The sequence below is a fragment of the Cheilinus undulatus genome, linkage group 12 (assembly GCF_018320785.1).
Source record: "Cheilinus undulatus linkage group 12, ASM1832078v1, whole genome shotgun sequence".
NCBI lineage: Eukaryota > Metazoa > Chordata > Actinopteri > Labriformes > Labridae > Cheilinus > Cheilinus undulatus.
Genome location: NC_054876.1, coordinates 35,253,889 through 35,516,032, shown reverse-complemented (window position 1 = coordinate 35,516,032; position 262,144 = coordinate 35,253,889). Strand labels below are relative to the sequence as shown.

Below are 262,144 nucleotides of genomic sequence, written 5' to 3'. Positions count from 1 at the left end.
CCCTGACAAACCAGAGAATGGGCCCTCCCCAGATGTGATTCACCGATGATATTAATGGAAGTGTGTTGGATCAGCGTCATTGGAGCTAGCATCCTGGCTAACAGTAACCTCATTTTGGATCTGTAAAGTGTGTTAAACTATTATTGGGTTCTGAGTGAATTATTCATTCGTGCTACTTTTTCTTTTTTTTTTACCTGTTTCACCACTTTTGGCCCATTTTTGCCATTTTTAAACAATTTGTGCTGCTTTTTGCCTTTTATTCCAGCATCAAACCATGTTGTAACATTTTACCCATTTTTGCCAATTTTTTTTCCCCACTTTAACCTTTTATTGGCACTTCTCTCCTAATATTGTGTCTTTTTTGGCCACTTTTATCTAATTTGTCTCACTCTTTACCTATTTGACCCATTTTACAGCCTTTTTCCCATTTCAACCATCTCTCTTTTACACTTCTTAGCTCTGACAGTACTTTCCTTATCATTTAGTTCAGTGTGCCCATACAAGTTGTCAACATTACCAATAAAAAGTTAATTCTGTTTTAAGAAAAGGGGTTTACTTTAAAAAAAAAAAGCCTTTATTGTACCACAGCATAAATAAATGAATGAATAAATAAATAAATAATAAGTCATTTTTGATTTGATAAGTGGTTATTATTCATGTTAAGAATAAAATATAGTTGTTGTTATTATATTAACTTTACAATGGACCATGATTCTGCTGACCCCCCATGGGTCCCAGTTTTGGCTGGGCCCCAGAAAGCGCTCCCCTTTATCTACCCTTATGGGCTGACTTTGAGATACAATTAAATCAGTAAACCCATCTATCCACAACAGCTGTCATAACATTTTAAACTCATGATACTAGCAGAAACAAAAAGCCTGTTTTGACACCACAGCAACAAATACAGAAGTCATGGGCATCAAATATTGATTACTAATTGTTTTTGATTACCAGTCATTGCAGGCAAACTCCTGCACATGGTCCAAATTGTACAAAAACATTGTTTTGGTACTGAGACGTTATCAGTGTCTTTGTGCAGTTTAGACAGTGTGCAGGAGTTTGCCTGCCATTTTCGATGGATTCACTCTTCTCCTACACACCAATCTTTTCAAATGGCTATAGGTAGGACACAGCCTTCAGCACAAAGACCTGGCTGGAAACTTGGAAAAATCTTTGGCCAGAAGACAACACAGGCATTTGATCAGATGAGGGACACTGCAGGATGCATGAGTCACACCGTTAATACACAATCACAGGAAGTCGACAAACGTTCCATACTTAGTGACTGTGTTGTGTTAGGTTCACTCACAAGAAAACAAAAGAAGCAGATGGCAGAGTATAATCTGTGTTCCCTCTTTTCAACATTAGTTTAAGTCATTTTTGTAACAAAAGTATGGCTATATAATGAAATTTAACTTTAAATAGGCATAAAATTTTAAAGAAAATAATGTGTTGTTTCGATGAATCACAGTTTTAGATTAGAATCTAGAGAATTCAACTGTGAATCTTTTCCTTCATAATACAACTGACAAAAGTGTCCACGTTTTTTTTTACAGTAGGCTGTGAAACTGAAATTACCGAAATGAACTTGAAGCAAGATCTTGCTTTATATAAAAAGCAATTAATGTGTAAGCAAAACAGAAGATTCTCTCTGAAATGATGGTGATGATTGCAATAAAAACTGTTTTCAGGAAACTTTCTGTGCTTGCAGCTTGCTTATCACACGTCACTGACAACTGCAAACAGTATAGGCCAATCTCACATGTTAACGTCATTCTCTCACAGTAAGCCTACACCACTCAATCATGTCCTCTCAGTATGGAGGAGATGATGGGAGGGGGATGAGCACCCTGAGGAGGCACTATATTCAAATCTACACTGTCTGATTTGTTATTTCGACATTACAAATGGGTGTTTATTTCCTGTGCATTACAAAAACCTTTGTGGCAGTTATAAAACACTATTAAATAACATATAAAAGCAGGAAACGGTAGAACTGCTGTATCATCCTAGGTTTCCGTAACATTTTTCAATGAAACAGTTCATAAGGTGTTGTAGTGCAGGACCTCCTACATGGCTCTACCGGAGGATATCATACTGAGACATTATTCAGTATCGTGGCTGACCTGAAGCAGACCGAGGAGCAGCTGGACAACCACCCGCTGTGTTAGCAGAAGGAAAAGACCTTTATCCTCAGAGTCAGTGTAGCTCAGCAGAGACACCAGCATGCTGTCCATGTCTCATCTGCAGGGGTGGGATGAGAGAAACATGGGACAAAATTACCAGGAAGCATTGCGTGATGGGAATTCTTGTTGCTGTCTATACGGACAAGTCTGCTTCCATTTACAAAGCTCTGCAGTTATTCAAAAGACCAGTGTGACACAAGTGAACACAAATTTAACAGTCTTTTAAGAACTGTTTCAAGTTCATCACACATTTTCACCTATTAGGAGTAAAACAGATGGTCCTTTGTTACTGGAACATAAAAGATCATATGCCATGGTTTTTATTATGTAAACTTTTACAATGGCATTATTCATTGTTTTGATATAAATCAAGCTGAAGTTGTTCACCCAAAAGGGAAAAACGGTTTACCGTTTCTAGATCCTTCCTTCAAAATAAAAGCATGATGGGGGGCTGCAAATACATTTTTTAAAGCACAAAACAGGCTCAAGTGTCAATGGTTGAAGGCTTTCTATTTTTTTAATAGTACTCTGAAATATAAAAATTATTCCTTTTCACTGTGTGTATTCACGTTTCTTTTGCACAGTTTCTAAAAAAACACTAAATGTAGTTCGTTGTCAGTGTTGTGTGAGCATATTGCTGTTTTGCAGTTGTTAGATTAAGGTTTTTCTTCAATAATACCACCCTCTTGTTGAAACACGTTTTTAAGCTTAAAGTACACTAGCCACATACTCGAAGTTCAATTGTTAGAAGAACATTAAACATTTAATATCAAACATGTACAAGCTTACATCGGACAATAGTGCAGGGCAAGAAGTGAAAAATTGTACTAGCAAAGCAACTGTAGCGCTTAACAAGCATGAGGTGGATATTCTTCTGTTTTTGCGAAATTCATATTTAAACAGTGTGCCTGGATTCATCTCAGATGAGGGGGTGATTTCTAAATGATTGACTTCATCCCTACAACAAGAATAAAAATGATTCATGAGCACAGACACATTATGTATTTTTGATAATATTGCATAATCTTGGTTTTGATACTTTTGACAGTTAACTATGGGGAAAACTGTGAAACTTTCAACCCTAATTATATTTAGATTTGACAATAAAACATATTTAGTCAATGTTTCGAGTGAAGCATACCTACAATTAACTGCAAAAAAACGAGCTTAATATTTCGGAAGCTTTTATTGTGAAACGCATGAAGCGGAAGTGCTGTGAATTCATTTGAGCTTCATAGACTGACACTGTTTGTTGATAACCTGAGACAACGCTAGCCCGTCTTAAAGGTAAGATGTGCCTGCATATACCGCTATTACATTGACTTTTTATGAAAAATACATTATCTTCATTAACTGTGTTAGCGTTGTACTATATTTTGACTCCTCGGTGTACAACTGCTAATGCTAACCTTTAACTTTAAGAGCACTTAAAGTAACTCTACATCCACATTCTTCAGCTAGCTAGCTGCTAATAGTAGGACGGTTCGTTTCGTGTCGGTGTTTGAGGACCAGTTTGGAGTCTAAAACATTGAAGCACGTACTGGGAAAGAACAGTATACATAAAATAGTGTCCAGTCTGTTGTCTTCCTTACATTTGTAACAGCAGATAACGTTAACGCAGTGTTTCTTATAGCAACGGTTAGCTAAAGTTAGCTTGTCATAATCAGCCCCTAAGACGTGTATTTCTTTGATCATTCCCTAATTGTTAGCACACTGGGCTATGACGAGGAGTTCGGAAATTTAAGTCGCTTACATTGAGAAGCTTTGCTCTGCTATTATTTTTTTTTTCCTAAAAGGAGGTAGAAAAGGCAAAGTTTTTACAATAAAAGTTAGACTCTGTGCCAACAAGTGTAGTTTTTTCATGTTAACATTATGACAAACTCGTTCAACAGCTGCTCTTAAGCTTTATTGGCTTGTAACTAAATAATAGTACCAACGCATTACTATTAAAGTGTTTAAAAGACAGTAAAAGGTACTTTATTTTTTTCCTCTATTACCCATTGCGGCTAACGTTGAACGGGTTTATACCAAGTTAGACGTATTCATTTAAAAAGACAATAATTAATGTTATTGGTTATTGGAAAATAAGATGATTCCTTCAATTTCAATAGGGTCCTCGCCGACCGAGGTCTGTGCTCGGGCCTTTATAACATCTCTACTGCAAAAAATGTATCAAACAGGTATTTTGAAAGAAAAAAGGTCTACACGCACATCCAAACATGGGTGGGCAGCTGCTGAGCCGAAAAAGAGACTGACAGAGAACAGAAAGACGTCTCACACACTGCAGGGCTCCAAATATACAATTATTTATTGCACCATTTATCATATTTTTAAAAAATCTTGAGATGGTTCTGCTTTACAACAATAGTTATATAATGCAACATGATAGAAGACCTAGGTACCAAATATTGGCAACTGTTTTGTTTTCAATGTAAAAAAAAAAAAAAAAAGTACTGCTTTACAAATACAAAGAGTCCAAAATTACACACGCACATTTGCCAGTGTACTTCAGAACATATTTAACATTCTGAATTAGAGTTTTCTGTTAATATTTCATAAAGATTTGATAAATTATAAATTCTCTCCCAGGGACCCTTCTAATGAAAATGATTTACTTTTTAAAGTTTTGACACTTTATAAGACTAAATTATAATAAGAGATTGTACTTTTTACAAAGTAACAAACATTTTGTGCTATATTTATTTGAAATTTTGCATAAGAAGTCTAATTAAATGCTGTTTTTTTGTTGTTGTTTTTTTTGGACAAGTAACCAGATTACATTTTATTATTCTACAGTTTGAATCTAACATACTTTTTGGTTTTTATTAAAGCAGGTTATTTTTCATTATATAAAATCCCATATCTTTTTAGTCCAGTGTTTTAATCATCAGAATATGAAGTTATCAGGTTGGCGGGACTGAGAGTAATGAAATAATGAATTTGTTTTTATCAGTGAATGGTATCATTGTAAAACAGTTCTGCAATGGGACACCTCTCTATGCAAAGGTGAAGTGTATAAAGTAGGTGTGCAGTTCTTTGTTGTTAGATAACCTTTCAGGAAGCTTTTAAAAGCAAGTGAAACATAATCAATAGCTCCGTAAGTCAAGAATAGAAAAACAAGGAGCTTGAAATCAAATACTCTGCCAATGTGAGGGTTTGTTTTTAAGATAACATCTCTTCTGTGCTTTTTGTTGTGTTGGTTTAGTTTTACATGAGAAGACGTGGCGGTATGACTTTAATTACAATGTCTACTCTGCTGTAACACTTTTTTCTCTCTTTTCTTGAAATCATTAACAGCTGTTGGATAACTCAAGTTTTCTGCCTCGTCTCCTGAACCTGGATTTTTCGAGTCACCAATGGATTTTTACCAATAAGATTTCAAACTCAGCAGTGTTTTATTCACTGCATGTTTCAGAAGAATGTTTCTTCGCCATGGGATGACTGCTTAGTGAAACTGGGGCTGTGACTGTTATGGGTGAAATGTCCTGCAAGGAGGACATATCATAAACATCAACTATCAGCATCAACAGTTGCCACTTTTCTTGTTTCAGCAGTTGCACAGTCATGGGCTTCTGCTCGCCTGTGTGCAAGATTCTGCGGAGAGGAAAGTACTTTGTTCTGCTCTTTTTGTCACTCTCAGTGCTGGCATGGATTGCCAATTTTACAGGGGAAACCTTAAAATCTAGTCAGGTTCCCATTGCCTCAAAACAACCTTTAGTCAGAGGAGACAGCCTGAAGGATGAAATTCACTCTTTGACAGCCACTCCTCAGAACTTAAATACTCCTACACCCAAAGCCATATGCCCTGAGGAATCACCGTTACTGCGTGAGTGCACAGAAATGACATATGCTTATTTACCTACTTAATCTGGACTTGTTTGCTTTTCCTTTTCTGTACATAATCTGTTGAAACACTCAACACATAACAGTGAACTATACTGAAGTGAATACTCTTTGGAATGATGAGAAATACTGTTTAAAATGAAAAAAAAAATCTATTCTTCTAAAGCAAGATTTTATTTTTTATGCAATACACTTTGTCAAAACTATTGTCTATGAACCTGCAAATAAAGGACTACTCTTGGTTTGTATTATCATTTGTTCATTGCTTGTTCTAGTGTGACATGTTATCTGTCTTGCTAAGCAGATCAAGTAGTTTGAGATGCCAAAAAAGATAATGTTTAAAATTCTTTATTTAAAACAGGGCCATATCTTAATGTGATATTTTTATTCTGGTTTAACCCATTTGCTGTGTTACAATTTCCACAACAGATTGAGAACAAGCAACCAAGACTCACCTTTGTTGTTGTATTTCTAATCTTCTACAGAGGGAGCTGTGAAGCTTTCCTTTGAGTCCTCTCTGAAACTGACCGATGTGGAGAGTGAGAACAAAAGAGTCACTGAGGGCCAGTACGAGCCCGAAGACTGCACAGCGAGGCAGAGCGTAGCCATTCTCATCCCTCATCGCAGCAGAGAAAAACACCTCCTCTACCTCCTGCATCACCTGCACCCTTTTCTGCAGAGGCAGCAGCTGCACTACGCCATCTATGTCATTCAGCAGGTATGGCACAGTTTGGTGTCTCATATTTTTGTAACTTAATCAATAATAAATCAAGAGGGGATGATTAAGCAAAAGTAATTAAAGTTCTCATCATCCATCCATCCTGTTCACCATCCTGTTCACTCAAATTAAGGTTGTCAAAGTTTTCAATATTTTTTGGATACCCTGTGCTTTAAAAGATATATTATTATGGTGCAGAGTGGTGGGCGACCAGTATTAAGTGGAGAGAGAGAGAGAGAGGGCGCACAGCATTGACAAACAAAGCAGTGTTACAGAGAAATAAGGTGCTAATTTTTGTTTGTTTCACAGTGGTTATTTCCAAAGAGCTTAGAAACACACAGACGCAAATGGGCAGGAAGTTTTAGGATTTAGTTCGATTTAAGCTGATGTCATACTTCCTCCTGCCAGCTGTGTTTCTGTCTTCTCCAGCCTCGATCACAGATGTCAATGGTGTCGATCACTGGTCGACCAGTATGCGATTTTGTCATTATGTTGAACGTCAACGTTGTTGCTGACAGAGAGCTGAGGGGCAGACAGCAATGTCCCTTACAGTTTTTCTTTGTCTCGACCGCTCCACTGTTCCCTGTGAACGTCACATCATTACACGTACAGTATGCTGATGGAAAAAAAAAATACAGAGAGCAGAATCATTGGTTTCACTTCTTCTTTATTATTAATGATAGTTAAGAGAAGGTCTTTATTTTGGTTATAAGTTATTCTTAGGAAAATCGTATTTATGTTACTTATCATTACGATTAACAATATGACTAACTTTGGTACGTGTTCATTGACCTTTTCCTTTTTTCCCCAATTCAACCCTTGCCTCTTCAATGTAAGGCTATTCTTTTTTTTGAATTTTTGTTAACACATTCACAGTAAAACAGCAGTTATCTAATTACAGACTGTCATTTAATATATATTACTTCACATCTTGCTGAGTTATGCACCTTCTTTTTTTTTTTAATACCAACACGAAAGAAAGTCCATCTTCTAGCAATAACGCTCAACTTAAGACAGAATGGAGAAAGAAACGAAAACATGGACAGAACAGAAACAAAAACCCGAGGAACTTTGAGCAGACCATACGATATTTTCTTGATCTTAAATTGACTAAACAGCATCTGTCCTTGCTATCCATCCAATGAGTTAGGAAAGGGCTCCACACGTCATTTGTAAGGTAACCCTGGGGGCTGGATAGCTCAGTGGGTTACACCACTTACTTGTTTGGGAGATTGGTGGTTTGAATCCCAGTCACTACAGGTTAATATCATCCAACTTGGATTCAATGTGTTAACTATTTCTTTAAAGTTTACAGCTTAGATGTGATACCATTTAAAAAATGAAAGTAATCAATTACTGGCCCACACAGACAGCATTAATTTATGCAGTTTTTCTGCAGCTGATCCTCTACTCTGACCCTTATATCAATTAAAAATCTTTGTTTTTCAGTGAATAAAGCATGAAAAAATAAATAAAACTGATGTCTACACTAAGTCTTGAACCGTAGACACTCCCTTAAGGACGATGACTAATGGAAGTGTTTTGTTTATTGTTCTCTCTCTCTCTCTCTCTCTCTTTAAAGGCTGGTGATGTAACTTTTAACCGTGCCAAGTTACTGAATGTCGGATATTTGGAGGCGCTGAAGGACTACAGCTGGGAGTGCTTCATCTTCCATGACGTGGACCTAGTTCCTGAAAATGATCACAATTTATATGTCTGTGACAAGCAGCCCAAACACTTGGTGGTTGGTCGAAATGCAACTGGATACAAGTAAGTGTATGAGTTAGAGTATGTCATGATTCAGCAGAGCAGTACTAATGGACTAATGTCTCTTCAGGCCTTAAAGTATACTTTTAAATTTCTGATGCATTCTTTGTTGACTTATGTCATCCACTCTTAGGCTGCGTTACAAAGGCTACTTTGGTGGAGTCACAGCGATGACCAAAGACCAGTTTCATCAAGTGAATGGATTCTCCAACACTTACTGGGGTTGGGGCGGAGAGGATGATGACCTGCGTATCAGGTGTGAAAGGAGGAGTTGATAAATACAAAGATTTTCCCTTTAATCACATCTTAAACGCCTGATAAATGCTCTGTTGCTTGTTCACTTATAAATGTGGGTGTCTGTTGTCTCATGCAGGGTTGAGCTACAGAAGATGAAGATTGTACGGCCACCTGCTGATGTGGCTCGGTACACCATGGTGTTTCACAAGAGGGACAGTGGCAATCAAATAAACAAAGACAGGTCAGTCAGTAAAGATGATTCTTTTAAAGTATGTTTTTAGTGTCTTATGTTTTAGCTACCACAACCCTTTATATCAGAAAAAGTCAGGATGTTGTGCAAAATGTCAATTAAAAAATGTTATTTTCAAATTGAAATCTCATATTTGAATGAAAATAGCACAAACAGTACAGTAGCACTGTCAAGTGTTGAAACTGAGAAATATTATTGTTTTAGGAAAATTATTTGCCCATTTTGCATTTGATTTCAGCAAAACCTCCCAAAAAAGCTGGGACAGTATTTAAGAGAACACTGCCTATTAAGACATAGGACCTTGTTAATAAATCTGTCTTTAACTTGTCTTTTATACAAGGAATAATACTAGATCTCAACACTTTGAGAAATTAGAAAAAATGCTTTGCAAGTAGGACGCCCCTGTTGCTCAGTGCATTTTAGATAGCGAGGTGAAATGGTTGAATTGTTCTTCTCTTACCACATCTGTCCAATTGAACTCATATCGATCTACGGTACAGTATTTTTTTCCTGCTTTATTCTTCACTAAAATTCTACACTGGTTAAAATTGAAAAGGCTTGATGGGTAGGGCAGGCGCCCACGTACAAGGGCAGTGGTTCTTGGTGCACTGGTCACAGGATCAAGTCCCCAGTCCCTGCGCTGTCTGATACATGTCTTCCCCCGCTCTCTCTTCCCATGTTTTCTGATTTTCCAAAAAATCTTCAAAAAAGAGAAACAACTGAAAACACTTTGAGGATGACACTTACAGGAAGAACAACAATGCGACCATTTGACATCACTACCCAGAGTGCATTACACAAAAATAGCAGCCTACAAGTGATTTTTTTTCCCCCCCAATAAGGTCAGCATCTCTTAATATGAAGAGTACCCTTTAATTAAAGGTTGAAAAAAGGCTGTGAAATGCAAAAGAAACTCTTAAGGAGGCATCTTACTAGTAATAAGGTTCACTGGCAACAGGTTAGTACCATGGCTTGGCATAAAGAGAGTGTCTCAAGGTGGCCGAGTCTATCTGAAGTAGGATAAGGAGGGATTCACCGCTCTGTGAGGGACTGCTGGAAATAATACAACTATACAGGGCTTAACAAATTTATTGGACCACCTGTCATATTTGTCTCAGGGACCATCCAGCATCATGAAGTGCTTTAATGCAGACTCTTTCATTTTCAGTGAACTCTCAACGTTTTACTATTTTGAACAGGAATGAGGAATTTCAAACTGAATTCACCTTTTTATACCCAAATTTGAGCCGGCTCACTGGACTTCTCTGAGAAGTCAGAAATTAATCAAGCATAACATTCAACCACTAAAACTCATTTTTCTGTTCAGGAATTCAAGTAAATAACTATAATTTGACATATTAATCAAGAAATAATAATGTGCTTTACTATCTTTTCAGTTTTTTTTGTAAATCAGTAAATTTGAAAATTCATGGATAACAACAATAATGCTATTTTAGCATTAAAGATATCATTTCAGTTAAAGAGCTTCTACATTTTGATGTATTAACCATTGCAGAAACATAAAAAATGATCTTGGTAATTACCAATGCTGTTAATTTAGGGCGGCTGTGGCATAAACCTTACTTTGGGTGGTGGTCTAATAAATTTGTTAAGCACTGTATATGAAAAATATATCCCAAAATTAAGCACAAAATTTGTTAAAGGGCCAGTGATACAACAACAAGGCAGTAACCATGATCATGTCCCAACTTTTCTGAAACATAATGCTGGCATCAAACTGCAGGATAGGTATGTAATTTCCCAATAACAATGATATTCCTCAGTTTTAACATTTAATATGTTGCCTTTCTTCACATTTTGTTTTATTAACATTTTACATAATATGAGATATAAATATGTCCATTCTAATTACTGATACATATCATCAGTTAGTTTTCTCTTTTTTTGGTTGTTAGGATGAGGCTGTTGGGACGAACCCCGCAGGTTTGGAGAAAGGATGGACTGAACAGCTGCTCCTACAAGACTCTGTCTGTAGAGAGGCTGCCTCTTTATGTGAATGTAACTGTGGACATCGGTAAGCCACAGAGTTGAAATTTTAAACGGGAAAATAAGCTGTGACCAAAAATTATTTTGCTATATTTTCTATAGTAGGTTTGGGAACCAGAGTGAAAAATAATTACTACATGTGTTTAAGACGCTGTTTTAAGCACACAGAATGCACATTAGCTTCATTAGTTTGTTGCCACTTCATCTTTGCACACTTTCTTTACATATCATGTTGCCTTTGTTACTTTTTTTTGATGTCAGCCTGCCTAAACTAATCATTTTTATGTAGTGAATGGCTGTATCAAATGAAGAAGTTGCCCTATAAATATTTATATTAAGATATATTTGAAAAAGAAAAGTGTCAGACATCACTTATTAATGCACATGCCTTATTTCTGATTTATATGACAGCTTACAACATGCTGATTCTTATGGACAATGTGTATTTTGTGTGCTTCACTCTGTAGCCGATGTAACTAAAGACAAAGGTGTCATTTGTTTTGCCTGTTTAGACTTCAGGGTATCCTAGGAGGTACAGACTGTGATCAGAGGATGATCAACAGTTGACCTCACACTCCTGTATTTGTTGCTTCTGCTGAATCAGGACCGTTAATCTTGTCATCATCACTAGAAAAGAGTTTACTGTCCACAAGAGACTCTAATCTGATAGAAAACAGACTTAAATACAGAACCTTTAGTATTAAGTTTATGATTCAAGGCAGGACTTACACAAACAGAATGATTGCTTGGTATTTTAGTTGATCTTTTTTTTTTTTTTAACTGAAACTGACAGTAATAACCAATAATAAATATATGCATTAGAGAAGCATTGATAAGTTTACGACAGACAAAAAAAGAAACTTAAGACAAACAGAGCCTGGATTAACCACAGTATTAGCTTGTTGGTTTCTAGCAGTGTAATGCCTTTAAAAGCATATTAACAATACCTATAAATAAGCAATCATTACATCCATTACTTTACACAGGTCAACAGAAAAAAAAATTCCACAAAATGAACCAAATATTAACATCTTTATACAATGTATGTTGTTTTTCCTTATCTAGTAAAACAACAAGATAACTGCAGACATTAAGCTGACAATTTGAAGGACTGACAGGAAATATTCTCATTAATGTGATACATACAAGGCCTTCCCTCTGTGTGATTTGCTGATAATTTTTCTGCTTGATATAAAGTTAGTGGATCTAAATCTACAGAGTATAACAACTTTAGAAGCAAAGCAAAGGTAAAGTTTTACCCTAGTCCTACAGCAGAATGGCTGAAAAGCAATAATAACTCAAAGGGCCAAATCACACTGAGTGATATGAATATATACTGTTTTATTTTGATAAAAGACCAAGATTTTTGTGATATTGTTCAACTGATGGCCCTTCTCACAGCAGACATTGGTAGAATATCGATCCTGTTTGCATCTGGTATTAAAATAAGAGGACAGTTGTGACACATTGCAAGTTAAACCCATGACTATCATGCAGCTTAATCTGATTTATTTGTTGCCTAGTCACTTCTGGTCAGGGTATTTATTATTTATTTATTCTTTAACATAGGCTAGTCCAGACAAAAGTTCTAGAACTGATATGGCCTTGTTCAACTGTTAAGATTGATATCCCATCTTATTCAACAGTTTGCATACTGAAAATAACCTTTTTATAATTATAGTATTTTTCTGCATGATCAATATTAGATGATGTGCCATCATTGCACAACTCATTGTGTATACCAAGTGGCTGCTTCACTGCTCAAAGCTGGGATGCATAACACAGACCAGTCTGGCAATGCCACTTTTTAACTGCTTTTCTCCCTCATTAGGTCATAATCCTACAGAAAATGGTAGTAAACTGTTAAATAAACCTTGCAGGATGCTAGTTTGAGAAAAAAAGACTTTTCAGTTAAAGACAGCATGTGACCAGTGGTGAAGGACTGTACCAGTTCTAGGCTGTGAGTTTGTACTTTACAACTATAGCTGTAGGCGTAGAGCTCAACTACCAGTAGCTAGCAGGAATGCAGACTCCATGATGAAAAATGATGGTACCAAAAGAGCCAAACAGGTGAGAAAAAAACGGCATGTTGTGAATTTCACTGAATCCAAACGAAACAGCTATCAGGAAGACGGAGCAAAACTTTTCTTCCCTCTGGGAGACCCCCAAATCCAGATTTAGATACATGTGCGACCTGTAAACTTAATTCTGCAGTTATTATCGGGGATGCATCTACAAACATTCTTCCAACAGAGTCTCAGAATGGCCTTTGCATATCGGGTTGACTAATTTGATGTTGTCGCAGTAGCCGTTTACTCTTGTATTTAATGCTGTCTACTTGTGACCTCATCACATAAACATGTTTAAAAACCAAGTGTAAACAGGGTCAGTGTTTCAAAGAAACCTAAGACTGGACTGTTAAAAAACATGAAATGTTACCTTGTCAATCTTTGGTGTTACACTTCTTGATTCCTGTTAAAATGTCTGCTGTGAGAAAAGTTCCTCAGAATATTCGGTTTGGATGTTTTTTTTACTTTAGATTTTGTCCGCACTTTAATCCACTGGCTTCTCTGAGAAGAAAAGCTTGTGCTGCTTTGGGCCAAGTCTTTCTAAACCTTCAATCAACTTTGGATAAATAATGTAGGTAGTTTTGGGAGCCATAATGATAAGAAGTGATTCTATTACTGCATGTCTTCACGCCTTACATGTTGAATTTTTTTAAAGAAGGGATACTTATTTATTTCTTTAATGATTTGTAAAAGGGTGTTTGTAGTCTTTGAGACCAAACAAGGTTACATTCTCTTTCTATTATCTTACATGTTTCTATATTATGAGAAATCCTTGCGTGACTGTGCTTTAATCTTTGCATGCTTCCCAGGAATAAGCATCTGCTTCATTCATATCAAAGTTTTTTTGTATTTATTTATAGTATGGAGGTAGTGTAGCTGCTGGTATGTTCCAATTTTAACATGTTGCCTTTTTTAACATGCAAATCCCACCACTTTGAAAAGGGGGCAATGTTACTAACTGTAATGACAAGCATGGTTTGATTTACTTGACACTAAGTAACACCTGTAAGATCATTCTAACAGTTTAGCCCAACTCTGGCACTGAAACTGAAAATCTTAGGAAATCTGCAGGTCCCCGTTACCATTATGAACATGTTGAACAAGTTTTTTGTTGTTACGAATACATCTCAAAAATGTTTTCAAGGCACTTGTGGCCTGATTGTCCTTTTTTTCCATTTCATCTCGACTCCTGACGAATGTTTTAGTGGGACTTTTTTCTACTGTGGGTTAAAATTACGTGTTAAATATTACCAATGTTGGATAAAACATCTTTAATACATTTTTAAAATGATCATAGCTGAAATAAAGTTGTAGCATCAGACTTACATTTTTTTATTTGACTTTTTACCTCTGTGAATCATTGTATGAAACTCAAAGTGATGCCATATTAACCCTTTGAGAATATCATTTGGAGAACTCTTATTGAATATGTGTTGATTTGGGGTTATTTGTCATAATATATGTTGCTGAGAGATTGCAAATCATGGCAAGGGGGTATTCATTTTACCTGAAATGTTGATTTTTCTCTTTAAAAACATAATAAATAGTATTTTTTCTTATGAACTGTCTTTTGCTTATTTCTGTTTTTTGGGGAACTTTCTCTTTGGAACTACTGTATACTTTTTATTGGACAGTCATGCTGACATTAAAAAGAGAAATCTTTTTATTATAGCACTTAAAAGAACACTTGTTTCTCTGCTCTGATACTCAACCTGGAAACTCTCACCTTAGCTTTGACAGCATTACTGTGGTTCTGTAAATTGTGAATTTTGCAGATCTTGTACCATTTAACTTCAAAATCACTTATGAGCCTCTACAGATTTAATTGTTCAAACTCATACAAAGAGTGAGCACTCAGCCCAAATACAAGGTGGTTATCAATGTTTGGATATGTGACTGGAAGTGGTTTATCAGGGTCCAGACCTAAGTAGTGAACTCAGATGGATCTTTTATCATTTATCACATCCATATCTCTGTGCATCTTGTTCGCGCTGAAATTCAGTTTCACTGTCCCTTTTTCTCTGAGTCAATTTTGCAGTGGAGCCAAAATACCACACTTTTGATTCATTAATTTAATTGATAAAATTCTGATACCAATAAATCCACCGAATGCCAAATATTGGCAAAATTTCAGCACAGATGATAGGAGTCAGCTTTAACAGGTAGTAAACAAGCCTGAAAAGTTTCTCACAAGATGGGGCCTGCAACCAAGTGAGATCCAGAACCAGAGATAACTTCACAATCCAGTATTGGTCGCTGATGTGAAAGTTACATAATAGAATGAACACAGAAATGGCAGCCAACCTGTTCAAATACTCATAGCAAACTTTGACAGTCTTAGAGCCTAACTTTAGGTTTCAACCATAACAGAGTGAACCACTTGATTTCCAGTTCCAGTGCACGTGTTGCCAACACCAGTCATACAGGCCTGATGGTGAAGGGCAGTCATGGTAGGCCTCCTGGTATACCTGGATATTGGCTGTTTGCAGTCTGTTCTGGATTGTCTGACGAGAGTGATTGGCTATGTTGTCCTGCAAACCTTAATTGCAAATCTGTAGAAGACAGCCCATGATTCCTAAGTGCTGGCAGCGTGAGGAAACGGTCTTCTTGGGGTGTCGAAACAAGAGTCAATAGCAACCGCAAAATAAATTGTTAGGCATTGGTGGAGCAGATTTCACAAATTTTTCATGGGCCCAACCCACATACTCAGCTCTGCTGCTCATCCCACAAATGCATGGGATATATAAATGTGACACAATTTAAAAGGGAAATAAACAGGCTTTCCAACGGTATAAGTTTTATTGCCAAAAAGCATCATTAGAACAAAGAAATAACCACAAATTTACTCATGATGTGCCAGCTATACATATTATTTACAAGTGAAAAATGGATGGGGTTTTAAATGAGTAATAGTAATAGTGGTGTTTTCTTTAATTATTTTTGAGAATTAAAATAAAGCGAGTCATGAAGCAAAAGTAAGATGTGATTTCAATAAATGTCCAAACTGTTAACTTACATACTGGTAATAAATTGAGAACCATACATGTGCAGCTGTATGAGTTAGTCTACCATCAGTTTATCATCATTTATGAGCGATTAAGAGGTCATGGCTATAGCTATAGATTGCACATCTGCTGAATGAGACTTCCATTAAAAGGGACATATTGGTGTATGGGTATGATGAACTAAACTGTCACTGAAAACTTTCTTGAAAACCATCTCTAGAAAAGACAAAGGAGTAAAGATGCCAGGCACAGCCTTCACAAGGTGCTAAGAGCCTGCAGTAGATGTAAGCTACCAGAGGGGGGCCTTGAGCGCAAAAGTAAGATCAAGTTTTGAAGTAGTTCTAGTGCTCATAGTCTGGTAAAATGGTCTGTACATATCCATCCATTATCTATATCGCTTTGTCTCATTCAGGGTCCCGGGTATCTTGAGCCAATTCCAGCTGTGTTGCATAAATGTGATATTTAATGTACAGGGCCTGGATGTGAATGCACAGTTGCTGTAGGGGAGGTTGGTTCAGAAGTGGTGCAGTTTTAAATTGTGTTAATCTCTGTATATTTTGTTACGATTTACTCCTGTAATGCTACTTTGACTATAGACTAAAACATGTAGAGTCCAATTTTACAATGGAAGTATTCAAACACACAAACATGGGGTCCAATGTAATGTTGTTTTTGAAAAAGTTGGAATTAAAGATCTTTTTGACTAGTGTGACCTCTGTAAACTGGGCTGGTGACAGAAGACAATGCAGAAAGTACTGAAAAGGATTGAGTTGTACTTTCTCTGATGATCAAATTATTTGAAATTTAATCTTATACCAATCATTTTTTGCTGTCTGCATTTGTGGATGCTAATATCTCCTGATTCTCTTATAATGATTGGTAAAATTGGCCATTCGCTGTATCATTCAGGCATTTGCATTCCAAACATAATTTGGCAATACACTATGAGGACATGAGGAATCTCTTTTCTGCTTTGATTTTCACCATTGATTCAACACAAGGGTTTTTGTTTGATTTATTTGGAGTTGTGATGTGTAGCGTCACAAAGCCTGAGCAGAAATTAGGCTATTGCTGAATTCTCTAACAGATTGGAAATTTACACTGAACAGTTTATATTGAGGTATTTTTTTATCAGGATGATTTCTAAGGTTATGGCATGTCTTTATGCATGTGCAAGCCTGCCCACAGATTTGGCTGGGCCCCTGCCAAAACCCAGGGAATGGACCCTCCCCAGTTGTGATTTTTTATATAATTGCATGTGTGTTAGATCATTAGCATTGGTGCTGGCATCCTGCCTTACAGTTACTTCATTTTGGAGCTGAAAAGAATGCTAAGCTATTATTGGGTACTGATGATTAAATTATTCATTAATGGTACTTTTAAACCCCCTTTCATCACTGTTTTCACTCATTTTTGCCAAATTAGTTTCCCAAATTTTGCCCTTTTTGCCAATTTTTGCCACTTTTAACCTATTTTTCCTACTTTTTAACCCTTTTCATAACTTTGGTCACCCATGTTGCCACTTTTAAACCATTTTTGCAACTGTTAATTCTTTTTTTTGACACTTTTCAACCATTTTTCACCATTTCCTACCTTTTGCTAGCCACTTTGCCAATTTATGCCTTTATTATAGTATTATTTGATTATGGTTCCCTAAATGTTGTTTTAGTTCCTCCTACTTCATTCTCTGATTATCCTGACATTTGTGCAGATCATGGCTTTGCTATGAAGTCTGACATTACTTTTAACCCATTTTTTGTCACATTTTAACCACTTTTCACCATGATCTATTTTAGCCTTTTGCAATTAACATTGCCAGTTTTTGCCATTATTTTACAATTATTTGATTACTTTTCCTTTAATGCTGTTTTAGTTCCTTGTTCTTTATTCTCTAATATCCTGATGTTTGTAAATATCATGGCTTAGCTATGAATTCTGACATTACTTTACAGGTGTGCCCATCCATGTGGTAAACATTACAAATATGAAGGTAACTCTGTTTTTTTTTTAAAAAAGGGTTTGCATTTTGAAAATGCTAAATTATACTAAAGCATAAAAATTAAATAAAATTATTTTTTTGTTTCTTTGATAAGAGCGGTTATTATTCAGGTAAATTTGTGGTTATCACAGATTAACTTTACAATGGACCAGAATTTTCCTGACCTCCACAGGCCTCCAGAAAGCTCCTTTATTCCCTCTTATGGGTAGCCTTGTGCATGAGCATTGGCATATAAAGCATGAAAGATACTTAAAGATGATGTTAACTGTTTATTGCATTTAAATGCTAAATTAAATGTCTTGCTAGGACAGGTCAGCTCTCTCCCTCAGTGAGTAACATGAATTTATAATTAGCTTTATTACAAATCAAAAACATGTTTTGCATGAAAATAAAAAAAGAATGTTTTGTGTATTTCCCTGATTACATAATTTCCGCTTTCCGACATTTAGCAGAGAGCAGATTATGCTGCAGATTTACCAAGACATGGCATCACACAGAAGTGGGGGGACAAGAATCACCCCTTATTATCAAGATACAATGAGACGACTTCTCTGCGTAGACTCTTTTTTTTTTTTTTCTTTTTTTTTTTTAAAGCAGTGCAGCGGGATGTCTGAGGCTTTGTATGGACAGAATGATGTCATCTCCTCTTCCTATGGTGCAGAAAGAAAGCTTTGTCTTGTGTGGGCCTGGCCTGGTCATGTAGCTCACATGTGACATTCACAAAACACTTGGTACAAAAATATGAACTCTGCAAACCAGAACACTCTGAACTACTCTGCTAACCAACCCATTCACACACAGTGTGCTAAATAATACTAGAGACGCTTACATCATCAGTGGTGTGTTGTTGAAAAGTAGCATGATGTTCATGTCTTTATTTATAACACTAAAGAGTTGGGTTTAAGAGGATTATGGGAAGGATTGTTGGAAACTTTCTGCTTGAGTTTACATATCATTAACCTCCTGAGACCCTACATGTAAATATAAGGACATTGTTAAATCTTGGCTTTCCTATAATGGAGCTTTGCATTATTGTTTAAAATTTGTATTTAATTTTGCTTCTCTAAGTGAGATCGCTGCTGTGGAAAACAATAACCAATAACTCAAACGTATGCTAGGAGCCAGACATTAAACGCTAGACAAAGTGTCCAGCTGACAAACTCAAGAATGTGGAAGCAAAAGAGTCTGTTATTCTCTGAGGAGTTGGGAGAGTCCAACCAGCTAAAAAGGACAGATGATAGCATTTTCATGAACTTTTAAACTCAAACAAGACTTCATGTGATATTTGTCGGATGAGCAAATTGCTTTTGCAGCCTAAGGTGATCACATTATAATTCATAGCTATTTCCCACCACACACAAGTGGCCAACAACTCAGTTTGTGCATTAATGAACAGGTTAAGTGTTTAAATTCAAGGAGGGATGTAGACATTTTTTCTGATGTCTAATCATGTGTTTATCTTCAGTTAGCACACAGCACCGTTTCTCTAAAATGAACACAACAAAGCTGCTGGAAGCGAGCCAACATGAAGAATACTGCTAATTAGCAACAGGTAACAAACTACGTCTGGCTGTCCTCTCTCTTCTAGGTACTCGGCCACAAGGAAGGAAGCAACACAATGACAGAAATAAAAACAGCTTTCCTTAACCAGCTGGCGCTCCACATTATTTCATATTACTTACATTAGGGAGTGGTTAGAGCTTTATTCCCTGAAATGACTTTGAGTATGAACATTAAAAAAGTCTCCTGGGTCACATACCTCACCTCTAAGACCTTTTCCTGACTTGGAAACTTGTTAAACACTTTTTATGATGCACTGGAGGTATGAGATCAGAAACAACTAACATGACGAGCTCCTGTTATTCACATGGTTACAGTTGTTTTGGCCTTGATGATTACCTAGTTTGGTATTATGCCAGCTCTCTAAGTCACAATCTGTAGTTTCTGTTTTGTTTTTTCTTTCTGACACTTTGATTGGTGCCTCCATATCATCAATTTGAGGAGGGACATTTACACCCCTGCTGTGCCTCATCTGTGACATGTGAAAATGGGGTGGCTGGGTGAAGTCGTCGTGCCTTTGATCAGGCATCAGAGGTAGAAATGGAAGAGTAATGGAGAGAGATAGGGGCAGTGTGTAAGGTCAGAGCCGGCAGGGTGGAACGACGCTGTGCATGTCTGAGTGTGTGACGTTCCTGTTCTGTAGCGAGCTTTCCGTCAATGTGTGTTGCAAAATCTAAAAAAAAAATTTCGGAACTCAGAAAAAGATCATTTGACTTTGTGTTTCCATCTACAACTGTTAAGCAAATATTAGGTGTCATCATGGTGAGCAGTATGTCGCGCAACTCATGAAAAAAATTAAAAACACCAGAGAAGAGGGCTCAGTGCTGTGCTGCATTATGGTACAGACTAGAGGTTCTCTGCAGACAACGTCAGGCAGCAATGGAGAGCCTCCCCTCGGGGGGCAAAAAGTGATTCTAATAGAAAAACGATACTGAAGGCCATGTTTTGAGCTGTTCATAAAAAACATTCTTAAATCAATCAATCTTTGCGTAGCACTAATTCATAAACAAAGTTACACCCCCTTCCAAAAGTATTGGAACAGTTCGGCCAATTCCTTTACTTTTGCTGTAGACTGAAAATATTTGGGTTTGACATCAAAAGATGAATATGAGACAAGAGATCAACATTTCAGCTTTTTTTCTCCAGGTATTTACATCTGGATCTGATACACGACTTAGGAGATAATATTATTTGTAACAGAAACTCAAATTTTAGGTGAGCAAAAGTATTGGAACATATGACTGACAGGTGTGTTTTGTTGCCCAGGTGTGTCCAATGACATTGATCATTCACACAATAAATAGCGCTGAATGTCTACGCTGAGTTTCAGATTTGGGTTTTCTGTACAGACTGCATTTATAGTTAGAGCTGTAACCAACATGAAACCCAGAGAGCTGTCTATGGGTGAAAAACAAATGATTGTGAAACTGAGAGAAGGTGGAAAATCAATCAGAGCCACTGCAAAAACATTGGCCATAGCCAGTACAACCATTAGGAATATCCTGAAGAAGAAAGAAACCACTGGTGTACTCCGTAACAGATGTTGAACTGTTAGACCAAGGAAAACAGCGGCAGTTGACGACAGAAACATTCTGAGAGCTGTAAAGAAAGACCCTAAAACAACTGTTAGTGACATCAGCAACAACCTCCAGAGAACAGGAGTGAAGGTATCACCATCTACTGTTCACAGAATACTTCATGACCAAAAGTACAGAGGCCACACCAGAAGATCACCACTCAATTCTGGGACAAAGTTTTGTGGACTGATGAGACCAAGATGAAACTTTACCAAAGTGATGAAAAGACTAAAGTTTGGAGAAAGAAAGGATCTGCTCATGATCCCAAACACACAAGCTCATCTGTGAAACACAGCGGAGGTAATGTCATGGCTTGGGCTCGCATGACTTCTTCTGGGACGGGCTCATTAATCCTCATTGATAATGTAACACATGATGGCGCAAGAAATGAACTCAGAAGTCTACGGAAACATTTTGTCTGCCAGTTTAAAGAAAGATGCAACCAAGCTGATTGGGAGATCCTTCATCATGCAGCAAGATAATGACCCGAAACACACTGCTGAAACAACAAAGGAGTTCATCAGAGGCAAGAAGTGGAATTTTTAGACTGGCCAAGCCAATCTCCAGATTAAACCCTATAGAGCACGCATTTTACCTGCTAAAGAGGATACTGAAGGGAGTGACCCCCCAAAACAAACAACAACTGAAAGAAGCTGTGGTGAAAGCCTGGAAAAGCATCACAATAGAAGAATGTAGAAGTTTCATGATGTCAGTGGGTCACAGGCTTGATGCGGTTATTGCAAGTAAATGATTCACAACTAAATATGAAATCTTATTCACTTTAATCTATCTAATCTGTTCCAATACTTTTGCTCACCTAAAATTTGAGGTTCTGTTACAAATCATACTATCTCCTAAGTTGTGTATCAGATCCAGATGTAAATACCTGGGAATAAAAGCTGAAATGTTGATCTTTTGTCTCATATACATCTTTTGATGTCAAACCCAAATATTTTCAGTCTACAGCAAAAATAAAGGAATTGGCCGAACTGTTCCAATACTTTTGGAGGGGAGCCGTCTGTGTGAAGTGTGCTTCACACAGACGGCAGGCCTTGACTGTACTTTCTGTTGTGGCCTATTGAAATAGACCAGGGTTTGTCATTAATATTATAATAAAGACTACCCTATAACAATGAAGACATTTTGGGGTACTTCTAATGGTATACTTTAAAAATATGGTTAAGAACATGTTAAGAAAATGTATCTGAAATTGTAGGGACTTTGTGTGGATTTTTTAATTGAAAATGCCCATAAAATCCAAAACTTTTTGTAGAAATGTTGTTCCTGCTTGGGCTTACCAAGTCCTGGTGGTCCATCTGTGGATGTCTGCAGAAATCATTTTTCATAAAAACAAAAGCCTGGTCAAAGACAAGCCTGAGCCATTAAACGTTCAGGTCCTACTTAGCCGAAATAAGACGGAGAAAATAAAAATGTGTTTCAAATGAAAGCTCAGTTCTCAGGAGATTATTTTACATGAACTATATCATGGCTTTTTCATTCCATTATTGCAATTTGATTGAATAACTGACTATTTCTTCATTATAAAGTTTAGTCTAACTTTAAAAAGAAATGCATGGCAGTAACAAGAACCATGTGTGTCGTCCACCCCCCCCCCCCATTTCCCATCTGTGCCCTTCAGGCCCTCGCTTCAGTCACCTCCCACTTCCCTCTTCCTTCAGAACCCGTCTGTTTTTGTTTTCCAGCCTGGGCTCTTTAGACAGGAAATTGTATACATTGGGAGCATTCAGGAAGGCAGAGAGCAGCTATCCTGTCAGCTCCCAGTTTGGGCACATGAAAATAAATGAATAAAAGAGGTCAGTAATTCGTAAAACCAGGGGAGAAACAGAAGTCAGCTGTTCTCCTCCCCTCACTCCTCTTCCCTCCCCTTTACACAGGCTCAACATTTCAAAAACTCCCTGCCACGAGTCCACCTCTCAACACAGAATATTTACAAAAAGTCTTAAAGTAGAAATGAAAAAATAAAAACTAAAGATTCCTGAGGGGATTCCAATATACATGAATGCTTCTTCAGCTACAGAGGAGCCAGTGTGAAGGGAGACTGGGACTGGAATGAAGGAAAAGAGGAGGAGATAAAAAGGAGCAGAGAGAGACTGGCTGGGGGTGAAAAAACAACAGGAAACTGACCGCTTCTAATGCTGTTTCTGCAAATCCTTCACAGATAACGCAGCCCTTTGCCACGTCCCAGCACAGCAACACTCACACCGTATATTTTCCTCAAATTTCTCTGTAACTTATGACAACCTGAAGGACTTAAAGCTGAAAATGTGACGTCACTTCTGCTTTCAGCCTCTGACCGTGCGGTTAGTCAGAATGTGAGCGGATGCAGACGTTTGGGAGCTGATTGCTGGGATTTTCTAGGCTGCTTTTTTTGACCCACAAACTCAACCTTTGTCGGGGTCATATGGATCGATGTGCGTGCTTTCAGGGATCTGTTTGTTTTAATCATCTGGACTAACGACTAACTGGAGCCACATGAAGAATAAAGGGAATAAGCTCAAGTCCAAAAAGAAAGGGAGTGAAAATGCGTTCGGCTGTGACCTGATAGAACATCTCCAGAACTCAGGACAAGATGGTAAACTTTTTAAAAGCTTTCTTTGAGATCTTCAACCTTTTTACAAGCAGCTACATGCTTTAACTTTACAAATACATGGAGGATAACTTTCATGCTGAAGCTTAATTAGTTATTCCCTTCATTTTTTGAGCTATTATAGCATTTAAATCTACATAAATTGGTGACATGAAGATCAAAAAGTGTCTTGTCAGTCTACAATCAAAGTTTTTCACTTCGTTAAACATAGATATACATGTGTTTTACATTTTACAGTGCCATTCATTCACTCATTGGTTGGATTAAATGCTCATTTGTGACTTTGGGTGTGGCCCTTACACTTTTTTTCAATTCCTTCACTGGCTAAAGTTTCTATAAGCATAAAAGCGGGTGGAGCTGCTGCTTATGGGTATGAGACAATTAAGAGCCACAAAAAGAAAATAGAAAAAAATGCATCATCAAATATTGAGATGAGGCTGGTTTGAAAGACATTTATGCTTCTTTTTTTAACCCCTCTTTCCTTCTCTGATTGTATGCTTTATTGTTTCTTGCCACCTTTATTTGATTTTTCTTTAAAGAAAAAACCCTGATATGTCATAAAAGAGTAGAAAAATTCCCCACGTGCTGAGAGGTATGAATCCTTGTGTTGAGGATAACTTTAAGGAGGACCTGTTGCAGCAGCCGCTCTGTGAGGCGGAGCGTCCGGTGCAGGAAGTGAGATAGGAGGTTTGGGATGTACCCCTCCATCATGGATGTCCAGAAGTTATACCATCTTTTAAAAAACAATGTATACATCACGTTGTCACTGCTCTTTTTTTGACATCTGCAAAATATTAATAAAAAGGTTAAGTTTAGTTATGGTGACAATCTAAACACTTAATTCCTATTTAACAGAGCAATGTCAGCAAGATGTTCACACTTTCCCTGTTTAACCCCTCTGAGTGGTTTACTAGGGTTGGTACTATACCAGAATTTTAAATGTCAGAATACAAGGAAAAGTCAAACCATACTGATACCAGTTTTAATACAATGGCAACAAACATTGAAGTCTTAGGAAGCCAGTATAGTTTCTTTGCAGATGATGTCATGCAGCAGCTCCCCTTGGGAGGGAAGAAGTGATTTCAGCATAGAGAGACGTTACTAAAAAGGCCATGTTTTGTTTAACACTATACAACTATGGCCTGTTTCCAAAAAGTGGTCCAGCTGGTTCAGCACAGTTTTGCCATGGTTTAGCACATTAAACTCAGATCTTACCGGTTTTTCCTCAGCTGATGTCCGTCTCACAAACTTCAAGCCTCACTGGTTGTGATGAGAACTCCTTTTCTTGAAGAGATCCGGATCATTTGACTCAGCTCAGCAGAACTGGTTGTTGGGCTCCCAACTGGCTCTTCGTTTGCTTCCAGTGAATTTAAGTCCCCTGTAAAGTGAAAAAAGAAATATTTTGTGATGATAATTGTAGCATACAGGTCCATTTAGAGCTTTAAAGTACTAACTTTCCTCCATTCCCAGTCATTCATTCAATCATTCTGGATCACATGATTACATTACCATTGGGCAATTTCTTGTTGTTTAGTTTAAATCTGTAAGAACTGCAGGCAGTCTCCAGCACACTGTCGCAATTGCATTGCGGCTTACTTTTTTTAAATTGCTGAGTCTGCTCAATAAATTCTGCACTCTTTAAGGTGTATTTACAAAACAGAAAGCCACCTATTTTGTTCCACAGATGCATTTCACATTTGAAAGAGAAAAGCTGTTTAAAAGTGGCCTTCTGAGGCCTAACACTGAGCTTGTGCCCAATGTACGTACATGGACTGCTGGGGTTCAGGTCCAGCCTGTGCTTTCTTTCCCACATGTCATTCCCCATTCATTCATCTAGAGGCTTCCCTTACAATAAAGAAAGACCCAAAAATAAATCTAAAAAGGCAAAAAGTGGTCCAACTTCTTGCAAAACACTCTGGGAACACTTGCAGGGCAGTTTTTGTAGAAAAGAAGTCTCCCTTCAAAATAACAAGCAAAGATGAGCGGAGCTGGGAATACCTAGGACCACACTGTATGAGGGAACAGGGGTTGAGGGGATGGAGTTAACCCCTTAGAATATCAGGTAAACTGAGTCAAAACTCCTATCCAGCAACACCCAAATTAAATAGAATGCTGTTTGAACCATTGTGAGTACAAGCACAAACAAGGTGTCTTTAGAAAGGTAACACTCTGAAGTTTGTCAGACTTACTGTAGCAGCTACTGGTTTTAAAATACAACAAAAACAAAATATTTTTACCTTTTCTGAGTTTGTATTGTGAAACAGAGGCCTGTACATGATTATAGCTGGGAGGTTTTAAGTGTCGAGGTTGGCAGATATTGTTTTATACAGCATAGCTAATAACTGCCTGGAAAAAATTGTCACGGCAAATACGAGGGACTAATGAGGACAACAACAGCAAATGATACAAAACCAGCCCATGGATTATTATGGATTTAGTCATATTTTTGGGCTAATATTTGATTGGATTCAGATTGTGGAGACTCTTAGATGCAGTAGGACTGTTTTAGATGGAATAGTATGATCAGGAGAGTACAGACGAGCTTCTAATGGTGAGCTGTCCCACTTTTATTATTGTTTGTTTGCAGCCTGACAAAGGCATTGATAGTGGCTGCTTTGGTGGTTTTATCCTGGAATAGTTTACATGATGAGAATCAGAACGATTTTTGAAAAATCCTGCTGGCAGGCCCTTGGATTTTTAAGGGCTTGGGAGCAGTGTCAATTTTCACAGCTATTTTTAATTTTAGTCTTAGTCTTTTGATCACATTTCTTTTAGTTTTAGTCACATCTTAGTTATTTCTACCCTTTTTAGTTTCAGTCTAGGTTTAGTCGATGAAAACTCCAAAATATTTTAGTTTCGTTTTAGTCCGTAAAAGTCCTCACATTGTAGTCTTAACTTTAGTCGAAGCATTTATTCTCTTGTCTTAATCTGGTACCAAGTCATGGTAGTGTGTTCTATGCACTCTGCCTAACCTGGGGTCCCTGCTTTCTACTGCTAAGAGGCAGGAGAGCTTTAGATGCATTGTTTTTGACAGATTTACCCTCAGTGGAGAAATGTCATGGATTTTTAATGTCTGACAAAAACTAAATTACATTTTAGTCAAGTTTTAGTCATCTTGATTAAAACTAAACTTACTTTTTGTCAGTTTTAGTCATCAGAGATCTATTTTGGCTAGTCTTCGTCTAGTTTTCATCATGGAAAAAAGGCTATGGACAAACATTTTTAGTCATAGTTTTAGTTGACAAAATTAACACTGCTTGGGAGTGTGCTTAGACAAGAGAGTGCAAAGAATAATGGTCTACCGTAATTAAGAAGCATAAAATATAACTGAGATAGAGCAGCAGAACAGCAGCTTCCAGTAGCTGTTCATGTTTTTTTTCTGTAGCAGTCGTTGAGACATAATCAAAATTAAGGATTTCTTTGGCTTTGAAAGCTGTTAGAAATATCTGAGGTAGTGTAAGTCCTGAATTGATAATACGCTCTATAGCAGTAGTCATGAATTAATAAACTTAGACATTTCACTGCATACAGTATCTTTTAAGCTTTGGTACTTCTAGATACTTATATCTATTAAAAGATCATGGAGACTGTGTCATTTAAGAAAATGTTGGATGAAAGAAGTACTGAGCATTTTTGACATTGTTTAAGGTGCCAAAATGGATCATATTTTTGCATTACAGTTGCACAGAAAACACAAGACCATGCATTTATATTTTTCGTCACCAGCTTACATATATGAAAACAAACAAAAGTTGTAAACTAACGCAAAAATCTCACAGTATTTATAAAACTTAGACTCTTGATTATTTATGTTTCTCATGATTAAACACTGAAATGTATCAAACAATAGAGAGAAAGCAGGATTGAGCAACAGTAATTCTGCGTCACAGCCAGCATTGGATGTAAAAGGATATGAAACCAGCACCTCCTGCCTCACTGAGACAAAGGACTCATGATTATGTTGTTGTGTAAGTTGTTTATAACGACTCTGCAAATCAGCACACACAAAGAAAATGTGTCTGGAGTAGGGAAGTGTTGGAAACATGCATCCCTACACATTACAAGTAAGGCATTGTTAATCATGACTAGAGTCATGACTATTATCTTAAAATATGTTATAAAACCTTATAGAATAAGACTGTCAGGCTGTTGAAGATTTGTTTGTGCATCAGACTAATCAGTGTGCAGCAGATTCAGTTTCACTGTTTAAATGGAGTTTGTAACATTATAGCTGAAACAAACAACTTGCATGGCTTCACTTTGCAACTGAGTCACGCTCTGTCTTCAAACTTTCTTCCCAACACATCATGCCTTGATTTTATTTCATGTTATCACAGAGTTACTTCCCAAAAGGAGCCGGGATTTTCCCTCACTGCAGAGACTGTGAGGCATGAAATGAAGGCTTTAGTTTTTCTTCCTCCAGTATTGACCACAGGCACGTTACTTAAAAACCAATTAAGTCACACAGACAAGAATGTAAATAGCAGATGCTTGGTGTCTGCAGTGGTTATGAGAAAATTAACCATTGCTGAAATTACTTTTCATTTTGTGGAAGATTAATTTGGTTTGCTAGATGATGATTTTTATGCTTCACACTAAGAGACATGAAAAGGGAAGGTCAGTATAATAATAGGATTTGCAAAAGTAAAACTTAGACAAAGTATTAAGATTAATGAGGCTATAGGGCGCTAGTAGCATAGTGGTCCATGCACCTCATGCTCAGAGGCTACTACACTCATATAAGGTAGCTGTGATCAAATCCAGACTGTGGCTCTTTCTGCATGTCATTTCCTCTCTCCCAAGTTTGTGACTCGATTCTCCATCCTGAGTAAAAATCCCCAAAATGAATCTTAAGAAAAACAAACACATAAAAAAGATGATTGAGGCTTTGTCCTAAGAGTATGTTTGTTGTATTTTGTTGTTATATCAGCCCAAGATGATGTGATCAAAAATCTCATGTCATCAGAAAACTAAAGTAGACAGTGGAAAAATACACATGCAAGCTTAATGACGCTATTTTAAAAGAGGACTGTTCTCCTCCTAGAGCATTTGTGATTGGCTAATCCTGCTTTGCAAAAACTTGAGTCTAATGGTGTATTTCAGCTCATCTTGGGGCTGGGAAATTCCTTGATGCCAGCTGGCTACATCATCCAACTTCAGTGTACAGAGTTACCGACTTGTAGTAACTGGATGCAGTCAACTTAGATGTGATGTCATTTCCTTTTTCGGTAAAAATATCATATTAGACTTTTAAAGGGCCATATTCACCTGGCTAGTCCAAATAAGCAGAAAAAATAGGATATAATGAGCAAAAAGATGTTCAGAATTGGAAAAATATATTTCCATGGGGTAAACAAATTTGACTTCTTTAATGTCTTAAAGTAAGATCTCCACATCAAAGTTAGAATATCTTTTTCAAGACGTTACAGTAAAACAATTTTGGCTCAAGCAGCAATCTCTGGTCCTGAAAAATGAAGCCAATGCAGAAGTGCAAAAAATTGCTATACTGTGAGTGTCCATTTGAGGCTGGCTGCAGGAACACCAGAAGTCCCGTCTGGACACATGTTAAACAGCCGGTTTTGACACTAGAAATAAACTGGTTTACAGCCTGGTTCAAAATACCAAACGTGTCTCATTAGCTAGTGTCTTATAGTACTCCCACTGTACAGGGGTGTATTTTTATTTATTTATTTATTTTTTTGATCGTTTGGATTATATTTAGGATGAAAGCTGATTGGCGCATCTCATTTGATTGACAGATAGCTCAGCAGGCAGAGGCTCCGTTTCTGTCAACTAGAATGCTAGCTAGCAGGCTGACAGGAAGTCGGGCTTAGTGGGCGGGCCGTTAGGTTGATCCAAAGTTCGGTTGAGACTGCGATTTCAATATGGAAGCCTCCACGGATTGGCTTCAAGAGCCGTCTGAGTCCGCCTGTTATAAGCAGACAACTGACGTCACATGGGATTTGTCCAATTCTTTCTACAGTCTATGTTTTGGCTACATATTTTTTACTTAATACAAGCAATTCAGGCTATATTCTTTGTTTATGTTTTATATCTTGAAATAAAAGTAGCTTACAATATGTGTAGAGAGAAGTATCCACCAAAATTTGGACACCTGCTAAGATTTGAGTTTTTGCAAAGTTATAAATCGGACCAGATACATCGTGTACTGCTGCGGCGAGCCATCAGGTTCCTTTTTAACCAAAGTGGGAGTTATGTCCCCATCCTCAGCACAAAGTCAGACAAGTTCCTCGGTGCATGCTGGCTTCTGCCAAGGTCGCCACTTGTCTCCGATCCTGTTTGTGATTTTCATGGGCAGGATCTTAAGGCACTTTCGAGAGGAAGGTTTCCAGTTAGGGGACCTCAGAATTTCATCTCTGCTGTTTGTGGATGATGTGGTTCTGCTTGCTTCCTCGGCTGGGACCTCAGGTAGACACCGGGCGGTTTGCGGCTGGTATGAGAATAAGCACCTCCAAGTGCAAGGCCATGGTTATCTGCCAGAAAACCGTGGACTGATTCCTCCAAGTGTAGAGGGACTCCATGGAGTCCAAGTATCTCTGGGTCTTGTTTACAAGTGAGAGTGAATAGACCGTAAGATTGACAAGAAGATTGGTGCAGCATCAGCAGTTTTGCAGGCAATGTACCGTACTGTTATGGTGAAGAGGGAGCTGAGCCAGAAGGCAAAGCTTTCAATTTACTAGACGATCTATGTTCCAACTTTCACCTATAATCATGAACTCATGGTAATGACTGAAAAAATATGATTGGGGTTCAAGGGGTTGAAATTAGATTCCTCAAGGGTAAGTGGGTTTAGCCTCAGAGACAGGGAAGGGCTCTGACATCCGGAGGGCTCTCCATGTAGAACCACTGCTCCTTCACATCAAAAGGAGCCAGCTGAGGTGGTTTAGGAATCTGATCAGGTGCCTCCTGGTTGTCTCCCTGCGGAGGTCTTCTGGGCATGGCAAACTGAGAGGAGACCCCCGGGCAGATCCAGAACTCGCTGGAAGGATTATAGTAGCATATCCTACCTGACCTGAGAGTGCTTCTGAATCCCTCAGGAGGAGCTGGAAAATGTTGCTGAGGAGAGGGATGTCTGGGTTGACTTACTCTGCCTGCTGTCACCGTGACCTGACCTCAGATAAGTGTAAGAAGATGGATGGAAGGATGTATCGCATCGATACAGAGCAGACACCTATAGACCTATTTAAAAGGAGCATTTCAATGTAATATTGTTAGTTATGCAAGAATCAGTATTATTTAGACACAAATTTTAATGAAATAATAATACATACTGTCACAGAAGAATAAAGTAACCAGAAAGTATTTATATTTAAGAAGCTGAATCTAGGATTTTCTCTGGGGGATAAACTGCATTGCAGCTGTACATCCGATATTCTTTAAATCATCCAAGGGTTAGAGCCTTTAAGGATGAGTGGATGATGGTTAATCTCTTATCCCTGATCCCTCGGGCCTGCACTTTAGTGGGAAAGACACTGAGGCCCAGTTTGCTAATGTGTCAGGGATGTGTGAATATATTTGAATGATAGAATAGAAAATATTTGACAAAGTCTGAGTGGTATCAGCCATTTAGCTACTGAAGGGGAATGGTAAATGGATTTGGACCTTGTATAGTGCTTTACATTTGTCTGACTACTCAAAGCACCTTTTACACTGCAGATAACTCTTACTCATTCAGTCCACATTCACACAGTGATGGCAATGGCTGCTGTGTAGAGTGGCCATCAGTATAAACTAATTCCATTTATACCCATCCACACATTCACATGCTACTGACGCAGCAGTGGGAGCAAATTGGGAAAGTCTTCAGTATCCAAAGTGCCTTGCCCAAGGAGAAATTAACATGGAATTGTAGGAACTTGGAATCAAACCCATGGTCTTCTGGTTGTTACACGACCATCTCTACCTACTGAGCCACAGTCAGTTTTGCCACTATGCCTCAAACTTACTTTAAATAAGCCCAGTGACAGATATGAGGAGCCAAGATGGGTCTTGAGCTTCTTGAGAAACAGCTACAGCACAATGGCATGTTGCAGTCTTATCAGCCATACCCCTACTACTGCATAAGTCATGCCGCGCTTACGCTCTCTACAATGTATGGAAGCCCTAGGTAAATGTGTATCCATATACAGTCATGTGCATAAGTTTACGGCATGCAGGGCGCTAAGGATGCATCATGTGGCCCGAAGTGCCACAAACTTAGGCTGGAGGGAGGAGAAAGGAGGCGGGAGAGTCAAGCTCAACACATGTCAACATACATCTGTATCACTCAGCAGCCAAGGTCAAATTCGATGGCTTCTCTCTTGTGCAGACCTTTTCACCCCTGGTAATACTCCTGGAGACAGCTGGCTATTTTTGGGCCCTTTGGGCATCCACAGCATAACCAGGGGCTTGTGTCAACCCTGCTACCTGCCCGGACAGTACCCTAGGCCATGCTTACTCACCAAATATATCCCTTAGTTCGCCCTAAAGGACGAGGTTATTTTATTTTTCCATGCCCCTGGTTTAATGCCAGGACATCAAGAGGACAACTGGGGTTGTACAGGCAATAAATCCGCCTTCTTGCCGATGGTGCCCTCAGGTGGCTTACTCCGCACATCTATAAATTTTAGTTTTCTTCTCTATTTGCTGGAGAGGAAGTAAATTATTTTTGTGTTCTTGAGATCTTGATTTATTATCCTGTTATCTTGGAAAAAGAAGGCTGTTGACGATAGCCTCGATATTCAAGACCTTTAAAAAAAGCAACCAAAATTGTCATTAACAAGGACAAAACAGATCGAGATAAAATGTTTGCATGCATGTCCTCCCAAAGTTTGTCCTATTTCTTTGGTCAGCTATATATTTTGTTCAATTTAGAGTCCAATCTGCAACATTTTTCAATAAATGAATTTTAGTGGTTGAAATTTTTCAGAAATTTGTACCATCAAATTTAGGTGGGTGGTGGTAAGTAGGGTCCTCGTCTAGCACAGATTGACAATCATTGCTTTTTGTTGCTTAAAACAATGCATGGCTTAGAGTTTTAAAAATGAATTTGTGCATCAATTGGGGACTCTAAGAATGTCAGAAAGCTTTTGCATCAACTTGAGAGGAATTCTTTGTGTCTGAAATGAGAAAAACAGACGAGTTATTGTCTCTCTTTTAATCCAAAACAAATCAAAACTAAAACACACACAGCCTCAAAGTTGACTTTTTCACAATATTGCAATCAATATCTATTTTTAGTAATAGCTTAAGGGACATTGTGTTCAGACAGAAGAAGCATGTGATTAAGATCCAGCGCCTGAATTAAACTGTTGAGATTTTTAAAAAGCTCAGCCAAACACACAGTTGTGTACAGAAGGTGATGAACTGTAGCGCAGAGAGCTGTGTACTGTCGGTGAGTGGTAACATTTCAAAAGCAGTTTTCTATTAGAGGAAATGTCGTAAGTAATACCAGCTACAAGGACTGGGTGTGTCAACCTTCCTCTGAAACAAACAAACCATTTTTAACTTCCTGTCAAAGTCCACCTACAATCAGCGGCCCTGAGGAATACAAAACAGACATGGTGGAACAAACCCCCATACCATGAAGTCAGCCTTACAGTCCGTTCATTGTTACTGCTCCAACACTGCATTTATTGTGGCTTCCTTCCTCTTTTGTTAAGGTTTAGAGCTCATCAAGTCTAGTGTGCAAATAAGAGGATTAAAAGAGCTAAAACAGTTGAAATAATACCTGGTTCTATAACTAACATGCTTTCTAAACTTCAGTTCCTCAGGTTCTGATTAAATGTGCAGAGTTCATCGAGGAGCATGGGATCGTGGACGGGATCTACAGACTGTCGGGGGTCACCTCAAACATCCAACGTCTCAGGTACTCACACTATATCAACAAATCCTCTCTTCATAGTACATGTTAGGAATTCACTTAAACATAATGTTGGAAATTAAAATGTGACATGTCATGAATTCCTTCTTTGCAGGGATGTAATATTGAACATGGTTCAAAATGCAATACATATTCCCATTCTGTGCCCACATACCAATCTAATCACAATTTGTCACTATTTTTTATTCATTATTACACAATACTCTTGATAAATCTTCTTGATATTAGTTTGGCATTACAGATTCTTTATAATGAGGGATTAAATCAGGCATTGAACTGAGTCACTCACCAAAGTGAGATATGATGTCTGCATTGGTGACTGATGGACTATTACACAGGGAAAGTATTTGCTGAGAGCAGCTGTTTTAATCCCCCACAGGGATAGAAGTTTTGGTTTACAAGACAAAAACCTCTGGCATTCGTTAAGGTCTAAGATGCAGAAAACTAGTCAGAGGTGCGGACAGGGCTGGACTCCATGAGAGTCCGTGCAGCTGCGCATGGTGGTTAAATTCTTCATTTTAAAAAAGAAAAATCAAATCAGACAAAATTATACCTTTCCTTCAGTCTTAAAAATCATCCAGTCTGTATCAGCCTCTTTTTGAACAGCATTTTTGCGAGCTGAGGTGAAGCAGTTGCGCTGCTGTGCGTCCTTTTACGATGTTCCTCCCTGCTCTATAGAGAGTTTAATGAACCATATCTAACTCATTTACTGCATAGTATTACGACCTTTCCTTGCTATAATTACAGAAAGATCACGATAAATGAGTGAAAATTTGTATTTTAAACACCTAAGAAGGTAAATATTGAAAATTAATATAAATTTTAAAAATTTCCATCTTTTTTCCCAATGCCAGATGACACATGATGGCGAGCCACAAGACATCTGGGGATGGGCTACATTCTTAAAACTCAGTGTGTCCCAAATCCCATACCTCTTTACTAAACACTAAGAGTACATACACTATATGCCAAAAGTATTTGCTCACCTGCCTTGACTTGCATATGAACTTAAGTGACATAACATTCTTAATCCATAGGGTTTAATATGACGTCGGTCCACCCTTTGCAGCTATAACAGCTTCAACTCTTCTGGGAAGGCTTTCCACAAGGTTTAGGGGTGTATTTATGGGAATTTTTAACCATTCTTCCAGAAGTGCATTTGTGAGGTCACACACTGATGTTGGACGAGAAGGCTCTGTCCAGGCCAGTCAAGTTCATCCACACCAAACTCTCTCATCCATGTCTTTATGGACCTTGCTTTGTGCACTGGTGCACAGCCATGTTGGAACAGGAAGGGGCCATCCCCAAACTGTTCCCACAAAGTTGGGAGCATGGAATTGTCCAAAATCTCTTGGTATGCTAGAGCACTCAGAGTTCCTTTCACTGGAACTAAGGGGCCAAGCCCAGCTCCTGAAAAACAACCCCACATAATCTCCCCTCCACCAGACTTTACACTTGGCACAATGCAGTCAGACAAGTACCGTTCTCCTGGTAACCGCCAAACCCAGACTTGTCCATCAGGTTGCCAGATGGAGAAGCGCAATACATCACTCCAGAGAACATGTCTCCACTGCTCTAGAGTCCAGTTGCGGCGTGCTTTACACCACTGCATCCGACGCTTTGCATTGCACCCATTCCATGAAGCTCTCTACGCACTGTTCTTGAGCTAATCTGAGGGCCACATGAAGTTTGGAGGTCTGTAGCGATTGACTCTGCAGAAAGTTGGTGACCTCTGCACATCATGCGCCTAAGCATCTGCTGACCCCACTCCATCATTTTATGTGGCCTACCACTTCATGGCTGAGTTGCTGTTGTTCCCAATGGCTTCCACTTTGTTATAATACCACTGACAGTTGACTGTGGAATATTTAGGAGTTAGGAAATTTCCCCACTGGACTTGTTGCACAGGAGGCATCCTATCACAGTACCACACTGGAATTCACTGAGCTTCTGAGAGCGACCCATTCACAAATGTTTGTAGAAACAGTCTGCATGCCTAGGTGCTTGATTTTATACACCTGTAGCCATGGAAGTGATTGGAACACCTGATATCAACTATTTGGATGGGTGAGTGAATACTTTTGGCAATGTAGTGTACCTAAGTGGGTGAACAGTGTTTAGATTGAGTATACTGAAAAGCAGTTTACTACTGGTGCACTCAAAAACGTCCACGAAGTAGCAGACGTTGCACTGTTCACATTTTAGCACGCTACCTAACGTTGGCATCCGTTAGCTAGCTTACATGATATTAGCAACTGTAGCATAACTCAATCAAGAAAAAGGCATTTAAGGCAAACTATGTTTGTTTAATTGAAGTAAATGTTGACACAAAATACAAGTTACATGAATTTAATAGTGAAAATAGCTGTGAAATCTGATTCAAATCGTCTAATATCTGTTTGGCATCTGCTGTTAAAAAGGAAGTAGAAGAAGAAAACAGAGGTGGCTAAACTGTCCTCACTTCCTGTTCAGTAGGCAGTGTGTGATTTGGGACAATACTAACCCACTGTGATCAAGTGCTCTGTATGGCATGTAAGTGGACTCTTATACAGTACACTAATAGATGTAGGTGATTTGATACACAATAATTGTATATCAGCTGCTGCTGTGATACCATATTATGTAAATAAAGCTCTATTTGACAATTTACTTAGTGTTTTCTTAGCTTCAGACTAGTCAGCTAACACACTCACTATTTGTAGTCAGTCAGATGCTTTCATTAATGCTTTCCACAGCAATTTTTTTTGAGGAGTAACACATGGGACTGTTACAAGACAGCAGGGTAAAATATTTTGTCATAACGCAATACATAAAAAAAATCACAGAGATACCACAGTGTCCAGAGGGTTATCAAAATAGACAACAACTCAAAAGTTCCTCAGAGGAGCTTAAAAAACAAAATCAGTTTTGATTTTATTTGTGACAAAGTCCTTGTTGGGAGTCATTGTCTTTAAATTGTTTTGATAATGCTGTTACTTTGGTATATTCCTCCATATACTGATTATGACATATTGATTTTTCACTGTGTGAGCAGGGATGTACGTTATCCCAGAGTGGGATTAATATTCAAACACCTAAAGCTGTTTAAATCAAGTTCACTAAACTATAAATGAAATACTGTTTTAGTAGAGTGTACTATCTGTTTTTGGCTTCTCTTCTTTGACAGAAGCTGAAGAACTGAAAAGTATGAGTCACATTTACTGGAATAAAGATATTGTCAGGAAAATGAATGTTTTGTATCAATATTGTCAGAGTTGAATTGAAAAAATTATATTGATTTATAAATTGCAATTTCATGTCCTTGTCAAAATTAGAAAAACAGTTTTTAAAAAAGCTGTCATGTAATTGGATTTGTGAAGTAAATGTGATAGTTACTGAATTGTGTCGATTTTTCCTAACCTGTTGATATAAAGTCCTCCTTGTTTTTGCATCTGTTTGTAGGTAAATCATTCTGGCTGCATGTGTATGAAAGTTTAATTTGCACGTTCTTTATTTGCATAAGACTTAGTTAAAAAGTGAAATTGATGCTGCTCTGAATTAGATCTGCAAGCCAACAATATCAAAGTGGTATAAAGGAAGAACCCTTAAAGAGCGCATATTAGCTGTTATTTACATTTTTTTGCCTGATGTCTTCATTTTTATATAACATCAATCTGAATGATAAAAATATAAATAAAATATGTAATTTTTCACCTCTAAACTGGGACAGATGAAACTGAGGGTGGCTGACAGCTAGTTCAATTTTTAACTGAGTATTTTTAATAATGTGAAAGAAAGATGATGATAACCAGGCCTCCATCCGAGAGGGAAAGTGAGAAAGCATTGTTTATTTACATAAAAGCGGGAGTCCTGTGGTCTATTTATTGCAGATATTTATTTTCCAATAACAGTGAAAGTGCAGCTATTTCTGCAATCTTATTCTTAATCAATTTTTACATTAATAAGACAAGTGATAGCAAAATCATTCTCTATTCACATAAGCCAAATGAAGAGGCACAGTTCATAAAATATTAAAAACTACTTTTTTTTAGGTAAATTGATGCTCATCTTTGTTGCTGTTTTTATTTTGCCTCATTCATCATCTGGAAAAACTTCAACTGAACATGTCATGAAATGCAACAGTTTGTTAAACAGTCAAAGTATTCAGCTAACTCTCTCTCTCTCTCTGTTTGTGTGCAGGCAGGAATTCAGCTCAGAGGCGTGCCCTGACCTTACAAAGGAAGTGTACCTCCAGGACATCCACTGTGTGGGTTCCTTATGTAAGCTGTATTTCAGGGAGCTTCCCAATCCTCTGCTCACATACGAGCTATACAGCAAGTTCACTGTGAGTACATTCTTCTCACATTTACCAGAAAATCATAAATATTCTGTTTTTTGGACTGGCAGTGGTTTTCTCAGATCAATGCAACAAAGATAATGGCATCTTCAACCAAGACCAAGGTTACTGTCAACAAAAACTGAAGAAAAAACAAAGAAACATGGCGAAAAAACTTTTCATTATAGGAAATATAAACAAAATCAAACTATTAAAGAAAGTACTAGCCAACTTGAACAGTATTGTGTGTTGGCAATACTTGCTTTAATCAAAATGACATTGTAGAGAAAACATTTTTTTTTCCCTCAAAACATTATGTCATATCCTATCATAATGTATTTTGTCTGAATATTCAACATACATTCTAGTGGGCTTTTTTCAAGCTGTGGGTGTATCCATATTCCTGTAGTACCACCCACATGACCCCACAGGGACACGATCATACCCTCTCCTGGTCAACAAAACACGTAGACTGGATTAGCAAACTCCCATGCTCCCCCTACAAGCTCTGCAAGGGTAAAGAGCTGGTCCACTGTCCCACTGCCAGAACAGAATCTGCATTGTTCCTCCTTTATCCAAGGTTTGACAATCAGCTGGAGCCTCCTTTCCAGCACACAAGTGTAAACTTTTCCCAGGAGGCTGAGTAGTGATTCCCTGATAGTTCAAGCAAACCCTCTAGTCCCTTTTTTTCTTTTTTAAATGGGAGCCACGACTTCAGTCTGTCACTCCACCGACACTGTCCCAGACCACATCCAAAGCCTTCAGCATCTCAGACTCTACCTCCTCTTTGTAGGACGTGTGAGCTGGATTAAGGAGTTCCTCTAAGTAGCCCTTCCGCCGTCCAACAACATCCCCAGTCTGGGTCAGCAATTCCCCACTTTCAATAGCCTCACCGAACTCCTCACATAACAGAGTTCTTGCCTCTGCAACTGCAGAACTGCATCCCATACCTGATGGCTTCCAGAAACCCCAGGGCAAGCTGTGCCTGAGAAGTCCTTCTTTGGCCTGAAGAAGGAGGCTGGAGCTTACTTTTGACAGGCACTGATGGTTTTCAAGCCATAACACCTAACAGCTGCTTCCTTAATGGAGGCTTTGAACACCGACCACTCAAATTCCATGTCCCCAACCTCTCCCGGGATGCACGAGAAATTCCTCGGGAGATTGTAGTTGAAGACCTCAGGGACGGGGCTTCCACCAGACGTTCCCAGTTCACCTGCACATCACATTTAGGTTTACCAGGTCTGTCCAGTAGCTCCCCTCCACCCTGGTACCAAGTATATTTACGAGCACCTCTATGCTCGAACATGAAGTTCATTAAGGACAGTCCATGTCTTGCACAGAAGTCCAACAATAAAGCACCACACAGGTTAAGGTTGGGCAGGCCATTCCTCCCAATCACCCCCTCTAGGTTTCTGAGTCATTGCCCACATGAGCTATAGTGTCCCCAGGTGAGGCCCCCTCTGGTTCAAAACTGCTGTTCAGTGCATAAGCACAGTCAGAGCCTTCCTCCCTGCCACTTTGAGTCGCAGGGAGACGACGCTCTCGTTCACTGGAGGGCTTGTGAGTATCCCCACAGCATCCCCTTGCCTCTCACTCTGGGCGACTTCAGAAAAGGAGAGTCAAGCCCCTCTCCAGGAGCTTTGTTCCAGAACCAGAATGCTGCATGTACGTGAGCCCAACTATATCCAGTCAGTAGTGTTCCACCTCCTGAACCAACTCCAGCTCCTGCTGCCCATAGACACTGCACCCGACTTCCCCGCCCATGCCTGCAGATGGTGAGTCATAGGGTGTATATGTCCCTCCAAAATAAAGACAAAACATTTCAAAATTCTGTATTTTTCTAACCTCTCTATTCCATTTAAATTGCTAAAATATCTACCCACTTAGTGAGCGAACAGTTAGTTTCCATGAACCAGTGATTATTATTGTTTACTGTGATAAATTCAGGCTTCATGGGAAATGCTCAAATCAAAAAAGCATGACATTGTGATTAATTGTGCACCCCTAATAAAAACCATAACCATGCTGCAGATATAAATAAATGGCATTCCTCCATTCAACCTCTCAATGTTTGTGTTGAGAGTCTATAAAACATATTTATCATCATCATCATAAGTGTTACCTCATGCTTCAGCTCACTATTGATCAGCTTTCTTCATCTCCTCCCTGGAGGAAAGAGAACTGTTAGCAGATGTTGACTGAACTTAAAGCCTGCATGACAAAATAACCCAAAATATGCTTGTAACCTCAGTTCAATTCATCATCACCATCATCTTTATGCTTAAAAGTAGTTTGCTATCTCATAATTTGATAAAGATGTCCCTGTATATTATTATAATGGAGACTGATCTATTTCATCATTTATGACTGTGTTTTTGTTGGCTTCAAGCTGCCATGCCTTTCTATCAAATAAAAAATGTTTCCTTATGCTCAAGATCGGAAACATTTAAAAGATGTAAAAACACTTCATTAAACAGTACAAATTTTGGGACACATGATCTTTAGATTAAAACAAGGTGAGGCCAGATAACTTTATTTTTAGATCACCATTCAGGAACAGAGCAGTTCATAATGGCTTACACCATAAAAGAGCAAACATTAAGAAAATCATTGCAGAAAAATTAGACATTAAATGCAAAAACTCTGAATATAAGAGCCTAGTGATCATATATACAGTATATTTCCATCTTTGAATTGTTAAACCCTGCTTAAGCCTGTGAATATAGTGGGGCTTCAAACCCCATAGTTTTTTTCTGAATAATCTTGATGTACTTTAATGCATTTATACAGATTTAAATGTTTTTTGCCTTTAGATTAGTCAATAAAAAAAGAACTGCTTAAGCCCAAGTCTTCTTCTAAGATTGCTTTCTAAAGTTTAACCACGGTGAAGCTCTGTAGCCTACTGGAGACATGAAAGAGTCTTTAGAAACTAGCAGAGGAGAGGAAAAGCAAAAATACCAATCTTTGAGACCTGGTTCATGCTTTCTGTGGAGCTCTCTGTGTACATACTGAGACATTTGCATATCTTGGCATTCATGCATCTCGTGCTGCTTGTGCCTGAAAACTCCAGTGTTTTAGGAACAATCGGTCTCTCACAAGGTGCGACTGGAAACTTGATTACAATGCCAGAGAACTTTGTAATTTCAGCGTTTGGTTTAAGTGTTGTAGTTTTTATTACAGTTATCTTAACTAACCTTGACAAGTCATATTAATTGTGTTTTTATTAATTACTCTGAATGACCTCTACACATTCCTGTCATTCATTACTGCTATGAAAAACCTAACGCATACTGGAAACTTATTAAAGCCCACAATAAAACAAAAACTAAGTTAATCTCAGTTATAATTGAGGAAGTGTTTGAGTTTGAGGCTATGGAGGGGATTTCACCACAGCAGCACCCTTGTGGGGTGTAGTGTTTTTGTCCAGTGTGTAAAAACTGTTGATGTAACACCAAGCTAATCCATTGCAATGAAGACGGAGTTGTAGTAAGGTTTCTCTCTTTCACTTAACTTTGTCCACATTAACATTAGCAAACCGTGAGGCTTAATCCTACAGAAGTTTATGGAAGCAGAGGGACTGCCATCAGGCATTTCCATTTTGCTGAGATTCAAGCTAGTACATTTGTTCCCAGTCAGAGAATGGCCAGACCAATCAGTGTCATTTGGAGAGAAAGGGGGGGTAGCTACACATGTGGTTTATTTGAATTGACAGCAAGCCTGTAAACAAAGGTGGACGATCAAGAGATTAGCGTGGATGCAGCTATAGTGGCATTTTACCTGAAAAGACTTCTTTACAAAAAGAAGAGCAAACAATCACAATGAAAGCTTTTCTTGCTATAAAAGATGTTTTTTACTCTTCTCCTGACTGGAGGAGTTTAATTTAGTATCTGGCTCCCATGATGGGTAAGAATTGAGTATTGGCATTTCCATGACGGCCTCTTGAGCTTGTGAGATGTTTTGTTGGTCTAACTGGCTGGTTAAAGAAAGAGGGTAAATGGACTTGAGATGGTACAGTGCCCAACCTCTGACTTGTTTTTTTCTGTAAATATTTGTAGAATCTTAAAACAAACAACTGAAAAGAACAGGCACAGATTAACAAGTTATGGTTATTTATTAAAACATTTGATTTCATAACACACATCAGCTGAAATGAAAATGTTTTTCGTAAAAAGTCTAATTTTTACAAGAAAAGAGGAAAAAAATGAAATAAGTGCCAAGACAGGCTTTTGTCGATTAGAGGCTTTAAAAGTCAGTTTTGATTGTTTTTCGATTTAATTGCCCAGCTTTAGTCACACCTACCCATTCTCCCCATTCACACTCTGATGACAGAGGTTACTATGGAAAAATGGCCATCAGTATTAGCTAACAAGTATCCGTATCCACTACCGACAAAGTAGTGGGAGCAAATTGGGGTTAAGTGTCTGGCTATCAATATGAGATTGCAGCAGAAGATCAAACTCATAACCTTCTGATTGCAGGATGACCAACTCTACCGACTGAGCCAAAGTAGAATCCAGTTACCCTTTGAGGTTTACTTTTACTTATCTACGCTGGCAAGAAAAGCATTTAAACCCTTTGAATTTATCTAATTTTCTACATTTATTGTAATCTTGCAAACCAGATGGATTTGCGCGTTTCCCTGTTTTTCACTGGTGAATCCATCTTGCAAAGCTCCCATCTGAACAGTTTGGGCCCGGTTAGAAAGTGACAGGATCAGTCAGGAGTAAGAGGCAGTGCTTTCGGGTGTGGCAGAGCCGTGACATATGCAAGCAGCGAGAAGAGGCTGGTGCAATTATGGCAGAAGAGATCAGCGTGGATACTGCTAAAACATCCGTTTTATCAGAACTTGACGACATTTCTTTGTTCAAAGAAGAACAAAGAACAGCAGTGAGTTGTTTAATTTTCAAAACGACATGGATGGATTTGTGTGAAACAAATCCATCCATCTGGTTACATTTATTGGTCAGTGTGATCTGATCTGCTTCTAAGTCACAAGTATTGAAAAACACAATGTGCTTAACCTTAACTACACAAACAATTATAATATTTGAAGTCTTTACTGAATACAGCCATTAAACATCACAGTGTGTTTGGAAAAGTAAGTGAACCCTTAGGCTAACCCTTAGACTCCAAAAAGAGCTAATTGTAGTCAGGAGTTAGCTCACCTGAAGTCAAGTCAATTAAATGAGATTTGTGCCAGGTCTAGAGCTACTATGATGTATAAATACACTCACACTCTTTGGGTTTGCCCTTCACAAGAAGCATCCACTGATGTGAACCATGGCTCGCAAAAAAAGAGATTTCTACATGTGACATAAGCTGTGTTTCCATCAAGGGGTCCGGTTTGATTCAGTTCAGTTTGGTATGGTTAGGTACGCTAAACCCCAAAATAGTTTGGTGGGCGGGCTGTAAAGGCGATGAATGTGAAGTCACAGACAGCGCGAGTCTGCTGTTCCAGCAGCAGAGTTATAGAAAGTATGAGTGACAGAAATCAGTAGGGAATAAGCAGTAAACAGCTTTATTTCAGCTGAAAGTGCTTTTTAAAACAATAACTACATTTTAATGATGTTAACCACTGTCAGTACAGCTCCACAGCTGATGGAATATGTGTACAGAGACGGTTTGACTCGTAACGCTATGCTAATATGTGAATAGGCTGTATCTTGTCTAGAACAGTTTATAAGACAAAATATGAAAGTTTAGAGCTGTACTGTGAGAATTCGCCGCATTAAAAATAAAGGAAAAGTTCAGCTGGTGTTAAAATCAAGTTAGATTAAGTCAGAAATCTGGGGTGCGCTGATGTCGTTGTAAAATAGTCTGCAGCCTGAAGTTTTAAGAGCCCATTCAACAACCACAGAGTGATGTTTTCACAGGTTACCTAACGTAAGAAGTAGATTAAAAACTAGTTACAGAAAAGAATGAACTGTTTTAAGTCTTCGTATTCACAAAACTTAAACATTAATTTAGTTTCTCATCCATCGCAGATGGATCAGGCTGATGTGAGCCTTTGGGCTCTGCTTTGTGTACTTAAAATCAGATAAACATCAGGAAACTTGATTTGTGGCACAATATCAATATTCATAGACTTGGAAACTGTTTGGATCTCTGTCGAGTCCAAAAATTTCCCATTTAGGCAGATATTAGTCTGTTTTTCCCCCGTTTTCGCCTGCTTCTCACAGCGCAGACTTCTGTGTTTTGAAGCCCAGAGGCAAGCAGCTGAGTCGCGCGCTGAAGTGACGTCAGTGCAGCCCCTATTGTTGTGTGTGTAGCTCCACCTTTTTGGTACGGGTAGGTAAGACTGGCACCCCTACAGAAGGGTGCCGAAAAGTGGGACAGGTCGGTTTTTTGGGACCCTTTCCAACTTTTGCTCTATGGAAACGCAAAAAAATGCGTGCCGTTCCGCACTGAATTGAGCCGGACCACTTGGTGGAAACGACATAATAGATGCAGATGTGATCACACTGATGACTAATTAATGCAGAAAACTACATCATTTCCTACTTCTTCCTGCCTCTCTATGGCAGTGTTTCTTAACTGGTCAAGCTTCAGGACTCACCATCAACTCCTCAATGAGAAATTGCGACCCAAATTTCAGATATTTCTTGACCAATCAGATATATTTAATGAAAAATAGTACAGTTAAGACCACATAAGCATGAAAAATAAAAAAAGGGAAAAACAAACGTGTTGTAGAGTGGATTTTTTGGCACTATTTCTGTTTCCAGGAGCACATTTATGACCCACTGAAAAGGGCTCAATGACCCACTTCACTCTATGGGGTGTTACACAGATAGATGTGAAATATATCCCATGGATATGTTTAATAGTCTATCTAGTGTGTTGGGTTAGTTCTGGAGGGAAACGTTAAAGAAAAATCAAAGCCCAGTTTTCTCTGAATTAAAAAAAAAAGTTCAGTAAGTCATCAACAGTATTGGGAGGGGAAGGATAGGATGCACCAACCTTCTCCTTTATACTTTGCTCTATTTACAGACTTGATTTTTAGCCGTAATATTGTCAGGGTCCATGGTACTTTTCACAAGCTATCCAAGTGTGACATGGTGGTATAAGGTCCTTTAAAGGACACAAATGTGCAGGTTATTAACCTCCTTTTGAAGGAAAACCTGGTTTATTCACAATCTTGGATTAAAGAACAACACTACCAACATTCTTAGAGTGTCACAATGACGTCTCTGATTGGTAGGGCTTAAGTACCCACTAACTTTTGTGTTCAGCTGCTACACTAATTACACAAACTTCTGTCCTGCAACACTCATGTTATAAACTCCATAAAACACTTTAAGTTGCTTCATATAGTCCTTTTGCTGTGGAAATGAGACAAAAGGGCATAATGTTTAAACAAATACTTGTTTATGTTTACAGCCTCCCGCATGACCAGTAAACAGAGCTGACATGCTCATCTGTTTGGGCCTCAGTCACATGAGTTTGACTGCACGCAGGCCAGCGTGTGTGTTTACATTCGTTCAGCAGGGATAAATGGGAGAGGAGGCCGTGTGTAGGCTATGAGACCAGATCATACAGTCGCAGTATCCTGTTCATCAACACTAATCCTGGTCATAATCCATGTGTTGAAGAAGAATGATGTTTTGTTAGTACAAGGGCGTGTGCACATTTTGCAAACAAATTAAGAGTGGTTATTGGATTGTATTTAAAGCCAGCTGCAGAAACCACAAACATGACAACTCAATTCATATAAGGGGTTAAAGCTCCTGGGGAGTTTTTAGCTGGTTATGAAATAGACTGAAATATTTCTAATGCGTCTTTCTGACCTACATAAACAAACGAGACCATCAGTGATTAAAAAATATTTCTGTGTAGTAAATTTTGATGCAACCGCTGTAAGAGAGGGCAGGCGTCAGACCGGCGTCTAATGGAAGTAAAGGATTAGACCATTTGTCAGATTAGATTTAGTGAAATGATAGATAATAATTGCAATCCTAGCTAAGCACAGTGAGGAGACACAAACCAACCCTTGACTTCTCCTTTCTCTCATTCATGCAGGAAGCAGCCACAGTCCAGGGGGATCATGAGAGACTATTGCACATCCAGAGAGTCATCAAAGAACTGCCGATCCCTCATTTCAGGTGAACTAAAGCTCCAAGTACCTTTCACTCTCAGCGGTAATGATGCAGTAATACGTTTTGAGACATGAAATATTTTCTTGACTATCTTTAGGACTCTGGAGTACCTCACTAAACACTTGAGCCACCTCGCCACCTTAAGCACTCAGACCAACATGCATACTCGAAACCTGGCTTTGGTCTGGGCTCCAAATCTGTTGAGGTGAGTTTGCAGATATGCTTGAAATACTTGATTTATGGAACTTTTTTGGTTAATGAAGGGAAATGTATGACATGACTGCTTATGGAGCACAATGGAATCAATACTTGTAACTCTATATCGACAACAAAAGCAAGAAACTACTGACATTAGGTGTGGCGTTACTCTGCATGCTCTATATTAGCATTTATTTGACAAAATTTTACCAAAAAACATGCAAATATTAAGGAACAGGGATGCACAATATTTTTGCTGATATACGATATTTACAAATTATTTTAAAAAACATTAACTAATCTCCAATACCTAAATACAATTTTGTTCGAGATTTGCGGCAAATCTGTTTTCAGCACTGGCCACTGCCAAACCGTGTCAGTCTATGTAGAGCAGATTGATCCAAACAGCTGGAAAAAAAGGTGCAAAGTATAGGGATGAAATTGATCAGATGCCATTGTTGTTTTTTCTTATTGATTCAATTCTTTATCAATTCTTTCCTGTGAATTGTCTTTTTGGAAAAAACAGACTGTATAGGTTTTCACTGTTAACAACTCAAATTTTGTTAAGCCTCTTTCTCTATGAACACTGAAAAAGATGTATACCACCTTTAGTGAGAGTCAGTGACAAGCACACTTCAATTACTGGTTATTATAAACAGTTTTGGATCCATGTTGTTAAAGAGTTTACTTTTGAGGTGGAAAAACACAAAATTTTACTTAAAATCACACATCCTTTAAACAAACATTAACTTGTTAACTTCATTATGTTTTCACCCATTGCAAAATCAATAAAATCATGGAATCATGTCAAAAGACAAATCAACCAAAAGGCAAAATAATCTGCTGTTGACATGCTGTTCCCGTGTAAGCTTGCAGTTATCTTGTGCCTTTGCGTCTCAAGCTACTCAGGGCTGGGTTGCATTGCACTGATCTCCAGACACGTTTCCACCATGTAACGGTCGCTCACCTGTGGTCGGAGTGAAACCACTGTGCTGCAAAGCACGCATAGTTGGTGTATGTGGAAATTATTAGTAATTTCAGTCCTTAAGACACACGCTACAGTGCAAGGAATGATGAGGAATGAAGAACAAGATTTCAGCTGACGAAAGTTTGTTGGACCACCCTAAAATTCCACAGACTTATCTGTTCGTATGGCCAATATCTACAGCTGATATAAGCAGATTTTACAGTCAAAATAATGGTTGTAAATATTGGCAGAAATTTATATATATATATATATATATATATATATATATATATATATATATATATCATGCATCCCTATAAAGGCATCCTGTTCTGGAATAAACAGCAGCGGTAACCGACCCTTCGAAAAGACACAACAGATTAGTTTCTCCTATGTTGGTGAGGGAGAAGTGACACTGGTGAGTTGAACAAACTCCAACTTCAGGCTGAGCTAGCAGTGATAAAAACAGCAGACAATAAAGGCCACTTTAACATGAAAGACACTGAGCACTGCAACGCCTAACTGCATCAGCCTAACTGCATCAGCCTAACTGCATCGGCCTAACTGCATTTGGAAATGAAAATGGGCACTGCCATAACATAATATAGCATTAGAGCAGAGCACAGGCCATCAATCAATCAATCTTTGTTTGCCATAACTTAAGTTGTCTCAAGACACATTATAAAAGGGACAGGTCTAGATTGTACTCTCTGATGTGGCCTATTATAGTAAAGACCGGCGTTAATCACCATGAGCAGTATTTAGCCCCATAACAGTGGTAAGAAAACCTTCCCTTAAAGGGCAGGATGACATTTTTTGACATAAAATGCTACTTAGACACGTACAGGACAAAACATTCAAAAAGACAAGGTACTACAGCAACATGGGGCACCATAACCCCAACAAGTTTCCCCAAGGAGTTTCAGTAGTTCAAGCATTTCCTATTTCCACCTTTTAATTTCCCAGATCTAAAGACATCGAGGCATCATCTGCAAATGGAGACATGGCTTTCCAGGAGGTGCGGATCCAACAATCGGTCATCGAGTTTATTCTGAATCACACAGAGCAAATCTTCAGCGGCAACTCTGTGCAAATCAAACCCAAAGAAGGTATGATGTCCCAAAAACATAAGTACATATTTTATGATGGATCAGATTTTTACAAATTTGACTTCTCATTAACTAAACTGACGTATTGTGGCTCCTCCAGGATTGGGTCTGAAGTGTGGGGAGAAGTATGCCACACTCCCAATCAGTGGTCAAGGTGGGCCGATGAAACTGATGTCACTGGAGGAAGCGCAGGCTCGCTCCTTAAGTCCAAATCATCCTGTTCATAGAGAGCGGCAGCGAGAGAACAGCCTCCCTGATACCAGCACAGCCATGCTCTACCACACCGTCATCGACATATCTGACAGCAAGTATGATGGGCTGACTTTGGTCTACTGAGCTATTAATATTAAACTTTACAAACAGCATACAGACTGTTTGATGCATTGATGTAGCTGAATGCACTGACTTTATCTTCATTACTGCATTCATCTTAACAATCTGTTCATCTGTTAGGAGAAAGTTTTCTGGGAAATCAAAGAAGTGGAAGTCAATCTTCAACCTGGGGCGCTCTGTGGACTCAAAGGGGAAACTGAGCAGGAACGGGAGTGTGTTCATCAGAGCACAAGGAATAAAAGGTAACAGAGATCTACCTTACAATTAAAAGGATAGATAGATTTATACATGTTGTTTCTGCAGTGTTAGAGAATCAGTCATGATCACAAAAAACAAAATCTTGCATCAAACAACAGAGCAAAAGATTTGGAATATATTAATGAAAGATTATCATTAAAAGACAAATAGAACAGTTATTATTCATCATGATGTTACAAGATGAACTTTAGATAGTTTTTAAATTTGCGAGTTTAGAGTTCTGCTCTTTTGATATGTCGAGATTTCACACTGGAGGACAGGATTTTCCACATAATTTCCTTGCTACATTAATTTTACCCTCTACCTTTACAAGCCTTCCAAGGCAGCTGCTGAGAAGCCTCCCCACAGCATAATGCTGCCACCACTGTGCATCACAGTGGGGACGGTGTGTTTGTGGTGATGTGCAGTGTTTGGTGTCAACCAAACAGCGTGTTGTCTGATCGCCAAAAAGCTCTATTTTGGTCTCATCAGACCAAAGAATTTTCTTCCCTTCCACCATAAAGTTTCCATGTGTCTTTTGGTGAACTCTAGTCAAGATTTAATATAAGTTTTCTTCAACAGTGGCTTTCTCTTTGCCACTCTCCCATAAAGCTTTGACTGGAGAAGAACCCGGGCAACAGTTGTTGTTGCTGAAGCTTGTAACTCCTTCTGAGTAGTCATAGGTGTGTCTTGGTGGCCTCTCTCACTAGTCTCCTTCTTACATGTCACTCAGTTCGTGAGGACAGCCTGATCAAGGCAGATTTACACATGTACTATATTCTTCTCAATTCTTGATGATGGATTGAACCAAACTCCGGGGATGTTCAGTGCCTTAGAATGTTTCTGTATCCATCCCAACTTCTACTTCTCAATAACCTTTTCTCTGAGTTGCTTGGAGTGCTCTTTTGTATTCATGGTGTAATGGTAGCCAGGAATTATCCAAGGGGGTGAATACTTTTTATAGGCACTGTAAACTGTAAGTTCCTTATATAAACTTTGTACTCAGCTAACTTTTATTCAGTCATTGTAATAATTGTATTCTAATGGCTATTTTGATTTAATAATTGCACCTTACCTTATACGCTTACAAAAAGTAAAACTGCCTTCATATGTATTATACTGTGTAAGCTATGATGTAGCTGTTGTCACTTCATTTTGCCTTGTTGCCTCAACAAGCTACATGAGTAAATTTGCCTTTTCTCTCTTTTTCTAATTGTGATAATGTTTGTTTTCTACAGAAAAGGCAGCTCTTCGACCATCCAGAAGCATGGAGTCTTTATGTTCCCTACCAACAGGTAGATACACATTCATTTAAAACTGCAGGTTTGTCTTAGCCCCATAATAAAATTGTGTTTTTCATCTATTGCTGAGATATTTTTTCTACTTTTTTACTTTTCAGATGATGACAGAGGAGGGGCCAACAGTCCAGTAGGTGGAGCTGGCAGCCTTTTTGTTCCAGATGTAAAATCCAGGACTCTGGGTTCTGACTCTCTCTATGAACACGAACAAACCTGGGACCTTAAAGGGAACAAAGCAGCAGGGGCGACTGGAGGATGGGGCTCTAATTTGAACCAAAAGGGGTCACCAGGTGCCTCTGCAGCCCCTCAGAAAACACTACCAGAACAGCTGAAGGTGTTCAAAGGTGACGACCTCAGTGGCTACCGGCCCACCTCCCCTAAAAACAGGAGGATGTTGTACTCAGGCTCCTCCCACAACAGCTCCTCCCGGCCCTCCTTCCCTGGTAGCTTCTTCCCTCTGGAGTCATCTCCCAGGCATCAGCGTAGAGCTGTAAACATATCTGAGCCTTTTGCAGTGTCCGTACCTCTGCGCGTGTCAGCTGTTATCAGCTCCAACAGCACGCCATGCAGGGGGCCCGCCAAGGACAAAGCTGCCACTCTGAAACCTAAAGAGAGCTCAGAGCAGAGCAGCAGCAGTGGAAACAGCAACACTTTCCTTCAACTGGAAGCCAAGAAGCAGGAAGGAACAGAGAAGAAAAACACAGAGGAGCAGACCTCTGCAGTCCTGCCTCAGGGTGAGGACATCATACTTTATCTCCTTTTAAAATGGCTTCTTAAGTTACACGTTAGAGGATATAATCAAAACATTATTTTTCCAAACAGATACAAGCAAAGAAGTGGTACAAGAAGGCCAAGGAAGGATGAACATTTCTGAACTGGAACCTCACACCCTTAAAAAAGGATCACAAGAAAAAGATGCAGCAGCGCCATCTCCTGGGGAAGAACAGCAAAAGCAGCCTGTAGCTGTGAAACTGGTAATTATGGAGTTTGTTACATTTCCACTACAGCAGTGTCACAGTGTTTTTCTTGTGCCTTTACTGACAGAGAAGGACAGTGGATAGAATCAGAAACAGGGATGAGAGAGCAGGGAGAGACATGCAGGAAAGGGCCATAGGTCCGGATGTGCATACGTGGGTGAGTCTTAAACCACTAGGCCATCTGCGCCCCAGGACAGGGTTTTTTCTGTTTTATTGATTTTGTTATCACATAAACATGAGCTAGATAAGCTTAGTTGGTAGAGCAGGAGCCTCACACAGGCTACAGTCTTGGTTACAACAGTCACAGGATCCCCTGCATGTCTTGACCCTATCCTTTATCCTACTTCTACCTTTTCTGACTCTTTACAGTTATACCATCAAATAAGGGCAAAACAGCATCTTTTAATAATAATTAGGGCTGTCAAGATTAATCACATTAATGGTTAAACTAAGATCCACAATTAGTGCATTAATCTTTTTTAAATAGTGATTGATCTCATGCTTTATTGCCCCTTTCAGCACACTAAGGTTAAGCAACAGCATCATCTCCCTGCAGCCACAGTGATGTAAAATAAGTCCACCACTACTCCTTAAGTTCTAATTTTACCTGAAAAAAGTCATAGATAGCTCAGAGGACAAGTCAAAAGTCATCTGCACATTGTGTTATCAAAAATAACCTTTTGATTAACATCTTATTTCCTTTTCAGACCATAATAAGTTCCCTTTTCAGTGGTTAAGTTCATGTTACAATCTTGGATTTATCAATAAAAGGTCTGTATCCAAATAGGAGGTGATTCACCCTCAGTTTAAGACAGTAGAAAATCAAACTGATTGGACATGATTTGGAAAGGCACACACCTTTCTACGAAACAGCTTGGAGTTTGCAAAAAGAAACTCAATGTGAAAGCCAAGCGTGTAGGGTATTTTTTCAAATTCCAGTTGGACTTTCATGTGTTTTGCACTGAGGAGAGTCATAAAGCCCAGATCAGTGGGCTGCAGTGATGGTTGTCCTGGAACTTTGTCCCATCTCCACACAGGATCTCTGGAGCTCAGTCAGAGTGACCATTAAACTCTTGGTCACCTCTCTCACTAAGGCCCTTCTCCCTTGATTGCTCTGTTTTGGGTGAGCAACCAGCTCTTGGAAGAGTCCTGGCTGAGCCAAACTTATTCCATCTGAAAATTAAGGAAGCCACTGTGCTCTTGGGAACCTTCAGTGCAGAATTTTTGTAGCCTCCCCAGATTTATGCCTTGCAACAATCCTGTCTCTGAGCTCTACAGGCTGTTCCTTTGACCTCATGGCTTGGTTTTTGCTCTGATATGCATTGTCAGCTGTGAGGAATTCAAAAGAAAGGGTGTTTGCCTTTACAAATCATGTCCAATCAATTCAGTTTACTACAGATGGACTCCAATCAAGGTGTAGAAGCATCTCAGCAAAGATCAAGAGAAATGGGAGGAACCTGAGCAATGATTTCAGTTTTTATTTTTAATACAATTTCAAACATGTCTAAAATTCTGTTTTCACTTTGTCATGATGAGGTACTGAGAGTAGATTACTGAGAATAAAAATGTTTTTTTACTGTAGCATCAGGCTGCAACATAACAAAATTGAAAAAAGTGAGTAATAACAGAAATAGATTTGTTGAATGTAATCCTTTGTAACTTTTCTGTTGTCTTTACTTTCACAGGAGAAAAAATCTTCTGGTAAAGAGTCGTGGCCTGACCTCAACCAGGAGCTGAAAATAACCGAACCTGAAATCGATCTGCTGGATGAGACTTTTAAACCAGTTTTTGGCTCTAAGAGCTCTTGTGAGGTCACAAAGTTAACCATGGATGTGAAGTCCAAGCGAAGCCGCAGCTCTCCGTCGCTGTCTCTGTTATTTAGGGAGCAGCCTTCCAATACCTCTCTGAGTGATCTTACAACAGTGGGTGGATCACGCTCTGCAAAAAAACAACCCTCAGAGTCAGACATCTCATTCCCTCCTCACACAAACAAAGAAAATGTCTTCACTGCTGACAGGGAGCATGACAAAGAGAAGCTGCAACAAAAACCTGAATCTTCAAACAAAGAAGAAACAGCAGACGCCAAACAGAGTCAGCTCCCTTTGAAGGAAACCAGTTTAGATAAAGCTGGAAAACCTCTGATGATAGAGGAAACCCAGACAGTTGAAGGCCCCTCATCAGCAGATGATGCAGAGAAACATAAAACTTCACCAGAGGACATCAATGTCTCATATCATGGAGGAAAGAAGAGTGTGATTCCAGAGCTGGAAGTAATTCAGAGGCTCTCGGTGTGTTTAGAAGAGAGATGCAACACCCTGGAGCTGCCAAACCTCGACATTGATGAAGGAAGTGGAGGAAACTCAGAGGAGCTGGACTTGGTGGAGCCCTGGGAGGATCTTAGCTCCACCAAGCAGTGGGTCACCAGTCCTCTCCACTCACCTGATATAGAGGAGCTGTTTCACCAGCTGTCCCCCTTTAGCTCTCGGGACACTCCAAGCTCGGAAGAGGAAAAGATTTCCTCTCCTACAGTCGATGAAAAGAAACAATCTCTCACGAAGAGCTCAGAAAACTTCTCAGGAAACCTTTCTCAGAACACCAGCAGCAAACCAGACACTCACTGGATGTATTTACCGTCAGTGCCAACACGAGTTCGTGCAAACAGCAGCAGTGAAAGCCAGCTTCACGCAGGGAAATGCAGCACAACAAAACAGAAGAATACAGCATCATCTCAGAGGTTTTTCAGACAGATGTCTCATGAGGCGGCTGCTTCAGAGAAAAGAGAGGAGAACTGCTTCTCTAAACACCGGCCATACTCGCTCAATTTAGATCTGGGGCAGCGATGCATCAGAGACATTTCTAACCAGCAAAACCGGAGCTCCTCAGAGTTTTCTTCCTCTAAGAAAGGTTTACAGAGCTCCTCAGGGACAGTCAGCAACGGACTGCCCTCAGAGCTGGACTTGTTCCTGAGCGATCGTCAGGCACCTCTACGCCGAAACTCAGCCCCGGTCAGCGTGTCGTCTGTGAGAACAGCCTTCATGATAAAAACATGCCAGGCCAAAGCCGTGCCGGTCGTCCCTCCGAAGGTGCAGTACAGTCAGATCCCTCACTCCAGACATGAGAGCGACTTTCCTGCAGTGAAGGAACAAGAAAAAGAGCGTCCTAAAATGACAGCAGAGAAGAGCAACAGCCTGCCTCCTCCTGTGATGTCTGATCTAAAAGAGGAGCTGGAGAATAAAAAACCTGTCGCCAAACACCAAAAACATGCTAATATTGGGAACAGCGCTGATTCTGTGAAGACCACGTTGACTACAGAGTTGCCAGTCATAACAAGAAGACATGCACCAAGTCTGGAGGTGTTTGTAGATGGTCCCAGACCAACCAGAGGGAATGTTTTACAAAGACCATCCTTCAGGAACAGACAAAGACCTCAAAGTCTCATCCTGCTCAGCCCTCCTTTCCCCATCATGGACTACCCGCCGTCTGGAGATGACACCAGGCTCCTCTCATCCATAAAGAGTCTGAACGAGGCATCAGCAGGGAGCGTGTTCTCGAAGGAGATGGCAGAGAACTTCAGGGTGCCGGAGGGGATCCCTATTCAAAATAAAATGACTATTCCAAAAAGCGGACAGAGGTTAGAGACATCAACCAGCTGCTTCTACCAACCACAGAGGAGGTCCATGATATTTGACAGCAGGAGCCACCGACAGAATGAGTGAACGGAGCTAAAGTAACAAACTGTGACAATGGTTGTAAATAAATAGTATAAAAAGAAACTTATAGAGGAAATGGAAAAGATAAAGTGGAGCAAAGCATGTCGATTGCTGTACTGCAGCTTCTTTTTACAGGAATCCTGGACTCTTCTAAATTGTGAAGTATAAGGAAAAAAGTCAAGGATGCAAAGAGCTATTTGAAACCTTTTGAGTTTGATTTATGGCTGCAGTTTGTGGGAGTTTTTGCTATCCATCAAACAGTTGTTTGGTCAGTAAACTACAAAAAACTAAGATTAAAATTTCTTAGTATGGTTTCTAACTTTCTTACTACACCCATAAAACTTTCTTAAACACCAGCTGCTAAAGCTTAGGGTCTGTAGATCCAGCATTTGGTTAGTAAAAAATGCTGAGAATTCAAAATTATTTATCAAAATTGTGGAAAATTGAGCAGTAATCTCCTCTCTTGGACGATGTGGATGTGCCAATTGAATGTGCTGAAACCAAGCTATAGGAACGAACCTCCCCTGACATTCAAAAATTATTTTTTCAATTCTTTAGATTTTTGCATTGAGGGAGTATGAACGGGCAGAATGAGGGCATAGCTAGGAACAGTAAAACTGCAGACTGTATGTAAGTTATGATATTGAGCAGGTGAGCTGAAGATGCTAAAGGGTTGGTGCCTTCATGTCATGTTGGGGATGGGATAATGCAAAGCTTATTTGCTACACAGACTACTCTAGGGATGCATGGTATTATCTGTGTGATATCGGTATCAGCAGATGTTTTTGTCAAAAGTGGAATATTGGTATCTGTGAGGAAAGTTGCTCTGTCTTCCTGCTTTCTTTCCTCTATCCCTCATCCTCTGTGTGTGCATCTTAGTTATTGTGTTGGAGCTGCTTTCAGAAGGCTGCACAATGTGATATTTGAAAACTGACGATGACATAAAGACACAATAATAAGAAAAATACAATTTTTGATTCAAACAGAGGGGTCTGTACATTTCTAACGCCCATTCCTCATCTGAGACACCGTATATCTCAGAAAGGAAGTGCCATTATTTGCTGGTACAATGTATTTCCATTTGTTTTTTCAATTTAACTTGATTGATAAAGAAAGTCTGGCAGTTACATTTATCAAATAACCACATTGAAAACATAGACTAAAAAATATTTCATAAATAAAACAGAGAAAGATCAGAGGTCTAATCTGGGATTGACTCATGTATAGACCTGTTTTAGAAGTAGTTACATGAATGCTGGCTCACTTTAGCTTCATTAGCTTTAGCTAAAGCCAACATAGCTACCCTGGCTACATAGTTAACGTTACTACATAAGCCAGTGTAGCTACGTGTGTTCATGGAGGACAAGCTTTTTCCTCTAAGCAGACTGTTTACTCAGCTTTATCAAATGTTTTGTAAAAAGGTTTTGCAGGTCAGGTTTTGACTTTTAACTTTTGGTATCCAAACCCCTCCCCTAACCCTAAACAGAAGTTTAAAAAAATATATATTTCTTAAGTGTAAGCGTGTATTTCCGGTCTGACATATATGGCATCTCAGATGAACTGTCATGAGAGTGGGCATCAGAAGTTTACGGTCTGCAGCCAGACTGTCTTGTGTATTTAAAGATAAGAAGTGCCTAAAACAGCACTACATTTAACCAGTTAAACTTTCTTTTTCATTAAAAAATCACACTATATATAACAGAAAGAAAAAGTTTTTTTTCCAATATTGTTCAGCCCTCTTGGGTATCTCCTACAGCAGTGTTTCCCAAACATTTTTCCTTGGAGCCCCCCACTACATGTACCTAAAAATAGCGGAGCCCCCAGGATCCAAGAGAAAGGAAATAGTGACACATTTCCGCCAAAAATCAATATAAATTTCACTTTTTTCACTGATAAAACTATGAAAAAGGCCTATGCATGCCTTCGTCATCAAAATACCTTTGTACAAACTTCTTGATAACTGCTTAATCGTGGTTTTAGTCAATATTTGCAAATCTAATTTTGACAGCCTCAGAGCAGACAAAGCCTCGCGCCCCCCCTAAGATCTTTGGCACCCCCCTGGAGGGTCCTGGATCCCAGGTTGGGAACCAATGCTCTAATGGATGGTCAACTTTGAATTAAGGGGATAAATCAAGAGTATCCCCATGTCTGCAGACGCCACCTCTGCATGTTATCACAGAATAACAAAATGAAATACAGTATATGGCTGCATGTCTTCTTAGGGCTTCCAAACAAAGACTTACTTGATTTTACTTGTTTAAAAATGTTCTTTATTGTCATTCTTCTCCAAGATAAGTTTTTAATGGCTTTCATGGAAGCCAGGAGTGTTTGATAACCGAGGCTTAGCCCAAACTTAGGAGGGTCCGGAGGTACAGGTAAAAAGATTCAGGGCTTTTGAGAAAACATTTGTGGCTTCAGCCCTGCAAGCCCACCCCTGGCTCCGCCTGTGGTTCAAGCAGTGAGTAGATGTATCAGTGGGAAATATGAACAAAAACACAGTTTGCTTTTTGAGATCTTTATTGCCTGAAAAAACAACCCGAGCTGCAGTATAGTACCAACCCTGCAATAATATAAACATCTGAAATGACTTTTCAAAAACATTCAAAGATCAGCACAGTGAAGGTGAACAGAAGTGAGCTTACTGACAGTTGAACTGTTAAACAGTTTAACATGTTTTGGTTTATTTATTCCAGTATTAACACGTTATGAAGTAAACTTGATACCTATAAATATACTGTATGTCGACTCTGTGACAGGCTGGCGACAATGTGATTTTTTTTAACTAATATTTAAAAATATGTCTGGTTTGAATATATCTCAACAATATAAATAGTATTAACCCACAGAAGGACTTTCATTCTTGTGTATCATTTTTGTTGTCGCTGTAATTACCTTTTGTGTGTTGTGGCATTTTTTTGTCTCATTTGTGTGGATTTTCAAAGCCATGTGTAAAGTGAACTGGAGGTTGAGTGTGTGCACGCAGACTGTATTTGATGTGTTCGAGTCAAAGTCAGATGATGGTTTCTTCAGGTTATTTGTCTCGTTGCTTTACATTTTACAAACACAGGGGATGAAGCCTTTACCTTTATGTGGGTGAGCTCCAAAGACCATAACACAGCTGGGAAGTTACAGTTCTTTTAACACAGTTTTTTTATTGTGGTTGGATGGTTTGGATGATTAATACATGTGATGAGAAGTGTTTTTATGTTTTGTAACTGTATCATACATGTGAATACTGAAACTGAGAAACTGTATTCATAGGAAGGACAAATGGAGTGAGAAATGAGTTCTCCTGTCATTCCCCAGGGATGACATCTTTGTACATAAGACTCTTGATGACTTTTGTTACTGCAGAACGTTATGAGAATAAAAGTTCTAAAAAAATCCTGTCTGTTAGCTGTACTAAGATCTGTGTTTCTTTAAAGTTTCAATGAGGAACTGTTCAGCTGGATCTGAAATTTATATTCATTCATCTCTCTAAGTCACCAAGATGACTTCTTATGATGGATTTTCCTACAGTCGTTGTTAATATTTGTAACCACTGTAATGAGATCGGTTTAGGCCAAAGTGAAGCTGCCCAAGCGACAGGAAGTATGCTCTAGAAAAGTGCTATACAAACTCGACTTATTTACATTGATTTAAAGCTCCTGTAAGGGACTTTTTAGTGGTTGTGAAACTGACTGAAATCAACATAAGTGACTGCTACTTTTTACATTTTGCACATTAAAAACTTTTGATAGATTTGACTGCTAAAGGAAAGCACGATGAGATTTCCAGCACAGTTAAATAATATATTAGCATGAACAGGCCAACTTAGAAATTAGAAAAGAAACAAGGCTTTTTTAACATGAAAAAACAATGTATACCAAAAATTCACCGGGAGCTTTAAATGTTTAATATCATGGTTAAAGTTTAATCCAACTGTTAAAGGTGTAGAGTGTAAAACTGTGGAATATTAGCAACATCTATAAGCCAGATTCCTTTGTGGTACTCTAGAAACATGCAAGATGCAGAAATCCAAGATGGCGAAGTCAGAGGAGGAGGCCCTCCTTATGTATGAATAAAAGACCTATTCTGACTCAATAAAAATCAAACTATTCTATATACTCCAGTGATTAAAGGTCACACATTTTACCCTTTTAAGACAAGCTATTTTTGCTCAGAGAGGTCCCCAAAACATGCTTCTGAACAAACACTCCAGTATTGGAGTTCTGTATGTCTAAAACCCCCTCTGTTTCAGCCCTGCTCAGAATGAGCTGTTTCTGTGTCTGTGGCTTTAAATGTTGATGGAATATAATCTGAGAAGAACTAACTGATGTTATAACAAAAGAGCATCCAGAAGTAGGCTGCAAAATACATATATAGCAGTTTTATCATCATTGCAATATGAGCTTTCACAGTAAGTACATTGCAAAAGTCTGACACAAATAGCTATACTGCAGCTAGAACAAATATATATTATTTAATATCAGTTTATGTATCACTTTAAATAAATTACTAATCATATGCAATTGGGATTACACAAGGTAATACATAAATGGTATAATGAGTCTACTTATAATAGTGGCACCATTGTAATTCCTTTCTGCAGGCAACTGCAATGAGATCAATTGTGCAGCAATATTTCACACCATTGTATCAATATTCAAAAATACTATTGCACAACATGATTTCTCATACATTATGGGCCTTACATAACAGCAGCTTTACAGCCTGAAATAACAGGATCATTAGTGTAAGATTACAACGCGATAACTGTATTTCATACAGGACAACAGCTGAAGTGAAAAGTTTTGCATGGTCAATAATCTGCTAAATAATTCTCAAAATTGTCAAAAGAGAGGACTTAGGTTATAATTTTTTCTTCTTAACGTTGTTTCCATTGTTAATTTTCCGCATATTTTGAGCTTTGCCTTTTTTTTCAAAGTACTTTCCCTGATACATAAAAATCTTTTCATATTTCTATGTAAATGCCTCTCCCTTTCCTTAGATCCCTTTGTATTTCATAACTTCCATATCATAGAGTGCATCTCTCTGAGGGGGGCGCTTTAAAAGAGGCTGTGCTGCTGCTGTATGAATGAAAGTATTCAAGGGGCCCCTGACACTGATGGGGCCTTTTTTTTCAGGATCACATGTGATTCTGCAGCCTACTTATCTGTTCTCTTTTGTGATATTAAATCACACACTGTCATCTTAGACTATATGCATCTTATCCAGCAAATTTAATATCAAGCTTTTTTGTGTTTGTTTGCGTTTTAAGTCCTGCAGAGCGCTCCTGCAGTTGTTTAACGTATATGTATATGTTTAGTTTCTGCCACCAGATGTCGCTGATGCTCCACTTTGTGACTTAAACAGACAGCTCAGGTACAAAACGTGCTCACACTCATAGAGCTCCACACACACTTTAGACCAGAATAATGGAGCTTTTACATGCAAAGAAAACACACCACTACCATCATGTAAAGCATGCTGCAGAAATATCTGCTGCACTTCTGCATTTATAGATGTCCCTCACAGAGAAAACTTTTACTTGTCTTTTCAAAATTAATACCTACTTGGAATTTTGTGATTCTATTATGCAAAACCACGATACAGTGCAATAACCGGAACACTGCTGAATGAATTAACAACATAAATCATATTTCAGTTGTATCCCATAATTGTCAATAACATATCATTACACCACAAATAGGTGTACGTAATAAGTGTTGGTTTAAAATATAAAATAAGCCACTCAAACATGGTTGAAAAGTGTGTTTGACGAGGTGAAACCTCCTGATTTCTTGATTATTTTATATTCTAACGTCTAACTTAGGTGAAATCTGAAGTTATTATTCGCTACCTTGGCCACCAGGTAGACGCACGTGAACTAAGTGAAAGTGACAGCAGTCAAACGACATCAATTTTTATCCAAAAGTAGCATCGAGTGTTTGGACAAAGCCACTCATTTATTGTGTATTTAATTTCGTAGCAGCGCTCGCGCTCGCAGAGGTCACTTCCATGTCTGCGCAGTTCATTATTTGTCGACCTTTGACACTGCCTGTGTGAGTTTGGGCCCAGAATGAAAAAGGCGTATTCCCAGCAGCACGCTGGAAAAAAAAAAAAAAAAAAAAAAAGGCAAAGCGGAGCACGGTGCGCGCGCTGAATATTCAATTAGAGAGGGGGAGAAGTGAGGAAGAGTGAAGCTGCGTGCCAGTCCTTCATCTTACATTACTGATTAGCTGTTAAACAGATTATACACAGCTCAGTGGCTTCAAATGTTGCAGCAGAAAACATTCAGAATTCAAGGCGATGGGGAGCTGCTGGATTCCTCTGATACTTTACACTTTCAGTTAACATCACATCTGTGTTAATGCAAACATGTTTACACTGTAGTAGCATGCATTTAAAGTGCATCCACTACTGTAAGTAGAGCATTCACAGCATGCTGAAATACAGGAAAATATGCATGCTGTTTACAGACTATAACCTCACACTTTAGAGAGAATTTCCAACGTAAAATTAAGTGTAAGTATAATCTTTCCCTTTAAATTCATTAAAACGTGCACACATGTTTGTAAATCTATCTGATCTATTCCAATAAAGATTTTATTGGTGGGAAATCACCTGTACCTTAAATAAAAAACAGCACAAAACATGAAGAAGTAAAGAAATATCGAAATAAAAATGCATTCAATCATGTAATTCTGGCTGCAAAAATGTCCTTAAGAAAATAAGTCTCCTCACTTCCAACAATAATTCAGTCCTTTGCATCAACAGGCGAGGCTGGGAGCATGGAGTATGGCTCACTTTTCTGCCTAAAAAACGACTAAAGAAGCAAATTATAAATGAGCTTAAGTGTTTAAAAGTTAATAAAGTCTTTGGTTAAAGTGTGCAGGTTAACATGTTTGCTTTACTCCTCGTATTTACTAAGCTGTAGAAGTTTAAAGTAGTTGAATGTGCAGTGCCACAGCAAGCCACGCGGGTCCAAAAGAGCTCTCATTGAGAAGCCACGTGTCCGTTTCCAAAGCCTCTCCAACTTAACCACCTCCTTTGTACGACTAACCCACATCGGCAGCGTCCCTCCACATAAAGGGATTTGCAATTTCAAGATATTTCAGCTTAAATGTTTTTGACAGTTCCCTCGCTTTTACCTCGGCTTGGTTATTTTAACTGTGCCAAATGGGTCACCTTGGGTTGCTGTCTGCGCGCAAAGGGCTTTTGCGCGCATTCAGTCTGAATTTTTTCCAACTTTCCTTGACGGGGAAACCAGCTGCTGGTCGTGAAAAGACGGCTTATTAATTGTCCTTTGTCATGCAGAATTGCTTGATTTCTAAAGAAACGTACAAAGGCTCTTTTTCAGGATTCAAGTATTTTGTTTCGTGCGTATTTTCAAACCATCGAATCAGCTGCAGCGCCGCGCCGTCTACCAGACTCTCAGGTACTGACTGCCTGCTCCCTTTGTCCCCTTTTAATGCTGTTGTAAATCGTGCAGACTGATTTGTTACAAGCTGTTCTTTTAATCTGATAGATAAGAGACATGTCAAAGAAAAGCCGTAAATAAAAAATTAGCCAGAATAAAGACAAGGGCGAGTCTGCTAGATGGGCGCCTGTTGACTCAAGCGGCTCTCCAGCGTCAGGGGAGCCCTCTCCTCAGCTCCGTCAAGGTTACGTCCACAATTCCCTTTTCTTCTTTTTAAAAAGACACCGTAGTCCTTTTTGCTTCAATGAATTGATCGGCACAAAATTAAGAATAAATAAATTGAGCATTTGGAGCAGCGAGCGTATAAGCTCCCCCAGGGCGCATACCCCCAGGCTATTGAATGGATAAAGGGCGCTTTGCAGAGGACGTTGTGAGCAAAATGGGGCTCTATGGTGCAATTAACAAAATAGTCTAATCCCATATCTTAACAAATGCAAATATTAGAGTTTTGTTAAAATGGTTAAGTGAACAATTAAATGAAAGTTTACAAGTGAAACTTCACATCCAGAAAAGGCACACTGATGTAGATAGCGTGCTGTACGCAATTTAAGAACAGTTTTTACTCCCTTTAACGGAGTCTTTGCTACATTTGTATGGAAACAGATATAATTTAGAGCCTATTCAAGGTGACAAATATAGATTTGAGAGCCACGGCTTGAGTTAAAGGGCGGCTGTAACGGTGCGTAAAACAGGCGAAGATTTGGGGCAACACACGCTGAACTCTTGTAGTGTGTGTTTGAAGGAATCGAAAACGATCAGGAAGCTTTATTTTTTTTATCACCACTGATAAATAATAACAATGTGTTGTTTGAACATTACTTAGATCCACTTTTTTCCCTCGTAAATGTCTAAATTTATGTTTTAACCTGCTGCGTATTTTCTGCCTCCACAATTAATTTTATTTTTGTGGATTCAGCCTTTTGCCATAAAACGCTGATTTTATGCTAATTAATTATTGTGCCTTTTAAATCAGATTAATGTGGTCCGAGTCAGGGGGCTATTATTTATGCCAAAACACACCTGCAGCTCATAAAAAACGACCATCAACTTGACCACACTGGTGCGTCAACAATAAGAACAATAAAGGTCATGGACACCAAACTGAGTCCTTCCCTCATTTATTTTCATGTTAGATCGATATCTTAAGTTATGCACACTCCTGATGCACCATTATACACCCAGTGGTTATTAACTCAGTCACACGAGACGGATCATTTCAGATGGGGTGAACCTTGAAAAGATCTCCAAAGGGCCAGTCACCGATATGTGTTGTTAGTGTCCCACTGGGGAAGCACATAAAGGGACCCCATAAGAACGTCTTTATCACCTACAAGTAATAAAGATTACTGAGCCACTCATTCATTTACTCATCCAGGATTGACTTCAGCTCATAGTTACTGATGTGCTCCTTTTGGATACAAGATCATATTTTGTCTAAGTGTGTGTGGTGCGCACTGCTGGGAAAGTTTCTTTCTTGACGCACTTCTCTGTGGCTCTGAAGCGAACATTATTAAGCTTGTCAGCGACTTTTTAAGCCTTTTTTTCTCAGAGCTTGAACACATTCAAGCTACTTTACATCTGTGTAAAATTATATTCAGATATCTTTTTGCAAATTCAGGATACAGCGAATCTTGTGTCGGAAATTACGCGCTGCAAATGTTGCCAAAAGACAATAATTCAAATGTCTAAGTAAGTATTTAATGGAACCGTTTTTATGTAAGATTCTCTAACAGTGTTTAGTTTATTCTTCTGTTGCCTCATCATTATGAAAGGACACGTTTTATACCCAAACTCCAAATATTTACTCGGCATGACGCGCGCCATAGTGCGCGCAAAGTGGCGCGCAAAAAACAGAACATTCAACTCACAGGACAACGCATTTTGTCACTCAGAAATATTTTTATTTAAGTATCAACATTTTTAAATAAATAAATATTTTTCAATTACACTGAAGATATAATTTCAGAGTGATCTCAGCAAGCTCCCTCCAGCTTTCCACATTAGAAGTCACAGTTCCATTCACACGGAATGAATCTAAGCAGTATGGTAACCGTGTATACAAAATACTGTCTTCCCCAAAATACTAATAAACAATGTTGCTATTGTTTTTTTCTTTTTGTGGGTTTGTCTTTACAAATATGCCTTCCATACTTGTGGGGTTGGCAACAACAAATGGACCGTTTTCAGAAAAAAACTACATACAAAACGTACAACATGTATACAGCTATACAATAGTTCAGGGGAACCCCCTGATTAAATATTCTCTTTTATGTACAGACGTCTGAGCACAGTTGGATCAGTCTTTTTTGGCTGTTTTCAAAATCACGAGGACCAAAATCTTTCAGATAGGGGAGAGAGTTCAGGGGGACACGGACAGGTCCACGTCCTCCTTTTCGGACGAGGATGGAGAGATGGGCATGTCATCCTCCTCTTCCTCAGAGCACCTCGCGGTGGACAGGGACGAGCATTTGCAGTTATGTGATCCAGTCCTTTGGCCGCTGCTCTTGCCCTCTTTTTTGTGCTTCACTCTGCGGTTCTGGAACCAGATTTTCACCTGTTTCTCGGACAAGTTCAGGTACGTGGCGATCTCGATGCGCCTCAGTCTGGACAGGTACATGTTGGAGGTAAACTCGCGCTCCAGCTCCAAAAGTTGCGTGCTGGTGAAGGCCGTGCGCATGCGCTTGCTGCTCTGAAGTTTGCCGTTACTGTTTTCTGTGGAAATAAGAAAGTGTGTCAGCCACTGAGATACAATAAAGGTAGATGTAATCAAGCTTTTTGCGCTCATTCGCAGATAAAATCAGCTTGTACTCACCGATAGAGATGCAGTGGAACTGTCTTGGGTCTGGAACTGAATATGCAGCCTGGTATATCCCAGGTCCGTGGCTGAGGTTGACGCTGTTGGATGAGGAGTGCTGCCTGGACAGAGCTGAGTGACAGTACTGTGCGCTGAAGGGAGGAAAAGACGCCTTGAGAAGCGGCAGAGTTGGTGGAGACGGATGGAGCTGGGATGCGGTCATGCACAGCGGACAGAAGCACAGCAGCCCGGCTTTCCTGGAGTGGCACGAGCCCGCTAGCCCGTGCGGGTGGTGCTGTGAGTGCACGGCGTACGGGAATAAAGGTGGGTTGTTCTCGTTGCCCTTGTCGTTGGCCTCCCTTAAAATCAAGGAATCCACGAGAAAAGACCTCGGCATGATTGCAAAACTTGTTGCTCAGTGCGGCTGAAGTTGGATCCGGCGCGTGGTGGTGTCACTGTGCTTTCCTCGAGACTGTGGACAGCGAAGTGGTGCTGAAGGCGCAGCGTCGCTCCTTAAATAGCCGCCGTGGACTCGGTTCGGCCATGTGACGGTTACGCTGTAAGCGGCCAAGAGCTCTCAATAGGGTTTTGTGCCTTTCTCTCGGCATTCCCACTGCACGCTTCCCCATTATTTCACTTGTTAACTAAATGAACTGCATAATGTAGTCTATTCTTGTCAGCCCCACCCACGCCGCAAGAGGCGGCACTGCCCATTCTCCCTTTTATCATCACTCTCATTTTATCATAGAGCTGAGCTTCAATGTGCAAGAGAAAACCTTTCTGTCACATTCAAAAAGCCAGAGTATTTATTCAAGTTTTTTCTTGGGTACTAAATAGCTATCAGGTGTGTATCAGTGGGAGTTACAGCCTGAAATGTGATTGTATACCCACGACGAGAGGGGAAACAGTCGTAAAATCCTGCACAACAAACCCTTAATATACATGTAACTTACGCAAAGTAACTGCAGAATGATTCCTGAGGACTGTTTTCAAAATAAAGCTGAGTTATATGTGTCTGACTGGGCTTTAAGATTTCGCCATCAGTAAAATTGACCATAAAATGCGCGTGCACATGTATTAAATGTCTCTGAATAAACAGTACTATTTTTGTGTAAGGTGTTTTATTTGTGTGACAGCTCCTCTGCACTTGTGTGGCTACTTTCCTGACTGTTGAGAGCGCACATAAACGCAACAGCTGAATGTAAAGTTTATGCATATCCATTTTAAGGTTAATGTGTCATTTCTGGGCACAAAAAAGGGACAAGTCATCGCCTGAAGGCAGCGCTGTTAAAGAGCAGTGATTAATTCCTTTGCTCGGGCCCCTGCCGAGTCGGGGGGAAAGAATATGTAAAAATAACCAGGTTTTCACTCTGCGGCCCTTATTGAATGTCATTGTGGAGGGTTTTCAATGAGAGAGAAAGAGAGTCGAATTAAAGTGTGTGACAGCGGCGGATAGACGCAACAAAGGCGACTCTGTCATAGAGGAGCCCAATGCGCGGCGCGTGAAGCCCCCGCCTCGCGCTCTGATTGAATTAAGTAATAGGAAAACATTTTCTTTCACTTTAAGGCTCCCCGAACAAGACCTTCAAAGAAACAGACCCGTAATGTGTGAGCAAATAGTGCAAAAACGATTTCGACTGCTCTCCTTTTTATTTTAATCTTTCTGAAGTAGGGAAAATGTTAAAAACAGCCCGTTTATAACTTTAAATTTTGGATAAACATGGCGCCATAAACAGACTTTTAACATGCTAATGCTAAATTAGTACCAACAAAGCTGCTGCGTAGCTCCCTCCAGTCGGCCTTAAACTGTTAAACTCTTGAATTCTTGATGCTATCGTGTTTATTACTGCTCTCTTGTCATCTGTTTATATTTATACGTTTCATATTGAAGCTCTTATGCATTATTTCCCATACTAATCACGACAAAGATGAGCCCTTTAGCTCCACATGTTGGTGTGATGCTATCGTCATAAAAGAGGCCTAATGTGCTCAGCTTCACACCGCTAATCTCCCATAAAGGCCGGACCTGTAATTAGTCTGCGCCATTAAAGTCGATACAAATTAGGAGCAGTTTAACGACACAAAATACCCCTAGAATGACTGTTAACATCTACGAGAGCCATTTCCATTTGTTGCATTAGTGTTCTTTCATTTCCTGCCAGGAGTTAGCCATTAACTCGTCTGTCAATCTTGTTTGCATTCACTGAAACCTGCACATACAAATATATCCTTTCTGTTCTTAACGAGCTAATAATTAAATGACGTGTTTTTATTCGGCGCCTTTTATGCCAAAGAAGAGTTTTGTGTAATCTCTTTCAGCTCTGCTCCAAAACACTGCAGGGTTGACTTGTCTCTAACGCAGCTTTTTACAGCCGCAGATAGCCTGCATGCTGGTGGCAGATTGACGTATTGCTTAACATAAAGATGTTATCAAAGGCCCTAATTTTCGAATTATGTACAGCAGTCACCCTGTGGATAGGAATAGAGGTTTCATGGGTCGTCACGCAGGGAGGCTCATCCTAATTTGCAATCCCAACTGGAGACTGACAAATAGTTTTGACCTCCCTCTGGAGGCGCGGGCCAGAAGTGCAAAGAATCTCATTCTCCATAATCACTTGTTACTGAGATAAATAATGGAGGGAAATAGCCCACTCACATTACAACAACTCTATTACAGTTTTTTGGACTACTCTCAAGCTAAAAAAATATACATTTATAGCCTCTTATGATCAGGTTCATGCATCATCACATCCATATCTGTATTTTTTCCCTCACAGACACAGTTACTTTGTGTTCAGCATACAGCTGGGAGTTAGCAAAGCTTCTTAACGTTGGTGTTTGATAGAGGGGGAAGCAATGCCCCTGAAATAGTAAATTATTTATAAGATATTAAGTTGGAACAATTGCCATCACTCAAAGTTCATCCCTGATGATAACGCTGACCAGTGCCTGCTGTGCTGCAGCAGAAGCACATTTTCAGGGGCTTTTACGCAATTATATCCAAAGATCTCGTGCCTGATGACATAAAGAGAGCAGTCTGTTTATGGAGATGTAGTCAATATCTCCTTTTCTTTTTGGTATGAATAATTCATAGTTTAAGACACTATCCCCCCGCACTTAATATGTACACACACTTAAACACCCACACATCTCTAATACAAATGATGGTTTTAGCTGACAGTGTAACAGGATTTAAGGTCCCAGTGGGGTTTGGCCCGGCCGCGGATGGGCGCTGTGACTGTCGACGTGACACAGAGGGCCGGCTGCCCCTCCTAATCTCCCCCTGAGGCAACATCACAGACCGCAGATCCTGCTGCACCTCTATGGACACACAAAGGCCTGATTATCATTCATATGCTTAGCACAAACACCAGTCCAATAGATAACAGATGACACATAAGTACCAGCTGAATGGTGCAATATGTTGAGGCTGCTGGAGTCTAATGAATCCTTAAGAGCGAGGCAGAATGACAAAGAGATGCAGTCTCTTGAGGTGCCATAATGTGACAGATATAAGGTTCCACAGGTGAACACTGACCAGGCTGAACCAGAGGAATCTAAATGCTGAAATTATGTTATATATAAAAGGAATTAAAGAGCTTGTTTGTGTGTTAACATGCTGAACACAGTAGCCGATCATATCTACAAAGTGGAGGCGTTCCAGCAGTTATTTTGGGACAAAAAAACATTTAGGAGACCATGTTGAGATAATAATTGTATAAAGTACTGCTTAACTCAGCATGGCCTCACAGTTAAAGAGATGAAAAAGCCTCTTAACATCACCTAAGATACAAGAAAAACAACAGACAAAGTTTGCCACATCCAAGGAAAAATTTAAAGCTTCTTCAAATTTTATTTTACACAGTGCCTTTCAAATGTGGTTTTAGTGGCCAAAACGGAAGGTCATCAGAGAGTTTTCAATAATGATTTGTTTCTGCAGTGCTTAACTCTTTGATTAGAGAGAGAGATAAGCTGGTTTATCCATGGTTGGTTCTACTTTAATAAACAGAGGGTTGTTGAAGCACAAACCTAAAAATCATTTGATTTTTTAAAGTAATTTTACTGCCACAACAACAGCCTATTTTTAAGTGTATTTGTGGAAGAAATCTTTTTTATTATAGTCCAAATAAAAGTAGAAATACCACAACGTGGACACTCTAATTAGGGCGAGGAGATACTGACCAAAATCATATCTCAGTATTTTAGAGCTGAATGGTGATACATAAGTTACACAACCCCAGATTTATAAAAAAAAAATGATGTGATTCTAGCAAAAATGATATGATACTGACACCTTTTTGATACCATATCTACAAAAGTAGAACAAATTTTGGATAATTCTCCGTTTTTAATGATCAAAAAATTGCTGACAAACTTGCACATCCTTTCTAAGTTGTGCAAAAACATTACCAACATTTCTATATACTGAGGTTGCTTAAAAGGTCTAGACTTTTAACCCTGTACAGCTCAATGCCTCAATTAAAAGCCAGGATATTCTCTTTTTTTTTTTAACTGAGATGTTTATCAAATCTTCTAACAAAAAAAGCCAGAACGTATCATTTTTTGTGTCATATTTGATAAGCGCAACGTTTTTGGCAACTGATAATTCACTGGAGGGCATTTTTATCATTTATCAGACTGTGTACAAAATGTTTTTGAGTATTGATCCTGTTGATTAGATAGAGATCTCACAAACTCACACATCAAATATACAATTAGCTTTAGTGGCTTAAATACTGCGTCCTTTAAAATGATTAAATCTGCATTATTTTAATGGTCAGTGGCATCAAAAGGGACAGAAACTTAACAATCTTTAGTCACTTAATCATAAAAGAGAAACAGAAATGTGTAAATTGCACTAATATGTTGGCAACATTTGAAAAAAAAAAAAAAGTGGAAATGAAACCTCCAGCAACGCTCTTGTTGAGATGGCAGCCTGATCAGGTTTGTAAGACTCATCTGCTCCTTTGTTTCAGAAACTCCACAGCCTTCATATTTCTCAAATGTGTTTTATACAAGGAGCAAAATGAAGTGGTCTTTACTGTGTCTTTCCACTCTACCTGTTTTCACTGCCTTCTGAACATAACACTTTTATGATTTTGCATCATGTATTTCTTGTATGAATGTAAAACAAGATTTGAGAATTTTGAATTTCTACAGTAACTCCTCTATTTATAATGCTCATAAAATAAAGTTAATCAAAGCAACAATTACATCTACATAACTTGTTGGGAATGCTTTGGCACATGGCTGGATAATCTTGGCCATTGGGATAAACTTATTGGGGAATGGTGCTGTAGCTCCTCACCCTCATAAATGTTTTACTCAACGAGGTCAATCTTTATTATGATTTAGAGGCACCATGGAATATTTCCTATGTGTGTGTGCAATTTAGATGCCGATCAGGGGTTTGCTTGCATTTTTAAACTAAAAACAATAAATTAACTAATCTTTGGTATCTTGGGCCTCTGTTTCTGTTGCCTGGGTATTGAACAGGTATCAATATCATTTGACTTAACAACAATATTAATGCTCCTAGATAAGATAAAATGATAAAATGATGATTCCCTGTATAAAGAACACATTTCATACAGACTATATTGTGGTCAAGAAGCATTTTACTGTAAGTGGCCCTTACTATAAACAATCTTCTTTCTTTAAAATTTACCACAAAAACTGTATCAATACAAAAAAAGTCTTATCCTATATCTTGTAAGAAAATATAATGATGTTTTTAACATTAATATATTACCCAGCCCTAATTCACATGCAAAAAATCCTTCATCATAAATGTTACATTTTCAAAAGTACAAAGGTATCACATTCTGTTTTAAGTAGGGCTGCCAAAATATTAGCATTTTTAATTGTGATTAATCACAGGATTTCTGTAGTTAATCCTTAATAATCACATACTATTTATAGCATTTTAAAATTACGCTATTTTGCATTCAAAACTGGTGTGTGCATTTTTTAAATTCCTCTACTGTCTTAAACTGAGGGTAAGAGAGGTCCAGTTTGGATATAGGCCTGCTTTTATAGCTAGACTGAAAATTTTAATATAAACTAATATAAACTATAAACCACAGAAAAAGGAACTTGTTATGGACTGAAAAGGAAATAAGTGAACAGTAAAAAGGTAAATGTTTGACAACAAATGTTTCAGATAGCTTTGACTTGTCCACTGAGCTGTCTGAGAGATTCTTAAACTGATATGAGACATAAAGGAGTAGAGGAGGACTTGTTTTAAATCACTGTGGCTGCAGAGAGATGCTTAGCTGGTTTAACCAAAGTTTTTGGAAAGCGACATCAGAGTCTGCAGTTAATCATGTTAAAAAATCTGGGATTAATCTTGATAACCCTAATTTAAAGTAGTCATTATGGCAAAATGACCCTTTAAAGATTGATATCAAAATATGTTTTGTTATTGTCCAAAAAAACCTTTGATACATAATGTATAAGGAAACACCATGATCACAACTATATTGACAGTAAGATGTGTTAGGGAAGTTGTTTCACCTGGTAGCTTGTAAAATCTTACCAAGAAAGCAATAAGTTCCATCTTAACCAATCCCATCACAACATTAACTGTTACTAGTATTTAGAACAAAACTGAAATCAGAAAAGTAAGCGTTGGTACGGTGTGCAGTGTTTTGGAGTGAAAGGTAAATGTTTTACATGAAGATTAGATAGCTGGACATTAAAAAATGGTGTAACAAGCATTCACACAAAAAGTTGAAACAGTGAGATTAAAGAAGTACTCAGAGAGAGAGCCTGAAAATTTCATTACTGTCATGACTTTGTGCAGCTGGTTGAACGCCTTTGATTTTGTCTGACTTTTTTATCCTGTAATAGAAGAAATAACAGAAATCCTTGTGCTTTTAACTTTTTTGGCTTGTATGTATGAAAATGAACAGAAGTGGCTTTCATTCAAAACTAGAAAATAGAGATTTCCATCTCTTGAACATCACTGAGCCTGGGGCAGAATATCGGAAACACTTTCTACTTCTTTTTAAAAAAATAAATCTAACAACAGCTCCTAAGAACCCTCTTTAGAGGAACTGAAGTGTAAAAGACTGATTTGAAATGCGATTTTTATTACTTTTCTGACATTTCTATATTTGGCTAAATGTACTTTCTTCAGGTTTCTTCAGATTTTGGGGAGGGTTTGGCTGAGAGAAAGGGACACAACTGATGCTTCATGCTGGTTGAAGCATCAGTTGTGTAGAGGGGCCATGTTCAACATCAGACAGCACAGCTAGGACCAGATCCCTCTGTCTTCAACAAGTGTTAACCTGATTCAAAGCAGAGAAAAGGAGAAGAGCATGGCAATAGAAAACAGTGGCACTTGATGACACATCCTTTAAATATCAGTGACCCAAGCACTAACATAATCATCTTGACCAGTTAAGATGGTGAAAATGCTGTAAAGTCAAAATTAGAATGCAAAGACAGAGCCATTAAGTTCTGAGCTGTTGTGTCTTTTTTATATATTCCCATGCATGCTTCAGTAAAATTAATCAGTAGCATTAACTCAACTGTTCTAATGTGAACTCAGATTTTATCTGATAAACTCTCAGCACACACACATAGAAGCTGAAAAGCCAGAGGCCACACCACACACCGAAGCATCTCTGTGTGAGAGAATATGACAAATGACGGATCATACGTCATGCTGACACAAGTCTGAGCCACGGCCTATTGAGAGGCTTCATAAAAAATCTCCTAGCAACCTCGATCCCTGAGGTCGACCAGAGAGAAAGCCTCACAGTATGAAAAGATCAAATGTGTGATTACTTAAAATTTCCTTTGCAATCAGTTGTGTTCCTCATAAAAACGCAATTTAGTATTAGTTATTGAAGCCAAATGAATTGATTCAAATAAAAATCTTTCCAACAAGATTGATCTCTTTTTCAAGCAGCCTTCATACTAAATGAGCAGAAAAGCACATTAAAACATACAAACAATATACAACTGTAGGCCCTTATTGAACCACTTTTAGGAAATTAGACCGCATTAATCCATGAATCATGACCAACAAGAAAATGTTACAAACTGAATATTGTTTGACTAAAATGCTGCTCATTCAGATCCTCTTCCTTTTAGATTTAAATCTATGTGTTGTTTTTTCCTGGTGTCTCTCCTGATGATAAAACTGGGTGCTGAATTTCAGTCCACTATGTAGAGTCTCTCTGATGTGGTCGAGTCCAGGTCAAGTGCTGTTGCTAGGTGCGTCCTCTCAGCTATGGCTGCCTCTACACAGCAGCACACAGTGACAGTTTCAACACCGACAGTCTCAGTAAGGCTGACAAAAGCTACAGCAAAACAGTAAATAGATATTCAAAAAGATAGCAAGTATCTGATATATATGCCCTGGATTTCGGTCTGTTCAGTAATCTTAGCAGTAAGCATTCTTTTTTTTAAAGATTTATTTTTGGGCATTTTTGTGCCTTTATTAGATAGAGGAGGACAGTGGATAGAATCGGAAACAGGGTCAAGAGTGGGGGAGAGACATGCGGTGAGAGGCCTCAGGCCGGATTCGAACCCAAGCCGCCCGCGTACATGGGGAGCACCTTTGACCACTAGGCCACCTGCTCCCCAGCAGTAAGTATTCTTAAAGGGAAGGTGAATTTTTCTTTTGTTTAATACCTGTAAGCACTTACTGTTATTACAGATTGCACAAAACATGGACAGAGTCTCTATGATGTCACCCACTGGTTTTTGAAGAGGTGTTATGAAGTCCAGCATTTGGTTGCCATATTGTTAAATTGAGTCCAAAGGACATTTTTGGTCAGTCTAGTAACATGAAAAAGGGTTGAGGTAAGCCTTACGGCTCCTGATAAACAGCTACAGCTATCAGACATTAATTAACCACAGCTAAATGACAAATAAATAGTATTTCACGTATTAGCCTTCCAAACAATAACAACCAAAACCTGAGACAACACTCATGAGATACAATACAATGTTCCTTAAAATACATTTAGCAGGTATTGTATGTGCAATTATTAAAATCTCTGCTATGTACTTGTGTATTTTCTCAGAAAAGTGTTACTGTTTCATACTGTTATGATTATTAAAACCCTGATACCATCACAGAGAAATATGCAGTCATGTGCATAATTGTTATGCATGCAGGGTGCTAAGATTCATTAGAAGGCCCAATGTGCCATCATCAGGGGCAGCCAAAGTCAAGCTCAACACATATCGACATATGTGTGTCATGCAGCACCTAAGGTCAAGCTCAACGGCATCTCTTTTTTACAGGCCTTTTCACAACTGGTAATACAGTGAATGCCGGCGGTTTTTGGGCACTTGGGACATCCACTGCACAACCAGGGTCACGCGGCAACCCGTGCCAGTACCCTTACTAGCCACATCCATCCCGTACTCCTGCCTACAGGTGTTGACTTTGCTATTCTTTGAACAGATTATTTTCCCATGTCTCTGGTAATACGAAAAGTGGGCTGCAAAGAGATTAAAATTTTGAATTGTGATTAATCTCACAGTTAACTTGTGATTAATTGCAAATTTATCACGCCATTTCTATTAGTTCTAAATGTACCACACAGGAATATTTCTTAAGATTTAAATACCTTTATCAACACATGAGTGGACAAAAATGCTTTCTTTATGCAAATGTTTGTTTGTGGCAACAATCCAAAACAATGACAGATAATGTCCAAAAAAATCTCTAGATGAAGCTCAAAGATACTAGATGCTCCTAAAATACACTGAGAGCACAGCATGGTAAACTCATTCCAAATAAGCAGTAACAGATAGGGATACTGACCTTAATTTAACTTTATTGAATAATACCACAATGTAGTGTCCAACTTCAGGCTTCTAGAAGTTAACTCCTCTGTTGTTCTCAGCAGCTCAACACAAAACAACGGATCTCATGCATCACACATGTACATAAAGAACATGGTCAGTTAAGTTTAAAGTCACCTGAAAATCATTCCCTGGCTCTTTCACATTTAAAGGAGAGAATTTTAACCTCACATGGGGGGAAATGAAAGCTCATGGAAACATCATTTTCCACCAAAAGGGCTCAAAACAGGATGATACAAAAATGAGACGATAAACAGAAGTACACTACAGATTACTGGGAGAAGTCTTGTGAGAGCATACATGAAGACGAGTGAGCCTTTTAATATTTTACATGCAATAATGGCTTTCAAAGAAAGTTTATAAGTGCAGCCGGTGGGATGGGAACTACTTCCAGCAGAACCTCATCCTCCAAGTTGCCCAGCATGGCTTGCCCTTGGTTAGGGGAGCAGCTTTCTGCATTGGCGGTGTGCTTGGCCAGGAAGTGGTAGGGAGGATTAAAGACTCTACAAACTCCAGGTAACTAATTTAACGTCAAAAGTAAGTGCAAATAACTACAGTCTTAACTGGATGATCTTAAAGCTGAATTTGCCATTCAGAAGTCTCTGTCTTTATCCATTTTTGCTTGCTTGCTACCAGCGTCACTATGGCACCACTTCCTGTCCTCGTAAACTACAGGATGGGTCAAGGGTCATACTGAACGCACGTGCGTTAATCATGTATCAAAAAAATTGCGTTGGTAAAATTAATTTAACGCGTTGACGCATTAACTTTGACAGCCCTAATGCAACGACATCCAGAGTGCAACTGGGGTTGTGTGAATCCTCTTTATGGTGTCTTCAGGCAGCTTACTTCTCACATCTACACCATACTTGCGCCCCAGTTTTGGCACAAACATGCCTAAAAAAGTTATGATTCAGGCATCATTTAGGCCCACAGCACGGTACAAAAAGTATTGATTTAGCACTGGTATCAGAAAAAAACAAATGATAGCCATCCCGATTTAGAACAGGCACTATTAGGGATTCAGTTTTTGTGGAGAGGCAGCAGTTTTTCTCAGTTCTGCAGAGGCTTTATGTTTCAGAACTGGAAGTCTGGGGGCTTTTTGCCTTTACTTTGGAGAGAACAGGTCACTGGATATTGTAGAAAATCAGAGCGAGGGTGGGGAATTACATGCAGGAAAGGAGTCCCAGATGGGATTCAAAAATGTGCTGCCTGCTTGGAAGACCAGCGTCTGTACAGAGCAGGACTTTACCTTCTTGTTTTTTTAACATGTTAAATAATAAGTTAAAAAAGCCAGTTAAGCCAGTCACATTAATTATGTTTAAAATCAGTTTACATATAAATGTATTATATATGGATGTGTTTTGTCAAAGAAACTACACTGTTATCAAAAAATATATTACAGAATAGAAATAAAGTTAAAGAGCTGTGGAAAGAAGAGACATAATTCATGCCAAGATGAACTTTGATTGGGCTTGGAGGGAGGCCTTAAATGGACTTTTAACATTTAAAATACATGACTTTGAATTGTTTTGTCAGTTATTTTGTTATATCTTAGCAAGAGGCTTTATAAATTTCAAGTTTTCCTGTATAAATCATATTCTTACTGGCCCACTGTCCACTTTACTTATTTCTAGGTAGATATAAAGCTTCGCTTCTTGGTCCTGCTGCAATAAATGTATTCGGCAAAGCCTCTTTGTATCTTCAGAGGGATGGTACATTAACTCTGTGCATCATAGGTGTTGCTCAAATTCTATTCTGTGCAGGTAGCATTAAAAATAATGTACCACGGTACCATTTTTAAAAGAATCCACAATGTTGCAAAGCAGAACATTTTTCAGCATTGTTAATAATGGTACTGATTAACCGCTTCAACCCTAAATGTAAAATAACTTTATAACAGGACTGTCTGCAGTGAATTTAAAGGGTTAAAAGGCCATTTGAAGCTAAGATTTGGGGCTGAAAAAGGAATAACACCCAGAACCCTGGGCAGAACTTAGAACCAATGCTAGCAACTTACAGCATTACATGCATAGATAATAAATCAGTAAAACATCACCAAGCATGGAATTCAACTTATGCTGGCCTGACCCAAGAGGACTTTGCTAAAACTTTAAATGGACTTTAAAAAGACTGACATTTGACACCTGGCATGAATTAACAGACAGAATACACAGACAAGGGTGCTGAGAGATCTGACTTCATCTCTGAGCAGATCAGTGTCAGCTTCTGTTGAATTATGAGCAGACATTCAGCTTCAGAATAAAACTAAGATCACAGTCATGTTTAGAAAAGTCAGCTGTTTTAATGAGCTGATGCACAAATAAATACATAACTTACAACAACACGTTTGATATTGTCGTAAAGCCAACACTGAAGAAAGACTGCCTTTAAACTGCTCAGATGGAGTTTTATGACTGCATCTAATGACAGAGATCACAGAGCGCGCTGCATCTTTAGCAGGACTCGTGATTTTATTCTGATTTTGGAATTTGGCCTGTGATATTGAAATCACTTGAGAAGTCGGTGTAAGGCCAACATTATAAAAACATCAAAAAAACACAGTTGTTTGCTTAATTTGACCAAGTACGTTTGGTTCCTAAAACTTGCCAATTTAAGATCAGTTTAAAAACATATGAAGGCACGTTGCCTGCCGCTGGTAGGTCAGTTGATCTAAAAATAGCTCATATTGGCTGGGATAATCTGTAAATAACAACCAGGCTCAGTGGAAAAAAATACCCACTAGAGACAATCTACACACAAAAAAATCTCTTTAGACACAATCAAAACAAATCAGACACCATCTTCAGAAGTTAAATATTTATATACTAGAACTACTGATTGGCAGTTATATGCCTCCATGAGGTATACCGTTTCTGGACAGGGAAAGTAGTGGTGGGTCAAGCAAGTAGACTGGGTTTTTTTAATTGACCTTGAACCTCCTAAATGTATTTAGTAGGGCTGCATGATATCAGATTTTTTCAATATCCAATATGCAGATATTAACAGTTTATTTTCAGCCAGGACAGATATAATTACAAATAATTAGGCTAAATGTAGTGTAGACCCAAATCTTCAGTGCTTAAAATGCTTTAAAGTTTAAGGAATGACGATGAATTAGAAAAAAAAGACTAAAACTCCTACTCTAACTTATTAACTGTACAGCCAATATTTACCACTGATACATGCAGATTTATGAAGCCAAAATATTAGCTGTAAATGTCAGCAGAAATTTCGACACAGAGCTTTTTCCACTGCTACAATAATTGACTTTTCAGCTACAGTATCATCTGCCGATTCAGATATCATGGCAATAATATGCATCCTTAGTTTCTAGTTTGACATTCAGTCAGAGTTCAGCCCTGTGATTTACTGGCGACCAGTCCAGGGTGTATCCCACCTCTTGCCCAACAACAGCTGGGATAGGCTCCAGCCACCCCGCAACTCCCAAAAACGCAATTAGCGGTGTAGAGAATGGATGGATGGATTGAGTCAGAGTGGACATTTGTGCAAAGTTTGAGGAAAATTCCTGAAGGCATTCTTAAGAATATCACGCTCACAAGCAACAGATGAACATCAGGCCCAAAGACCTTGACCACTGACCTGTGACCTCCCAAATCTAATCAGCTCATCCCTGAGTCTGTGTGGACATTCATGGAGAAAACACTTCTTAACTGTTAACAGATATCAGAGTCTCAAGAATGGCCCAGAAAGATACAACCTGGAAACATAAAGCTTTCTCCAGCACAGAAGCATACAAATATTTTGAAGAGGTTTTGTTTTCAGTGCAGTTTGATCTCGTGGTCATGGCCTAATTTATTTGTGAAACTGGAAGGAAGATTGAAGCATGGTCAAATTGGTTTCTTACACATTTTTAACTGACACGAATCAAATTGCAAAACAAGTGATTTTGGAGCACATTAGACATAAAAACAAGCATTAAAGCATCTTGGACTATAATAGCCAGACATATACTAAGAGCTGTGCAGATGTGGCATGTCATTAAATGCTAAATTATTCACATGGTGGTCTGCATTCTTCAAGTGGCTTTTAAGCTGTCTGTGTCTATAAGCCGTATTTAGAAATGGGGGAAATATTTAGATGCTGGAAAAATGTATTTTTAAATACAAGCAGCTGCTGTCAACGAGCCCTTGAAAACCCTTATGGTACATTTTGAGCAAGATTGTCTTGCAATTTTTTACACTAAAAGCCTCTTAGCTTAGAGGACATCTCTTTACCTTCCTAATCTCGCACTGACTTCACTGATAGGTTGGGAATTTGAAAACAGTACACGTCACTGGTCATGTCATATTGGCTTTTTTACCATGTTTTTTGTATAACTGTGGTGTGAATAGAAAGATAATATAATTTGGTACTGATACCTCAGCAGAGAATGCTCTCTGGACCTGTCTTGTGTTTGACAAGAATTGATGAGAAATAGATGTTAACCTGACTGTCTGGCCTTCCTAATGAGCTCATTTACATCTAAATGTGATGATGTTATGGGAACTAAAATGCTCAGTGTTTTCTTCTTTGAACTTTCTCTACTTCAGAGTAGGACAAATACAACAAAGCAAAACCATTTAGTGTCCAATGTCTTTCATACCAACACACAAAGCTTTTGTTAGCTGATGAACTTTCCAGCTGTGTCTTCTGACGAACAAGTTTCATTAATCTCTATGTTTAAAGAAAAAATGGAAGTTGGGTGTTTTGCTCAAAAATATTGTTAGGAAAAACTCCAAAGAGGCCATTAAGAGATCTAAATATCTTTGGATGATTTCAAATTCTCTTTTGATGTAAATCCATTGGTTCTGCCATAGATATGTCTCAAACTTCCCCTCTGACCCTATTCATACAAAAGCCTTGAAATGCTCTTCAAAAGGGTTTGTTACCCTGCGGAGGTCAGTAGGCTATTAAGTATGGCTGACTCACATTTTTCCAAATCAGCAGACTTTTGGCCTAGAAATAACAGGTCAAACCAATGAATTTAATGAACTCTCCCAGACACAATGAATGCCTCTTGCCATTTGAACCCCAATAAAGGGATATGGGCAGGTCAGCAAGCCCTTTCAAGGGGTTTGTACACAAATGTGACAGAACGCAGATGCTTCAGTGTCCTCGCTGACAAGTTGTTCAAAGTGCTGGGGATGTCAGCGATAGTGCCTTCATCCACACTGCCTTCTTTGTTCTCCATTTTGTGTCTGTTGCTCTTTCATGAACAGTCCCACAAGTACAAAGGCGAAAGAATGCAAAGCGTCTTTTTTTTTGCAATGTTCTGTTTGCCTCGTTTCTCTTCGCCGAATGCTGCGCTGTGGGCCAACAAGTAGGAGACTTTATTGTGGGGAAAACAAAGCAGAATTAAGGCGAAGAACAACTTCTGATGGTGAATCACTACTCCTCCCTCCTTTTCACCGCTTTACTTTTCTGATCCTCCCCTCTCTCCCTCCCCTCATTCACTTTCCCCTTCGTTGATTGTCACTTTCTTCTCTTTGAGGGTTTCATTTTGAAAGCGCTGATGTTTCCAGTAGGTTTTTCCGGACGGTTCATTTGAAAGCAGAACTTTTTGAAAACTTTGGGACTTTTTATCCTGACTTTTTGTAAAAATGCTCAACATTAATTATGTTTCCTCCACACAGCTGCCAAGTTGTTTTGTGCTTGGTTGAGAAAAAGCATCTTTGAGCATATGGTATTTGTGTGTTCACTTAATTGAATCAATTGGAGGCCCATGGGAAACCACCAAGGGGGGTAAGGGTTAGGGAGGAGGGAGGTCAGGGAGTTAGAGCTGCAGGGAGGGGGGGGATAAACACTCAAAAAGCTACTCATGTAGCTCTAACTTACTAATTCTCAGCCCAGCACTTCATTATTTCCTCAGTCTCAGTGTGTTTGTCAAAACAACAGTGTGAGGATGAGCTGCAGGAACAAGAAGTGTTGAAGGAAGCAGACTCTGAAAGCACTGTGATTCCTTTAGGTTTATGGTTTTCTCATTAATGACCACCTGCAGTTTGGCCCATTTCCTCTCCATTCATGTCACATTAGCCTCCTTTCAGAAGTCACCATTGTCTCAGGATTGTTTTCATTTTCTTGGGGATACCAATGTTTGAGTGTCAACACAGGCTTCCTCACTTTTTAGCATCTAAATCTAGGTGGCTCATTTGTCATTCTGGTCCTTCTTCTGCTGAGAGATGTCGAGAAATGTAGGGATTAATTTCAATGAGAGAAAAAAAGCTAAATGAAAAGTATGAAAAGTTTGTTTAAATGTTGAAGTACTGACTTTTCTAAACATCAAACAGAACTGGACTCTTTAAAAGGATGGAGTCGAGTCTGTTTCCTGGGTGAGAGCACCACTTTCAGGGTAATGAATGAGAAATTTAGGCTAATTTGCATAAGTAAGAGTGGACCCTCTCTATGATTTTCATAACCCAATATCCTCTTTTCTTCTCAATTTTCTATTGCAGGCATTGTGATTTGCAGTCTGCTTTTGTGTGATTTTTTTCCCCCCACTTTGTGTTTGTTACTTTTTACTTCTCCCCCCTGAGCCTGATGACCTCCGTGACAGCTTTTTACTCCATCTCACACGCTGCTTTTGACCAAACCAAAAAATATATGGCTTGGTCTCAACTTTCCCTCAAGAGTTATGACGTAAGCAGTGTGAAAAAGAGGTTTAGGCTAATTCAATGTCCATATGACCATATATGTGAGAGTCGATGTGATGACGGGTCACTGCCCATCTCACAGGGTCCCTCAGTTTTCTGCAGATGCGCTCTATTCAGGAGGCGACACGCGGCGGGACGCTGCTGGGAGGTAGTTACTATTTCTCCATTACCATAGAAACTTACACACTGGCTTTCAGCTGGTCTGGGCCAGGGGTCCACTGACACAGACTTTCACACTACTCTAAGTCCTGACAAAACCCCCAAATGAATCCCAGCACTCTGAATAATGCCCATTTGTATGCTATGACACCCAAAAAATAAAGAGGCCTCCTTTTTGGATACTTTTATAATGAACAGAAGATGGGAAAACACTTTGGCACTTGTCAGCTGTGAAGCCGGCGAGTAAAGTTTACACCTCACAATAGGAATTGAAAGTGTCAAGTTAGAATCATTCTAATCTTTTAAAAATTACAGTTATCAATCAAAACTAGCTGTTTTGGGTATGTGCTAATATTGTGAATGTTTTAATCCATTGTGGCCACATTTTTTTCTAATGTTTTTATGCACATAACTTTGTTAATCAGGTCCTATTTAAATATGTTGTGCATTTTTCTCTATTTTGTACTGCCATGCCTAGAAAATTGTATTTAAATCAGTGGCAACTTTTTTGCTGGGGTCACAAACCTTGTCTCTTCCATTATACTGATAAAATATGAATAATAGCACAAAACTCAACATAAAATTGAATATTTAATTGTTCAAAAGAGCTTTCTTCATTAAGAGACAATTTCATAATCACAGAAAAAGTGAGAAAAAGTCATTTCCTCATCAAAGAGCTGGCCTGTATACTTTTATTTTGTTGTGAAATCTTTTCTTTAAAATAAGCAAATCTGAGGGAAATGTGTTTATTTCAAAATGATTTCAAAAACAATCTAAGAAAATGTGAACATTGTTGTTAGAGAGCAATTTTAAAAATAATTATGGCTGTCAAAAGATTAAAATTTTTAATCCCAATTAATCTCAGAATTTCTGTAGTCAATCGTGATTATCACACTACTTTTTGCGTTTTAAAATTCTATAATTTTGCTATTTGAACTGTTTTCATGTCATTTCAGATTCTTTTACTGTCTTAAGAGTAATTGACTTCCTGTTTAGGTACAGACCTACATTTAAAGGTAGATCAAACATTTATCCATATACTAAACCATTGAAAAAGGAACTCTCTATGGATTGAAAATGAAATAAGAAATCATAAAAAGGTAAGAAATTCAGTGTGTTAAATTGGCGGTTTTTGACCATATTGTCATCCAAAAAAAAAGTCTGTTTCATGACAAACAGACATGCCTGTGTATTCGGACAGTAACAATTGTCTTGTTTAAATCACACTGATTTATTTTTCATATTTAAATGAGACTAAATGGGAATGGTTTCAAATGATGATTTTGTATTTTTGCAAATAAGGCTCTGTTTGGGATGGGCCTGCAGCTCTCCCAAACCGTCTTTCAATAAATGTCAGAAATATTTTTCTAATTCAAGCCTTAAAAAAGCACTCATATGTACAAAACGTATACAGACAGACATTCAGATAACTTAGTTTAGCTCGGGAGAAAGCTAGCATTGCTTTGTCTAAAGGGACAACCCTGACCCTCATAGCAGGGAAAGGTACCTCATGGCTCGTCTAAATGCACAGATTATCTGTACAAGTAAGTTTTCCATTCTGGTTCTTGACGAGTTATGCTGTACTCTTTACTGGCGATAGCAAAAGCCAAGTTTAAAGCCGGGTTTACACTGTGGATTTTAGGCTGTCCCATATGAAAGATGGCCAGTCGTGGAGATATCTTTGGTCGTGCCTCTAGGACAGTGGTCCTACATCGCACTGAGACAGGTTAACAGGTTAACATAGTCTTTTGACCAAAGATAGCCTGGGATAAACTCTGACAGTGTCAGAAATTTAGGATGATCATCTCACAGTGTGACTGCCGCTACGACCTACGTTGACAAACCAACCAACAGGAATGCAGCTAGAAATTACATAACGATAAACACGACACTGGGAGCACAAAAAACAAGTTAGCATTAGAATGGAGACAATACAGAAAAAGCAGAAGTTTGTGGGATAACAAGGAGGAAAATCTTGATCTCTGTTTTTCTACACATATAAAGGCTACAATTACAACAGCTTTGTTTTTGCTTTGCTTCATTATTTACCACGGCACTGGTAGCATAAATAGATGACACACACGGATGTTGTTTATTTCTTGTATATTGGCAAACATCATAGCCTGCAGTTCAGCTGTATTTAGTGGGAGCTGTCACTGACAGTCTGCACACATCAAACTTGATTTTGTCTGAGATTCATGTTGCACAGTGTGGCATGCCATAAACTTATAAGATTGCTAAAAACACAGTCTATAGGAGGCTTAAAGGTTTTCCATCTATCTATCTGGACCATTCTTCTGTATATTAAAAAAAAAAAAAAAAACATTTTCTCAAACTTTGCACACATGTTCACTCTGACTTTAGGATGAACTGTCTCTGGATTTTGGAGATCATTGGTCAAAGTAATTGGGCCTCATGCTTATCTCTTGTTTTAAGATTCCCATGAATCACACTGCCTCAGAAACAACCCTAGCCCCGACCCCACACTGTAATCTCACAGTCTAGCAATTGTATATTCCACAGCAGCGGCTGGCAGTCGTTCTAGTTAGTTTTCTTTTATCTAATTTTACCAAAATTTTACAATGAAGTCCGAGTGAGATTAAAAATCTCCTTAAGAGGAGAGACTTGGCCAGGGAAGGAGCCAAACTACATCACAACTTATTAAAACCCAACATGACATGGGAAAATCAAGCAATCTGGTATTCAAATTATATCATTTATTTGTATGTTTAATTGTACAGGGGCAAATAAGCCACTGCCACACACCACAGAATTAATAGATACATTTAATAAAAAGATGTCAGTAACTTATTCGAGCTCTTTTAACCACTGCTTAGGCTACTACTTCCTTGGCCCAGCTGTTCTAGCTAATTTTCCCCTGGTCTCAAGTCTTTGTGCCTATAGGTAAGTTACTTACTGCTGTTACAGTCAGCTGAGTTTCCATCCATGCAAGTCAGAGTTTTTGTTTACATCTTTGTCATCTTCCTGCTTAAAGAAACTATCACATACATAGTTTGATGAGAAAAAGTAAATTTGTGTCCATCCATAAATGCATTAATTAATTCTACAGGAAATGCTTGGACCTTGGTAGAAGGTCCAGGTCCCCAAGTCAAAGCAGCAAGTAAATGTTGTTATGATTTTATTATGCCAAATCCCAGGATCAGGACAGCAGTATCAACAGCTAGGTTTAAGTGAAGATTGTATGATGTTTTATACTCCTCTTGTCAAATCGGGTTTTCTCTTAACTTGTCAAACTTGTTTGTGCAAAGGCACAGCTATGTTTTCCCCTCACCCTCAATGCTTGATGTATATATTACATGGTATAAGTAGTAATGTGGCATTGTGGAAGGTACAAGGTTAGAGTTCACCATTGATCCGCTCCCCCCCTGGCAGGTGCAGCTCACAGGAGTGAGAGGAGGCGGCCCCTCATCTCTCCTACCTCTTCACGCTGCTCAGCGAGAGAAAGGGAGGAGTGTAAATGAGTGCACTCCAGAAAGCCATCACCTGCTCCCTCCACCCTAAAATCCCCACTAACTCTGCCAGACAGAGATATCCTCCAACCCCAGCTCAGACTTCTCCACCTCTGATTAACCCAAGAGGAAAAGAGGAGAAGGAGAATCAGGAATTTTAACTATTAGCATCCACGCAGGGAATTTAATTGTTTTTTTTTTAATCTCTTGGTTTGAGTATGAAGCCATTCATAGGCAGCAAAATGTACATTTGTCATGCTTATAGAGGAAATTGAATTGGGCTGGAAGGAGCTTTGAGTTTGTGCGCAGAGAGAGCCCAAGGGTGAGGTTGTGTATTGATGGGTGCCCCTCCCAGCTTCTCCCAGATTCCCCCTCTATTGTGGCTTTGAGTGAATGTATCCTCTTGCTAAGGGCACTGGAATGTGTCTTCTCAACCCGTGTGATGGATGGGGCCTTGTTTTGCACTCCTCCGCCCCTCCCTCTGAATCCCTCTTTCTCTCCCTCAGCCTTTGACGCTTTCATCACATCCTTTTATTCAGCACCAATAAAAGTCAGTGATTCTTCATCAGCCGTTGTGCAGATCTGAGGGCCGCTGTTATTTTTCATCAGGAGTGTGTCACACATCACCATTCAGCCCCTCCGTCACACAAATTCAGACACTGGCAAAGAGGCTGAAGCAGGTGGAGATACACCATCAATGAATTAGGCAAATGAGACACTGGCATATCCTTTAAATTTAATTTAAATACTGGCTTAATGCTGTTTGGTGGCTCTCTACTGCCAATAAAGCACAAGGGTGATATACTGTTTAAGCTTGAACACGTTATAATGGTAGGAGTCAAAGAAAATGCAAATACCTTTAATGGTAACAATAAATCAAAGAATAGAAAGTGAAACTTTATAGAAGGAAAATAAAGATACAACATCTAATTAAATAAAACTATTATAGCCATCATTGCTGTAGTATATTACATTTTTTAAAGAACGTTTCTAACTTTTGTAATAACATGGGTGGAGGTAGCATCCTACATACTTAAAACAAACAAAGCAACAATCAAGCAGATGTCTTTCTTAAAGCCATCGAAACCCTAGCTCTATTCAAAAAGAAAGCTTGCTTGAAAATAAATAATATTGTCATCAAAGCTTGGTCAAATCCCTGCCATTCACCCTTAAATGTGTCAAATGATGGAATTATCTTTGTCAGATGTCTTAAAAAATCAGTCTTAGATCATAAACAGAGAGTGATACCACTGAAATAAACCATACTATTTCTGAATGTTGTGTTTATGCGTTGGTCCAATTAAGCTTGTCAGGATTTTAATAATTCATTAGTTTTGATACCATGTGTTTAAAGATTACACTATCTTTATTACTTGAATGATTGATTATAGGGATTGGATTTTACAGCTGTTCCAGTACTCGAGTGCTTGACCTAATACATGAGTATTCGAGTACTCACTAATTATATTTACTCACTGAAGGATCATACTTCGATAGGGTTCAAGTCAGGGCTCTGGCTGGGCCACTCCAGGACATTCACAGAGTTGAACCCCCACAGCATGATGCTGTCACCACCATGCTTCACTGTTGGAATGGTATTGGGCAGCTGATGAGAAATGCCTGGTTTCCTCCATACATAACTTTCTTTCAGTCTGAGTCCTTCAGGTGTTTGTTTGTTTGTTTGTTTACATACTCCAAGTGGGCTTTCATGTGTTTTGCAATGAGGAGAGGCTTCCATCTAGACACTGCCATAAGGCCAGATCAGTGGAGGGCTGCAGTGATGGCTGTTCTTGTGGAACTTTGTCCCATCTCCACACACGAGGTAACCATTGGGTTTTTGGTCACATCACTTACTAAGGCCCTTCTCCCCTGGTTGAACAATTTGGCTGGACGACCAGCTTTTAGAAATAATCCTGTCCCTGAGCTCTGCAGTCAGTTCCTCATGGCTTAGTTTAGCTCTGTATGCAATGTCAGCTGTGAGGCCTTCTATAGAGAGGAGTGTGCCTTTCCAAATCATGTCCAATCAATTCAATTTACCACAGGTGGACCCCAATCAAAGTGTAGAACCATATTAGCTAATCATGAGAAATGGGAGGAACCTGAGCAAGTGTTTTTGCAAAGGGTCTGAATACTTATGTCAATGTGATATTTCTGTTGCCCCTTTTTTATACATTTGCCAAAAATAAAAAATAAAAATTATGTTTTCGCTTCATCATTATAAGGCGCTGAATGTAGAGAATGGGAGAAAAAAGTAAATGCAAACCATTGTAGCATCAGGCCACAACAGAACATTTTACAAAGTGAAGGGGGTCTGAATACTTTCTGAAAGCATTGTTTATGTAGTTAAATACAGATTAGCATAACTTGTCTCCTTTAGAAAACTTAACAGAATAGGATGGGATTGTTGTCAGTATATCGCAGATACTAGGAAGGTACTAGAAATGTACGGATGCATTAGCTTGACATGAACATTAAATGCCATCTGAATATAATGCATGCATAAACAGATGTCAGTATGCTTCTTTGTTGTGTCCAATCAATTTAATGCTAGTATCTAGCACACCTGACAGCTGATGCAGAGAAGAGATTGATTATTTGGCAAAAGATGTGACCTGTTGGACAAACTCTGAATTGTGTTTGGGGTCAAAGGTGAGAGAAAATGTTGGCATTGTTTGAGTGTTACACCAAAACAGTAATGGAAAAACATCAGCATTGATATCTGCCATCGGTCAAATTATTATTTTAAACATCAATATTGCATTGGCCCTGATTTTTTACGATGCATCTCTTTAAAATACAGAACTAATAATCCCACTCAGTGGCCCAACATGTTACTCCATGATGTCTTTTAACATCTGGTTAAATCTCTCGGTGAGAGATAATATCACATTCAGACACCATTTTTACAGACCACAGTGAAACTAAACCATGCCTGCAACTTCCGCCTCATTCTCCTAAAATGATGCTGATTGGTTTGTACATTCTCTGGCCAAGAACTAATGTTTCAGCTTGAAGCTTTGCAAGATGGATCCACCTGATGACAGACATGGAATCTGACCAGCCTCTGCAAGATTGGCTTCTTTATCATTAAATATAGAAACTATTAAACATCAAGTACCCTAAGCTGACCATACTAAAAAATATGTATTAGAGTCGTCACTCTGGATGTCATGAAAGCCTTTACTGTACAATATTGGATTTTTTCCAATATTCTATATGCTGATATTTCTAAAATGTATTCAGACATATGGCTGATGATATTTACAGCCAATATAAGCCAATACTTACCGCCGATAAAGTGGTTGTCACTTTTTTCATATTTGCTAATACGACAATCACATCTCTGAGCTAATATCTGCCAATACCATGGCAATAATTTGTGCATCCCTTCTGTGCGCATATTCTCTTTTGAACTTTCCTTTAGTTCAGGGGGTTAAACTGCAGTGTTAAAAATACAAATACTTGTCTAAATACAATACTAGAAAATGCTATTCTTTATTTATCCTTTATTTAACCAGGTAAGTCACACTGATATCAAAGATATCTTTTTCAAGGGAGACCTGACCAAGAATGGCAGAAATACCCAGTTTCATCAATCAATACACTTGGACTAGTAGAGTACACATGAAGTGATAGAAAACAATTAGAAGTCACCAGTTAAAACAGTGACATTCAGAAAGTTTGGGTTCAAAAGTTTTCACTGCAGATTAAAAACATTCAGAGACGCCAAGTTTTGCAGTTTAATTCAGTCTGCAGATCGTTCCAAGTAGAAGATGCTGAGAACCTAAAAGCCAAAATAAAATAACTTCAGGATATCTGTTTACATTCTGATAAATGTTGGAATCATTGTATTAGAATATTCTGGATCTTACTTTAATGTATATGTTTATTAACTGCCATTCAGCTTAAAGTCAAAAGGACAAAGGTTTGCCACAAAAGTGTAAAAATATAATTACATGCCACAGTCACTATCATTTTATTTCCTATTGTATCTTCTTTCCATTTATCTCCCTTCCATTAAGATTCCTCACACTCAGACATCATTTCCCTTGTGGAAAGCAAAAGTGTCTCTATTTAAAAAGTATTATTCAACCCAGTGTTACATAAGAAGCTCCAAACAGGAGTCAGGCCTCGCAAATGAATCATCAGCTCAGTCATCACATTAAACAATGATCCTCTGGCACTCATAGCACTTCATGATGATTTTACACAATCTAAAAAGACTCAAACACACCTAAATACAGGCAGGAGTATCACTTAGAGGAAGATTAACACATTTTACTTTCAGCTTTATGTACCAACAGAGAGATGTCAATACTTACAGCAGCCATGTGCAGCTCTCTACTAATGTAGGAAAGTAGATCAGGTTTGGATTCAGAGAGTGTATGTTGATCATGATCAGGGATTTAATGGTTTCAAAAACAGAGAGAGCGCTTGACTGGTCAGAAAAATGAAAATGATTTGAACCCTTACATCCAGCCAAGAGATAAATCAATCAGTTAAATGCTGCCATCTAATTTTATCCAAACAGGCCAGTGAAAGCCAGCTCTTTATTGGATATGATAGAAATATGTTCCCTCCATCATTTTGATTTCACCAGAAGGAAATTAAATAACAAGCACAGCTCATGTGAATCTGTCCTCGCTGAAGCCTTAACCAAACAGAATCTGGTTGAATGATGAGTAAAAGTAAGGCAAATTATCCATAAGGCAACATATCTTTGTCCAGACTAAAGTAATCCATCAAATATCATATCTAAGTTTAAAATACAGCACTCTAAACAGTGACAAACAATGCTGTGAATATGAAAGCCCCAGTTGGTGTGGGCAGTTTTACCAATAGGCAAAGATAATTGCCAGGGCCTTGTGCAACATGAGGCCTCCAGACATGGCAAATGACCTGACTGAAGCTTGTAGAGCATTTTCTCGTCATATGACTACTTAAAGCGCTTTTTCACCAAAGATCACATCTACCTATTCACACCCATTCACTCCACATTCAAACATTAATGGCAGAGGTGGAGGAACTGGCCATCAGTTTTAGCAGCAGCGAGAGCAAATCAGGGTTAAGTGTCTTGCCCAAAGACACATCAACATGTAACTGGCTGCTAGGTTGTTAAACCTACAACCTTCTGATGTGAGACAACCGACTCTCACTACTGATCCACAGCCGCCCTAATATGCATCAAGGTAATGTATACTGGGCACAAGTTTAGCTCAGTGGTGGAGCAGGTGCACATATATAAAGGCCATAGTCCTGGATGCACTGTTTGCATGATCTGTTTGGTGCATGTCTTCCCCCACTCTCTCTTCCCATATTTCCTCTCTTCAACTACCCTATTGGAAAAGGGGCAATAGCCCAAAAATGTACCTATTTTGAAAAAAAAAGTGAGGTAAACATAAAAAAAAATATTTAAAGAGAGATAAGTATTTAGAATGTAAATAAGGTGCCTAAAGTAGTATCAATATAACGTATACGTCTAAAATCCCCTGGGAAGGACCCTTAGAGCCCGACTATGTCTACATGCCAGGCAAATTCTAACAAGGTAGATCAACATAGAAAATCAAATAAAGAAAAAATGGACTTCTGTGTTTTAAAATGGTGTAAAATGAAAATAATAATAATTAATCCAGCAATTTACTTTTTAGTTGCTGTAGTTGTAACAGATTCTTCAATATAATCATTCTGATTCACATTGTATAATTTTCTTGCAATGTATTACCCAAAAATGGCTGTGTTGTGAGGTAATTGTGGGTCATGTATCGTCTATCGTGTATCGTGTAGTGAAACAATGATCAGAGCAGCTCTCAGTTTCGACTTAAGGTGCTTTATCCCAATTCAAAAATAAAAGATAATCTTAAATGTCTTCAAATCTTGGATGAAAGGAATTGAACAAATATTTGCAATATTGTTTTTTGGTTAAAATTACTGCATGTGATTATTGTTCTGACTTAATGCATGGTGTTTGTTGTAGTTTTTGTTCATGGGAGGTGGCGTTGAGATCAGACATACAACTATAAGGAGTAATGGTAGTTCTGGTGACAGGGCTGGCATTAACATGGCTGAGTAAAAATACTTGCAGGACATTATATCTGCCCTCATTTCAGTTGTTAACAGCTTAAATACTCATGAAACTTTAGATTTAAAAAAGCAACAGGGGTCAGTGCAAGTGTGAAAAAAAAACAGTGAAGTTTGAGACGAACTGGAAAATGTCATTCAGTCAAGTCAGGAGAAAACTGTAGATTCATAGATAATCCTATAGGTCAGGAAAGTGTCCAAACATTTCTAAAATCAGCTCAGATACACAGATATCACTTTATTGTTTACTTCAAAAATGAGGAAAGTGGAGACAGGATGTTGTTCTGGTTTAGACTGTCAAATGTGTGCTTTCTTAACTGTACAAAATGTCTGACTGGCAGGATGTTTGTTTACCTGATTGATTGAATGTATTTATTTTTCTGAACAGCTTGTTTTTATCTCTGATTTCTGTTTTTTTAACTATTGTTAAATGTCATACCCATTTTAAAATGTTTAAATGTAAATCTCTCCTTTTAAAATGATTGGTACGCAAAGAAATTGAACTACCAAATTGAACTACCCAATATATGAGTGTTCCACTTGAATAAAACTACCAAATCTCTGTTTTTCTTTTTCTTTATCTCTCTTTTGTCCACTAAAATATGAAAAAATAAAAACATACATAAACTACTGATTCCATTTTCTTTAATATTGCATTATTAAATTACTTACATACTGTGCAAGACAAAACTTATGGAACCTCATGTATGTAATCTTCTGTCACTGGTGTTTTCTCTTGATTCAGCTAGCGCCCCCTGTAGGCTGTTAGAGGACATACAGGGACTTCTCAGCAACACAACAATGCAACAGTTATTTTCGTGTTTGTACAATACTCTTTGCTTGGTTATTTGATAAAGGTTTACTTAGAGAACTTTTAAAATGTTTTTAAAATCTTATTTAGAAAAAGGAGCCTTTAAATTAATTACTGAAAATGATTTTTTTTCTTACAAGCTGTTTTGGAGGGAGTTTGGCTATTATTAAGTAAACCTCATTTTAAGAGGAAGAATTTAAAAAGTAATACAAAAAAAAAATCTGATAATAATCCTTAAAAATACATTTTTCAATACAAGGAGTAATGTCACAATTAAAGGTTTTCAAACAGGTTCATAAAGCTCTTTTTTTAACTGATCAAATAAAATCCTCACCATCCACCCTGATGATAACAGACTAAACCACAGTCTGAGCATTTGACCTGCTTTTCCTCTTATTTCCTTTTATTGTGGTTAAACCAAAATGACATTATTCCTGCATGACAAAGTCATGTTATCTCTGCCTTTATGTTTCTGGAAATTTCCTCTTGCTCCCACTTCACACCAATTTGCAGAGAACTGGCGGTACAATGGAGGAAAAGCAGGAGAAATGTCTGATGCTGCTGTCTCCGCTGCAGGCACAGAAATCATAAAGTGTGTGCACGAGTTCAGGACATTGGCTGCTGTTTTGTCACAGTGATGTTGGAGGGTCACATGGAGACGGGGAGCAGAGGCTGATTTTAGTGTCATCTTCCTGCAGCTGTAACCGTCTCTATGCAAGTGTTTGATGTTTTAATCAATTTATTGATAATTATGGTGGTTATATAAATGTAAAAAAAAATAGGAATTATTAAATATTTTTCTATTTTTTTCTTACTTTAGAAAATAAAACATATTTTTACTTTAACTGATTTGTTTCTTCCTTCAACAGCTTTACATTCCTCTCCCGTTGTTAAACAGTTTCTCACGAATTTACTGTTACTATTTTGAAATAATGATTTAAGAAATTTGCAAAGCATTATTTTTCTAACTACAAATAAATGTAACTCCATGTGTGTGTTTACTTTTATTAAAGAAATTTTAATTAAACCAATATTAAGGTGTTATTTACATTATTTAAGTTTTTAATTTTTCTAAGACAAAATATATTTGGTTAGTGACATTTCAATCCACATGTTAAAAATAAATCATCAAACAAAGATATAATATTATTAATGTTTAAAAATTGTATTCAGCTTGGTTATTTGTCGTAAATATTTCTACATTTAAGTCAATTTCAGAGATCTGTTTTGTCTGACTTACTTGGTTCAAACATGTTGGCATTTTTAAATGTTATGGCCCTTTAATAAAGGCTTTTTAATTCCTTCCTCAATTTTTACATTTTCATGTTTGGAGTTCCTGGTCTACTCTTTTATATATATTGTTAATTTCAGAGTTAGTTCTAAGGCCCTGCATGCAGAAAATCTGTGGAAAAATTAAGTGTAATAACTCTTGTAATACAAAAATTATACTTTTTAAAAAAAGGTCTAAAATATTTGATTGCATGCTGTCATACAGACATTGTAATGTAAGCTGAAATATGAATAAAATGCATTTTTACACTGGATAATTGTGTGAAATTGATCCACAGGTGATCACGATGATATAAAATTATACTGAAAGTGTCCTTCATTAGGTTTTTTTTATAACTCTGTTATTAAATCCTGATATTGATGGAGAATTTTAGTCAGTTATTGTTTAATATAACCTCTCTCTGGCACAAACAGAAAATATCTGAGGTCTCACAGACACTGCGGTTGTTTAGGACGATGACTGATGGCAGTCGCAGCTCACAGATGTTTTAACTGATGTGCATGTGTTTATGTGTGCGCAAGGCAAAAGTCTAAATGTGCATGTTTTTAATCAGCCCTGGTATAACCTCTTAAAGCACACAAAAATGGCAGAAGCATTAAAAACATAAAAGGGAAAAAGGGCAGTAATGAATTTAGAGGAAAATGGACATTAATGGTATTAGCATTACTCATGTTCCATATAACAAATTATTGGAAATTTGACAAGCACACCAAATTATCTCCTCATGCCTGACGGGAGTGTGGTGAAGTCCTCTCTACCTGCTGAGGAAAGACAATTTCTGCTCATTTTACTATTTTTAACAATAGAACCAACCCATTAAGACAAATTAATGTCATTATCAAGTCTCTATGAAAATGACAAATACCACCGTTTCGAGCAGCTTTAGAGGCTATTGACAATAATGAAATTCGCTGTACAGGTACTGAAAAGAAACACTCCAAGTAATTATTTTCTAGTAGCTTGTTTGTCTGCCATCCGTTCATTTGCTTTCAGCTCAATTATCTGACTCTGTGAGCATGTGGAGGCGCATAGTGCTCTGCGGCCCACAGAGCGAGGGCCCTAATTGGGCAATTACCGTTCTGTTTCGGGGCTTTTAGCTCCAGTGGAGAGTGGAGGGAGACCGCGGTGTGTAAAACCATGAGGACCTTACATGCACAAAACCACACATATACACTGTTTAAACAAAAACAAAACCCCACATCCTCTATACACATTGCACACAGACGTATACGCTGCAGCTTTAGTGCAGCTTGTGCAACAAACACTAAAAACATGAAAAGTGACAGGAGCCACAGGCCATAGCAGTCCTTTCAGCCACACATAATGCAGGTGCAACACCGAATTATCTGCAACTTTTCAAACACGTGATTATGTCACTACGCTTTCTCATGTACATATGCATTCCTCCATGTTTCCCTTTAAACAACACTCTGCTCATCTGAGCATCCAGCGGCTATAAATAGCAGAGAGTGCTTACTGTATAACCCTGCTGCATTTTGGGAGGGGGGTGGGCTGAGGTAGCAGGGTTGCAGTTATAGAGACTGCAGGGTCAACAGTAGGTACCACTTAAAAGTGTTGTGTATCATCAGAAAGCTGGAAACTACAGGATTCATTTCAGGGCTCAACAATCAGGTTGCAGCAATGCTTTTGCTATTTGAAGTCATTTTGACAATAGGAAAAAAAGGAAAGAAGGTTTGTGATGGTCTCTTCTGTCAACATGTCACTCCTATAGCACTTATGACACCTTAGGACGAGACGAGGGGGGAATAAAGGGAAAACTGAGTGCATCAGAAATAACATGCAGGCGCTTTCAAACAAGGAGACATTGAATGGTGAGTATAAGAATGGTGAGAATAATAAAGCCATCACAGTCAACAGATCTCAAATCTAAAATGAAAATATGTTAGCCCAGTGAGATAGTAAGCTCCCACCATCACATCAAACAAAAAAATACAGCAGTGACAGAACCTATCCCTACAGCTGTGATCCACCCCAAGATTGTTTAAACTAGTCATGTTTCTAGTAAGGGTGTAACAGTACAGAAAAATTTCAGTTCGGTACGTACCTCGGTTTTGAAGTCGCGGTTCAGTTACGTTTTCAGTACGGTAATTGAAGAGAATATATATATATATATTTTTTTTTTTATTAAACTGACTTAAAATAAATAGGCTGAAAAAATTACATTTAAATTATTAATAATGCTGCGACCTCCTTCCAAAAGTTCTTCAATGATTAAAAATATTAATAAATAAATATAATAATAATGTAATTACTAGGTTTTTTTAGATTGATATATTGACATATTTATACCCATTCTTTAAACACTAAAATTTCCCAGCCAACTTGAATGCATCATTATACAACCGTGTGTTAGCTTGTTTAGTATGCAAATGATCATCTATCCTGTCGATTTCAACGCAGACTTCAGCACTGCATTACTTTTTAACCAAAGGGACCTACTACAAAGTTTGGGAGAACTTTTCACAGCCCATCCAGGCGGATAAAGAGGTTTTTTAAATGCTTTGACTGGAATCGGTACAGGACAAATAAACGTACCTTTACACCTCTAGTTTTTAGTCAAATAATCTCACATCCTATTAAATGCAAATTAGAATTGCTATTGTTAAAATAGTCTAAAGTCAAGAAAACACAGACTGTAAATCTTATTCACATTTTACTTTAAACAAACTGCACCCCAAAACAGTTCAGAGTTGGTTTATAGCAGGGGTCAACAACTCCATTTTCTCAAGGGCCAGCTTTTTCTTGACTGATGCTGGGGGCCAGATATTGAAATACACAGAAGTAAAATCTATATATTTGTCTAATTTAAATAATCTTATAAAATTATTATTTCTTTCCAAAATTAATGGAACTTTAAGCCTTTAACGATGAGATCAGCTCCCTATCACCTTTACTGCAGCCAGCCACAAGAGGGCGATTGAAATATTTTAGCTACATATTTCTGGAGCTTCTGGAGTTTGATGCTCACACGCTGTGTTGTGATTGGCCAAAAACACATGCAGACAACAGATCTGTGAAGATTCTCAGAGGAGAGAAACTGCACTCACTAAGAGCCTTATGTGTAAAATTATTGCAAAAAACTGCAACTTTAATCAAGAAAACAATAATAAGTTTGTGTTTACCGTGCCAAATTACAGAAATACTAGTGTGCTTGTTGTCTGAGAAGATGCCAGCTTGGTTTTTTTTGGACTTCAAGAAAAAAAGTTAGACTATAGCATGCAATATTTTTGCCCTCTCAAATTTTGAATTTAATCATCCTCTGGAGGCCTGATGGGAACCTGTGGGGGGCTTGATGTGGCCTCTGAGCCTTCAGTTGATTATCACTGGTGTACAGAATGAGCCCAGTGCTGGCAGAGCTAGCACAGTTGGCCTTCAGTCCTCTTTTCAGGTTAATTTCCACATTCCTGTACTGAATATCTCACTTTGATGAGAAAGGGCTGTTAATGTTAAGGTGGTAACACTCGTTAATCTGAAATCTTAGGTGCGTTAAAAAAACAATAACACAAATTAAATATATGACCAAGATTGACCACAACTTCCCCCTGTCTTCCTCCAGTCCAGATGTTTACATGCCTGAGGGGGAGGAAGTGAAAGGCAGGGCAAACACAGCCAACAGTGATGATGCTGGCAAATGGAAGTTTAGATGAAATTAGGGGAGCGTGATCACAATATCAGTGTGTAAAGAAACAGAACTGATCAACAGTCTGCTTAAGCTGTTTGATCATGGAATCTGCTCTGCTACTTCTAGTTCTGTGCTCCCTCATTATTTCTAATTACCTGTATGGAGCTATGTTGTGATTTTTAAACCATCAATGTGTGAAAAAAAAACAAACCAACATTTATTTGCACGATCTGCACAAAGTTTTGATTTTCATGTTCTACCAAGTTTTTTTACAAGACTTTCCACCTCTCTAGATGACGTTTACCTGTCAGGATGACAAAAATATGAGTGAATCTTTATGGTATCTATATCTTTTTACAGAGGGAGGCCGCTGACATGGAGGATACCCCAAGCACAGATCAGCTTCCTTATTAGGGCCATATATGACACGCTAATAACCCCCCTGAACCTGCAGCTCTGGTACAACACAGAGGAGACCTGTCACCTCTGCAGCTCACAGAGCCCAAGCCAGCAGTACATCCTTTCCAGATGTAAGGTATCATTGACGGAGGGCCAGCACAGATGGCGCCACAATCGTGTCCTGCACAAGCTTACTGAGATCCTGGAGGCCCACAGGCTGGAGGACAACTGGACTAATCCAGCAACATCTCAGAGGTGGATCATGAGGAAGGGGGGCTAGACCCAGACAATCAACCTCAACACGGGGTCACTGATGTCTGCCGAAGCTGAGTAGAACTTGATACTTGACATGGACAGCCTGTTAAGGTTCTCTCAGGAGATCTCTCACTCTTCCCTTTGACCCATCATCATGCTTTGGTTTCGACCCATCACAACAGTAATCATCGCCCTGCTGACCATGCTGTGGGAGGAAGAATGGTGGCTGCTAAAGAAGAGCTTTCACTTTCCCATTGGAGGTCTGGTGCAGGAGCTACACTGGAGAATCCATCATATGCCTCCTAAAATCCCTGGGCATCAGGGGAATCAACCTGTGAAGAGCTATCAGACCAGAACAGGAGCAGAACGGGGGAGCAGGGGAGCTTCTGGCTCTGGCTGCACAGAAAGGACAAGTCAAGGGCCCTAGGGCTAGCTGTAGTGGGAGATGTCCCTACCACTGCACAGTCGTAGGTCTGCCAGGCAGAGATGGCAAGCAGGTAGTAATACCTGTGCTCATATAGAACTGCCCATAAATACTGCCTCACTCTCCTCAAATGATGCTGATTGGTCTGGTCTCTTATAAGACCAGTCGTTTCAGATTGGAGTTTTGTAAGTTGGAACTGCTTGAAATCAGACATGGAAACTGGCCAGTCCATCTGCTTTGCAAGGTCACTGGAGAGCAATGGATGCCCTGTGACGGTGACCTTCAACCCTCAAAATGTCACCAGTTCATCCTTTGTGAACATTTGTTTAAAGTTTAAAGAAGATCTGTTGAAGCATGGTGAGCTTGAAAAAAATGTGCTGTACTTACATTTGGATCGATTGACAAACAACTCAAGAACATGTGATTTATGTAATGTATGTTAAATTTGTGTTTTAACATGGTCAGCGCTTAAGATGGGGGATATAAAAGCATATTTAGGACTGTGATACCTCAGCTTCAGGTTTTACGTGTTAATGTAGGCTAATCATAAGTGACATGCCGGTTGAAGGTGCAGATAAACTGCTTTTTTCTTACTGTTCATGAGACTTAAAAATAGATGTAAGAAAATCTGAAATGTCTGGTGGTCTATAAAACAAATAAATGATTGTAATAGTCTTATTTCTTGTATAAAATTAATTTATTGCCAAACATATCAGTTTTATTTCTTACATTTTTGAGTGCTGGATGAGGTCTTGTCTGCCTCCAGACAATCATTTGTGTGTAATTACGCACACAGTAATAGATAAGTTTATTTAATCTACAGACATGCCAACTGATCCTGATCCATTGTAAAGTTATTTTGTGCATTTGTTAAGATTTATACAGTTTCATAGTTTGAGTAAATCACTCCTCTTCTTGTTAAACCCTTAACCAAGTCACATTGGTCTAAAATATTTCCTATAATAAAAGCTGAACATTTAATTTGTTTCCTCTTTTTTTTCTAAATATCTGCAGATTTTGTTCTGATTAAGTCTCCCATTATATTTTTCAAGTGATAAAATAGAACTTTAACATTTACTGAAGGCAGCAAGTCTATTTTATTTTTAAAATAAATCAATAAAGAAATTTTATTCATCATATATAACAATGAGGGAATCACCAGAAAGCTGGCTCTGATCATCATCATTTAGAAAACCAATGTTGCTCCCAGGGGTCGTCAAAGCTTTGGATTAATGTTAAATAAATATTAAAAGTCAAATCTAATCTAACATCTCCTGATTCACACTGCAAAGGGTGTGCAAACTGAGTTAAAAACATCCATACAAAAGCTAAGAGCTGGCTTGGGATTTGAGCGCATTCCCTGCTCATGTTCAGATTGATAAAAATGCTGATATGTGTAGGGAAATGACACCCAGATTCTTGTTGTAAGCATGTTTGATAAATGAGGGCCATTGCCTCTGGCTTTAGCTGTTTCTGGTGCCAAAGCATGGAAATGTACACAGAGTTCAAAAAAGCGATAGGTAGGAGGATGAAGTTTGACTGAATGAGTGACTACTACAAGTACTGAGATGTTTTAAAGCATTTCTGTACGGGTGTATTTACCAAGAGGATCGGGCTGCAGACCTCTATGGTGGGGCGTTCAGCTGCAGACATCTATGGTGGGGCATTCGGCTGCAGACATCTATGGTGGGGCGTTCGGATGCAGACCTCTGTGGTGGGGCGTTCGGCTGCAGACATCTATGGTGGGGCATTTGACAGCAGACCTGCAGGTGAGAAGTGACATACATCACCCATAACCCAATGGCGTTTATTTTCCACTTGCTGTCAGAGGTTGCAGTAGGTGGCTATAAAGTGGCAGAATTCTATGAAAAAAATCTTGAATTCACAATGGGGGATAAATTTAAATTTAACAAACCACAAACTAAGGAAAACCCAGAGACGGTTAGTGCGTCACTTCCCGCTCCAGGGTCAAGGTTGCCCCATCGTAGAGGTCTGCAACAGATGAGCCCAAAATGCCCCACCGTTGAGGTCTGCAGCCAGATGCCTCTTGTTTTTATAAAGTCAACAGCTTTTACATAAACACTTCACACTTTGATGACCTGAAAAGTTCCTCATAAACTGCAACAGCCTTCGTGATGACTGGAGGTGACCTCTACAGGATCGATACACCTACATGGTCTGATTCAATGATGAAGTAAACCCTGCTGGTGATTTAATCAGTTTCTCATATTGTTCTAATGTTGTTCTAAATTTACAGCCATAGTCCTGATGTGTTTTGACTGGGTATAATGGAGATTTAATGGCCTGTCATTTGATTATATGTTAAACAAAATATATGTAGTATGACTATGCAGCATGAAATTATCAAATCAAACTACATTTCAACTCTGAGTAGCTCTTACTCTGTTTATACAGATGCTGATAATGTTTGTGACACATCTACACTGTCGTATTGTTCAAAAACAAGAGGAAAATCTAGACTTTAAACCTGTGAAACAAAAGTTAGCACCCCCTCCCTCCCCTTTCTCTCCCCATCTCACCCTCCTCCTCACTAATTTTCATATTATCCCTGCGCTGTGTGCTCTCCCCCTCACTTTAACATGCTGTCACGCGCTCCCTGGATCATGTAGCTTGTGTTAATTAAACCCTCTTTCAGATCATTTTCTTGCTCAAGTGGCCTCAGTGCAGCACCCATTAGGCAGAAAGCTCTGTTATCTGAATTTCCAAATGTAGCTCAACATTTATTAAAGTGAAATTCATCCAGTAATTGCCCGCCTCGGTATGCCCCATGTCTCCCTCTTACCTCCAGGGCCACCTGCTCAGAGACACCTCCAACTATTTACCAGCATGACGCAGGGTAATTAGACCCCGCTGACCCCGACCACTAAGAGCCCGGTAATTGCGTTAATAAAAAAATTAACAGCAGCAGCATGAGGATCATTATGTAAAAATACTCGGTAATGAAGCATTAGCCTTGATTTTATTTGGATTAAAAACAGCTATAGGTATTTAAAGGTTACAGTGTCTGCTAAAAAAATATCTTTTCATTAAATCCCAGTGTAACTGAGGAGCAGGTGAGGTGAGATTTTAGCACAAACATTTAAGATTGCCTTATAACTCTATCATGATGGTACTGAAATATGAGAAAGCCTTGTCTTTTAGAGACAGAAAGCCCAAACAGGATGTGCCTACAACACAGTGTGGTATATAAGCCTGCACTTTAGTTTCTTATAAAATGTTTAACTAAACCAGTGATTATTTTTCACCACATGTCACAATAAGATCAGTTCCTGTTTAGAACTACTTTATTTAAATCACTTTTTGCAGTGTCATCCTTTACTGATGCTGATTTCTAGGAATACATTGATTTTTGGTTGAACATGGGTATCCGATGATCTTAGCCCTGCTGACTGACAGACAGCTCAACAGCAGATAATATGGCCCACACTGATGTCAGTGGCCTTTGAATCTTTTGTTGCATCAGTTTAATGCTTGTGCTAGTGTATATGATTCAGAGTAAAGGTTTGATTGGTCAGAAGCAGTAACAGGCTGAACAAAATCAGATTTGATTTTTGTTGTTTAAATATGAAAGAAAAGGCTGGAAGTGCTACAGTCTCACAACATTTCTGAAAAATATCAGTAACGTGCAGTTTGTAACACATAGAGCTATGGCATTTCAAAATGAGGAACTATGAACAATGTGAATAAATCAAATCCTTAACACTTTTAGAAAAGGACAAAGAAGAATCAAGGGATGGTGAAAAAGAAAACAACTGCATCAGAACCAGGAACCGGCTAATTTGTCATTGGTTACTGCTACTACACATAAAGTTACCATCATTACCTGTGTTGTAGCCATACAGAATAAAATAACTTTAGGATGGATTTATGGCCAGGGCAGTGCATTTATAACAGGGAATTCAGAACCTTTATCTTTTTAAAGCTTTAGCACAGGTTCAGCAGATGGATTGGTTTTGTCAAGAATAAAACAAAGATCTAGACCTGCTATTTTTGTGAATTGTCTTTGAAAAAAGAATTTGCTTTAAACTGGTGCCATACAGGGAAAGATTAATTGATTGGTTGATTGTTTATGACATTAATACTTAGGGGAAGGAATCAAGAGCCAGTTCCAGCTGGGCTAATCAAGAGACATCATTTACATTTAATTTGAACAATTTCCTTATCAATTCCTTTCCATGTGCCGTGAAAAAGACAGTCCTGCGAGAGGCAGTCAGCGGGAACAAAGACCAGAGAAGTCCAGGAAGTAAACATGGTGGACAGACATAAAAAAGCTAACACTGAAAAAAAGGTGGGTGAGTGCTACCTGGGGTTAAAGGAACCCAAAACTTTGTAGCCAGGATCAGGTGCTCCTCAGGATAAGAGGACAAAGATATCAGTAAAAAAGGAACGATGGCGTGCCTGTTAACTTATCAAAAACAGTCAATAGCAGAGATGGCAGTCAGAACTGAGAATCCAAGGCACTCTGATGTAATAAATATCCTTTATTAAACAGGGATCTACGCAGTTCAACTCCAAAAAGTCTTCATCAGGACAAGATAGTGCGGTCAAAAGCGTGACTTTATTTCTCAAAAAATAACACCAACAGTGCGACACACAACGTCTGTCAAAGTGTGATTTCATTCAAGGCATGCATGTTTTTGTACAAGAACTGTTAATTTTGTACAATATTTGAGTTTATTGCTAACAGCTAGAGATCTAGGATTTATATTATTTTATATTTATATTATAGGACCCAGAGATTTATATTTATCCTAAGGTTTTATCTTTTAAAGAAAATGAGCAGTAGTATTAAATTCTGATTCAAGTTCAGAGTTGAGGATCCAGAGAGCAGTTTATTTCAACTGAGACATTTCCAACAAAATAGAGAATTGTTGTTTATTTTAGCATGTTCTCCTCCACAGCACTCGATATTTAACATTTTTTTATTAATTTAGACGGTTTATTATTTCCAGTAATTAAAGTGTGCTTGTCAGTGACTCTCACTGAAGGTGGCATACATCTTGTTCAGTGTTCAGAGAGAAAGAGACTCGATGAAATGTTAGTTAACAGTGAAAACTTTCTACTTTTTTCAAAAAGAAAATTTACAGAAAGAATCAATGAGAGAATCAATAAAGAACCTAAAAACCTCATCAGTTCTCATCTTTATCAATACTGGCCTTGACCTTTTCAGTCATTTGCAGGTGGGTTACCAGCATTTTAGTACTTTTACTTCTTTTTTTTATACTTTTAAAAATGATACAATTCTGTTATTATAATGATTGACTGTATATGAAGTACTCTTGTAAAGCAGGTGGACTGGCCGTATTACATGTCTGTCACCAGCCTGATCCATCCTGCAAAGCTTCAAACTTTAACTCTTGTTCCTGGTCATAAAATGACTGGACCAATCAGCATCATCTGAGGAGAAACAGCATTAGCTACAGGTGTGTTGTAGCTGAAGTGGCCTCAAGCTTGTAACCACGTCGGCTGTAGCAGTACTTTAATCAGAACTGGGCAACATTCCTTTAAAGAGCAAAGCAACCAGCTTTGGAAATGTACCATCTGGCTCCAGTGACAATAAACAATCATGCGTCGGCATGACAACGGCTGCCTGTTTTGTGGTTTTCTCTTCAGCAGCAGCCCACACCTTCCTCTTTATATGTTTTATTGCTCTGATTGGAAATGAATGTGAATGACAGAGTGTCCATCCAATCATTGTCTTTTTTAAAAAGTTTGGCCCTTCCCCAACACCATCTATGGGCTGTTACCCATGTGGATGTTAAATACTCATGCCATGGATATGTGACACTCTATCTGGTGTGTCAGGTTGCATAAAAGAGGAATGAATTCATCAATAAATGCAGGGAACAATGTTTTAATTATAGGGTTTTTCCATTACAATTTAGAAAGCAATTTACAATTAGCAAGTGTGCAGGAGTTTTCAAACACATTTTTGGAGATTAAAAAGTAGAACTGACCCAATATCAGGAGCCAGGGACATTTATTTTTGTTGCAGATATTGGTGCTGTTTGATTTCACTTCCTTCCTATAAAAGCATTAAACTCTTGTATTGTGACAACCCTGAACCCTAGAACTTTTGAAATCATGCCCATGATTGTAAACCAACTTTTCAGTTAAAGTTTCAACAAAAATTATTTGAGTTGCAAACAGGACAAGTGAAATATGTTTGAAGTTTCTATATATGTACTGAAGCTACATCAACTGATACTTAATCTTGCTTCTCTGGGTTATTTTGCTGTGTTCTACTGAGGCCTGATCTGTTATTTATTGTTTATATGAGTTTATTTTAGATCAATTCTGTGACTTTATCATTGAACAAAATCCCACACATTGTAAATGAAATTTTATGCCCTACTGTTCGTGAACAGTATTTTCTACATTTGATGATCTGTGTAATAATTTAACTTTGGTGTGCTCTTATTGTATCCCCTTTAACACGTGGAGACTATTTAGGAGCATTAACAACATTATTTTTAGGTGCCTCATGCTTGCCAACGTATTGAATGAGTTCTTTGGATTATTCCCTTTTGATGCCATCTATATATTTCTATTTCATTCATGTTAATAGGGTCATGAATTACTGTTACTGTAAATATTCTAAAGCAGTCTGTAAGTTCTACAATAAAGAGAGCATCTTTTCACTATGACACATTTATTTACTCTGAACACAAAGGCCTTTTTCAAAGAAACCGCTTCTAAGCGGTGTTAAGAGCGTACAAATAACTTGAGAGAATCAGCTTCTACCAGCCGCACTCCAACTTGTCAGAGTCTGAATGCCATAAGGGGATCAGAGATAACCGTCTATATAGTGACACCCAATGGGCAAACAGTGCAACTACAGTTACTCAGGGACGACCATCATCACAGAAAGAGCTGCAGGCTGTCACAATATTAACACAACAGCTCCTTAGTGATGTGTTGTTTTGATCTACAGGGACTTCTGTCTCACATATTATTTAACATCACTGTTTTTATGCACTCTGCCTTCTCTGATTGTTTATTTTCCTGTTACATGTCATTATTTCAGTCATGTTTTAATTTACTGTACTCTCTGCCTCACTGTAAACAAAAACATGCCTTTCAGGATTTCTAGTGATTAAACAAAAGCTGAAAGAACAAATTAGTCCTCTGACTTCACTTTTTAACTGTTTTTATCCCAGAACTGTACATAAAATTGTTCAAAATTAACTACACTGTACCATTTGTTAGAAAAAAAATAACACCAGCTGAATTTGGATCATACTTTGGTTGTTTAGCAGGGTCATTTTACTCCCATAGTGTGGCAGACATCTCTTCTAAGTTTGAGCTTCCAACATTAAGCCTGATGACAATACTAAGCTTCATGTCCTCCTGGTTAACTCTTGTCTCATCTGCATCTCAGGAGTCAGAGAGGTTCTTGATTCTGGCTAATGAAGAAGACTTATAGGTCAGAACTTACAGCTGTCATTTTTCTACCTGGATAATATAAGTACTTGTGCTTCATTAGAATTTAAAGCCAGTGACTCACCCTGCAATTTAGCCCATTTAACTTTAAACCCCACTACTACAACCACCATGCTGCTCCCAGGCTACTTCTCAGAACTGTCAGTCTTGACAATAATCAACCGCAAAATAGACAAAAATCACTATAAAAGGGACACACAATATTTGATTTTTGTCAGTATCTGATAGTTTCAAATCCATTTTACCCACTACTATTGAAGATAAAAACACATTTTTGTGAAAAGAGCACCCAGTCTCTCCTGTACTAGAACTGACCTGTTTCTCTTAATGTGAGTCTGTTCATTTTAAAAACAAACAACACTAAGACAAGCAAATGCTTGTTTGCATTATATGCAAATGTATCTTTAACAACTAGAAAAGCACTCTGAGAGCGCAGACCTCCACCATTAGCCCTATCTGCCAATAGTAAAGAATCCTTTAAAAAAATTCCTGGATCCAGACGGTAATCCAGATCACTCCCAAAATCTAATCAATTCTTCCTTATGCCATTTCTGACATTTCCTGAACATTTCATCAAAATCTGTCCATAACTTTTTGAGTCATGTTGCTAACAAACTAATAAACTAACTAACTAACCAACTAACAAACCCTGCCCCCTGATCACATAACCTCCTTGGCGGAGGTAACAAAAGCGTTTTTATAGTAATCTTTACCAGTATGAGCAGCAAGTGAGGCAGCAAGCTGTCCAGCATGTGTTTCTTTATATGAGATAATTGAATCACTACTTAAGAAGAAGCCTGGCCAGAACAAAAGCCAGAGACTAGGACATATTACCACACAGACACTGAGCAAGGTATAAACATGAATGTAATAAAGCACATAATGTATATAGATCTGTAAATCATTATGCTTTATGCCAGTTCCTTCCTCTGGTTCAAAAGCTGGTCTGCTTTGCTTTCACACCATCAGCGAACTGCAGCAGGCTTCATTGGAGTTCCAATGAGTTTTCACACCACTCCAAATGAACCGGAACATCTGGGGAAATGGGTCAGGGTTCATAAAAAGTAGAACCAGCACCAAATGGCTATCACTCAAGCTTCATGCAACATTTTCTACAGTCTGTGGTAGTTCTACATTTGTCTAACACCCCAGATCAACTTCAAAAATCTCATATCAGTGGTTCTCAACTGGTTCCAGGACTCAAAAGTGAATCTGGGAGCCGTTTTCAGTGGGTTGTAAATGTGTCCAGCCAAAACAACAGGCTATGATGTACGGATGTCCTAAGCAGACATACATCAGTATGTTATTCTACTCCATTTTGCTGTGGACATGAATATGTTCTTATTTATCCTTTTATATTGTAATAACAAAGCTGTTTTTTATTATAACGTGATTATTTTTCACATTGTCTTGAAAGTAACCAAAATTAACATGTTATCACAGGAAACAGCAAAATAAAATGTATGACTGCATATCCTCTATGGGTTTGTGACATGTTATTCCTCCAGAACAACTTCAAACTGCAACATTTTTATGAAATAAATTTGAGTGATTGAACTATGTTCTGAAATTTGAATGGTGATGGATGAGCAAGTGTTTAATTTGCTCAAAGTAACTTAATAATGAAGCGCAAACATTAAACTGGCTAGTTTTTCTTCACACCACATCCATCCTACAATCCAGCAGCCCAGCAGCCCAGCAGCCGCAGTGCTTTCTGTGTGTTTGGACACACAACACGCCCACACTTTGGAAGCCCATTTAAATTCTTTTAGGGAGAATCTGGAAAAGAGAGAGCAAAAAAACAGTCCATCATTTAGACGTAGCAGGTGGATGATTGTGCACAGCTGACCGATCACACAGAACACGGTGACCGAAAGAGCATTCATGAGAAAGCCGATGTTCCTCATTTCCTAATTAGTGTTTGGATTCTGCTTCCTCGTGCAGCATCCGGCATTGTTGCAGCAAAGCAACAAAAAGTAGAGTTTAACCACAAAACCTTTGGTGTCTTTTCAGAGGAAACGGGTCTTTTAGCATGGGCTGCAGCCTGTGTTTATTCTCTAACAGTGAATAGCTGCGAGGTGTGAAGCTATGAATACTGTGAGGTCAACCTGCCGTGATGCAGTAAATACTAGTGGGGTTGGTCTGTAATGAGCGAGGCCTCAGGCCAGCACTCTATTCAACCATTTAACCAAAGAAACTGAACAGAGGACAGCAACAAAGACACACGTAAAAAAAGAGACGGCAAACAAAACAAGTAGCTAATTTTCATTGATCTCTCATTAATCTGAAACTTGCAGCCATACAGGCTGGGGAGTTAAATGAAGAGTTTAAAATATAGTGATGATGATGTGTAAAAATACCTGTCAGGCAAAGAACTGTTGAATGATCATTCCCGTCTGGGTCTTTAATTTAAAAAAAAAATATATTCTCATCATAACATTAATCCAGCTTTATTAGTTATCTGATTTTTTTCATGTCTTTTAAAAAATAAATCTAAACTGAATCAGCTCATCTTGCCTCCTCAAACCCCGCTCACACACACACCCATATCCAGTAACACAAGATGAAGTTAAAAAACGTCTATTAGTTAAGAGCGATAAACAGTTTGGACTTGACTACCTTGATGGAAAATCAATTAGAACTATTGCAGAGTACATTTGTGAACCCGTATGTCATATTTTTAACCTCAGCTTGAAGGAAGGTATTTCCTCCAAGCATGGAAAGTTGCAAAAATAATACCGATATCAAAAGACAATAGAAAAACTTTCACTGGGGAAAACAGCAGACCTATTAGTATTCTTCCAGCTCTTAGTAAAATCATGGAAAAACTTGTATCTTCTCAAATTTCAAACTATTTCTCTGTTAATAAACTATGTTCAGAGTTTCAACATGCCTACAAAGCTGGACACTCAACTTGCACTGCACTAACACACATGACCGATGACTGGCTGTACCAAATAGACAACAGGAATGTCGTAGGTGCCATACTGTTAGATTTTAGTGCAGCTTTTGATGTAATTGACCATACACTTCTATTGAAAAAAATCACAGCTTATGAGTTAGCTGTTAGGTGGATAGAGAGTTACTTAACTAACAGATCTCAGTCTGTGTATTTTAATGGTAGTTTTTCTTGTACAAAGAAGTTAGAATGTGGCATTCCTCAAGGTAGCTGTCTTGTCCTCTACTGTTTTCCATTTTCACAAATGATTTACCTCTAGTGTTAAACAAATCCTCAATTATAATGCACGCTGATGATTCAACAATATATATACAGCCGCTAACAACATAGACCAGTTAAATGACTCGTTCCAAAGAGATTTACACTGTGTATCAAACTGGGTGTCCAATAACAAGCTGTTTTAACTTATAGCTAAAACAACGTGTATAACTTTTAGCTTTAATCATGCATTAAAAAACAAGCTGCTTCTATCTCTGAACATAAAATGTGTGGATTTGGAGCAAGTGCATGAAATTAAGCTTCTTGGTGTAACCATAGATGAACAGCTAAATTGGTCTCGTCATATTAGCAGTGTTTTATCTAAAATGGGAAGAGCTCTGTCCAGCATTAGAAGGTGTGCATATTTTATGACAGATATTACAATCAGACAAGTTATTCAATCATTACTGTTGTCTCATCTTGATTTTTTGTTCTGTCATCTGGTCATGTGCATTTAGGAAAGACCTGCACAAACTCCAACTTATGCAAAACAAAGCTGCTCGTTTAGCACTTCGCTGTTCTTTTAGGACGAGCACCGATAGTATGCATGAAGCTCTGTCCTGGCTAAAAGTTGAGAACAGACTATCTGTGAAACTCTTAGTCTTTTTTCGTTGCATAATCACTACAACAAAGCCAAAAAGCCTTCATAGCAAGATCTCATACATCAAACAGCATACACAGCCAGGTCACACACAGTCATGTTGTTCTTGTTTCAAGAACTTGTGCAATGCAGAAAACAGTTATGTACAGGGCTTCCATTCAGTGGAATAAATTACCATGTACTTTGAAAAGATCTAACACCAAAATGCACTTTAAAAATGAACTTAGGAAATATATTTGTACAAGATGAACATGAGCTCTAAAACAGGTGATTCTCCACTGATTGTTATTTGTCTGTTACTATAGTTTTTATGTCATAACCATTGTCATTAACTGACTGTTTGAATGGAAAGTATTACCAGTGAGACATTCTTGCATAGGAAAAGGTTATATGTACTTCACTGTTTCCTCTGTTTTCCTTGTATTGAATCTACTGTAGTAGGTAATGTTGCAGTAAGCGTCGATATTAGCTTCTGAGTGGGTTGTGGCTTTTGATTGTGGGCGACCATGACTGTATGAGAACTAAATGTCGGATTCATTTTGAATATCCTATGTAATGTACATATCATATGTAATGTTGACTTTGATGGACCCCAGGAAGACTAGTTGCTACCTTTTAGCAACTAATGGGGATCCTTTTAACAAATAAACAAATAAACCTATGCATCCCTCGCCTTTCCTCATACACACTCAGAAATTCATCTGGTTTGCCTCCTTCTCTTCCTCACTGTGTCTCTGCTTTAGTGTTGTCATCAGTAGCCTATCTTTTATTAAATCACCTCATAACATACATCTTCATCATTTGTTTTCACCCAGGATCTGGTTTTAAAACCATTAAAGGAAGTTTGACGTTTATTAATTCCTGTTTAGAATCAGCGTGGGAATTTTACAGAGTTGTATCATAAATTCACAAACTAAACAATGGTAGTAGTTGATGTTCAATGAGAGAGGAGTGGCGTTTACGGGACAGACGTGATGAGAGTTTCTGTGCCGCGAGTGCGTGTGTGTCAGAGAGAGAGAGAGGCAGAGGAAGCGTACACCACACTCTTAACTGATATCTGATAAAACAGCTATCTTGAAGGTTAATTTGCTAATGTGTGACGGCCTGGTAAAGTTTATGTTTGGTCGACGTTGTGGTCTTGACTGGTCTTGATGGAAAACCTCGATCCCAGCCAGTCCAAGACGGAGACAAGACAGTAAAGATGCTCTTGAGTCCAAGACAAGACAAGACATTCACAATGGGCTCAAGACCAAAATCTGAAAGTTAGCCATCCCCCTACATACATAGCTGTACGTAAGAAGCCTGAAAGTGGCATCTACGTGCACATATCTATGCCAGTGCTCCATGAAATTCAAGGGCAGATCTACCTTGGCCAAAACTCCGGGGTTTAATTACATTTTAAAACTTCCTAGGTATACACCAATGAATCGATTTAACAGTAGTATCAGCTGACATCAGCCCTTCTACAAATAATGTGGCATGTTTGTCTGTTGTTTCATAGCGATTTAATGCAAGCATCAAGCACACCTAAGAGAACAGGGTTTTTTTTTAGGTACAAGTGACCTACTAACAAATCTGGTCTGATGTTGTGGTCAAAATAAGAGAAAATGTCAGCACTGCAGGAGCATTTCACCTAAAAAAGCCATGACTTCTACAAGCATTGGTATCAACACTGTAAACTGCAAATTATTTGGTGCTTACCAAGATTTTAAAACTTAGATTAAGAAGTGTTTGATAATTTATCTTGTTTTTAAAGTTCATTTTTTAATTTTTAGTGTGTAACTTCACAGTATAATCTTAAATCAAGCATGATCATATCTTTTTTGTCTCAATCAGTCAGGAAGTCCTTAAGGTACATAAATAACTGTTAAAATAAGCTACATTAGTCCTCTCACCAACAGTCTCATCTAAATAGATCTTGTTTCTAACCTGGCACAATGGATTTGTTTCACACATCCAGCTGGTGAACCACTCATAGACAGCGTTTGGGAAAGGGCAGAGCCTTTGGAAAAATACTCGGGGGGTGATTGGATGAATATTCTCTCTGTGACATCTTTACGGGCCAATCACAGCAACAAAACATGTGACGTAGCTGCTGCCGAACTGTGCGCCTGCGCCGCTTCCAAAGGAGTAAACTCCATAGAGAACTGCATAATGCCGGGAACCATGGTGACTGTAGACATGTCAGTACACAACTTTTGTCGTTTTTGAAAAGAAAACAACTCACTGCGGTTCTTTGTTCTTCTTTTAACAAAGAAATGTTGTCAAGTTCTGATAAAACTGGCGCTTTAGCAGCATCCACGCTAATGTCTTCCGCCATTATTGCACCGGACTCTTGTTGCTGTTTGCTTACATCACGACCCCGCCGCACCCGAAAGTACTGCCCCTCGATGCTGATTGGTCCTGTCACTTTCTAACCGGGTCCAAACGGTTCAGACGAGAGCTTTCCAAGAGTGATTTGCCAGTGAGAAACACGGAAATGGGCATATCCATCTGCTTTGCAAGGTTATCTTGTTTCAAGATTCAGTAATAAACTCAAGTTACTTGATTAAAGAATTACACAAAAAGCATCAATAAAAAATGCAATTTATTGAGTAGAATACTTCTGACTTCAAACACGTTAAAAAAATGGAAATAAACTATATAGCTTGATTTCAGTAGAAACATTAAGATGTATGGTCTAAAAATATGGACTGGTTTTAAGTTTTCTGGTGTAGTTTTAATATGGATTTAGACAAGATGAACCAACTTGTTTTAAGACACAGTTTAACCATACTTTACTAATATTGAGTATTTTTTTTCACTAAATTTGATAATATTTTTTTAGTACATTATTATAATTTTTCATCTTAATTTGCTAAAAGCAAGAAATTAAAGAAATTAATTTGCTTATATTTAGTACAGTTCACTTATTTTTAGGCTGTAGAAAGTTCAGTTTTAAGCAATGTCAGTTAAAAACCAGCATTTTCTGCTTATTTTAACCCTTTCGAAGGGTTCTGCTGACTTACTTACTTCTAGATTTATCAATCTTACTTCAAGATCTTATTAAGTCAAATTATCTTGCTGCATGGACAGATAATTTCACTAGTTTTGAGTACGTTTCTTCTCCGAATTTGTGTTTTTATCTTATATTAAGCCCCCTTTTTTGCAGTGTAATTCTAAACATCTGTATTGGCATCAGCCATGACTTCTACAATCAAGGCATCTCAAGTCCTTTCTGATCAGTAAGCAGTGTTTTCCTGTAGTATTTATAAAGAAAAATAACAAATTAGCTAATAAAAATTGGGTGACCAGGACTTCTATTTTTTTTACAATAGCATTTAACTAGCATTGATATCATTTGATGTTACATATGTTTAACAACAAGAGTAAATTATGACATCAAGATATATAAAAGTAGTCAAAAACTGTTACTACATTCAATAAAACAACCTAGAAGTGCTTTAGTTTACTTGTGGTTTTATGCAGAACAAGCTCTCAGTTTTCTACTAGCACTCCCACCTTTGTAAACAAGCTTTAGATGTAAATAAAGGAAGGGAAACTGAGCGAGAAGACACCTGTTTGAAACGCAGGTGACGACGCTTCATTTAAAAACAGTTGTTTAAGGCACTTCACCTCTTGACGCTTATGTTAAAGCCAAAGAAGAAAGCAAAGATTAGACTTCTTTTGTGCCAAAAGGCCTTAAACAAATTAATCTATTGCTGTTCATTTGACTGTGAAATCTCTAGAATCACTGCTTTTTAAAAACCAATGAGTGAGGCCGACCATTTAGCCCACCCTATGAAAAGTTTAGTGATAGTTAAAGCTAGTAAAAGATTAAAAATTTCAGCCTAGTGTGTCACAATTAACTTTTTAAAATACAGTTTTAAAATGTTTGTATTTCTAAAGTTAACTTCACAACAATAGCCTCTTCATTCACTCCTCTAAAAGGGCGTTTCCTTTGAAGAGCAAGCTGAGAGAAACAATTCTGTCAGGCCCCAAGCCTCAGTGAAGGCCTACAAAGGCTGAGCTGTGAAAGGACGAGGAGTCCTGAGAAATAATAGAAAAGCAAATGTTGAGAAATGAGAGCTGAGAAGAGAGGAAAATTTGATGGAATCTGTGAGGATAGTATAAATGCAGTTCCCAGGAGAGAGGGTGAAAACAAAGCGCAGCGGCCAGGGGTATCAGCTGAGGTCAAATTGTGTCAACCTGAGTTAGGTTCAGATGAGCGCACTGAGGCTGACCTGTGTACCAAGTGTAAGGCTGCACCGGCCTGTTTTAAAAGCCTGCTTTCATTGCAGCTCCTTGATGTCATTATATCTCCAGTGGGCCATGTGCTCATAGTTGACAGCCTCCTGGTTGGACGACTTCATTTTTTTCACAGTGAAAGCATTCGAGAAATCGGCCGCATTTGTGAAACAGCTTTTTGAAATCTGGTAACAAATTAGGCCATTCATAAATTCTGAACAATGACAAGAATTCAGTGTTTGGTCTATAACTTTCAATGGCTGCTTTCAGTGAAAAAGCAAAAGCATGAATGAACGGCCTCAGTGTATAGGAAGTGTTTGAAATATTTCAGTTATTAGAACAATTTGTAAATGGGATTAAAAATGAAATTTGTCTTCAGATGTCTTAGAAGCTTGAATTGCATTCTCAATACTAAAAGAATTGTGCAGATATATCCACATAATCGACTTAAAGGTCCTCAATAAGCAATAAATACATTAAAAATATCTGTTGGCATGTTTTAGCTACTTGTTTTAGCTAAATTTAAGCCTGTACAAATAGAATGTGTGATACAATTATTCAGTACTGCAATAACAATGTGAAGTGCAAAAAATATATCAGCTAGCCTACTCTTCATTGTTTTTAAGCAAATCTGCCTTTTTATATTAAACCCAACAGCTGTTTGGATTCTCTTTCTTCTCAAAATGAATCTAAAAACAGTTTTTCCAAATCAACACCGGCTGGGGTGGCTGTTAAAATCAACTAATGGAACAGAAGTCCCTATAGTCTTTGTCTCACTGATTATAGGGCCGACTTCCTGACGTCCCCTCTCCCTCTCTACCCAAATCTCCTGCTGCTCTAAAGCTTTCTTATAAAATTAAGACATAAAAGCACAAATACTATATCTAAAAAAGAAAAAGCATCAACAAAATCATGTGAAAATTGTTTGGAGCTAGCTTGAGCTATATCTGGATGGATCAAAATGCTGTGTATGAGACGGCATTGTGCTGAGGCCTCATCCAAAATGTGAAATGTGCAATTGCTAAGCTGGAAACACTGCTTTTTCATACAAAAAAACATTTATTCTGATAAATTCTGGCTGTTTAAAACCATGCAAAGCCAATGGATCAGCCAGATTTCATGTCTGTCATCCATCTTGCAAATCTACAAGCTAAAACAATTGTTGCCATTCAGACAATGACCAATCAGCCACTCATGAGCAGAAAGAGGTGCTGGTTTAGTGTGGTTCAGTTCTAATACAAGCCTTTAAACAATGGTGGTTGGTGAAGTTATTAGTGTGGATGTAGCCAGAGCAGTATGTTTTTTAAGATGTATTTTGGGGCTTTTTATGCCTTTTTCAATAGAGGACGAAAGTGGACATAATCTGTAACAGGGATGAGAGAGTGAGGAGATAATGCAGGAACGAAGCCATAGGCAGAGCTTGAACCTGGGCTGATGAGCATGGGGCGACCTAACCACCGGGCCAACTGTGCTCCAGTAGTGGCAGTTTAATCTGAACTGGTCTACGTTTTTCTCATTCAAAGAAAAGACAAGAACCACACTGAAAACTTTTTGTTGGTGGAAAAAAAACACGTTTGCTCTTCTCTCTACAAGCTTTGGCAAGAATTTTATTTACAACCTGTCACCGCTTTTGTCTAGAACAGTAACAGGTGTCTATCAAGCTCGGGTTATGTAGTTTACTCCTCGGGGTGGCACACGCTTACTGCATCATGACTTTTGTTGCTTTGACTGGCCTGTAATGAATGTAGCAGACAGTGTTGGTACAGTCACCTTCCATTTCTTTTACAAGGTTCAGTCTTCCACAAACACCATCTATTGCAAAGTTACGTCATTTAGCAGACACTTTTATTGCTATCCAGCTGCTGCCTAGATGGATAGAAAACAAATCCAATCCCATAGACCTGTGACACAGTCTGGCATGTTGGGCTGTAGGTTTTATTTTAAATGCTTCTTTCATAATGATGATTAAATTGCGATTAACTGTGAAGTAGGGCTAAACGATTTTGGAAAATAATCTAACTACAATTTTTTTCCCCTGTTTTTCGCAACAAACAAGCAAAAAATCATTCTCTGTCACAAACACATTATCTTTCTCATTTTTATTAAAAAAATATACAAAAAAGTGAAAGTAGGATTTTTTTTGCAAATTAATCTTGAAAAATTGGCACTTAGATGTTTGCGTGATGATGTGTAGAGCATACCTCTGCCTCAAAAATGCATTAAACTACTATTTAGAAACCCATTACAGGTGAAAGAAATATTGCCTCTACTGCAAATAGAAAATTGCAGTGGGAAACACTGCTAATAAATTTCCATTAATTGCCCAGCCCTATCGTGAAGCTCTAAAAATTAATTTCAAGAACATTAACGCTTCTTTCAAAAAATGACCAAAATAAACAAGCCACTATGAGATGCCTTCTCATCGCTCAGTCTTGCTATTACTTCACTGCACAACTTAACCAACAAAACCAAAACAATGCACAGTCTGATGTGTCCAGTTTGAAAACGAAATTTAATTTGTCAACAACTTTGAAAGCCTTGCCAGTTTTGATGATAACATAAAGACGCTTTGTGAATGTTGAGAGCTGCTAACTCTAACTTTTGACAGTAAAGGTGATCTAAGGACTAATCGGCCGACAGCTGTCTGAGCTTAAACGATAACATAAAGCATCAAGAGTTGACCTACCTTCTCTTGGCTGAGGCATCTGGACTACTTCTCCCATCACTGCAACTTCCTCACCTGCAAAGACATTTAGAGCAGCACATATAACACACCATGATAAATTAAAGATGACTGTTTAACTAAGGGATGTTCTCTATATAGCTTTATTTTAAGTGTAAATGCCCAAGTGGTTTATATGACATGTGCATGAGGCTGTTTAGTGCAGGAGAAGTGACAGTAATGAAGGGAAAGTTGACATATCCAGAAAAGCTTCATTTCCAGGTCCATTTATAGAAACAAAGATGCAGGCAAATTAAAAACTAGTAAGGCAAAACTACTTTTGATGTCTATATGGACCAGTATAGCTTCAAATAGGCTTTAAATTTATGAATGACCGTATACTAATTCGCTTACATTTAAGTCTTAGATTGTATTCCTCCATTTTTTAAAAATACATTCATGAGTCAGAGAAAATCACAACTAAACCATTCATAGGAGATTACATGGAGACTTTCATTAATGTTTTTAACTCAATAACTGACGTCCTGTAAGATTAAAGGAATATACAGGCTGTGATATTTTAAATGTGTTTCTCAGCAATGACAGAGAATTGAACAAGATAAACATGAGCCTTGATGGGCTTGTATTTCAAAGAAAAAACTCCTATGGGACTGTAATGCTCAATTTATTTACTTATATATCCACCTAGTGGCCAGAAAGTAGTACTGCATCCTTTACTGTTCATGCCTGTCATTTCCCCTGTTGGCAGGGTTAGGGTTGTGGCCTGACTTTATCACTAAGAGAAACTGAATCATTGCATGAAATTCAGAAAAAAAAATGTCAGTGGCTTCTGACAACAAATTAATCCATTTTAAAACCCGATTAATTCAGCATCAGCTCGGATGTAACACATATTTTCCATCACAGGACTGGACTTTCCCACAAGTGCTCTGTCAGTAAGTTACAAAATGTTAAATATTAAAATAGTTTTGAGCTTTTATAACTTTTTTTTTCAATGGGGCTGTTGATTTAGAAAGTGGGAGAGAGAGTGGGTACTGACAGCTACAGGCTGGATGAGAACCTGGACCACCTGCCTTAAGGACAAAAGCCTATCATGTTGATAGGGCACACGGACATCCACCAGGCTACTGGCACTCCATATCTCTCCTAATCAGATCAAACAAGGGCATCAAATGTTGATGACAAACACACATTAAAAAAATGGACCAGTGTAGACCAGTGCATCCAAAAGTGTGGGCCCCAGTGGCACTTCATGTGGGCAGGGAAAGGTTACAATAAATAAAAGCATTAACATAGTTTCAGAAATTGCAATCACTTTTTAAATTACCATAAATACTTTAAATACTTGAAACAGAGTCGACTTAACTTACATGTCCCCTTTAATATCAATTTTTTTGTCTGATGTGATTCATAATGAATTTAACTTTTCTTGTAAAGCACATTTAAAGAAATTAAAGAAAATATAGGTGACTTTGCAAGTGCCTGATCCAATAACAAACAAAAAATGGTGGTGACATATAACTTTCACTTTGTGATTCTGTAAATGCTTTCCTGGCTATGTTTATCTGTCTAGAAGACTTATCACTTGCATTGAAATTCTCAGTTTATGAAATAAAAATGTGAAGGAAACTTCTGTTTTGGTTGTAGAAGGGTTTTGGTTTTGTCGTTAGAGGATTTTCAGGTTTCATTTTGGGTCAAGGTGAGCTCAAGTTTGGGACAGGCTTTGACTTCTCTTTTTCAACATAGTTAAAAAATCCCCTCATTCAAACGTTGATGACATAGAAGGCCCTTATTACAATGATCAAAGAGATAATCAGAAGTAAACTGTAAATTAAGGGTTTGATTTCACTTGAAGCTGCTTCAATTTCTGCCTCTTAGAGTTCAGTTACACCTTCTGTTTATAATATTAGCATCCTTGATGCAGATTTTGCAGAAAACCATTAAACCCACTAGTCCTTAGACAGAATCTGAAATTAAAAAATGGCTCTGAAAACTCAGGCTGCATGGTTAATTGAAATTGCATCATTATTGAAATATACATACTTGCAATAAACACTGCAATCAAAATAATTTGTTTTTTATTTTAGAGTTAACATTGTTTCACTCTGCATGTGTACATTTACGTGTTGGAATGAAGCCTGAGTGTAACTGCCTGGCTTTCACACAATCTTAATGCAGGATGATGAAGCTTGAGCAAGCTATCAACTACATTCAGTTTAACTTTAGCCAATTTAGTGGTGAAATAAAATGCTTTTGGATTTGTTATGGATTCAAGCCTAGCAAAGTTGATTTTGTGTATAAAGCTAAATAAAACACACAACCAAGCCTGACAAAAGTGCTTTACAAAGTAAAAAGAACACAGAAAGAAAACAAGAATGGACAATACATCATAAATTAACAGTAATCTCTGTTGGGATAATAACAACACCAAAGGGTCTTCAACAATGACTTCATGTCATATGTCATGTGGAGGATATACAGTATGCACGTGGACCTGCTGCCTGGCAGCTGTATCACTTTGTGAGGTTTGCATTTACAGCTAAAGTACAGCGGCTGTTCAAGTAAGAGCCTTTGGGTTATTTCTAATTCCTTCAGTGGTGTTGGTGCATGTTTTGTTATACAACATGTATCAACAGAACTGTAAGCATATTAGGATCAACTGATTTAAAAAAGCATATTTAAAGGCAAATGTATCTCCACATCAAAAGGAAATGCTTTGAAAGTAGTTTTGCTCCTAAGAAGCCATAAGGTCAAAGGTCAAGTGAAGGGTCACAGTGACCCTGGCTTTGACCTCTGAATTCTAATTAGTTCAGCATCAAGTCCAAAAGTAGGTTTGTGCCAAACTGGTCAAAAAATCCCTCAAAAAACTCTTGAAATAACCTTGCAAAGCTGATGGATAAGCCAGATTCCATGAATGTCGTCAGGCTGATCCATCTTACAAAGCTCTAATCTGAAATTTGTGTGCCCGGTCTTAGAATTGAGCCAGTTTAGCTCAGAGCAGACGCCCTCAACACAGTGGTCCCCTGTCTTGATTCAGCCGTCCTGTCAAATGAAGGCAAGGAGGCAGTAGCTAAGGGTGTGGTTTGTAGCCCAAATGTAGATATAGTGACAGTTTTTATCAGAACTGAACAACATTTGTTTATTAAAAGAAGAGAAAAGAATCACACTGAAAGATTTTCTTGGCAGAAAAGATGTTTTCTCTCGAATGTCTGTGGCATGAGTTTGATTTGCCAACTGGTTCCATCAATAGTGGTCAACATAAGTTGGCTTTACCTGTTGAGCTTATGTTATGTAGTTTACTAACTGGAGCTGCTCATGCCCACTAAGTCATATTCCTTGTCCTTCTGATTGGCCAGTAATGAATGCAACAGACAGAACATGTGTCCAATCAACCTCCAAGAATTTTTCAAACATAGAAGGTTGCCCAGATTTATCTGATATATATCACATGCAATTCATATGTGAAAAGTTCTATCTGGCATGTCAGGTTATTCTTGAAATATTATGCTCACAAGATTAGAGGTCACAGTGACCTTGACCTTGACTCCAAATCCAATTCCAGTTCATACTTGAGTCGGGGTGAACATTTATGTAAAATAAAGGAGAATCCCTCAAAACATTTTAAGTTATCGTATTCACAAGCAAGGGGTGACTATAAGGCCCATGACCTTAACACTTGACCTCCAATGACCCCTTATCAGTTCACCCTGGAGTCAGATTTCACATTTGTGCAAAGTTTAGCAAAAATCCTTCAAAGAATTCTTGAGTGGGCTCACAAGACTCACCCAGATGGACAGACAGAAGTAAAAACCTGACAACCTGAAAATATGTCTTGGCTCTGGTAATTGCTGGTGTGAACAGGTATTGTGTCCGACATTAGAAACAGCAGATAGACATAAATCTGTAAAATTAAGCTTAAATGAAAGCTTTAAGCACTGTTCATTGCACTTTATACTCTTGCTAAATTGAAAAATTTTATCCCAACAGATCTATTAGAAATGGAGGATTTCCCTCTCGCTCTAATGTAGAATTGTTCCAGATATTTCCATTGCCAAGTTCACCTGTTATAAATAAACTGAACTAGTATTGAAAATATTAACCTCCCATTCCTTCCTCTTTATAACTCTATTAGGATTGTAGAGTCTGAGGGTCTCACGTGCCTCCTGAGATCTGCAGTGATGGTGGTAGACTTGTTTTTTTTTTTAGGCTGAACTTTACACCCTCGTCTACTTTGCAGAGATATTGTCCTTTCTTCCTGCCACCCAGCACACACGATGAGATTCCTCAGCGCACACAGTCACACAGGCTTTTAGACACTCATTAGCTCCTACTAATACAATAAGTGTCACCTTCCATTACATGGTGCTGAGCTGGATATCAGGATTGGAAACCGACCAAATCTCCACACAAGGGCCACTACCCCCTCATGCATGGCATTGTCTTTCATCACAATGTCGGATTGTTTTCTTTCTGCTCTTTCAAGCCTTAAAATAAAAATATGAACACTTATTATGAAGTCTGGATGAACTAAAAGTTTTTAATATGTGACCAACGTTAAAAACTGTCATTAAAGATAAAAGCAAGGTGGCACATTCCTTCATGGTCAGATCTTCATGTTAAATTTGGGGTTTGTTTCAGAGCAGCTGTTTAAAAGATCCACCACAACCCCAGCCCCCCTCCAGTCTGTTGTCTCGCTTGAACAGCACATGCAGAGTTGTACAAAATCTTAATTAAGACTCCTAATTCTCCGTGCCATCGCCTGACTGAGGCTGTGTGCTCACGTGAAGCACTTTTGAACACAGCATGAGGGTCCATAGTGGGACAGGGACGGTGTCTTTCCTGGCTTTGACACAAGAAACAAACAGAACATGACTTAAATGGGTTAACTTTTTTAAAGCACTTTCAATGTGATTGATATTGGTGTTATTAAGTTTTTTAATTAATTTAGCTGTTATTGAGTGGCTAAACTATATCTATCTTCTCTTTGGGATTTCTATAATAATTTCATTTAGTTTATTCTTTAATGGCAGGGTTGAGTTTCTCTGTACAGAAACTATAATCTTTCACTCCCAGAGTTCAGCAGAGGTTTAGACTCTGGTTTGTTAACATGTTAATGAATTTCCTCATTATACCAAGAAGGTCCAGTGTGCTGTTCATCACCACACATGTAAAAATGTGAAGTGACAAGTGTTTGCCACTGTAAAGGCGAATTCAGCTTGGGGTTTTGTATGTAGCTCTTTTGGTGCTGAGGCTGCTCCCTGTGAGCGGTGGCAGAGGGCATGTGGTCCTCCATGTGCAGCAGATGCCCTGAAGACGACTTGCGACAGATGAGTCGAAAATGAGCGTGACATGTGTTAAACAGGCGAAGCCCCGGCACACTGACATTTGACAAGATGATGGGCGTAGGCAATCATTATTGTCTCCACTTAAGCAAGCAGTAAATATTCAGTGCTGATGTCTGTGAAAGAAGAAGCCATAATACAAATCAGCCTGAACAGATTTTCATTAATGAGAGGTGTTTGAATAGTGATCAGACTGACATACAGGAGCCTGCTAGCATTAGATCCTGTGTTTAATAGTACACATGGCTAAGTTGATCTACATTGTAGATTTTGAGATGAGTCAATCAAGACATTGAAGGGTTTAAAAGATGCCATTTTGGCTTTAAAATTTTATTCTGACCCCACATTCTTCCTGTAACTACTGTGCTTGTCTCACCCCAATAGACCTTCGGCCTTATTCCTTCCTGCCCGACAAAGGTGCCAATGATGGCGAGTCAGGCATGGGGAAGAACATGCCAAGGAGGTGCCCCCCTCCTCCCCCTCCAGAACCATTTGGACCACAGGGAATGGGTTAATCACATTAGAGGCCCAGAAGAGAGATGGGAAGTAGACAGTACCGTGACAGCCGGGGTAGCACTGGCACGACTAATCCCGTTAGGCCGAGGAAAAAGGGGGACGCCATCGCGCCTACGAGGCTGAGAAAGAAAAAAACATTTTCCCAGGAATGAGTTCACCTGTATGGTAACACAGAGAAGTTGGCCTGTTGATGCCTATTAGAAGAAACAATCGCACTTGGCACGTACAAATGTTTTTTTCATGCTGGGCACCACTTTATTGTCAGCGCTTGAAAAAACATCGGCAGCAGACAGTGGCATTGCATGAGATCCTCTTTCATGCCACGGTGAAGCAGCCGCTTTCAACCCGCTGCTATCAGTCCCTCAAACAGTGAGAAGATGGGGAGGGGTGCTGTAAGAAGGACAGGGCTTACTTCATCTGCCATTGTAAGTGCACCCGAGTTCAACCTTAATGTAAACCTTTGCAGGCAGGATATGAATAGGATGCTCTCTATAAAAATATATCCTGCTGGGTAATCCGGCAGATGGCCACAGCAGTGGACACTACAAGCGCGGCTAGCCACTGCAGGGGTAACAGGGGACGTCCGATCAGCAGCCACTCCTCTGCCTGTGAGATGTGGAATCAAGATTCTTAGCTCCCCTTGGCAACGCTGGGAAACAGAGCCGTCACTTTAGATCCATCAAGTTTCCACTTAATCTCGCCCACCACTTCTTTCTCTCCATTTTCTCCTTTTTTGTATCTTCCTCTTTTGTTGAAGGGATTAAGCCAAGTGGTAAAACAGTGATTTAATGATCTTTCCATGGCTATGTGCACCACTTAAACCATGAGACAAACAAGCCGAGGCATTCTAAGAGTCACCCCCTCTAAAGGCGGCTGCTCAGGAACTGTGAGGCTTTTGATACGGCATTAAGCTCCGGCTGATTATTTTTCCCACTGTCGTGTGGTGTGCTGCGCTCTACTATGGGAAAATTTAAGGTTTTGTGTTTTGTAAAGGCCCATTGTAGAAAAAGATGAGAAAAAAACTGCTGAATTATTACTTGATGATAGCTTTATAATGATAAGTATGGAGAATTTTGATGATTTGTTAACAGAGAAGAAAGGCAGTATTGTTTCAATGGATATCACTATTGTGGTGCTGGAAGCTACGTTTATTCCTTGTTTATTCAACAAGCTTAAATCACAAAAAAACAGCAAAAGTGATTCAATAAGTGAAGTTAAAGCTCCTAAAATAGCCAAAAAGAAGCTCTGCATGAGGAATATGTCACATGCAATATCATTTTTTAATACTGCAATAACGTTTTGAGGGGCAACAAAGACTGCATATTATAGCTACAATTACAATTTCTATGTCTACCTGCTAAATCCAAAAGATTTTTTTTTATCGTTTAATCAACAAAATTTTAAATGAGGTTTGCTGATAGCTAGCTTAAGCTTCACTTCACCTCCATTCAACAGGTGAATGCACATATGCTGTGTGAGAAATTGTGGCTTAGTTAATGCTTTTAATATGTATTGCTGCAATCAATTCAGATTTTCCCCATTCAGATTATTGTGATTAAAGGTGCAACCCTACTAGTAAGTGGATTTTGACTTTGTTTCCATTTTTACATCAGTTCAAGAACGAACTTCTAAGCTTCATATGCTTCATTTGAGAGGTTCTACAAGTGCTGTTGATGTAAATATTACAAAAGATTAACCTACAGTATGTGTCTACAGAGCAAACTGTGTCTACTTTTGAAAATGATTAAACCTTGGTTTGAAAACTTTATACAACAAAACACAAAAAATCAATGATATTATTCTTTTAGAAAGTTAGTTTTTTTTAATGCTCATTGGTTATAAAGGTATTTCTAAGAGCCTAGCTCTTACCTGAGATTGCTGACTCAACACTCAGCTCAAGCATGCTCCACCAAATCCTCTTCATCGATTTTTTTCACTGAGCAGCAGCTGGATATATAACAGAAAATTAATGTATTAAAACATATCCATCTTTGAACAAACCTCACTTTCTCTGGTCTCTGGATAAATGACAAAAGGACATATTTACCAAGTTAACAGAAAAGATGAAGGACATCTTAACCAACAGACTCACAACTTAAAGGACAATCAGTACAGATAACAAATGGATGGAGGATGACAACTCATTTACTTGTCCTACCACCATTAACCAACAGATGGCACCATAAGTGAAGATCTGTACTATATAAGAGATGTAGACATTTTTACCTGTATAATATTTACTAGTTGGGTTAAGTTTTTTGTGATGATTTTCAACACAGTTATTCATTAAAAAAGGAAGAATCTTTTTCTATTCTTGGTCTTAAGCATGTGAAATTCAAACCAGTGTAATAGTACAATTTTCTGTCTTTTTTTCACTTTACTGCCCAATCCAGTAAAGTGTAAGATCATACAGCAGGTATTACATGGCTGGATGAAGACGGAGGACTTAAGAAAAATGCCAAAATTAAAGAGGCAGGTAAGGCTTGATAGTTCAGGATTTTGGCACAGATCACACAAAAGAACAAACGAACAAAAAAAGCCTGAGTCCACATCTGTCAATATGCAGTTTATGGAATGTAAAATTATAAGATGCAAGAACTCTGTCAGGGGAAATCAAATAGCCTAGCAGTAAGGTCCCTTCCTATGTAAGCAACAGCCCGGGTTCAAGTCCAGTCTGTGGCCTCTTTCCAGCATTTCTCTGCCCTTCTCTCTTAACCCTGTTTCTGACTCTATCTACTGTCCTCCTCTATCACACTGAGGCATATAATACCCAAAAATATACACCCAAAAAAAGAACATTATCAGGGTCTTTTGTATAAAGGTTTATCCAGAGCCACAGATGCCATACAACATAGTACTCATGGTGGTGACCAAAACTTCGGGCATTAGAGTTTGATTTTAAGTAAAAAGCTTCAAAGGGCTGTTATTCGGCCTCACTTTAGGGGACACACTTTTTAAAACACAGTGAATTGTGCATTTTTATTGCTCAGCTCTGCCCTGCCTCAGCTGCTTACATCTTGTTTGAAATCAGGACTCTGTTCAATAAAATACTGAACTACATAAGGTATATTTATGAGTCAAGTCACGTTTACAGCAACCAAGGTTTCAACCAACATTTTATGAAATGAAATTAAAAGTAGTAAAACACATGAAAGAGAACATAAAGAATAAAGAAATAAAGACATAGTAACAGTCATAGTAAAATCTGTTGTAATAAAATATTATCTAAACAGTAAACTCGTTTTTGTCTCATGGATTTAAAACTATGAGGGAGAAAAGCTGTCAAAAGTAGCATTCCTGGTTAATGTTGCAAATGATCCCAGAATGCTTTGCAGGTAGCTTGCAGTATACACATGCCAAATAGACTGTTTGACATATCCATTCCATGGATATAATTCTCCTTCATCTGGGAAACCTCCCATAGAAAGCATTTGTAAAGGGTAGCAGTGATGGGTCATGCGCAAAAGCTGCGGCTCTGAGGGCTGATGCTTTGTAGTCCATCTGAAGAGCTGTCTTGCATAGAGTGAGAGCCGGCTCCCAGTTTATTTTCAGTTTTTTCACTGCTTAGCTCTCACAGTGCTCAGCCCCAGCTCTGGTTAGAACTTTTTTTGATTGGCCAGCACGGCGAGCATGCGGCCAATTACATGTGAGGATAAAAGATTATACCATTATGTGAAAACTGAGAGGGGGGTGTCATTACCCGATCCGTCCCGGAAACCCAGTTTGTACTGCGCATGTGCAAACACACGTCTACATCCACTCAGCATTAATTCTAACCCTAACCAGTGGAAATTAAATGCTAAACCTAAGAATGGTTTTGCAACAGAATAAATGAACAAAATTAGGCAATTATAAGGCTTCTCATAAAAACACTGAATGCAAAAGAGTTTTTAACACACTAACCATTATCTTTTGCAGAGTTAAGGTAAAATATAGTGCTACAAAAGATCCTACATAAAGAGCCGTTTGGGAGTCAAAAGAGCCGGCTCTTCTTTGGGAGCCGAGCCAAAAGAGCCGGCTCTTTGAAAAGAGCCAAACTTCCAGTCACTAAAGGGCAGGACTTTTCAAAAATTCTCAGAAGATGATAGGACAACACTACTGTAGTGAACGGCAAAGCATGTCGACAGCTAAAATTTATGCTGAAACCTATCAGGAGACATACAAACACATCTGCTATGCTGAGAGAAGTTTTCGGTTTGACGATTTCCTAGAGTTACATCCAAGTTAATCGCCCCCCAGTAACTCTTGCAAACTCATGCTGAAGCAGGTCAGTGAAAGAGCAAATACTATCGGTATACCATAGCTACATCCAAACTAACCACTACACTGGAGGTGCAATTGCTAATGTCTCACAGTACATCTTATTCAGTTCACCTTATTCCCCTCAGATGACGCTGATTGGCTAGAACCATTTTCTATTCAGCACAAACGTTGTGAATTGTAGCTTTTCGAGACGGATTTGCCTGATGACAGTCTCTGCAATGTTAGTGAGATTTATCCATGAAACAAAAACAGCAGGTCACTGGTAAGTAAATACACTACATGGAGAACAGGTTGTTACCGAACAAAGTCACCCATTCAAAACAACAAGTAAGCAGAGGAGCTGGACGGAGCTCAGCAGGGCGTCCTCTAAACGTTAAACCAAAATGAAACAGAAACACCTAAAAGAGAGACTGAGGATTTGTACAGTGAAGCTCTGTGTGAGTGTGTGTGAGTATTAGTGTGTGTCTGGCGCTCTCTCTCAGTGGATAATAACTGGTAAGGCATTGGCAGTGATCAATATAGAGTAGGACTAGAAAGCCATAATAGGAGGGCAAATATCAGAGGAGAGGCAGTCTGGGTGTCTGTGTGTAATGGATGATGGAGGTGTTGGTGTTAAGTGGTTAAGCCAGTGGTCTGCTACATTGTGTGAAATCAGCAGGGTCAATAATGGTGATAATGGGGAGGGTAAGTACAGTATGTGGGTTAATACTTCTGAGCTGGACAGGAGATTATGCCACTGTCTAAAATATGAAGACCCCTAAGTGACATACTTTGCTCCTAGGCTATAAAGCTAACTGACACCATCTAGACTATATGAACCAAAAGACAATGAGGATTAGAGGACAGCTTTCAGATAGCTCATTTACAAGCCTGAGTGTTGTTGCAGTCAGTTGTAATTTAAAGCTTCTTAAATTTGAAACTTTATGTATGATTTCATACTAATCTGTCTTCTGGTGGTCTCAGTGGTATCAAAATTTGCTTTTGATGAATCATTCTGCAATGTATCTTCTACTTTTGCAAAGACAACCACCAGGATGAAAGTGGCCTCCATCCAGGACCTACACCAGTTCAGGGTCAGGAAACAGGCAGGTAATATCGCTGCGAACCCCTACGCTAAGGACACAAACAGGTTTAACTCATTTTCTTCAGTAGACTGTACATTGCACTGTATGCCAAATAAAAGAAGTCTTTTTTGTCACTCTAATGAACACCAAACAGTCAGTGTTACACAATGTGCAGTAACCTAGGGATCAAAACATCCACTGTGCCTTAAATAAGATTATTTATCTTGACTTTATGGACACACATTTTAATCATGTAAATCCCCCCTTCCTCCCCCATCAGACACTAATCTGTGTATACAGCTCTAATGTGAATACTGTGAAAACTATTCAACTCTTGGTATTCTACACAAGACTGACAGGTTTTGTTGGCAAAGCTGCAGCTGGTGGCAAAAAGCTACCTAGAAGTAGTGTGTGTTCAATTAACATCAGAAAGTTGTGGATCATTTGAATACCTTCTTCAATAACTCAAACTGTTTGGCAGCAAAAAAAAAACAAGAAAAAAAAAAACAAGTGATGAACTAACCTTTTGTAATGAGCTGATGCTGCTAAACAGTACTCACTGTCAGCTCAGTGGTTCAAAGATCAGACTAGTTAGTTACAGTTACAGCTGACAGATTTCTTTATATACCTGGCAGGGAAACATGGAATCCTCACTAAAGAAATCCAAAGGCATTAAAACATCTTGACTCATGCATTTAAATCATAGTGATGTCCAGCACACTTTGAGTCATTTTTGGGGTAAAAATTGAGGCTGAGGTAAGGTGTAGGTGTGGCAAGTAAGCTGTGATGGCGGTAAAGAGAACTGACACAACCCCAGTTGTGCGCTGAATGTCCTTGCATTATACCAGGGAAAGTCCACACCTTTAGGCCTGAGTAAGAGGTTGATGTAGTAGGTAAGTAAGCAGGCATGGCCTTGGTACTGTCCTGGTGGGTTGTAGGGTTGCCACGAGCCTGAAAACTGCCCCCATTCTCCAAACGTATAACCAGAAGCATTAAAAAAAACGGGTAAAAGAGATACCACTGAGCTTGACCTTGGCTGTCACACGTGTCCACATATGTCGAGCTTGACTCTGGCCACCCTCTCCCCCCTCTCTAGTCCTGAGTTGTGGCAATTCGGGTCCTGTGATGAATCTTTTGTGCCCCGCAAGCCTAAAATGTATCCACTTAACTGTAGGTAAGCAATATCTACTTTATCAAATCTCACATTTCTTTATCAGATCTAACATTTAAATCCAACTATCTCTGTCACTGTCACAGTCAGCAGCATATTAATGGATTCCACCCAAGACGGACACAAATCAGCGAAAAGGAAAGTGATAGCTCATATGGCACATATTATGCTGACCTGACTTTTAGAGACTATATTTGACTGCTTCTTTCTGCCTCTGTCTTAGTGGTAGCTTTGTGCTTGGAAGCTCTTTTTCTAGAACTCTTACCAAGCCAGCATTTGTTATCCTAGGTGTTGCTCTTCCTGTAAACCGAGGCAGCGTACCCTCTTACCATTCAGAGTAGCCTCCAATTGTTGTTGATCACTCCTCGTTGCTTCAAATGCAAAACTGTTAAATTTATTGATCATTCATGTTATTTCCTGTTTTGCAAAATCTGGGTAATTCCTTAACATTTTCTTAATCATGAGATATTACTTAGTGGGTTACACACCTACATTCATGCTCTTTGAAATAGACTTTCTTTTTAGCCTTTCACCAAACACAGATCCTTTGTAAGTCCTATGTCAGTATTTTTAGCCTCTTACATATGTTGTTGTTTTAGTGTCACTGTTTACTTTCAGTCTTTCATGAACAAGCAGCTCCAAACCAGTGGCCCCTAAAGGGATTAATAAAGTTGACTGAATTGAGCTGAATATGGCTTCATCTTGTTTTTACAGTCATTGAATCCCATCTATTCCTCCACTGCTTTTTTCTAACGTAGCATTCTTGCAAGAAATCCAGCAATTCCTGCAAACATAGGAGTCGGCTTACACTGTAAACCAGTCAACAGATTAGTACATAGAGATACAGTTGGACCTGACTACATCTTTGTGTCCTTCTCCTGTTATCTCTCTGAGTTATGATATCATGGTGTTCTACTTATAAAGATTTAAGCCCCCATATCTGGGTTACACTAGTCCCTCCCGCCATCCTGGTGATGCCATCTGTGAGAAAGGAGCAGCGTGTATGCGTGTGTGGAGCTTTTAAAGCCAATGCAGAGTCTCATTTCTCTATTAATCCAGGTCATCTCTGCTAAGATGTTGATCAGCAGGCTGCTATTGTTATATCAGTGTTTATGAAAAATAGATGGCATAAAACAAGTTAGTCAGAACTAAGAAAAAATACAGAGAGTAAAATTAAACTGCAAACAACATAGAAAACACTTCCCCATGGGGAAACACACAATAGTCAGAGAACAAGATGTATTATTGGACCTTATAGAGAATGTTGCACATGTAAAATGCTTTTCACATCCAATTTTGATGCTGAAGCTGGAGCACATTAGTCAATCATTAAAATGTAAAATGACAGGAAATTGATCATCACTGATGATTGCTTCTTTGATGTGAGAATTTGCTTTGTATCTATTGTATATAATAGCTTTTAATATACTTCTCTGTTTTAGACATTTGGCTAGAAAAACAGGCTACTCTAATCTGAGTGGGAAATCTATGAATTATATTTTCACTAGTTTTTGAGTTGACTCACTGAGCAGTGTAGAAATAGGTCATCATAAGCGCCATTGTGAATAGTAGAACTGTCACGATACCAGAGTTTTAAACGTTTTTTTTTTAATATTTGTAAAAATCCAACTTTATCAATACCTGTATTGATGCTATGGCATTAACAATTAAAATCCTGGGCACAGGGACAATTGCTTCTCCCAGGCTGTCACTCTGATGAGCACTTAAGAGTCAGAGAGCATCAGAAAATACAACTTTCATCTCACAAGCACCTTAGATCTACTAAGTGTATTATATCCTGCAGTAAGAAAGCCCACTGTGTAAAATGCCTCATCTCATACGCATATTTGTATATTTTAGTTAGTGTAAACTATCTTACCTTATTTTTGCAACATTTGCAACCATCCTACCAATGCACAAGCTACCAGTTTTATCTTATATTTGTGGAACAAATGTTCCCATCTCACCCAGCATGTTGCTCCTGAATGATGATTCTGCTTTAAGTGTCAACACATCAGAGAGAAGACTTATTCTTTTAGGTCTGTCTCATTACCAGCTGTCAGTAATGAGGTGGAAGCCTCCACATGAGCTAGAGATAAACTGGAATCTGCTATTGTGGGACATGATTTCCTTGGAACTGTCAATTACTTGAATTAACAGTGCTATGGACAGTCTAATAGATACCCTGTCCAGGGCTCTGGAGAAAATTAAAGTTATGTACAAACTGACATAAAAGTAATATCAGTGTATAGTTATTTCTACCTGCAAGATTGGTGTTTCCATTGCTTGGGTTCTAGATGCATAATCCCTATCCCCTCCTTTTGGTTTTTGTTATTCACTGTCGTCTATGTACATTTACATTAAATTTGTAACAGCGTGCCATGGGATGGGAAGAGGGAGACTCAACAATGAAGAGAGGAAGAAATGTATGCATCATTTTGTGTTTATATGTGATTCACCCTTAATATGAAAAATAACAAAAAAAATGATCACAAATAACACTGAAAACCTGCAGGCTCTTATGCACTGTCTACACTGTAAAAATAGGATTGCAGTCTTTTGGTTGCCAATGTAATTTTACAATCTTGCCTGCAATATTCTATTATTTAATTCTTTCCCTGACACCCGTCTCTTGAATTCATGGAGCTGTTTTTAAGCTTCAGCAATTTTCAGTACTCCCCTTCATTAAAATAATAGATTCTACTATTTAACACCCCTAGTTTTCAAGTAAAAATTGTAAAAAGTGGAACACTTTGAGAACCGCAGTAAATAGTAATGAGGATATTAAAGCTATGTTTTCATTATGTCTCACAGGTAACAAGAAAAAACTGCACAAGATCAACAAAATTCATAGAAGGCAGCTGATGACTTACAGCTCATAAAAATAGACTAATATCCTGAAATTAAAAATGTGGATGTCAATCGACCGGTATTACGGCTGTGATTGGATGACAGGAGTAAATCTGCTGACTAAATCCCCTCATGGCTCAAGCTGTGATTTGGACCAGGGGGATTTGTTGTCAGAGTGCACTCAGCCCTGAGGAGATGACTACTGTTCCCGTCCAACACTACACAGCACCAGGCCAACGAAGAGATGTTTGATTTGGATGATACTGCTTGGACTAAACTGTCACTATTAAGGCCAGACGTACTGACGTGAAGCGGAGGACGTACGTTGACCAACTGTCAAGCTAACCCAACGGCAGTTTACCGGTAGGATTAGATATCTACTCGTGTTCTTAAGTGTGAGCAAAGAACAGATACAAACTAGTTTGTTGTTAAGCATTACCTGGTGTGGAGTTTATACTTTCTTTCATAGATAACGAATACCTCCAGCACTGGCAGCCACTTCGAAAAGCCTTTAAGTGGAAATGACGGTTGACAAAATCAGCTAGCTTGTCATAATTACAGAACGCCTACGTCACGCAGAGAACTATGGGAATTAGCCGCCAACGACTCCCGCGTATTTACCTGTGTTTTTTTCTTTGTAGTCCTTCTCTGACAAAAACGGACTACAAAACAATATGGCTAAGTGAACAAACGGCGTGTGATGTTAAATCTGGTAAATTATTGTACGGCAGGAATGGTATTTACTTGCAACGGAGGTTTGTCCTCCACTTTTGTTGATAAGGTTCAAGGCTAAATGTGTTGCAACAGGTTGAAGTTTTAATTTCGTTTTTTAGCACTACTAGTTGTGGTCCAACTTTACTTGTATTTTTTTCTGCGGGAGTCCTGCTTTGACAATAACGGACTACAAAACAATTTGGCGAAGTGACCAAACGGTTATGTCAAACACAAAAAAAAATATTGACTGGCAGGAATGGTATCTACCAGTCCTCTAATGATGGGCCATTAGTGAATGAGCTGTTTCAAAGAGCCGACTCTTTTATGTGAATGAGAAGAGTCGGATCCCGTTTGAGAGCTGTTTTATATAATTATCACATTTTATTTTATTTTTTTAATTCTGTATGTTGTTTGTGTGATATGTGATTGATTAGCAGGAATGATCTTTTCTACATACACTTTTACAAGCACATCTCGCATTAAGGACACAAGCTTGATGGTACAACATTAATTATATCAGGTGTTTCATTCAGCCCAGCCAGGAAGCAGATTTCATTTGACCCACAAGGGATTTTTGTGGGGGGACAGTAAAGCATATTTTTTACAATAATAGCATGATATTTTCATCAGTTCAAAAAACTGAGCACAACTGGACTAAAATACCAGCACAAATATCAATTATATGTCATGACATTGCTAAATCTGGCTGATCAAATGAGCATAACTGGCACCTGAATGAAGAGCCGTTTGGGAGACGAAAGGGCCGGCTCTTCTTGCTGAACTGAACCAAATGATCCGGATCACTTAAAAGAGACGATATTCCCATCACTACAGTCCTCTAGTTAGCAGTTAAGGTTTCAGTGGCTCAATGGTTTTAAAAGTATTATCTTATGAGGGGAGAAAGTTTAAGTTAAATTTTAGTTTTTTGTTGTTTTTTTTGCAACGACTGGTGTAATGCTAGTTGTGGTCCATTTTACAACTTTTATGCATTTTTAATAATCTTAAGTTTGAAAACACTTTTTGAAAAATCTAAGCAATATTTACAATACAATAGCAATTTAAAACAGTTTACATTAGTGTTAGGAGTGACTGCATATTTAATTCAGGTAATAAGTAGGGATGAGAATCAAAATCTGGTACAAACATGGTATAGGTACCAATACATCTGATACCAACTGTACTGATTTACAAGATAGACATGGTTGCTGTTTTTGGTATCTCCCTTCCCTTACGTCAGTGATCATCAACTGGCTGCTGAAGGGCCACATCAGGCTCCCCATTCATGTCTTCCCATCTGGCCCCCAGAACATTATTAAATTCAGAAATATGCAGAGAAAAACAGGTTGATGTGCATAAGGTACATTTCCTAATTCCCTACAATTATAGAGAAAAACCAAAAACAATTGAGATTAATCCAAATTGTCCATATTGGTTAAATGTTTTATCCATTTTATAGAAATCCACCTTTCACCCATTATTAGCAAATATGATGCATATTAACACATATTTTGAGTTCATTCTTAAATAAAACTATGGTTTTCTTCAGACCTCAAGCGGTTTTCTGCCTGAAAATTAAAATTAAAGACCTTTTTCTTGCACAGGGTTTTCTCCTATCAGGGCACACCTTATTAGCATCGCACTCAGTAATGGAGAACAAAACAGCCCTGATGCATTCAGCTTAAATATCTCAATTGCCCCCTTGTGGCTGGCTATGGTATAGGGACTGATCTTGCTTTTAGAGGCTAAAAATGGCATACATTTGAGATAAAAAAAAATAATTAAAGTATGTTAATTAGACCAAAAAGTCTCTTAATTCAAGTTTATCCAAAAGTCTGGCCCCCAATGCATCCATCAAGGAAAAACCTGGCCCTTGTACAAATGTCGTTGATGACCCCTGCCCTATACGATCCCTAACTCTCCAAAGGAAAAGCACAAAATGTGTTATGTAGAGAAAATACATCCGTTTACTTAAATTTTCTATTGGCATCTTATTTCTAAATCATTTGTGATATCAAGACAGCTTATATTAAGCGGCTAACTTTTAAAACAGTTTTTCTCTTAAAAGTATCGATTTGGGTACTGTTTGGGCTCTGGCACCTCTTAAACAGTAGCGGTTTAGCACCAGTATTAAAGAAGAAAAAAAAACGATACCCAACCCTGGTGATATAAAGATTAACACAGAATAATTATGTATTTTTAAAGTTTTATATGTGTCTGTTTATTTTCAGTTCACCGCTTTGTTTAGCTGTGTACCTCCTCAACTTACAAGGCTACATATAAGCATTCTTCTTTCTCCAAAACCAGGATCTAACCCTGAAATTTATTAGCTATATATGATTCTTATGAGTCTTTCAGACTATCGTGTTATTATCATACTGGTGGTGCATTTCCAATCTCCCATAGTCTGTGTCAGTGATGGAGCTCAAAGTTCTTCCCTAACTTTTCTCATTCTTGTTTGCCTTGTTGCACTGAATATGAAAATGAGGGCAGTGATTGTTGGTAATGTTAATAGCATTCTGAATCACCACAGCCTGTAATTATTGGCAATCACTCAATCACTTGTTTCAAGTCAATGTAATAATGACTTGCTAAGTCGCTCAGAAATTGGCAAATTTGCTGTCTTCACACCTGTCTGATCACAATAACCCCAGTGAATAAAGCAGCTGTGCCGAGCATGTTAAACCCATTTAGAAAATGCCATCCACCATACAATAGGTTTACCACTTTGAGAGGTGGTGATAAATTGTAGCAATAAACAGCAAATGGCCCACCATTCAACACTGAAAATATAACAAAATCATGAATAGTTTTATTTTGATTTTGATGCTTGCCACTAGACTTTTTAACAATATTTTCTGATTGATGAAACAAAACAAAATATGAAATACATACCGATTTCTGACTACATTTTGGATCCAGTTCTGATCAAATAAACACTTAATCTATTGCTGTTATCAATATCCATTTTATCTCACACTTTTTTTAACTTAAAAATTGTATCAATATATCAATACTATATCAACAGTACCGTTAAAGTTTTGTACACTAAACTGGATCTTTCTAATTGCACAAATGAAGATACCCTTCAATGTCTGATCATCATTAATGTTGCATCGTAAACACACACTAAAGTGCTTGTATTTTTACTCTTCAGGTACATGAAGCCACAGAGCTGTCCTCAGTTCCAGAGCAGGTGCCGAGTGTGAGATGTAAAAAGGGGTCATGCCTTTGGTAAAGAGGAACATTGAGCCTCGCCACCTGTGCCACAGTGCAGTGCCTGATGGGATTGGCAGCGAGCTGGAATGTGTGACAAATAACACGCTGTCTGCCATCATCCGTCAGCTCAGCAGTCTGAGTAAGATCACAGCTTTTAGTACCTTCGTTTTTAACATTTACTTAGACAGATCAACATTCATAAATATATTCTATCTTAACACACCGAGATGCATTTTAACCCTTTATGGTGCAAGGAACCATATTTAGTCCCTTTCGGAGGACTTCCTTCCTAAAACTCTCTGTATAGTAGAACAGAATGATTTTTTTCTCAGCCAATCAGTGGAGATCAGTCACTGTCACAGAAAGTGACATCACACTATCACGACCAATCAGCAGTGGCCCAGAGTGTCTCAAACATCCCGTTTCCTCCAGAACTCACAAAATGTAGTTTTGGTCCCAAAAAAATGGCCCTTAAATTATAACTAACCACGATAAATTAATGAAAGTCACCCACTATAGAGGTTAAATGTAGTGCTTAATGTTCACATAGGATTTCTAGCAGTTACTGCAATTGTAGTGTAAAAAATGGAGGAACCATATCTGGACATACGCCCATTTAGGGTTGTAAAATAATATCTACAACAAGACATATGGTCATTTCATCTTGCAACCATACTAAAGGTATTTTCTTGACAAATAGCACATTATACTAATAGTACTCTATAGTGTAGTAAGACGTTGGCATAGGTTTCTAAAGAAAATTCAAGCATGATCAAGTGGTAAATTTGACTAATTTATTGAAATTTTCAAGGTTTGTTTTTCTATATGGCCAAATCGATATCCATCTGTAGGTATATCAACGTTTTCCCACGCTGATGTAGTAAAATAGCCTGAAGTGAGCATAGCAAAACAATTGTTTTTTGTATCTGAAAGACTCAGTTCAGGTGGGAAAAGTCCATGAATGAATGTCCGAGAGCTATTTAATGGGATAAACGGGTAAGGAACCATATATGGTCACTTTGTTGACCTTTATTTACATCATAATAATGAAAAAAATATATAAGTGACAAATATTAAAAAAAGTCTTTGGATTTCTATTTCCAAGTATTTTAATTAATTCCCCATAAAGGTTTAGGACTTTGAACATAGGAAAAAAGCTAAATAACCACTTCAAAGTATAGTCATACCCCAAGTTAAGCAAATTTAAATCGTATGTCTTCTATGCAAAATCATCCAAATTTAGCATGACATTAAACTAAAGTCCTGAATGTTTCAAGAACAGTCAATAATGCACTTCATAGCCATGGGGTTTTTGGTTGTCAGAAGATATGACATACAGATCAGCATGTTATTTTGTGGTTTTACATGTTTTGTCGATAACATGCTGATTTACACGTACAAATGTTTGACATGCTTAAATTTTCTTAATCCCTTCACCCTTTACTATCAAAAACAATAACCCTATACCCCTGTACCACCTGGCTGGTTTCATACTAAACTTAAAAAACGCAATTTAGCATCAAAGCAATGCAATTATCTATTAAATTAACAGTCTTTATTGTCCAGCTTTGTAGTATGTAGGGACTTCTTTTCACGGTATCCTCCAGAACCTAACTGGTTAAATGTAAAATGATTCAGAGCTAACATATTTCTGACATGATTGTGTAGTGAAGGTATTACAACTTGTGCACTGAAAATGTGAGACAGCAAGAGGAAATGTGGAGAGAAACTCTATTTTAGGAAGCACGCTGACTTCAGGACATCTGGCGCAGGAGTGCTCTGATTAGTGTTCATTTGTGTGTGTTCATGTGTGTGGGTGGATTTAGCAAAGATACAGAAGCTTAGAGCTTACCGTAGAGCTTTGTTTCACAGACTGATAAGACGTAGAGTCAGGGGGCGGAGACTCAAACACAGGCAGTCTAATGATAGCTCCTACATTAAGTGGATCAGAGCTTTTTGGTGTGTGCCATTCATGCAGCATAGGACTTCATGGTAGCTTTTAATCCAGAGAAATAGAATGGGCTTGGAAACAAACAGTGCCTTAAAGTAAAATATTTTATGAGAGCAAAATAAAAGACCTGCTGTATTTTATAGAAGTTTAAAAAGCTGGACCACAACATGTAAAGTAGCTTTTACTTTTTAAAAAAAAGTGTAATTTATGAACAAAAAAATTAGTTAAGGTCTTCTTTAACCCCTAAGATTCCAGGTAAAAATACCTATTCAGGGATAGCCAAATTAAATTGAATGCTGTGTTTGAACCATCCGGGGTACAAGCACAAGCAATGTGTCTTTAGAAAGGTAACACTCTGAAGTTTCACTGCAACTGCTACTGATATTGAATAGTACAGTTGTGAAACAGAGGCCTGTAGATGACTGTAGCTAGGAAGTATTATCTGGTAAACTCAACTAGACCAAAGCATGAAGCCTTAGCTAGTTCAGGTTCAATGATGATAAGAATAGAAGAGTAAATGAGGATTTGACACCTGTTTATTGAGGAAATGTCCAGACATTTTCAAACTGAAGACTCCAAAAAGGATCAAGGTTTGCTGACATTTTTTAAATAGCATTACTAATAATTGTCAAATACATTTTTATAAATTTTAAATTGTAGAAAACCAACCCAGGATTTTTATGGATGTCTTTTTATTATTGTTTTTTTTTGGTTGTTCGTTTGTTTGTTTGTAGCCTGACAAATGTATTAATTGTGCCTGCTGAGGTGGTTTTATCCTGTAATGGTTTACATGGTTATAATCCTGAGAATCAGAGCTTTCTGATGGTAAATAACATGTTATATTTACATTTTGCTAATGAGTGAATATTTTAAAAAAGTCTGCTGGCCAACCAGTGGGTTGTTCAATTTGAGATATACACAAGCATCCCTTATATGCATCTATATGATAACAAGTAAACTTGGTGCATCCTTTAAAGATCTTGACTTGTGTATCTTGATATTTTGTGATGTAGAAGATCTGAAGAAAACATCCACATTAACATTTTAACTAAGGAAAATGGAATAAAATGAAACATGTGTCCACTTAGGGCTTCCATAGTTGTGGAATTAATGAAATTCTTTGTTGATTTTATTTTATAATTATATGCTGTGCACCATGCTGCACTTCTTTCTTTTGCACATTTTCTGATTTAAAAAACTCTTCCATTTTCTCTTATTCTTTGCTTTGGTTGCAGGTACACATGCAGAAAATGTTTTTGGGGAGCTTTTTAATGAGGCAAACACCTTTTATGGGCGTGCCAACTCTCTCCAGGACCGTATCGACCGCTTGGCCGTCAAGGTCACCCAGCTGGACTCCAGCGTGGAGGAGGGTGAGTCCACTGGAAGCCATCTGTCTGTTGATTAAATATCTTATTTTCTACCCTGTCATTCACTCTCTCATGCTCTTTATGAAACTCAAAAAACCTCTGTCTTTCTGTTTTGTAGTCTCGCTTCAGGACATAAACATGAGGAAGGCGTTCAAAAGCTCCACTGTTCAGGACCAGCAGGTTTTGTCAAAGGGCAGCATGCCCAGCTCGGTGGCTGAGATGCACAGCCGAAGCGATAAGCCTCCTCCCCTCAGCACCCTCACTGCCTACAGGTACTGCACTGGCTGAGAAACTGCAACAGGTTCAATTCCCAGTTAAAAAAAATTCTTTTACCCCCTAAGTTATTAGTGTTCCTACTGTCACATTGGAAAACCTTTGTGCATTGTGTCTGTAAGCTATAGATATGTATGGATTGGCATATAACTTTATTTTCTTTTCCCCCTGTTTGAATCTGTCTGCCACCGTGTTGTTTTGTATTCTGTCAACTTAAAAAATGAAAAATAAAGTATATATATTAAATAAAAAATGTCTTTTAATATGGAAAATTGTGTCTACAGGGAGGATTCTACAAATGCAATGAAATTTTACTCCGACCCTTCTTACTTTTTTGACCTGTGGAAGGAGAAAATGCTTCAGGACACTGAGGAGAAGCGGAAAGAAAGGCGGAGACAAAGAGTGAGAGAAAACTCAGCATTTCCATATGTTCATGTATGTTTTTAGCAGACAGGTTCTGTTACATCCTTCTTTGTACCTCCAACCAGGAACAGAAGCGATGTGTGGAGAGCAGCACCCTTCAGCGTGAAGTGAAGAAGGTGAGAAAAGTGAGAAACCGCCGGCAGGAGTGGAACATGATGGCATTTGACAAAGAGCTTCGCCCTGATCACCGCCATCCACAAACTCTCCGTCGAGGGGCTTCGTCCGAGGGATCACTCTCTCCTGACGGCAGGTTTGTGAAAGAAAGAAGGGATACAGCCAGGATTTTATATATATATTTATATCTATTTGGATTAAGAAATGCACATATCATGCAGACCAAAGTGCAGGGAAAACTGCAAATATGAAAACTTTTATCAAGTTTAAATTAATGACAGAAAACAAGCTTGCACATATAAAATGTATTAATTCCAGTGGTTCAAGCCTGTTTTAGCGTTCATGGAGAAAGTGGGTGGGCTTGCCCTCTTTGAAAGATGATCTATATTAAATTAAAGTAATCAAAATGTCAAGAAGAAAAATACTACTAGAACCATTTTGAAAATTAAGGAGTTTTGTAGTGATAAAAATGTAATTACCTCTCTGTTGCTCTGTGTTCTTTCAGTCTTTAGTTTTTTAAATATTTAAGAAAAGCAGCAATTTCTGTAAAATAGTTTAAGGACTACAAAAAGTATGGTAATCAGAACATGTGATTTATGTACATCTTTGTGAAAATTGAAGACAAGAATCAGGTTGAATATATAAGGACATTGTGAGTCAAGTAGCAGTTTACTTTTTGTGTAAAGCCTTCTTTATGTTAATTTTTGTTGAAAATTGAAGACAAAGATTTGTTTGAATTAACCCCAAAAGAGGACATATGGAGGGGGTTGATTCAATTTTCTTAAGAAAAAGGACTTTGAGGGTAAAGTAGCAGTTTCTCTTTTGTGTAAAGAGTTTACAGATTTATGTAAATTCCATAATTTATGTTAATTTTTGTAAAAATTAAAGACAAAGATTAGGTTGAATAAATCCAAAAAGAGGACTTCAGTGGGGGGGTTGTGTCTATTTTCTTAAATAAAGGACCTCAAGGGTCAAGTAGCAATTTCTCTTTTGTAAAAAGCTTCTGTTTTGATTTAGTAACAAACAAATCCACCATCTGGATATCATCTGAATGAGAAGCATTTTGTCTTTCATTGTTTGTCCAGGCCTGACCTCCCAGACTACCCCGTCCCTCCTGTGCCTGCCCACGCTGCTTGTAATTATGCCAAGTCACATGATAAGCCACCCTCGTCACCACCTGTGGAGCATGAATACCACAGCATTGATGTCAACTACAAGAGATCGAGCTACGACACTGCAGAGCCCCACATACTGAACGGCTCAACACATCCACCTGCAGACTTCAAGTATGTTTGTCACTCAACAGAGAGACAATTGAATGACTTTGTCCCAACTGCAATATAACTGTGTCTTTATTTTTTACTTTCATCCAGCTCTCCTCCTCCACCTCCTGCCACAGGCCCACCCATCCCCTCAGCACAGACAGCCTTTGGTTTTCCCCCAGCTGCACTTTCACCAACATCACATAACGGAGTTTCACATATAGGCCCAGGCTACCCACTCCCACCTGTACCACCTCCAGGACTGCACATGATCCCTCCTCCTCCGGGACCCCCTCCTCCACCTCTCCCTCCCCCAGCAGCACCCTCACACCTTGCAGGACGTGGGGAAGGAGGCAGAGGAGAGGCAAAGCCTGTGAGGGATGCAAGGAGTGACCTGTTGTCTGCTATTCGTATAGGTGAGTGGTTTTATTTGTGCCATTAGTTTGGAAATTAAAATGTCTGGTCTATGAGTCTCCTACAAAAATATTTCTTATTCTGCTAAACTCTTCTAATCAGGCATCCAGCTGAAGAAAGTCCAGGAGCAGCAGGAGCAGCAGAGCAAGAGGGAACCAGTGGGGAATGATGTGGCCACCATCCTGTCTCGTCGCATTGCAGTGGAGTACACTGACTCTGAAGACGACTCTGAGCTGGATGACAACGAGTGGTCAGACTGACAGACCAAGACTGGGCATGGCATCTGGTGATGATTTGACTTCAGTGCATACAAAGCTAAATCACTCTCTTTGGCGCCATCTAGTGGACTCTACATCCAATCCACTGATGGTAGAGTGCCATAACCTCATCTTATGTCAATGATTTGAGTCAAGCTGCAGTGTTTTTAAATGTGAAAACCACACTATGAAATTGAAGTTTTTGATCTAGTGTTTTAATGTCTGCTACGGGTGAATTATTAATAATGCATTTTTTCCTGTTCTGCCACTAATGACATGTGAACTGTGACTTTTCCAACTTTCTAAGCCTAAACTGTGTGTTCCAATGAGATGTCCTCTTGTAATAATGTGCTAATTAAACCAAACATATCTGGGATGTCCCAGCACCAGGCCAAAGCTATTTCCAAATGCTCCAGCAGAGACACCAAGGCATAAATACAAGGCGTAAATAATGAAGTGATTGGCTGGATTCCATGTAGCTGCTTCAGTTTAAGGCTCCTGCTGACATGCATCCTGTTACACACCATTAATATTTGAATGGAGACATCATTAAGTTTTTAAAAACATTTGTGGATTTGCTATTGTTACAAAACACAATGCCTACTGGGATAATTGGTTTTCTTGCAAGCTAATATGGCAATATGAAGTAAAACCTTGAGGTTATTCACTTATAAAATATATTATTTAAGGTGTACTGCATTTTAAAATATAACTGACTGATAGTTTTCTCTAAATTGTGTACATTTTGGATAAAATACAGCAACTTTTGTAACTGCTACCTCAAATTGTGTCAATTCTCTATGTGTTGTGGGTTATAATGAACAGTATGAAGCAGTTTTTCTCTGCTGTTAACATTTTCATTTGTTGTGATGTGTCTTTGGACCCATTATTAAAAATGTCATAATCAGATAGACAATCTTGTGTGGTTTGTTTTTCCACAATCACCTTATTTGTAGTCAGAATAATAACTAACCATATTGTCACTTTATCAAGGTATACTCAAAATTCCTAAGACCAGCTCTCTATTTTACCTTCCCTACCTATTTATTTCTTATTTTTAGAGTATAGCCTTGGTTCTAAAACTAATTTTAAGGTTTTTATGTAATTTGACTCATACGCAGTTGAACAAAATAATTGAACTCTGCTGGTAAAGGCGCCTGGATGTAATTCAAAAAGTGGCAAACCACTGCATGGGCTATTTATAAAAACTGTGGTCTGTCAAACCCACCCATTTTTAAAGAGAATTATTAATTCTATATTTCACAATTCACATCCATATGTATATTTGGGATGTGAAACGATCAAAATTTTAGATTGTCATTTATCTCAGAACTTCTATAGTTAATCACCTTTTTGATAACATTTCAAAGTTAGACTATTTAGCATTTAAAACTGTTGTGTCATTTTGAATTTTTCTACTGCCCCAAGCCAAGGGTAAACGACTTCCTTTTTGGATACAGACCTTGTTTTAAACCTGAATTTGAACATGGAAAAAGGAATTTGTTATGGATTGGAAAGTAAACAAAGGTGCAGTGAAATGTAAATGTCTTATATTACTAGGTGCAGATCATTTCTGACTTGCCCCCTGAGCTGTCTGTGAGTTTATAAACTATAATGACACATTAAGCAGCAGTGATGGACATATTTTACATCACTGCCACTGCAGACAGATGTTGCAGTGGTTTAACTACAGTGTGTTGAAAGTAACTAATTTACTTAAATTACTGTAAATGTAAATTACTTTTACTTGAGTGGATTTTAACCAAAGTAACTGTACTTTTACAAAATGAAATTTTTAAGAAAATTTCATATTGTGTTGTACAACTCACAATGGCCACTAAGGCTGCAGCAATTAATCTAAACTTAGATTAAACCCAAAGCTTACAGAAGTTGCAATATTTCTTTGACCTGAAATGTTTCCCGAAAAAAAGAAAGTTTAATGTGTTTTTTGCAATCCGGATGTTTTGCTCTACACAACAGGGAAACACTGAAGCATCCTTTTTTTAAGAAACACATACTTTTCTTATTTTTGTAATTTTTTTTTATTATCTAAAATGAGAATGGCAAAAAAGATTGTTCCCTTTAAAACAATAATTCACACTGTATTTGCAATATGAATCAAATTAATCATTAGATTTTTTTTAATTGTTCAACTCTAGTTTTATTTTCTCTGTGAAATGTCTGTTTTAATGGTTTTGTTTGTTTGTTTGTTTGTTTGTTTGTTTGTTTGTTTGTTTGGGGGGGTCTTTTGTGGCTTTATTTAGAGAGAAGAGAGCAGTGGAAAGATTTTGAAAAGGGGATGAGTGATGGGGGAGAGACAGCCAGGAAAGTAGCCACAGGCTGTACTTGAACCCTAGCCACCCCTGCAAATGGGGCGCAATCAACCATTAGGCCATCTGCACCCTGTTTTTATTTATTTATTTATTTATTTTTTTTTTTTGTGTCACTTGTTATTTATTTCTTAATTTCATGTATTTATTTCTGGTCATTTTGGTTTAGAGTATATTGTGTGCAATATTTGTGAATTGTTATGAACGATGTGAATGTGCTTCTATAAACTGTATTTTCACAATATCATGAAATCTGAATCCATTAGGAATCAAAATTAACAAAACAGCTCTAGTATTTCTACACAATGCCTTCTTCATGACTGATAGAGGTGTGCAAATGTAGAAAACATAGGTCGCAGAGCAACAAATAACTGAACATAAAGTGTTTTACTATTTTTTAAAACTGTCGTAGTTACTTTAATGAAGTCATTGAAGTCGTAGTTACTTCAATGATGTGAAGGTCTCTTATGTATATCCAGTAGGGGTCAGTAATGCGCATGTTGGACGTTTGTAAACTGGCGGAAGCTTTCAGCGATTAGGAAACCGTCTCCCGTCGGACGCCATCTTGGCTCTACGCTGCGCAAACAGCAGAATGGGAAAAAATCGCTTGAGCCACAATGGAGATGTTTTCTTCCCGTGACAGTCCGGTGCCTGGCAGGTGATTAGCACAGTGAAGCTCCTCCTCAGCCTGCTACGTAAGACAAACCTGGAGAACTGCATATCAAGACAAGGTAAGATGATTTGAATTTATAATATTTAAAGTTTTTCATCCTGTTCTTGGTCTTAGTGTCTTTGACTGAGCGTTAGCGTAGCTTTACCTGTATGCAATGATGATGAAGGTTGCCTGTGTTTGCTAGCTAGTAACCAGCCAATACGCGCACACGCACAAATCAGCTTTGCTGTAAATGCTGCGTGTTTAGTGACAAACAGCATTGTTACCATCTGTCTAGCACACTCATCCTTCAAGATGAGTGGCTGATACTTCCTTTACCTCATAATTAAACCCCGGGTTACAGTCAAACACACGTAAGGTTACTCAGCTGTAGCCGAGTTAGCTCTCGACTTAGTATTATGTTACCATTCATTTCTCTATGGTAGTTATACATGGTGTTTCACTGTGTCCTATGGTTTTGTGTAAAAACACAAACTATGAAATATCTGAGGTATGTATTTACTCTGAAGCTGACATGGTTTTAGTTTTGTATGCATGTAGTATATGCTGACTATGAGCTGAGCCACGGTAAAGTGTATTGCTGTGTCTAAATGACTTGACTACGTCTGTTTTTGATATTTTTTTCGTTGAAGGTATTTTTGAAGCACAAAAACTATCGAAATGGACACATCGAAACTTCCCAAGATCCGGGATGAGGAGCGCGAGGGCCAGTTTGGATATGTACATGGTGTTTCTGGACCAGGTCTGTTTTCTCTTTTCTTTTATAATGATATTTGGATTAGTAAAATACTGATGGGGCAAAAAGCACTCACATTACTGTATTATTTTAAATCTGTTGGTAAGTGTATGTTGGTTTTGTCAGAACTCTGCAAAAATCAAGATCCGTTATCAAACTGATGAGGATATCATACTAATACCTAATATACCAACAATGGAGTTATTGCTCATGATATCTAACAGTACAGTGGCCCAGCTACTTTTGTATACAGTGCATTTCAAAAGTATTCAGACCCCCTTCACTTTTTCAACTTTTTTACATTGTAGCCTGATGCTACAGTGAAAAACTTCATTTTTCTCATTGATACACACTCTGTGCCTGATCATGACAAACGTTTCTTTTGCAAATACATTTTAAAGGAAAGAAAAAAAAATCTGCTGTACTGAAGGTGCCCAAGAGCACAGAGGCCTCCATAATTCTCTGATGGAAGACATCTGGCACAAGCAGGACTCTTCCAAGATTTGGTCATGTAGCCAAACTGAGCAATCAGGGGAAAAGGCCTTAGTGAGAGATGTGACTGAGAACCAGGGATCCGAGGAGAAGCTTCCATCTAGCCATAAACGCACATCAGCGTAGGGCTGTGATGATGTTTGTCCCTCCAAAACTTTGTCCTATCTCCACACAGGATCGAAAATCCACTTAACAATGCAAGAACACAGGTTAAAGTTAGATAATAATTAAGAGACTAAAATATAGAGGGGGTGCTATCATTTTACAAAATATTTATGTTGGCTTTTCATGGTATGGAAGTATATCACATTTTCCTTTCCTAGTTGAGAGATTATAAACAGACAACCTGAGATTTAAAGATCTCAAAGGATTTTTACAGACATCCAGTTGCAGCTTACAAGACACATTTGTCACATTTAACAACTAAAAATGCATGATATTATCTGTATGATAGCAGTTTCGTCAGATATGAACATTTCTGTCGATATTTACAACTAATATTTTGTCTGTAAAATATGTATATATCAGCCGTAAATATTGCCCATACTGACAAATAAGTTAGTGGAGTAGAAGCTGGAATAACATACCTACTTCAGCTAAAGTCTTTCTCTTTATTCATCATCATCATCATTACTTACACATTGAAGTTTTTTAAAGGCCTGAAATTAGTTACATTTTGTGTTTCAAGGACTGAATTTTAAATATTTGTTTTGATTTTGGTATCAGCTAAAATTATTTTGCAAATACTGGCATATACTCAACTAACAGCCCCTGCTGCCACCCTGTATGCTAACTCACACAAAAGAAACATTAAACTTATATACCTATCCCAAAACTTTAATCAAATCAATATATTGAAAAAAATCAATACTTATCTAGAGATTACAACTTGACCCATACAAAATTTAAAGTAGTGGTTAAGCCGCTTAATCAGAAATCATTGTTTTAGGTTTAAATCCCCCTTACTGTCAGTTAAGGAAAAACTCTGAAACTCCAAATGACATAGAAAACAGAATGCACACTCAATACTGGGACTGTTTGTTATTTCATTTTCTAAATTGACCAAAATGCTGAGTATGTTATCTATCTTTCAAAATGAATCTGAGTCTTCCAATGATTTGCCTCATTTGATTTGAAATGTAAATAATATATATAATTTATATGCCATCATCTTTTTTCCTCAGGAATTCTTTTGTAATCCATTTATTTTTGAGTTTTTACCACAGTCATTTTCATTTAAGTTAAAATGCAGTGGAAGTACAAAGTTCAAAGAAAACATGAATGTTTGATGGTTTTCAGTGTAATCCTTGACTAACAAAAGTTTTCATTTTCCTCCAAACCTTCCCTGTCAACAGTGGTGACAGCGACTGCGATGGCAGGAGCGGCCATGTACGAGCTGGTTCGTGTGGGTCACAGTGAGCTGGTGGGAGAAATCATCCGTTTAGAGGGAGACATGGCAACTATCCAAGTATACGAGGAGACGTGTATCCTTTCAGTGTCCATTACACCTTCTTATAAAGTAAAATTATTTAACAAACCATATTATAATCTTTATTAAAATTTAAGCTTATATAGCAAATTAGATTAAACTTTAGCCACTTGCAGAGTCTGAATTGGACATACATGGAGCAGTTGTTGTTTTCCCTAACTTGATTTTTACAGCTGGTGTTTCCGTTGGGGACCCTGTACTTCGAACTGGGAAACCCCTCTCTGTAGAGCTGGGACCGGGAATCATGGGCTCCATCTTTGATGGTATCCAGCGTCCACTGAAAGACATCAATGACCTTACTCAAAGTATCTACATCCCCAGAGGAGTAAACATCGGTGCTCTAAACAGAGACGCCAAGTGGGAGTTTTCTCCCAGCCAGAGTCTGCGGGTAAGAAAAGCTTGGGTGATCATTTGAATATCTCCACTGCTGCTGCTGAGAATGATTTCATCTTATCCTTATAGGTTGGGAGCCATGTAACAGGTGGTGACATCTACGGCATGGTGTTTGAAAACTCCTTAATTAAGCACAAACTGATGCTTCCACCTCGTAACAGAGGCACTGTCACCTACCTCGCCCCACCGGGAAACTATGATATCTCTGTGAGTGTCACTCAGGAAGCTCAACACTCTTCTGATGGATCAACATGTCAGTGAAGCTGATTTTCTGATCTTGTTCCATTCAGGATGTGGTTCTGGAGCTAGAGTTTGAAGGTGTGAAGGAGAAGTTCACCATGGTGCAGGTGTGGCCTGTACGACAAGTCCGCCCTGTCACAGAGAAGCTACCGGCAAATCACCCGCTGCTGACTGGACAGAGAGTTTTGGATGCACTTTTCCCGTGAGTGGCCCTTTGAGGAGATCATTAGGCACTCATTTTTCTTCACTTTTAAAAACATAAAAACTGCTTTCTTGTTGTCAAGTAAACACACTGTAGTATACCATCAAACTGCACTGGTTGACTTTTATTTAAAAGTGGGCTGTGTGGTTTTGATACATTGGTCTCTTTCTAGAGCTCCAGATCATTAGGCTCAGCTCAGTTGAACTGGTTATTTGGCTCTTAAATGGTTCTTCAGTTCGAACCAGTTTGGCTTTTGAAATGTGGATTAAATAACCACAAAAGATGAAGGAAAGAAAACCGTCATTCCAACTGAAGCTTGCCACTCTGACTCACGTTAAAGAGCCATTTCATAGCACAGGCTCGTTCCAAGTTTATTTAGTTGATTGCATATCACAGTTAAATTGAAAGCATTTTTGTGACAAAATTAGGATTTTGTTTATGGTAAAGGGGCTCAGATAGCCTCTTAACTTAGTACAAGACTCAAGACTTGTTTCCGTTCATCTGGCTAGACGATGCTAGACGCCAGGAGATCATCAGAACTGAATACATTAAGATATTAATGGTCTCCACACCAGGTTAATTGACTAACTGTGGAAATGTGTCACTTTTTTCACAACGCATGGGGATCGTACTCAATGTATGTTTAAAAAAAAAAAAAAAAAAAGAGAAAGAAAAGTTGATTGCAGCACACATGTTCATTAAGAGCTTAAAAAGTTCCAAATTTCATCCATTCCCATTCATTTCTAATGGTATCTCCCACTTCCTGACCCCGAACAGACATTTGGCGTGTTATCGGAATCATGTTTAAAATAATGCAAATTAATCTTTGCACCTTTTTTCTTTTTCTTAATCTTTTTAGATAACCAAATTTTATTCAACAATCTCCACATAGGCTGAACAGTACAATATTTAGATGTTTTATCCTTTTTAGCCAATGAGTCTACCTTTACACCCCACCCGTCGCTGTTGTATATCAAAAACATTTATAAGTGATAATAGAGGTAAAACAAAAAAGATGAATACAGATAAGTCCTGATGCCACAGAAAAAAAACACGTTGATACATGGTATCTACGTGACAGTCTAGTTTAATCCTATCTGCAATAATACACATATCTAGCTAGATACCCACATCAGTGCCTGAACATGCATACCTACACAACTGTCAAAGTTATCAGTCTCCAGAATAGTTCCAAAAAAACTAAATTTAATCAAGTAGAATCGACTTAATTGAGTGAGCTGACAGTATTTGTAAACTCTTCCAGATGAGCCATGGAGAGAAAATGTGATCTCGTCCAATTTCATAAATGACATTAGGTCTCGCAGCCAGGATGTGTTAGAAGGGACGGGGGTCCACAAGAGGAGTTTTTTTTTGGCGATGGGTCTAGTGTCAGTTCCAGTATCTCAGATATAGCATCAAAAAAGGACCTCTAGTATCTTTTCAGCCTTGGGCCTGCCCAGAACATGTGGGTCAAGTCTGCTGGTGCCTGAGAGCACCTGTCACATTTATCAGAGGTTTGGGTACATTTTTGATGATCTGTCTATGCTGGAATGGATCCTATGAAGGTTTGAACTGAGTGTGACTGAGTTTTGCCTAGTAGGATGAGTTTATTGCTCCCATTACACTATCCTATCACTCATCTGATACCTTTCCTCTGTACAGATGTGTGCAGGGCGGTACCACTGCTATTCCAGGTGCCTTTGGATGTGGAAAGACCGTGATCTCGCAGTCTCTGTCCAAGTACTCCAACAGTGATGTCATCATTTATGTGGGCTGTGGAGAGCGTGGAAACGAGATGTCTGAGGTGCTGAGGGATTTCCCTGAGGTAAGAGTCCAGATATAACATTTTACTTGTGTCATCTCAGTGATTTCTGTAAAATCTGCTCAGTGTAGACTTTTCTTTGTCACATCCCCTTGTCTAGCTTATAAAAGAGCATAAACAAATAAAGATAAATATGAATGAATGAAATAATCATTGAATAAAGCCAAAGAAATCTCATAAGATGCACCACTGCTCACGTTGTCTAATGCAAACACTGATCTGGATCTACAGCTTACTATGGAGGTGGATGGAAAGGTGGAGAGCATCATGAAGAGGACAGCACTGGTTGCTAATACATCCAACATGCCTGTGGCTGCCAGAGAGGCCTCAATTTATACAGGTACATACAAAAAAACATTATATGCAGTATATAGTATATATAGTACAAAAGTTTATTTCTTATCTAGCAACATTTTTTTAATTGAATCTGAAATTCAGGGGTGCTGGTTGTCTTGCACAATAGTCCACAAAGTGAGGGGTTCACAAGATACAGACAGGGTTTCAGGCTGTATATTTGAACGATTTTTATAAAAAACATATCTAAATAAATTGAGTTTGGGGCCCCCAGTCTCAGGGGCTTTTATCTTGGGGTTCACAATTTGAAAAGTTTGGGAGCCAAGATCCTCCAAGAGGGTGGCCCAGGTTTGAGTCTAATCTTTGGCTCCTTTTCTGCATGTCACTCCCCACTCTCGCCCCCATTTCTTGCTCTAGTCACTGTCCTATTAAATAAAAGCATATAAAAACCCAAAATAGATCTTAGAAAATCAAATTTAGGTCACTTTCCATTGTATTTTGTACAAGAAATGTTAAAATATTGAATAATAGAGGCAAATGGCTTTGTTTTCCTTTAAAAGTCCATTAAATGCACTGTAATGCATCTGTAAATTGATTACAATAAACTCCGCAGGCATAACACTGTCCGAGTACTTCAGAGATATGGGCTATAATGTGAGCATGATGGCCGACTCGACCTCTCGATGGGCTGAGGCTCTGCGAGAAATCTCTGGAAGATTAGCTGAGATGCCTGCTGGTAAGTTAAAGAAATATCTGGCTGATGTGTAACAGTGTTGTTAACGGTGTGTAATGAGACTGTAACAGCTGTGTTTGTCCATGTCTGCAGACAGTGGATATCCTGCTTACCTGGGAGCCAGGCTAGCCTCTTTCTATGAGCGTGCTGGGCGTGTGAAGTGCCTGGGAAATCCAGAGAGGGAGGGCAGTGTCAGCATTGTAGGAGCGTGAGTTATTCTTAATACTATCAGGGTGTTTAACTAGCAAAATTGTGTTCTTGTCTGCAAGATTTAGCAATCATCCAAAATCAATGGTAAAAAAACACAGTACACTGACAAAGCTGCTTATGAATTGGAATTATTTTCTGTTTTCATATGGTTGTTAGAGTTGGAAAAAATCAGTCTTTAAAAGATCTTCAAAAGCTTTCAAGGAAAACTTTTAGCCTTGGGATGAAATGTTCATTACCAATTACCAGCTCACATTGTTGTGTATTTCTGTTAGTGTGTCGCCCCCTGGTGGAGATTTCTCAGATCCTGTCACATCGGCCACTTTGGGAATAGTCCAGGTAAGTATTTGTCCGACTTTCCTCAGACTTGATCCAAATATTTTTCTAAATTTTTACATGCAGTTCCTACAGATTTGTATGCCTTTTTTTTCTTTAGGTGTTCTGGGGGTTGGACAAGAAACTGGCTCAGAGGAAGCACTTCCCTTCTGTAAACTGGCTCATTAGTTACAGTAAATACACTCGAGCCCTGGATGAGTATTATGACAAGCATTTCCCTGAGTTTGTCCCTCTTCGTACCAAAGCCAAGGAGATTCTGCAGGAGGAGGAGGACCTGGCTGAAATCGTGCAGCTTGTGGGCAAGGTGAGACCAGATATGTAATATATCATGACGAAGCAGATTTATAGCTTCTAAAGCTACTTTAGGTATTTTGATTAATCACTGCATTGAAAAGCCTTTACAGGTTTTGTTTGATAAAGAAATAATACATCTGCCTTTCTCTCTTATTTAGTGGGAACTGTGCATTTTAATCTGTACAGTTGATGCAGGATTGCATAACAGCAAGTCCATCCTTGCTTTTGATCAGTGACCGAAATTCCTTTCACTTCCTGCTAAAAATTCCCCTAGTTTGGTCACTAGACATTTTGCTCAGTCTTAAAGTGAGCCCAAGGTTTACACAGCCTCATGCTGTCAATAGCTTGTACATCTCTGCAAATTAAACACTGGCACTGGAGCATCATTACTTAAAGCAGTGATTCCCAAACTGGGGTACTTGTACCCCCAGGGGTACGCAAAGTGACGTAGCAGGTACACGAAAAATGAAAATAAAAACATGATTTTTCTCTCTGATTGATCTTGGAGAAGAAAACATGTCCTGAATTGTCCAAGATTCTTAAAATAACATGTTCAGTCAGACACCCTTCTCATTAAAGCTGTGGTGAGTTTGTTCTTAACAGTTTCAAGCTCATAACTGAATATGTTCTAGAAATGTAAATTTCTTTTTTCAAAAGTGAACTGGTGTTTCTAACTGAAAATACTGGTAAATAAATCTATTTTGTGGGAAATAATTCACTTTAAGGGATTTTATTTATATGTTATGCATGCTAAATGTGGGAGGTGAGGGTGGCGGCAGGCTTACAGACACATTTCTTTTTCTAGTGGCTGTAAGTGCGTGAGAGTAGGGGGTACATGGCTGGAGGTCAAATGTCTGAAGGGGTATGGGCTGTGAAAAGTTTGGGAACCACTGCCTTAAAGTAACTGTAAGTCTGTCCATTTTGCTCCACGCACAGCAGAAGCAAATCACCTTTTTCTGGTTTATGGTTCCGCTTCTCCCCTGAAGTTCTGTGGCACCCCCCGGGGGAGGCCCGCCTCACACTTTGAAAACCACTGGTCTAAACAACACCATAGATGTTCAGGAATATTAAAAACCACATGGCTTTTTGAAATTGTACAACTTTTTATCAATATGTCAATTCTCATTTTGTTTGTTCACAGGCTTCTCTTGCTGAGACTGATAAGATCACCCTAGAAGTTGCTAAGCTCATTAAAGATGACTTCCTGCAGCAGAACGGTTACACACCCTACGACAGGTGAGAAAAACGCATGTCTCCAGCCTTTCAGAGGGAGTTTCTATTTCTATAGATAAGCTTAGCTTGTTAAAACAGTAATAGCTGCTCTCTCTGATAATGAAAATTTGAGACAAAAAGTTTGAGTTAAAGTTTTCCATTATGATTATTTAAGATCCTATGAGCTTCACACGTTCTCATTCTGTCCCATCATACAGGTTCTGCCCTTTTTACAAAACTGTCGGCATCCTCTCAAACATGATCGCCTTTTATGACATGGCCCGGCACGCAGTGGAGTCTACAGCACAGAGTGACAACAAAATCACCTGGGCCATGATCAGGGAGCACATGGGAGAGATCCTGTACAAAATCAGCTCCATGAAGTTTAAGGTACATTCATGTTCCTCGTTCTGTTGGAAAATGTTTTATGGTTTCATTTGGTCACTAGAAGGGACGAAGTAACACCACACAATACGATTAAAAGGCATTAAATACAGATAATTTTAATTTATTGGACAAAAATATATATTTTGCAGTTGTTTTTTTACACCAGTTCAAATGACATCTGCTTTTGGCTTCTTTTGTTTAATGTCAGTAATTAAACTATCAGAAGTTCTAGGGGCCTCTTTCAATAGAGACAAAAATATGTATTATTTTATCAGTGAATATACAGCTTCACAATTAAAAAGTATTATAGTCATGAAGAATAAAAGGGCTGATTTATAATAATTGAAGTAAATGAATCATTTATAAATAAATTGAAAGCAGTCTCCTCAGTAAAAGAAACTGAAAACATTAAAATCTGGTAATAAAGTGATGTTGTGATATTGTTGAGTGTATTGTTACTTCTCTGGTCATCAGTAAAAATAATACAGTCATGCCTTTTATTGTGTATTTTAGGACCCGGTTAAAGATGGTGAAGCTAAAATCAAAGCAGACTTTGCGCAGCTGCATGAGGACATGCAGAACTCCTTCAGGACCTTGGAGGAATGAGCTTCTCAACCTCTCGGTCTCCATCTTCCAAATATCCAAACCCCAGTGCAGTGCGACGTAGTGCAGATTAAACGGCCCGTGTTCTGAATGTCTGCCTCAGTCATGTGATCTCATTTTATTCCTCTGTGTTTACGTACCCTTAAACATTCCAACATGGCCTGCACAAAAGTTAATTTAATTGAGTTGAAATCACGGTACTGGACTCCCCGTAGACACCTGAAATTCTGGCTTTCTCTTTAAATGTAGCAACATCTTCATCAGCCCATTCAAAGCACTTATAAATCGCTACATCGTCATGTTGTGGTTAAACTCAGCGGGCCTCAATCAGTGCTGGATTTGCACTCTACAAAAAGCTGCAACAAAGAGTGGAGAGATGTTTCTTTTCCCCCCGTGAGTCGGTAAACATTACAGGTTATTTATGGTATGGGAACATGACCCTGAGTAAAGGGACAGATCACTGTTGCTGTATTTCAGGGGGTTAAAGGAGTTCTTCCGCCTCTTACCTCTTCAGTGTGATAGTGATGTGGTGAAATATATACTTGATGTTCTCTGTAAAAATGTGAATGAATGTGTCTGTTAGGGTTGTGTTGTAACAGATGTGTCACTATATTATAAATGTATGTTACCGTCTCCTGAAATAAATGTGAGGAAATGATTAAAACCATGTATTTTTGAATGTTTAAATCTGCTGCTCTACAAAGCAGAGGCTTGTTTACATCAGTGACCTTAAAATGAGTCAAAGTGACGGGAAAGAGAAAGTGACTTTAGTTATTTAATGTTTTTGTGGCTTTTTTTTTTTTTTTTTTTTACCCTTACAGTAGAAACATGAGTGTGGCAACTGGCGTTAGACAAATCTAAATGAACATATTCATTGAGAGGGTCTCACCTCTAGAGGGAGCAGTATTTAAATATTTGGACCCTTCCTTTAAGTTGTACAGTGTTGAGAGTTCATAAAATATCCTAAACACACATTTTCTTATGACTGCCCAATCAAGCAGAGTGTGCATTTCCCAAAACCCACTGACCATTATTTATTACTCATTTATTCTACAGGTTATTTCATATATACCCCAAATATTCAGCCTGACATGTTTGTTTTCTCTGATTTTCTAAAGCTCACTCCAGGACTTCATAAGTCATATAGGAAGAGATCATATGGCACTATGCGTGCTTCGAAGTTTTTTGAAAATGAGGTTTAAAAATAAATTTTTGGTGCAACCATAACGTTCTTTGTAAAAAGGGAGATAAAATAACTAAAAAAAAAGAAAATTATGATCATTTAACTGCACTGATTGAAGAAGTGTTTTTAAATTGTTTTATTTAATTAAATTGGTTTTCTTTTTCTAATTAGCTAGTTTTCAACTTTAATCAGAAACATTCAGGAAATAAATAAGCGAAGTACCTGATGATATTCTTTTAATAACTAAAATCTGAGCGTCAAAGTTAGCCTCTTTCAAAACTATGTGCTGCATTTGCCTTTGACTTTGTAATTCAATGTTTTAAAATAATTTTCTTTTTCATTTAAATATTGCTAATTGAGTCTAAAGCTTAAACTGAGCACATCTGTTGCATCAGGACTGTGTGAACATGCGCCGATGAAGTTTTATCGACACTGACATGAAAACATGAGAAAACTAGAAAAGCACTCAGAGAGCGCAGACCTCCGCCATTAGCCCTATCTCCCAATAGTACAGAATCCTTTAAAAAATTCCTGAAACTAGACGGTGATCCAGATCACTCCCAAAATCTAATCAGTTCTTCCTTATGTCATTTCTGACATCTCCTGATAATTTTATCAAAATCTGTCCATAACTTTTTGAGTTATGTTGCTAACAAATGAACAAACAAACAAACCCTCCTGATCACATAACCTCCTTGGCGGAGGTAACAATTCGAGTCAGTTTAGTCATCTGGAGCCCCAGGCAAAGAACACCATGAGCCCCAGCCCCATTTAGACAAAAGCAATCAAAGTGATTGAACAAAATATTTTGAAACGTCTCTTTCAGGTAGTGAAACCAGAGAATTACAGGACATACCCATATCTGAAATTCAGATTAAATTTTTATTGTTCCACCATAAATCAGAAATTATTCTTGACTGCATGCTTTTTAACCACACAATAATCAACCAGTTCATTATTTTTATAGGTCTATAGGAATCTACCTGGAATTTGCTCTAGGTTAAGTCTTAAGTCTAGGTTAATACTTGTAATGTTACAATTGTTCTGTTTCTAATGCTGTGAAAATTTTTTATTGATATTTGTGGTCGTTTTTTTATTAACCTTCTAGCCCCTTACTTGCATTAAAAATGCCCTCAAACACACATTTACATTCAGCTACACAGTGAAAACCATCTTAGCTTTATAACTCATATTTTTCTTTACCACCAACAAAAGACTGAACTTAGACACTGACAACACTTTATTTTAGTAAGCCCTAATTAACTAGTCATTTGTTTTTTGCAATTCTTTAGTTAGGGAAAATTCAGGGTAATTTTACATATCAACAGTCATGCTTTTACATGGCAAAAAGTAAGAAAAATCCACAATGACATATTTGTATCTGACATGACTTCTCTTAAGAATTCTTCTTTTCTCAGTATTCCCATTTTTCCTTGTTTTTAGTTACAGTCTTTTCATTTAGTAACTATATACAGTCTTTGCAGAGGAATGTATAATCACATCAAAATACTGATCAACAAGATTCCTTTTTCCAACTAGGATTGAAGAGCATAAACAATTGGTGTGCAATAAAAATACAATAGACAGAATGCTATGTGTGTACATTCAGTGGGTACTTATGCACAGATTTGGTTATGGGATCAACATCAAATTGCATCTTTAAAGTATCCAACTTTTTAGTTTACAGAAATCAAAAAAAAGTTACTGTGGCTGACGTTTGTGGGTAATCCATCTTGACCACAGCTGTGTGAATCTGTCCATTTGTAATCAAAGGGAGAAAGTAATTTTTCCATAACATAGATTTCATTAGCTATATCCTCCCATTCTTTGATTGTGGGGGAGTCAGGATGCAGCCAATGTCTGGTTATGGTCTTTTTACCAGCCGATATTAGAATGTTAAATAAATACATGTTAAAATATCCTGAAGTAAAGTCAACCTTTCCAAAGAATAAAGTGTGAAAATTGAAAGGTACTTTCATATCAAATATGCTCTCAATTTTTTTTATGCAGCTTTGACCAAAAAATTGACGGACATTACCAAAAAATATGCCAATGATTAGCATCCTGACTCCCACACTGTCTCCAGCATTTTGAGTCCTCACCTTTATATGATTTTTGTTTTGGGGGTAATAAAATATCTAACTAAACATTTCCATACAAATTCTCTCCATGTGAATGAATTCGTACATTTCCATAGAGAGTCACAATACTTCCTCCATTCTTCCTTTAAAATAACAACATTGCCTTCATTCTCCCATTTGTTTTTTATGTATTCTGTTGAATGAGATTTTTTTTTGTTATAAAGCCTTTATACAACCTAGATATGCTTCCCCTTTTATCTCTGATTTGTATGCTGCTATAAATTCTTTTAGTATGGGTCTTTCCATATCTGTTAGTTGGTTTTTAAGAGTCTTGTCATAATAGTGGCGTAACTGTAAATATCTGAAAAAGTCTTGTTGTTTAAGAGAATACTTATCTTTCATGTCTGGAAGCTCATCAAGTGACTCTTATCGGTAACCGAATATAATGTTGTGATTCCCTGAGCAATCCATTTTTGGAATCTGGAGTCTGACCGAGATTAGGCGTAAAGTCTGGGTCGTAGGCACACCATCTTATTAACCTAAATTTTTCCTGCAAATAATAATCTTCTCTGATGGACTTCCAGACCTTCAGCTGAAATTTATCCAGAGGTTTTGTACATTGTCTATAATTTTTCCTAAATCTTGATTTGCTAACACTGCCTGGACTGGTTGGTCCTTAGTCAATGAAAGTTCTATTTCCTTCCATCTAGAGTTGTAGTCTTTATTGCAAAGATTTAATAATGGTCTTATCTGGACTAAATAAAAATAGTCTTTCATATTCGGTAGTGCCATACCTCCTTCATCTTTTGGAAGTTGGAGGGTTTTAAACCTTACCCAGGGTTTTTTTCCCCTGCCAAATGAATCTAGAAATTATCCTATCCCATTCAGTAAATTGTTTTTTGGAAACATCAATTGGGAGTGCTTGAAATAGGAAGAGAAATCTTGGAAGAATGTTCATTTTGACCGTTTCAATTCTTTGAATATGACTAATAAATGGGTTACAGCTCCATGTCTGTATATCTGCTTTAATTTGAGTCAAGAGAGGATTATATTTAATCTCCCCCAGTGTTGCTATTTCTTTAGGTAACAGCACATCTAGGTATTTTAATGTAGTCTGATCCCATTTCATCTTAAATTTCTCTTGTAACTGTTTTGTTGGAGTAAAATTAAATGTCAGAATCAGGGTCTTCTGAAGATTGAGCTTATATCCTGCATAAAGTCCAAAATAATCTAAAATTTCCATCAGATCAGTAAACAAATTTAAAGGTTCAGTTAGGTATACCAGTACATCGTCCGCATATAATGCAATTTTATGTTGTTCATGACCAGTTGAGACGCCTTTAATATGTTTAGCTTGTCTTATCCATTGAGCCAGCGGCTCTATATAGAGAGCAAAAAGTAACAGTGGCATTCCACTGCCTTGTCTCGTTCCTCGTTCTAATTTGATTGTATCTGATAAATATCCGTTTATTTTTATTCAAGCAGTTGGGCTTCCATATAATGCACTAATTCCTTGAACAAATTCTTTAGGGAAGCCAAATCTCTCAAGTACTTTCTATAAAAAATTTCCAACTAACAGAGTCAAAGGCCTTCTCTGCATCCAAACTGACCAGTAAGGCCTGTAATTTCTGGTCTCTTATGTGATTGATTATGTGTGCATCTTATGTTATCATGTGTTTGTCTCTGAGAAATAAAACCTGTCTGGTCAGTGTGGATAAGCTTGGGAAGAACCTATTTTACTCTCTCTGCAAGGATTGAAGTATATAATTTATAATCAAGGTTTAGAACCGATATTGGTCTAAATGAACCACATTCATGTCTGTCTTTTCCTTCTTTAGGAATGATGGAAATAGTGGCATCCCTCCATGATGGTGGGATTTTACCTTCTTTCAGAGCTGCATTAAATATTTGAGAAAGAATTGGGATTAAGTCAGTTCTAAAGGCTTTGTACCATTTAGACAGGTAGCCATCCGGGCCAGGTGACTTATTTGCTTTTAACCTAGTTATCGCATATTTAATCTCTTCCTCTCTTATATCTGCTGTAAGTAAAGCTTTTTGGTCCTCTGACAATGAAGGTAAACTCAAGGGTTCCAACAGTTTGTGTATTTCTTGTTCATCTTTTGTATGTGGTTGTGAATACAGTTGTTGATAATACTTTTGAAAAGCTATTAGTAGTTCGTTTCACTTATTTACAAGGTTGTAGAGTCTGGATCTCTTATTTTATAAATTGTGTTGTCTGCCTGTTGTTTTTGTAATTTCCTTGCCAGGAACTTTGAAAATTTAGAACCTGCTTCATAATTCTTTTGTTTTCTGTAGACTATCTTTCTTTCTTTTTCTTGTGAACACAATATATTAATTTCACTAACTAGTCATTTTATGGTAATAAGTAGTAATTATTGAGTAATATCCCAAGAATAAGGTGGTAATTACCTCCTAATTTTTAACCAAGTAATAACTTGAAAATATGGCAGTATTAAGGAAGTATTAACCTATTCATAATAAATTCATTATAAAGTAATTCCTTGTAATATTGCTGCAATTCTCTGGCAATTAGGTGGTATTTTACACTAACCCTACCCCCTGACCCTAATTTTAAAAACTACTTCAAAATTATTCAGGAAGGACTCACTTTAATTTAGTGGCTTAAAAAAAAAGAAAATACCTGAGTATTATGCAGAAAATTACATAGTAATTTCTCATCTTATTTTGAAGAAACTGTTAAAATAACACCTAATTACAGTGAACTGCCACAATATTACTGTATAAGGGTTAGTGTCAAATACCATCTAATTTCCAGAGGATTGTCACAATGTTATAAGAAATTACTTGAATACATTTTACATCAAATATATTATTACTGGGTAAATACTTAATATTTTATTTTTATTACTAGTTATACTTGGTAAAATACCAACCTTATTACTAGGTTATTACCACCTTATTCTTGAGAAATTACTACATAATTACACTTACTTGACTAAAATGTACTATGTTATTACGGCCTACTAAAATAAAGTGCTACCGACCTTTTCGTCTTCATCGGCTGAACTCAGGATGGTGTGGTCACACTTTTTTGTCCTTTAGTTCATATTTACCTTCTTTCTTCTTTCCTCATTCTTTCTCACATTTGTGCTCTAATCAGATAACAAATCGTTATCTCTGCCTACAAAACAAGCAACCAAATATAAACACAATCATCATCAACAGAATATTTAATTTTGTTTTAGTTCAAATTTTCTGTTACTGTATTTTCTTCTCTCCAAAGCTTTCACTCTTTCTGATATTGCTGCCTTAAATGGCTCCACCTTGTCATGTCATTGGAAAGAGGGAAAAAACTTCCTATCTCTTTTGTTACTCTAAATCCCCACTATTTTGCAGTTTTCATGCTTTGTCTGGTGTAAATCCAGCCCCTGTTGTAGTTTGCTGTTGTGTGTTCTCCATCATGTGTTCTTGGTTCAGCCCGCCGTCTACAACTTCCAGCATTAATTCCTTCAAAGTAGATTAGAGCCGTTATCTCGGGTTCCGGGCTCCATCAGGACTAATGGAAGCATAACCCACAGGAGCTGGAGCAGCATCTTTTTCTCTGCATTGATTCAGGCTATCCAGACTCGCACTGGAGCAGACGTTAAGAGGTTTTAGTGGTCTCTGAATATACCAGCCTATATCTTATAACGCACCTGCCTCCAGTTCTCCTATTCACCAATTTGTAATTTGGTAGAAACCATTTGACGGATAACATTAGGTCCTCATCAGAACAGCAACAAAATCAACGTGTTTTATCTTTTTGCTGACATCAATACAAGCTACTTGTCCTCATGTCAACTTTAAGGACAGCAGAACAATAAAATATTAACAATTATTGACTATTTGGTCTGTAGTTTAAGCAGACAGATGACTCCTGCTGAGGCAGCATGACTGACTACTTCAGGAAACCGGGGGGTATTTACCACCTGCTCATCTTTGAGACGCCACTGGTCTTTCCCAGCAGTCTGTAAGCAGTCAGGTCTGATGGACAATTTTAAAAAGAGCTGCATTTCACCTCTGCATGGACCCACACTCCCAATCCTGGCTAACTCTGAATTTTAAATCTTACATTTTACATGTTGGTCCATTTGGTCCTGTGCATTAAGTTCTACAGGATTATTTTTAGAGTCTTTTCAGGGTTCACTGTAAAAAAAAAAAAAATCATGGACTAATGGGACTTTCCAAGCTTTTTCAGCAAGCCTCAAGTGGACACTTGAGGAACAGCAGTTTATTTGTACTTCCTCTTCAGCACACCAGAGTTTGCCTCAACCTGTCATGCCTGCTTTACACCTAGCGGCTTTTAGTGGGATTTAAAAGTCACAGACAAAACTACAAAGCTGGAGTAAAGAGTCTTGCTAAAACACTCCTGTGATCTCCGTTGTTAAGTGTAAAGTGGTCGTAAGGCAATCTGAGCAGTTTTGAGGCAGTCTTTCTTCAATATCAAACATGTTTGATATTGTCAGAAGTCTTTAGTCTGGTCTTATGCAAATTGTATTTTCAGTGCCGTGACCATCATCCGCAACCAATGGGAGCCAGTGCAAGCAGAAAAAATCACTTTCACTTTCACAAATCACTTTGATTTTGAAATCAATTTTTCAAAACATGAACATGGACGTCAGTTCTTTCAAGACTGACATGACTGGTACTGTAAACCTCTATTGGGATTTTCAAAGTAAAAGCCTGATCAGTTTGTCTGTGGTGAGACTACTCACGTTTATATACAATACTTTTATTCTGAAGTGTTTCCAGGATAGTTCCTTGGTTGTTGCAGTAACATGCAAAGTTGCTTCGGTGTTTAACTTTCCTTTCATTTTAACTCAGTGTAACTGATTTAAAAACATTGGATTATAAGTTATTAACTTTCTACACCTTGGTCTCTGCCCAAAAATTGTTGCATGATGGTAAATAATTGCATTCTATTCTTGTAGTTAGTGACCCACAGTCTTTGCAAAATTTAAGTCTGACACTAAAAACTCAGAAACCTGCAGACAAATGGTCTTAAGATGTGAGAGGGTCTCAGATGTCAGTGTGTTTAGAGTCTTTGAAAAGTTTTAGCAAAGTCCACGGTGTAACGCCAGCCTTAGCAGTTGCTGACCCCGCTTTGTGATTTTACATGGTCTCCTGCTTCATGGATGAGTTGCTGTTGTTCCTAAATGCTTCCACTTTCTAATAATACCACATGAAGTTGACTTTAGAATATCAAACAGGGTTGAAATCGCACCAACCTTCTTGTTGAAAACGTGACATCCATTACAATAGCACACTTGAAGTCACTAAGCTCTTCAGAACGACACATTTTGTATCACAAATGTTAGTAAATGGAGACTGCATGGCTAGGTGCTTGATATTATATTTCTGTGGGAGCAGGTCTGACTGAAACACCTGAATTAAAAAAATTAACAAGTGTGGCCAGATACATCAAGTTTATTTCACTTCTATCTGGGCATCAGCACATACAAAGTGTTGGGAAGGGCAGAACCTTTAAAAAATTCTTAGAGGGTGACTGGATGTCTATCATTTGTTGCAGGCCAATCAGAGTGACAAGACATATGACATAGTGGGCATACAAAGCCCTGATAAGGTCAACATAGTGTGAGCTTGACCAGGCAGGTGCTATCATTAACTATTTGTGGAGCCAACTGGTGAATAAAACTCATAGAATGGATAAAAACTGCAGCTAAAGCAACACCCGAGTTTATAGCGTCACTAGTGGCAGCGATTGCTTATTAGCTTGCAGTACAGCGAAAGCCCGCCTCTAGCTACTGCCTCAATCACCTAAAACAACGCTGATTGGTTTAGTAATTTTTCAGACAGGCTAAAAACATTTCAGATTGGAGCTTTGCGAGATTGATCTGCCTGATGACAGACAAGGAATTCTGCCAGTCCATCTGCTTTACAAAGTTAGCTACTTGGGTTTATCACACCCATGTGTGGACATTGATAAAACTTTTCTTCTAAATGCAGTTAAAGAAGACATTCAAAGCTGGCTAAAAGGTGAGAGTTTTGGAACCAGCTATTCAAATATGTAGATTTAACCTGTATGTTTACCTGGTAGATCTGCTTGTGTCAAAAACTGGACACATTTACACACATAAATGGAAGTTTTCAGTCACATCACAAATATTTTGGTGTAAGTTATTGAACCATATAGCGGTGCATCAAAGTCACCAAAGAAATGTTGGATGAAGGGGTGTAGATGGCTTAGCACACAGTGGTTCTCAATCGGTAGTGATGGGTCATTCATGAACGAGCCGGTTAAAACAGCCGGCTCTTTAACGTGAACATTAAGAGCTGGATCCCGTTTGAGAGCTTTCTTATCATTATTACTATTCTCAATTTTATTTTTATATAGATTGTGTGTGTCTGTGTGTTATTTGATTGATAAGCAGGGATGATATTTTATCCTCTAACACAGGTACACCATGCATCAAGGACTCGTGTTTGACAGTGTAACGTTAATGTTTTATTTCAGGTGTGTCATACAGTCCAGCCAATGAGCAGATTTCATCTAACCCACAAGATGTTTTGGGGAGACAGTACATTTTGAAAAATAATTACAGCTGTTTTAAAAATTGAGCATAGTTGGAGAAAATACCTGCCCAAATATCAATCGTATGTCATGATATTGCTAAACATGGCAGGTCAAATGAAGCCAAACTGGTACTCAAAAGAAGAGCCGTTTGGGAGCTGAACAACTCTTTTTGCTGAACTGAGCCAAATGATCCGGATCACTGTAAAGAGCCGGAATTCCCATCACTATCAATCAGTCTTGTGTCAGGACCCACCACCGTCTCCTTAACAAAAAATCATAACCTAAATTTCATCCATTTTCAATCATAACTAATATTTTCAGTGAAAAATTAGGAAGTTTTGACTTGAGATGGAACAGAAGAGATGGAGACATATGCTTTGAAATTAAAGCATATTGATTTTTTGCCACATATTTTTTCTGGCACACACCCATATCCTACCAAAAAATGCATATGTGACCAACTTTTGGTTTAGGTATCAGGTAGCTAACCCGGGCAGCACAATTTAAACACCTGAACAGTTTATTCCATTTGTTCTGTCTTTACAAAACCTCTAAACACTGAACCTGTCTGTTAACATCAGAAAGCCGATAAAGGTGCCCATTTATGAATTCTGTATGAATAAACATCTCTTGTAACTCTTCCTGAATTACTTATAAAAATTAAACAACAAAATTGTGTTTTGCGCCTGTACTTTAGGCGGTTAAAAAGTCATAGACAGGCCAGTTTTCTCCCTATTTTTTACAGATTTTCAAGAATTAAATCATGGTTGGTGCATGTTGTGTTGTCATACAAATAGTGCCCTGTAGATAAACACACTCATATGAACAGAAACTCAAACACAGCCACACACAGAGACAGTCTTCTAGAGTTTTCTGTGTGAGCAGCCAGGCCTGGTTTCTAGTTGGAGGAAATGTGATCCCAGAGGGTGGGGCTGCCCTGTGGATCATTGCTCACTCTCTCATCTATGAGTGCCTGTCATTCTCCTCATACACACTCTGGTCCAGCTCAGCGTGGATTGTCAGGGCTTTTCGAAACACCTCAGCATAGCCTGTCAGCTGTGAGAGAAGAGGCATGAAAGGCTCGTGGTTCTTTGGCTCCCCTCAAACACTCGAGGTAGCTCCTATATTTACCCGGCATGTCAGAATTAAAACTTCAAGCGGTAACTGGTAGATGCCATGAAGCAGATGTAGAAGTAGGCTACACTAGAGTACGACTTGTGAACTATTTAATGACATCTAAGTGGGATAGTCTTAGGGAAAGTGAGCCGTGGATGTAACTTAGTATCACACGACTTGTCAGCAGGAATCCAAGTTGTGTTGCCGCTCCAGCTGGGGAATCCAAGAAATGAAAACCATCTCAGTGCACTGATACAGTGTCATCACGACACCAATTTCCTTTTTCAACACAAATGACTGATGAGGAAGAAGAGTTGCTTTTTTAATTTCATTCAGAGAAGACGCTCAGTCACAAGGAAGTTCATGATTCTTTCCTTCTCTAGCTGAACTTTAATTTGAACTTTCAGCTGGAAGAAGAAAACCTGAATCTTCACTCAGGTGTTGACTGTCAGTGTGGCTTTTCCCTGGAGAACTAAGGTAAGTGAAAAGAGAAAGGGTTTGTCTTAGCTTTTATACAGTAATAGTAAAAGATTGATATGTCTTTGTTTGTGAAAAAGTGTTTCTTATTTAACAGTGCTTTCTGTTCTAAACTCATACAAACAAACCCAATTAAAATGTATATTTACTCTTTGGCTCTGTATGACAAGATACAAGTTATAAACCAGATTAAAATAGGTGAAGATTACTCAAGAACATGTGTTAGGGACTTTGGCTTGCTGGCCCACATACTTTTATCCCTGTGGAAAAGGTGACCTTGTTTCAACAAATTACACTAAAATCTCTCTGGGACTCACAATACTTGCCTTCCTTTAACACATTATCTTAGATTGTGTAAGTTAGAGGTAAAAGTAGAGTCAGGCTGGATCATTATAACCTGTCTGACACTTGTGTTACCATCTAGACCTGGTTGATCAAAAGTTGTTTTTCAAATTTATTTTTGGGAGCTTTTATGCGTCCGTTATCAAGCAGTGCTCTCGAAGGGTGGGTCCTGACCCCCAGGGGGGTCAGCATTGGGTGCTTACTCCCCTGGGGGCTTGGGTTATGGTAACTTGGGAAGAGAAGGGGGACAAAAATAAAATCAACTAATAGCATTATTTTTCACTGTCAAATCTTGATAAAATTAGCAAAAACGAAGAGAAATCTGCAATTGGTAGAATATTTCTTATTAGAAATAAATCTTATACCATTGGAAAGCCTGTTTATTCCCATTTAAATGGTGCTAAATTTGTAAGAGCATGCATTTGTGGGATGAGCAGCAGAGCTGAGTATGTGGGTTGCACCCATGAAAAATTCCCAAATCTTTTTTGCCAATGCAAACAGCTTATTCTGACATTGAATCTTATTTGGTGGACTAGATGACTGAAGTCTGAAGAAACCATACATATTATCAATTTAACAATTAATTAATTTAACAAACAAACAGGAGCCTCAGCAAAATGTGGAACAACCATACACAGCCACAACAGCCTGGCCCCTCCTCCTCACAAGCCTGGTCACACACTGCTGTTGGATGGCATCCCATTCGTCAACCAGCATTAGTCGCAGGTCAGCCAATGTGATCGTGTTGGTCACTCTGGCACAAAAATCATGCCCAAGCTGATTCCACAAATGTTCAACGGAGTTGAGGTCAGGACTGCTGGCAGGCCATTCCATCCTCGCCACTCCCAGAGGTAGCCGCTGATAAACCACTGGTTGCAGATTTTAATCTCGATATCTCTCTGCATTAATATTGCCTCCAATGATGACAAGCCTCGTTTCCAGTGAGAGAGATGCCACTCCACACCATCACACTGCCTCCATCAAAAGATGTTACTCTATCAGTGCCACAATCCTCATAGCCTTTTCCATGTCTGCTTCACACTTGACCCTGTAATCAGATAAATCTGGACTCATCTCTGAACATACCAGATGCCAATCAGGCACCAGAATGTCAACACCTGGGGGTACCAGAAGCTGCAAAACAAAAGTAACAGCTAAAAAACTGTTTTGCTTTTGCAGAGAAGATTTGGCACATTTTTCATGGATGCAACCCACATCTGTATTTTGTATAGACTGTATACAATAAAGAAAGACATGAGTGGATCAGTGGCAAGACTGGAAATGTTAATTGTAAAACATACAACTGAATACATTAATCTGTGCCATCATAATGTACAAGGGATTCATGACATTTTATAAAAGGGGTCCTTCAAAGAGGCTTACACAATGCTGAAACTCTCTGACATGGCTAAATCTGGGAACCCCTTTGTAGTAAAGGGCAAGACAGTGGAGGGGGGTACTGAGGGTCTAAATTGAACTTAGTCTGCCCCGTACAACCACAACAGTCTCTGTCATGAAGAGCAAAACCTAACTGCCAGACCAACCGGTGCCCCATGTTCAAAAGGTTTAACCTGGATAAAAACTATCCCGTATTCCAGCTTCTTTTAATCTAGGACCATGTCATTCGTGAAATTGTTTCCCAATAAGAAAAAAAAGGATCAAGCAGGTGCAGATAAAGATGTTTTAGGATTACCAGAGAATATAAATAAAGGATTATGTAATCTGATAAGATCATGTAACCCAGTCCTGCTTTTATCATGATTAAAACTCTGGTTTGCGTTCTAAACTTTAGAGTAGGGTAGGGATGAGTTTGCACCAAAAAATATGGGTTACTTTGGTCCAAGAAAAAAGATGGATAACAAAACTAAACAATAATAAAGCTTTTACATAGTTCAGTCAAAGATTGTCTTTACATTAATGATGACATTTTGGACATTTTGATCTTAGACTTTAGTTTTAAAACCATGACATAGTAGTAAAGTAGATGATGGAGCTGTGAAACAGTTATGGATGAAATAGATTTAATCAACAAGCATCCATATTAGGCATAAAATATTTTCTTAGCAACCTGACTTCAAAAATGGATCCTATCTTATAGGTTTAATCACACTGGATTACTTTTGGACAAATGATCCCACCTCTTTAAAGGAAAGCAATTAAAGTATGAACATGATGACTGTATTATCATTGATTTTAGTAAATCTGTTTTATTCTATACATAAGAGTTTCACATTTTCACCAGCAGTTATGTTCACTTACATTGCTCAGCAGTGCAGAATTTTATATTAGTTTTATAATATATCTTTATATTATTAAAATTGGCTTTCTGTGTTGAAATTACAGTTTTCAAACATCAGAGTCATCTTTAGCCAGCCATTATGAAATGGGAGAAACTGAAGCCTCCAGAGCCTGATGATCCTATGTGCTGCTGTGAGTGTGATATCGACCCATGCACATGTTGCTGTGATTGTGAAGATCTGGATGAGGCCTTTAACAGGTTTGTAAGGCTTCTCAAAACAGTCAGACAAGAACGGGCTACCGCGAAAATCTGCTGGATTAAATAGGACAGTTAAAGACGCCAAATATCACATTTCATTTTAAAGCAGTTCAAGTACTCACTTTTTAAAGATGTATTTTTGTTTTGTGCCTTTATTGGTAGACAGGACAGTGGATAGTGTAAGAAATCAGGGATAGAGAGTGTGGGATGACATGCAGGAAAAGGGCCACAGGATTGAGCATGAACCTGGGTCATCTGCTTGGAGGGCTAGCTTGTGTTTATGGGAGCACGGCTAAACTGCTAGGTCATTAGCACCACTGATGCTTTTAAAGTAGATCTAGTGTCTGTGTGTGACTGTTTTAGGGGGGGTTGGATTACAAAATGGTCAAGGGGGACAAGGGGAACTAACCTCACAGCCCTACAATGTGATTCACATCTAGGAACATGCCCTGCCAGATATATATGAATATAGGAAACATAAAAGCACAGAATAAACTTAAGTATTAGCTTAAAATAGATACAAACAGCCATTTTACAGCAGAATAATTTGCCACACTTTGGCTTGAATATGTTTTCCTCCATTAATGAACCCCAATTACCCTCCATGAATAAAAAGAGCTACCATATTCATGACCTGATGATTTCCCTGCAGGTGGCTGAAGGACATACCATCTAAAAGTAGATCTCAGTCTCCTGTACTCTCAGCCATGATTGACAAGCTGGAGATCTCTATGATCCCGGCCCTGGTGCTTCTCCCTCTACTGCTGCGTTTGGCAGCGCTGCATTACCTGCTGGGTATCGTCACCTTAACTGCTCTGCCTGGCCTGGTGCTGTGGTACTACTACGCCACACACCGCAAGAGGAGACGCACCCTCTTCTTCCTCACTCTTGCACTCTACTCTCTCTTCTACATGTATTACCTCTTCATCACAGAGATTGTACCTCGTGGGGACGTCAGCCAGCTGCAGCTGTGGACTGCAACCTCTGGAATGATTCTCACCATCGTCTTTCTTATTCATACCAAGAGAGGACCAGGATTTGTGACAGCTTCCCTACATGAAGCACACAGTAGAGGTCAGGAAGCCAATAAAGACTCCACGCACCTAAATGGATCTATTCAATCAGCAGACTCTTCCTCAGGGAATGCAGCAGAGCTGCAGGAAACTAAAGAGGCACTGAAAGCAAAATGGAGTAGGTGTCCTGTGTGCAAAATAATGCGCCCCCCACGGGCCGGTCACTGTCGAACCTGTGGATTATGTGTCCAGCGTCTGGACCACCACTGCATCTGGTGGGTTGGACTTTACATTATGCATATATATAAACTAAGCACAAAAAGAAAGGAAATATCTATTTGGTAGATTATGTCTCTGTTGTAACAATGCTTTCTGGCAATAAATCTTATTTCTCTTTTAAATGGTACATTTGTAAGGAACAAGCATTTGTGGGATGATGAGTAGCAATCATTGAAGGCAATCTCAATGCAGAGAGACATTGAGATTAAAATCTGCAACCAGTGGTTTATCAGAGACTACCTCCAGAATAAGGGAGTGGAGAGGATGGAATGGCCTGCCAGCAGTCCTGACCTCAACCCCATCGAACACTTGTTAGATCAGCTTGGGCGTGCTGTTCGTGCCAGAGTGACCAACACAACCACATTGGCTGACTTGCGACTAATGCTGGTTGACGAATGGGATGCCATCCCACAGCAGTGTGTGACCAGGCTGGTGACCAGCATGAGGAGGGGCCAGGCTGTTGTGGCTGTGTATGCTTCTTCCACATGCTACTGAGGCTTCTGTTTGTTTAATGAATAAATTGTTGAACTGCCCATATGTCTGGTTTCTTCACACTTCAATCATCCAATCCACCAAACGAGAGTCAATGGCTGAATAAACTGTTTGGTATAGGCAAATTTTTTAATGGGTGAAACCCACCAACTCAGCTCTGCTGCTCATCCCACAAATGCATGTTCTTACAAATGTGTACCGTTTAAAGAAATGTCCTTAATTTTTGTGCTAAGTTTGGTTTGTGTAGCTTTTAAATAACCTCTTAACAAGTTAACGGTTGTATTTTTCATTCACAACAGAAAATGAAAATGAGTTCAAGGTACTTTGGGGGGCTAAAGTCTAAAATTTGAGGTTTGGATTAAAGCTTACCATTATAATATTCAGCATTGTTGAGGCATTTTGTAAACGACATAGTTTTAGAAAGTAGAAACTTGTTTTTGATGCTCAGTTATAACAACAAAGAGTTTTCTTTGCTCAACACAAATGCTTGAAAAAAAAAAGTAATTAAACAAACGGGGACATGAATCTCTGATTAATGTGCTATGTCAACCCAAAAAAACAATTATATTTTCCCTACTCTTGTACAAATGTATGTTTGGTTTATATTTTGGTTATAAAGTTTAAGAAGGCTACTTCTGTGTTTTCTGCTGACACCTCTTAAAAAAAACATCAATAGAAATTTGGCATGTGATATGAAAGTATCAAAAACAAACATTACAGAACCTTAACTTACTGATATAATTTTCTCCAAAGGAGAAATGAAAAGCAAATTTTCTGCAAAAACTCAAATCTTGATCGAAACTAGAGCTGTTAGGAGGAATGTCAGGACAAAAAACAAAGTTGATTACACAACATTTAAAAGTACTAGTACAGTCAGTCCCTTTCTATATTGGGCAGCAGATTTATTCAAAGTAAATTATAATGAAATTATGTGACCAGGAAAGATACAAAAGTCTTCAAACCTGAGTTGAAAAATCCTGCAATAGCATCATTATATGTACAATTTAACAGCTTATGTATCGCTGCTTAAAACTGGTATGACTGTTACGATGCTGTATGTGTCTGTGTTTTGTCTGCATGTGTTGCCGTAGGATAAACAGCTGTGTTGGACAGGCAAACCATCGCAGCTTCCTGTTGACCCTCTGTGTGTTTTTGCTGACCTCTCTGTATGGGATCAGTCTGGTGCTGTGCAGCCTCTGTCCTCGACAGTATCTCATGACGGCTCTCCTCTACTGCCCCGGCGTCTACAGTCAGTCCAGGTACAACATTCCTTTGTGCTCTGGAGAGTTCAATGAAGACAGAGATCAGAAATTCATACTGATGAATGTTTAACAAGGCATTTTAAAACAAGCATATTAAAGACCTTCCTGACTGAAATACATATACTGTACATGAAAGTCATCCAAAACCAATTACCATTCTGAGGGCTTAAAGCATTCACAATCATCCTGCTATTTTTGAGTACATTTAAAAGACAGAGTAAGAGGAAGACAGCAGTTAAACAGTTTGTAGTGCCATGGTTAAAGTGATTATTTTAGGGGTACCTAAGTAATCCTTTTACATTACACTTAACTGTTATTTTATCAGACTTTTCTTTTCATTTCCAGCACGGCCCTCTGCTTCACCTGTGCGTGGTACAGCAGCATCGTCACAGGTGGACTGCTTTACTTGTTGGTGGTTCAGGTTCTGAACATCAGCGTCAATGTGACGGAGCGGGAGGCCATGCTAGCTCTGAGGAACAAAACGGGCCAGAGCCACCTGTGGGGACTCGTTGTTGTCACAGGGGAGTATTCTCGTGGATTCTGTCAGAACTGGATCGAGTTCCTCACCATGACAGATGCCTCAGTTTCTCTTCGCTCCAGCCTCACTGACTTGGTCTAGTTTTATTTTGTACAAATAGACTGTTTCTACAGCATGTGTGATGATCCTATTTCATATATTTCAAGATCTATGACTTCTGTTGCTCATTTCATTCCAGCCTCTTAAGATTCATTATACACTGTTAAGACTGCAGGAAAATATAAAGGTACTTACAGTATATCTGCTTAAAAAGCTACACAATGCAACAAGATAATAGCCAACTGGTTTTATAATGCAGGCATTGCCCCGTTACTGTTTCTGTCCTCTATAATTTATGCAAGAGGACCGAATTTATGACTATCATATGTTAAGATAATTCAACTACAGTTAATTCCTAGTGCTTATTTGCCTCCATAAGATATAAACTGCCAGACAGTAAAAGTACAGGGGTTGTAGAAGGTCACTGCAACATCACAATGTTAGGTGGCAGTGACCTTTGACCTTGTGGGGATCCCACTGTGGTCTGCACCACTGCCAGGTTAGGAAGTGTGCCTAACGGGCTTGCTGGCTTACTTCACCTGGCTGAGCCCCGAGCTTCTAAACTCAAAAACAACAAATTTCTCACCTGAAAAATTCCGAAATAGGTGATTTAGTAATGAAACAGCACCCGAAAGTCTTTAAAAACTCTCCCTTGCTGCTGTAAAGTTTCAAACATTTGAGTCCAGAGTTGAACCAGAGTGCAAAGGTTTTTCAAGCCAGGAGTCAGAAAAATTACATAGTGAGTGATAAAAGTCGAAATCACAAAATTGGCATGTTGTTTATCATAAAATTGATAAATTAATTACTGGATTGTGACATTTATTTTTATGTCAAAAACATTTTATCCCTTATCCCTTTATCCTTCCTCCAGCCCTAACTATTGCCAGCACAGAGGTATAAAAATCAAAACTTAAAAGACACCAAAACCACATACTGAAAAATATCAGAACCTGTCACTGGATAGATGTCAAAACACGTTGGGTTGAAGTCCATCAGCACTGGATGAACAAGGCAATGATGCTGATTGTAAAACTGTATTTGATTAGACTGACATTAAATCTGGTAGTCGTCAACACCAAATACTGACTGGGTTGATGGTACATCCCCACTTTCGAATAACCATCAAACTTGACAAAGAGTTGGCAAAAATTCAACATTAGATTGAAGTCAAAACCAGACAAACTTTCAATATCAGATGTTGGGATTACTGTTGAACATGATTTCAGATCCATCCTTGCTGAGATCCTGTCAGTAATGCTGTAAACACTAGCTGAGTTCAAACCCAGATGCAAGATTGAGGTGGAAACCAGACATTGAATCGCTGTTAAAATTATTGGAATCATAACCAGAGTCTGGACTGATACCAAAACACTGCTCCAGTAAAAGTTTTGTCTATTTTATAAATATAGCGCTGGTCAAACATCAGTCCACCATTCCATAGCGATGTGTCCCCCGAGGCCCTGCCTTGCTTCTGCTATAAATCCACCACACACTAGCAACACGCTAAGTTGTGAGGTCAGGCTGTGATATGGAAAGTGGACAGACTAGGTTTAACTCTAACCCTTGGCCCCAGTCCCCCCATGACATTACTCACTATGTCTCCCTGGTCTCCTACACCAATGGTTCTTAAATGATGTGTCAGGATGAGGCAGGTCAAGGTGTGCCGTGGGAAGTTCTGCAACCATATGTTCGTACTAGAACTAAAACTTAAGTTAACGTAACATGCTTTAAAGAGGCTATTTTATGTGTACCCCCCTCCAACAGTATTGGAACACTGAGGCCGATTCCTCTATTTTTGCTGTAGACTGAAAACATTTATGTTTGACATCAAAAGATGAATATGAGACAGTTTTCCAGGTATTTACATCTGGATCTCATACACACCTTTGAAGATGGCATTATTTGTAACAAACACCAAATTTTTAGGGGAGAAAAAGTATTTGGAACAGATAGACTTAAATAGATTTAAGTAAATAAGACTCAATATTTGTGTCTTGGGCAAAATAGGTTAAAAACCCACTGTCCTACACCATCCACTGTCCTTTCTATCTAATAAACAAAATAAATGAACACATAGCATTCTTGGAGCTATCATAGTAGGAATCCAAATCTCTGGAGAATAATTAATATCACTCCAGCATTCACAAAAATGAAATCTGAATCCTTTTTCAGCATTAAAGATGAAAAAAAAAACAGTAAAACTGGGAGAAAAACTGGAGCTCTACATCGACCCATTGTGAGTCAGTGTTGGGAGAACAGTCATAAGTTCTTTAGTCATCCGTTTCTAACAACTGATGCAATCTTGTTCCCTGCATTTATTTTTTTCTCCAGTGCTCTGTGATATTGATTTTTTAATCTAATGGTTTTTGCCCATCACTCTCTCATTGTGCCAGCGGGGCTCATTTTACACTCTCCAGACCCAGACTTTTATAAGAGGCCGTGACTGTTTACAGGTACTATTTATTTATATTAAGCTTAAGGATAAAATCCTTAACACTGGCGTGACACAGAACATTTTATATGTGCAAATAAATCAATCAATGACTTTGTAAACACTGCTAACTTAGCAGTGTACTGTATGTTCTTTCTTTCTCTTGATTCCCATGTTATTTCCATACACTTCTCATTATCAGTGTTCATTATGCACATCTCAGGTGAATCCATCAGTCTGTTTATATCAACAGATTTCCTCTATTAAACTCACTCAAACAACTGACTCATGCTACATCTTCAGCCCTCTCTTGTTTTCATGGCCCCAGAGTCTGTCCTCTGGTGCCACCTTAAGGCCAGTCTGTGAGCTTCTAACACCATGTACTAAAGATGCTGCAAGATGAGCATTTTTCCTTCACTGACCTGGAGTGTACATACTTGGCCTTTCTATGTTTAATCTACATTTTAGAGCAATAAAGCCTGTAAGCAATATTTCTAATATGAAATTTTCTTTGAGGGCTATTGTAGCAATTCTTAGTGTATACTGGGTGTAAACATCTGGATCTAATTCTAAACAGTTGTGAAGACTTTTCCCTTTAATCTGAAAATAAATCTCTGTCCATTAAGACTACGTGGATGATCCTGCACCAGCTACACAGCCAGCTTCTCTATTAAATTAGCTTTAATGATGCCATGAACTCCCTGTTTAATTTCTTGAGCATGACCTAAAACCGAGAGTGGAAGAGTCCCATGTGATTATCCTGCAGTTTACTGGTGCAATACAACCTTGTATGTTTAAAAACATTCTTCCTCTTGCTTCTCTTGTGACGGTACCTAGAGATCAGCAGTTCTCAACGTTATTTCCTTATAGTTCCTCCTATGTTTTAAACATAATATGCACATTCTTTTCCTTCCAAAATAATGTATAAACTATCCATGAAGTGTGTCTTTTTTTAAAGAACCTTTGAGATTTTTGCCGCCACCTTGGGGTTGCAAGACCCCAGGTCAGGACACAACGCTGAAAATGTTACGGATTATTTTCTTATTCCTTGTTAAAGATATACTCTGTTAATACTTCAAAGGGAAATTCAATAGAAACTCTGTTAACAAATATGCTACACATGGTGTAAGCCATATTCACACTTGCACAAAACTCCTGAAAACTTGGTCCTGCAGTTCCCAACCCAAGTCCTTACAGACTAACCTACTGTCAACCCCAAGAGCAAGACACTTCAGCATCTATAAATCAGTTTAATCTACAGTTTGCATTTCGAAAAATATAAATATCAGTCACCAGAGGATGATTTCCTGTAGTCTTTACTAAGCATTAGTCCTAAAGATAAGACTCAATGGCTTTCCTCTAGCACCATCCTTGTGCACATTTTCCAAAATTTTATGATTTATTTTGAATAAAAGACATTCACTTTTAAAACTCCCACTGCTCTAAACACTCTGGAGTGTAATGAATATGTATGATCTCCTATACGGTAACCGTGGAGTCTAACTACTGTACTTCACTGTTAGAGATAGATTAAAATCTATAAAACTGACCTGATTTCCTAACACTTTAACACATCACTCCAACACATGCTTCAGTCATACATATTTTAACATTTTTTTTCCTGAATCCAATGTTCTGATAAACTTTGTCATCTCACAACCTTTGTTAATTTTTTTCTTTTGACCTAAACACGTCTGCATTCGTTCCTTAAAGCTCTTTGGCGCACAGGATAGACATCTCAGCAGGAACAGACTGCTCTGGGTAATGAGCTGTCGATGCAGCTGAGTTCTCTGAACTGATTTATAGCATTAATAAAAGTCAAAGATTTTTCACTCAAAGTTTCTCCCATTTAAAGGAGAAAAGTGGAGCAACTTAATCCAGGAGCTGGGCCAAAGCTAGACATTGAAAATTAATGCTGTATTTAGATTATGTAATTCAGAATGAGAAGTTGATAAGTTAGTTAGAGAGGGTCGGAAAATACATTAAAATACATTAAAATCAATGATAAGCAGGAAGATACTTTTTCTTGCAACTGTATATGGATTATCAAATGCCAGACTATAACCTGAGCAACACACCATGTTGTTCTTCACAAAGAACCTTTAATAAAACTTCTGTCTGAATGTAAATTGTATGATGTAGACTGTGGAGCTGCAGGGTTTGTATTTAGCTGTAACTGTAATTTTGCAACCTCAAATACTTCTTTAATATGTTATTTATATGTTCCTTATCTTAGGGCAAAGGCAAAACATGTTGAAACTGGCAAAGAATGTAGGTCTGATAGCATGTACTGTGGCATGTGTCTGCCTGTAACTGGCTCTGTTACATCAATTCATCTTCAGAGTGGCACAGCTGTCCATTCTGCCTCAAGTTTTTAGTGTTTTCTGGTTAGGTATTGGAAAATCATGTTGATGTTAAACACTCAAGTCTTAAAAATCAGAGTGTAATCTTTTCATGAGAAAGTTTAGTCTTTTTACAATCATTTGATCGATACAGCTTCAAGTGTAGAGGGACCGTCCCATGGACTGGATTGCTATGTCAGCAATGGCCCGTTGATGGATGAATAAAAGAGTTGCCAGTTGATCCTCCTCTGATGATCCTTTTAAAAATCATCTTAAAGTGACTATTTCTTACATCATTTCTTTCTGATTAAATACAGCACCTTGGCTGTTTTTTATTAGGCTTTATGTGTATTAAGTTTTTACTTTTTGTTTTATATTTCAGTTTAATTTCTACTAGTTTCCTTTTTTTCTCTGCTGGTTTGTTTGATTTGTTATCAGTCTTAGTATTAGTTTAAGTTTTTTCAGCAATGTGGGATAATTGTTAGGGGCAAAACCAGAAAGGGGCAGAAAAAGTAACCTTTGCATTTGAATAGGCAACTCTTCACTAAAAACAACTCAGGACCTAAAATGAACCATTTTCTGAAATCCCCTTCAATTAAATCAGGCTATGTTAAACTCACCCGGCTTTGGTGTTCATGTTAGTCAGTATGCTGCTGTCAGAAATGATGCTTAATTTTTATTTAGTTTCAGTTAACCAAAACGATTTTTACATTTCAGTTTTAATTAGTTTAAGTTAACCATTATAACCATAGGCTGATTTTGAATTTAAAAAAAAAAAAAAAAACGACGAGGTATATTCCCAGTAGAAATTATAAAAGTTTTAATAAAACTGAAGTTTGTCCCTATATATATATATAAATCCTTTTTTAAGCAACACCACTTACATTTTAATAATTCCCTATGAATTGCTAAAATACATAAAATTTTCTTGTATAGCTACATAAGCAGATGCTTTAAAAATCAGTGCAGTAAAACTTACATTATTCCTTACTTAAATGAACTCATGGCAATGTCTATTTGAATGAATGCTATAACTCGTTGCAAAGGACTGTTATTAATCTACATATCTTACCTTCTTCCGCTCACCAAGGCTGATAATCTGTAACTACCAGCTGATTTTTTGTCATTTTCCCCTGGGAATGTGTTTTTTATGTCTTTAAATCCTCCGTAGGTTCAGATGTTTTATGCTAATTTCATTTAACGTGTCAGGTGCTTCACTTACTTCTCATCAACGGGGTTTACCAGGCGTCTCTGCAGGGGCGACTCGACTACACAAAGCTGTCTGCAACGATGTGGAAAATACAGGTAATTTTCTAACTGCAGAATTGAGAATTAAACGCACAGAAAAGCAGTACATTTCTAGCCTGTGCCTTATATTAATACAACTGCTAATGCCTGCACACAGAGATGTTAGGTATTTTCTACGTTATTGCAGCATGCTTTAGCATCAGTTTGATGTATAGATATAAGCTAGCTTCAATAATTTTGAAATTATCTTTCCTAGTGATCTTTCTGTACTATAAATGGTGGTTACAACAACATATTCACAGTTTACTGTTGCCTTCTTTTAAAGTAGAATTAAGATGTTTTTCTACAGGCATTTTTGAAGTTATGGGAGTTAAAGAAATGATAGCCTGATGTTGCTGAGGAAACTTGACCAGTTGGTTTATTTTTTCCCCTTTGAAACTCGTCTGTATGATATTTGTCATGTGGGGTAAAAAGTAAAATGTGTTTCAATCTCAAAATAACTTAAATAGTTGTTTAGTTAAGTCATCTGGTAAACATATCAATTTTTTGGATAGTTTTTGAATGAACTTTGACACCTTTAAAGCAGTTCCTATTGTAGGGGATCTACATTTCCCCTCTCTACAAGGTGAAAACAGAATTTTTGAGTTTTTTGCTAAATTATGAGAAATGAAAAACCTGAAGTATCACATTGACCTAAGTGTTCAGACCCTCTGCAACAACAGTTAGAATTTAGCTCAGGTTCCTCCTATTTCTCTTGATCATTCCTGAGATGTTTCTACACCTTGATTGGAGTCCTCCTATGGTAAATAATTTAGCTCAGAGACTGGATTGTTGTAAGGCACAGATGGTTAAAAAACATTCTGCTGCACTGAAAGTTCCCAAGAGCACAGTGGCCTCCGTAATTCTCAAATGGAAGAAGTTTGGCACAACCAGGACTCTCCCAAGAGCTGGTCGCCCAGTCAAACTGGGCAATCAGGGAAAAAAGGACCTTGGTAAGAGAGATGACCAAGAACCAAATAGTCACTCTGACTGAACTCCAGAGATCCTGTGTGGAGATGGGACAAAGGAAGGGCAAATATCAATGCAGCCCTCCATTGACCTCATTTATGTATTTTTCATTTTTTTAATTCAACTTTTATTTAACCAGGCCAATCCCACTGAGATCAAAGATCTCTTTTTCAAAGGAGACTTGGCCAAGAATGGCTTGGTTTTTCTCTGATATGCATCGTCAGCTGTGAGACCTTCTATAGAGGGGTGTGTGCCTTTTCAAATTATGTCTAATCAATTAAATTTACCACAGGTGTACTCCAATTAAGGTTTAGAAACATCTTAGCAATGATCAAGAGAAATGGGAGGAACCTGAGGTATTTCGGGGAAAAAAATTTAAATCAAAAGTCTGTTCCTACACATTACAGCTAGTTGAGACCTGAACCCACACAAATATCCACATCAAATTATTGTGGCAAAAAAAAGGTACAAAGTCAAGTTGGGAACATGTTTTGCTTCTCTCAAAAATCAGTGATATTTATCTTGCATGTTCTTTCTTGCACATATTCAAAGGAAATATATGGACAAAAAAATAAGGGTTGGGAATTTAATTTGATATTTAAAGCCTACTGTATGAGTGTGAGAAAGATCAATTGACGCAATTTGCCATGGATCATTACTGAGGTCAAAATTTCCCTTGTTTAATGTTTTCTGGGGGAATTAATTTTCAAAGTAAGACCTAAAAGAGCCACCTGTGGCTCAAGAACCTCATGCTGAGTATCACTTAACTAAGTACACATGAAAATGCGAGGTCTGACAAAAACTTTTGTCTTTGCATCACTCTTAATATTTAGCAAAGTTATTGAACATTGCATTTTTTCTCATATAGCCTACTACAAGCCTTATACACAGTGAGCTCATGTAAATAATAGATAAATTGATAACTTTGATCATTTCGTTAATAATCCAGGCAATCTTATGATGTGCAGAATGTATTTACTGTCTTCAAACCTTTGTAGATGCCTCTTAAGTTCTCCACGAGGGTGTTTCTATTCACCATGTGCCAATGCATGCAATGGGTACCCAACCTGCATGAGCATTTGTGTTGTGTCTGTGTTACTGTCCCATAACTGCTGACAGATGAGTTTGATTCTGTGCCACAGAAAGCCCTGGAGGGCCACAGCTGTTTCGTTTACCACCTTTAGTTACCTTGTTTGTACCGGCTCATCCTCACAAACAAAAGGCAGCAAAATGACGCTGCATCACCAAATCATGTACTTTCTAAAGCTAACTGAAGTATAACTGACAGGATTCAACTACTGACAATTTGTCATGCATGTTATGTCATTTCTTGGCATGTTTCTCCCTTTTCTGTCTATCCCCTTCTCTCATGGTCGACTGAATTCAGTCCTGGCAGGGCTAATAGCGTACCTTGTGGCTGTGAAACATGATGTGTGTTTGTCTGGAGCTTCACTTGTTTGAACCCATCCCAGCTCCAGGCTTTGAATGGGTCTACTGCATGTGTGCATGTGTGTGCGTTCTGGCTGGGAGGGAACATAAAAGAGCCAAAAGCTCATCTCCCCTCTCTCTATATAAAGGGTTGTCAGGCAGAATTCAAACAACAGACCTCTGGATTTCAGTCACTACTCTTTTCCATCAGCTGGTGTCTGCTCCTCTGTAACCATGACTTTACTCCTGAAGGTGCTGGGAGCCGCGCTTTGCATCTTTACGGTTTCCTCTGAAGTGGTACCCCAGGCAGACTTCAATGCACAGGGGGTAAGGAACAGGCTCCAGTACCACGTTACCAACATATTTGTGCAATTTTAGACAGTTTGCCTGCTTTTTCTGTGTTTCAAGAAAAGATTTTTTTTGTTGTAGCTGTGGCATTGAAACAGGCATCAGTGTGATTGCATTTCTACAAGAATCATATTGAATTGTAAAAATCAGGTATAATGGCTGATCAAATTTTACTCAAGCTGCCTGCACTGATTGTATTACATTCTTCCTCACAAGTGAGCAAGCTGCTGCAAGAGATCTTGCAGATTAAGGGTTTGACAGATGTGACATTTATCAAAAACAGTGAGAAACAGTTTTTACCTTGGGGTGACTTGTTCAGTGGTCTACCCCATTTAAAAAATGCATTTGAAGAGGTGTGTGCTAGAGTACGATGTCTCTGGGGCATATTTCACAAGGACATTTGAGCGAAGAAATGAGGAATGCTTTTTTCTGTTCTATTATTTGAATGAATGTGGAGGTTTTAGCTTTGTAAAACATATGGATAACATTTGAAAACCCTTGTGACTTAAAGGGCAAGAGGCTCTCAGTTGACATTTCATGTTGTGCTCGAGGATCCAGAGCTGTCTAGGCACAGTTGGTATTCCCATGTCTGTTTTGCTGACAATAATGATGCTCCTTTCCTTTCTTTGTGTCCACAGATGGCAGGAAAATGGTACCTGGTTGGATTTGCCACCAACGCTGAATGGTTTGTGAGCCGCAAAGCCAGCATGAAGATGGGCACCGCCATGTTCACCCCGACTGCAGATGGAGACATGGAGATCTCATACGCCAGTCTCAGGTAAGTGTTGAGTAAAAAGAGGAAGAAAATAAAACACAAGTACTAGCACTGTTTATAATGCTGTAATGTTTTTCTCAGTTCTGATGGTTCTTGCTGGAGGATGAACAACTTTGCCAAAAAAGCCGATGTGCCTGGAAAGTTCACATACACAAGTAAAGCTGCGTTCATCCTTATTTACCACACAATGCTTCAGCATATACAGGCATGCATGCAGTTTTCACAAGCACATCTTAAAAAGTGCTTTCTTTTCCTTAACATGATGTATTTTTTGCTTATCAGGCCGTGGGAACCACAATGACATGCGCATGATTGAGGTCAAATATGATGAGTACGCTCTGACTCACACCATGAAGACCAAAGCTGGAGATGACACTGTTGTCACCAAACTATACGGTAACTCCATCATCATTTACACTGTGTCTTAACCAATCTTCTCCAAGGACAGCAAAGCATGCTTAAACATTTTTATGTTATGATTTGACAGGTCGTGGAGCGGACCTTAGTGCTGATCTGCTCGAGAAGTTCAGGCAGTTTTCCTTGGAGAATGGCATCCTGCCTGAAAATATTGCTTTCCTTCCTAAAAATGGTACTTACATTTTTCAATAGGCATATTTGGTGCTATAAAAACCTTTGATTTAGATTCATCTACTAACAGCTTTTCCCTTTTTTCTCCTTTTAAGCCGAGTGCCCAGCTGCCTAGTTGCTCCCTGATCATCGTTCTACACAAATCCTGTTTCAAGATCTTATTACTTGTTGTGAATATTCATCGAGTTCACTTTCTACTGAGTTTAAATTTCTTTGCTCTTTCAGTTGTATTATTTCTAGTCTTAATGCCACCATACACAATATAACGCTTGGTTTCACTATAAAATGTTTTGATTTACCACTGTGTTTGTTTTAAGACTTATTAAAGGATTGGCTTTTAATAAAAATGTCGGGAGTTTTTCTGCAAACAGAACTAAAGGTTTCTATCATTCTTTCTAAAGGTTCTAAAAGTACTAAGAACTTTTAGTTCCAAGAACATCTTTCCAAGAAACTACTATAGCCTGCTGTTGTCTGCATTTCCACCAGGCTCTAAAGTCCCAGAAAGACAAATGCAAATGAGGCACAGTCTCTTCAATCTGTATAATCTTGTAAAATATCTGAATAGTTTTCAGTCATCAAGGTTATGCAAAGCTTGATATAAACAAGGCAAATATGTCTTATTATGTCTGAAACAGCAGATAATGCTGTTCTTTCAATAAATCAAAAAATGTACCTGAAATTATAAAAAGGTAAATCTGTTTAATATAGTCCAATCAGCAACACTAATTGTATTATATGCTGGGATGTTAAAGTAGGAGTGAGACCCAGTTTGAAAAGAACTGATTGCTGGCTTTGTGTTTAGACATACTGTATCTATAAAAAGTATTCACCCCTTTGGATGTTTTCAACCTTATATTGAATTTATAAATCAATCATTGTCAGTATAGTTTGGCTTTTTGATTTCTTTAACTTTCAAAGTGAAAATAAATTATTGAACAAAAAATATGTAGCTTAAAGTAAGTGACTGCATAAATATTCACCCCCTTTTAAAGTGACTCACCTAATTCAACAGAGGCCCAGCCAGCTGGTGCTAGTAGTCTCACAATTAGAGAAATGTGGATCACCTGTGTCTGGAAAGTCCAGTCACTGATTAATCAGTATTCCTGGCTATCATTACACTATGAAGACAAAAGAACATTTCAAGCATCTCAGAGAAAAGGTGAAGGAAAATTAAAAGACAGGGGATGGATACAAAAAAATCCAAGGCACTGAACATCCCCCTGAGTTCAGTGAAATCCATCATCAAGAAATAGAAGGAATCTGGCACATGTGTAAATGTGCCTTGATCAAGATGTACTCACAAACTGAGTGACCATGCAAGAAAGAAACTTGAAAGAGAGGCCACCAAGACACCTATGACTACTCTGAAAGAGTTACAAGCTTCAGCAGCAGAAATGGGAAAGGGTCTGCTAATAACAACTGTTGCCCGGGTTCTTCACCAAAGAGAAAGCCAATGTTGGAAAAAAACAAAAAACCCACATAAACACTGCACGTCACCATAAACACACCATCCCCACTATAAAGCTCAGTGCTGGCAGCATCATCCCGTGGGGATGCTTCTCAGCAGCTGTCTCTGGAAGGATTGTAAAGGTAGGGGGGGAAATGAATGTGGCAATATATAGGACAGTCCTGGAGGACAATCTTATTCAGTCTGCAAGGGATCTAAGACCTGGGAGATTTATTTTCCAGCAAGACAATTACCTGAAGAATACAGCAAAAGCAAGACAGAAATGGTTTAAAGAAAACAAGGTGAATGTTCTGGAGTGGCTGAATCAAAGCTCAGACCTCAATCCAATCATCAATTTGTGGCTGGACTTGAAAAGGGCTGTTTACACCCAAACCCCATGCAAACTGACGGAGCTTGTGCAGCTTTGAAAAGAATAATTGAGTAATATTGTGTCTAGATGTGGATAGGTGTCAAACCTGAGTGAGGTCTATCCACACAGACAGTGCTGTGATTGCAGCCCAAGATGCATCTACTAAATACTGACTTAAAGGGGGTAAATATGTATGCAGTCACTTATAAAATGTTTTTTAAATTGACATAACTTTGTAGAAATCTGTTTTCGCTTTGACAGTAAAGAGTGTTTTTTGTAAGAAAATTATTTTGAAAAAGAAAAGCCAAATTATATTGACCACGATTTATCGACAAAATCATTAAAAGGGTTAAACACCCAAGGGGTGAATACCTTTTATAGGCACTGTAGCTGAGTTAGCTAAGAGATGGGTGTGTGGTTAATCCATTATTATTTTTAGTCTAATCTGAGTCATTGCATTGTAAACAAACCCCCTCCACTCATCCCCTGGCTGTAGAACTGAGTTTATTTCTCCTCCTCCACATTTGTTTTCATTTCAAAATGAGTCTAAATCATGTCCTGCAAGTGATCCATTTCATGCTGCTCTCCCACATGAATCTGAATGCTCAGTGGTATGGACTTAGAAGACAGAGCAGGCCTATAGGAAAACCTTCAGACAAGCTCAGTTGAAGAGAGGCAGGCATGCACAGTAAAGGCAGTTGAACCCCGATCAGGGAGACAAGTGCCTACATAGACACCAGAATCTTCTGAATGGCGTGTTATTTTGATCAGGCTTTTATTCCCATTGTCTTTGTCCATGTAAACATTGCTATTGAGGTCATTCATTGTTTTCTGGACAAGTGCTTTGAAGCCCAGTGTTGGCAGCTGCTATACTGGCTGACTCTGTCAGTCTAGGCACAAGCAAAGAGGTGGAGTTGAGGCATACCTTACCGCAAACAGATACAATCTACTCACCTGTCAGTGAACTTAGCCATGCCTTTACTTATGCAACTGCAAAATAAAAACAGAGGAACTGATATATCTAACACCCCCTCTCAAGTGCATCCCAGCAAAAGAAAAAAGATTTAAATACCCAATCTGTCCCAACAATGAACTGTAAATATGTCTATTTCTGCTGTAATTGTTGTCGTTTTAATATGGAACCCAAAGGGTATTCCTTGATCTGTGAAACAAGCCCGAAGTGGATACTTGAAGAATAGTAGGTTTGTTGCACTTTAACATTAGCTTTTCAACTAGGGATGCACGATAGTATCAGCATATTGTATTATTAGCCATTAGCTTTAAAAGTAAACTATCGCATCAGCAGATATGAAATCACCTGAAATTTACAACTTAGATTTTGTTGATAAAAATGTTCCTTTATCAGCTGGAAATGGTGACCATATAAACAAATCAGTTTGTGGAGCTTACGCCAGCTGAGGTCTTTTCCTGTTCATCATCATTCCAACTTTGCGTTTTAAGGACTAAAGTTTTAGGTCTGCACTACATTTAAATATCGGTATATCGCATTTCTACAAAAATCCAATATCAAGCATTCCTATTTTTAACACAAGTTGCTGCCGCTTGGGTTTAACCTTGGAAGGAAAAAACTTTTTACTAGAAAAGAAACAGATTAAACTAAAACAATACTTTTTAAAGTAATGCTACTATGTTGCCTTTGTTGACAAAAATGCACAGGGCACCTTTAAAATTTTAAGGGATTTCTGATAAGTTTTTCACATTCTGGAGATAAATATTCTGCCTTTTGGTATCAAACTTTGTTCATTATCTTTCTGCACTATGAGGACACATACAAGCAAATAGACAGGAAATGATTTTAGTGGAGGACTCCATTTCCAGAAAAAAGACAACTGGCTAAAATACTTTGCTTTTATTACCTTTTTTAACAAATACGCTGAAGTACATCCATAACAACACAGTTCAGATTTCCTTTTATCAAGTGTTTACATCTACACGCTTTGTACAGATTTGTATACAAAACAATAATTTACGTCCCATAGAAGTCTAGTTACACTTAACTATACAACAACTTGTAAATGAAATAAATATAAAAACAGAAATGATCACAGGTGATGACAAAAAAATGTAAAAAGCCTTAGTACAAGTACACCACCAGCACCTGTCTTCTGAAGTTGCGTCTAAAAAGATATACATTTTCCCTTTCTACTGGTCAAAGTACATCTGTGAGGAAGGGACAAAGAGTTCAGTCCATTGTTTGTGAACAGCAGCACCAGAATAACTGAATGATTTCTATTTAGCACAGACACATCAGATGTGAACTTTTCTTTAAAACCCAGCCTAATATCATACTGGTAACTGCAATTATACCATTTTTATTCATAAGAAATTAACTTTGTTCATAGTCGATGTTAAAAACAATTTCACAAATCTGCTTTTCAAATGAATGAAGTTTACTAGTAAGGTAGCATTAATAGGTTTAAATACTTTCAGTCAAGGCTTCATCTCTACTGCTTCAGGCGCCAGTTCTCAACAAGTACAGTACAATTACTGACAGGAAACTGATAGATCAGACAGGTGTTCAATGATCAAGCAATCAGGAAATGATGGTGACAAAGGTGCATATATGAACTCGTATATACTACCATGACATATCCACTACTTCACTGTGTATTTAGTGGTAATTTCTTTGACCCCTGTGTACGAGGCTAAAAATGATTGTTTTCTCTCAGTGCTGTACACAGCCAGCCATGTGTTTCTGTTGACGCATCAAAAGCACTATGATACAGAGAGGTGGGGTCTAAGCACCAGGAAGCGCAACGGATGCTTGTTTGTCACTCACTCTTCATTCACACAATCTCTCACACTCTCTCATACACACGACTGAGTACTGCATTCTTCATGTACTTTACCAGGATGGTAAGTGCTACTGTGGACATGATGCTAATCCATACTGCTGTGTTTACATTTCAAAACATGACGCAAACGTTTTGCAAATTACATTTTAGTTTTGAGACAAATAATTAGGACCATCTTGATTGACAACTGATTGCTGCCTGCAAAATTAAAGATGTTTATCTACAAAGAGACACCTGAACAATCTGCCATGCACACTGTCACCAGCAAGGGACATGCAGTTCAAAGTGCAAGTCTACGGAAGGGTTTTGTTGCTAACTCTGACAGAGCGTTAATGTTATGTACATGTGTTTACATTTCTGAACAAACATTAGGCTGAGGATCGTAAAAGAGCAAAACAACATAACGGACTAAGTGCAGCATGTACACTCATCACGTCATTTTCAGTGATGGTTACTCGCTGAGGGTGCAGTGATTGGGGTGTGATGGTTGCTTTAACATTGTTCGTTGTTGTGGCACAGTATTTGGCTCGGTCAGAGTCACTCTGCCTGCACCACGTCTTTGTGGTGACGCATGATATGCTGGTTCTTCTCTGACGGTCGTCGGAAGCCTTTTGAACAGATCTCGCAGCGGTGCGGATAGTCTTTTGTGTGAATAGAAATCACATGTCGCTTGAAACCTGAAGCATCCCCGGTGCTGTAGTCACAGTACTGGCACTGGTAGATTCTCCTCTCTTTTTGTCCTTTACCAATAACCACTGTCACGCTGCTGGCTAAGCTGGCTGCACTGACTCTGCCTGAGCTGCTGGACCCGCTCGGTGCAGACTTTTTAGGTGACACAACAGGAGTGTGCGTCTCTGTCCTCTTAGGCTCATTCTTTTCAGGAGAAGCCTGCTGCTCTTTCGTGTGGACAGACAAGATATGACGACTGAGAACAAAAGGATCTGCAATCTTAAAGTTGCAGTGCCGGCACTGGTGGAGTTTCTTGGTGCGGTGGGAGACTGAGTGCTTCTTCAGTTCAGATGGCCGGTGGAAGCCTTTACCACAGATGGCACATTTGTGTGGATAGTCCTTTGTGTGAACAGATATGATATGGCGTTTCAGGTCACTGGAGTTGGAGCTTTTGTGATCACAGTGGGCACAATGGTGGGTTTTATTCTCCTCGTGTGTCAGTCCATGCTGCATTAGCTCCTCCTCCTCTGCAAAGGTCTGGAAGCAGCGCTCACATTTATATGGCATCTCTTTGCTATGCTTCGTCTTGATGTGCGTCTTGAGGTTGGAGGAATCGGCTGACTTGTAGTCGCAGTACAGGCAGGAGTAAGGCTTCTCACCTGTGTGTGTGCGCATGTGTTTCTTCAACTCTGAAGGGTGCCGGAAGCCTTTTCCACACTCGACACAAATGTGGGGGAAGCTTTTACTGTGAACAGCCAACAAGTGTCGATTAAGAAGTCCTTGCTCGGCCGTTTCATAGTCACAGAATTTGCATTTATGCATCTTGGTAGGTGGTGGAGGTGGCTGGCTCTTGGGCTCTCTGTGGTGATGCTGTAGTCTATGAGAGAAAAGCGCCGCCTGCTGGTGGAACTCCTTGCCACACATTTCACACTCGAAAGGGGCCTTGCTGCTAAGAGCATGCACCTCCATGTGGTTGTGCAGGCTGGCCTTCTTGTTGGTGGTGAAGTCACAGTCTGTACACTGGTACTTTTTCCTAGTCAGAACGTCCTGGTGATGATTCTTTGTATGACGTTTCAGAAAACCTCGTGACTTGAACTTCTTACCACAAAGCATGCAGGGATAAACTGTGAGTGGCTGACCATATGGTCCGATGATGATGGCTGAAGAGAAAATTACAAGAGGAAGAAGAAAATTAATATATGATGATAATGTTGTTTGATTAAAGTTTATTTCACCTTTAGCCCTATTAACATAGGAGAAGTATTACCTATGGACCTCTGGTAATTTGAGGTTATCGCGGCTGTTTTAAATCCTGTACGAATCAACCATGTCAGTAATTTGCAGAGTAAATATTCCAGGGCAAATTACTGACCATATTTCAGCAGACACAAAGGTTCACAGGTAATACTAATCCTGTGCGAACTGGCATTAACAATTAAGGTTGGTAATTGTGTTTTTTTACAGTCTGTGTTGCTTTTTCTGCTCCTTTTGTGGATTACAAAAAATAACAAAAGAGGCTGCATAGGACATTGTTAAAGTTTTGATACATATAGGTTATTAATAGTACTTTTCCGGCAGTTCATTTTTTCTTACATTAAAAAGAACATTTTTTAAATAAATTTTAATCCAATTATGACCATTTATTACTGCTAACTTGAATGCTAACCTTCATATTGTTTACCCTTTGTGAGGGTCTGTCAGCCAATGGCTGTTCCATAATCACATCATGCTGCCCAGATAGAGTATAAAGGAGAGAGAAAGATATAGAGAGCCTGAGATCCAGCCCCCCTGTATTATTGTTATTTTAAAGTGGGGATATTTTGCCTTTTTACAAGGCTTTACACCATCTCTCTGATAGCCACGTAGTAGCTTTACATGGATTACAACTCAAGAAACTCCTCATGTTTCTCACACTGGTGTCCTGAAAAACCCTTATTTTAACCTCCATCTGAAACGCTTCGTTTTCGCTGCTGTCTCTTTAACTCCCCCAGCTCCCCTGACCTGCTTTCCTCCGATTGGCCGATTTTCCAGAGGCTGGCCGGCGGCAGGACTCAATGTTTTGTGCCCGCCCTTCCAATGTGGCCAATGTTATTATGCTAGTAGTTGAAAACTTTGAATGAACCGGTCTGACTGAGTAAAATATGGTGAATTTTGATATACGCCCATACGTGTTAGACCCGGAGTCTGACCCTGATAGTTTGGAGAGAGGGGGGAAGAAAACCAGCAGCAGCGAAGGATAGAGCAGGACGTATCTGTTTGGTAAGTGTTTAATTACTGTGTTGCTAAATGCTAAATGGCTAAAAGGCCTTGGGGGGGGCGGTCTGTTCTGCTTTGCCAGCAGCACGGACAAACCCCAAACCAGTCAGGAGATCCTACTGTGATGACCTCATCAGTTTGGTCCATCGAAATCTCGTCTCAGTAGAATCTTGGTGAGATTTTCAACGAACCGTTTTCATCAGTTTACAAGAAAATTCCAAGATTACTGCCGCATACGTTTATCTTGCGGTTTGAAAATTTGCATAAGTGGAGTATGGACACCTAACATTGTGACTTTATATTTATGTTTTAAAAATTTGAAAAGTATAATACCCCCACTTTAATATTTAGCAGTTAAACTCAATAATCCACACACACAAAAAAAACTTTTGGGTCAAAGAGATGCTGTACATAATGATTCTATTTTCTGAGCCATGTTCAGAGTCAAATATAGGCCTAATATAACTTACTAGTCTGCGCAGTCAGTCCTGAAAGTTCACACAGGTATTGGATCAGTACTCATTCGGGAAGGAAAAAATTGGAATTTGAACATCTCTACCTTGGATGTGTTTTGAAAGAGTTGGAGGAAATTGCCACAAGTTCATTGGTTAAGGACAGCTTGCTACAGAATTTTTTTTTTTTTTAAATGTCTATAGAGGAAAATAAACTTGAGGACATGCTGTCTTTTGGAAATTCTGGTAAATAGAATGGACGCAGGAAGAAGTCCCCTACAGATTGTCCTATGACATTTAGAAATAAAGATTTAATGTGTTTTCATTGCTGCAGACATGCTGCATCGTCATGTTTTTATTCAGAAATGTTGGTCAAGTCGAGTATATTTCAGACTTCTCTTATCCGGTGTAAATGCACAGCACCAAACACCACCATCAGGGGGTAATTCATGAATTATCAGTGGCCCCAGGTAATACTAATCCTCTGTGAAGAGTGCTTCTGTCTCCAGTTTTTTGCCTTTTTTTTTTTTGTTTTGAAATAGTTACGATTAATAATTAGGTCTACATTCAACAATATAAGTTAGGCAACCATAACATTAAGCGTTTCATAACAACCTAGGATACAAATCTTTGTCACTTCTATAACAAATATAGAAGTTTTTCCCCGTGTAGTAATAGTTTTATGAAAAGTAAACAGATATTTAATTTCATAGTTTTATCAAAAGTCTTCCATGGAGACAAGTATAAGGATTTTAAAAACATCAATTCAAGGCCAGACTTCTTTTCCCTTTCATACGAAGCATGTTAAGTTAGATGACAAAATATTAGTGAAGCCAAACATACTGGTGAGTTACAAAATGTTTACGTTTCCTAAAGTCCCTGGTTAAAGTTCAGCTCTTTACAGCTGCACAGCAGCACTTGTGATCCAAACCTTTCCTTCATTGCGTAATAAATGAAAGAGAAAGTAGCTTACGAAGACCATTTCCATATCTGTGAACTTGTGTTAATCTTACCTGTCTGTACCTGGCGTGGCTCTGACCGTCTTTTCTTGTTGCGCTGTCGATTGATTTCATCGACCCTGTCAGATTCATCGATGTGTAGCAGAGCGCTGGCTGCTCCGTTTCTGTTCTCACAACTCTCACTGTCTTCCATACCTGTAAAGGGAAATAAAAGGGAAAAACAAAACCAACATTTGTAAAAAGCTTATTCCAAGACACGCCAACTTGTGGCTGGTTCACAGTTTCAGTTTAAATTAAGACACCATCAGACAGGGTGTTGACCACAAACAGCAGCCATAGCCACAGGCATCTAGTCCTTGCTTAGAGATGCTAGCATATGAAAGTTGTGAGTTACTAGCTTCACACCTTCTACCACCACCTCAAAATAAACCACATCAGTCACTTTGCACCCTTACAAAGACGACATCTACATGTACAAAAAGAAAAACCTGGTGTCAGTTTTCCCCTTTGGTTAGAAAAAAATGCCTCACCATGGTTTCCTTGGTTGTGATGAGAATCTCCAACAGACATGTAAACCATCTTCTCTCTCAGTGTTTGACCTGACTCTGTTAACGCCATGCTCTCTGTGTCTCCATCACTGATGTCAACCGACTCTCCTGCAAAATAAGAAAACTCTTTATATACTTCATGTCATGCCAAATGTGATGACTTGTGCCTTCAATCATTCAGTCACCACTCAGGCTATCATCATCATTCATCAAGTTACATTTAAGACTTTTACTGACATGGAAAGCACAAAAGCATTCAGAGAAGGCAGTGATAATGATCCCTACTCACCCATGTCATCCTCCCCTGAATCAGCCTTGAAGATGTACACTTTTATCACCTCCTGCCCATCCTCATCTTTCTCCACCTCCTGGTCCTCAACAGCTCCTTCCACTGTCACCTCTGTCCCATCTTCGGACACCATTTTCCCTGCCTCGTCCACTATTGAACAGAAAACATGTCAGTTTAAGAACAGGTACTAAAAATCTCCGTGTCTGTCCCCATTAACTGGTGACAGAGTAATTTTGCAATTAACAAAGAATGAATAGAGGCCCGATGTGAGACTATGACAAAAGTTGCAACAGTCATTATCTTGAACAAAAAGTGTGAAACTCACAAAATCAAGAAAAACCTTATGATACAATTGTAATTAGAATACTCATATTACCCTTTGCATAATCAAGAAAAATTGTCATTTTTCAGATTTGACACATTTAAATTCAGTTCTTGGCTCCTGGGTTAGCAGCATTAAACACTTAATTTCCAACATCAGTGTAAAAAAGACTACAAATATTCATGAACACTTTTAAAGGGCCATGTTCGTGATTTCTTAAGTGTCATATTTGGATAAAACATGACTTTCACCTATTTCACTTTTGTGATTAGGTAACACCAGAATAATCACATTGTGATCACATCCAATTATGTGTACGTCATCAAAGAGGCAAGAATTTATATAAGAACTAATTGATAAGAATAATACTGGATTAACATTAACACATATTGCAAATCATGTAAAGTGATGATGAATGCATTTTAAAGCTGCAACAATGAATCGATAGTTAAAGGTGTTAAATACAAGTTTATTAATCTGTCTCATGCTATTGTGGCATCACTTAGTGTGGCGCAGAGCTATTTACATCACCCAAACAGTTCATAAACTTTAGCTTCACGCAGTTAAGTACTTCTCTGATAATCTGATGATCAGTGCAAAATATGAGGAGAAATATTTATCAACGACCGTTTCCTATAATGGAGATGAAATGCTGGGGATCTAAATGTAGCTGGACTAAAAAAAAAAAAAAGCAGACTTTCAGACGTTCATATAACCCATGATATTCACCACGCTTTGCGTCTTCAGTGTTTGCTAAAATATTAGCAGGAGAAGAAGGATAAGTATGAGCTGCAGTAACAGCGCGAGAGAAGCAGTTGTTGTGTGCGTTTGTGTTTTTGTATGACAGAGAGGAGATTAAGTTTGTGTGTCTGTCTATGAATGAGGGCCGGCCTGAAAAACAGCATTAATGAACCAACGATAATTTGGTCAGGGACTGGCTGAGACTAACTTTCATAAAGATATATAAAAAGCTGCATGATTGGTTAAATCTGTCACTCTTCTGGGTTAAAATATTTGCCAAAGGAAGCAATAAAAGCATTATCCAACTATAACTAGAGTCCTTCATTCAAACATATCACTGAACTACAACCATCAGTATGATCTTAAAGTGTTTATGTATGTAAGTAAGGAGGGAGGCAAAGGCAAGAAAAAAAAAATATATGTATATATACATATATTTTTTTCATTCTTTTTTCATTTGATCTTTTATTTGTGTTTATTCTGTGGCCTGACAAATTTTCTAATGTAGAATTCTTAAAAATGAAGTTCCCTTTTAGTTTTTATGAATATAGATATTTATACTTCACATTATTTTATCAGCTGTGTTCTGTTTTTAAGAGGGGTTGAGAATACATTTTTAAAGGCATCGTTTGTTGCAGCCCTAATACATTTACTATGTGCATTTCATTCTGATGAAAGAATAACAAAGCCACAATGTCGTGAGAATCATTAAAGTCTGTAGCAAACTGTTTTTTGCATCTGGGAGAGATTAAGGTTAGTAGGCTGATAATTTTATGCAGTATAACTACTTAATTTTAATGCTTTCTGGCTCACATTAAAATAGTATCAAAAAACACCTTTCTTCAAATGAGGCATTACTCTGGACTTAGTTATTTTGATCATATTTTAACACAAGTTGCAAAGCCCAGAGTATGCCTCTTCAAACCACTTCTGAAGATGGGAAAAGATCATCCTCATCCCAAAAGCTTCTTGGATGTATGCACATATATAACTGGGGGGAAGAAAAAAAAAAAAAGTCATGATAAACAGTAGCTCACTGAAGACCAGTTAACTTACAGGATATCATCAAGTAATCTCCACAGCCATCTTGGTCATCGTCCTGCTGCTCTGGGTCCAGCCCATCTTCAGGGATGTCTCCCATGGCAACACCTTCCTCCTCACCCTCTAGGGCCATCACGCATGTTTCCACAGCGACATCTTCATCCTCATCACAGTGCACGTACTCTGAAACCACATCCTCCACAGCATCCTGGATGACTAGCTCATCTGGGGCAAACCTGTGAACTGCCATGCCTTCCCCCTCGCCTTCTGATACCAACACAGTCTCTTGAAGCTCCACAACAAACTCCTGCCCACCAGCACCACCCTCATCTGGAAGAAGAGAGATAACTCAGTTAACAAGACAGCAATCAGTAGTAGTAATACATTCTGTGAATTAAATTGGAGCTTATTTGCTTTCCTATCTAAAAAATACATGAATAAAAATTTAGCTAATCACCCGATCCGTGCAGTATTATTTTAGGCTCTTCTGAATGTATGGCAAGCCTGGTGACATCCTCATCCATTGTCCTCGCACTGCATTTGTTAATGGAGAGCTGAAAGCAAACAGTAGAGTTTTTATTTTTAGTGAGCAAAACATCTGGAAAGCAAAACATAAAACATGCTTTGACAAAAAAATACAACTTAATAAGGTTGTACTAATCAAACTGACTTAAAAAAAAGTAGCCATATCCTTGAACAGCGTTTCCACATATTTCCTATATGCTGTTTGCCTTGTCCGTTCAAATGCACTGAAGGCCAACAAAGTCAGTGCTCTCTTTTTCCATGATAGCATAAATGTGGACTAAAACACTATGACAGCTGTCTTGAAAAGTTGTATTGTTTCTTGCCTTATGTGCACAACCTGAGAATCTATTAGCAATGTAATATACAAGGACACACAAAACTGTGTAGGTTCTTGGTAACTCAAAGATACAAAATTGTAAAGGTTTTGGAAAACAAAAAAGATGATACCCTTAATATAGCCTAACATGATTTTTAAAAAATTATATCTGAAACACAAATCAGGTGATTTGTGCAGGAGTGCTGAGGGAAAGCTATAATAAGCTTTTCATCCCTCCCTTGTTAGAGCAAAAAATATGGTGCATGTGTTGCTAATTTGAAATTATGTGATTCACATGGCAGAGAGACTAGTGCCCTTGTGTTGCACAACTAGAATGAGTATCGCCCAGCAGCTAATACAGCTGAGAAGACTGCCGTTCAATGTTTGTGCAATTTGCACAGCTGGATTTGAAGCACGTCTCCATCTGTGTGGTCTGGCATGAGAAGAATAACTGTTAATGGATTCTTTGCTATACTTATTTAAACATCAGCAGCACAAGTAAGACAACTAAATGACAGTAAAAATGGCAAATACATGCATCGTAAAATGCTTGTCTTATATTATACAAATGACAGTGATGTTACTCTAAAATCCATAAGTTCAATGTTTAAATACCCTAAACAATTTTGTCTTTTGGGGGGCTGCATATTTATTTACATTTTATCCACAATTACACAGCATCTGAAATAGAATCTGCACTATAGAGACATTACTGGTGATTTTTCTTTATTGCTGGGGTAAAAAAACACGACAATCAATGCCAACACTACTAGAAAGATAGATTTTTGCAGTAGCAGCTTGTGTCTGCGGCACAGGACAGCAAGTGAAATGACCGATGGCATTATTGCCTTCACTGCATCGCTACTCCATCTACTAATATTTATACAGATGTATTGGAAATTCACATATCGTGACGAATTTGAGACAATATACGAAAAGAGCCCCTTTCAGTCATGCAATCACACAGACAGGGAGCTGCAGAGATGTAAACACTGGCGTGGACAATATTGCCGGGGTGCCATTTAATTTCCACTGTATGTACCATCCCCCACCTCCAGGTGGAAAATGATGACAACGGTATGTTGAGATGTGGCGCATAACACAGCACATATGTATGCCGAAAGATGCCCTCAGCATAAACTAAACATTGCCGGGATACCAGAGCAGCGTAGCCTCTCATTCATGCAGGATAAATCCAGAGTAAACCCGATGAGGCGATTAGCGGCAATGTCTTCAACTGACCACTGGAGCACCGTTAGCACTGATTACACACGTAAAGTCCGACAGTCAGGGTTATTACACCCAGTAGATGCATGTACCAATGCATATACAGTTAGGTAAATATAATACTTGAAATAGCAATATTACGTAAGGTCCACCCTAGCGAAGCTAACTAGCTAGAGGAGGCTAAACACTAAAAAATTTCAACAACCGTTTTCATAACGGCAGCATCCGCCATTTTGTTAGCTTCGTGTCTGGACGAATGCTAATGTAACAGTGGCTGAACATCTAATTGGCGATACAAAAACACAAAGTGCGTCAGTGTTTTCCATATAAATCTCAAATTATCTTCAAATCACCAACAAAGTAACGCTACGATCGCCAACGGCCACTAGCGAACACAAAACCCCGCTTCCTTTATCAGGCTGACTAGCTAACCAGAGAGGCCTGACATACCAATTACGGCCTCCATAAAGGGCCGGGGCCTGAAAAGAAAAGGCCCAACCCTCTGCGGCCTCTCAGCGAGAATAAAGAAATATATTAAATACCAAATGCATGCAAAAACAAAGACAAACCAATACCCTTAAAAGCAGGCATAGCTCTGCAAACGGGCGCCCCACCAGCAAAAATGGCCCGCGTACCAGATTAATGCTGCAGGGATGGCCTCTGTCCGCTCCTCGGCTTCCCAGGCCGCCTGGTTCCCCCAGTCTCGGGCTGGATTCAGTCGGGAATTTTGTGTTATTTGGGCGGGCCGGAGAGGAGCAGAGAAGGAGGGGTTAGGGGTTGTTTCTGGAGCTCTGCTGAAAGCAAAGCAGGACGTCTGGAGCCAGATCTTGTCATGCTACAGCCCCCCGCTCCTCCAGCTCCGAGGCCGCCGTCAGCACGACACGTCACAGCCCGAGAGCAGCAGGAAAATGCGGAAGGGTTGTGGTGGAAATCACACCGGCAGGCACCAAACAGGCCATGATCTGAGGACCGCTGTTCAAACGCGGTATGTCAAAACGTGCACTGTAGTGTTCAGTTTAATTAGTTAATGCCCTCAGGTTGTAGTGATAGCCAGTAATGAGCTATGCACTCCTTCGCTTCCACCAACAGAGTCTAATGCAGTGGTGAGGCTGACAAGAAAAGATTATTTATCCGTGACCTCCGATATTTCAAAGCCCTAAACTGGCCTCTTAACACAAGAAAAGCCCATCAGTGTCATCTGTATGGCCTGCTCTCAAAGGTGTCCTTAAAACAATATAAATTTCTTAAGATTTGAGTTTATTTTCTCCACATTTTCTTCCAAAGGGAAATTTAACCTTTTAGTTTTTTTTTTTTCAAATATAGAAAATATCAAGTTATTCGCTAGGCTACAGAACACGCATGGATAAAGCAGTGGCTCTCGACTGGTCCAGTGTCAGGAGCCATCACCACCTCCTCAACAACAAATCGACCCAAATTTTTCACATTTTTCAATCATAACCAAATGCTTTTGATGAACAATGGTGTATCTTTGTGCTTGTGATGGAACAAAAGATGTAACTGAACAAAGAGATGGAGGCATTTCATTCAAAATAGAACCACATCATATACTTTTAACCAAATTTCATTTACAGGCACACAACAGCGAGTCGACACACTTTTGATTCCCAACCCACCAGATGAGAAACAAGGGCCTAAAGGAAGTGTAGCATTTTTCCAGTATGTTGCTTAAAAATATTTGAGGAATTAAAAGGTAGAGAGTAAAAACTTATATTTATAAACTATAGTTGCCATTCACTTCAAAGCAGTTGTTCTCAACTGGACCCAAAAATTAGGGATGCACAGCATTTTTAGCAGATACCCAGTGAGTATCAACAACTTAAAAAGTTAGAATTCTGTTATTAAAAAAAAAGAAAAGAAAAAGAGGAAGACTTTATCTCAAGCCTAATATCTATGTCAGCAGATATGAAAATATCTATGTATGGCTGATATTTACTTCCAAAATATGGGCCACATGTTTCAACATACACATCCCTTTTTTCCACTCTCTGCCTTTTTTTTTTTGCCCCATTTTGCCACTTTAAACCCATTTTTGGCGCTTTTTACCCTTCTCACCTTCTCTGCTCATTTCTGCCATTCTTAACATCTTTTTACCTCTTCTTATGCCATTTTTGCTTCTTTTTTATCCTTTTCCACTACTTGTTATGTATATTTTTACCTCTTTAAACCCATTTGTGCCATCAGCAACCTCTTTTTGCCACTTTTTAAGCCCATTTGGCCACTTTTTGCCCAAATTTGCCCTTATGTCATCACATTTTCCCCTTAAAGTTGTCTTCGTTTCTTTTTTATTTTCTGGCTCCCTGACATTTGTGCACTACATGGCTTAGCTATTAAACCTTGCTTTACTTTCCAAATGGTTTAGTTTAATATGCCCATCCACATTGATAATATTACCAAAACAAGGTAATTCTGTTTTGAGAATAGGGGATTACATTTCAAATAAGGTAATATACTGTGGCAAAAATAAATTAAAACAAGATTTTTTTTTGTTGTTTTGATTAAAGTGCTGTTATTCAGGTCAAAAATTAAATATGGTTAACTTTACAGTCGGCCATGATTTTGCTGACATTTATGGGCCTCCCATTTGGCTGGGCCCAGAAAGCTCTCCCCTTATCCTCCCTTATGGGCAGAGTTTGGAAATATCAAATATCGGCAGAAATCCAATATCATGCATCCCTACCAAAAAAATGGGTTCTGGAGCAACCCTATGTATTCACCCCATTTGATATTTTACCCTTTTAATGATTTAAAAAATCAATCATGGTCAAAATAATTTGGCTTTTTGACAAAAAAATATTTGAAAAAATCTCTTTAATGTCAAAGTGAGAACAGATTTTTACAAAGTAATATCACTTAAATAAAAAATGTCATGTAAAATAATTGACTGCATAAATATTCGCCCACTTTCAAGTGACTGACCTAATTCAACAGAGGCCCTGCCAAACATTTTTGACCATAAGTAATTTCAAAAAAAAATCTATACTGTCAAAATGGACACAGATTTCTACAAAGTCATGCCATTTAAGTCCAAATATTTAATGTAAAAAAGTGACTAATAAGCAAAAGTTTTTGTATGCAGAGGGTCTCCCACCTCAGCTGCTGAAGCTTGTAACCCCCTCAGAGTAGTCATAAGTGTCTTGGTGGCCTCTCTTTTGCTAGTTTCCTTCTTGCACGGTCACTCAGTTTTTGGGGACGGCCTGACCCAGGCAGATTTATACATGTGCCATATTCCCTCTATTTCCTGATGACTCCAGGGTATGTTCAGGACCTTGGAAATGTTTATGTATCCACCCCTGACTTAAACCTTTTGATTACCTTTTCTCCAAGTTGCTTGGAGTGTTCTTTTGTTTTCATGGTGTATCAGGAATACTGATTACCCGTGGCTGGACGTTCCAGACACAGGTGTCTTTATACTACAATAACTTGAGACACTTTCACTGCACTCAGGTGATCCCTATTTCAATAATTGTGAGACTACCAGCACCAGTTGGCTGGCTCTCTGTTGAATTAGGTCAGTCTCTTTAAATGGGGTAAATATTTATGCAGTCACTTATTTTCTATTACATATTTTTATTTTATTGAAATTACTGTATGGAAATACATGTTCACTTTGACATTAAATAGTTTTTTTTTTTGTTAAAAAACTAAATTATGTTGACCATAATTGATTTATAAAATCAATAAAACGGGGACATATCCAAGGGAGTTAACACTTTTTATAGGCACTGGACATTTATCAAAGGAACCTCTCAATTTAGCATTGTTATTGGCATGAAATGAAAAAATGAAACCCACATTTGATGAATTAATGTTACATTCTGCATCTATTACTGTCATAGAATTGGTTGAAATTACTTCAAAGTAATTAGAATGCCTATTAAACACTCATATATATTGAAAATGATCAGATAATATATCATAGCATTTGCAGGGACTATGATTTGTATGATTCTTTTAGAAGCCTGCCGATACAGCTTTCCAAAGCACTGTTTTCAGTTCCCCTCTATGGGGTAGTTTCCAAGTTTTCTTTTGTTTTTAATCAAAGCCAGAATAAAAACAAGCTTGCAGACTGGTGCTTTAATAAAATATCAATTCTCTGAGTTTTCTAATCAGTCCCTGTCAGCTATTTTAAGATTTTTAAAGTCATAATTCCAGTGAAAATCAATATAAAACACTCCTCATACAGACTGGGAGTCTTGTGTTTCAAACTAGGGTAATGTGGGCCCAATAAAATGTCACATGGAGAATTTAGGTCACAAGGAAATGTATCGTTATTTTTATTTTTTATGATTTCTCACAGCTTTTGAGAATTTAACAGGAACGGGTACAAAATGATTGACATGAAATGCAAAACAGCAATAGGTTAGCATCATCATAGACTGTAAAAATAAGCATTTTTCTTCAATCAGCAGAGATCTGGTTAAATATAAGATAAACTAAAAGCAGAAAGCAATGATTTTAAAAGGTAGCAGTTGATCATTAATGCATGAACAAAGCCTTTCTAATTACCCACAAAATACAAACATTACTTAAGCGTTCTCATACAGTACAAGCACCAGAACAGTAAACTTTATTTGCGGGTCATTTTCAGTAGATCCTCCTTTTCAATCTCAAACAAGCGCCAGCCCTCCTCAGATGAAAGATCAGCTGCTCCTCTCCGCTTATAAAACTCGATGGACTTTGTGTTGTTTTCTGCTACGATGAAGTGCATGCTGCTACAGCGGGTCTTCACTGCTGTCTAGAGGAGGGAAAACACACAATGTAAAGCTCAAGACTTGTCCGATATGGTTGAAATTAAGTTTAGAAAATGCTTATGACAACTATACCTCACTCAAGACTTTCAGGATTTGTGAACCAATGCCAAGCCCTGGTCAAAGAGTAAATGCAAAGTAACACACTTTATGAGATGGCATGTAAAAAATGTCCCACATTTTATTCAGTTAGCCATTAACCTTTATGGCTATCATGTACAAACAACAAACTCACCTCGAAACTCCTGCATGACGAAGAAGTCCTCAAGATAGAGAAGCTTTCCAATCCAAGGGTCATATGTGAAGTAGTACATGGCAAAGGCAATGACAGTGAAACCTAGAGGAAGGTACAAGTTAGAATTAAGAGTGGTTTTGAAGAAATGTGGCGCTTAAAGCTCCTGTGAGAAGTTTTTAATCTGGTTATGAAAGAATTAATTTAATGCCTCTTTATTAGCTACATAAGAATAGAAGATCATCAGCGTAAAGATCAAATATCTCTATAATGTCACATTTGCAGAGTCTGAAACCACTACTGCAGGGTAGGAGTCAAAGAAAGTGGTTAAATAAACAATGCAAAGCTGCCTGAGTCAAAAAAAATTATTTTGATTGTTAGTTTGAATTCACAGATAGATGTTATGCCTGCTTGGCCCTTGACCCTGGCCTTCCCCCACACCTGTTTGGCTGGCTGCAGGGTCATCAGCTGGGGACCACCATTCACTTTAAAGAAATACAGATGGGATTTTCTGTCTTTTAGCAGTAAGTGCACATGAACAGGACACGATCAGCAAAGGGATTTTGATAAAGTCAGGCTATGTCCACAGGGGGGCGCTAAAATCTACACAAACTAAATGTCTCTTCCTGGAGCTTTAAGGGAATTAAAGTTAAGTGAAAGAGGAAGTTTTACCCTCTGAGCTCTGCTCTTTTGGGACTTCAGCAACCAGGCAGTGGTAGAATGGATGATCTCCAAAGCCATCTTCAAGTAAATCTACAAATCAGACATCAATTTTAATAGAATGATTAAGTTATAAACACTTTCTGATTTACTATAAGGTAAATATACACTATTTATGAAATGTTAAGAGTGAAAGCATAATCACCTTTCTCAGTCAACATCACCTTCTCCTCCATTTCTTCAAATTTAGCAAGTTCCTTAAGCACAAAAAGAAACAAGAAAGCCAAAACAACATACAGTTAGTTTCCCATGCCAGTATGGCCTAGTTGTATTTAAAATTACAGGTTTTAAAGCTTGTCTTACTTTTATTAGTCGCAGGATATCAGACACGTCCTTGGGTTGGGCTTTCCGTAATATAAAATTGGCCATTTTCTTTTTTTACCCTTTTTACCTTTGCTCACAAGTCCTCTGAATGTAAAGAAAAGCAAAATTTGTTTCGTCATTCGCTCCTCAGGAGTTCACCCCCCGACAATGAATGTAGAAAGCCTGCAAATAAACGCTTGCATTGGATGCCTCACACACAATGGAGTAGGGGCTTCAGTAGCTTCCCTTTATATGCATCTCTGAAAAAAAGCTTACATCTTCATTATTCCAAATATAGTCAAACAGGCCTTCACATCCTGTTTTTTTCTCTCCTCTGTTGACGTCTTATCTAAGAGTGGATCAGTGTGCCTCATTTGAATGTTGTTTAAAAGGTAAACATTAACCAGACCTGGAAAAGAACAACCAGTGGACACAGTGTTTTGGAGGGCTGAGTAAAGATTAACTCACATGTGAACATAAATATGTTTTTATGTCAGAGAATGATTTGAATGAGGGTTGTCAAAAAAAAAAACCCAGAACTTTATACTGAGATAAAATGCTAGTTTGAATCAAATTATAAATAGTGCCTATGAAACATCTCTTAGACGTTTAACATTTTATTGACTTTATAAATCAATCATGGTCAATATAATTAGGCTGTTTTGACTGCAAACCTCTTTAATGTCAAAGTGAAAGCAGACTTTTACAATGTAATACCAATTAAATAAAAAATTGTATGTTGTAGAATAAGTGACTGCATAAATATTCACTTGGTTTCATGTCAGTATTTAGTAGATACACCTTTGGCTGTAGTCACAGCACTGAGTCTGTGTGGATAGGGCTCAATCAGGTTTTCACAGCTGGACACTACAGTTTCACTCCATTCTTCTTTGCAAACCTGCTCAAGCTCTGTCAGCCACAAATACTCTACTGGATTGAAGTCCAGAACATTCACCATGTTGTCTTTAAACCATTTCTGTGTAGTTTTCGTTGTATGCTTCAGGTTATCGTCATACTGGGGAATACATCTTCTTTCAAGCCACAGTTCTCTTGCAGACTGAATAAGATTGTCTGTCAGGATTTTCCTATATTTTGCAGCATTCATTTTACCGTCTACCTGCCACCACCATGCTTCACAGTAGGGTGGGTTTGTGGCGATGTGCAATGTTTGGTGTCTGCCAAACATAGTGTCTTGTCTGATGGCCAAAAAGCAACATTTTGGTCTCATCAGACCAAAGAACTTTTTTCCACTTGACCATGGAGTCTCCCATGTGCCTTTTGGTGAACTCTCACTGAGATTTAATGAGTTTCCTTCAACGGTGGCTTTATCTTTGCCACTCTCCCATAAAGCTTTGACTGGTGAAGAACCCAGGCAACAGTTGTTGAATGCAGAGTCTCTCCAATCTCAGCTGCTGAAGCTTTTAACTCCTTCAGAGTAGTCATAGGTATCTTAGTGGCCTCTCTCACTGGTTTCCTTTTTGCACGGTCACTCAGTTTTTGAGGACGCTCTGATCTAGGCAGATTTACACAGGTGCCATATTCTTTCCATTTCTTGATGATGGATTTATCTGAACTCCAGGGGATGTTCAGTGCCTTGGATTTTTATCTCTATCCATCCCCAGACTTATACTTTTCCATGATCTTTTCTCTGAGTTGCTTGGAGTGTTCTTTTGTCTTCATGGTGTAATGGTAGCCAGGAATACTGATAAGTCAGTGACCAGTGACTGAATTTATGTAGTTATTAAAAACGTCTGGTACTTTTCCATACAATCAAATATTGAAATAACGTAAACTATTTTTGTTTTAAAACACATGGTATAAAGAATACAAAAAAGTATCCGAGTATTATAATGCTGACAACGTTGACTTGTCTCTGTGCTTTGAAAGCTGCCTTGCCTTGAAATCACTAATATTAAAGCAGCCTTCTGCCATTCTGATATGCAGTAAATTATCAAACCTTCAGTTACCTTGCTGAGATCAGAGAACAAAACTTTATTGGGCCAATGAATTACCTTTTTATGTAACGTATTTTGTCATGCACCGCCAATAAAGAGTAAACCAGAATCAGAGTCTGGATTATTTCCCAGTACATTTACACATGCACGGAAACTTACTCGGTCTTCTGGTGCAAAAGCAAACATCACAGAATTAGAGTAAAGGAGTTATAGTCTATAACATAGAAGCGTTGCTACCACCGAGGAAGTTTAATAGAATAAGATTAGAAAAAAAAACACAGTCGTGGACTTTAAGAATATCAGTAGCCGGAAGCGAGGAAGTGGGCGATTAACTCTTCATGCACACTCGCTGCTTCGAGTCAGTGATATGATACCTGTTGGTGTAATGATTAACCAGGGAAAGCTTTTCTAGACAGCCTTCAAGAGTTTATGGTGATTCAAAGGCCTCACACAGTGCTGGTTGGAGACTCATTGTTGTTCTTAAATGGTCTAATCTCTGGATACTCAAAAAGCTAAAGCTAACATAGGTACTCTAGCTATGTAAGTAATGTTACTACATAAGCCAATGTAGCTAAGTTAGCTTTAGCAACATGAGCTTTAGCAAATATAACTGATGCTAATGTAACTACATAGATAACATATCTACGTACCTCACAACTGCTTTGTGAGAGTAGCTTTACCTACACTAGCTATGTAACTCTGTGATCTGTAGCTAAGTCAGATTTAGCAAACAGAGCTAACCTAGCAATGCAGATAATGTGAAACGTAACTTGCGCAGCTGCTTTGTCAGGTTAGCTTTAGCAGTGTTAGCTACAATGCTGCACTAGTTATGTAGCTCTGATATCTAGCTCATGCAGCTAAAAGAGCTACATTTGCTGCCTTACAATGTTTTCATGGAGGACGAGGTTTTTCCTGCAAGCTAACTTTACTCAGCTTCATTAAACATTTTGTGATTATGTTTTGGAGTTCAGGTTTTTAACTTTTGGTACCCTAACCCTCGCTCTATACACGTCTTATGTACTCAGTTTCCCATGATAGCATGCAAATTTTGTTTGTTTCCTACAGGTCTTGTGAAATCAACACATTATCACGGGAAAAGCTGCTTTGTATTTTTTTTTTTTTAAGATAAGTTGGATAAGAGTTCATGAAATCAACAAAAATATATTTGTTATCACAGCAAAACAGACTGAAATACGTGATATGGGTGAATGATCATTAGGGCTTTTTATACATCAAAGACTTTTAGCTAGATTAATTTACAGGGCATACATTTTTAACAAACTGAAAATGCCTCGCGTTCGTCTTTTTGTCCCAACCCACAGGTCATGATCTAACCGTTTCTGTAATGACAGCATGTCTAATAGGGATACTGGACAGAGGTGGTTTCTAGTCTTGTTCTCTGCCCTCTGAACAGGCTCTATGCTGTGATGACAAACTGCAGACTGGACTCACATGACGTTCATGCCATTCTCAATAGACTTCTGCTGCATGTGCAAGGCTGAAAAAGGAAGAAGTCTTTTCAAAAGGCTTAGCTAGTGGAGTTTCTTTACTTTGGATGTTTTGCAACTTTTTTTAACTTCTAAACTTTCTCAGATAAATTTTGCACTTTGACCTTATTAGTAGTAAACTGCTACAGCTTTAGAAGCACTCTTTTCAGACTGAATTTTTTAAATCAGAGTTTTAGTGATGTTGAATTTGTTGTTATTTCTGTCAACATGAAGGAACAAGTTGTTCTGTGTTGGTTTATAACATCCTCTTTTATAGGTTGGCCTAAATGAACAGCTTTTACAGTTTTTGGTGCTGCCTGCGCCAGGTAGTAACATGTCTTGAGTGATTTTATCACAAGTGAGCAGCAGGTATAAACACACTCTACCTGCACTGAGGTCACATTCAGAGGATGTTAGATGAGTTTGTTTGTGTCCTGGGTCACACTGGAGGATGGCATGCCGTCTGGTTTGACCTTTTCAGATGGTTTCTTGTGTTAAATAGTTTTAAATGTCAGATGGTATGTGCAGTTAAACACAAAACACAATGTAATTAATACAAACGTGTATCATAGTATTACAGGTAGATTTCCTAGTCTGGAAATCAGCACATGTGGTTCCTTTGCATAAAGGTGGTGCAAGAGATGACTCTAATAATTACCGTCCCATCTCCAAATTACCCTGTCTGGCAAAAATCCTTGAATCGTTGGTAAATACCCAACTGAAATCTTTTCTTTCATATCACTCAGTACTCAACCCATATCAATCAGTCTTCAGGGCAGTCCATAGCACAATCTCAGCAATCACACTGGTAACAAATGATATAATATCAGCACTAGATAAGAGGCAACATTGCGCAGCACTTTTCATAGACCTGTCAAAAGCATTTGATACAGTTGATCATCACCTTCTATTAAGAAAATTATGTTCTATTGGGCTGGATAAAACTGCATGTACCTGGTTTCATGATTATTTGTCTGACAGGCGTCAGTGTGTTAAATAAGGGTGTGCCAAATCTGATTTTCTTCTCATAAACAGAGGTGTTCCACAAAGGTCAGTTCTGGGCCCCTTGCTTTTTACTTAAATGATTTTTTTTTCTGTGAATAGTTGTTGTACCCATCTATATGCAGATGATACCATTTTGTATTGTGTGGCAGACTCTGTACCATTAGCTGTCAAAAACTTGCAGCTCACATTTAATTCTGTACAGGACTTTTTAATCAATCACAAACTTGTGCTTAACGCAAGCAAAACAAAATTTATGTTGTTTTCCAGAGCCAGAAAACGTGATTATGATGATTTGCATGTGTATACTGTAAATGGCTCAGAAAGTGAGAGAGTCACAGAGTATAAATATCTTGGCATGTGGCTTGACGATGACTTTCCTTTTAAGTTCCATGTGAACTCTCTGACCTCCAAGCTGAGACAGAAAATTGGCTTCCTGTACAGAAAAAAATCAAGTTTTCCACTGTCTTGTAGGAAGAGAATAGTTGAAGCTGTGCTCCTTTCAGTTATTGATTACAGAGATTCAATGCTCAGGCCCTTGGACACTATATTACTCCGCGCTTAGATTTATAATCGGTGGTGGATACAGCACTTATCTTTGTGTCCTATATGAGAAGGTTGGTTGGCCTTCCCTTGAAAACAGGTGCAACAGACATTAGTTTTATACATTTTTAAGGCCTTCATTGGAAAACTACCACCTTACATCTTAGATTTGTGGAGTGGAGTGGAGTTCAAGCTCTCACATGACTGGCTCCACTGATTGGTTAATCTCGACGACATTGGAAATGAGGGAAACCTCAATGTCCTTTCAAGAATAAAGGTTTGAAATGAAATGAAATGAAAATATGCATTCAATGTGACTGACAGAATGACAGGTGACAGGAGAATTTTATTGTCAGTAAAAAACAAAAACAACTCTCCTACACTACCATTAATGCAGCAAGTTAAATTTAGATCAGACTAACTCCAGACTTTAAAGGGATATTTCAACATTTTTGAAGTTGGGTTGTATAAGGTACTTGGCGATAGTCGCATTAGCCTGCAGTTTTAGAGAGCGTTGCACCAGAATATCATCATGTGTATAAAAATGAAAAGTCAATTTCTTATTTCAAGTAATTGTATCTTATATCAAAGGGCTAATGAAATATATGTTGTATAAAAGAGTAACACATGCAAGTGAAAATTAGGCATTATTGCTAGGTGTGACAAAATTATTGTTTACATAAACTTTAGGGTGATGTTTTTTCTCTACTTTGTTTTCTGAATGATTCTTATCCTTGGAAACGGTCATAATGAGAGAGAAACTTAGGTATTAAATTAGCAACAAATAACAGATCAGTGACCTGAATTCTGTGGTCCTGATTGTTGGTTACTGTAAAACTTTACTGATAAAACCCAGACATGTAGGCTATGTAGGCATTTTTAAAAGATAAGATTATGTCAACACTTCTGCAGATATGTTTTCCTAATCTCTCTCTTGCTTGCCTGTAAGTCTTCTTGTTATTTTTTAGCTTCTTTAGAAGTATGCTAATGACAGCTTTGTATTATTGCATTTAAACAGATAAATGAGATCCGACCACAAGGGGTCACTAGAGATGCATTTGGAAACATGTTAATGCTTTGATATTGACTGTTTCTGAAGAGTGTAGGGAGCATCTGTGATTTCAAGGACCATGCCTGCATTAATATTCATTATGTAAGGATATCAAATAAGCACATTAAAGAAAGCATGCACATTACCAAACCAGTAAATGTTGCTCATTGTTACTCATGATCTTTGCTGTTCTTTGTCTTGTGTAATGTTGACACCAGGAATAGTCATCTTGTTTTTGGGGCAATCAGGGGCCACATACGTAGGTAAAGTAGTATCAGCAGTGTCATTACAAAGCCTTGGTCTGTTGAAGGTGCAGTGTTGTTTGGGCTGTGATGGAGATGTTAGGTAGAATAAAGAACATAAGTTTGTTATGTTGGGTGGTGAGAGCTAACATTGTGGGGGTACCGTAGCACACTGTTCAACCATCCTGAGGTGTTTATTAAACTAACTAAATTAAACACTAGTGAAGGGGTGTTCCCACCTGACAACCTTGGGGAAGTGTTTGCTTTTTGCTGCTTATCAGTCCGCACAGTTGACTTGTGTAGGCCAAAATTAAGGGCATAACATTTAAAGACTTCTTCACTGAGCACTTATCCTTACAGGAAGTCAAAAGTATCTTGTATTTACTTCAAATTCTGACAGTACTATAATGTGACATGTCAGCATGGCACCATTGTTCAACTGCTTCCTCTGAGAGCCACATTTACTCTCTCCTTTAAGTTAATGCTTCAGGTAAGTAGTCTTACCTGAATGTACTCTCTAACCTGATGTGTTGAATCTTTAGTGAACATTTGTATTCTAGCAGATTCACAGCAGACACCATAAATAGTAGAGCAAGTGTATTTTTTCTTTTGACTCTTCTTAGTTATTTCCAAAGAGCATCTGGTGTTACTGGGTGAATTCACATCAACAGCAGCTGCTTCCTGACAGTGTGATGCTTGCACTGAAACCCAGTCTGATAAATGTTACAAATCAAACAGACATCATTTTTTGGAAAACACAGTTTATTCGTTCTTTCATTTTATTTGGATTTCACAGACAAGGATGATGGATCAGTTCAATTTATCAAAATACTTGAGCTTGCCTGAAGGGTCGGGAATGATCTGTGGGAAAGAAACATTTAAATTAGTGCGCAGAAGAAGAAGAAACACATGACACAAACAAACATCACAATATTTTCAAGCAAGATCAAGATGCCAACACAATCCTCAAGTATATGTTTCATTGATTAAGTTATGTTCATGATGACAAATCTGACTTTTATTTAAGAATATTTCCCCCCAAATTACTTTAAGGTCTTCTATGACAAAGACTGAAATCCTTTTCATACATGTTCAAGACCCTGAAACTATGCATACGTTTTCCAGGGTGAGCTGCATTAGTTTTCAATTTGACTTTATCTGGATTTCCCCTGCCAGCCTTCTTACAAAATTTCATCAAGTTGGGAAGTGATAATATTCCTGAAAATTTCACTGAGTCGGTGAGGAGGATTTTGGCAGTAAAGTCTTGCCACCAGTAGCAAGTAGAACCATCTAAGTTGGACTAACATGTTTACAAGCATTTTTCAATCAATCTTTATTTGGACAAAATAAATCAGCTTTTTAACTGCATGTGAACATGCTGAAGGCCATGTGAAAAAGTAACACATGAAGACATTTTTAGGAGTGCATGTGTGAAAAGGGCTCAGCTGGACACATTTTATATCTAACATTACTGCTGCTATGACAAATAGTTATAAAGATAATACTCACTGTGTCACTGCCTGGCTTCCATCCTGCTGGACACACTACAAAATAAAGGGCATGAATCCAATCAGCTAAGCGAATTTTCAAACAAATGAGTGTTTCATAAGAACTGGGGCCATATTTCATCAACACTTGTCACAATAACAGAATTTTAAACATTGTAAAAACCAAACATTACTGACACACTGTCTAAATTACAAAATGACAAACAATAATAGCAAAACATGAATCAAAAAGGTCTGCAATTTTGAAAATGTTCACAACCTTAATCAAATTATGGCTATTAAAAAACAAGTAGGTTTCCATGCATACCTTCTCCGTGTTTGTCAGTGTACTGGAACGCCTGCACCAGCCGCAGAGTCTCGTCCACAGATCGTCCCACTGGAAGATCATTCATGGTGATCTGCCTCAGGTCGCCTTTGTCATCAATGATGAAGAGTCCCCTGAGAGAAATACACTGGTTAATTATTTACTGATAACTTCTACATAGATGTGATTTAGAAAGTTGTGAAGCACACTACATGTCTTCTGACTGCTCAACATTACAATTTCTGTCCTGCCCTCGCCTAGATGGCAAAGAGGGACATGCTCCTCACTGGCTGCCAGTGCTAAATAAATAAATACTTTTGTCCACATATTCCTCATGACTATCTGTGTAGTGCACATTATGTAAAACAAAAGTTCAAAGAAAGTTTAAATCATGTTATGAGGTGTAAAACTGAATTTTCCAAAGCAACCTCTTATTTAAAACAAAAGCAGTGAATCAGTTAACACTAGCATATGCTGGTGTTGACTTTTTAAAACATTGCCTGAATTTCATCAAAATTAGTTGTGAAAACAGAAAGTACTGAGTAACATTTGTTATCCAATAAATTGTCTTTTTTATATTATACCTCAGAGTGTGACCCTGGTCCTCCAGATAGACGCCATAGTCTTTAGAAATCTGGTGAGTTAGGTCAGACAACAGAGGGATTTTCATTGGTCCAAGACCGCCCTGCTTCCTGGGTGTATTTATCCTGTTAATGACAATAATTAAGCAAACATAAAGTACTGAATAAACACACAAACCTCACAATAATCATCACATCATTTGGATCATTGGATTATTGAACTTCAGTGAGTCTAATATTACATATAGAGTGCATTAGGAAAGTATCCATAACCCCTTCACTTTTTTCACTGTCATGTTGCAGCCTGATGTTTAAATTATTTTTTTTTCTTAGTAATCTACACTCAGTCATGTTGTCTTGACTGTAGGAAGGTGAACCTTCAGCCTAGTCTGAGGCCTCTATCACAGCGGAACAGGTTTAAGAATATATCTGTATTTTGCTGCATTCTGTTTTCCCTCAACCCTGACCAGTCTCCCAGTCCCTGCTGCAGAAAAACACCCCCACAGCATGATGCTGCCACCACCATGCTTCACTGTTGGTATTGTATTAGGTAGTTTGTAAGCAGATCCTGGCATCCTACAGATATAGCATTTAGCACTGAGGCCAAACAGTACAATCTTGGTTTCATTCAATCAGAGAATCTTGTTTCTCACAGTCAGAGTGCTTCAGGTGCTTCAAGTCCAAGTGGGCTTTCATAATACATTTTATTTAGAGGCGCCCTTCAAGTTACCCAAGGTCACCTTACATAAAGTAAAAGCATAATAAAACAACAATAAAACATCAACATAAAAGACAAGTGAAGTGCACAATGTCCAGTTAGAGGGAATATGCCAGTTTGAACAGGTGGGTTTTGAGTTGGGATTTGAATGAAGTGATGGAGTCTGACTGTCTTATGTGGGGGGGGGGGTTCCAGAGTCTGGGTGCTGAGCAGCTGAAGGCTCGGGCACGCATGGTACTGAGGCGTGACATGGGGATGGTTAGTAGTCCAGCAGAGGTTGAGCGTAGGGTGCGGGAGGGAGTGTATTCATGAAGGAGGTCACAGAGGTAAGTGGGGGCTAGGTTGTGGAGAGTTTTATAGGTGAGGAGAAGGTTTTTATAGTTTATGGTGTGCACCAAGGTTTTCATGTGTTTTCCGCTGAGGAGAGGCTTCTGTCTAGCTACTCTGCCATAAGCCCAGGTTGGTGGAGGGCTGCAGTGATGGTTGTCCTTCTGGAATTCTGTCCCATCTCCACACAGGCTCTCATTGCTGTCTCTGAGCTCTGCAGACAGTTCCTTTGACCTCATGGCTTGGATTTTGCTCTGATATGCATCTTCAGCCTTTTAAAATGGTGTCCAATCAATTTAATTCACCACAGGTGGACTCTAATCAAGGTGTAGAAACATCTCAGCAATGATCAAGAGAAATGGGAGGAACATGGGGTAAATTCCAAGTGGTGTTGCAAAGGGTCTGAATTATTATGTCAATGTGATATTTCAGTTTTTTCTTTGTAATAAATTTGAAGCAATAAAAAAATAAATGGTTTCACTTTGATATTATGGGGCACTGACTGTACATTAATGAGAAGAAAAAATGAATTTAAACAACTGTAGCATCAGGCTGCAATATCATAAAATTGAAAAAGGTGAAGGGCGTCTGAATACTTCCTGAAAGCACTATATCTTTGGACATCTATTATGAGTTGTCGTTGTTGATGTCATCCTTGGTGTTAGATACGGTAATCTTACCAGGCCAGGTGTGTGAACTGGGAGTCCACGGAGCAGGCGACCACCTCAGTATTTATGGCTTTGAACTCATGCACACGATCGCTGAATGCAATGATCTCAGTGGGACAAACAAATGTGCTAAAAACAAGAGCAAACACACTTTATAAGGAGACCCTCAGACTGCAAACCAAATGATGGTGTAATGTGTGTCTCAGATGTTACTCACAAGTCGAGGGGGTAGAAGAAAAAGACCAGATATTTGCCTTTGTAGTCTGACAGCTTCAGCTCCTTGAATTCACCGTTGATGACGGCTGTTCCTTCCCACTGTGGTGCTGGCTTTGAAACTGAAGTTGGAAGAGATGCATGTGATTAAAACAAGAAATTGTTGTAGCACATTTGAAATAACTGGTGCAGCTCGGGCTTATACACATCAGGCAAATGAACATTTAGAAAGCAGTAAAATAATGAAATATAAACACAATGAGTAAAAGTAAATTACTGTTGCATGGTAAAAATGACTGGATATCAAATGAACTTGAATTACAGGTGCACACCATAAACTTTATACAGTAAACAGCGTTTACTGATGTCGCAAACACTAAATGTATCTAGTAACACATAGTTCTCTAAATTAATGATTGACTCTAACATTTATATTTGCTTACAAGTGTGCACATCATAAGACAAGTTATTGTGTCCAACCACCTGGGACTATTCCGTCATGTGTCAAAGGGGCGGAGAAATATCAGCTACAGATGTAATAGAATGACGTGTCCAACAAACATTATCCAGTATAAGTTTATTGACCTCTTTAGTGAAAAACTAAGAATTAAAGTAGATTTCCTGCATGCACAGAAGCTGCAGTCACATACTGTTCTTCTATTGTCCTCCTGGGCCACCGTGCACAGGCTGCAGCAGCTGTTGTATAGTGAAAAGCGAATCACAGTGCACTAGTTAAATATGCAAATACTAAGGGATAGAAACTCACTCTTGGCTTTGCTGAGGTGCAGGGAATGGTCAGACACAGGCACACGGGAAGCCTCTCCGGGATATACGTGTCCTCCCGCGTAGTTGTGACACTGGGAGTTTTTCACGTTAGTTCCTTCCTCTGCAGACGTGACTGTGCTGCTGAGGAAGAGGAGGAAGCCAGCGGCGCACAGAAGCTCCTTCTTCATGACTGAGTGGGGCACAAACTTCATGTCGCTGCTGGGTGGAGAGGACGAAGCCGCAGAATGGCAACGCGTTTCAGGTTGTTGGCAGGGTTTTGAAGAGTCTTCTTCCTTCTCCTCCTCTTCTTCGTCCTATAAGTTCAGCAGCAGATGGCGTCCTTGCTGTAGCAGTACTGCCATCTCCTGGAGGTACTGATTAGCCCGTTCCTTACTCATATTAAACCACCTCTTTAATTCCAGGTAAAAATAGTTAAAACGCACAGGCATACGTGAATTGGTGTTAAGGATTACAGCTGTTTTTTCCTCTCTAAATTTACATTGTGAAACAGAGGGTTTAGATGACTGTTGCTGCAAGAAAATTTAACTGGACTAAAGAATGAAGCTTTAGCTTTAGCTCAGGTTCAAAGCTGATAACAATAGAACAAAAAATTTGTATTTTACACCAGTTTTTATGTGGAAAAGTCCAGGCATTGTCAAACTGGAGACTCCAAAAAGAACCCTTACTTACCATGGTAACCATGGCAACACACCTGAAATAAAAAGGCTGCTATTCCTGAATGCTTCAACATACAAACATCATTTTAGTCTCTATGAAAAGGTGACAGTGTGTTGGTGACACTTGTGTTGTCTTTTTCTTTTTAACCTGGTCCCATTGTGTGTAATAAAGTTTGAATTGAACTCAATATTCATCCTATGTTCATTGATATAGAAGGCTCGTATGACCTTTTTTCTGATTGCTGGTGGCTGCTATGGCAGTGGTCTAAATCAAGGGTTGCAAAACTTTTCACCCCAAGACCCACAAAATAACACCGCCATAGACTTAAGACCCCAACTGTCCCTGGAGGTGGTCAAAGCATACCTTTTTGCGTAAATTATGTACAAATTTACATTTAAGTAGTTTTCATACACATTACTCACGTTTAAGTACAAATATCACCAAATGTTTGTACTATATTTATTAACTATAATTTTACAATATAGGTCAAAATATACTATTCTTAACTCCCACTTTGAGAATCACTCAGGGGTTCCAAAACGTTCCAGCCTGTGACCCCCAAAATAACAATGCCACAGCCTGGGAAACCAAGCTGTCTCTGTAGGTGGTTAAAAAACAAACAAAAAAACATGTATCATTCTGTACAGCCAGGCCTTTCCATTACCACTATAAGAACGATACAAAAGAATACAACAGCCTGTAAAGTATATTATTATTTCTGTAATAATTCATCATAAGAAACAGATAGAAGCAGAATACATGTAATACATCATGTATAGACAGTAGCTGTGAGTGGACATATTACATGTAATAATTGACATTTGATGTCTGTGTGTCTTTAAAGAGCAGTGGGCCCTGTATCCTTCTGTCATGTGAAAACTTAGAAATTCAGAATTTCTTTGTCATTTCTTTATAAATTTCATCTACTGGCTATGGTTTTATTCTAAGTTGGACCCATTTTATGAATGTATTTTAAAATAATCAAATGTACCATATGAAGTCATTTAAAATGCCTTTCTTTTTTGGAGGTCATAAGAAAGGATAAGTAACTGTCATCCCACAGAGTGAAAAATCTATCTTGCATACAAAAAAACAAACAAAAAAAAAAAATCAGCAGTCAGTGGGAGCCAGTTCTTCTGGTGTGGTCCCACAACAAGTGAATAAAGAAATTATCTCTTTTGATCATGATTCAAAGCAATATGAGAAGAGTTTATCCATTATCTCTGAATGCAAAAAAAAAAAAAAGTCCACAAACTTGGTATCTTACAGGCTTTTTATTACAATAACGCACACATAAAACATAAAATGTTTCCATGGAGCGTTTATTTTCTTTATCTGCCAACCTAACAATGTAACAGTTCACTACAATAAAACCTGCTCCGTAGCTTTTTCCAGTTGTATAAATACAAGTATTGACATTTTTCGATTTTAGTCTGTCTTATTAGCCATGTACTGATGTATAACAAGAAGATTTAGTTTAAATTACTTTGGATATTCATAATATAAATTTAAAATAGCAGCTTGCTTGCAGCAGTATATGCTGATATGCAGGTTTTCTTGCTGCCTGAGTTGACAGAGCTGTCATCTTTTAATCCAAGTACTAAACAAGAAAAACTACAATCAAAAATGTCAATAGCCCTTTAAGTTTGTACCACTGCTGATGTCTTTAAATACCACAGGTACATAACGCTACTGACGCTCACGTTGCTGCACCATCAAAACTTTACCCAACAGCCGTCTTTGATTTGAAAACATCATGAAATGTGAAGCTGAGCTGATAAATGCACTGACTAAAGGTCAGAGTGTTTTTATGCACCGTTGTTTGAGCGAAAGATGGTTCAGTTTGTGTTCATTTTGACTGTAAATTATAAGGATAGTTAGCATCTTAAAACAAGCTTCTCTAGAGAAAAAAATAGCTTTTTAAGTTTCAATCCTGAAACTTTACAAAGGCACCTGAGCACCTGAGAATCTGCAAAATAACTCCATGAATATAAACTCAAGTCTGAACACATCTCTGAAAACACTCAACTTTTAGAGGCACAGGATCAGCTGCTCAGCTTGAAGTGTGACAGACATGAAAATACACATTCAGCTTTATGGAACATCATGAGATCTGCCAGGCACATGTTTGGTTTGGCAAGATAAATTAAAAAATTTCCCTTGCTGTTTACTTGTTCTCATACATACAAACATTGAAAGAAAAGATATGGAGACAAAATGAGTGTTGATGATTTAAACAGTCTGTACCCGGCTGCCTTTTACAAAGTCCTCATAGGTTGGGGTTAAAACAAAACAGAAACTGGTGTTTTATAGGTACACTTCAATATTAAGAGTAAAAAGATGTTTGTTTTTACAAATTAGATGTTGGGCCAATGGACATTTGTTTATCACACCTCATAAAGACCACAGAAAATCATCAAACGTGTATCTGAAGCTATTTAACATGTTGAGATGGGGCCAAATTAGCAAAACTTCTGAGGATAAAACATGACAAGTGCTTAATGTTCAATTAACCTTAAAATATTTAAAGAAAACCCTTTTAAACAAGACAATAATATTGATTCATACATTCAAATATGCATTGCTGCATGTACTACTCCAAACACAAGATAAATATTTCACCATTGCAGGTGGAGATTTTTAGTAAATGATCTATAATTCAGGAAGTTTGTCAATATTTTATTCTTCTCTGCAGAAAATCTAATAAATAAGAAACTGGATCAAATATCTCGAATGAAAAATTAACTCAATGTATTTTTTATACCAAAAGCATCATTTAATATTGACTTACTTCCATGTCTGCCTGTTTAACATTTTTATCAGCAAGGTGTCTGACGTTTTATGCAGAAATAACATTATTCATTCCTGTTAAAGCTTTAATTTAAACTGTAAAGTTGGCAGTAAATAGCTTTTCTGAAGGTCTGCTTGGAAATTTATGGAAAAGGGACTAAAAGGAGAAAATTAGCACAAAGTTAACTTAAAGGTTTTAATATATTAGTGTTCTTTCTTTGTTTTATTCTCAGAACATGTTTGTAAACATGGTCCCAGATGCTAAAATGTACAGCACTGATTTATTATTTTGTTGATGATTAAAGCTCTGGGTCAGAGGTGTTAAGTTGTGGTACATTTTATGATGTGTGCGTATAAATGAGGGGCAGGGCTGGTCATTTTATATTGAGAGGGTAAGCATCTTAAGGAAAAAAATAAAAACTTTAGCTAACAGACTTCAGCTTGGTCCACGGGTTCGTGCCGCGCACCTCCATCGGTGGATCGTTGTAAAAGATGTGGTTGCAGAGGTCATCCAGCGGGGGCTCGGGGTCTGTGGTGGCGAACTGAGCTGCATCCTCAATCTCCTTCCTCACCTCCACGTCAATCTCCTGCAGAAACAACACGGGTCAGAAATCATTTACCTTAAAATGCAAAATGTGAGTAGGACACACCACAGGACATAGCTGATAAATATGGGTATTTTATCTTAAATTGATTCAACTTCTTTTTCAATGGAAACCAAGAAAGCATCTAAATAGACAAAAACCTTTAAATCCTTTGAGTCTGTCAGCTTTTATTTCCAGCTTTAAGAAGTCCCAGAACAGCTATCGCTTAAATTGTGCCCTTTTTCATGGATAGCTGCATGTATCACCTGAAATAACTGCTTACCTTGAGTTCCTCCACGCTGGCCATGTTGTTGTTCAGCATGCGGTCCTTCAGCATGGAGATGGGGTCACTCTTACCCCGGACCTCCTGGATCTCCTCACGTGTACGATAGCTGCAAGGGGAGAGATTGGTGCAGGGATGTTGTAGGGATACACTAATGCAATCATTTTTTTTTTCAAAGCTGACACAAACTATGATTTTGAAAATCTTGATTACCAGCATTGTCATTATTTTATTTAACCCTTTTTTTAACCAACTGTGATTATGGAGGTGAACTGATCAGATATTTTAAAACCAATCAACAGAAGAAAATGTGAGTTGGTTTGCTGTGGTGAGTGTTAACTTTACATTTTTATAAGCACTTGGAGAATTTCCTGCTGTGTTATTAAAGCCTGGCATTAGTCTGCTAAAGCCGACAGCAGTGTGACTGTTAATGTTCAGTCCATCCCTTGGCTGTGGTCAGAGCTTTGCAAAGCCACTACAGCGGGCAGAAGAGTACGTGAACACGACTACTTCTACTGTGGCACAAGCAAGGGGGCAGCAGCAGAGTGAGGGTAACATTTGGAGATCAGATTATTAATAAACATAAATAAAGCTGTTGGAGAAATTAACCATTCAATAAAAATCTGCAAAGTTGTTCAGGAAATATTAGAGATGATATGAGGCTGTGTGATGATTTACCTGACGCCAGGGTCGCTCATACTGTGTCCGTGGTAGCGGTAGGTCTGAAGCTCCATTAGGATGGGGCCCTGATGAAAAACACAACACGAATTATTTCAAGCATAACTTAGATGCTGCAGTTATCGAGAGGGACCTGGATGCAGCTGAGGACCTCCACTTCACACCGGAAGTCGGACAAGCGTCGCCATATCTCATCTTCTGATACTGGAAGTTTTCGTTGTTTTCTCCTGTGTTGTCACCATGTCAATAGAGGCAAGTCCACCACATAAGGAAATACAAGTAGACGAAAAATATGTGACTTTTCAGACTAACAGGCACAGCGATTACCAACATTAATTTGAATAAATTGATTTATGATCGAAGTTCAATCACTTTGCACAGACATAATATGCGACGGGAGATTGGCTGGCTAGTCGGACGTTGCCTCCATGTTGCCAGAGGCAAGTCTGCTACGTCATTCAATACAGAAGACAAGGATTGTGCAAGTTTTTGAAATAAAAGGCTCAAACGATCAGATTATGTATTTATAAATATATAAATACAAAATAAAAACTATCTTGACATATATGAAACTGTATTATATATAAAATTATTTTATTTTAAATCATGGAGTACATCTTTCATTTAACTGAGAAAATACAAGAAAGCGGATTCTGCTTTTTATGTTTCACTGTCAATTATTATTTTAATATCGATCATTTATTAAAAATGATTCATTAAAATCCATGCAATCTAGTCGTTTGAGCTTTTTCATTCCAAAAACTTGCACAATCCTTGTCTTCTGTATTGAATGACGTAGCAGACTTGCCTCTGGCAACATGGAAGCGGTGTCCAGCCAGCCAGCCAATCTCCCATCACATATTATGTCTGTGCAAAGGGACACTTGAATTTCGATCACAAATCAATTTATTTAAATTGATGTTATGTAATCGCTGTGCCTGTTAGTCCGGAAAAAGTCACGAATTTTTTGTCTACTCGTATTTCTTTATGTGGTGGACTTGCCTCTATAAATATGGTGGCGACACAAGAGAAAACAACGAAGAAGACATTCAGTTCAAGTGACTTCCAGTATTAGAAGACGAGATATGGCAGTGATTTTCCGACTTCCGGTGTGAAGTGGAGGTTCTTGGCTGCATCCAGGTACTCTTAGTACCAGTTATCTGATGATGACTGAGTAGACAAGTTAAAAGTATTAAAGGAATGGATGTGCTGTGCTTTACTTCAGGTAACGGTATCTTATGGTTGTTTCAGACTTGGCACATGAAATGTGCATCTTGGCCATGACATGGCTTGGTTTTTAGTTCCTTTGCATGTTTACAAGTCAGTCAATCTTTCAGACTGCCTGTGTAAGGACTGCATTTCACGTGCCTGATATGCACGTCTCATGCGAGCAGATTCTAGAGATTTAAGATCTTGCCTGTTTTTTACAAACATGGCTGTTGGCCAAAATAAACAGAAAAATGATAGTCGTATTACCTTACTGTAGCAAATACATACGTCCACATCGGTAGAAGATGTTTCCAATCTGTTTCTGACGACCTTGATGAAGGCCACCAGCTAAAATGTGTCTGTTAAATAAAGCCAATCCCTAAACTTCTACCATTTGTGAAGGTTTCGGTTTCCGCAGGGGTTCAATTTGTAATAGGAAAGATAAAGACAGTACAAGTACACTTGTGGTTTGTACTTTTCAAAGTAAAAGCCAGTACACAGCAAACCTGCACCTAGTGTGAAACAAATGCAGCACACATGCCGAGAAAACAGGCAGCCAGTTGAAACAGCCATTAGAGACTGAGACCCTTTTTCCCCTCTACTAACGGGTTGAACTCACCTTCCCAGATCGGCAGTGATCAGCAGCAAACCTGGTTGCTTCCCGAACACACAGAACGTCCATCCCATCCACCTAAAAGCAAAAAAACCCCACTCTTATTCAAGGGAACTTAATAGAAATGTACTGATAAATAGTGAAAATATATAAATAGTGAACAGGGAAAAATATTCTGATAGTTTTGTTGCCATGGTAACAACACAAATGAGTTTATTATCCCAGAAATCCTGATTAAACTGACATAAAAAAAAATCACACTTATGTCTTCTAAAATGTTGTCACTTTCTGTTTGAAGACATGAATAAGAGCAGTACCCTGAGACCAGGAATGAAGTCTCCTCTCTTGTAGTAGTCTGTGCTGGCTGCAGCTCGCTCCACTGACGTACCCATGCCATACCTGTTGTTCTCACAGATGAAGATGGCAGGCAGCTTCCAAAGTGCAGCCATGTTGTAGGTTTCAAAAATCTGACCCTGTTAAAAAACAAAGGAAATAAATACAAACAATAAATAAAATGGCACAAACATGTGATACGTCCTTTTTTAGGTTGCTTGTTTGCATTAGAAGCCAAAACTATGTAAGTTGGAGGGTGTATGTAGGAGGTTTTGTCACTGTTTCTTTCTTATAACAAACTATTTATGCATACCTGGTTGGCAGCACCGTCACCATAGAGACAGACGCACAGCTCATCCGTGCCCAAATACTTACAAGCCAGAGCTACACCAGCACCAAGGGGAACCTGAGGAGAACACAGATGTGTCTTGAGATTACACAATCGTAACCTTAACATATAAAACGCTCACATCAATGGGATGCAGCCATCACATCAAGTCTTCAAAAATGTTTTGAAATATCAGCATTAAATAGAAAACATGGCTAAGGATGTGTTATTTAACCATCTTCCGCAAACACACCCTTCCTTTCTTTACAACTAAATCCTTTTGGTATTCTTTGTTTTAGTGTCCTGAATGAAGTCATATGACACCAGGTTGTACACATGGGCTGTGACTGTAATATTGCAGAAAAATGACCTGCAAGAACACACTGTTTTGCTTTCTTTTGATACTTTGAAAATGCATTATCAAATATTTCTGCAGTCAGACAGAATATTTTCGATTACCAGCTCTGCTGGTTTACATATCATTTCATGCAAGCTTTTCTGAAAATTTTCAGTTGAAGACACTTGGCTAAGGTGTCTTATAATGCCCATATTCACATTTATAAATATTAAATGCAAAATATTTATTTCTCAGTGTTTTCAAAATCTTTTAGATTTGTATCTAGTTTCTTTGATTGTAAATGCATCTTTTATTGAATATAATTGTTTTAACATAATGTATTATTGTATTCTATATTATTAATGTCAACTAAATACAGGATCTGAGAACCTAATCTTTATCCTTTACATGTACCTACATGATTTGGAATGGCATTAAAAAACAACAAATGACAGTAAATATCCTTAAATCCTTAATGTGGTGATTAATTTACTCTCGTATTTGTAAGGCACTTACATAATGTTTAAAACACACATTTTGGTAATGCCTTGAATCCATTGATATACAGCATTAGGGAACTACATTTTTCCAAACTAGAATTTTTGGTAGTTCTGTTTTTTTGTTTTCATTTTCCTTTGTTCTTTATTTACACAACACTAGTAAGAAGAAACCAGTATGTAGCCCTTATAAGACCTATCACAAATACATCACACAGGCAGAAAACTAGAAGAACATGTTTACATGAAACCCACAACATCTGAATTCTGGTTAATTTTCCCTCATCTCTCCATCACTTCTTGTAAAAGTAATTGACTAAATCATAAGTTTAGGGAGGATGCAGCAAATCAAAACAAAGCTTTTGTGATTAATTCCCTTGTTTGGTCTCAACAACCCTCTTAAAGAGTCTGGTGATATACCTGAGCCCCGACAATTCCGTTTCCTCCATAGAAATTTTTACAGTACATGTGCATGGAGCCTCCTTTGCCCTTGGCGATACCTCCTCTCCTGCCTGTAAAGAAAAAGGAAACATGCATAAATTAAGAGGAAAAGCACAGTGGTGGAATACTAGAATAACAATACGAGTCTCAAAACCAAACTTTACTGGAAACCTGACAGCGTCTCAGAGTTTCAGACTCACCGGTGAGTTCAGCCATGATCTCCCTCACTGTTCCTCCTCTGGTATAGGTGTAACCGTGGGCACGGTAAGCAGTGATCAGGTGGTCTGACAGATTAATAGCTGCCTCAATACCCACTGCGCAGGCCTCCTGCAGGGATAAGGAAGCAATTGACATGCTGTTTACATGTGCACTCATGCATGTAGATGTTTGTTACAAGACTACAAATGTGTAGCACTAACAACAGGGAGGATTTAGGCTATTTTTTTCACTGATTGATCAATATTCCAGAGCCTGTTTAAACTTTCAAAGTAGCTTTTTTATCACTTTAAATAGTGTGTTTGAATAGCTTTACACAATGAGCAACAGTTTTGAAGTTATATATATCATTTTTTGTATGTCCATGCACACTTTAATCATTCAGTGCAAAAAAAAATCCTTATGACACCTTAAAACTAGTGTAGCTCGTCTTATTTTTAAGTATAGCCAAGAAGTCAAAAAAACACTCTACCTGGCCATCGTATAAGTGACAGAACCCTCTAATGATTTTCTGCTTGTACAGCTGATCAGCCTTCAGCTCCATACGCCTCATGGTCTGCATGGTGCGGTAATACTGGAGACCCTCCTCTCGGGTCATAACAACCTGAGTGGCCGGGCCCTCCTCCAGCTTGTGGACGTCGCATTTCTTAAGGAAAGAACATAACAAAAGTAACTCAGAAACCATTGTGTACTTTTTTATTTTGTAGAAATCCAAGTCAGTGTGTGAAGATTACCTTTATTTCAAATGTAGCCTCTGGGGTAAAGTCAGCATATGTGCGTGCTGATATGACCACTGCAGCTACCTACCAAGAAAGAATGGTAGATTTAAAAAACACGGACAGCATAACTTTAATTTCGACAAAGTTGAAATTTTTAACCACTCATGAGAATATAGTGGCTGTGTTTTCATATCAGTGACAAAGCAATAAAAAAGTATGGTTTAATACTCGTTGCAAGTTCTAAAAATTGTTTTCTTACAATTATTCTGACAGATATGATAAATAAATAAAGATGGATCAAGATCTTAATGCAAAGACATCTCTGCAATACCACAATGTCTCATTATAATAACTTCAATAACAAAGATTTGCTACTATCAAACATTTCATACACATCTAATGAAGCTTTAGTTATTTAGATATAGCAATTTCATGTATTAAAATTTGACAGTTTTAACATTTTCAGCTTCTGTACACAAAACATAAAATCTACTACAGTCAAGTAAACCAAAATCACTTTTACAACCAAAGAGATAAAAATTAATGTTGCTTCCTCTGAGAGATCTAAGCAAAGAGACTAGTGAAAATCAAGGGCCTATATAGTGACATCAGTCTGCGAGATAAAATTCCCATCCATGTCAACATACTACACAACACAACTTTAATCAGGAGCCCAAATGACAACATCCACAAACAAAACTGATTACAAGTCTGTACAATAAAATAGACAAAAAAAAAAATCTTTGCATGTGTCTTTACTAAGGCAAGTTGACAAACACTGAAATCACTTCAGCTGGTTTTAATTGTTGAAGTTAATTGTAATATGGTTTATTCCAGTCTGTATTAAAGCAGTGGTTCCCAAGATGGGGGACACGAGACACTGAAAGAGGGTTGCAAGATGCCTTCAAAAGAAATTAAAGGAAATTTTTTTAATTATATTAAACTGCATATTTAAAATTTTTGTAGAGGTTTATGCTGAAAATTAGCCTGTTTCAAATAAAACAGTAATTTGATGAGATTTATTTTAAAATCAAAGTAGTATTTTAAAAAATCCTTAAAATATAATTCTGCACCAGACTGATCTTGAGTGTGCACAACTGTGTTCAACCCTGCTTAAACCACCTTCAGTTACAATGGGGATCCCTGGCTTCTGCCATTATTATTATGGAGACCAAGACCTAAGACTAGAACCCCTGTATTAAAGTATCCCAACAGTCTGGACGACCCCAAAGTGTTCCCATTATTTGGCAGGCAAACTAAGGGGGAGTCTATAAATGTCAACATCCTGTGACTTTAACTATACATGAAAATTATTAGGTTCAAAAGGATAGTTACCTGTCAAAGGCTTTCTTGTTATTGGAGACACCCCACTAAAAACTGGCAGTACTGTGGGATTTGGCTTTGAAACGCAACAAAACTGACGTCAAGCATACAACACTCGGACAAGTTTTCTTTGAGAATAAGATGTCATTAAATTTACACAAGACAATGAGCCAAACTGACAACTAGCTGTATTATTTGAAATAAATACAGGTACCCGTTATTAGAAAGTTGTTTAATTTTCTGCAGCTGTAAGAAAACAATAGCACTGTAAAATCACGCCCCCAGAGTCCATAACAAAAGCCAAAACCTTAACCCGTGTCAAATTCTAGAGACATAATAAAGACGCGGACTTTACTACTTTAAATGCTTGGGGTTTCATGAATAACTCAAGTGTATTTTTGCAGACTTTAGCTGAAGTAGCTAAAAGCTATCACTCGGCCCCACAAGGTCAGAACAGCGCTGACAGGCTTATAAAAAAACAGGAGGTTTCACAGAGACACTGTGATGCAGCATTTATCTAAGGAGGGTTATTTTTTTCCTTTGTGTGTACTTACATTTCTTTGAACGCCAGTTCTCAGTACATTAGAGATGTTGGACAGCATCTTTGCAGAGGTAGCTAACTACAGTACAGTCCAGCACGGCTCCGTCCTTCTGTCAGGCGTTGTCCTTCCGGCTCCGCTCTCGTCTTCTTCTACGGCATCGAAAACGGCAGAGAGCACGCTGGTGCCAGATCTTCCCCTGTGGTCAGTAAGTGTCAGTAAAAATGCACAAAAACGAAAATATTAGAGATATTTATGGCTTCTTCAAGGGAGCCGGATTTTGTGGATCCGTTCCTTTCAAAGAGCCGTTCAAAAAGCTGGTTCATTTTATATTTTCTTATCTAAGAAGCTAGCCAAGGGGTAACTCATTTTGTCTGGGAAATAATCACTGGAAGAAATAATAGGATACAATTGGGTCAGAATCATTCAAACACAGAAATCCCACAAATCTACTCTATAGGTGATGAAATCACTGAAAGCATCTTTAAGAAATTTAGTATACAAGAGAAAAAAAAATAGATACCACATGCTGCAGTAGTTCGGTACTGTTAGTATTGCATGCATGTATGTAGTACACCTGACTGATTTAGTGCAAATTTTAGAGAAAACATTTCACACAAGAATATTTTGATAGAACAACTCAATACTTTTACAAAAAGATATTTAAAGTATTAGAAAAATAGATGAAACTATAACAAATGAGAGAAACATGTAAATACAACCTACTAGTACTACTAGTATTAAAACTGCAATGGACTGGTGACTTGTTGGAGTGCAGCTGCTTTGTAAAAAAGTTAAACCCTGCAGAGGACCCCTGAATTGTTCTTGGGTGTATAGTCTTCTCACTCTGTGGAGTAGCAAAGGAGGAGCTTGTGTGTGCATCTGTGTGAAACATAGGGATAAAAAAATGAACGGCTCACAACTATGACTTGGTTCCCGTCATTTGTGTTAAAGAGCCGTTCAAAAGATTCGGATCGTTCATGAATGTAACATCTCTCATAAACGCTAAAATAAATCTAGGTATTTAAATTCTGAATCAGATACAAATTTGTTCGGACAGTGAATTCACAAATAATAGCTACATTTTCTAAAAAAAAACTGTTTGGTTTCAGAAACAATTCAGGGCGAAATAAATCTCCCTGTCCGACCTCTTGGAAAAGTATCTCATAAAACTCCAATTACATTGATACAACTAGGGTTATTTGGGATCTGTGAGAAAAAGACCTGTGTCATAAATACAGCAAACTCCAAAATGAAAACAACAGAAAGCCATTGGAGGGCCATTCATAATGGTTTGTACCACGGGGCATCCTATAAGAACCTTTCAGGGCATTTTTAAAATATCAGGGCACTGTTATTTCTTGTTCATTTTGTTTATGTGATTTATGGGCTACTGCTTAGATATATTACGAACTATTATAATACATTGTATGTGTCTGTGTATTTAATTTCACATTCACGTGTTTCCCTTAACCACAGTGACAACAAAAATGTGAAGCGTTTAAGTACACAAAAGTGAAGGAATACAGGAGTATATCCAGTGCTAACAGAAGCTAAAACATCATGAAAATATTAGAGTCAATAGGAATAAAAACATATCTATTGGGTTATCATTAGGATTTAATGGCTTCATTGCCTGAGGAAAAGCCCCGCTGCTTATGAAAGGTTTTCTCATCCTGTTAGATATCTGACCTAAAATAAACCTTGACAAGAAAGTAATACAACAGAAGAGTAAGTTGCTTTGGGGACTTTTTGGGCAATATATTTTAAAGTAACCCTGTTACTTTGGAGAAAGCACTTTAGTTGATGTGCACTTAGAGACAGAGTTACATGTGCACACAGACATTAGGGGCCCAAAGCAATATGTTTTGCTGATGAAGGTACATTTTAGACTTTGAACTACGCTACTTTATTCTCAAACTGTAGATGATATTTAGTTTAGTCAACTAATTTATTTACATTAAAGACAATGTATCAAACAGCATCAGCCTCAAGAGGAGAGAGATTCTCTGTGCCAGATTTAATTTGAGAGCTCATTTCCATTCATAGAACCCAGACAGACAAATAATGAAAGTACATGATTAGTGGGGGGTTGCCACCTTGGTGCCTAATGTATGAGAAAATGCAGTGAAAGTCTCTTTGCTCTGAGGCAGTTCGAATAAGATTTGCACATACTGGCTATAAAAAAGATAAAACACTTATGAATAGTTCACACAAGAGTCTTCGGGAAGGGCATGTTTATCTAGGGCTATTTGTTTGGATTTAAACAATAAAAGAATAAAAAATATTTTTGCACATCTGTAGGTAGGCCAGGTAGGCCTCAACCTTTCTTTGATTTGATTTGAAGTATGAGGGGCTCTACGGAAAATGGTTGGGAACCACTGCTGTAAGTGACAAAATAAGCCACAGTTACAGCTCATACAGCAGGGGCCCTTTTTAAAAATCATTTTCACCCCTGCCCCTCAAAAATCTTGAGACCGCCCCTGCCAAAAATCTCCATGAGAAGAGCTAATGTCATGATTGTACCGTTTCAGGACATTATGTTCCATTTATCGGTTAGTTTATGATTGTGAAACGCTTTTGTGGAGTTATTTGTTGCGTAAGTAGGGCAAAGACTGTTAGGCAATGGATGAGCAAGCACCTATTAAACTTGCTAGTGCATCCACACCAGAATTAAACCCAATTCACTTTGTTTATATGAGGCTGAGCTTTGGAGAAAAGCTCCTCCATCTACCGGTGATGTGTTCATAACAGGGCGGGCTTACGCTGCGACGCACAGTCAGTCTGCCCGCTCGATAGTAAACTCAATTGTGTGTGCGCATTATCATCCTGTCTGCTCCAGTCTCTGCATCCCTCCCTCTCTTTCTCTCTCCTCCATCCGCACAAAGCTCTCGTCTCCTGCTTGTCATCATCTCCAGCCCTCATCGCGACCTTCAGGCTCTGTGTTTGACTGGTGTCTGGTTGTGTTTAGGTTCCGTGGATGCGCTTCTCCTCCTCCTCCTGCTTCCTGCTGCTGTGGAGCAAAACGGATACCTGTGCTGCATTGACATCACCGCAGAGTGTTTGGGTGAACGCACGCACGTACATTTGGGTGTATGCAGCCTGTGACGGCGACTATGGCGAAAACTGTCACATCACCTAACACAATAACAGGTAAGATTTGAGTTACGTCCGTTATGTTGGTGTCATGATGCTAACTGTTTTTACGCCGCGCGTTAAAGCAGACACATGAATGACGCAATTGGCATTTCCACTGTGCGTGACGCTGATGCGGCTTCGCTGCTTTGTTTATCAATGCAATAAAGCGTAATATGCAGGTTCATAAAGGGCTGGCTCAATAGAAGTAGATGTGAATTTTTTTTCCAGACCCCCCCACCCCCAAAAAACCTGTCGTTTAATCGCAAGGAAAAGTGAAAAAACTGAATATTTTTAAAATTATTCTCTGTCGTTTTTTCCACGTGTCGCTTACATTTTTTCTTGTACACAGAAACGAAAAGGGGTTAGTCACATCAAATCATAATTAGGCTATGCTGCTATCAGCTTGGTGATGACGCAACTCATTCTGTTCAAATGGTTCAATGGGTGGAGAGATTGATGACTGAGACACTGCACAGACACGTGCGTTACACTGTGCGATGTTAAAGAGCATCAAACCAAACCCAGGACTCTTTGGGCTTTGGACTGGGCCATTGTCCCTGGAGTCATGTATTTATAGGCTGCCCTCCACGCCCTGACAAAGGAGAGATCTCCCTACAGGTCAATAATCATGTTTGATACAGCCGAGTCATCTGGGCCAAACCAGAGAGGAGGACTAGGAAGCTGACAGTCACGCCAGGCAAGGACGAAGACAGGCTCTTTGGCAAGAGTGGCATGTAGTCTTCTTTAGCTTTTATTTACTCAATCTATACAATACACTTTGAAATCTTCCAAGCATAACATTCCCTTATTTATAGAAGATGACAGTGGATACAGTTGGAATTAGGGATTAGAGAACTGGGAAAGACATGGAATTGAACAACAGGCCAGACTTGAACCTGGGCCGACTGCTCACATGGGGTGCAACCTAACCGCTAGGCCATCTGTGCCCCTTGGATAAGACACTTTTGAGAATGCACTGTTGAAGACTTGTTCAATACTGTTGGATAATTTCATAAAGCTTAAAAAAAAAGTCTTTGACCAAAACAACAAAATTCCTTGACAGTGATATCTATGAGAGAAAGGCATGATTTGGCTTGCAACTCTTATCTCTACAGTTATCACAGGTCAGTTTTGTAAGAAAAGTAAGTGATAAAAGAATCCCTGTTCTCCACAAAGCCATAAAAGCCAAGGTGAACCTCCTCCAGTTTGTTAGACTACCAGTTTTGATGAAAATCAATTAATTGCTATGTTGAAAATGATGAATGCTACCAGTTAAGCATTATCTATGTGTGCAGTAATATACTTAGTGAAGTAAACGGCAGCATTACTCATGATGCTCAGACCACATGAGGAAGGTTTAGGTGCTGTCTGCCAGGTTTTAGTAGACTACAGAAAAAAATCCCTGTCTGAAAACAGAATGATTCACTGGGTGGGGAAATAAGCTGAAATGCAGATAATGATCAAGAGGTTTTGTGGAACTACACTTTGTTTCTTTTAATAAAACTATCAATATATGATTATATTGTTTTGATCCATGATACAGTTACTGAATTGCTGATGTCAAATATCAGTATGTTAAATAATAAGAATATGGGGTTTTGAACAGATGTCCTTTGCAGTCATTGGTTTGGTGGTGGCTGGAGAAGTAGGTATTCTGTAAATTTAACCTTCACATGTTTTAAGCCCATCCAACGAAGAATTAACCTCCTGTGATATTAACAAAACACAAAAAGATTTAAGAACATCTTGCGTGTTTAGTATACGTGATAATGGACCTTAGGTATTTGTACATTGACCTTTAACGTCTGCTGCTTCATGGATAGTTATGAAATTAACAGCCAAAGAGGAGCAGATTTTTGGAACAACCCTGGCTCACAGACTACAGACTGAGACAACTACATCATTATGCATTTGAATGCATATTTCTCAGCAGTGTTAGGGATAATGCATTTTAAAGCAGCGTAAAAGTGTGCTCAGATACTGTAGCATATGTGTTGCCATCCAAGGAGAGGTGATTCTGAAGTGGCTATATTCGGACTGAAAATAACTGGATATACTCCATATAACTGCATTATACCCTGTACTAGACTACTGCTTGCAGTTTGGCTCATTGCATCACTACTTCATGACTTATCACAGGCAGTTATGAATGAATGAGGTTAATATGAACAAAAGGCCAAAGAGGAAGATGACAGCAGGATGAAAGAAGAAGAATACAGTCGGAAAATTTCACATAGAAGCAAAAAGAAGTTGAGAGAGATAAACATGATAAGAGGTGAAACTGGTTTGGAATTATAATGAATATGCACATAAATCCCACACTTATACACAGTAGTTATTTTTAAGTTAATCAGATATTGTGATATAACATCATATCATTGTCTTGTGATTAAATTGTTTCATACCATACTGTACTGATTCTACTGTACCGCATGGTAACGCAACCATATTGTATTGTATCACATCACATATTATTGATCATATCATATCTAACAATACCTTGACCTACAGTGACAAATCCTATCACTGCACAGTGCAGTATGATATCAGGTTGTATCATATTGTATCGTATTAATCATATGGTACTGTTTCAAACTGTACCGCACCATACCCTGTCATATTATACCCTTTTGTATTGTACCATATTATATCGTATGGTAACGGCTCATACTCCGTTGTATCTGGTCTTGTTGGATCCTGTCTGGTTGAATTGAATGGGGTTGTATCGTATTGCATCGTATCGTATCGCATTGTATCGCATTGGGTAGTATCATATCATATCGGGTCCTGTTGGGTCCTATCTAGTTATATTGAATGAGGTTGTATTGTATCGTATCCCATCGCAACGCACTGCAATGCAATGCAATGCAATGCAACGCAACGCAACGCATCGCATCGCATCGCAACATAACGCATCACAACACAATGCAACACAACACAATGCATCGGCGCATTGTATAGTATCATATTGCAAGTCATTGTATCATATCGGGCCATACTGAGTTGTATCAGGTTTTGTTGGGTCCTATCTGGTTGTATTGAATGGGGTTGTATTGTATCCTATCGTATCTCACCATATTGCAATGCATCATATAATATATAATATTGGGTAGAACTGTATCAGCTTGGGTTGTATTGGGTTGTGTCAGTTCCTGTTGGGTCCTATCTGGTTGTATTGAATGGGCTAGTATTGTATTACATCACATTGCAATGCAACCACATGATAATGTATTGTATTGCATCGTATCATATCCCAGGGATTCCCTTCTCTAGCTTACATTACTAATGAGTAGTAGTTTCCAAGACAAAATTCCTCCAGTAATGAAGTTATATAGGCAACAATGTTAGGGGTTGTATATTTACTGTAGTTGTTTGTAGAATTGTTACTTTTACCTTTATTTCTTACAGCACTTTATACTATATGCAATAAAATGTTATCACATGTTGAGTAGTAGCCCTAAATTTAACGGGCCTCATTTGCCTCAATCAAAAGTTTGGGAGTAACCTTATAGCAGCCTTTGCATTAGGGGTTGAACATTAATCCACATGCACGCATTTGACACTCAAACACACTCCATGCATTTATAGTTTTGGCAAACCTCTCCGTTCAACCAAACAAACTTATTGGACACGTGATTTTGAAGTGAGATTATTGGCTTCCGACTTAAGACCAACACTGTTTATTCTCTTATTTTTGTGCATTCTAGGTGAAAAAATGGCACCACCATCCATCACTCTACTTCCAGAGAAGAAATCTCCGACTAACGGTCACAGCTCTCCTGCCCGAAAACTCAGTGAGTAATCCTCCTCTGCTTCTGTCACGTAATGGACACTTTCATCTGGATAATTACAAAAATCACTTACACCATGATCATTTTGATCATTGTTCATTAACTTGAGACACTTAGTGTGATGAATTAATGACTGTCTGGTTTGTACATGTAATGGTATTGTGTTTCAGGGCTGCTCTGTTCTCGAGAACAGGAGCTAGTGACAGCAGAAATAACTAAAAGAGACACTCAGCATGTGTCAAGGACAGTTTCCATCTCACTCCTGCATATTGCTGCAGTTTGCCCTTGGCATGGGGCTTCTGTACTTGGCATTTTTGCAACACAATGCATTTAAGACAGCGCTGCAGAAATGTTTCCCTCTGCTGGTTAGAGAGACGTACTGCAGGTCAGAGCTGAGGTGCTGATGTCATTCCTCTTTATCCCTCTTGTCTCTTTCTGTAATGGTGATCTCAGCTCCATCTAATGCAGAGAAGAAGCCACACGTTAATGGGCACGCCTCTCCTTCACACATCACCAACAACCACGCAGGAAAACAGAGTAAGTCCACGTCTGCCTCGATGATGCAGCTTTTTCTCTTTCCTTTAATTTGCTGCATTGCCTCCTCCTTTCCCCTCTGATATCACGGTTTATCTTTCAGTCGTGGAGGGTTATATGAAGACTGATGACAGGATGCGATTAGCAAAAGAGAGACGTGAGGAGAGGGAGAGAAGCCTGGGTGAGTTATGTCCTGTTTTTTTGGCACACAGATAAATAAAAAGGTTTTTGCAGTGCTGTTTTCCAGTCCAAAGTTTTCTGTCGTGGCTCTTTCTCTCTACAGTTTAATTGGTTATGGAGGAGCTTTGTCAGCCAGTAGACAATTTACTTTGAGTTCACTGGGTTTTTGGATGTTATGAGTCCAGTCACAATGTGACAGTAACGCAGAATAATCCACAAAAGTAGGTCTCCCTCTCACAGTGAATCATGTAGCTCCTGCAGTCTCCTCACGATGACAAGCATGCCTATCTAGGTTATAGTCTCTGGTTAGGATTGAAAGAAAATCCAAATCACTGGAATATATCTGGTTACTGTATTACAGGGAATTTTATTTATCGTATAGGGATGGTGCAGTTTAAGAGGGTTTAAATACAGATAACCTTCAACTCCTTTACATACAACATGTACTAATATACAGGACACAGAAGAAGAACCCAACACTACAGATGATCAGATAAATTCTATACACCAGATTAGACTAGAAAATATAAATACTGCAAACTAATGGCAGATCAATGCATTTCTATGTCTGACTTTATACCAAGACCTGGACTTACATATTTGTCTCGATGCCTTGGAACAACAAGGATAGTTTTTCTTTTGAAGATTCTAAAAAATACAAAATAGACTTATAACTTAACTCTAAAGGACCCACCCAAAGGATACGCCATGAGCAACAACAATGGTCCAGTGAATTGCATTTTCTGTTTAACCTGAAGCTGAATTTCTCTCCTTCAGCGGCCAGGGAGCAGCTGATCAGGGAGAAGGAGCGCAGAGCTCGGCTGCAGTACGAGCGCACAGTGGAAGAGCGCTGGAGGCGTCTGGAAGAGCAGAGGCAGAAAGAGGAGCTCCGCAGAGCTGCAGTGGAGGAGAAGAGAAGGCAGCAGCTTGAGGAGGAGAGGGTCAGCTGATTTGGCATGTAATAGTAGTCCAGATCTGTTTGATATTGGTATATATTATGGCTTGTGTGTCTTACATTAGTGTGTACAAGGTAGGGAAGTCACACAGTATTGGGGAGAAGAAGGAGGGCTAAGGTGGTTTCTGTGTAATGTGACTTATAGATAACTTAGAGGCAAAAGATGGGCATAAGGCTAAATGACCTTGACCTTTAGACTTGTCTCTAATGAATTCATCCTTCAATCAGAGTGGACATTTGTGCAAAGTTTAAATAAAATTCATGAAAGTGTTCTTTAGATTCCAAGTTCACAAGCAACGTGTGAACACGAGGCTCAGTAAACTTGTCCTCTGGCCTCCAAAATATAATCTGTTCCTTCTTGAGCAAGAGTGAAAATTTGTGCAAAGTTTGCAGAAAATCCCTCAAAGGGTTCATGTTCACAAGGGTGGCCTAGACAGACAATCACAAAACATAATCCAGGGTATGGAGGCATGAACATTGCAAGAGTACTCCTACACAAGTCTGATTGAATGGCAAGATCATTCATTTTTCAGCTAAGTATTAAAACTTTTGACAACCTTTTCACAAGATACATAAAAACATTTATGTCACTGATCTTAGGACATGTATAAGAATTCAAAGACAGTTGTGAGGTATGAGTACTTGAATAGAGGTGTGTTATGTTGTCTTACAGGAGCGTCTCGAGGCGCTGATGAAACGCTCTCTGGAGCGGAGCCTTCAGCTGGAGCAGAGGAACAAACGGTGGAGCAGAGGCTGCCCTCCAGGAGCAGGTCAGAGAAGATCTTTTAGATTTAAACACAGATCGTGATGGCTAAAAGAAGCATGGATGTGATCAGCTTGGATGTGAATGATGCTAGAAAGAGAAGGGGATGGATGTGAAAAACCTATGCCCTTTCTTAAAGAAAGAAAGCGTTTTTCTTAGAGAAAAACCAAACATAATGTATGCATTCGAGTTGTGAGTGAGTGATTGAGTGAGCGCGTGCTTGTGTTGAAAACAGCCGTCCCTTGGCCTGATCATTGCCGACAGCCTGGCTGCTGAAGTACGCATGAGCAGACATTTGTTCCTGGTTTCCCATGGAGACAGGATGGAGTTACACATCTGCACTGGTGTCTTTGTGGTACAAAACCAGGTTACTACACAAAACTACTGATTCAAAGTCATATAAATGATTTAAATGACAAAATACATCTTCAAAGGATATTACTTTCTTATTGAATGACCTATTGGATACCACCAAAGGAGTGGTCTTCTCAGATGAAACTCACAAGTCATGGCTCTAAATCAGACCAAAGTCACGTCTGTTTGATTACATCCTTGCTGGTATGTTAACTCCCATCCAGATCTCCACAGCTGGATGAGGAACCGCTCCAGTAAACTGATCATAATGCTCTGTCTGCTCTGCTCTGCTCCGCCCGCTGCCTATAGGTGACAGTGAGAATTTCCCACTCCCTTTCTCTGCTGCCTCCGCCTTTTCCCATGGCATTGCCTCCCCCCTTCCTGCTGTCAGCGAATCTGGTAAAGTCAAGCCCCCCCCCCCCCCCCCCCACCTTTCCTGTCCCAAATGTATCTCCCTTCCTGTTCATCCAACAGTTATCGTGTTGTTTTGTTTGTTTGCCTTTGGGTTAGCTCAGTCTTCAACTTTAACCAAAGGCAAATTCGTTCTTCCTGTGTTGCATGTGTGTTAAGCTGCTCTGTCTTTACTGTGCAAGTGAGATAAATGCTGCTGTGTGTTCTCTATGTGAGCTAGGCTTTGGTGTGTTTGTTGTCTGCTCTTTGACAGTGTGGATGCAAATCAGCTTTGGGATCAGTTTTGTTGTATAAGAGCTTCTATTGGCATATGTAATATATATCAAGGCTGTTACTTTAAATCAGGACATTTATGATTTTACCCCATTATTAAGCAGAATGAAGCCAAAATTTCTTCATCTAAACCTGACGGACTTCTCATTCTCTCTTTATGTTGACTCCTTTAAATGGTAATGATAACAAAACAACCAACCACAAAGAAAATGTGGTTTAGCACGGGACTCATTTGTAAAAACTTATTGAGACTTAAATCAAAAGAATGAGGTAAAATCCAGCGACTTTTACATGTTTAGTAAACATATTTCTGTATTTTGAGTTGGGGGAACATACTAATATGCACTTCATGCAACAACATTAGGTAGAGGCTACAAGACACAGCCAAGAAATTGAGTTTAACCAATGTTAAATAAGATGACACAATAATAATATTAGAACCATTTAAACACAGTAATATTAAGGGGCTGGCCACATGCCTTGGAGTGAGGACCCTATTGAAACTAAAGGATTGCTCATTTGGGGGTCTTAACATGCCTCAATACTCACTAAACTTTCCACAAAACTCTGCCACGGTAAAAAAAATGTACACATTTTGTTTTGTGCAAGTCCATGGTGCAGGGGCCCCATAGAGGCCCCAAATGTGAGATAAGGAACTGGGATGAAAATCAGCACACATATGTCTGAATCTAAAATGTACAGGAAGCTCAAACAAACTTTTTTTTTTGGTCAAATTTTGGTGTTTTCATGGATGGACAAGTTGTTCATTTTAACAAAGTAGTATGAGGGATTTTATCTGATTGACTAGAATTTTTAAGTCATTTTAGATCTAAAGTTATTAGAATCTTGTGATTTTGCCATAGAGCAGGGCTGTAATAAGGACTAGGGCTGGAGGATTTGGGAAAATAATCAAAGTGTATATTTTTCCCCAATATTGGGATTGCGATTTGATTGGCGATTATTCTTGAAGTTGCACATCTTGTGTTTTTTCCAACAAATACAAGAAACACATCGTTCTATATTATAACCAATACAATAAGAGATTAAAGTAGGGCTGAACAATTTTGAAAAAAATATCTAATTATATTTATTTTGACTCATATTGCAAATTGGATGTGAATTCTAGTATTGAAGGATATGATAATTTTTATTTAATTCTCATATTTAATCAAAAAATGTGCAAAAAATGAAGTAGGATTATTTTGGAGACTATCCTAAAAAATGGCACTTCAATGAATGTATGATATGTAATGCATGCAAAAAAAGTTTTAAACTGGTGTTTTGACAAAAATTTTAAGGTTAGAAATGTATTGTAACTTCTATGATATGAAAATTGCAGCAGGCTATTGCGATTTAGTCAAATTTTCGATTAATTCCCTAGACTTTGACTACTTTTCATCAATCATCACCAAACTTCACAGGGTTGATCACACATTGATCCTGAATACATAAGCATCAATATCACTACTTTGTCACAGTGTCCCTTTAAACATTCAGCCCTCCCACACCATTCACCCTAGGCCTATGATTTTTGGTCTGCATATGGATAATCATAAGACCTACAAAAAAGTCTCCTGGAACTAAGCCCAAATCCCAACAGGAAGTCCACACACTTCATCACAATTTCAAAACAAGGCATTGTTGATGGTGCCAAATGACTTTAACTTGTTGTAACTTTTGTATACATCATTCTGTCTTCCTCAAGCAACACAACAATATCACACTGAACATGCCCACATGCAAATATCTCATCTGTTGCCCTCTATTACATACAGGAAGTGACACAAATGGGTCCTTTGTTTATTCCTCTTACTGTGCTGAACCTATAAGGCTCTTATTTCTCTAATGAAGTCCTCGATCACTGTCCACAACACGGATATGTTTCATTAATGGACCTTGCACTGGTGATAGCATTTCGATATCTCGCCAGTTTCACAGGAAGTTGCCAGAACTCTCATATAAAACACCTGATTTGCTTCAAATTCCACATGCATGATCAATGTCTGCTTCTCTACACATTTAAAAGTTCATTTTAGTTTTTTGCTGTAGCGCTCCATAATGCAACAGGAAGTGACAAAATTGGGCCATTTCTTTGTAACTATTACTGAGTTAAACCTACCAAGCTCAGATTTTTCTACTGAAATCCTCAATAACTGTCCACAACACAGATATGTCTCATCAGTGGACATCTCACTGGCGATGGCATTGCGATATCTTGCCAATTTACAGGAAGTTGCCAGAAGTCTCATATGAGACACCTGATTTGTTTCAAATTCCACATTTACGATCAGTGTCTGCCCCACTACACATTCAAAAAATTCATTTTATTGTTTCACTGTAGTGCCCCCTTCTGCCAACAGAAATTGGGCCATTTCTTTGTACCTTGTATTAAGCTTTGTATCAAACTCAAATTTTGATAGAACAGCGTCAATATTTGTCCACAACACTGAAATGTCTATGTAAAAGACCACTTGGTGCCGATGACGACCAGTTTTGATATTCCTCCGTTTCACAGGAAGTTGGCATAATTCTAATTTGAAACATCAGTTTTGCCTTAAATTTCACATATATGATCAAGGTATTCCCCTCTATATGTTCAAATGTTAATTTCATGTTTTTGCTGTAGTGCAACTTACTGGAAGAAGCCAAATCACCTCGAACATATAATGTCTGATCTCTGATTTTTACAAGACGATCCTGCCCTCATTACATCAACATATTAGCATCTTGCCTTGTCATCCTGCCACCTAATGCTGACAGTCGGTACTAAATCATATACAAAGTGCAATTATTTTTATTTAAAGACAGTCCTGGGGGATCTGCATGGCCTCTGTGTTTGCTGAAACACATTGCACATGTTTCCAACGCCCAGCTGCTGCTTGAAGCCTTAGTTGTTGATATTGTTCTTTTTTATATATTACTGTTTTTATATTGTTTCTTAAGTAAGAAATCTACATAAATGGACAGAACTATTGGAAGGATTTTGTTCAGTGTAGCTGGTTTTGCTGTACTAATAGGAAGGTCAAATCAACAAAACTAGACTCAAACTAATCTACGTCTTTAGAAGAAAACATTAAAAATATCAATTGAGTTTAGACTTGCAAGGAGCAGAGACAAAATATGAGAAGGAAGTTAGCATGACAGAGGGAAAAACAGGGAGAGGAACACAGAGTACAGTGCCCTTGCTTGGCCAAGGCACAGTACTCTGTGTCCTTGTAGCAGCAAACTCTGCAGCATCACTGCATCAGCCACCATGCAGGGAGTAAAAGACAGCGAGCACAACATCAACTTTTTTAATGAAGTGAATCCTGTCTGGCTTTATCTCAGTATTACTGTGTCTTTGAGTTTGCTTAATTAAAGATGGCTTTCAGGAACGTGCTTTCAAATTTGCCTCTAAATCAACTGTGGGATTAGTTTCCGCAGATCGGTAATCTTGCAGTGATTACAGACGTTAGAGAGTAATAGATAAGGTTGACTTGAAGTGCTTTATCGTCAGACGTCTTTGTTTCTCTTTTTGATGAGGAATGTGGTATCAAAATGAAAGCAGCTAAGTGGTGACGGATGGTTTTGGAGATTAATCTCCTCTGACCTAGAACAGAAAAATGTGCACTAAAATAGAAACAGATACAGGCGTCGCAGTGAGAGTGCTATGCTCTTTAGAGATTACTCTTTACGGATGGTGACAGATGGAAGAGAAGTTACCAGAGACAGAAAGAAGATTGCTTCTTGTGTTGTACAATGCATTCAATGTTTAGGGGATTGCTTTTGTGATTGTGAGTTTGGGTCTTGATGTGTGTTTTCATTTGCTGTTTTTGTTTGAGGGAGAAGAATTGGTCTATTTTATTACTGCAGCCATGAGAAGTGTGTGCTTGTATCACATTGTCAAGATTACAGACTCAGGATTAATGCCTAAAAATGGCTGGTGTGGCATTAACACACCCTATAATGGAAGAAAGCTGGCTGAAGAAAGACAAAGACGAGCTTAATATCCGTCAGTCTGACCTAATCTAATACCAGGAAATCGATCAGTTCTTTTTGGCTGAATCAGATCCAAAATCAATGCCGGAAATGTTTAAGATCGTGGTTTAAAACCCAACACACCCTCAGATTAAATTGTCTTTCCCGGCATCATGTCTGCCAACTGACTCTGGCAGCAAAAACGAGTCTGTAAGCATCAGTCTGGCATTGGCGCACACTCTCCAGTCAGCCCCCCGCCCTAACTTCTGTATTAATATCCTTCTGTCACTTTTTATCTGCCATTATCTGATTTGATAAGCGCTGTGTTTGTCATCATGCAGCGCCCTGCAGCCCTCACAGGTCACCTTTCTGCAGCTCGCTGAGTCCTGCAGACCACAACAGAGCTGGACTTCATGGAGGCTCTCAGTCCACTCCCAATACCCCCAAGGTCAGACTTGGCACAAACTCTTGAGTGACTGACGTGATTACAAAACAAACATTAGTAGGAAACTTAAATGGATAAAAGCAGAATAATCTCCATGACTCTGCTTGCAGAAAGAGCGTATCCGCAGGGAAAGAAGAACTGCATCCCCAGGATGTGGATCACCTGTGAGGAGGTCTGAATCTCCTGCGAGTGTCACCAAGTACTTGGGATCCCCGACTACCTCTAAGTAAGACTGGTTATTGTCCGTAAAACTAAAAGGCAGGGAAACTTTGACCAGTATGTCTGTTGCAGAGCACTATTCATAAGTTTGATTTCTGCCATCACTAAGGATGGAAAACAGAGCGTAATCATCATTGTGATAGGATACAATAATATCATGATACAGTGAATCCACTGCAATTGATACATTGCAAGACAACCATTTATTGATTCATCCAGGTTGTGCTCTGGATGTCCTTGCATATTACCAGGGTCATTGGAAAATAATGTGTTGAAAAAATAACAATGTCTGCATCTTTAGGGCAGAGAAAGGGGAGGATATGTTGAGTAAGCATAGCTTAGGGTCCTGTCCAGGCAGGTAATAGGGTTGCCATGTACCTGGTCATGCTGTGGATGTCCCAAAAACGGCCAGCTGTCTCCGGGTTTATTACCAGGGGTAAAAAAGGCCTGGACAAATGAGATGCCGCTGAGCTTGGCTTTGGATGCCATGTGACGACATTTGTCAAGCTTGACTCTGGCTGCCCTCTCCCCAGTCTCCAGCATCAAGTCGTGGAACACTGGGCCCTGTGATTAATCCTTAGTGCCCTACATGCCTAAAACTCATGCACATGAGTGTACAAACCCCTGTTCCCAAAAATTTGGGACATTGTATAAAACTATGTATAAAAACATAATGCAAATCCTTTCAGCCTATATTAAACTGAATACAGCAGAAAGGTAAGATATTTCCTGTTCAAACTGAAATCTTTGTAATTTTTGGGGATGTAAACAAATTCTAAGTTTGATGTCTTCGACATGCTCCAGAAAAGTTGGGACAAAACCAAACCCTAAATGTTTGTGACCTTCAATCCCTAAGGTGGCACTACAATTAAAACGGCATCATTCTGTGATGGGTATGACCAAGGGAGCTTGGGAACACTCATTTTGCAGAAATTACAACAGCATGGCATCGCAGTTAAAGAGTGAAAGGTAATAGAAGACCTGTCTCGCATTGAGAAATTAGGATGAACACCCTGTACTGTTTAGCAACTATGCACTAAGCAAAAATTTACCTACTTGTATATATTTCAACAATAAGTGTCTAAGTTACCAGATACTAACGGTTGGTTGCTGGTTGAAAAGGTGATGTAACACAGTGTTAAACATGCTCCTGCCCCAACTTTTTTTGGAATGTTTTGCAGGCATCAAGTTGGTTATGTTCAAGGTACATAAAGATCAAATGAAAGAATGTTTATCAGTTTGAAAATAGGACATCTCAATGTCACAACTTTTTGGGAAATGCAATGTCTATTATTAACTGCAGTTTGGTATTGGTAGGATTTTTATTGAGGTTTATTTTTTAAATTCTCCTCCCTACTGTCTGACATTATCCTGCTGTCTTCTTTGACTCTTGATCACGTTTACCTCATTCATGTCCTAAGTGTCACCACAACAAGTCATTAAGTCTGTTTTTTTAATCAAAATATCAATATTTTGCACCAGTCACATGGTAATTGTAACACAAAATCAGGATGATGATTCATTTCTGCTTCTTCGTTTTGTCCCATCATCGGTAATCACCTGCCTCACAATGATGGAAAACCTCTTTTTCTGTTTGCAGACTGGCAAATAGGATGCGTGCCCAGTCTCCCTGCAATGCTCGTCAATACCATTACTCTCCTACAAGACATCGTCCGAACCTGTCAACTGATGACAGAAAAGCAGAAGACAAGAAGATGGAAAAACACAGCGAACAACCCAAAGCTGAGACTGCAGTGAAGAAAAATACTGATATTAACAGAACAAATCCGTTGGCTCAAGGTGAGAAGACTGCGGCCAACGACGTCAGATCATCCAAGGGAGAAACTTTGGACAAGCGACTAAAAGTTGACTCATTTGAAAAAAGTCAGTCACCTGACAGGAAGGATAACATGCCTCCAAAAGGGGAGCCATCAGAGAAGATACAAAGCAGCACTCAGGATGGAGACAAGAAAAAAGGTCCGCTTTATGCAGATGATACTATAATATTTTTAACCTTGGCTTTGGCTAAGGTTAGGTGCAAGCACACTTGAATAATCTTACTGTGTTTCTACCTCTGACAGAATCTGCAACAGGAACATCTGCAGGAAAGATGGCAGCCGGCACGACGAACGCAGAGGAAGCTACCAGGCTCCTGGCAGAGCGAAGGCGCCAAGCTCGAGCTCAGAAGGAATTGGAGGAGAAAAAACGGGAACAAGAGGAAGAGGAAAGGTGAGTTTGTTTTATTTTGAATTTTAAGTAGCAATATTTTAATAAAGTAGCATCTTTTGGGTTTAAGTCTTAAACATGGGAATGCAACACTACCTTTCAATACAGTGAAATGTTGATGCAAGTATGGGCAGTTTAACCTGATTTGACAAAAATATATATTACAATTAGAGATACACTGATTTCTGAACATCAGGGCAGATACTGATATTGGTGCTGATTACTTCTTTTGGTGTAATACTACCACAATGGCAACGTTTCTCGCATTGTGACCATGAAAACAGATCAGAATTAGTCCACTGAAAAATGAGCACTCACATGTGATTAATGCCAGCACTAAACTGATACAACACAACAGTTAAACATCTGCCCCTGGCATTAGTACATCGTATTTCTTGTATTTCCCGAATGCTGTTAAACAGAGCAAGGAATCTTTTTAAATATATACAGTATTTTTGTTCTTGTTAATGCCTTTATTTATACAGCAGGACAGTAGACAGAATCAGAAACGGGGATGAGAGATTTGGGAAGAGACATGTGGGAATGGAGCCACAGGCTGGCACGATCTAACCACCTCTAGGCCATCTGAGTGCCCTGAGCTTCCATTATTTTACCTTGCACACAGAAAAAAAAGTATTTCACAGAACCCAAAAACTACCATGGTCAAACCTATTAACCCCCCTGTTGTTAATACTCAATAGTGTCTCCTTTTTGCCGGGTAATGACCTGCAGTCGTTTGTTAAGATAAGATAAATCTTTATTATCTCCGAGAGGCAGTTTGGTTTGCAACAGAAGTTCAAACAATCGATACACAACACCAAAATACATAAATACACACATGATATACATAACTCCCATGGATTTCATCTGGACAGATAGGCAGCGAGATCAACACAATGCAAACAGTCCAACAAGTCACACAATTCCCTGTGAATATGTAGTGGAAGCAGTACCTACAGCTTATTTGAAAACCCAACAGCTGATGGAATACATTACCTGAAGTATCTGTTAGATTTGGCCCTCCTGGCATAAGTAAACCTCCCCCCCATGCCGGAAGTCTAAACTCTGCATGCAGATGGTGCTGAGGGTCTCCCAGGATGGTCTGCACCTTCTGAGTGCCCCTTACATGAAAAACACGACCAAAATCATTCAAGTCGGCACCAACAATCTTTCTGCAAAGTTCAACGATATTCCCCAGCCTGTTTTTATTAACCACGCTGGGATTACCAAACCAACAGATCATTGCAAAAGTTAAAATGGACTTAATAAAAGATGAGTAAAACATTTTTAAAAGAGATTTATCAACATTAGTTTTCAACAAGTCTCCGACATGTCTCCTGAGGAATCCCAGCCCATTCTTCTTTGGCTAATCTCTCAAGATCCTCCAGGTTTGATGGTCTTCTGGTATGGACCTCTGTCTTTAGTTGGCCTCACGGATTTTCAATGGGATTCAAGTCAGGACTTTGTACAAGCCAGTATAACTTTTATTTTGGTCTTCAGGAGGTAGTTCTTTACTAGGAGTCACGTCTATTTTGGGTCGTTGTTGTGTTGGAAGACTCCAGTTTTACTGCTGACTGCTCTACGTTTCCTTTCAAAATCTTCACATACCTTTCTCTCTTTATGATTCTTTCCACTTTTACCAGATTCCCAAGTCCAGATATTGAAGCACAGCCTCATTCTCTGTACATGCCACATTATTTTCTGCTGGAATGGTATTTGTCAACAGGGCTGATATGCTGATACTGATACAAAACTGATTCATTGCTGCATCCCTAGTTAAAATGCTCTGTTTTTTTAAACCAGCAGAGGGAGCTACATGCATTTGGCTTTCCTTGTTTGATGTCTGAAGAAGAAACATTTTCCAGCGTCCCTTCTAATATAACAAAAATGTCATGGCTTTCTAAGTAGCTTTTATAAAGAAAACAAGAGGGAAGAATAGTTTGCCTTGTTATTGTCGAAGAATTTACATGATCTTTTTTTTCCTCAAAATGGTCTTAATTGTCACGTCTTTGTAAAAATGGGAAACTTTTATACATTTTGTTAAAACAGTATTGTGAACGCAGCATCTTAATGATACAGATAATATCCATGGCTGAGCATATTGTAACATCCCTACTTAAAAAGTGGCTATTATGTTTATCTGCCTGATTATTTATCAGACTCAGGGAAGAGCAGCTGAAGAAGCAACTCGCACAAGAGCAGCACACAAAGGAGGCAAAGACTCAACAAGTAAAGGAACAAGGGAAAATGCAGGAAGCTCCTCAGGGATTGAAACCAGAAGAGAATCATAAGAAGGTGGAGCAGGAAGTGAAAATACAGGCACTGAATGACACAGAGGTAGGGGGTCATCAAAATATGCCAGACAGCTGTTTTGGCCATACCTTAAACATGTTTTTTTTTTTTCTCTTTCTGGAGAATCACTGCCATTTTTGCAAAGATTATGCATTGTCCTGATGTTTCTGGTCACTAATAGATCTCTCCGTGCTCTAAACAGAAAGAAAAATCAAAAGTCCAGGCACATGAAGATGCCGAGCGTCAGAGGCAAGACAGAGAATTGCTGACACAACAAGAAGAGGAGGAAAGGCAGCTGAGAAAAAAGGTTACTATAATCAGAAATGCCCTCAGAAAGGACAACAAAGCACTGTTTGTAAAGTTTGCACTACTGTAAAGTTCACAGTTTGATTTCTTATTTTGGCTTTCTTTGCAGAGAATTGAGGAGATAATGAAGAGAACTAGGAAGGCTGAGGCTGACCTGAAGGTACTGTAAGAGACATATTTGTTCTCATACGGTAATCCTGCTACCTTTAAGCACCAGCTGATCATTTGATCAATACTTTGTTGTTCCAACTTTATTTTCTGTTTCTGTTGTCTTTATTAAATTTTATTATCGGTCATACTTTGGTTTTGTGTCCTGATTACCACAAACATTGACTTGACTTGATGGTTTTTGTTCTGCATTGAATCAGAAGGAGGAGCAGGTGGAGACGAAGCCACCAGGTTAGTGTTTTATAAAGTCGTTTGAGTTTGCCTGCCGTCCCTGCTCACTCTGTCCTCTCTTTATGCCTTGCAGCTGTAAAAAAGCAAACAGGGCATGTATGGTTTTTGATGTAATAAAGGTCTACGCTTTTTTTTTTTTTTTTTTTTTGAGCATGTGCCTACGTTTTTTTGGAGGTTGGCTTGCAACTTAAAAAGGTAAAGTTTCCTGCATTCTTTTTTTTTTCATTTATATCTGATGCCTTGGCTTGAATGGAAAGCTGTGATCCTTGTCTACACCAGCTTGAATCTACCAAAATTTTCCTTACTTGTTTCTGCTTGCGCTTTAGGCCATACATTAAAAACCATCTGGCTCTGGTCATGCTGTATTTTCTAGAGCAGCAGTCGATGACTCTCCTCTTGCTGATTGGGCAGCTTTTACTGTAGAGGGGTACCATGGGAGCTGGCGGTAAAATTAGCTGCTCTTGAAAATGTCCTTGGAATATTCATTCAGGGGCTGCTCTGCACCACTGTGAGCTTTCACTGTACTTGGACTGACCAGTGTTACTTATAATCCCATTTGTCTGGAAACCCTAAGAGGACATACAGTGCATTCAGAAAGTGCTCAGACCCCCTTACCTCTTTCAGTTTTCTTATGTAGCTGCCTGATTTTACAATTGTTCAATTTCTTTTTTTTCTCACATCAATTTACACCCAGTACCTTATCATGAGAGTGAAAACATAATTTTAGAAATGTTTGCAAATGTATTTATTTATAGATTAAAAACTTAAATATCACATCGACATTTGTATTCAGACCCTTTACTCAGTAATTCGTTGAAGCACCTTTGGCAGCACTCATAGTCTTGAATCTTTTTTAATATGATGCAACAAGCTTTGCACACCTGGATCACTCAAACTTAGTCCTGTTGGATGGAAACCGTCATTGGACACCCATTTTCAGGTCTCTCCAGAGATGTTGGATAGGGTTCCAGTCAGGGCTCTGGCTGGGTCACTCTAGGACATTGTCCTTAAGCTGCTCCTGTGATGTCCTGGCTGTGTGCTCAGGGTCATTGTCATGTTGGAAGGTGAACCTTTGGCCAAGTCTGAAGCCCTGAATTCTGTGGAACAGGTTTTCATTTAGGATATCTGTACTTTGCTCCATTAAGCTTTTTTGCCAGCACTATGTTTCACTGTTGGGATGATACTGGGCTGTGATAAGTGGAGTCTGGTTTCCTCTGATAATAATGTTTAGAACTGTGGCCAAACAATTCAATCTTGGTTTCATCGGACAAGATAATCTTGTTTCCCCCAGTCTGGGAGTTTTTTGTGCTTTTTCACAAACTTCAAGCAGGCTTTTAATGCGTTTTGCTCTGAGGAGAGGCTTCCATTTAGCCATTCTGCAATAAAGCCCAGATCAGTGGAGCGCTGCAGTGATGGTGGTCCCATCTTTGTCCCATCTCCACAAAGGATTTTTGGAGCTCAGTCAGAGTAACCATTAGGTTCTTGGCCACCTCTCTTACTAAGGCCCTTCTGCCCCAGTTGCTCATTTTGGACAAGTAACCAGCTCTTGGAGGAGACCTGATTGTGCCAAATTTCTTCAATTTGAAAATTATGGAGGCCACTGTGCTCTTAGGAACCCTAAGTTGCAGCAGATTTTTGTCTAGGCTTCTTTAGATCTGTGCCTTGTAACAATCCTGTCTCTGAGCTCTGCAGGCGGTTTCTTTGGCCTCATGGCTTGTTTTTTCGCTGATATACAATATCAGTTGTGAGGCCCTCTATGGAGAAGTGTGTGTCTTTCCAAATCGTGTCCAATCAGTTTGATTTACCACAGGTGGACTCCAATCAAGGTGTAGAAGCATCTCAGCAAAGATCCAGAGAAATGGGAGGCACAGGCACCTGAGCTAAATTTCAAGTGCTGTTGGAAAGGGTCTGAATACTTATTTCAATGTGATATTTCAGTTTTTCTGTCTTAATAAATTCGCAAAATAAAAAATCTAAAATTCTGTTTTCACTTTGATAGGGTACTGAGTGCCGATGAATGATGTCTGTGAGCTTAGGACTTCTATATATTTGGGTGTTAAATTTGACAAATATTGAATTTGGCTTTTCCAACCATAATGATAATGTCAGCAGATTAAAGTCAGTTCAGTTCAGTTTTAAACTGGGCAGCCCAAATAAAGTGAAGCCCATCGTAGTCTTTTCATTCTCCACAGGTGAAGTAAAGACTGATCAAAATACTGCTCAGGTGAATGAGCAAGCAATCAAAAAGGTTGATTTCCAGGTTAAAGAGTCTGTCAAAATCCAGGATAGCACCAAGGATGCCCCAGTGAAGAAAGAAGCAGCATTGGTAGCAGCACAGACGGACAAACAGAGGAGTGTGCCAGTCAAAAGCAACACTCAGCAAGTGACAACAACGCAAAATGTTCCTGACAAGAAACCTGATGCCAAACAGGCGCATGAGGTCAGCCAACACGACCGAGACAGCAAAGCCTGTGTCACCAAGCAGCAGGGAAAAGAGGTTCAAATGAATGCAAACATGCAGCAGAAGGCGATTATGAAAGCCACAGACCAAATAAATAATGAGCGGAAAAAGCCAACAACAGTCAACCAAAAGGAGGGAGGTATGATGAACGGAGCAGTGAAGGGGGAAGGAAGTGCCTTGATGAAAAGCCATGTCTCTGTTGAGGTGACCAAACAGCAAAGCCTGCATGTGGTGACAGCTGAGGGGAAAGCTAAAGCAGGGTCCAAGACGGAGGTTATTAAACCCCCTGTGACACCTCTGCCCGTGGGACATCTCTCCCCACCAATCATCAAGCTGGAGTCATTAGATGTGAAGGGGACGGGGTCTTGTGATGAGGTGCAGTCAATGGAGGTCAGGTGAGTCATCAGGTAACCTTATGTGGCATTAAAATAATTTACAACCTAGCATTGTTATCGTAATACCAAATTTTTAGACTTCTGACTAAAGTACAAATCAAATGACACCTGTGTCTACGCCATGATAACAGAAACATAAAGCATCTGAAATGAGGTAATTTGTTGATTAAAGTAATCTAGTTTGTATCCTTTTAAAAATGTGGTATTCATATCAATATGTTGACAACTTATTCACTGAGCTTCTTTTTATAAAGCAGCCAATTTCCTGTTGAGTCACGATAACAGTTGGAAGCTAGGATGCTGTTTGAGTGTCGCACAATAGTATCAGGTTGTAAATCAAACAAATGAAATCAGACAAATGTTTTTGTCTTTTTACTTTTGCAATTATGAGTAACAAAACTTGCTAGTGAAAAGATGGGGAGCCAAATGCAATTTTCAACTTTATGAACATATCTTATAACCCTGGACCTCAGTCAGGCAACAGCTAGTCTAATCTGCATTTACTCTTTTCCCAGCATGTGAGCTAAGAAGATTTATGCTGAAATTTAGCGGGTCCCAAATCGCATACATCTGTTAGTATACTGTACTACAGTACACGTAAATGCAGAGAGCACTTAATCACAGCGAAATAATTCTCTCAAGTCACACACTGTCATTGTAAACAGATGTAAGGTAATAATAATAAATAACTGAGCTTATTCATCCACTATTGGATTCATGTAGCTTGTAGGCTATTTTATGTTAACATTATTTGCTTTAAGAAAATGAACTTATCTTACTTTAAATGCCACTCTTCATTGAAATGCGCTTCCTTTGCCAATGACATTTTAGCCAGCTAGCGGATGCTAACTAACGGTACAATATCAGCTATGCCATAAATATTGCTCCCATTGAGAGTGCACTCAAATCCTGGCCTGTTTGACTGCCTGTAGTATACTGCATTTAAGTACACTTCTCAGTAAAATAGGGCTTAGTGTAATTAGGGCATAGTATTTTGTATTTAGTACATAAATATACTAATGTGGACATGCTGAGTCTCCTTTTGGTGCTACTGCTACACAACACTGGAAAAAGGTGCAAGACCCTTGTGCTACTTTTGCTAGCTGATAGCATAAAGCTTATGTTAGCTTCTTTTTACACGATAGCCTAGCTAATGATGTATCAGATTCTCTGTTTTAGCCTATATGGCCCAATGTCAAGCTATAAATGGTTTTACATGAAAAAGGAAAAAGTGTAATCAAAGTCTTTCAAGATTATAAGTAGTTCAGAGATAGCTAGTTAGTTGTTTTCTAACTACAACTGTTGAAAAAACAATAACTGTAAAATAGGACTAAAATTCAGGTCAGTGGCATCTTGATGATCCCCTCTACCCTAATGTAAACAGCTAATATTAGCATACAGCCATCTCCTGTTTAATATTTCAGTTAGCATAGAGATTTTATTTACATTTGGGAGTTACTGCACCTTACTAGAGGCCATAAATCCCTAGCTTACTAATTTTCGCCGTGGTTTTGAGCCTATGGTATATCTAAGTGGGTTGTTAAATAGCTTCACTTTGAAATGTAGCCTATGTCTGTCCAGATTTACCTTGCTAATGTTACTTTTGCTAGCTGATGGTTTAATGCTAGTGTTCTTTGTACACTTCTTAGAAGATAATAAGTTATCAAATTCTCTGTATTATTCTGAAATATGGCCTAAAGTCCACCCATATTAGTGTCACATGAACCTAGGGAAAAGTTTAATCCCTACTAAAAGTATTCAAAACTTTTAAGTAGATCAGACCTAGCTGATTTCTAGCTTTAGGCCCACTCTTTTCTGTAAAAAGAGACCAAAATGAAACCGAACTGTAAAATACAGACAAATCTGGCATCTTGACAATCCCCTCTACCTTAATGAAAACAGCTAATGTTAGCATAGCCATCTCCTATTTAATATTATGGTTAGCTCAGAAATTTCACTTTACATTTGAGCGCTAATACACACTACTGGAGGGCATAAATTCCTAACTAACTGATTTTTCTCTGGTTTAGGGCCTATGTTAGCTAAATGGGTTTTCAAATAGTTCCACTTTGAAATTTAGCTCAAAGTCTGTCCAGATTTTCACTACTTTTATTGGTTCAGTTGCTTATCAACCAAGAAGAAAGGATCACGTAAAACTTCAAGGTTCTTAATGTATGTTGAATAGAGGTGTGAAAACTATTAACATTCAACCACCTTCTAGCCATTTTTTTTACTTTGAAAATTTTCAATACATTCTCTTTTTTTCTCTTGTATAACAACGGGGAAGAACATAAATCCCTTGCTAACAATATTTTTTCCTATGTGGTTTAATGCTTAAATCAGCTTCTTTTTGACATTGCCAATGGGTTAAAGTACAACCTAACTCCTTTATTGCTCCCAACACCCATGATGTCATATTTTTTCTAATTTTTGCTAAATTGGGCAGTAGTACAGAGGTACCACATAACAGCGTTTAAGCTTACAACACTGGGTGTCACATCACAGGACAATATTGTGAATATGGTGAATACAAACTGCTGTTTTATCTTTGTATTTCAGCCCAGCTTCAAAAGAGGAGCTCATCTCTATCCCAGAGTTCTCACCAGTCAATGAAATCCATCATGGCAGCGTGAGCAACACTCGAGCCCTTGAGGATCTGATCGACCTGACAGGTGGTGTCACCTATCCCAAACTGTCCTCTGATGCCAACATAGGTGACTGCAACAAGAACCTGATTGAGGGTGTCGTTAGTCCCATGTCAGACTCTAAGCTCATTGGCTCTATGGCTCCTCCATCCTCAAATAAACTTAGCATCCAGTAGTCCAATAATCCTTCAGGTTCTTTTTCTCTGGCTTTCCTTTCTCTCTCTTCCCTCTCTCTGCCACACACACAAAAAACATTTTTGTGTTGGCCCATGCGTCACTTTATGAATGGGAATAGAGCCATAGAGATTGATCTAAAAAGACTAAAACATCTTGCGGTAGATTCAAAATATCTCTTGTATCGCAACGTCATAGCAATTGACAGCTGAAATTATGTGTTGATGATTCTGATAAATCTACGATTGTTAGGATAAATGTGTGCGTGCGAGATGAGGAATTGTGTAAGACGGTCTGGAAATAAAAGTGTGTATGCATATGTGAGATAATCACAAAAAGACAAATATCAGGGTTTTGAATATTACAAAAATGTAGCAAACACAGTACTGCTTACATAAGAATTTCTTACTTTCCCTGCACAGATTCCTAACTGGTTACCCGATATGTCCCAGAAAAAGATCAAAAAAGCCTGCTCAGGGCATTGATAACTGCTTGCATCTGCATTTCCAAATGTTCCCTAAAGCCTTTAAAGCTAAGTCAGTGATTTACTGAAAAAGGCATGGATTTATTATTTCTGTGATGGCCAAACTTTAACCATTTTTTCTTGGGAATGTCCCTAATGCATGTGTTGATGATTGATTTGGCTAGAATTTGATGGACTTATCTGGTTAAAATCACTGCAGGGATCACTGCTGTCCCTTATTTCTTACTTAACAAGCTATCGATCCCATCACTGAATTGTTAACATTTTCAGTTCAAAGGTCAAACTTTTATTATTTATTAGGCTATAACAGGGCCTTTCTAAATGCACGTGATTGAGAAAACTGATCCCGAAGCTGTCAACTTGAATGTTCTGGCACATTTGAAAAACATTACAGCTTATACTGTGTTACTATGTGTTAGCCGCAGATTTAACTGAAATGCTTAATTGAACTTCTTTGCAAATACGAAGTATTGCATTACATAAATGTTTATTTCACACTGTAGTTACCCATTTTTCCAGTAGTTCTATCAATTACATGATTTCTAGTGATGCAAATACTGATAGCTGAGCAACTTTATTCCATTTAAAAGTTTTCTGTAGATGTGTTTTATTTTGTTAAAGGTTTTCAAGGACATTAATCCATGGACATCCATAGATTCCAATCAGTAGACATACCACCCTAATGATTAAGGACTGAAATGCACTGGGGCAGGAGTGTTTCCTTTACAATCAAGTGCTCCCCGTAGCAACAAAGACTCTGTTACTCTGTTACCTGTGGTACTGTGTGGTCCTGTTTTGGGGTTTCTTCATTTTATGAGTAATGTAGGAGATGACTAATAACTTAAAATGTTCATTTTCTGTGTTCTGTCCAAATGTAATTTCAGTAGAGATGCCTTATGAGGGACTGGATTTATGAGCAAATCATTTCATTGTTATCTGGCCCTGTTTGTTTGTCCTTTCTGTTAAGCCACTAGGATTGATGTGTTTTACCTGCAATACTTGAACCTTGGTTTTAAATGCATCATCTCCACTATGCTGCAAACAATTACGCCAAAAGCTTGTACATTTCAGTATGTCACTTGTAAAGAGACATTTAGAGTTGTCTTCTTTGGACAGTAAAAAGCTTCCAGGAGTTTGTTCATCATCTGAAGTGAAGTAGCCATATAGAAAAATACAGTATTCCAAAGTTAGGATGTGCTGTGTGTATTCAATAGTTTGCTGTTTCATGTTTACTTAAATGCTGCTTTTTTTGCTCTGAGTAGTTCAACTTCATGCCAATGAACATAAAGAAATACTACAAAATTTAGTTTTGCTCATACCCACATTGCCATACAGCCCACTTTTCTCTGAGTTAAGCAATTACTGTAGACATTGTGCACGGTGAGCATGGTCATTTTATTCAAAATAATAAAATGTAAAACTAGGAATTCTGTGTGTTGTGCTTTATAATTGTTGTCTGAGCTGAAAATTTGACATAAATATAAGCAAAAACTGTTTCTTAAGACCTTCATGAAATGAAGTTATAATGTTCATTCAGTCTATCTGTAATATCATGTAAATATCAACTGGAAGATCCTGTTGGCATTAAACTAATACAGGTTTCTTAAATATGGTAGATCTATATCTATGCAAATGGGAAGGGAGAAAACAATGGAAAAACCTCACTGTATCTTCACAGTTAACTTAACAGGGGTTTTTGTATCAGCCTGCAAGTTCTAGTTAATCATACCTTTCATCTAGTTGGTTGTACTTTTGTAAAACCAAGGGAAAGAATTAGGAACCAATACCACAAACGATAGCCTGTCAAGGGACCATCAGAATCACTGATGTGAGTTAGACTACAATCCTAGTTACCTTAGATCTGATGGTGAATAAAATGCTGCTTTTTTGTTCAAATGTGCATAGCCTGTGCAAACTGTTGTACAGCTGTAATGCCATTGCTTAAAATTTGGCAACATTACTGTGAAAATATCATGTTGTTTTTGAGTATAAATGTGAAGTGGATTTTGTAAGTTTTTAATGTTTATATGAAAATCACCCAACTGAACTGCACCTTTAATTGGTATGTACTTTTTTCTTGTAAAGTACCAATTCTAACTTGGTTATAACTGTAGATATTGATGAGGACATCTTTACTGAAGTTAAGCCTCTCAATGTCATTTTGTGATTCGATCGAGATCGAACTGATCGATCGAGAAGGGAAAGGGACGTCTAAACAAAAATAATAATGGCATTTGATAAAAATATGGGCTGACTTGAAAAAAAAGTTGATAGTGATAGAGGTGGAAAATCAGTAAATAGTAATGTTTACACCTTTACCCTTTGACGCTCGCTGGCCTCGCGCTGAGTTACTGGGTTATTCAGAAGCTCGCCCCTAGCGATTGGGAGAATACTGCATTGATAGTTTTGAGTGTCTCTGCGCATGTGCGTAGCTTGTTCATTTCACTGATCAGCAGCGCAGCAACCGCACTGCTTCTCCGACGGTTGGTCTTTGGTAAGTAGAAAGCTAAGTAATTCAAGTGTATCAGTTTTTCGATAATTTTGATATTTTGTTGTTTATTGTGCCTTAGGTACTGGTAATATACCCAAGTGACTCTCAGTGAAAAACATTTTTCGCGTCATGCTAACGCTAGCTTACTACCCAGGCTTATAACTTGGCCTAGGTAAGCCTTGTCTGAAGGTAAGGTTATTATTAGCGCTAAAACGAACTGCTTGTTTTAGCCTGTAGTTTTAACGTTAAACATAGAGAGATACTTAATAACACAAATAGGATGTTGAAGGGTTGTTTTCTGTCATAGAGAAATAGTAGTCCTGTTTTCCTCGGCTGGCGATCGTCTCTGAGACCAAAAATGGAACCACAGTCCTCATTCACAGGACCGTCCGACGCCTAGACACTTTCACGACATATATGAAGATCCAGTTTACGCTTCCTTTCTTGGTTTAATTCCTATATCTGGTAAAATCACATTTAAGACATTAAAATGTTACGTATATTAACCAAGATGGCAACGTCTTACGTTGGACGTGATATGGGTAGATCCGGGTCATAAATTCGAGTTACGCCAGCTTAATCCAAAGTAAATATTATAACTCGGAAATGTGAAAGCCAGGGACAAATACCTTGAGATGGGGTTTTGTTTGTTTGGCTGTTTTCCATATGGTTATTTAACCCAACTATGTTCCCTTGGACAAATTGTTTATGTTTAAAAATAGCAGTTTAATTAAAAAAAACAAATGCGGCGAAATTCTAGGAACTTAAACCCATTTTTTAACTATTGAGGCATAATATTATCAAAGAAAGTTTCTCCTTGAAGATTTTCTTAATTTTTACGTCATATTCAAACATTGAAAGGAAGTCAATTGATCAGATCAGGCCTGACCACACTCTTATCTCTGATTAATGGTTTCCATGTTGTTGTGGGTGGATCTGAGCACTGTCAGGCCTTCATTTTGAGTGAAATTTGGACTTTGTACTTTTCTCTGATAAGAGCAGGTTTGTTAACTTTCTACACTCAACTTTCGACTTAAAAGAAGTTAGTAGACTGTAAATAATCTCTTGCCCACCCAAATGTCTCTAATGTATACAAAACATTTTAAATGTTAAAGATGGGGCTATTTTTAGGACTGTATCCTATCTGCATAGTGTTGCCCACACTCAGTATTGTTTTTTTGTGCACAGATTGTTTATTTGCGCCCAAAGATGGTCAGACCACATTTTGGACCACCACGCTTAAAGCCCAGGTAACATTTTTTGGTTATGTCAACTTTGAATGAAATAGTGTGGTGTTTTGTGCAAAATTTCTGCATATCTTGTTAGGGGTACTCATAGTTGTCTGGGCTAAGTTGCCCCTTGCTGTTGCATTGTGAGAGTTTGAATGAAGATATATTTAGATAACCAAATGTTTGTGTTTTCTGTGCCCTTTCAGGTATAATGAAGATGATCATGACATTGGACCGAATGATGGAAATTACAACTCCAACACCAAAAGTAGAAGAGATGGCCAGGGCTACCGAGGAAGCTGGAGGGAATCCAGAGGCAGAGGACGCCCCCCAATTGTTGGAAGAGCCCCCCTGATGGGAGAGCAAAGAGAACCACGTTTCAATAATTGGAGGTCCCAGAATCAGGATTCTTATCAATCTTACTCTCCCAGAATGGAACCACATCACAGCCAGAGGAGGCCTTCGCCCTCCAGGCCGAACCGCTCCCCTCATGCCCCGCATCAGTCAGCCTCTCGTGGTCCTGCACAGGGATCTTCTGGTCAGAGAGGCTCAACTTACCATGGCCACCCCTCAGGTCACAGATCCCCCTCTCCGAGACATTATCGCAACCACCCAGCTGACAGGAGGCCAGGGCCTGCGTCTACCTTTCAGGGGTCTTTCAGGGGCCACAAAAGGCAGTCAGGTTTCCCCCATCAGGAGCAGCGGAGTCGAGAACCTCGTGGAGATTACAGTCCCAGAGAAAGACCTCATGAGTACCCAGGTCATGGCATGAAGCGCTGGAATGAGGCTGGAGCTTTCTCTCATCCACGCAATGGAGAACACGGGCCCTCTGGGTCACATAGGAGTCCCAGGGAGATGCATGGCAGGGGCTCATGTCCAGAGAGGTACAGGAATCATGCAGCAATCCCAGCTGGGTAAAATCTAACAGAGGAGGCCGGAAGCTGGCCCAGTCCTCCTAGTTACAGGGGTCATAATGATAACCTCTGCTCTGCCCCAACCCAAATTTAGTATAAGGGGTTAATGTGGTTCTGATGTAAATGTGGTTTCACCTGCCATTGAAAGGAGGGTTACTTCTGTACTAGCTCTGAGTTTACTTCTACTTCCTTTTTCATCTGTCATGGCATAATGAAGGGGCTTCAAGATAAAAAAAAAATGAGATAAAAGTTAAAAGTTCCACCTCCCACTTAACAGGGCAATGGATCTGTCATTGTAATGATTTCTGTATTGTTTGATGGATATACAGGTGGTCATCTGAGCAAGAGTCCAGGAGGCAACGTGGTCCAATGGAGAGGCAGGGAAGCCGGTCCCACAGCAGAGAACGGGCACAGGATGGCCCTCACCCATCCTCTTTTAGATCCCCCTCATGGAAAGGAGGCCCACCATCATCCTCCTACCACAGGAGCCCTCAGGAGAGGCAAATGGCAGGACCTCGCAAGAGGAGAATATCTGATATCAGCATGCCCACCTCAAACCCATCAATGGAGCATGGCAATCCAAAATATCCCCGCAGAGAGAGACCACAGCTGCTCAGTATTCCCAGGCCATTTGGTGGTAAACCATTGTCTCTTCGGGAGAAAAGTTACCTGATTAAGAGCAGGCAGTCTCTAATGAGGCTCAGACTTCCTCCACATGTGAGACCGAGGCCTCGCCCTGGTGACCCTGCTTCACAGGGGAGTGTGAACTCTCTTTTTGCCCTCAGAAAGAAACGTTTCCAGTCAAATGCAGTTCCCCTGAGAAAGCTTGAACCAAGGAGGGCAAAACCACAGTCATCCCCCAAAGAAGAGAGCAGTGCCAGCAAGTCGTCAAGAGACTCTGATGCAAGCAAAGAACAGGTGGAGTCTCGTCGGTCCTTGAACACTCACAGGTACGGTATTTTCCTTCTTGCACTGTTCGCAGGGGCTTGATGATGATTAGGAGGTCAAGAAAAAATGTCTCTATGTGAAGGGGGTACCAGCTGTGGAAAATGGAGATGTCATGATGAGCTTAATGTGAAACAAGATTCAGTTTATGAAAAGCTGCAAATGCCTCCCTGTCTGCGTGCTGCACATGTTTCAAAATATCTTCCTGTCAAGTGGGCTGAAGAGAAGGTGCCCACAACCTGACAGTAATGCCAACCCGGTTTCAAACCTGACAAAAAGTTAAATGAGGAGAGTGGAAAAAATAGTTGAGCCGCACAATAACATCGGTCTGTGTGCCTTGGGTTCTGTGATCTTGAAAAAAGTGCTCTTCAAAATGTTGGGAAGACCTCCTCTGCCTCGATAGAGAGCAAATCCATGTTGAAGCTGAAGTTATAAGATTTATTGTAATACTGTTAATCAGTGCATGCAAAAAAGGACATGAAGAGGACTGCACTTAAATGCACCTAAAATGACCCACACTATTTGTCATGCTACCCCTGAAAATATCTGGAAAAAATCTTAAAATCTTCATTAAAAAATACATGGATTATGATAAGGGATGCATCAACTGGATATCTACTGATAATGGCAACTATTCACAATGGAAAACACATCACAGGAAATTAATATCTTGCAGCCTGTTTGTTTTTGGAAAATCAGCAATCAAAGCCACTATGAACTGTGACTCCTACACAATGCCATAAACAGATGAAGTGGATTAAGGATGACTGGATGCTGAAAGATGCCATACCCTCAATCAGTTTTGAGAAACTAAAAGGACCTGCATTCATTTTTACTAAAACATAGCACATGCATTTTTGTACTTTTTCCTTTTATTGAGTAATTATAAAAAAGATCTACTAACAAACATCCCTGCCGATTTTCATACAGGGAAACATTAATAATACCCTGACAAAGAAATGGCCAGATGCTCGATTTTATTTTGGCTTTGAAAAAGGCAGTCCACACTCAGGAATTTTCCTCTCACACATTTGTCAGATGCAATGAAGACCGACTGATGCCCAGAATGCATGTTGGAATATTGGAAAAGGATATCAAATTCAGAGTTCATTCATTTAAGCCAGGAGGCACTCAAGATCTGCACTAAACTTATCGTGCCACCTGAATTGGGAGGATGGAGGATGGTGCTGTAGCATTCCTGTCCAGAACAAAAAGAAAAATAATTCATACAGCTACTCCTTGCTTTCCATACTGCAAGGATTGTGACGATTGGTGTCCATGAGGAATGCCTACCCAGCTGTAGTTTTGTGGGCAGAAAACCCTATAGAGACAGAAGAGCAGCAGAACCAGCAGGAAGCCATTGACCACTGGAGTCTTCTTTTCAGCAAGAATTTGATTAAATTTACCAGAGATGGTGACTAAACAATATTTTGGAAGTCAACAGAAAAGCCATCATATGACCACCTCTGTTTTAACATAATCAACAATGCCTGCTATGAAATAGGCTGTTAAAATTTGTCCAAGACTGCTGGAAAAGAGAGAGTGTTTGTATTTGACAACCCAAAAGAAGATGCCACATCCTGATTTCAAAAGCTCAAGATACAAGTGGTAAAACAAGACGGACCAAAGAGGATGGATCAAAAATCAGAAGAGCAATGTGAAGAGGAGTTTTCAAGTAGACCGAATTTCAACTTCAGTGTTTCATGGGAGCAGAGGCTGTATCTGTTTGGCCTTTAGAGTCTGGCCACTATATTCTTACCAGCATGAATGGCTCTGGGCTGGACCCACATGCCAGCATGTGCTGTGGTCAGTCACTGTGTGTAATCAGAGGTGCACTCTCAGCTGGGAAGAAATCTTATATTCCCTTTAGGAGGCTAATGCTACCAACCAAACCCTGTATTTGTTCACCTGAGAAGGCAGGAGCTCTACATCTATTCTTTTTATTTTATCCCACTGTTTCTTGGGGTAAAGAGAGCAGTGTTCAAGATTCTCGATGGGGCCTAGAAACAAAACAAATCAGATGGTCCTCTTTATGAAAACCCCAGCTTTGTTTCTAAATCAAGTCAAACATATCACATTTTAAGAAGATCTGAAGATATATCAGTCTCATTTGTTGGCACTTAACAAAACCTGGACTAGTTTGTGGACCGAACAACTGGATAATCTCTTAAAACTGCTGCACAGCCATGACAAAGAAGCTGACAGAATGGATAAAAAGACCCTGTGGACAAGTTCACCATTCAATTCTGATTCACAGCTGCCCTCAAGACTCATATCTCCAATTGTTCTCTAATGTCCATCTTTGGGAATCTTTAAAATGATGAATCTGATGTCCATCATGTCAAACCCTTAGGAGAACCAAAGGAGCAACTATTTCACTCAGAATTTCATACTGTTGGTGAAAACAAAGCATGGTCCAAAGAGAGGAATGATAGAAGATTTGAGGATGTGATCTAAACCGATATCTAAAAGTTCTCTCAAGATTTGCCTGCTCTAACAATCACTGAGTAACTGAAGAGGGCTCAGATTGATTCAGGGTACAAAAATAGGACTAAAGAAGCACGACAGCCCATGGTTTTTGTAAGTACCCATGTGTGATGCGTTGCTTTATGATAATTTGTCTGCTTGCAAAACAGTGCTGATCATTACTTTTTTGAATGCAATAGTTTACATTTTGATTTTACTTAATGTCTGTTTCCTTTAACTCATAATTTGAAAAAGAAGATGTTAAATCTATTCAGGCCATATGTAACATGAGCATATCCTATAACACAATGCTGGGGTATTAATACTGATTTCATTAACACTGCCTTTAATGATCTCTTCTCAGATCTTCTCCTATTGAGAAACGTGACCTTGTTGTTTTGTCTCACTGGCCGCCGGGGCCGAGCTCCTCAAAGGACGGCTCGCCTCCAAAATCTCGCAGCCCAGATCCAAAGGATGGTGAGTTAGTTGTGATGCAAGTATTTCTGAATATGAAGTATTTCTGTCCCCAGATTTTTTTTTTTATCAACCTTTCTTACAATCTCTTGGTTTAAGCTCGTAGTATCTTTCTAGTGGGTTAGGTTTTACTATATTGTCTCTCTTTAATAAATCTTCAGACTCTCCTGATGGCCGACTCACCAAGTCTAGTGAAACAAGTGACTCAGTGGAACGTAAACGAGGCTATTTGGACAAGAGGGTGTTTAGGTACATTTCATGAAATATCTCAGTATTTTGTTATTTGAGAAATTCAAACTTTTGGACTCATGTTTTGCATACATCTTATTTCTTTGCAGACCATTTAATTCAATGCAGGACAGCGGGCGGCGTGGTAGGCCCTTCAGGAGGCCAGGGCCAGGACCCATGCAAGTGAGTGACACATTTTTGTGCTTAGACTGTGCAGACTTGAAGCCCTACAGCAGTTTCAGGCTGGAATGCGTGGCGACTATAGCCATTAGCTCTGGCTTGTGCCGTCACTGCTCTCATACCAGGCGCAGGTTTGTGCATGTTAGCTGGGTCTCCCTTCTGTCACAGTCCGTTCTTTTTTTCATAAGTTTTACCTCAATAATCCACCCTACAAGTGACCTGATTAATCTTATAACTAAGCTGGGACAAATTACGAAAAAAGCACTGTGTCCAAAATGGTTCATTGTCAAAACTTTAATGCCTAACTGGAAATGCAAGTATTGTAACAGTAACCATTCTGTTCCTGTATATTTTGACCAAGATATATAAAAGAGACATGTCACTCATGCAAGCAGTCTGGAAGCCCAGACTTGTTAACAAGCACCCTGAAAGTCAAGCTGTGACATAGCTGCTCATATTCAAGTATTTAAGATAAAATAGAATAAACTGCAGATCATTTGGTTACTAAATCTTGTGCATTTTCTGTAAAGGTAAAAATTACTGTCATGCATTCTTAGTATCATGAAATCCGTTCTGTGCAGAAACAGAATAAGATCAGATTGTGTTTGTGTGTTTGTATTGAGCCTCACTGCTGGGTTTTACAGAGACCGAAGTTTCCTGGTGGTCCAAGGAAGACTGGTCCTGAACTATCTGGAAATATCAGAAGACCTCTCATGGTATGCACACATTCTTCAAAGATCATTGAAAAGACAAAAAGCAATTTGACTTAAGTTACTTGTATTGACATTTTTCTAATCAATATCTTTAAATTTAACTAGGAGAGCTTTGTGCCACGTCCCTTCCCAAACCAGAGGCCGGTGTTCAGAAAAAGCCACACAATCATGTCCAAGTATCGCAACATGAGAATAATGCGTCAGCGTGCACCTTACAACCGAGGGCCAAACCAACAGCGATGGTAAAGACCTCTGGTAAGTTATCCTGAGGTTTGGTTGTGAAATTCATCACTGGCATTATAATATTTGTCTTTTATTTACTGCTAGAAAATCTAAAGATATTGTAATTTCCGTACAGGTCCCAGGACACATGAAACAGAGAAAATCCCTTCAAGATCATCTCTGCTGAGTGGATTGCACAACCTCCCCTACTCAATACAACCCCTATCCTTCTGTTTATGGTCAAAGTGTTCTTGCTTGCATTTGTTCTTTTGTACTAGTCTTTGAGTTGACACATGGAAGTACCATGGTACTGAAGTTTTAAAGGATTTATAACATATGCCATTAGGACAACTACTACTGCTTTGTTTACAGGGTTAACTTGTTTGGAAATTGCTGCTTGTGATTGGCAATCTTTGTATTTCTGAACTAGTTTTATTTTTGTTTTCATGCAGTGACCAATTTCAGGTCATTAGTCCAAGAAATATTAAAATCTCTGCTTTGTTGCCCATTAAGACTTACCACATGAGATGTGCCGTTTAGTTATGGGTCTTTTTGATTAGAAACTGCTGCTTGTCATCAAAACTTGAAAAGCTTGTATGAACAAGTTTTCATGTTTTTTGAGATTTGAAATAAATGTAACTTCTTTTTGAATTGTCTTTTTCTTGTTGATTCTGAGAAAGGACAGTATCGTATTTATTGTCAACAAAGTAAATTATTGAACAGGACAATTAACTTTACAGTTTAATTCTGTAAATATAAGAAAGTTGTTCCCTACACAGTGTAATGTATTTTCTATAACTAAACTTACTGTTTGAAATCAACGTTGAGTTGGTTGAGAGTTTAGTGCTCAAA

At 38.5% G+C, this 262,144-nt stretch overlaps 13 protein-coding genes and 2 long non-coding RNA genes across 20 annotated transcripts; 8 read left to right on the top strand and 7 right to left on the bottom strand.

The window, feature by feature from the left end:
• The first annotated feature begins 3,433 nt into the window (after positions 1–3,433).
• b4galt4 (UDP-Gal:betaGlcNAc beta 1,4- galactosyltransferase, polypeptide 4) lies at positions 3,434–14,636 on the top strand. The gene is made up of 7 exons (XM_041801423.1): positions 3,434–3,473; positions 5,484–6,012; positions 6,515–6,747; positions 8,330–8,517; positions 8,648–8,770; positions 8,888–8,992; positions 10,918–14,636. Exons 2-7 carry the CDS (start codon positions 5,751–5,753, stop codon positions 11,051–11,053), a joined length of 1,047 nt encoding a protein of 348 aa, XP_041657357.1. The 5' UTR covers positions 3,434–3,473; positions 5,484–5,750; the 3' UTR covers positions 11,054–14,636.
• An 8,579-nt stretch (positions 14,637–23,215) lies between these two features.
• Positions 23,216–57,507, top strand: arhgap31 (Rho GTPase activating protein 31). 2 transcript variants are annotated; one of them, XM_041800745.1, is made up of 12 exons: positions 23,216–23,811; positions 33,592–33,694; positions 37,889–38,033; positions 46,044–46,126; positions 46,218–46,325; positions 48,252–48,394; positions 48,495–48,702; positions 48,848–48,969; positions 50,203–50,259; positions 50,364–50,996; positions 51,085–51,236; positions 52,925–57,507. In XM_041800745.1, exons 1-12 carry the CDS (start codon positions 23,712–23,714, stop codon positions 54,953–54,955), a joined length of 3,885 nt encoding a protein of 1,294 aa, XP_041656679.1. In that variant the 5' UTR covers positions 23,216–23,711; the 3' UTR covers positions 54,956–57,507. The 2 variants fall into 2 exon arrangements, with proteins under 2 accessions (XP_041656679.1, XP_041656680.1); XM_041800746.1 differs by lacking the exons at positions 23,216–23,811; positions 33,592–33,694; positions 37,889–38,033 and adding an exon at positions 38,041–39,799.
• A 7,113-nt stretch (positions 57,508–64,620) lies between these two features.
• Positions 64,621–65,602, bottom strand: gsx1 (GS homeobox 1). Its single transcript, XM_041802164.1, has 2 exons — positions 65,224–65,602; positions 64,621–65,123 (listed from the first exon to the last, which is right to left on the bottom strand). Exons 1-2 carry the CDS (start codon positions 65,600–65,602, stop codon positions 64,771–64,773), a joined length of 732 nt encoding a protein of 243 aa, XP_041658098.1. The 3' UTR covers positions 64,621–64,770.
• Positions 65,603–106,532: 40,930 nt separating this feature from the next.
• LOC121518650 lies at positions 106,533–132,192 on the bottom strand. The gene is made up of 4 exons (XR_005992665.1): positions 132,057–132,192; positions 124,139–124,216; positions 116,415–116,468; positions 106,533–107,462 (listed from the first exon to the last, which is right to left on the bottom strand). It is a non-coding gene; the product is annotated as an uncharacterized LOC121518650 (long non-coding RNA).
• Positions 131,799–142,410, top strand: LOC121518646 (wiskott-Aldrich syndrome protein family member 3-like). Its single transcript, XM_041801103.1, has 9 exons — positions 131,799–131,980; positions 135,486–135,686; positions 138,734–138,868; positions 138,984–139,137; positions 139,423–139,540; positions 139,627–139,811; positions 140,761–140,961; positions 141,049–141,353; positions 141,454–142,410. Exons 2-9 carry the CDS (start codon positions 135,554–135,556, stop codon positions 141,609–141,611), a joined length of 1,389 nt encoding a protein of 462 aa, XP_041657037.1. The 5' UTR covers positions 131,799–131,980; positions 135,486–135,553; the 3' UTR covers positions 141,612–142,410.
• LOC121518651 lies at positions 139,396–177,907 on the bottom strand. Its single transcript, XR_005992666.1, has 4 exons — positions 177,772–177,907; positions 171,248–171,366; positions 139,617–139,801; positions 139,396–139,505 (listed from the first exon to the last, which is right to left on the bottom strand). It is a non-coding gene; the product is annotated as an uncharacterized LOC121518651 (long non-coding RNA).
• Positions 144,493–154,712, top strand: LOC121518645 (V-type proton ATPase catalytic subunit A-like). The gene is made up of 15 exons (XM_041801102.1): positions 144,493–144,669; positions 145,244–145,353; positions 147,195–147,323; positions 147,502–147,716; positions 147,791–147,928; positions 148,012–148,163; positions 149,826–149,988; positions 150,217–150,325; positions 150,893–151,015; positions 151,106–151,220; positions 151,495–151,558; positions 151,656–151,859; positions 152,991–153,085; positions 153,280–153,451; positions 153,962–154,712. The coding sequence occupies exons 2-15, from the start codon at positions 145,272–145,274 to the stop codon at positions 154,052–154,054; spliced, it is 1,854 nt and encodes a 617-aa protein (XP_041657036.1). The 5' UTR covers positions 144,493–144,669; positions 145,244–145,271; the 3' UTR covers positions 154,055–154,712.
• On the top strand, positions 165,334–171,968 carry LOC121518647 (palmitoyltransferase ZDHHC23-A-like). Its single transcript, XM_041801104.1, has 5 exons — positions 165,334–165,464; positions 168,150–168,303; positions 168,956–169,591; positions 171,179–171,346; positions 171,695–171,968. Exons 2-5 carry the CDS (start codon positions 168,185–168,187, stop codon positions 171,966–171,968), a joined length of 1,197 nt encoding a protein of 398 aa, XP_041657038.1. The 5' UTR covers positions 165,334–165,464; positions 168,150–168,184.
• Position 177,908: 1 nt separating the features above from the next.
• On the top strand, positions 177,909–182,466 carry zgc:153704 (uncharacterized protein LOC767759 homolog). 2 transcript variants are annotated; one of them, XM_041801106.1, is made up of 7 exons: positions 177,909–178,004; positions 180,636–180,710; positions 181,370–181,509; positions 181,588–181,661; positions 181,789–181,902; positions 181,994–182,095; positions 182,190–182,466. In XM_041801106.1, exons 1-7 carry the CDS (start codon positions 177,990–177,992, stop codon positions 182,207–182,209), a joined length of 540 nt encoding a protein of 179 aa, XP_041657040.1. In that variant the 5' UTR covers positions 177,909–177,989; the 3' UTR covers positions 182,210–182,466. The 2 variants fall into 2 exon arrangements, with proteins under 2 accessions (XP_041657040.1, XP_041657039.1); XM_041801105.1 differs by lacking the exon at positions 177,909–178,004 and having other exon boundaries at positions 180,618–180,710.
• A 3,300-nt stretch (positions 182,467–185,766) lies between these two features.
• LOC121518855 (zinc finger Y-chromosomal protein 1) lies at positions 185,767–197,069 on the bottom strand. Of its 2 annotated transcripts, none has more exons than XM_041801518.1 (7): positions 196,648–197,069; positions 194,462–194,558; positions 194,020–194,334; positions 191,901–192,050; positions 191,594–191,719; positions 191,118–191,258; positions 185,767–188,556 (listed from the first exon to the last, which is right to left on the bottom strand). In XM_041801518.1, exons 2-7 carry the CDS (start codon positions 194,526–194,528, stop codon positions 187,265–187,267), a joined length of 2,091 nt encoding a protein of 696 aa, XP_041657452.1. In that variant the 5' UTR covers positions 194,529–194,558; positions 196,648–197,069; the 3' UTR covers positions 185,767–187,264. The 2 variants fall into 2 exon arrangements, with proteins under 2 accessions (XP_041657452.1, XP_041657451.1); XM_041801517.1 differs by having other exon boundaries at positions 196,708–197,068.
• Positions 197,070–200,343: 3,274 nt separating this feature from the next.
• Positions 200,344–202,334, bottom strand: LOC121518811 (diamine acetyltransferase 1-like). The gene is made up of 6 exons (XM_041801436.1): positions 202,097–202,334; positions 201,939–201,990; positions 201,746–201,826; positions 201,077–201,178; positions 200,917–200,957; positions 200,344–200,828 (listed from the first exon to the last, which is right to left on the bottom strand). Exons 1-6 carry the CDS (start codon positions 202,160–202,162, stop codon positions 200,661–200,663), a joined length of 510 nt encoding a protein of 169 aa, XP_041657370.1. The 5' UTR covers positions 202,163–202,334; the 3' UTR covers positions 200,344–200,660.
• A 6,786-nt stretch (positions 202,335–209,120) lies between these two features.
• Positions 209,121–213,773, bottom strand: prdx4 (peroxiredoxin 4). The gene is made up of 7 exons (XM_041801210.1): positions 213,462–213,773; positions 212,700–212,817; positions 212,495–212,611; positions 210,773–210,895; positions 210,192–210,322; positions 209,886–209,920; positions 209,121–209,237 (listed from the first exon to the last, which is right to left on the bottom strand). The coding sequence occupies exons 1-7, from the start codon at positions 213,670–213,672 to the stop codon at positions 209,187–209,189; spliced, it is 786 nt and encodes a 261-aa protein (XP_041657144.1). The 5' UTR covers positions 213,673–213,773; the 3' UTR covers positions 209,121–209,186.
• Positions 213,774–215,397: 1,624 nt separating this feature from the next.
• Positions 215,398–225,173, bottom strand: pdha1a (pyruvate dehydrogenase E1 subunit alpha 1a). Its single transcript, XM_041801565.1, has 11 exons — positions 225,044–225,173; positions 223,182–223,250; positions 222,920–223,093; positions 222,432–222,558; positions 222,211–222,302; positions 220,942–221,034; positions 220,613–220,768; positions 220,302–220,373; positions 218,474–218,541; positions 217,796–217,904; positions 215,398–217,515 (listed from the first exon to the last, which is right to left on the bottom strand). Exons 1-11 carry the CDS (start codon positions 225,089–225,091, stop codon positions 217,351–217,353), a joined length of 1,173 nt encoding a protein of 390 aa, XP_041657499.1. The 5' UTR covers positions 225,092–225,173; the 3' UTR covers positions 215,398–217,350.
• A 2,597-nt stretch (positions 225,174–227,770) lies between these two features.
• map7d2a (MAP7 domain containing 2a) lies at positions 227,771–252,857 on the top strand. 3 transcript variants are annotated; one of them, XM_041802263.1, is made up of 18 exons: positions 227,771–227,806; positions 228,000–228,181; positions 231,874–231,960; positions 232,411–232,494; positions 232,595–232,672; positions 233,449–233,612; positions 234,300–234,396; positions 235,053–235,142; positions 239,726–239,832; positions 239,940–240,055; positions 241,649–242,025; positions 242,130–242,277; positions 244,434–244,611; positions 244,769–244,873; positions 244,982–245,032; positions 245,241–245,271; positions 247,464–248,127; positions 250,687–252,857. In XM_041802263.1, exons 2-18 carry the CDS (start codon positions 228,124–228,126, stop codon positions 250,946–250,948), a joined length of 2,697 nt encoding a protein of 898 aa, XP_041658197.1. In that variant the 5' UTR covers positions 227,771–227,806; positions 228,000–228,123; the 3' UTR covers positions 250,949–252,857. The 3 variants fall into 3 exon arrangements, with proteins under 3 accessions (XP_041658197.1, XP_041658198.1, XP_041658199.1); XM_041802264.1 differs by lacking the exon at positions 227,771–227,806 and having other exon boundaries at positions 227,816–228,181; positions 245,244–245,271; XM_041802265.1 differs by lacking the exons at positions 227,771–227,806; positions 235,053–235,142 and having other exon boundaries at positions 227,816–228,181.
• A 976-nt stretch (positions 252,858–253,833) lies between these two features.
• Positions 253,834–261,943, top strand: si:ch211-114c12.2 (uncharacterized protein LOC336578 homolog). The gene is made up of 10 exons (XM_041801011.1): positions 253,834–253,924; positions 255,110–255,171; positions 255,357–256,034; positions 256,394–257,014; positions 259,840–259,952; positions 260,111–260,198; positions 260,288–260,360; positions 261,002–261,073; positions 261,176–261,325; positions 261,429–261,943. The coding sequence occupies exons 2-9, from the start codon at positions 255,131–255,133 to the stop codon at positions 261,314–261,316; spliced, it is 1,827 nt and encodes a 608-aa protein (XP_041656945.1). The 5' UTR covers positions 253,834–253,924; positions 255,110–255,130; the 3' UTR covers positions 261,317–261,325; positions 261,429–261,943.
• The last annotated feature ends 201 nt before the right edge of the window (positions 261,944–262,144 follow it).

Bases quoted from the DNA above. Each gene is read 5' to 3' on its own strand.
- map7d2a (XM_041802263.1), top strand. From the start codon at position 228,124: ATGCAGCCTGTGACGGCGACTATGGCGAAAACTGTCACATCACCTAAC. The intron at 232,673-233,448 runs GTGAGTTATGTC...TCTCTCCTTCAG, and splicing joins GGAGAGGGAGAGAAGCCTGG to CGGCCAGGGAGCAGCTGATC. The intron at 242,026-242,129 runs GTCCGCTTTATG...TACCTCTGACAG, and splicing joins GGATGGAGACAAGAAAAAAG to AATCTGCAACAGGAACATCT.
- pdha1a (XM_041801565.1), bottom strand. From the start codon at position 225,091: ATGCTGTCCAACATCTCTAATGTACTGAGAACTGGCGTTCAAAGAAAT. The intron at 221,035-222,210 runs GTATATCACCAG...TGTTCTCCTCAG, and splicing joins ACGGAATTGTCGGGGCTCAG to GTTCCCCTTGGTGCTGGTGT. The intron at 217,516-217,795 runs GTAAGCAGTTAT...TTGTTTCTGCAG, and splicing joins CCAGCGTGGAGGAACTCAAG to GAGATTGACGTGGAGGTGAG.
- LOC121518646 (XM_041801103.1), top strand. From the start codon at position 135,554: ATGCCTTTGGTAAAGAGGAACATTGAGCCTCGCCACCTGTGCCACAGT. The intron at 135,687-138,733 runs GTAAGATCACAG...CTTTGGTTGCAG, and splicing joins CCGTCAGCTCAGCAGTCTGA to GTACACATGCAGAAAATGTT. The intron at 139,541-139,626 runs GTGAGAGAAAAC...ACCTCCAACCAG, and splicing joins AAGAAAGGCGGAGACAAAGA to GAACAGAAGCGATGTGTGGA.
- gsx1 (XM_041802164.1), bottom strand. From the start codon at position 65,602: ATGCCGAGGTCTTTTCTCGTGGATTCCTTGATTTTAAGGGAGGCCAAC. The intron at 65,124-65,223 runs GTGAGTACAAGC...TTATTTCCACAG, and splicing joins GTTCCACTGCATCTCTATCG to AAAACAGTAACGGCAAACTT.
- LOC121518647 (XM_041801104.1), top strand. From the start codon at position 168,185: ATGAAATGGGAGAAACTGAAGCCTCCAGAGCCTGATGATCCTATGTGC. The intron at 168,304-168,955 runs GTTTGTAAGGCT...ATTTCCCTGCAG, and splicing joins CTGGATGAGGCCTTTAACAG to GTGGCTGAAGGACATACCAT. The intron at 169,592-171,178 runs GTGGGTTGGACT...GTGTTGCCGTAG, and splicing joins CTGGACCACCACTGCATCTG to GATAAACAGCTGTGTTGGAC.
- si:ch211-114c12.2 (XM_041801011.1), top strand. From the start codon at position 255,131: ATGGTCAGACCACATTTTGGACCACCACGCTTAAAGCCCAG. The intron at 259,953-260,110 runs GTGAGTTAGTTG...ATAAATCTTCAG, and splicing joins CAGCCCAGATCCAAAGGATG to ACTCTCCTGATGGCCGACTC. The intron at 260,199-260,287 runs GTACATTTCATG...ATTTCTTTGCAG, and splicing joins TTGGACAAGAGGGTGTTTAG to ACCATTTAATTCAATGCAGG.
- zgc:153704 (XM_041801105.1), top strand. From the start codon at position 180,618: ATGACTTTACTCCTGAAGGTGCTGGGAGCCGCGCTTTGCATCTTTACG. The intron at 181,903-181,993 runs GTAACTCCATCA...ATGATTTGACAG, and splicing joins TGTTGTCACCAAACTATACG to GTCGTGGAGCGGACCTTAGT. The intron at 182,096-182,189 runs GTACTTACATTT...TCTCCTTTTAAG, and splicing joins TGCTTTCCTTCCTAAAAATG to CCGAGTGCCCAGCTGCCTAG.
- LOC121518645 (XM_041801102.1), top strand. From the start codon at position 145,272: ATGGACACATCGAAACTTCCCAAGATCCGGGATGAGGAGCGCGAGGGC. The intron at 147,929-148,011 runs GTGAGTGTCACT...TGTTCCATTCAG, and splicing joins CGGGAAACTATGATATCTCT to GATGTGGTTCTGGAGCTAGA. The intron at 153,452-153,961 runs GTACATTCATGT...TGTGTATTTTAG, and splicing joins TCAGCTCCATGAAGTTTAAG to GACCCGGTTAAAGATGGTGA.
- LOC121518811 (XM_041801436.1), bottom strand. From the start codon at position 202,162: ATGGCCAATTTTATATTACGGAAAGCCCAACCCAAGGACGTGTCTGAT. The intron at 201,991-202,096 runs GTAAGACAAGCT...TTTGTGCTTAAG, and splicing joins ATATCCTGCGACTAATAAAA to GAACTTGCTAAATTTGAAGA. The intron at 201,179-201,745 runs GTAAAACTTCCT...ACCTTCCTCTAG, and splicing joins AAAAGAGCAGAGCTCAGAGG to GTTTCACTGTCATTGCCTTT.
- arhgap31 (XM_041800745.1), top strand. From the start codon at position 23,712: ATGAAGAATAAAGGGAATAAGCTCAAGTCCAAAAAGAAAGGGAGTGAA. The intron at 23,812-33,591 runs GTAAACTTTTTA...TCTAAACTTCAG, and splicing joins CCAGAACTCAGGACAAGATG to TTCCTCAGGTTCTGATTAAA. The intron at 46,127-46,217 runs GTGAACTAAAGC...GACTATCTTTAG, and splicing joins CTGCCGATCCCTCATTTCAG to GACTCTGGAGTACCTCACTA.
- LOC121518855 (XM_041801518.1), bottom strand. From the start codon at position 194,528: ATGGATGAGGATGTCACCAGGCTTGCCATACATTCAGAAGAGCCTAAA. The intron at 194,335-194,461 runs GTGATTAGCTAA...CTCTTCTTCCAG, and splicing joins AATAATACTGCACGGATCGG to ATGAGGGTGGTGCTGGTGGG. The intron at 188,557-191,117 runs GTAAGATTAACA...TTTTCTCTTCAG, and splicing joins GCCACGCCAGGTACAGACAG to CCATCATCATCGGACCATAT.
- prdx4 (XM_041801210.1), bottom strand. From the start codon at position 213,672: ATGAAGTTTGTGCCCCACTCAGTCATGAAGAAGGAGCTTCTGTGCGCC. The intron at 210,896-212,494 runs GTAAGATTACCG...TGTCATTAACAG, and splicing joins CAGTTCACACACCTGGCCTG to GATAAATACACCCAGGAAGC. The intron at 210,323-210,772 runs GTATAATATAAA...TATTTCTCTCAG, and splicing joins GACCAGGGTCACACTCTGAG to GGGACTCTTCATCATTGATG.
- b4galt4 (XM_041801423.1), top strand. From the start codon at position 5,751: ATGGGCTTCTGCTCGCCTGTGTGCAAGATTCTGCGGAGAGGAAAGTAC. The intron at 8,771-8,887 runs GTGTGAAAGGAG...TGTCTCATGCAG, and splicing joins GATGATGACCTGCGTATCAG to GGTTGAGCTACAGAAGATGA. The intron at 8,993-10,917 runs GTCAGTCAGTAA...TTTGGTTGTTAG, and splicing joins AATCAAATAAACAAAGACAG to GATGAGGCTGTTGGGACGAA.